The following is a 288358-nucleotide window of genomic DNA, read 5'->3' as shown; positions in this document are numbered from 1 at the left end:
TCTAGCAATTATGGGACTCCTAATCAATCTCGAGTAATGACCGGCAATCATGGAACACCTCCACCTGCTCATATGGCTAGTAGGCTCCCTAATCAGCCTCGAGCAATGGCTTTCAATCATGGAGCTAGTAACTTCCATATTCATTTTCAACCAATAGCTGGCAATCATGAAACTCCTCAGGCGTTTGAACCATTTTACTCTAGGAATCCTTCAATGCATTATTCAGAATCAAGTGCAATTGTTGGCAATTCTGAGACTTGTCTACAGAAATTAAGGTGATGAGCTCAGTTCCTATATGCCTTCTTTATGGCATTCAAACTTTTCTACAACTGAATCAAGTGGGTCTTTGAATATTTAGTGATGGGATTGACGAGAACACGTTATAGTGACGAGGTAAGCATAATGACGAGGGTACCCCATGACGACAAACAAACCATCAACGACGAGGAAAGGAAGGTCATTCAATGGTGCCAGCAAGTAACCTGGGCAGTTACGAAACCAGCAAAGCAGACCGTTGGAAGCTAATAAAAGCCCCATAATTGGGCTTGAGGCGTTATGAAAGAAGAGCATTTACACTCCAACGGCTAGCAGTCAGGCTCACAGATATAAAGCTCTAACGTTTGCAGCATAAGGTACGAGACTAAGATTCTGAAAATACACTTCTTGCTTTTTAGTTCTGTGAACAGCTTGATTGTTCTAACTTTGGCATCGGAGACATTGTGGCAGGCACCACACCGGTGACCACCTTTCTAGAAGAGGACCAGGTGCTAACGAGGAGTTCCATCTGCCTACTGAGACTGACGAGTTTGCACCTCATCATTTAGCATGAAAGCTAACTAAAGTTTTATAGTCCTAATGATTACCCATTGACGTAGTCATCACCTTGTGAAGCATAGCCTATATTGTTTCAACATTTCTACTTACATTGGCTGAAGATACTTTTTGGAAGTTTGCGAAAGAGAAGGAGAATGGCCCTCACAGTAGTGTAGAATGCAAAAAGAAAAGAAAAGAAAAAAAATACTAATTAGCCCAACCGAATCCGACTCATTTAATAATCGTGTCATGATCTTTCAACTCTAACCCGATCTGTTAATAAGACAGGTTAACCTAACCCAACCTACTTAACACACTTAATGAATGAGTCGTGTTGGGTTGACACGAATGTAACATAACCCATTTCAACTTGCATAATATTAAATATAATATCCATCATATATATATATATATATATATATATATATTTTTTTTTTTTTAACATTCCAAAAGTAGTGCATACACTTCAAGTCCTCAACCCACATTTAAAACAATATAGTTCAACAAAAATATAACATTTATCTAGAAATAATTTTTTTACACTTCAAAAGAAGTGCATACACTTCATCCCAAATTCAAAATAAAATAGTTTAACAAAAATATAATATCCACAAGGTCCGTAAAGTTTTAATTTCTAATTATATCCCTCGTAAGTTTTTGTAATTACTTACTTTTCTTTTTAAATTTAAAATATAGGTTAGATATAAAAAGTATTTGACAAATTTAAAATAAAATGAATATTTATTTGTTATATTAGTTAAATGGGTTGTGTTAAATTTATCATTTCGGGTTGACACAAATAAATTGATGTATTAAACATGTCTATTACGGATTATGCGGGTTGACTCACTTATGACACGTTTCTTATTATATCGCTTTTAGGTTGACTCGTTTATGACCCAAACCCGCTAAAGCCTAACCCTAATCCTAACCCACAAAAACCCGTGTCGTGTTCACAGGTTGGGTCAAACATTGACACCCCTAGTGTCAATTTGACAATAACTCTATAAATACTCAGCCATGTGGCCCATATCTTCCTTTAAGAAACAATACTCTTGGATATCTATATCAGCTACTACTATGCAGGGTATGCAGCCGCGGGTAATCAGATTGGACTGCAGAAGTAATGGCGGAGAAGTTGACATAAGTGGTGTGGGTAGCTACTCGAGGGCCCATTGCTCTACAGAGGTTAAATAATCTATGCCACCTTTGCACAACTATTTGCTTTTTTTCTTTTCTTTCTTTTTTTGATCTATTCTAGAAAACCTAATACCTAAATCCCACCCCTCTAGGGCTCGAACTAGCAAGCCCATGGATATGCCCTCATTGTAAGGGAGATTCCACTTTGCCTAACATATATGCCCAACATATATGGGCGTCAATTTTTTTTCCTTTATTCTACATTCTCATTTTTTTTCATTGTTATAAAGAAAAATTATTGGCTTACATTGTACTATTCATATAAGATTTACATTATAGGCTAAAAAAATGTGTACAATATCATACACTTTTGTGCAAATGTGAACAATATTATACACTTTATGTAAATGTGTATATTTGTTTAATTTATAATATAAATCTTACATTATATAAATCTTACATGAATAGAACAATGTTAACCAATAATTGTCCATCATAAATTGCATTATTTTTATAGTCTTTCTACTTTTCTAACTTTTAAATACACACACACATATATATATATATATATATATATTTAAAGATAGGAAGATAATGAGAGAGGAGAGGTGAGATTTAAACTTGAAACACATATTTGAGGTAATACAAAGCATGCATCATTGGGTTATCACTTGAACCTCAAATATGCTAACTTATTGATAATACAAGAGAAATGAAGGGTTAATGGCGATCTTGTTTTTTAATGAGGGACCTAGTGCTCCTTTTTTTAATTTGGGTCCATCTATCCAGAAACTCCATAAAGAATTTTGACATTATTCACAACAACGCTTTAATAACCCCTTCTGATCTGAAAAATCCAATCATACCTCGTTTATAAAATCCTTAACACATCATTAATCATTTTAAGTTAATAACTTTGAAATCAGTCCATCTCATACCATAGTTACCTGTTGCTTGTTGCTTAACACAAATTCTTTGCCTCTTTGTCTTTCTAATGTATAAAGATGTGTAATTTCTCCTAGACATCGTTCAACTTGACCAAAATACCCCTAGGACAAAGAAAATACCACAGAACCTTGAAACTTAGAAATTGACCGAAATGACCTTGAAACCAAAAAAATGACTAAAATGACCTCGTAACCTACAAAGTGACTAAAATACCCTTGGGGACTAAAATACCCTTGGGATCTAAAAAATGACTAAAATATTTATAATCCACTTAATTATATAAAATTTACAAAAGAAAAAAAAAGTGAAAAAAATTACTCAATACTTGATTTCTTAAAAGTAAAGTATTATACAAAAAGAAAAAGAAAAAGAAAATAAAAATAAATCACTTTGCAGTCCACACTCTAAATATTAATTACTATCTTAAATATTTATAATTCATTTAATAATATACAATTTACAAAAGAAAAAAATAGCGAATTTTTTTTTTTTTACCCAATATTGGATTTTTTGAAACTAAAGTACTATACAAAAAGACCCAAAAAAAAAAAAAAAAAAAAAAATCACTCCACAGTAGAGTGTAGAATGCAATAGATTGTTGTAATTTTTTTTTTTTTTGAGAAACCAGATTGTTGTAATTGATGACCAGAAGACTCTCATCTAATGCTCTAGTTTACTGTAGTTGCTCTATAGACTATTTGGGCCATCCAATGCTAAATGGGTTATATAACTAATGTTTCTTCTTTTTTGTTCTTTTCTTTTTGGTATAATACATTAATATATACAGCTATACCTTTTGCCTAATGTGTATACAAAACTTTTAAAGAATTAAAAATATGAAAGAAAGAATTACTTCTGAAAATTGAATTTATAATATACAGTTTTTTTTTTTTAATATAAAAAAAGAGAAAACAAAACTAAAGAAAAAATAGGCTCTTATTGTTCTTGTTGGCATATAGTTTCATACTTTCATTACGGTATCTGGGTATAGCCGTATAGGACTGGGTTTTGAGAGCTTGGGAAGAGGCATGCCTAAAAGTATGATACTATATTAATTCTTATATTCCTAATATAATGTTTACAAAAGAATTATTTCTAATACAAACATTTTGAAGATTAAAATTTCCTTTTGAAGCATGTTTCCTCCATTAAACCTTAACTCCAAATTTGAATTCCATTTTGAACTTGGTCATCCATGACAAGATAAATTAGGAATTTTGCTAAACTAGATGCCAACATGTAAGTCAAACATAAATTCTTTAGTTAATACGAGAAAATCAAGCAATCTAAATATATTTTAAGTATTTAAACTTGTCAACATAGATGAAATTGTCTATGCTAAATACAAATCCTCTGTACCATATTTTGTATTCCACTTTATGTTTCATTTACCACAACTTGGAGAAATTATAGAGTCCTTTGGTGGACCACGTTACTAGTCTACCATTCCACTAAAAAACTTAAAAACTTCCATTTGTTTCAAATTGCTGAGTCAGTAATTAATTTCTGTTTAAAAAATTTTTCTAACTAACAATTTTAAACAAGTGGAAGATTTTTAGTAGAATGGTGGACAACATTACTTATCCACCTTGTGGATCTTATAATTTCTCCACAACTTGTCATGTGTTTATTTTATCCATTTTAAACTTTAGCTATTTTATAAGGAAAATTAAACAAATACATGGCAAGTTGTGATTGATGGAACATAAAATGGAACACAAAAAATGGTACCGAGGATTTGTATTCGTCTATGATAATTCCTTCTTCTTCTTCTTCTTTTTTTTTTTTTTTTTCTTATACCAAAATTGAAATTTTCCTAATGCAAATTGTCATTTGAAAAGTTAACTTCCCTTTTAAGTTTTTTTTTTTTACTCTAACTTCCCTTTTAAGTCAGTATCTTTATTCGTGACATATCTAATTTAGTCAAATTCTCATCTAATTAAGTTTCATTTTGAATTATTAACATGATTTATGGAGCCCAAAATAACAAGTGCTCAAAATTGCAAGTCAATTCCAATTCCTTTCATGATACAAGCGTAACTGTTGGTGTCAATTACTCAGTCATATGGCCCATATCTTCCTTTAAGAAACAATACTCTTGGATATCTATATCAGCTCCTACTAAGAAGGCTATGCAGCCGCCGGTAATCAGATTGGTCCGCAGAAGTAATGGCGGAGAAGGTGACATAAGTGGTGTGGGTAGCTACGCGATGGCCCATTGCTCTTCAGAGGTTAAATAATCTATGCCACCTTTCCACAACTATTTGCTTTTTTTCTTTTGTTTCTTTTTTGGATCTATTTTAGAAAACCTAATACCTAAATCCCACCCCTCTTGGGCTTGAACTAGCAAGCCCGTGGATATGCCCTCATTGTAAGGGGAGGTCCCACTTTACCTAACATATATGCCCAATATATATGGGCGCTAATTTTTTTTCTTTATTTTACATTTTCATTTTTTACATTATTATAAAGAAATATTATTAGCTTACATTATACTATTCATAAAAGATTGACATTATAGACTAAACAAATGTATATAAAATCGTACACTTTTATCCAAATGTAAACAATATTATACACTTTATGTAAATGTGTACATTTGCTTAATTTATAACGTAAATCTTACATGAATATTGCAATATAAACCAATAATTGTTTATAAATTGTATTTTATTTTATTCAGGTAAAACATAATAATTTGCAAATATTTTAACTAAACCGAAAATATTCAAGTAAAAAAGAAAAAAACTAGACTGAAAATAGCGCGGCATTGGACCATGGACCATTTTTTTTTGTTTTTGTTTTTGACCATGGACCATTTTGATATTCTATATGTATTGTGCAATTAAAGGATAGTAAATGGTCTACCTCGTTTGTAAAATCCTACACATCAATAATCATTTTAAGTTAATAACTTTGAAATCAGTCCATCTCATACCATAGTTACCTCTTGCTTAACACAAATTCTTTGCCTCTTTGTCTTTCTAATGTATAAACATATGGAATATGGATTACAAAAAATGTATAAACATATGTAATTTCTCCTGGACATTGTGGAACTTGACCAAAATACCCCTAGGACAAAAAAAATGACCACATGACCTTGAAACTTAGAAATTGACTGAAATAATCCTGAAACCAAAAAAATGACTAAAATGACCTTGTAACCTAAAAAGTGATTGAAAAACCCATACGATTTAAAAATGACTTAAATATTAATAATCCACTTAATAATTTAAAATTTAGAAAAGAAAAAAAAAAGTAAAAAAAAAAAAATTACGTAATACTTGATTTCTTGAAAATAAAGTACCATACAAAAAGAAAAAGAAAAAAAAAGGATAAAGATAAATCATTCCAAATTCCACACTCTAAATACTAATTACTATCTTAAATATTTATAATTCATTTAATAATATAAAATTTACAAAAGAAAAAAAAAAAAAAAAAAAATTTGTTCAATACTTGATTTCTTAAAAGTAAAGTACGATACAAAAAAGAAAAAGATAAATCACTTCATAGTCCACACCTTAAATACTAATTACTATCTTAAATATTTATAATTCATTTAATAATATAAAATTTACAAAAGAAAAAAAAAATGAAAAAAAAAATTTGTCTAGTACTTGATTTCTTAAAAGTAAAGTACTATACAAAAAGAAAAAGAAAAAAAATATAAAGATAAATCACTTCATAGTCCACACTCTAAATACTAATTACTATCTTAAATATTTAAAATCCACTTAATAATATAAAATTTACAAAAGAAAAAAAAGTGAAATTTTTTTTTACCTAGTACTAGATTTGTTGGAAATAAAGTACCTAAAAAAAGAAAGAAGGAAAAAGATAAATCACTTTACATTTCACAATCTAAATACTTATTTCTATCTTAAATATTTATAATCCACTTAATAATATAAAATTTACAAAATAAAAAAAAAGTGAAAAAAAATTTACCCAGTACTTGATTTCTTGAAAATAAAGTACCATACAAAAAGAAAAAGAAAAAGAAAAAGGAAAAAGAAAAGAAAAATCACTTCACAATTCACACTCTAAATATTAATTACTATTTTAAATATTTATAATCCACTTAATAATATAAAATTTACAAAAGAAAAAAAGAGTGAAAAAAAAAATACTCAATACTTGATTTCTGAAAGTAAAGTACTATATAAAAAGAAAAAGAAAAGATGAAGATAAATCATTCCACAGTCTACACTCTAAATACTAATTACTATCTTAAATATTTATGATTCATTTAATAATATAAAATTTACAAAAGAGAAAAAATGAAAAAAAAAAAAAAAATTTACCCAGTACTTAATTTCTTTAAAGTAAAGTACCATACAAAAATAAAAAGAAAAAAAATATAAAGATAAATCACTTCATAGTCCACACTTTAAATAATAATTACTATCTTAAATATTTATAATCCATTTAATAATATAAAATTTACAAAAGAAAAAAAAAAGTGAAAAAAAAAAATTACCAAGTACTTGATTTCTTGAAAATAAAGTGCCATACAAAAAGAAAGAAATAAAAAGATAAATCACTTTATAGTTCAGAATCTAAATACTTATTTGTATCTTAAATATTTATAATCCACTTAATAATATCAAATTTATAAAGAAAAAAAAAAGTGAAAAAAATTACCACGTACCTGATTTCTTGAAAATAAAGTATCATACAAAAAGAAAAAGATAAATAAAAGATAAATCACTTCGCTGTACATACTCTAAATACTAATTACTATTTTAAATATTTATAATCCACTTAATAATATAAAATTTACAAAAGAAAAAAGAGTGAAAAGAAAAATTACCCAATACTTGATTTCTTGAAAGTAAATTACTATACAAAAAGAAAAAGAAAAGATGAAGATAAATCATTTCACAATCCACACTCTAAATACTAATTACTATCTTAAATATTTGTAATTCATTTAATGATATAAAATTTACAAAAGAAAAAAACTAAAAAAAAAAAAAAATACCTAGTACTTGATTTCTTTAAAGTAATGTACATACAAAAAGAAAAAGAAATATAAAGATAAATCACTTCATAGTCTATACTCTAAATACTAATTACTATTGTAAATATTTATAATCCACTTAATAATATAAAATTTACAAATAAAAAAAAAAAGTGAAAAAATTTTTAGCAAGTACTTGATTTCTTGAAAATAAAGTACCATACGAAAAGAAAGAAAGAAAGAAGATAAATCACTCTACAGTATACAATCTAAATACTTATTTCTATCTTAAATATTTATAATTCACTTAATAATATAAAATACACGAAAGAAAATAAAATAAAATAAAAATTACCCGGTACTTGTTTTTTTGAAAATAAAGTACCATACAAAAAGAAAAAGAAAAAGATAAGATAAATCACTTTGCAGTCTACACTCTAAATACTAATTACTATATTAAATATGGCAGAAATGCTCTTTTCGTCCCTACATTTTCGTCCCTACATTTTGGGGTCATTTCTATTTTGGTCCCTACATTTCTATTTTATCACTTTTAGTCCCTAATCCAATTAACGCTTGTTATTTTAGTCATTTCCGTCAGCCAACAAACGGAAATAGCTGACGTGGCTAACGAACTAATTAAAATATTAATTAAAATCCACTGTGGCTCTCGTCACCCATGCCACATGGGTTTCCCGCCCCTTTATTCACACGTGACCCTCACTACCCCCAAATCAGTACCAGAAACCCAAAATCGGTCCACCTTCCCCCAAACCAAATCAGTCCACCTTCTCTCCCGATTTGAGATAGCCATCAAACCACCATAGCAGACAAACAAACCACCATCGTAGACAAACAAACCCAGAAATATATATACCCAAACCATTTTTCTTGGAATAGCAGAGAAAAGGAAAGCAATGAGATCTCTATCTCTGTGAGATAGAGACCAAACACACAGGTATTAGCTCTTTCTCTGTGTATGTCCTTATATATAGCTAGCTTTATATTATGCGTAGGGGCCACAATGTTGCTTTTGTATATTCATTGTTTGGGTTTTGATTTTATTATATTTGTTTAGTTACTTTTGACTATTTGTTGGTCCTTGTCTAGGTATGTGTTTCTTTGTGGCTTCCAATGTGTTTCTTAGTGGGACAAAATGCTCGTGACATTGCTATTTATTATGTATTTGTTTGTGCTTTCCAATGTGGTCCTTCTACTCCCTTGTTGAAGATATTGTGCATTACCATATTATATAATTCAAAACAGCTGAGGTGGATTGTGGAATGATGAGTGCTGAGTTGGTAAATAATTAATGTGTGATATTTTGTTAACTAATGAGTGTTGTTTTCGAATGTAGTCAGTATTATTTAACTAATAACTAATGAGTGTTGTTTTGTTAACTAATGGTTTATATGTGTTTTGCATGCAGCATGAGTGAGCTATTTAGTTTGTCTGTGCATCATGGTGGGTATTTTACTGATAAACCTTGAAAATATGTGGGAGGTAAAGTAGATATAGTGGACAATTGTGACCCTGATAGGTGGTCCAAGACAAAGATTGGGGGTATATGCAGGGAGTTTGGGTACACCTCTGTGAGCAGGATTTGGTATAAAATGTCTGGTAGTGATCTAGGGAGAGCTAATTTCCATTTGATAGTTGATGATGATGATGCCATGTTTATGATAGATTTAGTGATTGGTCATGAAGAAATTCATGTGTTTTTAAAGCACCTTGTGGATAATCCTATACTAGTGGATGAAGGTGAGCATGTTGGGACAAATGTGCCGCCATTGGCAGTGGAGCAAAACCTTTTAGGATGTGGCAGTAATGATGAAGGTAGTGACAATAGTAATTCTAGTAGTGAAGATTATAATAGTAATAATAAGGATAATAATGAGGATCACATTGAAGTAGATGTTGAACAAGCCTACTCTAAGAGAGAAAGTAACACACCAATGGTTGAGGAGGTTGATAATGATGATGTTGTTGAGGTTGATGCTGCAAAGGTGTATTCTAGGAGAGCAGGTAAGGAACCTATGACTCAGCACCCATCTGAGGACAAGGATGTAGTTGATAGCAGTGACAGTGGAGGAAGTGATGGTGAAGGAAGTGGCCTAGAGGATGAAGACGTAGTGAATCCTGATGAGAGGGAGTTTGTAGAAGAAGTAGTGATAGTTGGGATGGTTCCGATGAGGATGTTATTGAACCAATACAAATGGGTGCTGGTGTATGAGAGTGACGAGTTGCACAGTCTTGAAGAATCATCATTTGATGATGATATTGGGGATGATACTGATGATATCTCTGAGGATGAATTGAAAACACCGATAGGAAAGGGAAGGGGACAAAAGAGGACCTTCCCAGTGTTTAAGCCAGTTGCTAAGGCTGAACATATCAGATTTGAGAAAGATAAGTTGTTCACAACACCTAAACAATTCAAAGAAGCTATAATTGATTATGCAATTCATGGTGGCTGGGGGATTAGGTTTGCAAAAAATGATTTGCAGAGGGTAAGAGCAGTTTGCCAGGAAAACTGCAAGTTTGTGGCATATCTAGCAAAGCTGCCAAGAGAGAAAAGCTACCAATTAAGAACACTGAACCTATAACACACATGCACTAGGAGTTATAAGAATCCAAGGTGCACTTCTTCATACATTGGGAGGAACTTAATGAAGAGGGTGAGAAGATAACCTAACATGAAACTAAAAGACATCCAAGATGTTTGTACATAAGAAGTTTACACTAAACATAACTCTGGGAAAAGCCAACAGGGCTAGGGAGAAGGCAAGAGAATATGTTGATGGGGCTCACACACAGCAGTACAATTAACTTTGGGAGTATTATGAAGAGTTAGGGAGGGCTAGCCCTGACAGTACCATACTTATGAAGGTACACACCTTCAATAAAGGTGATTTAGTTGCTGAGATGGACTTGATCTGTCGGGTTCCATATTTTGAGAGGTTGTACATACGCCTAGAGGGTTGCAAGAAAGGGTTTATGACTAGCTGCAGGCTAATAATTGGTTTGAATGCCTGCCACTTGAAGACTAAGTCAGGTGGGCAATTAATCACAACAGTTGCTAGAGACCCTAATGAAGAGTATTTCCCACTTGCGTATGCTGTAGTGGAGGCTGAAACTAAAGACTCCTGGACATGGTTCATAAATTTGCTACTTGCAGACATAGGTCAGAACACAAGATGGACATTTATATCAGACTAGCAGAAGGTATGTATGTTTATTATTATATCTATATGCATTACCATATTGGATGTATAGAGTTACTAACACCACAATTGTTGTTTTTGTTGTGCTCATAGGGGTTGGTGCAGACCTCCATTGATAATTGGCCATAATATGAGCATATGATCTGCTGCAGAAACCTCTACAATAATCTCAGGAAGAATCATCCTGGTGTTCTAATCAAAGAGTTGTTTTGGAAAGCAGCCAAAGCTACTTATAAAGCTGAGTTTGATGAGGATGAACTAAAGGGAATTGATGAGAATGCACACAGTTGGTTACAAGATCATTCAACCACCATATGGGCCAGACACATGTTTAGTGAGGATGGGTTGAGTAATACAGTACTAAACAACATGTGTGAGAGTTTTAACAGCAAGATTCTGAAGTTTAGATCTAAGCCTATAATTACTATGGTATGAATCTAAGCCTTTGAGTAACAGTTAGTCAAATACATTATTTGATACATTGTTTGATTAACATCTTGTGTGTGATTACAGCTGGAGTCCATCAGGTTATATCTTATGACCAGGTTTCAAGATAACAAACAAAAGATCATGAGAGTGGAATCAGAGATATGCCCTAAGGTGCTTAAGAGGTTGTATAGGGAAAAGACTGCAAGCAGTAGGTGGCTTGCTTGTTGGGCAGGTCATACACAGTTTGAGGTTAAAAATGGACTGTAAAGCTTCACTGTGGACATGGAAAAAGGACATTGTAGTTGCAGGAAATGGGATACGACTGGCATACCATGTGCCCATACAATTTCCTACATATTCTTCAATAGGCAAGATGCTGAGCAGTATGTGCCTAGGTGTTTTCATGTCTCCACATATAAGGCTTGTTATGAGCCAGTAATTGCACCTATCAATGGGCAGAATATGTGGAGGCCCAATGGTGTCCAACCTGTTTAGCCTCCTATCAAAAGAAAACCACCTGGTAGGCCCAAGAAGAAGAGGACAAGGGAGGCTGGTGAACCAGCATGTAGGAGAGCTGGTATCTCCAAACAGTGTCGGACCTGTGGTAAAATAAGACATAATAAAAGAAGTTGCAAAGGTGAGATTGGAGGAAACTCTTCCCTACCAAGCACCACAAACAAAACCAGTGCAGCCAAAAAGATAACATTCTACCATATCTGTCAAGTAAATGTGTGAGAGTTTTTACATATTACATGTCAATAAATGTGGATTTCTTATTTGTAGACCAGCAAATGCAGAAACTATTCCAACATCAATCAGCCAACAGGACAAGCTCAAGCTCAAGCTCAACCAAGCTCAGCCACCCCATTTGCACCACCTCAGCCATCTGTATCATCCCAGTCCACCATGTACACCTTCACTCCTAGTGCACCACCTCAGCCATTGCCATCATTCCAGTCCAGCATGCACACCTTCACTCCTTGTGCATTTCCTCAACCATGGACAAGCTTTTTCAAGCCATGTGCAACATACCAAACCAGCATGCACTTCTCATCTAGCCCAAGTGCACCATTCCAGACCAACATGCACTTCTCATCCAGCCTAAGTGCACCATACCAGTACAGCATGCACAGCACTGCCACACCTTTTCCACCACCCCAGTCCAAGATGCACAGCACTGCCACACCTTTTCCACCACCCCAGTCCAGCATGAACTCCAGTTCAAGTGCACACTAGACCCCCACAGGATCATCCAATCCAATTACACCACCCAACTTAGGCAACAATCCAATTCCAAGACTAAGGAGGAAAAAGATGGTCACATCAGAGACCCTAAATGCTTCCAAGAATGCATCTAGATACATGGGGGCTATCAAGTTTGCTAGGAGTCAATCATCAACGCATGCTCCAAGAAAAAATAAATAGCTTGTTGTTTTATATCTTTTGATGAATGACTTGTGTTTTGTATAATTATAGCAAAGCCTTTATTTTGTATAATTGGAATTAGTTAAACAATGCCCTGCTGTTTGGGTTAAGATTGGCAGTTGAACAATACCCTTTGTTACTTAAACATACTTTTGCTTTTTTAATGATAATTATGTTTGGGTTAAGTTTGGTAGTATGTTAATTAAGATGTTTGGATTTCAAGATTGAGTTTATTGTTTCCTTCTGTCTTGTTTTATATGTGTAGTATAGTGCTTTCTTGAAATATGTTATCTATTAATACCAATTTTATTTGTTGCATGCACTTTGAAATCTGCTACTTGGTTCAACAGGGACATTTCCAATCCACACATCCACACATTGAATTGAATGAGAAAGGTATTCATTTATTTCTCAACAGAAAGAGTACAAAATAAGCAGCAGGTGTGTATCATTGCTAATAAATAATCCTACCAAAATAGAGCACACTATCAACCCTCTATACATAAACACTGCAACCCTACATACCAACCTTACTTGGTATTATGGTCCTACTACCCAATTGGGAGATCATTTCCTTAACTTTGTTGCAAAATCTTTACGACCAGATTGTAAAATTACTTTATAACCGAGATCTTATTGCAAAAAAGTTCAGGATCCTGAACTTTTTTGTATTAGTGCTTCCCAATTAAAGATCCATGAGAAAAGCTTAGTTCAATCATCAAGATTCATTCTTGGACATATTATCATGTGAACTCTTGAGTCTTGAGTGTCGTGAACAAGACATAAACATGTTACTTTGATTTGCAAGTCATTTTTAGTTTCTAGATTTGAGGTGCAATGCTATATGCACTAGAACATAATTAGTGCTATGACCATGTTATAAGTTTTACTTTGTTTATGCATGAGTAGTGGTGTTTAGTCATATCATCAATTGAGGACCAGTTTTGTAAACTAATAAGAAATATATTTCTTATTGACATGATTCCCAAGACTTGAAACTTTTTCTTAATTCAGTTTTACTTTGTGCCCTGTTTGGCTACTGAGAAATTGAGGGAATATGAAAGAATCCAATCCCATGGAATGAATGTCAACAACAAAGCAAGAGAGAATCAAATTCCCTGAAATACAGTTAAGTGTGCATTATGGTTTGCCAACTTCAACAGTTATAGTGAAAATTTGGATAGGCAAAAACTTTTGAAATTCTTTGAGTTATTTTGATATTGGCTCTTATGCCTTGTTTGAAGTTTAAGTTATCCTTACCATGAACAAAATCTTATTTTCAAAACTAAATTTAATAATTGATAGGATATGTCATTCATGTTATGTCTTCTATGTTGCCTGCTTTGCTATTGAGTTTTATTAAATAGGGATAGAAATTGGGAATCATTAGATTGACAAGCCTTTATGTGTTAGCAAACTAGTGTGGATTTTAATACACTTTTGAATGCAATTAATGATGTAATGGTAGATACTATAGATGTTAACTTGAGGTGGTTATACTATAGATTTTCTTGATGAACAATAGCATAATGATTCTTTGTAATGTTTTAGACAAACTTGAGGAAAAGGGAGCCTCGACTTGCCAAGGATGAAGATGAGGATGAGCAACTGGCCAAAGATGAGGATCAACAAGTTGAATGTGAAGGAGTTGTCATTATTGGCTTGGGTGACAAGATGAGATGGATAAGTAATGAAGTTCCAAGATTGAAGTCTGGCTGGTCTTCTTAAATAGTAGGATTCGTTAGTGAAAGATAGAAATTATTAATAACTTATTAATAACTTATTTCCTAGACTATTGGAAATGTAGAGGATAGGATTTGGTTGCTTGCTAATTAGTTGTTATCAAGTTTATGTTAATAGTTGGCTGTTGATTATCAGTTGTATTGCACATATGTTGTGCACTGAATGCTATTTAAAGGGAAACAAATTAATAAAGATGGAAGCAGAAAATTAACACTCAAAATCATTACACTTGAGCATCTTTGTTTATTTATACAAAATCATTACAAGTATGTATAATTATCGATGTTTGTGAGTTATCTTTTGAAATGTTATCAAGCCAATCATGTTAGTTTTGATTTCGTAAAAAATATGGTAAGAGATTGTAGACATTTTTTCCCCAATCAAAATTAGTAGAAAACGCATAATTGAGTAACCAATTTAGTGACAAATGCAAATATCATTCTCAACTATTGGTCATGTCATAGAAGAGAGTATAATTTGATTACAAGGACAAGATAACAAAATTTCTATTGACATATATACTTATACTACAAGCTTTACAAGGCCAATTTTTCCCAACAATAGAAATACATAATTACAATACCAAAAAAAAAAAAAAAAAAAAAGAAGAAGTGTGCTTTAAGATCAACTGCTTTGTTGATCTCAAATGGATAAACGCCACCAACTTTTGTCCAAAGGCTCTACCTATAACCATGTTGAGAACATTAAGCACTTTTATTGCCTTTATTTGGTACAAGTTTAAATTCAACACTGCAAAAAGGCTTTCTATCATCTTTGACATCTTGTAATAGATGACCAAAGCTGTAAGTATTGAATTTGGTTTAATAGAATTGAATACACCTTGACTAACACAATATTGAATTTGGTTTAGTATTGAATTTGGTTAAGCACATTCAATCTTGTAAGTCAGGTTCTTGACTAACACAATAGCACCTTCCAATCCCTTGAATAGTTTCATTAGTTGGCTCATTCTATTGCTGCAAAAGCAAAGGAGTGGAAATAAGCATAGCACAAAATAACAAACTTGAGCAAGCCTAATACAAAAAAGATTCAATCCTTAAAATTTAGTATCAGGATTTTTGTAATTGAACATCAATTTCATTGAACCAAAAATAGTAATTAAGCACCAATTTCAGAATGCCACTCCCCACCACACAAATTCAGAGCTAAAGTCCAACAAACCAAGTAATGTGGTAAAAATTTCTAACAAACCCTGATACCAAATGAAGTAAAATTATGATCAATAGAACTATAGAAATGAAGTAAATACAAACATGATTAGTATATCTCAAATTATGAAGCTGGCTTCAATGGCAATGACCCATTTCCAATGGTCTCATCAAAGAAAGACTCAAAATGTGAAAATGAGATACACCAAACCAATGAACAAATACTTGCATTTTTCTTTTTCCCTCTAATCATTGTTGCAATACCAGAAAAATAAGACTACACAGGACATTCTCATGTACATGAAACTTGGGTGTGGTATCAAAAGAATCTATAAATCCCATAGCTTTTGGAAATTATAATACCATAAAATGCTTAAGAACTAGCCAAAAATATATATTAGATTATTGTATTGTTGCAAAGCATCTATTAAAAATTAAAGATGAAACATTGAGTGATTGTTCCATGGTTATAATTAAGTTACATTCCCATCTTAAATTTGAATTTGCTCTCAACATTAATGGATTTAAACAAACGTTAGAGTAAGTTAGATGTGGTAGGGTGACATAGCAGGAAAGCTTATGTCATCAATTTTAATGACCTGTTCTCTTCTTATTGGTTGGGACTACAAGATTAGCATGCTAACGTTGTAGTCCCGAACTAGCTAATAATTTCCCATCATGTTTAGATGCAACTTAATGGCCTATCTAATTTCCATGTCCATGCAGTTCACCAATTAATGTCAAAGGAATGATCATACAAAATTACTTTAGCATGATATGAGGAGGAAAATGATAATTGCATTTCACCTAACAATTACAATTATACAACTTGTTAACACATGTGCCAAGAGCCTTATAATTTAATTGGAACCTTCATATGATATCTAGGATTTAAATCTCCACACTCCATTGTAACTATTGAATTATAATATAAAAAAAAATGAAAAACAATAAAAAAAAAAGAGGTGGATGACATTTATCTCAAGTTCTATACAGTGTCTAAATCATATTAATGAGAAATTGGAGGAAATTAATGGAGGTTCCATGCAGAAATATGAAATGTATCAACCCCCATTTCATTTATTTCTCTAAAAGTGTGCGTCAAATCCTCTACTATTACCAGTCACCACAAGAACATCAATCACCTTCACCATCACCATGCAAAATAAAGTCACGCACCACCAATTGTATAACTTTGCCCCTTGTGCGATTCAGAGTTCACAACTTTGAAGAAGATGATTGCCCATAAAAAGATGATACATGCTGCTTGTGTCAATTCCCACAGCTAAGAGTTCAACACATATAAATCATGGTATTTGATATGATTTCCCTCAATTTCAACAGTTAAAACTCATCCAATTGACTTTCCTTGTATGTACTATGTACAAACCACACAACATATTATCACAACGGCTTAAACGACCCCCAGATCCCTCCTAATTACTCTCCTCCATTATTTCTAAAGTCTTAAACCCATTTTCCATCCTTCCTACTGAACATAATTAAACCTTTAATTAACGTTTCATATGTAACAAAATATCCAATTAATTCCATTTGTTTTCATCTCATTAAACAGATCAAGAGCCAAATCCAACATTTCAGACTCACAACAATCAGATATCAATTTATTGTATGTGTCAACATTTGGAAGGCAACCCTTCCTCTTTGTCTCTTTCAAAAGGCAATGCCTGACTTTCACTTTCCCTAATATACAAAAACACTTTATCAAAGTGTTATAAGCAAGAACATCCACCACACTTCCCCTACTCTCCAATCTGTTCAAACTGTTAACAACCTTAGTTACACGACGAACATTACAGAGAACTTCCAGCATCTGTGTCCCTGTTTATTTAGTTATATCCTCTAACTTTTAATTATTTAACCTTTTTTTTTTTCTAATTTAATGGGAAGCCAATTTAATCTTTAAACCTTTACTATTTTGCATACGTGCCAAATAACATCTAAGAAGCTAATGTCTCACCCACACTTGAACCATAAAATTTTATATATATATATATATATATATCATTTCTTTCTTTCTCTGAAGTGTGCGTAAAATCCTGTTTCAGTCAATATCAATTGCCTTCACCATGCAACAAGAAGTGAGTGACATACATCTTTGCCCCTTGTGCAGTTCAAACTTCACCACATTCGAGGAGATGATGTCCCACAAAAGTATTATTCATGCATCTTGTGTACATTGCCAAGGACAAGAGTTAAATTCTATTACGGATCTCCAAAACCACAACTCTTCCACCCACGAGAAATTCAAGAACCGTTGAAGCAGTTGCAAAAATGTGTTTCGCACTGAATTAGAAGTCTTCTGATTGCTTTCACTGGTTGATTCATGACAGTATATCATTTTTTTTTTTTTTTTTTTTTGTAGTAGTAGTAGCCTTATACTTCCATTTTCTGAGTGTCTATGGGATCTTTGGGGGTGTTTAATACTCTGATTGTTTTGGCAGAAAATGGATTTTACATTTTCCAGTGTTTTGCACTCTTAAATTTGGAATGCACTTTCTTCAAATTCTCCAATTTTATATTTTATGCTCCATCCAAACTGGCTTCCAACTTGAATTGGAAGCTTGGAAATTAAACTTCCCAAAATTTTTTTTTTTATTACTTCTTTAACTACTTTACAAACTGAAGCTACTTGGGCCATCCTAATATCTTCTTGGTTTTTTAGTCTTGGAAGTTAGAACTTGTTGCAGCAGACAATCACTTAATTCCTTTAGTATTTGTTTGAAGCACTACAAAATTTATATTCACCTATCATTTGTTTGATTACTAGCTGAATTATCAAAGTATATTAGTCGTAAATATGTCTTTTTTTGGCTTGAATGCTAGTTGGATTTTTAGACCTAATGGCAATTCTAAATGCTAATCCCTGCTCTAAGACATGCGAGAGTCGAGTTGAGTGTTTTTTTTTTTGGCTAAATGCTAGTTGAGTTTTTATACCTAATCCTTTTAATAGCTGATCAATCATATAAAGAATAATCTAATCAATCATATAAAGAATAATCTAAGTTAACATTTATAATGCCATTCATTTTTAAGCAAACTGGCTAAGATTTATTCAATATTTAGAATAATATGTAAAAATCATAGTTCTAAAGAAAATTAAAACATGCAACTTAAGCAGACAATATTAAGGTGACGCTTGCTGCCTTAGATGCGACTATAGTTGCCTAAATATAGTTCCCCTGATAACAAAAGATTAATAAATATATTACACCAAAAATGTCCTGAACTTTTGCATTGGTCCGTCCCAATAACTTAAATAAAGAAAAGAAAGATATGGTTGCGCCCCAATTATAAGATCAATTCAAATTTGATTTAAATTTATTTAATGAAATGGTAGGTGAATTTTATTTATATAATTTAATTTAATTTTGTCCTAAGTAATTACAGCTCCAATTTTGAGAAAAGGTCAAGTAATCTATACCTGACCTCTCCACTAATCCATGCAGGCATTCATGCATTGCCAATTTACAATGAATCCATTATTAATTGTACACAACTTATCATTAAATATAATTTGATTATGATCTCTATAAATACTCAGCCATAATTTTTGTTTAAGCAACAATATCTGTATTTTACTAGTACTAGGAATCTATACGTATTTAATTATGGGAGGCAAAGGTGGTGGTGGTGGCAAAAGTGGTGTGCCTAAGTCCTCAAAGGTGAAATAACCTTTGCCTGACCTCTGCACTATACTATTTTCCTTTTCTTTTATATTTTCCCTTAATCATTATAATTGCCCTGCATTTTTTTTCTTCGATTAAAAGCATCATCATCAAATATTTTAACTAATGAAACTGAAAATAGTGTCCTTAGCACTGAACAGTTGGAGTAGATTTTCTGTATTAAAGTAGTGTTTTGTTATATGAATGAATGAATGAATGAATTAATTTAATATATTCATAAAAACCTATCTAGTAGAAGATCAGAATTGAAGAATGTTGCTTTATGATATTCAAAACCTTAAATGAAATAATTTAATTATCTATTTTTCCTTCTAAAGTTTGCTCAAGCTTATTAATTTTCTCTTACTGTTTTTCAATAACCGAGTAGAAGATAAGAAGAATGCTGCAGAGAAGAAGTAGAGAGGAAGAAGAGAAAAAGAAAGTAGAAGAAGAAAAGAAGAGAGTGGAAGAGAATAGAGTTGCACAAGAAAAGAAGGAAAATGAAAAGGCTTGCTTGGTGGAAATTGAGAGCTCAAAGAGAGAAGCTTTGAAATTGCAAGCTGAGGAGGCAAAACAGAAGGAAGATGAAGCAAAGCAGCGACAAGAAGAGGAAGTGCATATTAATGATGTAACCCCGCATGAGTTGAATCAACTTGCAACACCACCCATTTTAGCTGAGGATGGCATATCACAGGTAACAATGGAAATCTTGTCTTTTAATATTCTTTTAGTATAGACATGTTTTCTCATTGTGTCAGGTCCAATGCATTTAAACACTAGATCAACAAGTGTGTCAAAATTGATGTCTTTCCTTCACAGATTGTTAATGACAAGGTTGAGCTTTTTGCTGTTGCGGATGCTGCTCATGATGCCACCCAGTCTAATGATGATGATGCAGCTCCTGTTCCTACCGTAATAGATGTTGTAGCCTGCCTCCAAAGTCTCATAAATGTCCAACTCTCCAATGGTGAGAGCCTGCGCACAATTGCTGAGGGTCAAAGAGAACTTGCTAACACACTGAATGTTGTCCTGGATAAAGTTTCTGAACTGTAGAGCCGGTTTCTTCCTCTTGCTAATGCTTTGTGATTACCCTTTGTCATTCATGACATAAAGGGAAATGAGTAGTACATTTGTTAGGAGGAGTTGCGAGAGATATTTTGAAAATTGTTATCATAACTAGGGGAAATTTTGTTTAAGGTGCTTTTGGGTTTTGTGTTCGTATTTTTGTTGGATATCAAATTATCAATCATTGTGCAAGGCAAGTCATTTTTAGTATTTAATTGGTATCTAATTAATGTTTTACATTGTTGTGCTTATTCGGTTTTATATACTTGCTTAGTGATCTTAGCTTATTGTGAACTACTTAAGCTGAAACTTATATTTCATGTTATTGTTTTCCATATGATGCGTATAACAAGTTTGTTCATACTTTCAGTGGTTTCTCAAATTGGTTATATATATTTTGATAAGTCTGTTGTGATTGTTGAAGTCAAACCCTCTTTGTCATCTTTAATTTAGTAGTTGGTTATGTTACTGAAACGTCAAAAGGAGATGGTTAGGTTTGGTGCTGACAAATTTAATGGTCACTTATTGTTTGAGTAGTAATCATTTAATCTTGAAGTACAAGGGAAGGAAGTCACTAGGCTGACTCTTGATCGATCTAGACAAGCTTCTTGATCTAGTCTTGATTGAGGCTTCCTTGATTGAGACACAAGAAGCGTGATTCAAAATTTGATCCATTAATTAAGTTAGTTGTTGAGTTAGAAATCATGCCTTACATGCTAAACTATATAAGGGTACATAACAGTTGACTAAAGAGATGATTGAAAGTGAGTTTAATTCCTTGACATCAAAGATAATCCGTATAACCTCCATTCACCACAAATAAGGAGTCCAAAAAAGTAAATCTGAAGATAGGATGTTCAAGTTTTTGATTATGGATTGAATTCACAGATTCATTCCTATATCTTTGCAATGAAGAAGAAATCAAGGAAGTCCTTGAAGTCACCGATGAGATTCATTAATTAAAGCATTTCAGTTTTTGGAAGTCAAGTAACTAAGAGAAAAATCTGTGGTCACATTTGTAAATATCAGTGAGGTATTACTAGGCATTATTGCATATCTCAATTGTAAATTTCAATTGCAAATAGTGAAATTCTTCTTGGGTTTATGATTAACCTCTATAGTAGTTTTTCTTGTGAATGTGTAAGTTTCGTAGGAATTCCATTTCGACACCAATCAACTATAATATTTAGTTTACTATGCTAAATTAATTAATTACACAAAATCAATTAAAAGGTCTAAAATGACTTATTACCTTAGATAATTCTAATGGCGGATCGAAAATTTTTCTTGCAAACACGGTGGTCATTATTTGTAATTTTTTTTAACTGATTAAAAATATTACTACAAATAAATGCCCCACCTTTTTTATTCAGAGTTTGAACCGAGTCCTCCGCATTCTCCCATGTACTTGGGCGGTACTATCTGACTCAACAATCAATCTTACCGATTTCACACGAGCGGACACCAGAAATCTGTGCCATATTAATATACCAACTACTTGCATATGTTCTGGATAACAGTACATGAAAATTGAGGTAAAAAATGGTGGTGGTTCTCTGTAAAATTTTTATCAACCAACTATCCACCTACTCAAATTCCGATAGAAAGTTAATGAAGAATGGAATGATCTTTTGACAATCTTCCAAAACAATATGTATATAATTATTATGTATTTTGAGGTTTTATTTTTCTTTTCCTTTCTTGTATTATCTCTATAGCCAGTTTTACATCAAGGCCATATCCATGAAATTTTCATATTTGCATATTGTCTATATAAACTTGGTCATGGTGGCAGTTTCATAATTATGGACTTAATTTGTATTGTTTAGCTACTTTATGTCCTCCATCTATAGAACTCTTATCATGTCCTTGCATGTATTAGTGAATATGGTGTAGTATTTATTCTAAGGTGTGTGTAAGGACATTCTATAACTATTGTACTTTATTCATATTGTTTTTATTTGTTGACCAAGTTTGACCATTGGCCTGATTTTAATATATTGTAGAATTAGTACCTTTTTTGAGACCTTGTTAGGAATTTATTCTCTATCTTTTAGATTTTCTGCTTCTGCAAGACTATTGAATATAAATTTTTAGCTCCCAAAAAAAACCTATTGAATATAAATAATTGGTTTGCATCTCAACTATATCATTGAACTTTGGCCATCATAGCACACGGTACCTAACGGTGATCATGGTCTACACCACAAGACCTTATTAGTTGATAAATCATATCAAGTAAATATGCCATTTAATTTGAATCAAATCTATTAAGGCTTTTCAATTTGTAAAAATTGTCAAAAGAATATAAAACATGCAATTTAAAAAAACACATATCGCTTTTCCAAAAAAAAAAATACACATAGAATCCATATTTATGTCAACAAAAAAGGTATCACACAAAAAATGTATTGAATAATGTCTCGTGTGTGTCTATATATATAGGAAATATGTCTCGTATATATTATATGCCAAAGTTGTGCAAATAGAATTCCCTATAACAAAAACAGATCGTTTTTGTCTACTTGAAGAGATACATGGATGTATAGCGCCAAAGGAAAAAATGTAGTACATTCGGAGTACAAAGAAAAGAATACCACGAGTCCTGATCCTGAATGCCCCTGAGGCCTGACCAGAACTTTAGTTTCCCAATAACTTAAAAGAAAGTATTGAATAAGTTCAATTCTAATCTTATTTTACACTATATGTTTGGAACAAAGGAAGATGGAGGGATAAGAGAGGGGAGGTCTTAATCTTTTGGCCTAAGTAATTAAAGGTCCAATTTTGAGAAAAAAGGAACTGCTCTTATTGGGTGTACTCCAATAAGTTCAATTCCAATTTTATTTTAATCTTTTGGCCTAAGTAATTACAGCTCCAATTTTGAGGAAAGTTCAAATAATCTGAGTGACCTCTACACTAATCCATGCAAGCATTCATGCATTGTCAATTTTCCGAGAATCCAGAAATTTTTTTTTTTTTTGATGGACTAGAATCCAGTATTAATTGTACACAAAAGTGACCATTAAATTACTTGACCATAACTTCCTATAAATACTCAGCCGTATCTTCCTTTAGGCCACTCATATTTATAAGTTAGTAATACATACATACTAAGCAGCCACACATATTCAAAATGGACGGCAAGGGTGTTGGTGGTGGTGGAGATGCCAAAGGAGGAGGAAGTGATGGGGGCAAAGTTGGTGGTGTTGGTGTCCAGAGTGGTGGTGATAACTCATCGAAGGGCTGTGTCAGCGATACTGGAAAGATGGTTGCTCCTGGGACTGGTGGAGCATCACAAATTTTGAGGGACTCCTTTGAAAGTAACCCCAAGGTGTATTCCCTGGCCTTCATGCTAATGAAAATTCTAATGAGAAGGGATATAAAGTGTATTGAGTGAGTTGTTGCTTTATGGATTATTATGTAATGGAATAAATTAAAGTATTAATCTATTTGATGATGTGTCCTATATGTTATACGGTCTCCTTTCAATCATTATAATTGCTCTACCTTTTTTGTTTGGTTAATTAAGTATATTTCATAATCAAATGGTTCAATTACGTACACTAATTAAAAATATCATCCTGTAGGACCCTTTTTTAAATAATGTAACATGGCACTAAAAGAGAGAGTGAACAACTCGAGTAGATCAATCTATTGAAATCCAAAATTTCAATTAATACTTCATGAATAAATTCTAGAGTTATTTCTCTAGCCTATGTGGTAGTTGTAACTGTTGTATAAGGGAAACCATTTGAGGTTGGATAAAATATAAGTATAGTATCTTAGGTGTTGTTCCTTATGTTTTTCCCTTAAGATTTAGCCATGTAATTAACTTATAAATACAGTTCTATCCCATGAGAAGAAGTCCACATTGCAGAATCAAAACTAGTCTTAATAACACTTAGAAATCAAAACCAGACCAAATTCCACTTTCAATGTAACACTTTTCTATTTCAACCAAAAATATAAATAATTAAAAAAATAAATAATATCATTTTATGTTGCAGACCCAAATTCCTCTTTCAGTTCAACATTCTTCAACTATTTTTCTATTTCAGTTCTGAAATTGCTTTGTACTAGTTCAACATTCTAATTATAATGTATTACTAGCTCCCTTATTGATATGGGATTATCACATCTATATATGTAGAGACAGCCACAACTTACTTCTCTTCTTTTCTTTTCTTTTTTTTTTTATCTTTTTTTTTTTTCAATTTGGAATTTCCTAGTACACCTAAAATGTTTTGGACATGGTTGCATAATAATTTCTCTAATCTCTTATTTAGATATATATATATATGTATATATATATATATATATTTTTTTTTTAATGTCTTATGAATTTACCATGCATGATAGTCCATCGGAAAACATAAAAGATGAATGTAGTTACTCAACAATTCAATCATTTGTGTTAAAATAAGTAGTTAAATAAGTATACATTTAATTACCATTTACTAATTAATAACTTAAGTTTTTTGGACAATTGCTAATGATAGTAAGGCATTCAAATATTCAATGAACTCAGACCTCATATCATATACTCAATGAACAAGTTAGGAGAGAAACAAGACAAACGCAAGGGGAACCGATGAGAAACACAAGCCCAATTGCACTAGTGCCGAAAGCAAAGAGCTTGGTGGATTGTGATAGCATGGCATCACGCTTGTGTTTATGATCATAACCAGAATAGTAGGAATGTCCTTGATGTTCCTCTTATGTCACTTCGAGTCATGGGAATTTAGAACTACTGGACAAGGCTAAGCTAACCGCGTTTCCAATCTAAAGTTAGGCAGCAAAAAAGAGAAGATAAATATTTTCCTCGGTGCTTTTCCGTGATAATATATAAATTAATTTCTTGCCTCTCCGTGGTAACATTCTGCTTTGTATCAGTGAGCTCGTGTGAGAGGGATTGTGGAGAGAGGGTTTTTGATTAATTTTTTTGTTATGATTTTAGTATAAAATGTGTTATTCTGACGGCAAGTGGGGAGGTGGGCTGGTTATGGACCGGATCACATAAATGAGTAAGTGTCATAAATCAAACCACAAATAGGTAAGTTGGATTTTAGGCAAACCACATATGAATAAGTTGAATTTTGGACAAACCATAGATAGATAAATTAATTATTTTCTCAATAGACTAGTATGTTTCACTAAATAGATAAGTACTTTTCCCTCAAGGATAACACACACCCTTTATATATTGCTGAAAGCCTGAAAGTAGTGAATGTATTGAGCTGGTGAAAAATCTTAAATTTTTTTAATATTCATTTATTTTCATAGTACGCGTAGTTATTACATTGAACTGTATTTTCAATTTTGTTGTTGAGATATGTTTAGAACTTTGAATAATTTGTTTTGAAAGAGATATTATATTTGATGATTATGAAATAGATGCTTTATTATGAGGCTCCACCGTTAGAACTGTCTCAAGGTGATCAACAGCATGCTCCGCCATCTCAAATGCACTTTCTATAACAATTAATGCATATAATGCTTTGCATGGAAGAGCAACAGATTCGTATGGAAGAGCGACATATTCGAATGAAGCAGCGTCAGCAGGGAATGATCAACATTGAGCGGATCACCATAGCAGTTCATGGCATTTAGGCCGGCTATCGTCATGATGATGAGGCATCAGTTTGAACACCCTTTGTCATTCAAGACAAAATGGGGGAAACGATTAATGTAGCTGAATGTGTTTTGAGGGAGAGTTTTAGGACAAATTTGGGAATGAACTTATATATTTTGAAAGCCCCCAAATCATTGTTTTGCTTGTTTGAATTTTGCCACCGATGTTAAGCTTATTTAATATTTATGTTGTAATCTTATTTCACACATACTTGGTTTGTTAAGATTCAATTACTTTCCATGAATTGGATGTGAGATGTTCACTTTCAGAGATATGTATTTGTTATTAAACCATTTTAAGAAAATTTAATTTGATATAATTTTCATGAGAAATATAGAAAACTGAAGAAAAAAAAAAGTTTTTTTTTTTCCATTCAAAATTTTTTAAAATATTATCTAAACCATTGCTCCTAAACATCCGTTTTCAATTTGGATTGCCTTGCTAAGGATTTTGAGTTACCACAGTGAAACAAACACAAACGGAAACAAAAGCAAAAGAAGATAGCTAGGAAGGTAGCTATCTAAAAGCAAGCTTTTGATTTTTGAAGAATAAAAATACAATTAACATCAGTTTTTCTCAAAAGCTTACCCCGGTAAAGAAATGTGGATTTGGTTTAAATTACTCTCAATCATTGAAGCATATATTGATTCAGAGAGCAAAACAATCTATATCCTCCTTCCCACTTCTGAAACCCATTGCTTTTTTATTTTATTTTTTGGTTTAACAAGAAAGCATGGCTGGGGCTTTCACATTGTTGAATTATTAACAATGTGGGGTCAAAAAATTACATTTTGCCAAAAAGCATTCCCCGTAGAGTTAAAGTAATAAAGACATTGTTGAATTATTAGTAATGTGGGGTCAAGTCAAGCACATGGTAAAGGGGTTCTGGGTAATTATTAGATACTCTTGGAGTACCATAAATGCATATTCTTTTCTTTCTCATGAATTGTGAGTCTCATTATAAATTTAATTAGTGGGACCCATAATTATATGAGAGGAAAAAGTACGTATTTATGAAACTCCGGAGATGTCTAATAATTACCCAGGGTCCATGTGCAACTATGAAAACATACCTAATTAATCTAATGATGCCAAGATCGAAAAAAATATATATTTTATAAAGAAAATCTTGTGCTTGGTGCCAGACTAAATCCAAAAAATAAAGAATTTACTCTTGAAAAAGGAAAAAGATGCAAACTTTTGAATAAGAAAATACAATTAAAACAACCGTGGGGCCTAAATTTGTTGGCAATGATGCCTACTACTAGCCAGAGGCATGTGAATTTCTAAGTGCTATCTAAAAGCAAACTTTTGATTTTGAAGGAAAAAAATACAATTAACGTCAATTTTCTCCAAAGCTTTCACCCAAAAAAAAAAAAAAAAAAAAAGAAAGAAAAATGCGAAAATAATTTACAATTTTTACTACAACTTGCTCAAGTAATGAGTGGTAAGTACTAAAGATGTATACCTATGGCTGTACACGGTGCGGTGCGGCTGATTTTGGAAGGTTTTTTTGCACCGCACCTAGGGGCGTAGTCAAGAATTTTTGCTTGGAGGGGCCAAGGTAAATCTATCATTTTTTTTTGAGAGAATTTTAACCTATGACGTCCTCTCCTGATGATAACTCTTTATCATCAGACCAAGACATCAATCAGTTTTTGGTGTAAGCGGGGATTGAACTCCAGATCTCTTATACAACTATTAGAGATTTACCAATTGAGCTACTGAAGCCCACTGTAAAACTATCATTTTGATTTGCAATTCAACAAAAAACTCAAAGTACAGTATATTTTTATAACACAAGATTATTGATAGAATTTTGTTTGTCGATGTAATTCTATAGCACTCAAATATCAAAATACTAACAAGTTAATCGACCAATTGAGCATCTTAAGTCTTTTTTTTTCTTGAGTTTCTCCTATTCTTTTGAAAAACCATAAGTCCATAACATTCATAGAAATCAAATATAAGTATACAACAAAACTGCAGAAGAAGAAGAAAAAGAAGAAGTTGGTATTTCTCAATATTTGCTTAGTTTTAAATAAGAAAACTCTTTGTTAAGGAAGAGGGAGAAACTAATGAAAACGTGATTATGTGAGAGCATCCCATGGAAGAGTTAACTGAAGAGAGAGCACCAAGTGATGAGGAGAGTCTTTTCAGTGGTTTTTAAGTGGAAGGAGATATTGTAATAGTTTTGAGAAAGTGCAAAACTTAAGTACAATATCCTAAGTGTAATATATTAAGTTCTTCAATTAAATTCAAGTACATATTTAAATGACCAATAAAAGTGATGAGGAGAGTCTTTTCAGTGGTTTTTAAGTGGAATGAGATATTGTAATAGTTTTGAGAAAGTGCAAAACTTAAGTACAATATCCTAAGTGTAATATATTAAGTTTTTCAATTAAATTCAAGTACATATTTAAATGACCAATAAAATACAAATAATGATATTATTTTTAAGGACAATTAAATTCAATATATATGATTTTAATCAGGTAACCTGATGTACTACACCTCAGTTTTATCCCTTCACAAAAATTGAATAACTAAAAACTAAAAAAATATGGATGTGGTTATCATGCTTTTAGAGAATAATGGAAAAAACAAAAGGAGTTAATTTTTATGATTGCATAGTTGGGATTTGGGATGGGAAGAATTTTATGAGTGAGTGATGTTGGAAATCTTTTAATCTTGTGGGGCTAACTCTTAACTCAAAATGATTCTAACCTAATTTTACCTATACTTAGAGAGGTTTTAAAAAATTTTGGAGGGGCTATGCCCCCAATGCATAAAGTGGCTCCGCCCCTGCAAGTAAAAGGCACCCCACTCGCACTGGGCACTACTAAACGAATTTAATATAGTTATGAGTTTAGATAAAGTGCATGTATGGAAGAATAATGATGACATGCCTATAAAATTAGGTGGGGTATTATCATAATGAAGAATTTTTTATTACAGTGGAATATATGGAAGGGATAGTGCAAAAGATTTCACGTAGCCAGTTGTTGCATAAAAGGTAGCACCTAATTATGGGTTTGTGTTAAAATATTTGTCCAAAATCTATAATTTGACCACGTAGCCCTTTAAACAAAGAATCCTTGTCTTCTTGGAATATGGACTGCCTGTTGGTGGTATGTTTTTTTTTTTTTTTTTTTTGAGAAAGGTGGTATGTTTTTTGGTTGGTGATATGTTAGTACATTTAACATAGACTCTATAAATTATTGAAAATTAATATAATTAATATAATCAAATGCTGGTACGTGTGACTGTGTTTGCGCAGCACTTCCATCAATTCAAATTTTTGCTTTTGTTTTTGTTTTTTTTAAGGCGAACCAATTAATCATTCATTAATATGTAAATAGGTAAAGAATCATTATACAAATTTTTGTTTTTCAAAAGTAAAGTTATAATTAATTAAAGGAAAATGCTAACGAGTGCTTTTAGGGCACTGATTAAGAATCCAGTTAATGAAAGTTTTTAGGAGGAAAAAAAAAACAATTAATGTTTTGACAGATTTTTTTCATTTCCCATAAAAGTGATGTCAAAACTTTTCTAAAATTGATTGTTAACAAGTGTCCTAAATAGGGATGGCAATGGGACGGGGCGGGGCCGAAGGATGGGATCTTCGCCCCCGCCCCGCATGGATTTTTCTTGCCCCATCCCCGCCCCGCCCCACATGACGGGGAAAATTTCTTGTCCCATCCCCGCCCCTTAAGGCCCCGCGAAGACCCGCGAAGCCCCGCCCTACACCGTAAAACTTTATTTCTTGTTAATTTTCCCTACAACTATTACCATTTTTTCAAATAAAATGACATGTTTCAATAATAAAATTATACTTGAAATTATAAATAAATTTATTCTATCAAATCAAACTAATTTTTAGCAAATACTAAATAATATTATCTAAATATTTACCAAGATAATAAACAACAAAAATCTCATTGTATGACACAATAAAATAATCCAAACTCCTAATACATAACAAAATAAAAATTGCCTAGTTCTTCAAAAAGAATCTCCACTTAAATAAAATAAGATGATGATATTTTTGTTTAAATTTCGGTAATCACATTACCGAAATTCAAAATTTTCTCTCCTACTTTTTCTCTTTCTCTCTCATACTTTTGTTGAATTTCGGCAACATTGTTGTAAATTTTCCTTGTTGTCGAAATTCATTCTCTTTCCTCATTTCCCTAAATAAGTTAGAACAGTGCCTATAACACAAATAAATTCCAAATTTAACAATATTAAGCCAAATGACTCTGTATAAATAGGACTCAAACCAAGTCTACGGTTTTGTGGACAAAGATAAAACTATTAGTTCCAATCTTATTGGAACGAATTTTCATATAAAGTAAATATATTTTATTAGGGACACTCTTCTTTATTTTTTATTAGAGATACTCTTTAATATGTTGCATTATCCATTGCAAAATTGTCTATGCCTCAACTTTTTTTTTTCTTAAATCGGTCTATGCCTCAACTTTGGTCAACTTTAATCTCATGGGGTTAACAGTAATAATTTATATATATATATTTGGGTAGAGAAACTTATATTTCATATTATAAGAACATTTCAATTGTTAATAAATTTATATTTCGTGTTATCAAACTATCTTCTTTTTTTTTTTTTTTTTTTTTTTTTTTTTTTTTTTTTTCCTGTAAACTGTTATCAAACTATCAAAAGCTCCAACGAGGTGTTTTCAAAAAAAAAAAAAAAAAAAAAAAAAAAAGCACCAAGGTAAAGTGGGTGCTCACAAATAGTTGGAAGAAATCATGTTTAAAGGAAGAAGGATAGAAAAAGCAGAACACCATGATTAAGATTGACTGCTTTAGCAAGCTTTAACAATGCTTTACTTTTGTAAAGCAACCATGGTTAAGTTGCTTTTATTTTTTTCCTCTGAATAACCATGATTAAGTTACTTTTTTTTTTCGGTAGGAACTAGGAAGCTTCAAACATCAATTCATTCAAACAGTAGATACACAGAACCATTACCTTTGCAAAAAAAATTATATAATGTAATATATTAAAGTGAAAGTTGAATAAAATTTAAATTAGATTTTAATTACACTATAATTTTATAATTGTCATCTCAAATTATATTTCAAATGCTTTCAATTTTATCTTAAATGTCTTTGAAATTTAAATTACTTTTAGTTCATCTAAAAGTATTTTCAACTCATTTGACGATACTTCTAAAAGATTTAAAACTAATATAATTTCAAATTTTTACAAAGAAAATTTTTTCATGTTCTAAAAAAAATAATTGTTCATTTTAAATATTTTCATAATAACTCAATTAATTGTATCATAATAACAAAAATTTTTAGCGAGTTCTAATTAACTCAACTGATAAAATTTCTAGCAATCAAATAAAAAATTTGAAGTTCAACTTCCACCTAAAAAAAAAAAAAAAGAAGGACCTTTCCTTAAGCGCCTACAGTAGATGTGGGATATGTGCCAAATGCTAAATATTTGTGACATATCCCACACCAAACCCAATTTGATCATTTCTCAAAAAAAAAAAAAAAAAAAAACCCAATTTGAACCCATTTAACAGATGTAGGATAGGGTATATTTGCAACATTAAAACAGTACCGTGACAAATTTGCCACGGTACGGAACGCGTTGTGGCATATTAATTATTTTTTGTTTATTCCTCTTTCTGTCTCTCATATCTATTTCATCTTCTCCCTCAGCAATTCCTCACCGCCTCCATCCACTCTCTCACATATCTCTTTGTTCTTCTCCTTCAGCCCGATCTACATATGTGCCTCCATCTCCACTCTCTCACACTCTTTCTTCTTTCCTTTCCCCTTTTGCTCTATTTTCTTCCCATTCATGAATATGAGCCACCACCGATTTCCTCTCTACCATCACTGATCTAATTTGTCCCTTCACCGGTTTTTTTTTTCCCCTTTTTGTTCGCTCTCTCCTCTCTGTTCTATCTCAGAGTCGCCTATCGGGTTGTGGGTTTGTGATTTCGGATTGTGATCGGTGTGGGTCTCTGGGTTGTGGGTATCTCCTCTCTGTTCTATCTTGAGTCGCCGATTCGGTGTTCGTCGTTCTCAGAGCGTCGATTCGCTGTTCTATCTCTGAAGGTTTCATCGATTCACCGTGAGCCAAGTTGGTTTCATCGATTCGTTCTCCGTCAAGGTTTTATTTTTGTGCTTGCTTTTTTTCGTTACTGAATTTGAAAGCTTGAACCTTTACCACTAATTGGCTTAGTATTTTTAAATTAAATATTATATTTGATGTGGGTTTTTAATCTTATCATCTGGGTTTTAATTAATTTGTGGGATGGTGTGTGTGAGATTTGTAACCATGTATAGTAAAGTTGCTGTGTATGTACAAGTGTACCGTCTAAAGGTCAGATTATATGCTTGCTGTGATGAAAGAGTTACTTCCCCTGTGTAAGGCTTTCTTGCTGCTATTGTCTCCACTGTCTTCTCTCTTGACTTTCTGCTTTGCTGTGATGAAAGATTTTTGTTCTTTTGATAAAAGCTCTGTTTGCCTCTATGGGAAAATACCCAGAAAAGTTTTCGATGAAAAACATGGTTTAATCAAGCTGTTTAAGGAAGAATATAGTAATTGTTGATTTAGAGAAGCATTTTTGTTTGTAAGAAGTAAGAAATAAAGGAAAGGAAAGTGCTTTTAGGATTTGCTCAATAAAAACCCAGTATTGAATTCTTTACTATTTTCCTTGTTATTTACAGAAGACAGAATTCAAAAGGGAGAGCTAAAATTTAGAGAAATTGGGTGTTTGCTACAAATTAAATGGAAGTTAGGCTTTTTGTTTAATTATTGATCTTTGCATATGGAACTACGGCTTTATGTACAGTGAAGAAAGTAGTATTGTTCATTCATTTTTTTAGTTGTAATTGTTCTTACTTTTTGCTTTGGTTAGGGAAAGTGAATAATTTCAGGTAATTTCTTTACTTGTTAATCCTTTTTGCTTTTGTATATATTGGAAGGAGCAAACACTCCAATTCAAACTCTGTGTCTTTTGAAGTAAGGGTAGTGTACAATGAAGAGAGCATTGATTTTAATGGCCTTTAACCATTCGTTTGTCTTTTTTGTAATCTCTATCTGTTCAACTATGTATTAACTATTAAGGGTCATGCAAATGTGAGTCTTGTCAATTCAAGGTCTAAACTGGCCAAAATATGACAGTTGAATTAAGAGGATTCTTTGAAAATGTTACCGTTAGAATTGATGAGATTTGAAAATATGACTGGTGTAGGAACAAATATTACCGTTAGGAACAAATATAAAGAAAGAATAAAATAAGAATTAAAAAGAATTAAGAAATAATATTTAAATGAAATGGTAAAAATATAGAACATCTGATAAATGGGATATTGTAAAATGATGTGGTAAAATAATAAAGTAGGCTTTTGGTGTGGCAAAATGACATAATTTTTACAACGGCTGCTACAGATGCTCTTAGGATTGGGCAAATACCACTCAAGTCTAAAATATTTCAAAATTGAGCAATTAGGTCCCTAAAAGACATATTAGTCCCTAACACCCTTAACAGTGTTACCCCTCCCTCATTTTTCTTTCCCTCACTTAGAACTCTATCTAGTCTCTTCTCTCTGGTTCCTCTTCCTCTTTCAATACCAGCCAAAGCCATAACAAAAAATCCCAAATCTTACCACAAAACTCAAATAATAGATGGCTCTTGCTTTTCGTTTCTTGCTTATAAATTCCCCACACAACAAACGATTCTCTCTCTTTCTGTGGAGGAAAAAACACTGAAAGTTGAAATAAAAGGCTGAAAGGAAAACAAAGTGCTGAGAGAGAACCCCAAAAAACAATGGCTCTCAAACTCAGTCTTTTAACCTCTCAACCTCCAAAGCTGCCATCTTTTACTCTCCAGCAAAAGTCCACTCTCAGATCTCCCAAGTTCTTCATGGCTTCCACCCTCAGCTCTGCCTCTAAGTGAGTCTCTTTTTCCAGAGCCATTCAATTTTTTTTCTTGAATAATCAGTGGATCTTTGTGTTGTTTCTTGTTTTGGGGCTGTTTTTGGATCTGGGTTTTTGTTTTTACATCTTATTTTTGGCTTTTGAGTGTGCAAATGATTGTATTTGAATTGTGTCAAATGGGTTTTCTTCTTTTTCTTCAAAGGGTTTCTATATCTTTTTGGCTTTGGCTTTGAGTTTTGTGGTAAGATTTGGGTTTCAAGGGTTTTTTTGTTTGACCTGAGTTGTATTTGCCCAAACCTCAGGGAGGTTAATGGAATTTACCCAAAAAAGAATATATATTCAGAGAGCAAAATAATCTATATTCTCCTTCTCCCTTCTAAAATCTGTTGTCTTTTTTTGGTTTAACAAGAAAGCATGGCTGGGACCTTTGTTGGCGAAGCATTTCCGTTTGCGACCTCAGTAGGAGGAGCTTGGGGTTTTGCTCTTGCAATTAGGGATTGTGATTTTAGTTATGCGGTTGCTCCGACCCGAAATTCCGTTGCTGGGTTCGGAGCCCCGAATGCCAACCACTTTTGTCAGTGTGCCGTACAGTGAGTTTTTGAGTAAGATTAATGGCAATTAGGTTCACAAGGTTGAGGTTGATGGGGTTCACATTATGTTCAAGTTGAAGTCTGACCCTGCAACTTCAATTCCAGCTCAGGACATTGAAACTAGTAGTAGTAGCAGTAGTAGTAGTATTAGGTTGCAGGAATCTGAGTCTTTGTTCAGGACTGTGGCGCCCACCCAGAGGGTTGTTTACACCACCACTCGCCCCACCGATATTAAGACCCCCTATGAGAAAATGCTTGAGAATTCCGTGGAGTTTGGCTCCCCTGATAAGCGGTCCGGTTGATTCTTCAACTTTGCAATGGTGTCCATCACTTTTTAGTAAAATTATACAATTACTGTTAATCAAGAATATCAGAAAAGGGGTTTCTTCCTAACCAATGGCTGCCCCTGCTTCTTTGTGTGGTATTGCACTGAGTTTGATCATTGCTTCCAGGAAAAAAGCTGTGCTACAAAAATAAACAAGGCCGAAATAGTCATCAAAATACCCGCCGTATATGCCCTGTGTGGATCACCGGCTATGGCAAGGAGTGCATAAGAATAGCTAAAACAAAGGGTGACATTGAGTGCGAAGATCAAAACCTTCATGTACCCATTTGGAATGAGGAAAATAATTAACGAGTTTGAGATCATAAATGTGATAGCATTACAAACGAGGAACACCTGAAAAAGGCCATCTGGTGGTTGCAGTACTGCTTGTAACAGTCAACTATCAAGCGGTACTCAGCCCTCCTGATGCACTTTGGCAAGATAATGGTCTGTGTAATACCACTGAAGTAGGGAGTAGTCCTGATGGAACCACTGATCTGTCCAATACAATATTATTGAAAACCAAAGCAGGTTTTATTATGCTCAATACTGACAATAAAGCCGTGTGTGAACACAAAGCAAGGACAGCCATTGCTTTCGAAGATGACCTTTTTCAAGTTTTATTGTCGGTATTGGACATAATAAAACTTGCTTTGGTTTTTGGTAACATTGTATTGGACATATCAGTGGTTCCATTAGGACTCCTCCCTACTTCAGTGGTATTGCATAGACCATTATCTTGCCAAAGTCCACCAGGAGGACTGAGTATCGCTTGATAGCTGACTGTTACAAGCAGTACTGCAACCACCAGATGGTCTTTTTCAGGTGTTCCTTGTTTGTAATGCTATCACATTTCTAATCTCAAACTAGTTAATTATTTTCCTCGTTCCAAATGGGTACATGAAGGTTTTGTTCTTCGCACTCAATGTCACCCTCTGTTTTAGCTATTCTTATGCACTAGCCATAGCCGGTGATCCACATAGGGCATATACGGCGGGTATTTTGACGACTATTTCGGCCTTGTTTATTTTTGTAGCACAGCTTTTTTCCTGGAAGCAATGATCAGACTCAGTGCAATACCACTGCAATACCACACAAAGAAGCAGGGACAGCCATTGGTTAGGAAGGAACCCCTTTTCTGATATTCTTGATTTACAGTAATTGTTCTCATTCCAAATGTTGCAGTAGTGATGCTTTGCGGTGCCAGGTGGAAGCTGATTTTGGTACCTCTAAGAGGAAGGTACGTAACTACATCTCTACTTCATATGATCGGTTTTGGGGAAAACTAGAATCAAAGATAAAAGAAGTCGTAAAAATGATGAATTTTCTAGCTTTACAAATAACTACTATAGGTCTGAAAGAAGTTCATAAAGGGAGATCTTCCCAAAGTGGGTCCACAACTTCTCTGGTAGACCCAGAAACTATCATTTACGGTAGGGATGATGATGAAAAGGCAATAGTCAACTTGCTGCTCTCAAACGATGTAGCAAGCAACAACCACTCTTTTGTGATTCCCATTGTGGGCATGGGTGGGGTTGGAAAGACAACCCTTGCTCGGCACATCTACAACAACCAAAGAGTCATAGACCATTTTACCTTTAAAGCATGGGTTTGTGTTTAAATGTAGAGAATTAAAATTTCGTTCATGCCCATGTCACTCTTCCCTTGAGTCTTTTGTCATATCCGATAGATATAATTCTCTGTTATCATTTGGTTTGGATATCTTTCCAAAGTTTTGTAGTCTCAAAATCAACATGAGTGGCAACATCAAGTCTCTTTAAGTTTGGGAGGGACATGAACTTGTTATCCTAGCTTTGGAAATGAGGGAATGCCTTAATTTTGCAGATTCTCCCAGTGGGGGATTGCCAGCCCCCATCCTTACACTGTTAAAAGTTCATGATTGCCTTTGTCTCAAGTCACTTCCTGAAAACATGGATACGCTCCTCCCATGTCATCAAATTTTGGATATTGCAAACTGTCAGCAAGTTGAGTCTTTTATATGAATTGTCTTGCCATTGAGAAACTCATTGCCAATAGGAAGCAGTGGGGTTTGAAAAGACTGCACTCTCTTAATCAATTATTATTGTCTTGTCATGATTGCAGGGAAGAGAAGTGCTTTCCTGAGGAGGACTTCCACAAGTCTTAGCTCTCGTCCTATAAAGGAATTTTAAAATCTGAGATCCCTAGACAAGAAGGGCCTTCAACTCCTTATCTCTCTTCAACTATTGTCTATCTCAGACTGCCCTAGACTAAGGCAAATGCCAGAAGATGGATTTTCTTGTCTCCATTCTGAGATACAGTTTCATCAATGTCTTTCCTTGACAAAACAGTACCAAAAAAAAAAAAAAAGATTAAAAGTGTGGCGCAAGATTGCTCACATCTCTATCATACAATCAATGATGAAGTCTCATTATCTGAGCCAAAAGTGTAGACGAGATCAAATCCCACTTCACAGTATGGTACTTGTTCCACTTTACCCTCTAAGCCTCCATTTGATTTTATTTATGCTTCTTTCTTACGTTGTTTATGGATAAATAAATTTGAAAAATTTGTTAATCTGATAAAAAATGGAAAAATAAAAGGATTTCTTCTAAGAGTGTTAGTCCGAAGCTGGAGTTCTCAAGTTTTTGTGGCTTGTTTTGTAAGATTATTTCCATTGATCAGTAGCAAGCGCCACAAAAGGCTTGGTCAAACACATGCCAGAAGAGCAGTTAACAAAACAATTGCCAAGGAAGAAGGGAAAATAGTGGTGAAAGATTGGTCACATCTACTGCATAAAAAAGGATGCCCCAACCCAAATCAGGTATTGGTTCTACTTGAGTAGCTAAGTTCAATCTTGACTTTACTATATTTCTTTTTAAGTGTACATGGGAAAAAAAAAAAATACAAAAGTACAATTGAATGTTTGAAATTGAAAATATAAAACATTCTCTTGAATTTTTGCAAATCATAAAATGTCCACAACTTGGGTCTTTTCCAGAAGGTGGTCTGCTATCTAATCTAATTTTTTAGCAATCAATATCAGCAAAAAACTTATTTCCACTAGACATTCCTGTAACTAGACATTCCACAATAAAATTTGTCTATGGAAATCACAAAATTAAAGGAAAATAGGAAATATTAATTGCAAAAAGAGACAGTGTCTGATTGGTTGGCTTCAGTTTCAAGTGAGGTTCTATGCTCTTCAAGCATACTGGTAGTGTGATGATGTATTCTTCCCATATGAGGCTATTATTTAAATGTCATTCTTCCCATGTGAGGCTTAAAAAAATGATTCTTTGAAGAGGTGGCTGAGGTTGCTTGTCCACTGCAACTTAAACCACTGAAAACCCTAGCTGTATGCCCAATATTCTAGAAACCTCTCTCTCTCTCTCTCTGAGCCTCCATGGCCGACCACCAAGGTCAGCCCTTCTCATCTCGTCAGTGACAAACCAACACTTAAATGGCCATCCCCTTGATCTTCCCCTCTATCCATCGATCTTACTTTCTTAGAGCTCTCAATAGTTGATGGGCACTATTGTTTTTCAAGCTGAACCAGCAGGTGTAAACTTTTTTGTGATTCACCCATAGAAACTCCGATGCACAACACAAGACTACCTATCAGTCTAGTATCAGTTATCGATCTCTATTCTTGGAGTTTTGAATTTTGTCCTCCTGTCCATGCTTATTAATCATGTGTCTATTTCACAATTATTACTTGTTTACACACAACTAACAATAATAGTTTCTTTATGTTCGGGGGAAAGTTCACCCACCCTCATTGAGGGTATTCATCGGGTTTAGAGGTTATCATCTATATAAGTTACTTTTACTAAAGTTTGGCAAAAATACTTATTAAAAAAAAAAAATTTTGCACTAATACTAACACATGCCATGCCTTACACACACACTTCAATTTGAAGACACAAAAAAGTGAAAGCAGTGAGCATATATAAAGGATGATATCATATGGGATTGAATCAAAAATCTGCCTCTGCTTCCTTCCATTGTTTTTATCTTTTTCTATACTAGCAATGGTTGATGTTATGGATCATAGTATAGACATGTTTTTTCAGTGCAGTTTGAAAAAACCTGTGGTTAGTCTTCTAGGAGATTGCACTGGTGCCAGGAAGGATTTGCTCCATAGATACTCACACATGCTATCCCCCCATAATAGCTGGCAATGTTTGATATTGTCCATTTGAACCACCCCTCTATCACTCAACTTGTAGTCTAAATATATCTCAGTGGTTGCCCCCTTGTCTCCATGCTTCTGAAAATTCCATTAGTGTTTGGAAAGATTGGGTCCACAGAGTGGCTTTATGCTGAGAGAGAGAGAGAGAGAGAGAGAGAGAGAGAGAGATGGTGTTGGTGGCTGGGGTTTGCTGTGGAGGAACATGGATGCTTCTATTCTTTTAGATTGGAGAGATGGAAGAGAGATGGAGGTGTTTAGGCCAAGATCATATTGAGAGAGAGAGAGAGAGAGAGAGATATTGGTGAGAGGATATTGGTTATATTGCCTGCGTGACCTTGATAACCAGCAGAGGATATTGGTTATCGGATCCATAACACTTCTTAGGCCATCATTTTGGCATAATTGAGCTACCACAGTGCAGTTAATTTGCATACACTGACTGTATACAAATTTACTTGGTCTCTCTTAGATATCTAGGTAGCGTGCACACTGGCATGCCATAGCCTTGGCTACATGCTCACATTAGGCTACCATGGCCTTGGTAACGTGCATGCAGGCATGCCTTGGCTTTGACAGCGTGCACATGGGGCTGCTATGGGCATGCCAACATGCCTAATGGAGGTTATTTGTGCATGCTGGGATGCCTAAATGAGGTTATTTGTTCATGCCCACATGCATGCTGCATCGCCTTGCTCCCCTCCCCTTTGGCCAAATTGTGTTCCTAAATTCATTCCAAGATTTTAGTGAGGGTTTCCAGTAATCGGTTCAGCATTTTGAGCATTTTTTAAATTTTTATGATTTTCCTATTTTTCCACTTTTGAAAATCGTTAAAAAAAAAATGTTGAATTTGGACTTGAAATTTTTCTTACTTCAAGATTGGATTTTTCTTAGCATGTGTGCAAAAAATCAGGACAAGATTCAAAGAATTGCCCTAAAAAGGGTCTTCCTCCAAAAATCAATATTTCCTAGTGCTAGGAAGGATCTGCTCCTAAACGCTCTTTAGGGAGGAGTAGTTTGGCAATGCATGATGGCAACCCTCCATGAGCTTGGCCATAGGCATGCTTAAGCAAAGGTAAGATCGCCCACTGTATTGCTAAGTGGTTAGTCTTATCTCAAGGTGGTTTCAAACGATAGGCCAGTGATATTAATTTGTATCTATGCAATCCCACTATATGTTTGCATAGTCTAGTGATATTCATCAATCACCTTATAATTTTTTGGCTTGAGTGGTTAGTATTGATTGATGAGTGTCCTAAAAAATTTAAAAAACATGAATTAAAACTATGGTGTGACACATGTATGAAAGCATGTCAATTTCCAAAAATTAGGTATGTAAGTCTATATATTTACAATTGGTTAACTTTGAATATATATAAATGCTTATGTGAATTGAAAATAATATTTCAGATACAGGCTTGAAATGCAAGTTGGTGATACAACAGAACATGCAAATTTTGTAGTATTTGTCAAGAAAGAAGAGAAGTTGCCTGGTACACAACTCTTCAATATGGAAGAAGGTGTAAAAATGATAGAAATAAGTTATTTGTTTAATTAAATTAATTCTACTACGTTACACTAATTGAAATCTAATTTTAAAAAAAAATAATAATAATAGGATGAGGATGGTGACAATATTATTCCACATTGTATCAAATGCATAATTGGAAAAACCTACATCTTCCAAGTGAAAGTTACAATTTCTTCATCGGCAAACAGAACTTTACGGCAACTGGAGTATTTGAAATTGAAGGAAATGAACAATAACAGGTAAAAATGGTTCACTTATACTTTATTGATGAAGTTATAATATTATCAGTGATACATAATGACATATTGCAATCTTTGGTTATAGGAAACAACAAAAAGAGGGACTAAGAATGGAAATGAAGTATCCAAAGAAACAATTTTTGCTGAAGTAAAGAAAACAAAAATTTTGAAGAAGTACAATTGCACAAATAAATATTATTTGGCTCTTTTTTAAAATTCTTACAATCTTTAATTTCCTTAATAAGAAAATAACTTTTGTATTTTTTCTGTTTTGCTGATAAATCCAAAATGAGAATGTGGAAGCTCAGATAGAAGTGTTAGATGATTAGCGAACATAGAAAATATTTAAATGAAACTTTGAATATTTAGACTACAAATCAGGTCGTGATGTTGTGCTTTCTGATAGAAGAATAGATACTTCACAGCCTAACGACTAGTGAAGGTCATATTTTAACTCTGCAGCAAAACGGCACCATATCTCATTATTACAAACGGTGACGTTTCGGGTTTTAAAGAGAATTCTTTCAGTCAAGCTATACGACATCGTTTAGCCTTAGAGCTTCAGAGTCCGTGTTAGCATCTTCTTCAAAGGATTAGCTGCTGAGATATTTTTTTGTAATTAGATATTTTCTGTTAAGAGCACATTAATCACACGTGTAAATAGAGTGTAACTGATTCCAAGCTTTACGGAATTATTGTTAGTTGGTTAGATTAGGTTTAAGCTTATCTCTTGATCTATATGTAGAGAACTATACCCATTGTATTATTCAGTTAGTATTGCTAATATTCAACCAGATAGATTTTACTCTCTGTTCTTTCTATTCCGCCATTGTTACACTGTATACTTTATTGTTTTCTTCACTTTCATTTTAGAATGATTTGAGTTTGGAAATATTTACTATTTAAGCTATATTTTTTTGGAATCCACAAGGGAGCTAAGTATATGCTTTATCTATTTTTTAGAGAATAGGAAACAGAAATTGACTATTAACTCACCCACCCCTTTTTTAACCTGCTCGTGGATACGCTAAATTAAATGGAACACGAGTACTCGTGAGCATTCAAATAAGACAAGGCCTAATGCACCACTTGTGACTACCAATCACGTTCTAGATAGAATTGAGAGAGCAACTTTTTAATATCAAGTATTGTGGGCACTTTAATATTATTAAGGCTTCTAGATGCAAAAGACTCAAATTTGTCCATTTGGGTCTCGCATATGCAAAACTCACCAATTTACTTAACAAAATCATTTCACATATTACCTGAACCATCATTCATCCAATTTGGCCATTTAAGGTCACTTTCAATACATCATCCAAGGGGTTATATATTGAAAAACCTTGAAGTAATTAGTCAATAAATTAGAAAGAATATCATTCCTTTTTCGTAAAGATACAAGAACTTTTGCTCCAAATTCTTCTTCACGAACTATAAAGACTTTAGTGGATTAGCAAGCATATTCTATATATATATATAAAAGTCGAAGTGTAGCATTTATTATTGCTACACTCTTGTTTAGCCACCTCATCTGCCATATTATTAGTCTTTTTCATATTTATTTTTAAAATTTAATTTTTTTACAATATTAACTATATGAATATATTGACTTTATAAATTCATTTTAGGCGGTTTAGCTTTACATATTCATGACATCTACTTTAATTTTAATGTTATAACTCAATAATAAATCTATATATCTAAAAGCTAAAATGTAGCATTTATTATTAATATACTCATGTTGAGTCATCTCATCCATCATATTATTAGCCTTTTTCACATTTACTTTTTAAATTTAATTTTTTTACAATATTAACTATATAAATATATTGACTTTACAAATTCATTTTAGGAGGTTTTAGTTTTACAAATTCATTTTAGGTGGTTTTAACTTTACATATTCATTTACTTTAATTTTGATGTTATAACTAAATAATAAATCAATGGAAAATTAAAACAAAAGTGCTGTATACATATATTCCTCTTGGGTGGTTTTAAATTTAAATATTATTTTGCCTTTTTATCTTCCTTTATTGTGGCTTTTCTTATTCTCATCCTCTTATTATAAATTTGCCACTCAATCTCTTCCATTCTATGCATATTTTTCCTATACAAAAAGGCTCTCTCTCTCTCTCTCTCTCTCTCTCTCAATTTGTTTTTCATTTTTTTGCATTTATTATTATTATTATTTTTCTTGCATTTCTACCTAAGATTGATGAATATTTGTGTTTTTTTAGAATTCTACTCTCGGTTGCTTATAACTAAAAAATGAAATAAATGAAGAATAAAAAAATATTTTTTAAAAATTGTATAATAAATGAAATTGTCTTAATGTTGTCATAAAAAAATTTAAAAATCAATTAAATTGTTTTGATTTTGGTACGACAGAAATTATATATATTACATTTGTAATTGTTGCTATAATAAATGAAAATATGATTACGAATTACATTATTATTTATTAAATTAGTCCAAATTGAAATATATATATATTACCACGCGCAATGCACTAGGTTCGTGACTAATTTATGTAATAAAATAGAATGCTTGTGTTGTATTTTAGAGTTATATCCATGTTGTACCAGTAATTTTGCACCCTATAACCATAATTCTTATTATTTCAATTGTAATTATATAGGTTGGAAGAATCTCTCCCAATCCACGGAAATTCATATAATCATGCATTTGAATTAAATCACAAGCGTCATTATTTTATAGGCAAAATATTTTCCTGGCCAAAAACATTTGTAGGAGCTAAAATATAATGTAGAAGACTATTGTCAAAGTTGAGAGGTACTTTTTCAACCTTTTTTTTTTTTTTATTTGATGTGTTTTCAACCTATTTGGTTTCAAAGTATTGAATAAGTAGACAAAAGATTAGCTTTTTACATTTTATTATATAGTCTAATTTACTTATTAATAAAAATCCTGTGTATTGCTCTGGAGTCATGCAAATAACATGTGTAAAAAAGAAGAAGTATCATAGGTAAAAAAAAAAATGTAATAAAATTCCAACCCTTTGATAATACTTTTTATATTTCTTAGGAAATACATATAAAAAAATTACTTTAGGTGTGTAAAGACTAATATTTATATTTTAGGTGTCTAATACTTTTTACTAAGCTCCTACTAATCCACATCACCCTAGCATTTCAATCTATTTAGTTCATTCAAACATATTCTGTCTACTTCGGTCTTTTTTTATTCTATACGGTCCACTTCGGTCCTATTCAATCCTATACAGTCCATTCGGTTTTGCCGAATAGTTGGGCTCACAACCTATTTGTATTGTGGGCTTTGGATTTCCTACTATGGGTGGTCCCTCACTAGGAGACCCAAACGCTCACCCCAATTTCCCCAAGTTCTTTCCTTTTTTCGTGCTCCTCTCCTTATTGGCAGCAATTCCTTCCGCTCTTCCCATATTTATAGCTCAAGGTGAGTGGGGAAGTCATGATTATTCCTGATGGTCAGTGGGAATGGAGGTCCAATGTCATTATCCCTAAATGGGTGTTTAGTTAGGAGTGGGAGTGGCGAGAGTGGCATCGGAACTGGTTCCCACTTCAAAAGAGCTGTTCGGCAGCGATATTCCCCAAGGCAATACCAGGCAGCCGAGATATGACACCCCCGAGCATCCACGATCCTGGCCATGAGATTGCTGACCGGGCGAAGCCCAAATTACAAACCAAGGCATGTCTAGGTCAAGACTTCAGGCCCAATGGGCCCTGGGCCAATCATCGTGGCTCACGGCCCGGGACCCTGGCATAGCGGGCATGGGGCCTTGGGCCAGGCAAAGGGTTGGGGTCATGGACCATGTCATAGGGCCAAGGTTTAAGGCCTAAAGGGTTTGGGGGCCCTGTATCGCACATTAGCCCCCCTCGATTCGTGTCCGGCTCCCGAGAACGAATCAAGGACGTGAAGGGTTGGAAACTCTTCGTGAAGTTTAACAGGCAACCACTGAATGGATGGGAAGTGCATTAACGCACTTTTAAAAGGTGCGTTGTGCTAGACTGTCTGATCTAGCTGTCATTATAACCTGACGGTTCTTGAACCGAGGCGGCACACGTGGGAGTTATAAGAAGGATTCATAGAGTTTTCCTGTTTCTCCTTTTATTAAATGCTCTTAACTCCCCCAGGGTCCTATAAATAGTCTCTTCTGGTTGCCCTCATCCCTTTTTGCATTCTCATTTCCTCAAACTCCCTCTTTGCCGAGCAAACCTTTCCCGTGCACATATTCTTTAGCCCAGATCATCATTTTCTAGAGTCTACAATAAGTTTTCTTTACTCTTTCTCCTCTTTTCAGTTTTTCCTTACTCTTAAAGTCTAAGAATGTGTTACTCTCACCTCCTTTCTTCTGAAGTGTCCTTAGCTAGCTTTAGAGCAGCCTATGACATTCCTGGAGATACCGATATCGCCTATTTCCATGAGGGTGATATCGCTCTCCATAGGCGTTCCAACATAAACATCATGTTTTTCCCATTAATAGCTATTCTTAAGGGTGGGGTTAGATTTCCCGTGGACCCTCTTATCATAGGTACCCTTAGGTTTTACATCTTATGCCCCGAGCAACTCCCCCCAAATTTTTACCGAGTGATGAATTGTGTCAGAAGATTAAACCAAGTGTTTGGGTTAGAACTAAACCGTCACAACATTAATTTTATGTATAGTTTGTGCGGCAACATTAAGTCTGAGTACTAACTAAAAACTAAGGATATGCGGGTACAACTTATATTATGCCTCCCTGATTCCAACAGAAACTCGACGGGAGAATTCGTCCGGGTGAGCGGCAATTGGCTTGCCGATGAACTCCCCTGCCCATTTTCGTCGCATGACATTGGTCGGTACCTAGTACTTTCCTCTGTTTTAGATTTGATTCTTTTGCTTGGTTTTCTCATGCATATACTAACCAGTTCTTTTATTGATTTACTGCAGAAGGAAAAAGATTCAAACCAGATATCAGAGTTACGCATATGAGGGATCTCAATTTTGTGCTTAGATCATAGATCTTTGTGCACACGGACAAACATCTTCGAGCATCCCATTTGATACTCGGTGTGAACCCCGTGTACTCTACCTGGTAGTCATTTAGCTAGGCCTTGCTGGTAGATAGCCCACTTCTTTCTTACATCGACATCTTGCACACCAACTTCCTCCCGCCCTCTTTGACTGTTGGGGAAGCTCAGGATCTTGGTCCTAGGTACATTACTGTGGAGGATCATGCCCCAGTAAGAGACGAGTCGGCTGAGCACATGTCTCAAAACTGTAAAACCCACATTCCCGTTGAAGGGCTTGACGCTTTGGTTCAAGTAACCAAGCCAGTAACAGCCAAGTCGGCCAATCCCTCGAAAGCAGAGGCTAACCTAGGAGAAGAGATGGTGACCAGACGTACCCTAACCATTAACTAATTCTTGCTCGGCACCCGCCCAGCTGCTCAACCCCAAAAGACTCCCAGCAAAGAGTGGACTCCTCCTCCATCATCTGGCTGTGCTAAAAAGAAATAGCGAGTGGGCGACCAACCTTTCAAGGGTCCTGGTGACGCTCCGGTAAGGACCCCTCCCCTGGCATCTAGCGTGATCACTATCCGAGAGCTTGCTAGAGTCACTCGACCAACCGCTCAGATGGGTACCAATGTGGTGTCCTCTTCCCAACTAGAGGTGGGTTGGCAAACCACCTTCAAACCCGGCAATGAGCCTCTGCTGTTGTCCACCAGTGTAAGGACGTGGTCCCAGGGTGAAGGCGGGCGGGTAGCTCAAAGTTTGGTACAAGGCCTTCTGCTACCTGAGGATGTCCACTTTTTCCAAGATGCAACCGAGGAGTCACTGGCTTGGCGGCTACAGTGGCACACTATTGTGGTAATTTTCTTTCCCTCCCTTTTTGTTTGTTTTGATGCTTGTGTACTTTCTTCATCTTTTATGCTTACCATCGTTGTGTTGTCAGGCCATGCAGCTGACCCACGTCCTCGACGGGAGGCTGAAGGAGCTTGCCGAGGACTTTGAGAGGGAGAAGGCCTTGAAGGACATGGCGGAGGACATGGCCAAGGAGAAAGGCAAGGCTGCTGCCGTCGCCGAGAAGAGGGCACAATCCGCCGAGAAGGCCCAACTGGCGACTGAGAAAAGGCTAGCCGAGATGGAGGCTAAGCTAGGGGGGCGTAGAACTAAAACTGGTGGAGGCAGAAAGTCTAACCTTGGCCTAGGTTGATGAGATTGCCGATCTTAAAGCGGTCCTTGATGCTTCTGAGGAGAAAGGGTACAATGAAGGCTTTGCAGATGCTGAAAATTCTGTGGAGCCTATTGTCCTCCAAGCTTGGCATCATGGGTTTGGTGAGGGGTGGCTGGCAACACTGCAAACAATGGGAGTGGCAGAGGATTCCCCACTAAGGAATCCCGAGCAAATTCCCTACCCAATTCCGACCCCCCCTAGTCCAAAGCCAAGTTGGCATTGCTGACGAAGAAGAGACCCTTAGCATAAGGGAGCTAGTTCATGCTATTGACACTCACGTGGATATGGTTGACCTTGAGGTCACCAACAACCCTTATGCCACCAAGGGCGGATAAGGCCAGACGTTTACTGCCGATCAACCTACTGAGAATGCACCTGTCCGGCGTGCCGATGATGTCATTCAGCTCCCGCCTATTGATCCCTCTGTTTAACCCTTACATTTTAATTTGCTTTTATTTTCTGATTATGTCTGATTCTCTCTTTTGTTTGTTTGGTCTGCCCATGGTCACCGGGTTGTGTTGGCCGAACAATGGTTTTAACCCTTACTTTTCTAAGTCTTATTTTCCTATAGTCACCTGGTTGTGGTGACAAAACATTGGTTTAATTTTTATTCGTTTGCTTTATTTGATCTGGGTATGGTGATCGTACGTTTGCTTATATCTATGAATGTTTGCTACTAAGTTATTCTTTCTATCGTGTTCTTTCATTTCCCTTTCTTTATTTTTTTTATAGATACTCCTAATGACCGAGTAGTCTAATCACGGTCTGCCTCTAATTGAAACTGTTTTCTCATTTATCTTCGAAAAGATAGGTTATACCTAGGCATGTATGGTGACCAGGACTGGTTTGGAAGCAATCACCTACATCTAGAAAGAATTGGCTCCTTGGCGATAAGAAATAAACTTGACATACATTGACTTTTCTAGGAAAATGTAGGGTAATCACCTTTCCTGTGATTTGGATTGAATCCGAGAAACTGGTTTCAGCCCCCTGAATAATTTGACGTATTCTTTGTGTGCTCGGTGACAAGAACAGAGCCGGGAAGCTTGTTCCTATTCTCAGAATAGCTCAATATAAGGTTCCCGTCCAACCGGTGATGAAGATTTGACCGGGAACCGGTTTCTATTAGAAAATTTGAAATTAGGTTTCCACCTGCCCGGTGATTGAGATCGAACCGAGAAGCATATTTTTGTCCTTAGATAAAATTTGAAATTAGGTTTCCACCTGTCCGGTAATTGAGATTGAATCGAGAAGCAAGTTTCCTTCCTTAGATAACATTTGAAATTAGGTTTCCACCTGCCTGATGATTGAGATCGAATCAAGAAGTAGGTTTCTGTCCTTAGATAAAATTTGAAATGAGGTTTCCACCTGCCCAGTGATTGAGATCGAATCGAGAAGCAGGTTTTTGTCCTTAGATAAAATTTGAAATTAGGTTTCCACCTGCCCAGTGATTGAGATCGAACGGAGAAGCAGGTTTCTGTCCTTAGATAAAATCTGAAATTAGGTTTCCACCTGCCCGGTGATTGAGATCGAACCGAGAAGCAGGTTTATGTCCTAAGATAAAATTTGAAATTAGGTTTCCACCTGCTCAGTGATTGAGATCGAACCGAGAATTAGGTTTCTGTCCTTAGAGGAATTTGGTATGAAGTTCCCTCGCGTTTGTTGATCGGGGCCAATGAGTTAATAACGATGGAATTATAAGTATAAATACACCTGCATGGATAAACATCACTGTTGTATTACTTAACAATATGCACATATAACATTACACTCAATTCATACCCTCATGTATTGATAATTAGTGGTAAAATTTCTTCAGATTGTGGGCATTTCATGGCCGGGGGAGTGGTCTTTCGTCCAACTCCTCCAAGTAGTATGCCCCAACGCTCGCAATGGTGGTGACTCTATAGGGTCCTTCCCAGGTCGGCGCTAACTTCTCTGCGTTGACATCCCGTGTATTCCCTACGACCTTTCGAAGTACCAAATCTCCTGCTCTAAATTCCCTTCTCCTTACATCCCTGTTGTATCTTCGGGCAAATATTTGTTGATATTCTACTAGCCATATAGTCGTTGATTCCCAGCGCTCTTCCAATAAGTTCAACTGTTTCAACATTAATTCTGAATTCTGGGTGGGGTTGAATCCCGAAACCCGGGCATTGCACAGATTTATTTCTGTCGGAATAACTGCTTCCGCTCCGTATGTTAGAGAGAACGGAATTTCTCTCGTGGATCTCCTCGAAGTTGTTCGGTATGCCCACAGTACATTAGGCAACTCCTCTGCCCATCTTCCCTTAGCGTCTTCCAATCTCCTCTTCAAACCGTTCACAATAGTTTTGTTGGTAGCCTCGACTTGGCCGTTGCTCTGCTGATATGCCGGGGTAGAATACCAGTTTGTGATATCGAGACTGCCACAAAACTCGCGGAAAGCCTTGCTGTCAAACTGCAACCTGTTGTTTGACACTAGGGACTCTGGTACCCCGAACCTCGTCACTATGTTCCTCCATACGAACTTCTTAACATCCAAATCTCGAATGTTCACCAACGCCTTTGCCTCTGCACATTTGGTGAAGTAATCCATGGCTACTAGGACAAACCTTCAATTTCTTGTTGCCCGATGGAATGGACCAACGATATTTAGCCCCCATTGCGCAAAAGGCCAAGGGCTACTAATGGGATTCAAGTTGCCTGCCAGTTGGTGGATCTTTTCATTTCTCTTAATTTATATGTGTTTTTATCATGTACCACTTACCTTTAAAGGTCGTGTCTTTAGTGCCATGCGGTAAATTACTTTCCAAACCAAGTCTCCTAAGGCAAGAAAATCATGTTCGATTCTTTTTTTGTATATTTCAACAACCATCTAATTCTGTGGTATTATTGAATTTCAAGCCTTTACTTGGATCTTTTTTTTTTTTTTTAGAAGATACTTGGATTTTATCTAATTCAACCATCTTGACATTTTCGTAATTGATATTGCATAACTGATTTTGTTTGGCCACTCTAAGCGATCCCACTGTTATTTCAACAAACAAAAATGCTTAATGGCCATAGAACAAAGAATAATGTGTAATATTTATATATAACTGATTTAACGTGCGATATGCGCCCTATTGAAAGCTAAGTCATAATCAACAGCTATATTTTAAATTTTTGTCCAAATAATTACAGCTCCAATCTTGAGAAAAGGATAAGTAAGCTATGCATGACCTTTCCACTAATCCATGCAGGGCATTAATACATTGCTAATTTTCTGAGAATCCATTATTACACAAGTGGTGATTAAAAGTTACTATACATTTAATTTCCATATATGACTATATAACTCCTCAGGTATATCTTCGTTATTCTTGGATATATCTATATCAGTTACGACTAATTAAGCAGCTACACATATTCAGAATGGACATGTTGATATTGGGCAGCGAAAGTGACGGCGGTGAAGGTGACAAAGGAGGAGGCAGTGCCAGTGGTAGTGGCAAAACTGTTGTGGGATCAATGGCTAGTTGCTCTTCAAAGGTGAAGTATTTTCTTGATCTCTCACCAGTACTATTTTCTTTTGTTTCCTTTCTTTTACATTATCCTTTTAATCACCATAATTGCACTACTTTTTTTCTTCTTTTGAAGATGTCGTTTCATTATCAAATATTTAACTAATTAAACTGAAAATAGCATGGGATATTGGAAAATTTTGATATCATGTAACATGGCATTAATCACTGAACAACTGGACTTGATATTTAATACTATGCCATGGGAGCTTTGTGAATAACTAGACTAGATCAAAGTATTGAAAATGCGAAAATATGCTTTCTATTAGAAGTCTTTGTACCATGCAAATCTATTGATAACACATGATTTTTTTTTCAAAGGGATCAAATGGGTCCATCTATCCACAAACTCAAATAATAGTAACTTCTTGCTTTACTCAGATTTTTTTTGTTTGTGTTAAATTCTAATATATTCGTAAAATTTTGAAAGTACTAGAGTAATTAGTATTCCAAAAATTATATATATGAATTTCTTCTTAATATTGTTGAACTTGATGTAGGATATTCATACTAGCTTGCGAAAGTTGAGTTTTGCTCTATGAATGAATGAATTAAATACAGTTTTTTAATGTCAAATTTACATTCTAAATATTATTTTTGGTTGAAATATTCAAAATTTTGACTCAAGCTTTTTTTTTTTTTTTTTTTTTTTTTTTTTTCTGACCATTTTTCAATAACCTAGTTGAAGAGAAAAAGAAGAGAAGAAGGAGAAGAAAAAGAAAAAGAAAAAGAAGAAGAAACAGATGAAGAAGAAGAGGAAGAAGAAGGTGCAGAAAAAGAAGAAAGAACAGAAGAAGAAGCAGGAGGAACAGAAGAAGAAGCAGAAAAAACAGATGACGAAGAAGAAAAAGAAGAAGAGCCATCCCTTGGAAGCCTTCCTGATCATACTGATTCAATAGAGCCACTTTTGAACCTTATGGATGAAGAAGAAGAAGAGGAAGAAGAAGGATCAGAAAAAGAAAACTTAACTTACCTAATATTATATATGGTCCTTCCCAATTGGGAGATCATTTCCTTAATGAAACTTAAAAAGCATCATCATCAACTATTTCACCTATAATGAAACTTAAAATAGAGTGCTATTGGACCATTTTGATATCATGAATCATGGCCTTAGCAATGAACAATTGGAGTAGATATTCTGTATTAAAGTAGTGTGTTGTTATATGAATTAATTAATTAATTAATTTAATACATTTATAAAAACCTGTCTAGTAGAAGATTAGAATTGAAAAAATGATACTTTATGATATTCAAAACCTTAAATGATATAATTTAATTATCTATTTTTCCTTCTAAATTTTGACTCAAGCTTATTATTTTATCTAATTGTTTTCAATAACCTAGTAGATCGAAGATAAAAAGAATGTTGCAGGGAAGAAGAAGAGAGGAAGAAAAGAAAAAGAAAGCAAAAGAAGAAAAGAAGAGAGTGGAAGAGAAGAGAATCGCACAGGAAAAGAAAACAATAAATGAATTGTCTGTATAAACTTGGTCATGGTGGCAGTTTCATAATTATGGACTTAATTTGTATTGTTTGGCTACTTTATGTCCTCCATCTATAGAACTCTGATCATGTCCTTGCATGTATTAGTGAATATGGTGTAGTATTTATACTAAGGTGTATGTATGGACATTCTACAACTATTGTACTTTATTCTTATTGTTTTTATTTGTTGACCAAGTTTGACCATTGGCCTGATTTTTAATATATTGTAGAATTAGTGCTTTCTTTGAGACCTTGTTAGTTATTTATTTTTATCTTTTAGATTTTCTGCTTTTGCAATACTATTGAATATAAATTTTTGTCTCCAAAAAATAAAATAAAAAACCTATTGAATATATATACAAAATTGAACTTTGGCCATCATAGCACACGGTACCTAACGCCGGTGATCATGGTCTACACACCACATGCAAGACCTTATTAGTTGATTAATCATATCAGGTACATATGCCATTTAATTTGAATCAAATCGATTTATAAGGCTTTTCAATTTGTAAAAATTGTCAAAAGAAAATAAAACATGCAATTTAAAAAAACACGTGGAATTCAAATTTATGTGAACAGAAAAGATATCACACAAAAATGTATGGAATAATGTCTCGTGCAACCTGACTTTTTTCAGCTAGTGCTACACTTTCTTTTGGCCTGATGTCGTAAAGAAAGGAAGGCTCATGAATGACCAATCCCGGGAGGAAGAACATGATTCTGCTTCTGTCTAGTTAGGCCATTAAGGTCTCACTACTGACAATGGACTCACATGAAATACGGGGTGAGTTTTCACCGAGCTAATCGCTTGAGTCTATGGGCTACCTCTCCTATCCGCTTCTCTACAAGGTCTACTTTCTTCTTCTTTCAGACCGGGTCCCAATAACTTAAAAGAAAATATTGAATAAGTTCAATTCTAATCTTGTTTTACTTTATATGTTTGGAACGAAGGAAGATTAAGGATAGGAGAGGGGAGGACTTAATCTTTTGGCGTAAGTAATTAAATGTCCAATCTTGAGAAAAGGAATTGCTTTTACTGGGTGCACTCCAATAAGTTCAATTCCAATTTTATTTTAATCTTTTGGCCTAAGTAATTACAGCTCGAATTTTGAGAAAAGTTCAAGTAATCTATGAGTGACCTCTACACTAATCCATGCAAGCATTCATGCATTATCAATTTTCCGAGAATCCATTATTAATTGTACACAAAATTGACCATTAAATTACTTGACCATAACTCCCTATAAATACTCAGCCATATCTTCCTTTAAACCACACATCTTTATAAGTTAGTAATACATATACATACTAAGCAGCTACACATATTCAAAATGGACGGCAAAGGTGTTGGTGGTGGTGGAGGAGGTGCCAAAGGAGGAGGAAGTGATGGGGGAAAAGTTGGTGGCGTTGGTGTCCCAAGTGGTGGTGATAACTCTTCGAAGGGCAGTGGCAGCGATGCTGGAAAGATGGTTGCTCCTGGGACTGGTGGAGCGTCACAAATTTCAAGGGACTCCTTTGAAAGTAACCCCAAGGGATATTTCTCAGCCCTTCATGCTAATGAAAAGGCTAATGAGAAGGGAAATAAATAGATGCTACCATTTTATGTTTCAATGTCTCTCAGTGTGTATTGAAAATGACTAGTTTTTTGCTTTATGGGTTATTATGTGATGGAATAAAATAAAGTATTAATCTATTTGCTTTTGTGTCCTATATGTTATACAGTCTCCCTTCAATCATGATAATTGCTCTACCTTTTTCTTTAATCAAATAGTAAATTTCATATTCAAATGGTTTAATTACACTGAAAATATCATGGTATTGGACCCTTTTATATCATGTAGCATGGCACTAAAAAAGAGAGTGAAAAACTGGACTAGATCAATGTATTGAAATCCAAAATTTCAATTAGTACTTTACAGATCATAAACACTATGGTTATTTCTCTAGCCTGCATGGTAGTTTATAAGGTAAACCATTTGAGGTTATTGTCATGTGCTTCACATATACATGGCATGCTAAGTTTTAAAAATGTAAATTTCCAAGTATTGTTGTGTTTGTATATGCTAGTAGAGAGACGAAGTGCCTACCCAGCAATGGTTCATCATATTTGCAGTGGCACCCAATTAATCTCCACACTCCACATCATTCTTAAATGAACTGTGAGATAAAAAAGACAGATTCCGAGAGAATCAGAATCCCACTAAGAAAAACAAACCCAGTGATTAAATTTAGCTCAAGTGCACCGGTGACTAAATCCACAAGAAATTGCACCCAGGTTCTACAATCCTTGAATTTAAGCTAAATCACTAAGGTTTATTTCGATTAGACCAATATATTATGACTTTATTATTCACTGACAGAACCAACTATAACATCCATTATCGATATATCTTTTATCCTTTCAAAAACTTGATTGCACTTAATCACACTCACAAATCAAAACCAGATCAAATTCCACTTTCAATGCAATGGTTTTCTATTGTGTTGAGGACCTAATTTCCACTTTCATTTCAACTTTCTTCAACTATTTTTGTTGAATCCTTTTTGAAACAGTTACATACATGAATTGCCAAACATAACTTCCTTTTAAATCACTCCACCATCAAATTTTGAGCTTTTATACTACTTTGCGTTGCTATGTAAATAAATCAAGCAAAAATAAATAAATAGCAGGGACTTGAAAAAAAAAAGGTGTGGGTAATTTATCCTACTTCGTATCTACAGCGTGGCAGGAATTTCTGCCTGGGACCAAGATCTGATATTAGTAGATCGACCAATCAAGATAAACTCAAAACACATGTATACACGTATATGTAAAAATAATTTTTTTTTTCATAATAGTAGAGTAATTAAATTATAATTCATAATTAAATATATTTATATATAAATAAAATTAAAAGAGAGTTTATCATCTTTCTAAATTCTAACTAATTTATAAATGTAACATAAGGTATAATATTTGTGTAATATTTTTTTGATAAATCATAATATTTATGTACATAAAGAAAATAACAACAAATGGTTTTTTTTTTTTTTTTTTTTGGTTGGAGAAGAAGAAGAAAATAACAACTATGACAAATAGAACAAATATTTAAAAGGCAGCTTAAATAAACTTTATTTTATATAAGAGGCTACCTAGAATACAACTGGATTAGTTTATTTATTTTTAAAATCTTATTAATTTATATTTTTATGTAAAACTTTTTAAAATGTCACTTTTTTAGAATACATGTACTTTTGTTCACTTGCAGAAAAATATTAATTAATGCACTAAAGTTTTTTTTTTTTTGGTAAAATGTTTTTCTTTTTAGGAGGGTCATTGAATAAACTCAAATTTTTTAGGGGGGCCAAGTCAGTATTTAATACCCAAATTTTAAAAACTTTATAAAATAAAATAATTTAAAAAAAATAGCTAATATATGATAGAGTAAAAAAATTTCAATGAAAACAACACATTAGGTTCTACTGTGAACAATATAAATTACCAAACTCTTAGAAACCGCACTCACAAACTCACAAATCAAACCCAATTCACCATCTAACCTGATAATTAAAATCTTATTATGCCAAACTCACCCGTACTTGCATCTTTTAGGATTTGAATACTATCCTACTATACATGTTTCTTAACGTAAATATCTTTTATCTTAAAAAATTTACCACACTACTCCTTTGTGTTGGAGTATTACTTCGGCTAAAGTCCTATTTTGGCTCAAAGTCGCCAAACCTTTAAAATTACTCCCTTCTTAGTGATATGATATTTTCACATCTACGTATAGAGACTGCCACAATTTCTTACTTCTCTAATTTTTTTTTTTTTTTTTTCAATTTGGAATTTTGGAATTTCCTAGCTCGCCTAAAATGTATTGGATATGGGTGCATAATAATTTATCTAATCTCTAATATATATATATATATATATATATATTTTAAAGTATGTCCCGTGTCTCATGAATTTACCATGCATGATAGTCGATCGGCAAACATAAAAAATGAATGTACTTACTCAACAATTTAATCATTTGTGTTAAAATAATAGTTAAATAAGTATATTTATTACCATATACTAATTAATAACTTAAGTTTTTTGTACAATTGCTAATTTATCAAAAGGCATTCAAATATTCAATGAACTCAAACCTCATATCAAATATTCAATGAACAAGTTAAAAGAGAAACAATACAAATGCAAAGGGAACCGATGAGAAACACAAGCCCAATTGCACCAGTGCCTAAAGCAAAGAGCTCAATGGATTGTGATAGCATGGCATCACGCTTGTGTTTATGATCATAACCAGACTGATAGCACCACTCACTTTTGAGTGTATTGCATGTATTAAACCTCTCCTTCCTCTTCACTTCTTCTATTCTCTGTCTTAGAACGTTCAAGTTGGCATCCACAATATTTGATGGCTTTTCTGTCGACAAATTAAGAAGAGAAAATGGAAAGAAATTAACAAAGTTGCTAACCATATAATAGTTGAAAGATTTATATAGATGACGAATCGATATACAAAACCTAGCTAGCTAGTTCCTTTGAAACTAATTGAATCCCATATTCAAAGTATATATATAAAAAATCCTTTCTTTTAGGAAAGTATAATAGATCTGATAGTTTTCTTCTGTATGTAGGTGCAGTCACTCTTGCACATATTGAAGTTCACATTATAACAAGAAGAATACCTTCGTCCTTGAAGCTTTGGGATCTCACTTGGGGGTAGTGGAATAACTTAGGACTGCGAACAGGGGGGCTTAAGCTGCAGAAAGATGATAAAGAGGAAGCCATAGCATGTGACTTAGTTTAGAGATGCTTCTAAGTCTTTGTATTAATACTGTCTCTCAAATATGCTACATCTCCGCATTTATGTAGGAATAATGTTATGGATACAACTTCTTTCACAACTACTAACCTGATTTGTGTAATTAAAGTAAAATTACTTTCACTTAGATACATTATTGACATTATTTTTATTACGAATCAATCAAAACAAATCTTGTTGTAAAAAATATTGTGTCCTAAGACTTATTGCTTATATAATTACCAATAGTGAGGTGGTATTTTGGAGGGTACTATTGTTAATTATATTGCCATAAATGTATCTATGTATGTCATGAATAATATTTCTCTCTGCCAAAAGAGAAGGTCTACTCTAAAGTCTAAATTATGGGAGCAGTTATAGTATGTGTTTTTTAAAAAATAAAATTTTATAACCAACAGATCCAGCCTTAGTTTGCGATTAATTATCAATGTCAACTATTTAACTAATATATCAAATGGGATTTTTTTTTTTCCAATAATTACAACAATGAGAATGAGGGATTCAAACTGTGATTTTTCATATAATTAAAGGAGAAAAATAATGTCACTAAGCTATAAACGCTCTTAGCTAGTCAAACTAGAATTTAACTTAATAGGTTAGTAGAAAGTTATTAATCCTGAACTATCAGATATTGCAAAATGCATCCGAAACTACAAAATTTTGTAATCATTATCCTAGTTCAACAGTAACCTGCTCATCACTAATATCTGTTAGTTTAGATTATTGCAAATTAAACTTTAATTCAAGTGTTGACTCCAAAATGTTGCCATTAAGAGTGCATATTACAAATGCTCCTAAAGTTCAAAGTAAATAGCTGCAAGTAATAGCAGTATCAAAACTCTCTCTCTCTAGAAAACGCAGCTTAAAACTGCGTTTTTTGTAGTGTCTCTCTCTCTCTCAAAAAAAAAAAAAAAAAGCACCGTAAATTTCCTTTCATTTTCCTAATGTATGTATAAAATTTTTAATTGCTTTTTATTTGTGTTTAAAAATTGACACGTTTATTTGTAAATAAAGCCTATAAAATAAAATTTATAATATTTCTAACATTATATTTTTACATTGCCAATCAGATTTCCAAATATTTGACTTATTAACCAATAAACAAACCACACACCACATGCGATAGGCTATATAACCTTGGTATTTAGTAGGAAAAAACAAAAGCAAAAGAAAAAAAGAGCGAATTAACCTTTCTAAAATACCTGCATCTCAAAAATAGCTCAACAAGTGCTAAGGCAAATGAGATGCACAGCACAGGAAAATTAGGAAGGAGTTCAGAACCTAAGCATTATTTTATTGGAGTTAACGAATCGGTTTGGCAGTGCCTAAAATCGAAAAAGAGGGAACCGACAATGGCTATAGGCTATATGAATCACTTTGAACATTACTTTGTTTGTCTTTGAACATTACTTTGTTTGTCTTTCTTGTTGAGAACCAAGAGTAAGTAAAGGACCCAAAAATGGATTTTTTTTTTCTTTATAAACCTTTTTATAGGTACAGATTTCTATTTAATGGGATAAAATTTTATGCCAAGCACACTATCCTATGCCTCGCTTTTCGAAGAAAGGGTTCTCAATTGAGCAACCAATGAATAAAACCTTGCCTTAGTTTAATACAATACATTACACATTTATTCTATTCAAAGATGCAAGATGTGAGTTCCAGTTAACTCAAGTGGTAAAATCTTTAATGGTTGTATAAGATATCATGGGTTAGTCTATCATTAGGAGCAGACGCCATAAATTAAAATTCTATAAAAAAAAAAAAAGTTGCAAGATATATCTCACCATAAATTTTATATTATTTACATATATAATAAAACTCTGCAAACAAAAGTGATTAAATATAGGTTAACAACAAACTTATTTTATTTTCTAGTCCAAATGATGCATATAAATACATATGAAGAATATGCCCATCAAAAGAAATAATTAAGAGTATAGAAAGAAAATAAAACCAACAATTACGTAAAGAATCACTAAACTGTCTAAACATGGTATTATCTTATGTCCTAGTGATTTTTTTATTATTTATCACAAACATTCATAAGTTCATATATATTTTTTTTTTGAGAATTTCATAAGTTCATATATTATTTCCACTTTTATCATGTATATATATATATATATTTTTTTTTTTTCATACTACCATTTAAGACATTATAAGACTTGTTGTGAAGTGATGAGCTAAAAACAAAAAATAAAATAAAATAAAATTTATGAAAAAGTTATTTATTATAGCATTGATATAACATCATATTCATTACCATATTAATTTGTAAACTTTTTTATGAGTCATGTTAATGAGTGTCTTAGAGCAATTGTGTTAATAACCCATTTTAAAAAAGTTTTGACACAACTTTTATGAAAAATTAAAAAATATATATATTAAAATATTAATGGAAAATACTAACGGATGCCTTTAGGGTACTGGTTAACAATTCATTTAAAAAAAGTTTTATGGGGAAAAAGTAATAAATGTTTTGACAGTTATTTTCATTTTTCATAAAGGTGGTGTCAAAATTTTCCTAAAATAGATTATTAATCATGACTCAATATTAATTTTTTTTCTTTTTCTATAAAAAATTTCTTAAAATAATTTATTAACAATTACCCTAAGACATCATTAACATTTACCATTTTTTTTAATAAATTGACAAAAAACGTTTAATATTTTTCATGGAAATAATATTCTTCTGTTTAATTTGATCTTTCATTCTGTGGACCAACCCACAACAAAAGGCACCCCACTCTCACTAGTCACTACTAAATGATTTTTTTTTTTTTTTTTTTTTTGGGAAACTACTACTAAACGAATTTAATATAGCTATGAGTTTGTATAAAGAGTATGGAAGAATAATGATGACATGACTATAAAATTAGGTGGGGTATTATCATTATGAAGAATTTTTTATTACAGTGGAATACATAGAAGGGATATGTTTACCAAAAAAATACATAGAAGGGATAAATGGCAACTGGCAAGTGCAAAAGATTTCACGTACCCAATTGTTGCATAAAAGGTGGCACCTAATTGTGTTAAAATATTATTTGTTCAAAATCAATAATTTGACCACGTAGCCCTTTAAACAAAGAATCCCTGTCTTCTTGGAATATGGGCTGCGTGTTGGTGGTGTGTTTCTTGGTTCGTGATGTGTTAGTACATTTAACATTGTCTCTATAAATTATTGAAAATTATTATAATTAAATGTTGGTACGTGTCACCATATTGGTTGAAAAACTGACCAGTGGCAAATTAATATTTCCCCTGTTGTATTTTTTTTTATCCTATTTGAAAAGTTAAACTTTTTAAGAAAATATCATTTATTATCTTGTTTACCTTTTAAAAATGTATAAGTTTCCAAAACTATCCTTAAAAAAATTTATTCAAAAATTGATTTTACTAGAACACCACTTCGTTTAAACGTCAAAACCTTGATTTTATTTAATTTTTCTCTATTGTTACAATAAAAAAGCATAAAATCATTGATTTATCTTCAAATGATAAATATCCTTTTCTTGTCCTTCAAGAACACCCAAAGGTCCAAAATTTCATCCACCATACTATCGGTTCATGGGATTTTCAGGATGTCTCATGGACAAAGAGTAGAATAGTCTAACCAAAAACTAGAACACCACTTCCTTATATATTAAAAAATAAATTTAAAAATCTCTTTCCCCACTTTGATTATTGATCTAGTCTATCCTAATTCCTAACTGCGTCCCCTTCATTTTAAGGGTATTATGTTATTTCTTCCAAATTACGACCAAACTTTTAAAGAAGTAGATACAACAATATCACATATCACACAATGATGCCATTCCCACCAAAACCCATGGTGTCAATGTAATTACATCTTCTTGATTAAAATTAATCGAAAAAGTTCTAAGAAACAAGGATTAAAAAGCGATTGAAATAGACGTGTCTATATGACAATGAAAAAAGTGAAAGGGGGTTAATGAACAAGTGTACCACCTAGCTACTTTTAAGTTACATTTTGATGGTGCAGTTAGGCAGATAACATCAGTGGATTTAGAATAAAAAATTGAAATGAAAGATTTTCAATTCAGCTAAGTACCTGTATATATACTGATAATATCCATTTGGTCACCAAGAAGATAGATAGAATCATAAAGGATATAAAAAGATTATATATAAATCAATATATTTGCAATCTTTGCTTCTGGTATAGATTCCAATGATAATCTAGATATTTGAGAAAGTCTGAGATTGTAGCTCCACTATGGCTTAGTTTTAATGGTCGAAGGAATCAACAATATTCTAAAAAAAAGAGCATTCATGCAATGCCTTTTAAAAAGAATGGGATAAGCTTTTACAAGTGTAGTCATCATGTTGGATGAAGGAACCAAGTGCTCTACCTTTTAAGAATTATTCAAGATAGTGGTCAAGGATGTGATAGAAAATAACCAATACATGTTTGCGCAGCACTTCCATAAATTAAAAAAAAAAAAAATTTCAAGTAAAGTTATAATCAATTAAAACCACAAAAACTAAGAGTATAGATCCATTTGGGCTCAAAATTAGGTTCCAAACTTCTTGTGAAGCAGATACCAAATTAAATTATTTATTTTTGGAGAATATGAAGCAAACACAAGTACACACTTACAAGAATAGATTTTATCAGTTATAGTAAGCAATCTCCTCAATCTCCTATAACTAATCATCTTGCTCACCAATTAAAGGAATCCTCCCAAGGAATACAAAGTAGAAGATATGAATGCTCATCATTTTAAGAAATGCACCTAAGAGATACAAAACAAGAAACTCGCCACCTATCGGAATCTACCAAATGAGAAAAGATGAACAAGAGGAAATCCGAAATCCTTCTAAAAAAATCACACTCTCAATTCTCTCTATATTTTACCTTCATAAATGAAGTAGGACTTGTATAGGACCAACTTTGAACAACCCCCCAAGCATGAGTAATAACAACTTACATTTACAATACCAAAACATTTAACCAAAAAAATAATTGACCTAATACAACTAACATGACCCTCTAATTGGGAATAGAAAAAAAACATATTGGAACACACAACTAAAGTAAGAGAATTCAAATTTCATTGTTTCTCAAATGCATTCTGCCAACCCAAACAATCTATAATAAATTTACCTCAACTCCTTTATAAAAAATAAATAAATAAATAAAATAACTCAAAATTGCACTCCATTTTGATGTATTGAAAACTAAAATTAATTTTGAAAATGACCCAAAAATGCTTACTTCAACTTCTTTGAAATTTGCGTAAACTTACTTGGGAAAAAAAATATAAAACAAAAAAAGAAAAAGAGTAACCAGGATAATTGGTCTTACTAGGCTTCCTCCTAGGAGTGTCTTTTTATGTGTCTCGGTACTTCTTCCATGCACTCCTGTTAAATACCCAGGCCTCTGTAAGCATGCATTTGTAGGACAAATAACCTAGTCTTTACTTGGATTAGGTTAAGGTTAGGCTGTATTTTTCTATGAATACTATCTAAAGTACAATATTGTGTTGTGAATATCAGTTTAATTTGCTCTCTTCTTTCAAAGAGCATAAGATGTTTTATTATTTTCTACAAAAGGATTTGAAATTGTAGGAGAAAAACTTCAAGATTCAACCCATTCTAGCATAAAGACTGTTTACTCATCACTTCTAGTTAGTTTGGTTAAAGGGCAGGACATTACTAACAATATTTTTTCAAATCTCGTCTTTTGATTGCAGAGGTTTATTGTGAGTTTTCCAAGCAAGCCAAATGGAGTTAAGAAGGGTAACAAACCATAGAACATGATTTAGTCTTTTTTTGAATTCCTAAAATATTTGAATTTGAAAGTCCTTTGTATTCAATTTGTCTAAATCATACGGTAATTAGAAGATGCTTGCACAGTGAGAAATGCAAGTCATAAGAATTTCCTTGTGAATTATGATTTTCTAGAGTTCTTAGGATAGCTCCTAAATTTAATTGTTAAAATTCTATCCATTCATTTCGAAATGAGTGAATTAAATTTTACATATCATCACCATTTGATTAGATGTTGATTATCACCATTTTAATATCTATTTAAATTATTGAAGATGTGACTCACTTCAAAAAAAAAATTATAGTCACTTCAAGAAAAAATTATTTGATAAGCATGTAAGAACTTTTATTGGAACACACTCCTAAACTCAGTTACAGAGTTCCAAACCCAAAGACTTATCTAAGTCTGTGCACAAACTCAATTACAGATGCAAAGAGAAATACAACTAAAACTACAATTCAATCAACTCTAGAATACATAACAGACAAAGGAATTCCCTCACTAACAGCATAATTTCTATTCAATACAGAATCAATGAACCTTCCTTTGGTAGCTAGTCGTGCTTTTATCTCATTTGATGACTGGATTTCTTCAGACTTGACCACTCACTTCAAAATTCTTGGATATGATTATAGAAATTCCGTAGTGAATTACCCTAAGCACTCTAAAGAATCATCTTAATCCTTGTTCGTGTTGTACAAAAGCCTAAAAATTTAGGAAAGGTATCATTATCTTCCCTATTTCCTAAACAAATATATTAGTCATGATATTAGGTATCAAACTGCCATACTTAGTGATCCAAAATAAAGATACCCAAAATATTTTTGCAGTAATTGCATATACAATATATGCAATATTCAAGCAACACTAAATGATAACATTATAGCAGAAAACAGAATATGCATTTCAGAATATGTGTAGTGTAAACCAGAACAAGAAGTCCAATCTTTCTATAAATCATAGCCCATAAAATTTTTATACTGAATTTTTTTTTTTTTTTTTTTTATTATTTTTTTTTTTTTATTATTTTTTTTTTTTATCATTTTGCTGAATGAAGGGCTTGACTTACATTAATTTTCACTAAATAGGTCTTTATATACAGTTGGAGCACTTGCTTATGAAGTGACCAATTATCTGGGCTCACTCCCCTTGGCCAATCAAATTTGAAGAGATAAACTGGGCCAAGTTAGTTCTCAAACCTGAAGATAAGCTGAAATTTCCAATAGAAGAAGCAAGGAACTTTAGACTATTTGCAGCCATTAGCAACAACATAATATGGATTACTAGGAACAAGCTTATGAATCAACAACAAAGGGAAGTTCTTGATCCCATTCTCTTAAGTTTAAAATTAAATAGGAATACACTGATCATGTTTCTTCTTGGTGGAGATTGGAGAAAGAAGTTGCATATGAAATTCACCACTTCCCCCCATGTCAAGGTTAATTTTGATGCTGCAGTTAGAGGAAAAGGCATGTATAGTAGCAGTTGTACCCAGAGAATAGGAATCAAAGTCCCTGGCCGAAGCTCATGCGGCTCTCTTAGTGATAACAATAGCAGCGGAACTGGGATATGGAAATTGGGTTTGTGAAGGAGATGCTCTAAATATTATTATCTAGTTATAGAACCACTCTCTGGAGCCAGATTGGTCTATTGAACACGTAATTGAGGAAGCTAGATACTTTTTCAATTTTTATCTGATTGGGTGTAAATCACAATTTTAGAGAAACTAATATTGTAGCCCATAATATTGCTAAGGGGGCCATTTTTTTTGTAATATGTTGGGATTGATCCCCATCTCATCCATTCCAGACCATTTCTTTTGTCCTTAAGATAGAGATGGAGGTAAAACCCCTCTTTTGCAGCACTTTTCCTCTATTTAGTTTTGCTCTTTTTTTAAGAAAGTATTACTAGGCACCAAAAAAAATAGATAGAATTATTGTGGATAAATTTCATTGCAAAGCCATCTCCCATAAATTTTATGATAGTCATAGCTAACTTAACAATAGAAATCAATAAGACAAGTGAATGAGGGTTTGTGGATTCTCTACTACAAAAAGGAATTGAAAATTTATTAGACAAGACCGCTTATAGCACAGAGAAAGTAAGTTAGCAAATGCAATATTAAAGAGTGCTTTATTGAAATTTAATGATGTAAACAGCCAACAATTGCATTAAAGAAGCATAAAGTCAATTGACTGCCTAACCAAATTAATGGAAAATTCTGGAAGTCCCTATATTTTTAAATTGTAGAAATGATCCAATCAAAGAATATCAATGATTAAATCGACAGAACTTGAGAACATGGGTCTTAACCAGGACTTACAATTGGCAGCAGATGATGTGCAATCGTTGGAAAACCACTCCATCTTTCATTTCCACTACCAAGTGCCAACCAGTATCATATGCTTCTGAGTGATAGTGATTTTACCTTCAAAATGAGTTAATTTCATTAGCATATCATCTCTTATTAGCTAAATAGTCCCTTTTTTTGGATTGGATTGCTATGATAGAGAATACTGTTAATAATGGGCATTTACAACACAAGAAATATGACCTCTCATTTTAGTTTGTAATTTTCAAAATCAAAATTAATATGATGGGATAATCGAAATATCTTTAAAAATGCTGAATTATAAAAAATTAGTCCACTGTCTCTTTCTGTTAATGAATATCCAAGATAGATCTGGATTGCTACTATATGTTTCTTTTAAACTTGTCTATGTTTTATATTTCTTTATTCAGAGTTTTTTTACTTCTAATTATTTCTGGTTGAATGTGTGGTCTTCAACCGGTGTAAATTAATTAAAAGGCAAGCTAGTAATAAGGAAGTGAATACATCAAATAATACTGAAGATCTCTACTTACATTCCCAAGAAGCATCTTCAACTCTTGAACCTCTAACTTGGAATATATGAAAAAACCTTCATTTCCCATTTAGGTAAAGCAGAATTGGTAAATAACGAACAAGCTAATGCAGCCTTTACTTTTACTCGCATTCACTAAGTTGAAAATTCTGTCTTACACTTCATCTATATCTCAATAGCTAAAATTAATTCAAATCTCAGCAATCTGCTGTAAAAGGTAATTTACTTGGAACATGTTCTGTCTTGCTAACCATGATGTTTCTTGACACCAACTAAGAAGTAATGAGTTCCATGATGAAAAATCAGGAGCAAAATCCTTTTCTAACATTTGTGAAACGAGCCCAAAAGCCTTTTGAAAATCCCCCTTCCTACAAAGAGCATCAACCAAGGGATTATAACTTCCTATATCAAGTTTGCAACCCCTCACAACCATGTCGTCAATGAGCTTCAAAGCACTACTGACCTTTCCTTGCCTGCAGAACCCACTAATCAGAGCATTGAATGTAGGTGCAAGTGGATAATAACCACGACCAACCATCTCATTCATCAGCTCAAATGCTTCACGCATATACTCTCCTTCACAAAATCCATGGATTAAATGGTCATAAACAAGAACATTTGGAACTCCCCCTTCTCCAAGTATCTGACCAAAAGCCTTCTTTGCATCCTCGATAGCACCCTCTTCACAAAGACTTAAAATTCTCAAGCTCCTATCAACTGCTCTAGGGAAGAACTTCCCCATCTGGGTCAGAAATGTAAGTGCTTCATCTAACTGATTCTCCTTATACAGACCATATAACACACTATCATAAGGGCTTAAACGACCCCTGGATCCCTCCTTACTCTCCTCCATTATTTCTAAAATCTTAAACCCATATTCCACCCTCCCTCCTGAACACTTAATGTATCACATGTAACAAAATTCCAAATAATTCCATATGTTTTCATCTCATTAAACAGATCAAGAGCCAAATCCAACATTTCAGACTCACAACAACCAGAGATCAATATATTGTATGTGTCCACACATTTGGAAGGCTGCCCTTCCTCTCCAATTCCTTCAAAAGGCGATGCCCAACTTTCACCTTCCCTAATCTACAAAAACCCCTTATCAAAGTGTTATAAGCCACAACATCCACCGCACTTCGCTTACTCTCCAATCTGTTCAAAATGTCAACTGCCTCAGATACACCACCAACATTGCAGAGAACTTCCAGCACCTTAGTCCCTACCTTAGTCCCTGTTACAACATCAGGCACAAACCCCAGATTGAAGCACTTCTCTAAGAGAACAAGAGCTTGAACCAAATTCTCTTCTTTACAATAGGCAGATATTAACATATAAAAAGTCACATCATTAGGCTCCTCCATATCTCATTCATCAAGCTCCTTGCTCTCCCAACTTTCCCATTGCTGCAAAGTGCATGAAGTAATGTGTTATAAATCACAGTATTTGGTATGATTTCCCTAGACTTCATCACTTGCAACAATTTGAAACCATCACCAATCCAGCTAGTCAAGCAAAGCCCCTTCATTAAGATCCCGAAAGTGTATTCATCGCCTTCAACACCGCTCCCCATCATCTTCTTCCAATAAAACTCTTGAGCCAAATCAATATCTTCCTTGACAAGAACATCAGGTACGGAATTGAAAATCCTCAAAGAAGGTTTCTTTCCAAACTGAGTAACCAAGTTAACCACTTTGATCACCCGCTTAACCATACGTGCCCGCCCTAGACCACGGACGATCGTGATGAAAATGTCTTCATCAGGGGCTGACCTGATTGCGTTGGGCATTTCGAATTCTCTCCTATTCTATTCCTATTTTCTGAACTATAATTAATTATCATTTTTATCATTCATAGTAATAAATATACTATGTTTTTAATCTCCCTTGAACAAATTAAACCCTCTACTCTTTTCCTCATTTGCCTACTTAATGTTGTTTCTAACTTCACATTTTTATAAGTGGTTTTTTTTTTCAATACATTTAAATTTGCAATCTTTATTTCATGAGATGTTCATCACCTTTCACTCTTAATCTTTCATAATCCCCAGCTTCAACAAGCAATGCAAAAAAAAAATAATTTATAAATGTTTTTCGTCCTATTTTGTTTTTCGTCTAATTCGAAATCCGCACTCAGAACTGACAACAAACACCTTACCTACACTATATAAACAAACAAACAAAACCCATTTTTCTCAAAATAAGCCAGGATCAATAAAAAAGGAACCTTGAAGATAACATTCATTCGAAATCGTCACACAGCTCGAGCCATCACAGAGTCGTCCCAGGAATGCAATGCAAAGCTTTGTTTCTGATCACTGCGTAGTATAATAAAGCATAAAGTGCTTGAGATGGTTCGGGCTTTGTTAATGTTTATGTGGATCAGTAACAAGCATTGAGTGGGCTGCTGGGTTTGAATAACAAAGAATTTATAAAGCTTGTTTGCTTCAGATTAAAATTTTGATTGAAGCGGACATTCAACCCAACCCAAATACTTTAGGCCCAATAGCAATCTCTTAATACAAGGATTATTGTTTCTAGCTCTCCAAATCTGGAGCAAAGCTGTAGGTCGGTTGGTTGGAAGAGTGGAAAAGTGGGAGGATGGAAAATATTTAGTTTTTCCTCGTGTGTGTTTGGTTGGAGGAATGGAAAAGTGGGAGGATGGAAAACTCTTTTGTTTGGTTGAAAAAAAAAAATGGGAGAATAGAAAATGTAGTTTATATAAATTGACTATTATACCCTTGTTACATAATAGGTAAGAAATAGATTTATTTGTACTCATTAAATAATATAAAATTTACTAACAATTATATTTTTCAATGAGAAGTGTTACGTCCACAACATTTTTCGTAATACTTTCACAACAAAATTTATGTAGAAAGTTGTTACTGGTTCTAATTTGAACTCACCACTGAAATTATTTTTTACTCACTAATATTAACTAATAACAATCTATTACTTAAAATTTATTGTGAAAATATTAGGGTAACATTTCTCAATTAGGATTTTTTATTTTATATATTATTTCTCCTTTCTCTCATTTCATTTCATCCTTACGTTTTTTTTTTTTTTTTTTTTTTTTTCATACACGTTTGTCCTTATCTCTTTATCTTCCCCTTCTTTTCTTTCTTTTTCTCCCTCATTCAAGAAGTGTTCTCATTCTCTCTTTTTTTTCTCCAACTCTCACTTTTTTTTTTTCTTCCTCCATACACGTTTGTCCTTATCTCTTTATCTCCCCCTTCTTTTCTTTCCTTTTCTCCCTCATTCAAGAACGTTCCAGCTAGTGCTCTCATTCTCTCTTTTTTTTCTCCAGCTCTCGCTCTCTCTCTTTTTTTTTTTTTTACTTGATTTCAGAACAGCTGTTGTGTTTGTGAAGAGGGTAGGTGGGAGAGGGCATTTGTGTAATTCCACGGTGAGAGCACTTTTCTCTCCACAATTTTCCTCCCAATTTGGGAGGATGTAAATTGTGGGCCCGAGAGAGAAAATTTTCTCCCGGGTTTTCCGTCCTCAGCATTTTTCTTCTTTTGCCAAATAGTGAAAAACACTGTTTTTCACCCTATTTTCCTCCTTTTGTTTTCCATCCTCCTTATTATCACCCTAACCAAACACAGTGTTAGTGTACAAGACTAGGGTCTAGGGGTAAGGATGTGTCCAATGCCCAGTTGCATTGTACTCATCAGAATGGAGACACGTATTCAAAAGTGTTCTAATTTAATGTTCATTGTTCAATTGCATTGAATTAATCAAAATGGTGACACATGTATAAGTAGGACTCAAGCCAAGTCCAAAGTTTGGTGAACAAAAATAAACTTTTAGTTCGAATCTTATCCGAACGAATTTTCATATAAAGTAAATATATTTTATTAGGGACACTCTTTAATATAATATGTTGCACTATCCTTTGCAAAATTGTCTATTCCTCAACTTTTTGTCTTAAATAGGTCTATGCCTCAACTTTGGTCACCTATAGTGTGCGTTTGGGAAGTGTGTTTTGTGCTTCTTAGCGGCACGTTTTTTTCTTTAGTGGATCTGTACACTGTTCACGGGACCCACAAACCTCTTTTTTCTGTCAAAAAAAAAAATGGATCTCACGGTACTATTCACACATTTAAAAATTATTTTACTACAGTGTTTTCAATTTTCAGTAATAAACGGTATCCGAACAGACCCTTAATTTCATGGGATTAACAGTAATAATTTATATCTCTTTTCTATTTATTTATTATTATTTTTTTTTTTTTGGTTGAGATACTTCTATTACATGTTATAAGAACATTTCAATTGTTAATAAATTTATATTTAGACAATTAAAAGCACCAACGAGATAGATATAGTGAGTGATCACAAATAGTTGGAAGAAATAATATTTAAAGGAAGAAGGATAGAAAATGCAGCACTCCATGATTGAGATTGACTGCTTTAGCAAGCTTCATTAATGCTTAACTTTTGTAAAGCTTTTAAACACCCCCTCCCAAAAAGAAAAAAAAAAACTTTTGTAAAGCAACCATGATTAAGGTTCTTTTTTTTTTTTTTTTTTAATGAATAACCATGATTAAGTTACTTTTTTTATCGGTTGGAAGTAGGAAGCTTCAAACCTCAATTCATTCAAACAGTAAATATACCGGACCTTTACCTCTGCAAAAAATTTATAAAATGTAATATATTAGAGTGAAAGTTGAATAAAATTTCAATTAGATTTTAATTACAATATAATTTTATACCAATTGTCATCTCAAATTATATTTCAAATACTTTCAATTTTATGTGAAGTATCTTTTAGTTCATCTTAAAAGTATTTTCAACTCATTTGACGCTGCTTCTAACTAATTTTAAACTAATATAACTTCAAAATTGATTATTAATGTCAAGTATAAATTACAATGAAAATTTTTTCATGTTCTAAAAAAATAAATTGTTCATTTTAAATATTTTCATAATAACTCAATTAATTGTATCACAATAAAAAAATTTTACTTTAAGAAGTATAAACTAAGTATATAAATAAGCTCATTCTCAAAAATATTATATATATATATATATATATATAAATAGGCTAACAATCTGACTTCTTTAATAACTAAAAATAGATCAATCAACAATGAACAATTTGCGTAATCTTTTCAATATTATCCTTACAAGATTTTTTAAGAGTCGGTAAAAAATAAAAAATAAAAATGATAGCGTTAAACTTAAGTACCGTACCGTACCCCCTTTTTCTTCCTTATTCCCCCCCCCCCCCCCCTCTCCTCTCTCACTCTCACACACACACACACTCACAAACACTCTCTAGGACATCCTAGGCTTAGTTTCTCCAAGATTTTAAGGTAAAATCCTAAGTCCTTTTATTTTCATCTTGTTTGTTAGTTTTTATTATACTTCATGGATATCCTTGAGATTATGAGTGATTTTGGGTGTTGGTAGATTTTTATGACAAATGGTTAAGGGTCTTCACAAAAGGTGGTCCTTTGAGGTTTCTCAATAATTCAAATTTAGGGGTTGGATTCTTAACATTTAACAGTTGATAAATCTAATATTATTAACTATTGAGTTTATTTGGGCAAGTTGAGGGTTTGATGGCTTATTGTCTTGAATGATGTTGTGATACTAATTGCTTTAATTAATCAAAGGAATGAACTTTCAAAAGACCAAAATTCTTAATTTCTAAAGGAATTTTGGGGATTCCAGAAAATTGTTTAATATAAAGTTTATTGCTTAATTGTGGACCCAATGATTTTAGACACATTTTTATGGGATTGATTTAAAGATGGGCTTCATAAGCGTAATACGAGACTTTTGTCTAACCATGTAAAATTGATGTCCTATTAAGATTTCAAAAAAAAAAAAAAAAAAAAAAAAGGGTTAAGTTTGTGGTGGCCTTGTATCAATAAGAGAGTGGTCTCAAAGGAAGTTGATAGAACTATGCCAAATTCTAAGGCTTAGGCTAGCCTAAATCAATCACTTCTCTCGAATTTACAATTAATTAACCAAACATAGCTTGAATAGGGTACAACACTACTTGATTTTTGCAGTCTTTGTGACACGACGAATTACACAACACTTGAGTCTTTATGACATGGTGGTTTATATCATGACACATAAGCTAGTGTAACACATAAGCTTGTGTAGCATGGTATTCATATCCTACAACCAGTTCTTGCAGTCTTCATGACACAACCAGTAGTACAACACCTAAATTTTTATGAAATGTTAGTTATCACGATACTTAGTAAGATTGGGATCTCTTTTGAATGGAATTCTTATGGAGATTTCCTTGTTATTGGGTGGGAAATCTTTTGAAATGTATTGTCTTAGAAAAAAATTTTTTAAACAAGTTCCTTTGGTCTATGGCCTTCTCATGCACTAAACCTTTGACCATAACTTTCTATAGATACGTAAGTCATATCTTATTTTAAGCAACAATTTTCTTGGACATCTTTAGCAATTAATAGTACTAATTATATCTTATAAAAAAAATAGTACTAATTATATTAATAGTAATTACTAAGCAGCTACACATTCAGAATGGGCGGCAACGGTGGTGGCAAAGGAGGAGGAAGTGGTGGCAAAGGAGGAGGAAATGGTGGCAGTGGAGGTAACAAAGGAGGCTGTGGCACTTGCGGTGGTGCAACCAAAAGTGGTGGGGTTGGCTCTGTGGGCAGTGGCAGCGGTGGCAGGATGGTTGCTCCAGGGAGTGGAGGAGGATCACACATTTCAAGGGACTCTTTTCAAAGTCATCCCCAGATTTATTTTGATGGACTGCATGTTGGTCAAAAGGGAAAAAAATAATGATGTTCTTGTTAGGAGCTACATGGGAAACTATCTTATTAATTCTGCTTTATGGATATTATATATAATATGTGATTGAATAAAGTTAAAGTTTATAATGGGCTTGCTATCCATATGAATCATGTGCTTGTTAGACATATGAATCATATGGTTGGGCAGATAGCCTTCTTAGATTGTGTGATGAAAGTAGTAATGTGTGCTGTGTAACATATGGTTTTTGTTAATAAAATAGTTTTAATGTCCTACTTGCTTTTGTTTTTGTTTTACATTATTATTTCTTCAATCTAGATAATTACTCGTAATAAAGATTACAAGCGTAAACAATTGACCTGGCACGAGTAGAGGTTGAACAATTGAAGTATTAAACCATGTCAAAGGATTGCACATCTAAATATAATAATAGTAATACTTGCAGAGTACAAAACGAAGCATGACTCAGAACTTTATTTGACATTGTAAATGATTTTTATACACGAAAAAAGGGGTGCTATCTACTTTGACAAATGCACAAGTGCATTGAGCTTTTTCGTTTAGTTTTCTTCTTATTTTGTTAATATATAACTTTATAAAACCTTACTTTTTTAAGTGTAACAATATTTTAGTCCAATTAGAAAAAACTTAAATAAGATAATATCAAACAAACACTAAGTTAACAATATAGAACTTATGCGGATTAAATTATTAACTTCACATATATGCCAAATAGATCCTTCTGTCACTTTGTCATCCATGAGCTAATGTCCTAGTCACGTGACATGCAAGGACATAAAATTGGCAAAATAAGATTGGAGTGATTAGATTGAAATGAGTTGATGCATGTGTAACTTATCAATAAATAAAATTAAAATTGCGAAATTGAAATATATTCTTGAATTTGGTCGGTTTAAAATTAAGGTAAGTTTGGTAATTTTTGTAAAGTCATTAGTCAATTTGTGAATCTTGAAGAGGTAAATGGTTAGGATTTTCTCATTGGGTGAGCAAACCCCCTTGTCCCCATGAAAACTCTTCATTGCTTACAGCATGTAAAAGAAGGCACATTGGCTTTTGTTATTCTCTTCTGACATTTAAAGTTCCTTAATGAATGACTATGTCAACATTGGTTTAGATTCATGCCCGTAATTGGTTTATAGTATGGTATAGTTTCGTTTAGATGCTTGTTACCTTACATATTTGTATCCATAAAGATATTAATGCAAAATCATTGATGAATATAAGGTGTTTATTGCTTCCAGGGAAGTATTTATTAATTTAAAGGGTGTTTAAAATTATATAACCAAAGGTCATTATAGTACATAGTCTATTTGAGCACATGCCCCCAAGATTCTAATAAAAAAGGATGGACATGGAGTGTATTTATGAGTTAATTCATGTTATGTTATGTTATATATAAATATATATATATATATATATATATATAAAGTTCAAGGTTTTACTCTTTTCCTTAATTTAATACAATACATGAGTACATTACACATTTATCCCATTCAAACTTGCAAGATATATCGCGCTATAAATTTTATATTATTTACATAGAACTCTGGGAAATGATTAAATATAGGTCTACAACAATTTTTTTTTTTTTTTCTAGTCCAAATGATGCATATAAATACATATGAAGAATATGCCCAACAAAAGAAATAATTTAGAAAATAGAAAGAAAATAAAACCAACAATTACGTAAAGGAAGAATCACTAAACTGTCTAAACATGGTATTATCTTATATCCAAGAGATTTTTTTTATTATTTATCACAAACATTTGTAAGTTCATATATTATTTCCACTTCTATCTTGTAAGATGAAAAAAATAAAAGAGTCATGTTAATGGGTGTCCTTAGAGTAATTGTTAATAACCTATTTTAGAAAAACTTTGATATCATTTTTATGAGAAAAAAAAAAAACTGTCAAAATATTAATTGTTTTATTTATAAAAAAATTTATTAAAATAATTTTTTGACAATTGCTCTAAAAACATCCATTAACATTTCTCATATTGTTTATAATAAATTGACAAAAAGCCTTTACTATTTTTCATGGAAATACTATTCTTTCTGTTTAATTAGATCTTTCATTCTGTAGACCAACGTCACCAACCCACAAGAATTAAAAGGCACCCCACTCTCACTACTAAGAGCACTAGCATTGGGGGTGTAAAAACTCCCCTTGCTATTTTAGCAACTAGACCTTTAAAAGCAAGCTCCATCTAGGTATGTAAACCCAAAAAATTATCCATCCTAACTATAGTAAGATTGCATATTGATTGCATATTTGTAACCTTAGAGCACTAGCATCCGGGGATACAAAAAAAAAGAGAGGCTATTTTGTATTCTCAAACACTACTTTATCTATTTTACCAACTCAATTTACAACTCACCCCACATCCCAATTTTTATTTTTACATACAACCCAATAAAATAATATAAACTACCTAATAAAATAATAAAAGTATAATTCACTCTCTTTTCCTTCCACTATCTTTTTCTCTTCACACAACCATCTCTGACTCTTGAACCTCTAACTTGGAATATATTAAAAAACCTTAATTTCCCATTTAGGCCATGCAGAATTGGTAAATAACGAACAAGCTAAATCAGCCTTTACTTTTACTCACATTCACTATGTCGAAAATTCTTCGTCTTACACTTTATCTATATATCAATAGCTAAAATTAATTCAAACTCAGAAATCTGCTGTAAAAGGTAATTTACTTGGAATATGTTCTGTCTTGCTAACCATGATGTTTCTTGACACCAACTAAGAAGCAATGAGTTCCATGATGATAAATCAGGAGCAATATCCTTTTCTAACATTTGTGAAAAGAGCCCAAAAGCCTTTTGAAAACCCCCCTTCCTACAAAGAGCATCAACCAAGGGATTATAACTTCTTATATCAAGTTTGCAACCCCTCACAACCATGTCGTCAATGAGCTTCAAAGCACTACTGACCATTCCTTGCCTGCAGAACCCACTAATCAGAGCATTGAATGTTGGTGCAAGTGGATAATAACCACGTCCAACCATCTCATTCATCAGCTCAAATGCTTCACGCATATACCCTCCTTCACAAAATACATGGATTAAATGGTCATAAACAAGAACATTTGGAACTCCCCCTTCTCCAAGTATCTGACCAAAAACCTTCTTTGCATCCTCAATAGCACCCTCTTCACAAAGACTTAAAATTCTCAAGCTCCTATCAACTGCTCTAGGGAATAACTTCCCCATCTGGGTCATAAATGTGAGTGCGTCATCTAACTGATTCTTCTTATACAGACCATATAACACACTATCATAAGGGCTTAAACGACCCCTAGATCCCTCCTTACTCTCCTCCATTATTTCCAAAACCTTAAACCCATCTTCCATCCTCCTGCCTGAACACAAACCTTTAATTAATGTATCATATGTAACAAAATTCCAATTAATTCCATCTGTTTTCATCTCATTAAACAGATCAAGAGCCAAATCCAACATTTCAGACTCACAACAACCAGAGATCAATATATTGTATGTGTCCACATTTGGAAGGCAGCCCTTCCTCTCCATCTCCTTCAAAAGGCAATGCCCAACTTTCACTTTCCCTAATCTACAAAACCCCTTTATCAAAGTGTTATAAGCCACAACATCCAAGACACTTCCCTTACTCTCCAATCTGTTCAAAATGTCAACAGCCTCAGAGTTACACGACCAACATTGCAGAGAACTTCCAGAACCTTAGTCCCTGTTACAACATCGGGCACAAACCCCAGATTCAAGCACTTCTCTAAGAGAACAAGAGCTTGAACCAAATTCTCTTCTTTACAATACGCAGATATTATGATATTAAAAGTCACATCATTAAGCTCCTCCATCTCATTCATCAAGCTCCTTGCTCTTCCAACTTCCCATTCCTGCAAAGTGCATGAAGTAAAGGGTTATAAATCACAGTATTTGGTATGATTTCCCTAGACTTCATCACTTGCAACAGTTTGAAACCATCACCAATCCTATTAGTCAAGCAAAGCCCCTTCATTAAGATCCCGAAAGTGTATTCATCACCTTCAACACCGCTCCCCATCATCTTCTTCCTATAAAACTCCCGAGCCAAATCAATATCTTCCTTAACAAGAATATCAAGTACTGAATTGAAAATCCTCAAACAAGGTTTCTTTCCAAACTGAGTAACCAAGTCAACCACTTTGATCACCTGTTTAATCATACGTGCCCACCCTAGACCACAAACGACCGTGATGAAAATGTCTTCATCAGGAGGTGACCCGATTGCGTTGGGCATTTCTTGAAGCAATTCCTTTACAATATCGAAGCGGCGGAAAGTACAGAGCTTGTGGATCAATGCACGGTAGGTGGATTGAGAGTGGGTAAAATTGGGGAGTTTGGAAGCCCATTTGAAGGTTTGAAGGGCTTGAGAGAATGACTTTTGGTCTAGTATTAAATGGGCAATGTGCTGTTGGGATGGAACAGGAGATGATGAGGATGAAATGCATTTTGATTGCAGACTGCAAAAAAGAAATCTCTGATAAGTTAGTGAGCAGAAGATTGGAAGCGTTGAAGGGTTGGAGATTTGGGGCATGAAGTGCTTTGTTTCCAACACCAACTAATTTATTTTCATACTGGGTGCTGAGTTATTAACCATTATACTTGATCCAATGTCACATCACAAAATCTTATGCCCTGCACCAAGAAAGAAGAATTGTAGATAAAGCAAAACAGTATGATCAAAGTGCTTAGATTTTACACATATGTAATTCAAAGTAGCTATCCTCTCCATCACATTTAAAAGGCTATGCCATTGGGTATGAAATATAGAAAGAAAGTCAAACTTTCTCCTATTCTAGTCCTATTTTCTGAACTATAATTAATCATCATTTTTATCATTCATAGTAATAAAAATACTATGTTTTTAACCTCTCTTGCGCAAGCATCCCCCAATAATGAACAAATTAAACCCTCTACTCATTTCCTCATTTGTCTTCTTAATGTTGTTGCTAACTTCACATTTTTATATGTGGTTTTAATTTTTCAATACATTTAAATTTGCAATCTTTATTTTATGAGTTGTTCATCGCCTTTCACTCTCAATCACCCATAATCCACAGCTTCAACAAGTAATGAAAAAAAAATACGATTTAAAAATGTTTTTTGGTCCTATATTGTTTTTTGGTCTAATTAGAAATCCTCACTCAGAACTAACAACAAACAACTTACATAGACTATATAAACAAACAAAAAAACCCATTTTTCACAAAATCCCCAAACTCCAAAATCAGCCAGAATCAATAAAAAAGGAACCTTGAAGATACCATTCATTTGAAATCGTCACGCAGCTCGAGCCACCACAGCGTCGTCCCAGGAATGCAATTCAAAGCTCTGTTTCTGATCTCTGTATGGTATAATAAAGCATAAAGTGCTTGAGATGGTTCGGGCTTTGTGAATGTTAATGTGGATCAATGACAAGAATCGAGTGGGCTGGGTTTGAATAACAAAGAATTTATAAAACTGGGTTACTTCATATTATAATTTTGATTGAAATGGAAATTCAACCCAACCCAAATACTTTGGGCCCAATACTTTAGGCCCAATACATGGATTATTGTTTCTAGCTCTCCAAATCTGGGGCAAAGCTTTAGTGTACAGGACTAGGGTCTAGGGGTAAGAATTGGTCCAGTGCACAGTTACATTGGATCCATCAGGATGGTAACATTTAGTGCACAGTTGCATTGAAACTTAACGGAATGGTGACTCTTGTATAGACAGGACTCAAGCCAAGTCCAAGGCTTGGTGGACAAAAATAAAACATTTAGTTCGAATCTTATCGGAAAGAATTTCATATAAAGTAATAATATTTTGTTAGAGACACTCTTTTTTTTTTTCTTTTTTATTAGGGACACTCTTTAATATGTTGGCATTATCCATTGTAAAATTGTCTATGCCTCAACTTCTTTTCTTAAATAGGTCTATGCCTCAACTTTGGACAACTTTAATCTCATAAGATTAACAGTAATAATTTATATTTCTTTTCTTCTTCTTCTTTTTTTTTTTTTTTTTTTTTTTTGAGAAACTTATATTTCTTGTTATAAGAACATTTCAATTGTTAATAAAATTATATTTCATGTTATAAGACAATTAAAAGCACCAACGAGATACATAAAGTGAGTGCTCACAAACGGTTGGAAGAAATCATGTTTAAAGGAAGAAGGATAGAAATCATGTTTGAGATTGTCTGCTTTAGCAAGCTTTATTAATGCTTTACTTTTGTAAAGCAACCATGATTAAGTTGCTTTGTTTTTTCGCATGAATAACCATGATTAAGTTACTTTTTTTTTCGGTAGGAACTAGGAAGCTTCAAACATCTATTCATTCGAACAGTAGATATACAGAACCTTTACCTTTGCAAAAAATTTATATAATGTAATATATTAAAATGAAGGTTGAATAAAATTTAAAATAGATTTTAAGTACACTATTTTATACCAATTGTCATCTCAAATTATATTTCAAATGCTTTCAATTTTATGTTAAGTGTCTTTGAAATTTAAATTATTTTTAGTTCATCAAAAACTAAAAGTATTTCAACTCATTTGACGCTACTTCTAAGTGAATTTAAACTAATATAATTTCACAATTTATTATTAATGTCAAGTATAAATTACAAAGAAAGGTTTTTCAAGTTCTAAAAAAATTAATTGTTTATTTTAAATATTTTCATAATAACTCAATTAATTGTATCACAATAACAAAATTTACTTTAAGAAGTATAAACTAAGTATATAAATAGGCTCATTCTCAAAAAAAAAGTATATAAATAGGCTAACAATCTGCCTTCTTTAATAACTAAAAATAGATCAATCAACAATGAACAATTTGCGTACTCTTTCAAATGTTATCATTACAAGATTTTTCAAGAATCGGTAAAAAATAAAAAAATAAAAATGATAGCGTTAAACTTAAGTGCCATACCCCCTTTTTTCTTCCTTATTTTACACCCCCCCCCCCCCCCCCTCGCTCTTCTCACTCACACACACACTCACAAACACTCTCCAGGACATCCTAGGCTCAGTTTCTCCAAGATTTTAAGGTAAAATCCTAAGTCCTTTTATTTTCATCTTATTTGTTAGTTTTTATTATAATTGATGGATGTCCTTGAGATTATGAGTGGTTTTGGGTGTTGGTAGATATTTATGACAAATGGTTAAGGGTCTTCACAAAAGGTGGTCCTTTGAGGTTTCTCAATGATTCAAATTTGGGGGTTGGATTCCTAACATTTAATAGTTGATAAATCTAATTTTAGCTACTATTGAGTTTATTTGGGCAAGTTGAGGGTTTGATGGCTGATTGTCTTGAATGATGTTGTGATACAAAGTGTTTTAATGGATCAAAGGAACGAACTTTGAAAAGACCAAAATTCTCAATTTCTAAAGGAATTTTGGGGATTTCATAAAATTTTTTAATATAATGTTTATGGTTTAATTGTGGACCCAATGATTTTAGACACATGTGGATGGGATTGATTTAAAGATGGGCTTCATAAGCGTAACACACAAGACTTTTGTCTAACCATGAAAATTGATGTCCTAATAAGATTTCAAAAAAAATTTGGGTTAAGTTTGTGGTGGCCTTGTGTCAATAAGAGAGTGGTCTCAAAGGAAGTTGATAGAACTATGCCAAATTCTAAGGCTTAGGCTAGCTAAAATCAATCACACTTCTCTCGAATTTACCATTCATTAACCAAACATAGCTTGAATAAGGTGAAACACTACTTGATTTTTGCAGTCTTTGTGACACGACTAATTACACAACACATGAGTCTTTATGACATGGTGGTTTATATCATGACACATAAGCTTGTGTAACATGGTATTCATATCCAACATCTAGTTCTTTCAATCTTCATGACAAAACCAGTAGTACAACACCTAAAAGTTTATGAAACGTTAGTTATCATGGTACTTTATAAGATTGGGATCTCTTTTGAATGGAATTCTTATGGAGATTTCCTTAGTGTTCGGTGGGAAATCTTTTGAAATGGATTGTCTTAGAAAAAAATATATACAAGTTCCTTTGGTCTATGGCCTTCTCTTGCACTAAACCTTTAACCATAACTCTCTATAGATACTTAAGTCATATCTTGTTTTAAGCAACAATTTTCTTGGACATCTTTAGCTGTTAATAATACTAATTATATCTTATCAAAAAAAAAATAGTACTAATTATATTAATAGTAATTTTTAAGCAGCTACACATTCAGAATGGGCGGCAACGGTGGTGGCAAAGGAGGAGGAAGTGGTGGCGGTGGATGTGGCAAAGGAGGTTGTGGCACTGGCAATGGTGCAGCCAAAAGTGGTGGGGGTGGCTCTATGGGTGGTGGCAGCGGTGGCAAGATGGTTGCTCCAGGGAGTGGAGGAGGATCACACATTTCAAGGGATTCTTTTCAAAGTAATCCCCAGATTTATTTTGCTGGACTGCATGCTGGTCAAAAGGGCAAAAAATAGTGATGTTCTTGTGAGGAGCTACATGGGAAATTATCGTATTCTGCTTTATGGATATTATATATAATATGTGATTGAATAAATTTAAAGTTTATAATGGGCTTGCTATCCATATGTATCATGTGCTTGGTAGACATATGAATCATATGCTTGACTAGATAGCCTTCTTAGACTGTGTTATGAAAGTAGTAATGTGTCTTGTGTAATATATGGTTTTTGTTAATAAAATAGTTTTAATGTCCTACTTGCTTTTGTTTCTATTTTACATTATTATTTCTTAAATCTAGATAATTGCATGTAATAAAGATTACAAGTGTAAACAATTGAACAATTGACCTGGCATGAGTAGAGGTTGAACAATTGAAGTATTAAACCATATCAAAGGATTGCACATCTGAATATAATAGTAGTAATACTTGCAGAGTACAAAACGAAGCATGACTCAGAACTTTATTTGACATTGTAAATGATTTTTATACACGAAAAAAGGGGTACTATCTACTTTGACAACTGTACAAGTGCATTGAGCTTTTTAGTTTAGTTTTCTTTTTATTTTGTTAATATATAACTTTATAAAACCTTACTTTTTTAAGTATAACTATATTTTAGTCCAATTAGAAAAAACTTAAATAAGATAATATCAAACAAACATTAAGTTAATAATATATAACTTATGCGGATTAAATTATTAACTTCACATATATGCCAAATAGCTCCTTCTGTCACTTTGTCATCCATGAGCTAATGTCCTACACAGGGACATAAAATTGGCAAAATAAGATTGGAGTGATCAGATTGAAATGAGTTGATGCATGTGTAACTTATCAATAAATAAAATAAAAATTGAAAAATAGAAATATATTCTTGAATTTGGTTGGTTTAAAATTAAGGTAAGTTTGGTAATTTTTGTAAAGTCACTAGTCAATTTGTGAATCTTGAAGAGGTAAATGGTTAGGATTTTCTCATTGGGCGAGCAAACCCCCTTGTCCCCATGAAAACTCTTCATTACTTACAGCATGTAAAAAAGGCAAGTTGGCTTTTCCTATTCTCTTCTAACATTTAAATTTCCTTAATGAATGACTCTGTCAACATTGGTTTAGATTCACACCCGTAATTGGTTTATAGTATGGTGTAGTTTCGTTTAGATGCTTTTTACCTTACATATTTATATCCATGAAGATATTAATGCAAAATCATTGATGAATATAAGGTGTTTGTTGCTTCCAGGGAAGTATTTATTAATTTAAAGGGTGTTTAAAATTCTATAACCAAAGGTCATTATAGTACATAGTCTATTTGAGCACATGCCCCCAAGATTCTAATAAAAAAGGATGGACATGGAGTCTATTTATGAGTTAATTCATGTTATGTTCTTCCCGAGAAGGTATCTCACGCGCCAAACACATGAGACCTTTGTCTCACTGACAAAAAGGGTATACGTGCGCAGCACATACAAAAATTTTGCCTTCTTCCCTTATTTGCCAAAAGATATGTGCATTGGTTCGCTTCACCATAAGGATGTTGATGGACCACCCTCCACTGTCTCTTCAGTAGTTTCCTACATTCAAAATGAGAATAGACAAAGTTGGAGAGGCATAATGGTTAAAGGTTAGCATAGAAATCACTAAGGTTGAATCTGACTCTTAGAACTTCATCTTTGCAGCCCTTTTACCAAACCATGTTGAGACCATTGTGGGATTTTGTTGTGAAGATGTAAGGAAGGTAGGAAATTTTTTTTTAGCAAGGTTTGTGGTCCGAAAGGCTATTTGAGTTTGTTTTAGATGATCTTGCATTAAAATGAGGGCATTGAGAAACTAATGGATATTACGAACTTACCAGATTGTCTCTAACTGAGCAAATATTAATGTAATGGAATCATCTATTTTAGCCATTTGAATGTAAAGAAGCGAGTTTTACTTTGGGTGCAAAAACAAGTGAATTTTACCTTCATTTATATACACAATTGCAAAAAGGAACACCAGTGACATTGCATCTGAGTTGGTAAGTAATAATAGATAGCATGTAGAGAATCTATAATATAATTTCTAAAGATTGAATTGTAACCTCAATCAAAATAAAGAAACTAACTTCAGAATTCAGGATTCCATTACTGTTACTAGGTAGCAAAAGTAAAGGTCAATTTTCATGGCACTGATGATCCATATGAGGTCAATTTTTTGTTGTGAAGCCATTTATATAGAAGAATAATAGGGAGTTTTAGTAAAAAATTTGATGGGAATGGACATTCAACTCAGTCCAAACACGTTAGGCCCAATAGCCATCGATTACTACTTGGATGTTTCGGGACACTCTTATTATATGTTGCATTGTCAACCACTACAATCCCGAACAATTCTTTTGCATTATGCATGAACTAAAAAAAAAAAAATCTAAATAATTGTAAGGCAATTTTCATGTTTTTAAAATTGATTTAGCCTCTCTTTAAATCTTAATTCTTATATACTATAGAAACCTTACCGCAAAATAAAACTCAAAATTTCATATAATTAGTCGCTGACCCGCGCAATGCACGGAAAAGTCGAACCAAAATTGTAAATTTTCACTTATAAAAGTTACAACTTGAGTGAAAAAAAAAAAAAAAAAAAAAATACAGAGACCAATAGTGATAACTCCTACACCAATAATGTTATATAGTCTCAACCTTCAGATGAATAAAATAACTTTATTGGAGAGTGAAGACAAATAAATTTGCCGAATATAAAGTAAAAGTTACTTTAGTCATCTAGCTTAAATAGTTATAGTAGAATTATTATTAAAAAAAAAAATTCATTTGAACACTTTTAAGCCAATAAATAAAACAAACCCTCATCACGCACAAAAATGAGATAAATTTGGAGAGAATAGATTTTGAAATATCTAAATGTAAAAAAAGAATATGAAATACCAGTTGAAAGAAAAAAGAGCGTTAATTGAGTAAAAAAGAAAAATGGATCATATATATCATAAGAAAAAAAAAAAAACAAAAAAAACAAAGAATGTAATTTATAATTCTTAAACCACCCTAATTCAAATAGTAAGGCAATGTGCTAACTTTGGCAATCATGCGTTGGATTGTGATGCCCTCAGCATTATCTATCTTCTCTTTTCCTTCCCCCATTACTTATTTGTCTCATCAATTCAAGGTTTTTTTTTTTTTTTTTTTTTAAACATTTAAGAAAATTCAATTAACAATTCAACTAATTTGTTTTAAACTTTAACTTTACTAAGCTGTTTGTAATCCAAATCCCGAAACCAATAATTCAATTTTTTTTATTTAATTTTTAATAAAGCGTAATGCAAATAACACAAACTGAATTTGGAAATTATCACAAAAATTCAACCATAAAACTAAATATATGAGTATTTAGTTCCCAAAGAGTTTTTTTTTTTGTTTTTTGTTTTTTGTTTGGGAACTATCACAACGATAGAGATTAGATTATACCTCATACGTTTAGAATAGTGCATATACCTTAATTGGTGTTGTCAAAGGAATTTTCTATAATCAAACTCCAATGAGAATATTAATCTATAGAAAAAGAGAGACAAAACTTCATGGGTTTATTTTTGTTGAAATTTTTGTTATAGAATTTTAGTTGAAGTAGAATTTTCAAGCTCTTGAAACATATATCTAATAAAGTTTTACTTAAATTAAACTATTGTGACACTTAATAAGATAATTATAAGTTGATGAGAAATAATAAATATAGAAGATATTAAACCTAAAATAAAAAGAAAAAGAAAAAGAAAATAGTTGTAACGTGAAAAATTGTGAAAATTTTAGAGGTTTCGGTTATATATATATAGATAATAGATAGATGATTTTTTTTCCTCCTTACTAGGTGTATAATGAAAATATTGCACAAAATTCATACTACACTTTTAGAACAGGAGTCTCTTCTTAAAAACTAGAAGATGATAGCATGAACTTTAGTACAGCAATCGAAATGACAAATAGTGCCACCGCAATCGATAGTGAAGCTGTTTTTCATATCTGCAACACAGCGCTTCCTAACAACGCTGATGCCGGGCCGACTCCAACACCTCCTCCTCCTCCTCCTCCTCCGCCTCCCTTTCCGTGGCAAAATTCGATGCCTCTGCCTCTTCCACGGCAGATGCATCCACCTCCACCTCGGCCACAAATGCATCCGCTTCCGCCAACGGAAAATGCCATAACGAAAAATAAAATAGGTTGAAGAAGAAAAAGAAGCTACCATGGAGGAATTGGAAATGTACATGTAAGGTGGTAGAAGAGTTGAGAGTTGAGTTAGAAAGTGCTTACTCAAAAATCAGATTTTTAGAACTCGAAATCATTGAGGAGGCAAATGCAAAGATGGATAGGATATCCAGCAAAAACCTATATATATTGGTTATATTATATATGACAGGACCATGCATGCTTGGTAGATACAATCCCTTTTACATTGGAAGTTTTATACATTGGCAAGTTTGGTCTAAAATTCTTCATAAAAACAAGTATATAGAAAGAAAAAGTAGAACTAAGATAAAAATTTAATGAAATATATTACATTTATCATACTTTTTTTGGGTCCAATATGTGCAGAATTGGCCTATGTCATAGCGGTGACTAAAAAAAAGTAATGCTTATAACTTTAGAGTGGTGACACTAGAAATATTAATAGGAAGACATTCAGAAGAACTCTTGACTGTACTATTATCTTCATCTTCCCGAAATCTGATGTTAAATGAAATATTAGACCAACGCTTGTCACCTCCAAATCGTTGAATTGCACAGGATATTTACTTTGTTGTAGCTATAGAATTTGCAAGCTTAGGCACAAAACCAAAGTCTCAGCCTACAATGAAATGGGTGTCCAAGAGTTTCTTTCTAATAAGAAACGAATAGCCAGCCCATTACTTGTAGTTTCACTGTGGCAGTTGAAGAACCATGAAACATATACGATTGGAGAGAGTGAAACTTAATCATGAAGTGATTGTTATGAAATAGAGTGTCATATTGTTTGATGAACTTAATTATATGAAAATGAAATGTTGAGTACGGCAATAAAAATGCTCTAAAAGTCGTGTAATTTGGTACGGTATATGTAGGGACACGATTCTTTGGCGCGTCCAACAACGATGTTGGGCTCGCGCGTGAAAGATCCCCCACAATAATATTTGTAGAGAGTGGGCTTGAAAGGCCAACGTTGGGTCACGGGGCGTTAGTACAGGCCGGACGTTAGGTGAACCAAGACAAGAAAAGGCTTAGGTCTGGATATTCAGGCCTTACATCCTTGTAACTTTGAGAGATTTGGCTCCTCGGATCATGTCCGAGGAGCACTAATGTTTTCTCCGGTTACTCGACGGCGGGTTTTTCGTGGTGATGCACCTATATTAACCGGGCATTCTCCTTCCTGAAGTTTTTCTCCGGGAGTGAGATGGGAGGGGGATCCCTTTCCTTATTAGTTTACCTTTCCTTTTATACTAGCCTATGTTTGTTGTCCCTCGTCCACGTGTAGGGTCGATCTTACCAGGACAGATATCTGTCCCATCAATCTAATCCCGAAATTGTTGGAGATGATCAATAAAGCCCAAAAATCCGGCTCTGTTAGGTGCAGTGTCATATCAGTGAAGGGTATTAAGGACAACTGCCCCAAGATATTTTCTGATCTCTCAAGTCAGCCTGTATTCCACTCTAATCCGGGAGACTTTGGGTCTGCCGAGGAATAAGCTGTCCTCGGCTGTATCTTCGGGTCACTTTGGGCTTCCTATTTTTGGACTTGGGCCCTGACCTCCTTTAGTTTGGGGCCTGTGGACTCCCCATAAGCAAGTGAGCTGGGTCCCTAAACTATTGGGCCCCACATTAGCCCCTCAAAACCTGGCTGTCCAACGTCATGGTTGGAAAGGTGGGTTTTGATAATATCAAGCCTTCATTGCGGTTCGTTTAATTCAGCCCTTAATCAACGTCGGCGACTCTTCACCTCCCCGAGGAATGTACCGGTCTATGAGCCGTTTTCCTGAATTTGCGTACGTTGCCATTATGCCGTCTGATTATCCGCAGCGTGTCTTTAATATTTTCCCATTTACGAGACCTCCCAGATCTAACGGTTACTGATGGCATGGGGGAACGAAACGGCGCGTTATTCTCTGCAGATTTCTCTGGGGATCTGAACGCGGCATATACCCTTTTCTTCGTCCCCTATATAAAGAAAGAAGACAGAAGGTGATTTTCTCATATCAGAATCCCTCAGGCTTTTCTCAGAGTTCACTTCTTCAATCTGGTTATTCCCTATCCGATAATATATCCCCCATAGTAATCAGCCATGAACAAACCCTTCCTTTCCCAGAAACGCCATGTCCTAACAAAACTTGAGATGGCTCGGTCGGGGCAAGGATGGCGGAGACTCAAGATCTACCTCCCCATTCTTTTAGCCAAAATCCGAAGCAGGGACTCGTCACGCCCCACTTCCGGTGTGACTGAGTCGAAAACCTCCCTTGTCATCTCCATCCGCTCTCTCATGAGCATACCTAATATGGCTCCAGTGTGCTGAGAGTTAGGATTGAGGCAGGGACTAACTGCCCCGGCTTCTTCCTCTCTTCGTTCACTGGCGCCATCCTTTACTTTTCTTTCTTCTTCTTTCCACCACCAGCTCCATCCTGGTGTTTTTCTTTCTCCCTCTTTTGCTCCTTTTACTTTCTTTTCATTGCTTCCCTCTTCTTCTCCTCCTTCCTGCTCATGTCTTCCATCATCTTTTTCCTTTGCACTCCTCAGCGACAAGAGCTTGCTGAAGTGCTTCCATGTGTTCCAATTCTTCTTCCTTCTCCTTCATCTTTTCTATATAAGGTTCTTCTCCTGATATGAGCAGTACTGAGGCAGAGATTTCAGAGAGACTTTGAAGGCGAGTTTAAAGGACACCTGACGGTTTACTTATCTGTATTACGGATGTTATTACTGCTTCGGCAGTTCATTTTTTGTATAGGCTTGTTTAAGCCCTTCTTTGTACGTTGTAATAATTTTTTATATTAATAAAAGTTACTGTTATTCCATTTCGCATGTTCTGTTTATTTGTTTTAATAAATTTGCAAGCACTGCTCGGTACAATAGTATAGCATTTGAATCAATGATAACTAAGGCTACAATACTCGCTAATAAAAAGACGCCATAATAACTATAACAATATCATCATTCGGCATAACAATCCGACCAGTGAGAAACGAGACTTACCTTGAAATTAGTCTAGATGGGGACTAAGTGCTCAATAAGGTGTAAGAAATAGTTATCCGAGGACTCGTCGCCCTCTCAATGCACAATTTCCTTAGGCTAACGATTATCAGTTCGTTTCGCCATCTTCTTAACACACTGGCCTTAACATTTCACAACGTTTGAGCCGAGAAACTTCTCCATCTGAGTAGTTGGCTTCCTAATAGTCCTGAGTCCGAGGACTTCGCACAGCCTGGGTTTTGTTTAGGGCTTATACTTTTTCTTTTAGGTGCTGGGTTTCCCCATAGGCTTGAGTCCGAGGACCATGCAAGTCCTAGGTTCTGTCCAAGACTTATAAGATATCTTTTTTGTACTTGGTTTCCCCATAGGCTTGGGTCCGAGGACCATGCAAGTCCTAGGTTCTGTCCAAGACTTATAAGATATCTTTTTTGTACTTGGTTTCCCCATAGGCTTGGGTCCGAGGACCATGCAAGTCCTAGGTTCTGTCCAAGACCTATAAGATATCTTTTTTGTACTTGGTTTCCCCATAGGCTTGGGTCCGAGGACGATGCAAGTCCTAGGTTCTGTCCAAGACTCTTTGAGTTCAGATTCTCCCTTTCTTCAGATATATCACGAGGCGCCGAGCAGGAGGTTGCCCTCGACAGCGGCTATTCCTCGGCGTGGGCCATAGTTCCTGGGCCCTTATGCAGAACGGGCCTGGGCCACGAATTCATTTAGCCCAGGAATTAAGAGATATTTCTGCAACCTCTGGCCACGCGGTACTCTCTGACGTCACAATGATCGAGGTGCGCCTTTACGAGGCTTCTTTAATCTTGGGGTTGCAGTTGACGTTGGAAGCTGAGCCAGAACCCTTTTGTCTGTAGCGTTCCTTGGGACGCCGCGTGAGTGGACCGCCATCACCTTGTCTTTTCAAATAAATAGGAGGGAGAGAGAGTTGCTTCATATACGCACCAGTCCTTCAGTTTTCTTCCATATCATAACTCCCACATCCGGAGCTCTCCTCCCTTAGCATAACATGTCTAAGGCGAGGGTTGGGAAGAAAGAACTCTCCCCGCCGCAGAAGCACCGTGTCCTCATGAGGCTCAAAGTAGTAAGGTACGGGCACAGAAAGCATAAGTTCAGGAGAACACTCCATTTCGACCGAGGGGGAAGGGGATCTCTTCCTCTTTTAGTCAAAATCCGAAGCAGATTCTGTCCATGCCAGAATTTTGGTGTGGCAGAAGAAAGATTTTCCGCCGTCAGCGTCTTTGCTTTGCGGCAGGCGTATATTTAGAGAAAGCCCCTCAACCTCTAACTCCCTGCACCTTTCCTTCAACGGTGTCAGGCTCAAGTTGGGTCTCTTTTGCTGTTTGAGTTGTGGGCATGTGAAAGCATTGAGGAAGAACAAGGTCTTGGAGCTGTAGCCAACCTCTCCTCTGACCCACCTCCTCAACTTCATTTTTCTCTCTTGTATCTTCCTTTCTTTTCAGTTATGTAATGAGTTTTGACACAGACTGATTCCAGCTTTTCATTGTACGCTGTACTATTTCTTTGTTTTAGTGATAATGGAAATTTCTTCACTTGTTTTGGATACTGTTCCTTTGACTACACTACTTTGTGAATGAGTGTGCCCCATGCGTGTGTTTCTTTCAGAATATTTAGAGCAAAATAGCTTGAAACATAATCTAACTAACTCCAATTTATCAATACTACCAGGCATTATATCGATAATTCATAGTAAATCAAACTTAGGAAACTAACCGGGACAACAGTTGAATATTCTGTGATAAGCGCGTGAATACCGTCTAAGGCTGATAATCTCTAAATAATCCATCCGAGCAATCGACTGGGAAGTAGAGAATTCCGATGGTGCTTGTGTACTTGGTTTCCCTATAGGTTTGGGTCCGAGGACCATGCAAGGCCTTGGTTCTGTCCAAAACTTGTAAGATCTCTTGTTTGTACTTGGTTTCCCCATAGGCTTGGGTCCGAGGACCATGCAAGGCCTTGGTTCTGTCCAAAACTTGTAAGATCTCTTGTTTGTATTTGGTTTCCCCCATAGGCTTGGGTCCGAGGACCATGCAAGGCCTTGGTTCTGTCCAAAACTTGTAAGATCTCTTGTTTGTACTTGGTTTCCCCATAGGCTTGGGTCCGAGGACCATGCAAGGCCTTGGTTCTGTCCAAAACTTGTAAGATTTCTTGTTTGTACTTGGTTTCCCCATAGGCTTGGGTCCGAGGACCATGCAAGGCCTTGGTTCTGTCCAAAACTTGTAAGATTTCTTGTTTGTACTTGGTTTCCCCATAGGCTTGGGTCCAAGGACCATGCAAGGCCTTGGTTCTGTCCAAAACTTGTAAGATTTCTTGTTTGTACTTGGTTTCCCCATAGGCTTGGTTCCGAGGACCATGCAAGGCCTTGGTTTTGTCCAAAACTTGTAAGATTTCTTGTTTGTACTTGGTTTCCCCATAGGCTTGGGTCCGAGGACCATGCAAGGCCTTGGTTTTGTCCAAAACTTGTAAGATTTCTTTTTGAGTAGTCTTTTCTCTATACTTATTTATTTTTCGAAGGTCAGCCCCTAGGCTAGGGAGGGGAGAGCTGGCTCGAGGGCGGAAGCCCCTAGAGCTGCCCGCGCCGCTAGCAGTACAAGGCGTAGCCCCTAGCAGAAGCTTATGGTGGAGCAACGACTGCACGTCGCCGGAGATGGGAAAGACTCGTGAATCTCTGCTTGCTAGAGAGCTGACTCACGCGCCACCCGTGCCAACGCGTAAGCCTTCCCACAGACGGCGCCAATTGTAGGGACACGATTCTTTGGCGTGTCCAACAACGATGTTGGGCTCGCGCGTGAAAGATCCCCCACAATAATATTTGTAGAGAGTGGGCTTGAAAGGCCAACGTTGGGTCACGAGGCGTTAGTACAGGCCGGACGTTAGGTGAACTAAGACAAGAAAAGGCTTAGGTCTGGATATTCAGGCCTTACATCCTTGTAATTTTGAGGGATTTGGCTCCTCGGATCATGTCCGAGGAGCACTAATGTTTTCTCCGGTTACTCGACGGCGGGTTTTTCGTGGTGATGCACCTATATTAACCGGGCATTCTCCTTCCTGAAGTTTTTCTCCAGGAGTGAGATGGGAGGGGGATCCCTTTCCTTATTAGTTTACCTTTCCTTTTATACTAGCCTACGTTTGTTGTCCCTCGTCCACGTGTAGGGTCGATCTTACCAGGACAGATATCTGTCCCATCAATCTAATCCCGAAATTGTTGGAGATGATCAATAAAGCCCAAAAATCCGGCTCTGTTAGGTGCAGTGTCATATCAGTGAAGGGTATTAAGGACAACTGCCCCAAGATATTTTCTGATCTCTCAAGTCAGCCTGTATTCCACTCTAATCCGGGAGACTTTGGGTCTGCCGAGGAATAAGCTGTCCTCGGCTGTATCTTCGGGTCACTTTGGGCTTCCTATTTTTGGACTTGGGCCCTGACCTCCTTTAGTTTGGGGCCTGTGGACTCCCCATAAGCAAGTGAGTCGGGCCCCTAAACTATTAGGCCCCACAGTATATATTCTTCGATACAATTTGAAGCCTGAACTATGCATCATAAATACTAGCATATAACTCATGCAAACGCATAAATACATTTAAAATTAAAAATAAATTTTATTATAAAATATAAATAATTTGTCAAATTGTTTAAAAAAAAATAGCATGTAAAAAATGCATTAATGCATGTGTATAGATACATTTAAAATTAAATACAATTTTTATCATAAAATATAAATAATTAATCAAATTATTTTTTAAAAAGTAAACGTAATTAATTACATATTAAAATTTTTACGTAAATTTAATACTATTTGTAGGGACACGAATCTCTAGCGGCCCAACAACGACATTGGGCTCGCCTACAGAAAATCCCTTACAATAATATTTGTAGAGAGTGGGCTTGAAAGGCCAACGTTGGGTCACGGGGCGTTAGTACAGGCCGGACGTTAAGTGAACCAAGACAAGAAAAGGCTTTGATCTGGATATTCAGGCCTTACATCCCTGTAACTTTGAGGGATTTGGCTCCTCAGATCATGTCCGAGGAGCACTAATATTTTCTCCGGTTACTCGACGGCGGGTTTTTCGTGGTGATGCACCTATATTAACCGGGCATTCTCCTTCCTGAAGTTTTTCTCCGGAAGTGAGATGGGAGGGGCCTCTTTCCTTATTAGTTTACCTTTCCTTTTTATACTAGCCTACGTTTGTTGTCCCTCGTCCACGTGTAGGGTCGATCTTACCATGACAGATATCTGTCCCATCAATCTAATCCCGAAATTGTTGGAGATGATCAATAAAGCCTAAAAATCCGGCTCTATTAGGTGCAGTGTCATATCAGTGAAGGGTATTAAGGACAACTGCCCCAAGATATTTTCTGATCTCTCAAGTCAGCTTGTACTCCACTCTAATCCGGGAGACTTTGGGTCTGCCGAGGACTAAGCTGTCCTCGGCTGTATCTTCGGGTCACTTTGGGCTTCCTATTTTCGGACTTGGGCCCTGACCTCCTTTAGTTTGGGGCCTGTGGACTCCCCATAAGCAAGCGAGCCGGGCCCCTAAACTATTGGGCCCCACATTAGCCCCTCAAAACCTGGCTGTCCAACGTCATGGTTGGAAAGGTGGGTTTTGATAATATCAAGCCTTCATTGCGGTTCGTTTAATTCAGCCATTAATCAACGTAGGCGACTCTTCACCTCCCCGAGGAATGTACCGGTCTAAGAGCCGTTTTCCTGAATTTGCGTACGTTGCCATTATGCCGTCTGGTTATCCGCAGTGTGTCTTTAATATTTTCCCATTTACGAGACCTCCTAGATCTAACGGTTACTGATGGCGTGGGGGAACGAAACGGCGCATTATTCTCTGCAGATTTCTCTGGGGATCTGAACGCGGCATATACCCTTTTCTTCGTCCCCTATATAAAGAAAGAAGACAGAAGGTGATTTTCTCATATCAGAATCCCTCAGGCTCTTCTCAGATTTCACTTCTTCAATCTGGTTATTCCCTATCCGATAATATATCCCCCATAGTAATCAGCCATGAACAAACCCTTCCTTTCCTAGAAACGCCATGTCCTAACAAAACTTGAGATGGCTCGGTCGGGGTAAGGATGGCGGAGACTCAAGATCTACCTCCCCATTCTTTTAGCCAAAATCCGAAGCAGGGACTCGTCACACCCCACTTCCGGTGTGACTGAGTCGAAAACCTCCCTTGTCATCTCCATCCGCTCTCTCATGAGCATACCTAATAGGGCTCCAGTGTGCTAAGAGTTAGGATTGAGGCAGGGACTAACTGCCCCGGCTTCTTCCTCTCTTCGTTCACTGGCGCCATCCTTTACTTTTCTTTCTTCTTCTTTTGCTCCTTTTACTTTCTTTTCATTGCTTCCCTCTTCTTCTCCTCCTTCCTGCTCATGTCTTCCATCTTCTTTTTCCTTTGCACTCCTCGGCGACAAGAGCTTGCTGAAGTGCTTCCATGTGTTCCAATTCTTCTTCCTTCTCCTTCATCTTTTCTATATAAGGCTCTTCTCCTGATATGAGCAGTACTGAGGCAGAGATTTCAGAGAGACTTTGAAGGCGAGTTTAAAGGACACCTGACGGTTTACTTATCTGTATTACGGACGTTATTACTGCTTCGGCAGTTCATTTTTTTGTATAGGCTTGTTTAAGCCCTTCTTTGTACGTTGTAATAATTTTTTATATTAATAAAAGTTACTGTTATTCCATTTCGCATGTTCTGTTTATTTGTTTTAATAAATTTGCAAGCACTGCTCGGTACAATAGTATAGCATTTGAATCAATGATAACTAAGGCTACAATACTCGCTAATAAAAAGACGCCATAATAACTATAACAATATCATCATTCGGCATAACAATCCGACCAGTGAGAAACGAGACTTACCTTGAAATTAGTCGAGATGGGGACTAAATGCTCAATAAGGTGTAAGAAATAGTTATCCGAGGACTCGTCGCCCTCCCAATGCACAATTTCCTTAGGCTAACGATTATCAGTTCATTTCGCCATTTTCTTAACACACTGGCCTTAACATTTCACAACGTTTGAGCCGAGAAACTTCTCCATCTGAGTAGTTGGCTTCCCAATAGTCCTGAGTCCGAGGACTTCGCACAGCCTGGGTTTTGTTTAGGGCTTATACTTTTTCTTTTAGGTACTGGGTTTCCCCATAGGCTTGAGTCCGAGGACCATGCAAGTCCTAGGTTCTGTCTAAGACTTATAAGATATCTTTTTTGTACTTGGTTTCCCCATAGGCTTGGGTCCGAGGACCATGCAAGTCCTAGGTTCTGTCCAAGACCTATAAGATATCTTTTTTGTACTTGGTTTCCCCATAGGCTTGGGTCCGAGGACGATGCAAGTCCTAGGTTCTGTCCAAGACTCTTTGAGTTCAGATTCTCCCTTTCTTCAGATATATCATGAGGCGCCGAGCAGGAGGTTACCCTCGGCAGCGGCTATTCCTCGGCGTGGGCCATAGTCCCTGGGCCTTTATGCAGAACGGGCCTGGGTCACGAATTCATTTAGCCCAGGAATTAAGAGATATTTCTGCAGCCTCTGGCCACGCGGTACTCTCTGACGTCACAATGATCGAGGTGCGCCTTTACGAGGCTTCTTTGATCTTGGGGTTGCAGTTGACGTTGGAAGCTGAGCCAGAACCCTTTTGTCTGTAGCGTTCCTTGGGACGCCGCGTGAGTGGACCGCCATCACCTTGTCTTTTCAAATAAATAGGAGGGAGAGAGAGTTGCTTTATATACGCACCAGTCCTTCAGTTTTCTTCCATATCATAACTCCCACATCCGGAGCTCTCCTCCCTTAGCATAACATGTCTAAGGCAAGGGTTGGGAAGAAAGAACTCTCCCCGCCGCAGAAGCACCGTGTCCTCATGAGACTCAAAGTAGTAAGGTACGGGCACAGGAAGCATAAGTTCAGGAGAACACTCCATTTCGACTGGGGGGGAAGGGGATCTCTCCCTCTTTTAGTCAAAATCCGAAACAGATTCTGTCCATGCCAGAATTTTGGTGTGTCAGAAGAAAGATTTTCCGCCGTCAGCGTCTCTGCTTTGCGGCAGGCGTATATTTAGAGAAAGTCCCTCAACCTCCAACTCCCTGCACCTTTCTTTCAACGGTGTCAGGCTCAAGTTGGGTCTCTTTTGCTGTTTGAGTTGTGGGCATGTGAAAGCATTGAGGAAGAACAAGGTCTTGGAGCTGTAGCCAACCTCTCCTCTGACCCACCTCCTCAGCTTCATTTTTCTCTCTTGTATCTTCCTTTCTTTTCGGTTATGTAATGAGCTTTGACACAAACTGATCCCAGCTTTTCATTGTATGCTGTACTATTTCTTTGTTTTAGTGATAATGGAAATTTCTTTACTTGTTTTGGATACTGTTCCTTTGACTACACTACTTTGTGAATGAGTGTGCCCCATGCGTGTGTTTCTTTCAGAATATTTAGAGCAAAATAGCTTGAAACATAATCTAACTAACTCCAATTTATCAATACTACCAGGCATTATATCGATAATTCATAGTAAACCAAACTTAGGAAACTAACCGGGACAACAGTTGAATATTCTGTGATAAGCGCGTGAATACCGTCCAAGGCTGATAATCTCTAAATAATCCATCCGAGCAATCGACTGGGAAGTAGAGAACTCCGATGGTGCTTGTGTACTTGGTTTCCCCATAGGCTTGGTTCCGAGGACCATGCAAGGCCTTGGTTCTGTCCAAAACTTGTAAGATCTCTTGTTTGTACTTGGTTTCCCCATAGGCTTGGGTTCGAGGACCATGCAAGGCCTTGGTTCTGTCCAAAACTTGTAAGATCACTTTTTTGTACTTGGTTTCCCCATAGGCTTGGGTCCGAGGACCATGCAAGGCCTTGGTTCTGTCCAAAACTTGTAAGATCACTTTTTTGTACTTGGTTTCCCCATAGGCTTGGGTCCGAGGACCATGCAAGGCCTTGGTTCTGTCCAAAACTTGTAAGATCACTTTTTTGTACTTGGTTTCCCCATAGGCTTGGGTCCGAGGACCATGCAAGGCCTTGGTTCTGTCCAAAACTTGTAAGATTTCTTGTTTGTACTTGGTTTCCCCATAGGCTTGGGTCCGAGGACCATGCAAGGCCTTGGTTCTGTCCAAAATTTGTAAGATTTCTTTTTTGTACTTGGTTTCCCCATAGGCTTGGGTCCGAGGACCATGCAAGGCCTTGGTTCTGTCCAAAACTTGTAAGATTTCTTGTTTGTACTTGGTTTCCCCGTAGGCTTGGGTCCGAGGACCATGCAAGGCCTTGGTTCTGTCCAAAACTTGTAAGATTTCTTTTTGAGTAGTCTTTTCTCTATACTTATTTATTTTTCGAAGGTCAGCCCCTAGGCCAGGGAGGGGAGAGTTGCTCGAGGGCGGAAGCCCCTAGAGCTGCCCGCGCCGTTAGCAGTGCAAGGCGTAGCCCCTAGCAGAAGCTTATGGTGGAGCAACGACTGCACTTCGCCGGAGATGGGAAAGACTCGTGAATTTCTGCTTGCTAGAGAGCTGACTCATGCGCCACCCGTGCCAACGCGTAAGCCTTCCCACGGACGGCGCCAATTGTAGGGACACGAATCTCTAGCGGCCCAACAACGACGTTGGGCTCGCCTACAGGAAATCCCTTACAATAATATTTGTAGAGAGTGGGCTTGAAAGGCCAACGTTGGGTCACGGGGCGTTAGTACAGGCCGGACGTTAAGTGAACCAAGACAAGAAAAGGCTTTGATCTGGATATTCAGGCCTTACATCCCTGTAACTTTGAGGGATTTGGCTCCTCGGATCATGTCCGAGGAGCACTAATGTTTTCTCCGGTTACTCGACGGCGGAATTTTCGTGGTGATGCACCTATATTAACCGGGCATTCTCCTTCCTGAAGTTTTTCTCCGGAAGTGAGATGGGAGGGGCCTCTTTCCTTATTAGTTTACCTTTCCTTTTTATACTAGCCTACGTTTGTTGTCCCTCGTCCACGTGTAGGGTCGATCTTACCAGGACAGATATCTGTCCCATCAATCTAATCCCGAAATTGTTGGAGATGATCAATAAAGCCTAAAAATCCGGCTCTATTAGGTGCAGTGTCATATCAGTGAAGGGTATTAAGGACAACTGCCCCAAGATATTTTCTGATCTCTCAAGTCAGCTTGTACTCCACTCTAATCCGGGAGACTTTGGGTCTGCCGAGGACTAAGCTGTCCTCGGCTGTATCTTCGGGTCACTTTGGGCTTCCTATTTTTGGACTTGGGCCCTGACCTCCTTTAGTTTGGGGCCTGTGGACTCCCCATAAGCAAGCGAGCCGGGCCCCTAAACTATTGGGCCCCACACTATTTATGATCATTTTTTTTTTTTTTGCGAAAACACAATTTTGGTCCCCACATTTTGGGGTCACAATCAATTTGATCCTTACATTTTGACAGCAGTTAATTTGGTCCATGTCTTTTTCAACTTGCAATCAATTTGATTTCTAACATTAACTCACTAACCGAAAATGCTTATGTGGTAAATGATTTGCATTGTTGGTATGATTAATGTTAAAATATTAAATGAGATGCTAACATGTCAAAATTTCAGATGGCAAAAAACCACATCTGTTTTTTTTTTTTTTTTTTTGTTAATTCTTTTCTCTGCCAAATTTTTTCCTTGCCTTATTGTTTTACTTTTAATTTTCTTACAATTACTTTAATCAATTAGAATTTCATTTTAAAAATCATTCACTGTTTTTCCCTAAACCAGATTCAGCAGTTTAAACAAATTAAAAACAAATTTCAAATCTATCATAAAATATTTTCAAAATTTAAACGGCATCAAGGGATCAAAGTGAGCCCAAAAATTAAAAGCGACAATCTTGCTTGTTTATTCAAAACCATTCCTAGATCCATTGCTATCTCTATGAACGCATTAGATTTGGTTGTTTTTCTTTGTTGTTTTTGGTCTTTGTTTCTTAGATCATCAATGACCGTGAAACCTGTAGATCTAGAGGATTCAGATTTGTCACTTTTAACAACAAGAAGTCAATGGGATGGCAAAGTTTAAACGAAAATCTCAATGGGACGGTGAAGTTTAAATGAAAATCTAACTTTGTGGCGACTTTAAGTTTAAACCCAACAAAGGGATTTGAAAACGTACGAGGTTGTCTTCTTCTTCAAGGGTCGATCATGAACTAATTTTTGTGAAAGTCAAGTTTTGATGATAGATTGGTTGGAAAAGAGAAAGGAGGGGGAGGAAGGGAAGTGACTGTTGACCGTCAATGATTGTGACTTTGTTGGGGAGTGAAGGTGGATCTCATGTTGGGAGTGTGAAGATATCAAAGGTGTACTCTGATTTGCTGTCAAATGAGGGGAAGATGATGCTAGAGGAGGTGCTTGAATATTCAAACAAGGGTACTAGAAAATTAAGCATGAGATAGAGAGTCATATTCCTGGGTTTCATTGTGATAGTAAAGTGTGAGACTTTTGTGGTGTAGAGATGACGTTAAACTGAGAATAGTGAAATTCTAATTGGTTAAAGAAATTGTAAAAAAATTAAAATAAAGAAAATAAATTTTTTGATAAAGAAAAGAAATTTTTTTTTTTTTAAGTTGCTGTGGCTCTTTTTTGACATCTAAGCACTGATGTGGCCACTAAAATTTTGACATGTCAGCATGTCATTTAATATTTCGACATTAATCATGCCAACAATGCAAGTATTTTTTGTTAGTGAGTTAAAAGTAGCGACCAAATTGACTATAAGTTGAAAATAACAATAACCAAATTGGTTGCTATCAAAATGTAAAAACCAAATTAACCATGGTATCAAAATGTAGAGACCAAAATGGTGTTTTCACCTAAATTTTTTTATAGTTACATATTTCTATTTAATAAGATAAATGTTCATGCCAAGCACACCATATCCAATGCCTCGTTTGTCCAAAAAAGGGATCTAAAAACCTGAATTGGGCAACCAATGAATAAAACCTTGGTTTCTCAACCAAAAAAAAAAAAAAAGCATAAAACCTTGAACTTATATATATAAACTATAAAACCTTGCCTTAATTTAATACAATACGTGAGTACATTACAAATTTATCCCATTCAAACTTACAAGATATATCGCGGTATAAATTTTATACTATTTACAAAAAAACTCTGTGAAATGATTAAATATAGTTTTACAACAAACTTTTTTTTTCCAGTCCAAATGATGCATATAAATACATATGAAGAATGTACCCATCAAAAGAAATAATTTCGAAAATAGAAAGAAAATAAAACCAACAATTACGTAAAGAAAGAATCACTAAACTGTCTAAACATGGTATTATCTTATGTCCAAGTCATTTTTTTATTATTTATCACAAACATTCATAAGTTCATATATTATTTCCACTTCTATCATGTATTTTTTTTCATACCACTAACTACCATTTAAGACATTATAAGACTTGTTGTGAAGTGATGAGCTGAAAAACAAAAAAATAATAATAATAATAATAATAAAAATTAGTAAAAATATATTTATTATAGCATTGATATAAAATCATATTCATTATTACATTAATATGTAAATCTTTTATGAGTCATGTTAACTAGTGCTCTTAGAGCAATTGTGTTAACAACTCATTTTAGGAAAGTTTTGATACCTTTTTATGAAAAAAAAAAAAAAAAATCAAAGCATTAATTGTTTTTTTTTCTTTTATCATAAAAACTTTCTTAAAATAATTTATTAATAATTGTCCTAAAGTATCCATTAACATTTATCATTTTTTTAATAAATTGACAAAAAAAAACGTTTAATATTTTTCATGGAAATACTATTCTGCTGTTTAATTAGACCTTTCATTCTGTAGACCAACCCACAAGAAGTAAAAGGCACCCCACTCTCACGAATTTACTATATATAGTTATGATCAGTTTGGATAAGGTATATGTATTACTATTATCAGTATGAAGAATTTTTTATTGCAGTGGAATATATAGAAGGGATAAATGGCAACTGGCAAGTGCAAAAGATTTCGAGTGCCCAATTGTTGCATAAGGTGGCACCCAATTATGGGTTTGTGTTAAAATATTTGTCCAAAATCTATAATTTGACCACGTGGCTCTTTAAACAAAGAATCCCTGTCCTCTTGGAATATGGACGGCCTATTGGTGGTGTTTTTTTCACTTTGTAAGATTTATGTACAGTATTTAGATATTGTTCTTTAAGTTCTCATTTTGAAATTTTGCTATGGGGATTTTTTCTTATGAAAAGAAAGTGTAATTTTTAATCAAGTAGTCATATGGCTGAATTTTAAAAATAGGAACCTAAAGAACAACACCTAAAGTACTGTATCTAAATTTTGTCCATTTTAGTTGGTGGCGTGTTAGTACATTTAACATAGTTCTATAAATTATTGAAGATTAATATAATTAATATAATCCAAATGTTGGTACGTGTCACCATCTTGATTGGAAAATTCCCCTACTATGGCAAATTAATATAATAAAGTCTATAGGTTCAAGTCTTATTATGTTTTTTTTATTAAAAAAAAAAAAATCAAGGTTCACATTCCATTTTTCTCATTTAAAATAGGTTTGCATACGCTTCTCAAAAAAAAGAAATAGGTTTGCATACCAACTGTGACATCAAATATTAAATAAAATAAATAAAATCTTGAGAGTAAAATGAGCCCTCTCAAATAAAATGGAGAAGATTGTGTTTCTTTAATAGGATATGTTTTGATTAAGCACGTATGACAAATTTTTAAAATTCTATCCATCTATTTTGAAATGAATTAATTTTATTCTATCACATCATCAATAATTTTAATTGACACTTGAATTGTGAGAGTTATGTTCGTTTAAATGTCAAAACCTTGATTTTATTTTTTTTCTCTATTGTTACAATCAAAAAGTATAAAATCATTGATTTATCTTCATAATGATAAATAATCTTTTCTTGTTCTTCCAGAACTCTTAGAGGTCCCAAATTTCATCAATCATATTATCAGTTCATGAGATTTTCAAGATGTCTGATGGACAAAGAGTAGAATAGTTTGACAAAAAACTAAAACACAACTTCCTTATATATTAAATTATAAATTTAAAAATCTCTCTCCCCACTTTGATTATTGATCTAATCTATCCTAATTCCTATCTGCTTCCCCCTCATTTTAAGGGTATTATGTTATTTCTTCCACATCACAGCCAAACTTTTAAAGAAGTAGATACAAAAATATCACATATCACACAATGATGCCATTACCACCAAAAACCCATGCTATCAATGCAATTACATCTTCTTGATTATAATTAATCAAAAAAGTTCTAAGAAACAAGAATTAGAAAGCGATTGAAGTAGACATGTCTATATGATAATGAAAAAAGTGAAAGGGGGGCTAACGAACAAGTGTACCACCTAACTACTTTCAAGTTACATTTTGATGGTGTAGTTAGGCAGATAACATCAGTGGATTTAGAATACAAAGTTGAAATGAAAGATTTTCAATTCAGCTAAGTACCTGTATATAAATTGATAAGATCCATTTGGTCACCAAGAAGATAGATAGAATCATAGAGGATAGAAAAGATTATATATAAATGAATATATTTGCAATCTTTGCTTCTGGTATAGATTCCAATGATAATCTAGATATTTGAGAAAGTCTTCAGATTGTAGCTCCACTATGGCTTAGTTTTAATGGTCGAAGGAATCAACATTCTAAAAACAGAGTATTCATGTAATGCCTTTTAAAAAGAATGGAATAAGCTTTTACAAGTGTAATCATCATATTGGATGAAGAAACCAATTGCTCTCTACCTTTTAAGAATTATACAAGATAGTGGTTACTGGTTAGGGATATGATAGAAAATAACCAATACATGTTTGCGCAGCATTTCCATAAATTCAAATTTTTGTTTTTCAAAAGTAAAGTTATAATTAATTAAAAGCACTAAAACGAAGAGTATAGATCCATTTGTTCTCAAAATTAGGTTCCAAACTTCTTGTGAAGCTGATACCAAATTTTATTTTTATTTTTGGAGAATATGCAGCAAACACAAGTACACACTTACAAGAATAGATTTGATCAGCTATAGTAAGCAGTCTCCTATAAGTAACCATCTTGCTCACCAATTAAAGGAATCCTCCCAAGGGATACAAAGTAGAAGTTATGAATGCTCATCACTCAAGAAATGCACCTAAGAGATACAAAACGTGAAACTCGCCACCTATTAGAATCTACCTAATGAGAAAAGATAAACAAGGGAAAATCTGAAATCCTTCTAAAAAAATCACACTCTCAATTCTCTCTATATTTTACATTCATAAATGAAGTAGGACTTGTATAGGACCAACTTTGAACAACCCTCCAAGCATGAGTAATAACAACTTACATTTACAATACCAAAACATTTAACCAAAAAAATAATTGACCTAATACAACTAACATGACCCTCTAATTGGGAATAGAAAAAAGCATTTTGGAAAGCAAATACACACAACTAAAGTAAGAGAATTTTGTTGTTTCTCAAATGCATTCTGCCAGCCCAAATAATTTGTAGTAAAATTACCTTAACTCCTTAAAAATAAATAAATAAATTACCACAAAATTGCACTCCATTTGATGTATTGAAAACTAAAATTAATTTGGAAAACGACCCAAAAATGCTTACTCCAACTTTGAAATTTGCGTAAACTTGCTTAGAAAAAAGAAAAAGAAAAAGAAAGAGTAACCAATATAATTGGTCTTACTAGGCTTCCTCCTAGGAGTGGTCTTTTGAGGGATCTCGGTACTTCTTCCATACACTCCTGTTAAAAGCCCAGGCCTCTGTAGGCATGCATTTGTAGGACAAATAACCTAGCCTTTACTTGGATTAGGTTAAGGTTAGGCTGGATTCAGGGCCGGCTCTATGGTGGAGCAAAAAATGCAACCGCCTAAGGCCCCAAGTAAAAAAAAGGCCCCTAAATTTTAACCAATAGGATTATTTATAATCAATAAATAAAATAAATTTTTTTATTAGATGAAAAAAAAATAAAAAAATAGAGAAAAATGCAACATCGTCCACAATATTTTTTACAACACTTGTACAACTAATGCTAAGTAGCAAGTTATTACAGCCTATTGTTGATGGCAAAAAAATAATTATAGTGATATTTTCAAATAAAAAACAAAAAACAGTTTAAAATCTAGGATTTGTTGTAAAAAATATTGTGAATGTTGCACTTCTAAAAAAAAAAGAATAATAATAAGAGTTTAATTAGCAAACTTTTACTAGTTTTCATCTAAATCTACCACTAACACCACTGTTTTACTTACCACTATCAATCTACCACATCAACAAATATGAAAAATTTTGTCAAATTTTTTTTGTCTTAAAAATTCAAAAAAAAAAAATTTTCTATGTAGTTCATGTTAATTAGTAGTAATTTTGCATCTAAATAAGATGATCAATTTTCGCCTTAGGCCCCCAAATGCATCAAGCCGCCCCTGGCTGGATTTTTCTATGAATACTATCTAAAGTACAATATTGTGTTGTAAATATCAGTTTAATTTGCACTCTTCTTTCAAAGAGCATAAGATTATTAAGATGTTTTATTATTTTCTACAAAAGGATTTGAAATTGTAGGAGTAAAACTTCAAGTTTCAACCAATTCTAGCACAAAGACTGTTTATTCATCAACTTCTAGTTAGTTTGGTTAAAGGGCAGGACATTACTGACAATATTTTTTCAAATATCGTCTTTTGATTGCAGAGGTTTATTGTGAACTTTCCAAGCAAGCCAAATGGAGTTAAGAAGGGTAACAAACCATAGAACATGATTTAGTCTTTTTTTGAATTCCTAAAACATTCGAATTTGGAAGTCCTTTATATGCAATTTGTCTAAATTATTCGGTAATCAAAACATGCTTGCATAGTGAGAAATGCAAGTCATAATAATTTCCTTGTGAATTATGATCTTCTAGATTTCTTAGGATTACTCCTAAGTTGAATTGTTAAAATTCTATCCATCCATTTTGAAATGAGTGAATTAGCATTTACTTATCATCACCATTTGATTAGACATTGATTATCACCATTTTAATATTTATTTAAATTATTGAAGATGTGACTTGCTTCAAAAAAAAAAAAATTATAGTCACTTCAAAAAAATTTATTTGATAAGCATGAACTTTTATTGGAACACACTACTAAACCCAGTTACAGGGTTCCAAACCCAAAGACTTATCTAAGTCTGTGCATAGACTCAATTACAGATATAAAGAGAAACACAGCTAAAACTACAATTCAATCAACTCTAGAATACATAACAGACACAGGAATACCCCTAATATCAGCATAAATTTCTATTACAGAATCAATGAACCTTCCTTTAGCAGCTAGTCAGCATTTATCTCATTTGATGGACTGCACTTCTCTAGACTTGACCACTCACTTCAAAATTGATGGATATGATTATAGAAATTCTGCAGTGAATTACCCTAAGTACTCTAAAGAATCGTAATCCTTGTTCTTATTGTACAAAGCCTAAAAATTGAGGAAAGGTATCATTGTCTTCCCTGTTTCCTAAACAAATATATTAGTCATGATATCAAGTATCAACCTTCAAGACTCTAAAAACATCTAGAGAGATTTAACTCTCTTTTTATCTCACCTACCACTATCATATCGTTTTGATGAAGTTATACTCATCACCGTCTTGTCCAAAGGCTGAAGCCTGCAAATAATATGATGATAATATATATTAATATTGCTTTTCCTAAAATAAACTTATTTGTAGTATTACCAAATCCATGATATATGAGGAAATAGAGACCCCAAAAAAGAGAAAAGAGTTTACTAGCATACAAAATATTTTCAGATAATTCTGATTTTAAACACCACAAAGTTGTTGCAGAACTAATAATGAACAACACAATAATCACACAAGCGTTCACAATACTTTTTTTTTTTTTCTCTTTCCTGATAGGTAAACGTTCATGATACTCAACCATTGAGGTACTACTTTGACAGAAAAATGAAGACATCTGTAACAAGTAATAAAATAGAACTTACATTGTGGCATGACTAATTGATGGGACAGAGTTGTAAAAGCATAAAACTTAATGACACCCCCTTTAAGTGTAAAGACCATGAAATTTTTTTAAATCACATGGCCACTTCAGTCAAAGCATATCAAACTGCCATACTTAGCGATCCAAAATAAAGATATCCAAAATATTTTTGCAGTAATTGCATATACAATATATGCCATATTCAAGCAACACTAAATGATAACACTATAACAGAAAACAGAATATGCATTTCAGAATGTGTAAAGCGTAAACCAGAACAAGAAGTCCAATCTTTCTATAAATCATAACCCATAAAAATTTTTACATTGATTTTTTTTTTTCCATTTTGCTGGATGAAGGCCTTGACTTACATTAATTTTCACTAAATAGGTCTTTATATACAGTTGGAGCGCTTGCTTATAAAGTGTCCAATTATCGGGGTTCTCTCACCTTGGCAGCTTGGCCAATCAAATTTGAAGAGATGAATTGGCCCAAGTTAGTTCTCCAACCTGAAGATAAGCTGATAATTCCAACGGAAGGAGTGAGGAACTTTAGACTATTTGCAGATTTTAGCAACAACATAATATGGATTACTAGGAACAAGCTTATGAATTAACAACAAAGGGAAGTTCTTAATCTCATTCTCTTAATTTTTTAAATTAAATAGGTATACACTGATCATGTTTCTTCTTGGGAATTTGTAGGTGGAGATTGGAGAAAAAAGTTGCGTATGTCAAGATTAATTTCAACGCTGCAGTTAGAAAGGAAAAGACATGTATAGTAGCAGTTGGACCCAGATAATAGAGAATCAAAGCCCCTGGCTGAAGCTCATGCGGCTCTCTTAGTGATAACAATAGCAGCGGAAATGGGATATGGAAATTGGGTTCGTGAAGGAGACACTCTAAATATTATTATCTAGTTACAGAACCACTCTTTGGAGCCTGATTGGTCTATTGAACATCTAATTGAGGAAGCTAGATACTTTTTCAATTTTTATCTGATTGGGTGTAAATCACACTTTTAGAGAAACCAATATTGTAGCCAATAATATTGCTAAGTGGGCCATCTTTTGTAATATGTCCGGATTGATCCCCATCTCATCCATTCCAGACTGTTGCTTTTGTCCTTAGGATAGAGATGGAGGTAAAACCCCTCTTTTGCAGCACTTTTCCTCTTTTTAGTTTTGCTCTTTTTTAATAAAGTATTTCTAGGCACCAAAAAAAATATAGATAGAATTATTGTGGATCAATTTCATTGCAAAGCCATCTCCCATAAATTTTATGATAGTCATAGCTAACTTAACAATAGAAATCAATAAGACAAGTGAATGAGGGTTTGTGGATTCTTTACTACAAAAAGGAATTGAAAAGTTATTAGACAGGACCGCTTATAGCACAGAGAAAGTAAGTTAGCAACTGCAATATTAAACAGTGCTTTATTGAAATTTAATGATGTAAACAGCCAACGGTTGCATTAAGAAGCATAAGTCAATTGATTGCCCAACCAAATTAATGGAAAATTATGGAAGTCCCTATATTTTTTAATTGTAGAAATGATCCAATCAAAGAATATCAACGATGAAATTGACAGAACTTGAGAACATGGGTCTTAACTAGGACTTACAATTGGTAGCAGATGATGTGCAATTGTTGGAAAACCACTCTATCTTTCATTTCCATTGCCAAGTGCCAACCAGTATCATATGCTTTAGAGTGATGGTGATTTCACCTTCAAAATGAGTTAATTTCATTAGCATATCATCTCTTATTAGCTAAAAAGCCCCTTTTTTTGGACTGGATTGCTATGATAGAGAATACTGTTGATAATGGGCCTTTACAACACAAGAAATATGATCTCTCATATTAGTTTGTAATTTTCAAAATCAAAATTAATATGATAGGATAATAGAAATATCTTTAAAAATGCTGAATTATAAAAAATTAGTCCAGTGTCTCTTTCGGTTAATGAATATTCAAGATAGATCTGGATTGCTACTATGTGTTTCTTTTAACCTTGTCTATGTTTTATATTTCTTTATTCAGAGTTTTTTACTTCTAATTATTTCTGGTTGAATGTGTGGTCTTCAACAGGTGTAAATTAATTAAAAGGCAAGCTAGTAATAAGAAAGTGCAAACATCAAATAATACTGAAGATCTCTACTTACATTCCCAAGAAGCACCTTCCTCAAACTATCTCTAACTCTTGAACCTCTAATTTGGAATATATGAAAAAACCTTCATTTCCCATTTAGGTAATGCAGAATTGGTAATAACGAACAAGCTAATGCAGCCTTTACTTTTACTCACATTCACTAAGTTGAAAATTCTTTGTCTTACACTTCATCTATATCTCAATAGCTAAAATTAATTCAAATCTCAGCAATCTGCTGTAAAAGGTAATTTACTTGGAACATGTTCTGTCTTGCTAACCATGATGTTTCTTGACACCAAATAAGAAGCAATGAGTTCCATGATGATAAATCAGGAGCAATATCCTTTTCTAACATTTGTAAAAAGAGCCCATAAGCCTTTTGAAAATCCCCCTTTCTACAAAGAGCATCAACCAAGGGATTATAACTTCCTATATCAAGTTTGCAACCCCTCACAACCATGTCGTCAATGAGCTTAAAAGCACTACTGACCTTTCCTTGCCTGCAGAACCCACTAATCAGAGCATCAAATGTTGGTGCAAGTGGATAATAACCACGACCAACCATCTCATTCATCAGCTCAAATGCTTCACGCATATACCCTCCTTCACAAAATCCATGGATTAAATGGTCATAAACAAGAACATTTGGAACTCCCCCTTCTACAAGTATCTGACCAAAAACCTTCTTTGCATCCTCAATAGCACCCTCTTCACAAAGACTTAAAATTCTCAAGCTCCTATCAACTGCTCTAGGGAATAACTTCCCCATCTGGGTCAGAAATGTGAGTGCTTCATCTAACTGATTCTCCTTATACAGACCATATAACACACTATCATAAGGGCTTAAACGACCCCTAGATCCCTCCTTACTGTCCTCCATTATTTCCAAAATCTTAAACCCATCTTCCATCCTCCCTCCTGAACACAAACCTTTAATTAATGTATCATATGTAACAAAATTCCAATTAAGTCCATCTGTTTTCATCTCATTAAACAGATCAAGAGCCAAATCCAACATTTCAGACTCACAACAACCAGAGATCAATATATTGTATGTGTCCACATTTGGAAGGCAGCCCTTCCTCTCCATCTCCTTCAAAAGGCAATGCCCAACTTTCACTTTCCCTAATCTACAAAAACCCTTTATCAAAGTGTTATAAGCCACAACATCCACCGCACTTCCCTTACTCTCCAATCTGTTCAAAATGTCAACAGCCTCAGTAACACGACCAACATTGCAGAGAACTTCCAGCACCTTAGTCCCTGTTACAACATCAGGCACAAACCCCAGATTGAAGCACTTCTCTAAGAGAACAAGAGCTTTAACCAAATTCTCTTCTTTACAATACGCAGATATTAAGATATTAAAAGTCACATCATTAGGCTCCTCCATCTCATTCATCAAGCTCCTTGCTCTCCCAACTTTCCCATTCCTGCAAAGTGCATGAAGTAATGTGTTATAAATCACAGTATTTGGTATGATTTCCCTAGACTTCATCACTTGCAACAGTTTGAAACCATCACCAATCCTATTAGTCAAGCAAAGCCCCTTCATTAAGATCCCGAAAGTGTATCCATCACCTTCAACACCGCTCCCCATCATCTTCTTCCTATAAAACTCTCGAGCCAAATCAATATCTTCCTTAACAAGAACATCAAGTACTGAATTGAAAATCCTCATAGAAGGTTTCTTTCCAAACTGGGTAACCAAGTCAACCACTTTGATTACCCGCTTAACCATACGTGCCCGCCCTAGACCACGGACGATCGTGATGAAAATGTCTTCATCAGGGGGTGACCCAATTGTGTTGGGCATTTCTTGAAGTAATTCCTTTACAATATCGAAGCGGCGGAAAGCACAGAGCTTGTGGATCAATGCACGGTAGGTGGATTGAGAGTGGGTAAAATTGGGGAGTTTGGAAGCCCATTTGAAGGTTTGAAGGGCTTGGGAGAATGACTTTTGGTCTAGTATTAAATGGGCAATGTGCTGTTGGGATGGAACAGGAGATGATGAGGATGAAATGCATTTTGATTGCAGGCTGCAAAAAAGAAATCTCTGATAAGTTAGTGAGCAGAAGATTGGAAGTGTTGAAGGGTTGGAGATTTGGGGCATGAAGTGCTTTGTTTCCAACACCAACTAATTTATTTTCATACTGGGTGCTGAGTTATTAACCATTATACTTGATCCAATGCCACATCACAAAATCTTATGCCTGCACCAAAAAAGAAGAATTGTAGACAAAGCAAAATAGTATGATCAAAGTGCATACATTTTACGTATAAGTAATTCAAAGTTTAGCTTTTTTAAATGGGTATTTGTACATTGAGTGTGCATTCGGATACGGCTTATTTTAAATGTGATGTAAATTTCCTCTCCATCACATTTAAAAGGCTATACCATTGGGTGCAATACAGAAAGAAAGTCAAACTCTCTCCTAGTCTATTCTTATTCTCTGAACTATAATTAATCATCATTTTTATCATTCATAGTAATAAAAATACTCTATTTTTAACCTCTCTTGCACGAGCGTCCCCCCAATGATGAACATATTAAACTGTCCGCTCTTTCCCTCATTTGTCTTCTTAATGTTGTTTCTAACTTCACATTTTTTATGTGTGGTTTTAATTTTTCAATACATTTAAATTTGCAATCTTTATTTCATGAGTTGTTCATCACCTTTCACTCTTAATCATCCATATCCACAGCTTCAACAATTAATGAAAAAAAATACAATTTAAAAATGTTTTTTGGTCCTATTTTGTTTTTCCGTCTAATTAGAAATCCTCACTCAGAACTAACAACAAATACCTTACCTACACTATATAAACAAACAAACAAACCAATTTTTCTCAAAATCCCCAAAATCAAAAATCAGCCAGAATCAATAAAAAAGGAATCTTGAAGATACCATTCATTCGAAATCGTCACGCAGCTCGAGCCACCACAGAGTCGTCCCAGGAATGCAATGCAAAGCTCTGTTTCTGATCTCTTGTGTAGTATTAAGTGCTTGAGATGGTTCGGGTTTTGTTAATGTTAACGTGGATAAGTGACAAGAACTGAGTGGGCTGGGTTTGAATAACAAAGAATTTATAAAACTGGGTTGCTTCAGGTTAAAATTTTGATTGAAACGGACATTCAACCCAACCCAAATACTTTAGGCCCAATAGTAATCTCGTGATACATGGATTATTGTTTCTAGCTCTCCAAATCTGGGGCAAAGCTTTAGTGTACACTGTACAGGACCAGGGTCTAGGGGTGAGGACTGGTCCAGTGCCCAATTACTTTAGACCTATCAGGATGATGACATATATTCAAAAGTGTTTTGATTTAATGTTTATTGTTCAATTGCATTAAATCCATCAGAATAGTGACACGTGTATAAATATGACTTAAGCCAAGTCCGAGATTTGATGGATAAAGATAAAACTTTTAGTTCGAATCTTATCCGAATGGGTTTTCATATAAAGTAAATAAATTTTATTAGGGACACTTTTTTTTTTTTTTTTAATTAGGGACACTCTTTAATATGTTGCATTATCCATTGCAAAATTGTCTATGCCTCAACTTTTTTTCTAAAATATGTCTATGCCTAACTTTGGTCAACTTTAATCTCATGGGATTAACATTAATAATTTATATTTCTTTTCTTTTTTTTTTTGGGTTGAGAAACTTATATTTCATATTATAAGAACATTTCAATTGTTAATAAATTTATATTTCATGTTATCAGACAATCAAAAGCACCAACGAGGTAGGTAAAGTGGGTGCTCACAAATAGTTGGAAGAAATCATGTTTTAAGGAAGAAGGATAGAAAATGCAGCACACCATGATTAAGATTGACTGCTTTAGCAAGCTTTATCAATGCTTTACTTTTGTAAAGCAACCATGATTAAGTTGCTTTTATTTTATTTTTTTTCTCTGAATAACCATGATTAAGTTACTTTTTTTTTCGGTAGGAACTAGGAAGCTTCAAACATCAATTCATTCAAACAGTAGATATACAGAACCTTTACCTTTGCAGAAAATTTATATAATGTAATATATTAAAGTGAAAGTTGAATAAAATTTTAATTAGATTTTAATTACACTATAATTCTATAATTGTCATCTCAAATTATATTTCAAATGCTTTCAATTTTATCTTAAATGTCTTTGAAATTTAAATTGCTTTTAGTTCAACTAAAAGTATTTTCAACTCATTTGACACTACTTCTAACAGATTTAAAACTAATATAATTTCAAATTTTTACAATGAAAATTTTTTCATGTTCAAAAAAAATAATTGTTCATTTTAAATATTTTCATAATAACTCAATTAATTGTATCATAATAACAAATTTTACTTGCGGGTTCTAGTTAGCTCAACCGGTAAAGTCTCTGATGGTAAAATAAGAGATCTGGGGTTCAATCTCCGATTACACCAAAAATTGATTGATGTCTTCCTCTCTTGATAAAGAGTTATCATCAAGAGCAGACATCATAGGTTGAAACTCTCTTAAAAAAAAAAAAAACAAACAAACAAACAAACAAACAACATTTACTTACAAGATTTACTCTTTCAAATGTTATCCTTACAAGATTTTTCAAGAGTCGGCAAGAAATAAAAAATAAAAAATAAAAATGATAGCGTTAAACTTAAGTGTCGTACCCCCTTTTCCTTCCTTATTTACCCCCCCCCCCCCCTTCTTCTCTCACTCACACACACACACTCGCAAACACTCTCTAGGACATCTTAGGCTCAGTTTCTCCAAGAATTTAAGGTAAAATCCTAAGTCCTTTTATTTTCATCTTGTTTGTTAGTTTTTATTGTACTTGATGGATATCCTTGAGATTATGAGTGATTTTGGGTGTTGGTAGATTTTTATGACAAATGGTTAAGGGTCTTCACAAAAGGTGGTCCTTTGAGGTTTCTCAATAATTCAAATTTAGGGGTTGGATTCCTAACATTTAATAGTTGATAAATCTAATTTAATTACTATTGAGTTTATTTGGGCAAGTTGAGGGTTTGATGGCTTATTGTCTTGAATGATGTTGTGATACTAATTGCTTTAATGGATCAAAGGAATGAACATTCAACAGACCAAAATTCTCAATTTCTAAAGGAATTTTGGGGATTTCAGAAAATTGTTTAATATAAAGTTTATTGCTTAATTGTGGACCCAATGATTTTAGACACATTTGGATGGGATTGACTTAAAGGTGGGCTTCATAAGTGTGACATGAGACTTGTGTCTAACCATGTAAAATTAATGTCCTGTTAAGATTTTAAAAAAAAAAATTTGGGTTAAGTTTGTGGTGGCCTTGTATCAATAAGAGAGTGGTCTCAAAGGAAGTTGATAGAACTATGCCAAATTCTAAGGCTTAGGCTAGCCTAAATTAATCACTTCTCTCGAATTTACAGTTAATTAACCAAACATAGCTTGAATAGGGTGAAACACTACATCATTTTTGCAATCTTTATGACACGACTAATTACACAACACTTGAGTCTTTATGACATTGTGGTTTATATCATGACACATAAGCTTGTGTAACACATAAGTTTGTGTAACATGGTATCCATATTTTACGTCTAATTTTTGTAGTCTTCATGACACAACCAGAAGTATAACACCTAAATTTTTATGAAACATTAGTTATCGTGGTACTTTATAAGATTGGGATCTCTTTTGAATGGAATTCTTATGGAGATTTCCTTGGTGTTGGGTGGGAAATCTTTTGAAATGGATTGTCTTAGAAAAAAATTTATACAAGTTCCTTTGGTCTATGGTCTTCTCATGCACTAAACCTTGGATCATAACTCTCTATAGATACTTAAGTCATATCTTGTTTTAAGCAACAATTTTCTTGGACATCTTTAGCAGTTAATAGTACTAATTATATTAATAGTAATTACTAAGCAGCTACACATTCAGAATGGGCGGCAACGGTGGTGGCAAAGGAGGAGGAAGTGGTGGTGGTGGAGGTGGCAAAGGAGGCGGTGGCACTGGCGGTGGTGCAGCCAAAAGTGGTGGGGGTGGCTCTACAGGCGGTGGCAGTGGTGGCAAGATGGTTGCTCCAGGGAGTGGAGGAGGATCACGCATTTCAAGGGACTCTTTTCAAAGTAACCCCCAGATTTATTTTGCTGGACTACATGCTGGTCAAAAGGGCAAAAAATAGTTGTTCTTGTTAAGTACTACATGGGAAACTATCTTATTAATTCTGCTTTATCGATATTATATATAATATGTGATTGAATAATATTAAAGTTTGTAATGGGCTTGCTATCCATATGAATCATATGCTTGGTAGACATATGAATCATATGCTTGGGTAGATATCCCTCTTAGGCTTTCTGATGATACTAGTAATGTGTGCTGTGTAATATATGGTTTTTGTTAATAAAATAATTTTAATGTCCTACTTGCTTTTGTTTCTATTTTACATTATTATTTCTTCAATCTAGATAATTACTCGTAATAGAGATTACAAGTGTAAACAATTGAATAATTGACCTAGCATGAGTAGAGGTTGAACAACTGAAGTATTAAACCATATCAAAGGATTGCACATCTGAATATAATAATAGTAATACTCGCGGAGTACAAAATGAAGCATGACTCAGAATTTTATTTGACATTGTAAATGATTTTTATACACGAAAAAAGGGGTACTATCTACTTTGACAAATGTACAAGGGCATTGAGCTTTTTTGTTTAGTTTTCTTCTTATTTTGTTAATATTTAACTTTATAAAATTTACTTTTTTAAGTATAAATATATTTTAGTCCAATCAGGAAAAACTCAAATAAGATAATATCAAACAAACACTAAGTTAATATTATAGAACTTATGCGGATTAAATTATTAACTTCACATATATGCCAAATAGCTCCTTTTGTCACTTGGTCATCCATGAGCTAATGTCCTAGTCACGTGACACGCAGGGACATAAAATTTTCAAAATAAGATTGGAGTGATCAGATTGAAATGAGCTAATGAATGTGTAACTTATCAATAAATAAAATAAAAATTGTGAAATAGAAATATATTCTTGAATTTGGTTGGTTTAAAATTAAGGTAAGTTTGGTAATTTTTGTAAAGTCACGAGTCAATATGTGAATCTTGAAGAGGTAAATGTTTATGATTTTCTCATTGGGCGAGCAAATCCCCTTGTCCCCATGAAAACTCTTCATTACTTAAAGCATGTAAAAGAAAGCACATTGGCTTTTCTTATTCGCTTCTAACATTTAAATTTCCTTAATGAATGACTGTGTTAGCATTGGTTTAGATTCATGCCCATAAATGGTTTATAGTATGGTATAGTTTCGTTTAGATGCTTGTTACCTTACATATTTATATCCATGAAGATATTAATGCAAAATCATTGATGAATATAAGGTGTTTATTGCTTCCAAGGAAGTATTTATTAATTTAAAGGTTTTTTAAAGTTATATAACCAAAGGTCATTATAGTTCATAGTCTATTTGAGCACATGCCCCCAAGATTCAAATAAAAAATGACGGACATCGAGTGTATTTATAAGTTAATTCATGTTGTGTTCTTCCTGAGAAGGTATCTCATATGCCGGCACATGAAACAATTGTCTCATTGACAAAAACAGCATATGCGCACATCACATACAAAAGTTTTGCCTTCTTCCCTTATTTACCAAAAGGTGTGTGCAATGTGCATTGGTTCGCATCACCATAAGCATGTTGATGGACCACCCTCCACTGTCTGTTCAATAGTTTCCTACATTCAAAATGAGCTTAGACAAAGTTGGAGAGGCATAATGGTTTAAGGTTAGCGTATAAATCACTAGGGTTGAATCTGACTCTTAAAACTTCATCTTTGTAGCCCATTTACCAAACCATGTTGAGACCATTGTGGGATTTTGTTGTGAAGATGTAGGGAAGGTAAAAAAAAAAAAAATTTAGCAAGGTTTGTGGTCCGAAAGGCTATTTGAGTTTGTTTTATATGATCTTGCATAAAAATGAGGGCATTGCTTAACTAATGGATATTACGAACTAACCAGATTGTCTCTACTGAGCAAATATTAATGTAATGGAATATTCTATAATAGCCATTTGAATGTAAAGAAGTGAGTTTTACCTTCTTTTATATACACAATTGCAGAAAGGAACACCAGTGACATTGCATCTGAGTAGATAAGTAATAATAGATAGCATGCAGAGAATCTACGATATAATTTCTAGAGATTGAATTGTAACCTCAATCAAAATAAAGAAACTAACTTCAGAATTCAGGATTCCATTACTGTTACCAGGTAGCAAAAGTAAAGGTCAATATTCAAGGCATTGACGATATCTTATTAGATTCACATAAGGTCAAGTTTCTGCTGTGAAGCCATTTATATAGATGAATTATAGGGGAGTTTTAGTAAAAAATTTGATGGGAATGGACATTCAACCCAGTCCAAACACGTTAGACCCAATAGCAATCGATTACTACATGGATGTTTCGGGACACTCTTATTATATGTTGCATTGTCAGCCACTACAATCCCGGACAATTCTTTTGCATTATGCATGAACTTAAAATTAAAAAAAATAAATAAAAAAAAAATCCTAAATAATTGTAAGCCAATTTTCACGTTTTTAAAATTGATTTAGCCTCTCTTTAAATCTTAATTCATATATACTGTAGAAACTTTACCGCAAAGTAAAACTGCGAATTTCATAAAACAATAGATAGATGATTACTCCAACTCCTCCTCCTCCTCCTCCTCCGCCTCCCTCTCCATGGCAAAATTCGATGCCTCCGCCTCTTCCACAGTAGATGCATCCACCTCCACCTCCGTCGCAAATGCATCCGCTTCCGCCTCAGTGGCAAGTACGCTCGTACAGTGGAAAATGCCATAACGAAAAATAAAATAGGTTGAAGAAGAAAAAGAAGCTACCATGGAGGAGTTGGAAATGTACGTGTAAGGTAGAAGAGCTGACATTTGAGTTAGAAAGTGCTTACTCAAAAATCAGATTTTTAGAACTCGAAATCATTGAGGAGTCAAATGCAAAGATGGTTAAGATATCCACCTAGAAGCTTGACTCCATGTTAATAGAATACAAACAATTTTTCAATGGCCTAAATAGAGCCTTGACTCTAAAAGTCAAAAATGCATAATAACTACATGAGTGTTAGAGCAGTCAAAGCTATGTGCGTCTCTCTGTCGCTAAGAAAGTGAGTTTTCTCTCTTCTCTTAGGCAGTAGAAGTTTTAGTCCCTTCTTTCTGAAGGAGAGTTTTGTTCTCTAAAGGTAGCAAGTTTACCTCTAGAGCTTGTGGGTTTTTTTCTTCGTGGGTCCTCTCTTGTACCAAGGGTGCTTGTAGAGCTTGTGGGTTATTTTTTCAGGGTACGGGAAACAGAATAGGGTGGGAGGGAGTTTCTTCTCATCTGCTATAGCATGGAGGATTCATCCAGAGATTGGGGAAAATTATCCTTATCCGATACGGAAGAGAAAGGGTATGTACTTCCAAAGGTTCAGCGGAAAAATGAGTTTATGATTGCTGCGAAGGTGATTTTTGTCCCTGGTTTTTATGACAAATCGGGGTTGGAGAATGACAGAAGGCCGGGGAAGGGGGGTCACAGTAAACCAGTGGTGTTGAACAGCAGTGATACGACAGGGCAAAGGGAGGAAAATTCAAATATGGAAACGGAAGAGATTGGGGAGGCATTAATGATAAATTTGAATCATGATGGGGCGACAGTTAAACTTGTGGAAACGGCTCCCGAAATAAATGGGGCAGCAAATAATATGGAGAAAATCTCTGATGTTGATAATGGCATATCAATTACGTTACAGTAGCAGCATGTTTCAGGGAATTCCATTATGGACAGCAGCAAGGAATTGATTGGTAATAAGTCAGAGGAGCATATTCGGGGTCTGCCAGGTGAATTAGTGATGGCTCATGAGTTTGGGTCGGTTAATATGGTCAATATTCCAGACAAGGAAAAAAAGCTCAACAACAACAATGAAGGGCAATGAGCCAAATCAGTCCAACCAACCTCCACACCGTGCCATTTGGAAACCACCTCCATGGCCGATCCTGAAAGTGAACTCTGATGATGCGATTTTCCGGGAACAAAATTTTGTGGATGTTGTTTTGGATATGGGAGGTGGATTAGTGTTGTTTTGGAGATCGACTATTGATGTAATTGTGGAGGGTTCGGGCACAAATTATATCGATACAATGTTTCAAGAAGAAGATAGGCTAAGGATTGGAGTGATCATCCGAGAATGCCAAGGAAAAGGCTTGGCACACATGGTCGGAATCATCCCTCTCCCCCTAACTGTCATAGAGCTTGAAACTTTGGCTATATCGAAGGCTTTACAATTTGATGCTAATCTAAGTTTGGAAGATGTCACCCTAGAGGGAGTTTCAGAGATTGCAATGAACGCTTTGAATGCAGATTCGCAGTCTTTGGAATCCTTTGGTTTACTTAGTCGTGATGTTAAATGTTTTGCAAGTTTATTTCATTATATTAGGTTTTCACATGTTCATAGAGAATGATTGTTGTATTCTCACATTAAGAGAAACGACAATGGGGTTGCTCATAGTCTGGCAAAAAATGCATTTTGCATACCAGATTTTCAAGTATGGATGAAAGATGTTCCATCTCATATTAGTTCGATTTTACAATTAGATGTAATTGAATTTTATTAATAAAATCCATAAGTTTCTTTCTCAAAAAAAAAAAAAAAAAAAAAAAACTACATGAGTGTTACTAGATTTTCTGCCTTTGGCCGAGTTCTCATTCCTACAATCTCATTCCCACATAAAGTGCAATGTATTTTATTATTATTTTCCTCCAGTATTTCAATAATTTCCTTGTAAAAATTATAGTATTTGGCGTTCATAATTTTTTTTTGTAAAAAATTGTGATATGTAGTGCTCTATTTTTATAAACAAAATAGATAGATAATAAAAGTAGTGTAGTGATTTGATTGTAGTACATGTATTTACAAATTTACAAATTTGAAAATTGCATGATATAATAATTAGTACAAATAAGCATGTTTTATGCCTACTCAAAAATGCAAATATAGTTGTGATAAGATAAGTATTTATCATTGTCACAAATTACATCACTGAAGTAATTAGTATGACATAGACGGTATTTGTGAACCATCTAATTTTTATTTTTATTTTTTTAAATCAATACTTTTTACATTTGCAATTTTTCCAAATGTGTGTGTAAGTAAGAAAGTAACTTTCAATTGTAGGAGAACTTATCCAATACAACCTAAGGGTCACGTCAATAATATCTAGTGATTGTCTAACCAATAAAATGCTGCCATGTGTTCTAATATTAGAGGCAGAAAGAAGAAAGATATGAACCATTGATTCCAAAGGAGGGAGTACTCATATGTCGGAAAGAAAGGAATTGAAATATACACTTTGAAACTCAATCATTACAAATATATATATATATATATATATATACTATTGAGTGGATTTAATTTACTAATGTTAGAAAATTTGCTATTTAAACTAATAAAATAAAATTTAGAGGAACACTAAAATTTATTTCAAAAATTGATTAATTAATTATGAAATTTATATATAAGAATTAAAAATACAAAACACAGTCATGTTTTTCTATTGCTGAAATTGAAGTGGGCTCCCAAAAGATCATGTCCTACTATCATAAAGAGAAAGAAAAAAAAAATTACTTCTAAAAGATTTCGTACATTTTTAAATTTCAAATAAAATAACTTTAGGTTAACTAATAACAATTTTTTCTCAAATCTATTAAATTATAAACCTCACATTCAAATTTTCAAATACACTTCTAATAGTTCAGGCTAATAAAGAAAAAAAAAATCCATCTATGAGTGTACAATACGATACATTAATATAAAAGAAAATGTAAAAATACAAAAAGACCAACAAAGAATATGTCAAAAAAAAAAAAAAAAAAAAAAAAAAAAAAAAAAAAACAAGAAAAACATGGAATAAGGGTTAAAGGTTGTCAAAACAATATATATGTTACTACAATGACATACCCATCAAATCAAAACTCTCAAAGTCTATAAAAGGATCTTTGTGGCTTCACCCCTTTGTCAAAAACCCAATCACACATCATCATAAACCCAACACAAAGGCACTGACATAAAAAATCTCAAACAACCAAAGACCCATATTCAATTAAGACCCTCAAAATACCCATGATGACCTCTAACCTACACTTCAAAAACACAAAGTTGTTACCACTCAAAATCAAAACCACAATAGCTCTTTTGTGGTTTTAGCCAACTCATATGAGTTAGGATGAGATGGGATAACATGATTGGGTTAGACAGCATAATTGAGGGGTTAAAGCTAAAGCACAATTTGTCGAATCTCATGTGTATTTGAGTTAGGATGACATGAAAGACTATTGATAAGTGTATATAAAGGAAAAGAAGTGCAAGAAATGAAAACCCAAAGTGAGAAGAAAAATGTCTTGAAACGATGAACCTAAGAAAATAAAGAGTCCTTATCTTTTAATTAGTGTGTATTTAGTAATTGAGAGAGAGAGAGAGAGAGAGAGAGAGAGTTGAAACGATGAACCAAAGGAAAAAAAAGGTTAATATCTTTTATTACAAGAGAACCTTCAAAGAAAGCACCACATGACAGAACCTTGTATTCTTCCACTGTTATATATATATATATATATATATAATATTGAATTACTGGCTTAACCACACAAAGACAATGTCAACCAAGCAATCAAAAATTAAAACCGGTTACCCACCTTCCAAATTTACCTTAGCAATGCTTCAGTAATGGGGGTAAACATCGCAAATAGCCATGTTCATTTCTCAAAATTCAGCCCACTGTTAATCCAATACATCTTTGTGGTATCCAAATATATATATATATATATAAACAACCACACGAGCTTACACATGAACGCGCATGAAAACACTCATTTAAGTATATTTCAATAATATCAACATCGAATTTGAGAAGATTAAGGCATTCCCTCAAGAACCTTGTCTCATATCAGCGCTTGAGACTAATATTATCGGACATACATTTTTTTTATATCTTACTGTTGGACATAAATTTACATAAGACAGTATTGTTCCGAAACATGACAGCAGCTTACAATATGCATAAGGGAAAGTAGATAATCTAATCCTACCATCCAAGCCTAAAGATTGTATCACTTACATAGTTACACACCTACAGAGATGCCAGAGTCTAGACATATAAACATCATACGAACAGAGTATCGTACTCACATGTCCATGTCATCAAAAATCTCCCCATCTTCCTCATACGGTAATTCAGCGATTAGAAATTCCTCGGTCACCAAATTACTGCCGAAGACATAAACAATTAAGCCACAGACTAACCATGACAATCAACGGGAAATACCATACATAGTTTTAAGAAGTATTTCAACCCACCTTAAACAACAAAAACGAAAACTCACAACACGCTTTAGTTTTCTGTGATAGAAGAAGAAATTGAAAGACCATCTGAAGAGAAGAAGTGCCCATGTCATAATTGCAGCTATGTGACTAACACTAACTGAATAGAGATATCAAAACTTACATGGCTCCTCTCTCTAGAAATGGATCAGCATCAGAGTCTGGATTGTAACTGTAAATTTCACAATCTGCTAGTTTTACGACCTGCATCACAATGTATTATAAAACTGCCTCTTTTTATGAATTGCATAAGTTTCTGTAAATTAAGCTCACCTCGTCTAAAGCCTTGTACAAGGAATCTAGCAGGGAATTGCCCCCATTAGTCTCAATCCATTCCTGCAATTGAATGGTCCAACCAACATGTAAGGCTCAGTGATGTATCCTTCATAATAAAGGTATAAGGTGATAAGAAACAGTATTATTAATACAAGCCATCAGACTCTGCATCATCACTACTAGAAACATAAAAGCAAATGAAATGACTTACCACTTGCCTCCAATTCACATAATAACAAATCCAAACACTGTACCAAATTACTTCAGAAATGGCAAGAATGTCCAATGGTACATCAGAAGTTCTACAATTTTTTTTTTCTAATTCAGGCTTTGACATTTCAGGCCACCATACTTCAAAATAATTTACCAGTCCCTATATCAGAGAAGGCAATAGTCCTGAAGTATGATAACAGTGTTCAATAATGGTCAAAGTGACAAAGTGGAACTTCAAAATATGAAGAAAATAAGGATAAATTACACTTTTCCACTTACAATGTCCTCCACACCCCCCCCCCCCCCCGGCCCTGCCCCGATTAAAAATTCCCCTTACCATTAAAGCTATTCACATGATCACGTACTGATTTTTCTTTCATCCTTCTGTGATTACATGACAAAAAATTACGGAACATTTAACAGTGGGGGGAACATTGCAACTACAAGATTGATTGCTCAAATTAAAGTTTAAGGACAACATTTCAATGACCATATACTTTAGGGTGGGAAGGTGCAATTTACCCAGAAAAAATTAATAGTGTAAAATATTAGTTTTGAAGCCCATAAGCATACACCAAAGTGACATCTCATTCGGGCCACAAGCTTTTAGGTCATGCAAGAACATGCAATTTTTTAGCTTTTCAAAAAGGGAATGCAATTCCTAGTCCATCCCCCAAACCCACCCAAAAAATTATTGTATATCTTTGAAAAGAGAAGAGGGGCAACTGCATGTGACTTTCAATGGTTTTGATAAAAAAATAGAAACCAACATCCCTCTAGCTAGACAAAAGTAAAGATCATAGAATCAAATTTTTAGAAATACCTTTGATGCTTCAAACATGTAGGTATCAAAGATCTGCTTAAAACTGTCCCAGCTTTCCTCTGTGAAGAACTGGTGAGCTTTCATCGCACTAGAAAACCGCAAAGATGTAGGCAACATCATAATATAAGGAAACAAAAGCCTGCGGCTACACGTCTATAGCACGCACTTAATAGATATGGGTTAAATAGACCAACCATATGAATAGCCACATTAAACTTTGGGAAATGGAGAGATTTGAACTCTCAGCTCCTTCTAGAGCAACAGTTCTATGAACCGTCTGTCAAACCCTTTGACAACACTCCCGCAGCAATCAAAAGAGGATTATTAGTGGGTTGCCATGTCGCCCAAAAAGCTGTCAATGGCATTACCCATAATCCTCCATTTTAGCCATATTTTAAATAAAAAGGTATTTATAAAACATTAGATACAGGAATACCTGAAGTCATAATCTGGATACATGTGATAAAGTGTAAGAACCAGGTAGATCAATGTCTTCCGGCTGGAACAAACATAAAGGACAACCAATCAAACAAACATATGAGATAGCCTACAGAGTTTCCAAAAGCAATCTAGGTTAAATTTGACACCTGGATCTGCTCAACAAGACATCAGCTGGGGAGGGAGAGTCGGTGTCTGAAGATTTCCCTAGATAATCAAGCATCTGAAATAAAAAAGTAAGAATTAAACACAGATACATATAGAGTATCAAAAAGATTCACGAAGAACCAAATCTGCTGTGTGATTAGCCAAGTAGTGAAGTTCCACATTAAATACCAATGACAAGAATGAGTGAATAATATGACATAATAAGCCCAAACCCATTGGCTTAAACCTTTGGGTCAAGTGGTGTCCAATATGTTACATTAACCCCTCAATTGGAGCCTTCCTAAGGTGTTATCCCCCCCCCCCCCCCCCCCAAAAAAAACAAAATGTATTAACTCTACAGAGCATCACCATTTCACTTACGGAAAAAAAAATCATACAGTGCACACACACCAACAACAAGAGAAACAAAGCAGCAGAAATTTACTATTAAAAGGAAAAAGATTGTAAAAGAAAGTAAATGAAGAGTGAAGAGTATGATTTTCATGTTAACCTTTTAGAGCTTCACCATCTCAAGTAAGGAAAAAGAATCATACAGAGCACAAATGGGATTACTAATAAACACAGAAAATATATAAAGAGTGCATTTAGGGAAGTCATCCTATTTTTTTACCAAGAAAGAGGAGCAGACCCACTTTATCTTTTCTGACCTCCTCTTTATAAAACTAATATTAACAAATATGAACTATTTATGAGAAAAAATACAGCTTAGATGGTCATCCATTAAGACATAGAATGCTACCAGGAAAGAAAAGGGGTGGGAAGAGGACCAAAAGGAAAAGGAAAAATACCAAAGGCTTTAAGGATATTGTTCATCATAACTGTCTTTCAAGGAGTAAAAAGAATCAAACAGGTAATAATTTTAAGTGCCTGATTTACCTCATTCTCCAAGCTGAGAGAGAGTTTCTTATCAGTTCCTGTGTGTTTGCCTAAAGGAAACAAAGGAACACTATGTCAATCTTGAAAAAATGATCAAATACTTCTAGAATAAATTGTAGACTTGTTCTTACAGGAATAAGCTTCAAGGCATCCTTTAATGGTACGCTCCCCAAGATTTAGACGACTCAAGAAATCATTTAATCTGGAAAACAAAATATAAATTAATAATGAATATCAAATTTAAAAAAAAAAAAAAAAAATTACTTAAGACTATACTCTTAAAATCTTAATAGCATTACTCAGTTTCCTTTATGAGGAGAACCAAGGTTCGAATGCCCCCTACTTTGTGTAACAAGTGAATTATCAAAAAAAAAAATCTTTAAAAAAGAAGAAGCAGTGGAACTGAAGTGTTTAATTTGTTACTCAAGTTCAAAATTTACCGATCTAGCGGAGTGTATTCTAAGAACTTCATGATGAGTATACTTTGACTTGATGCAATAATTTTGACAAAGCAGATACTGCTTGTACTAGAGTTCTCCCAGAGATCCTGTATGATGAATGACTATGAGCATTTTATCGAAAGTTAGAAAGAATAAAGATGTCCAAGTAATTTTGCTAGGTGAACCAAGTCCAAGCTGTTCATTTGATCCCATCAAGGTAAATGGGAGGAAGTCTGAACGCCTATGTGTACCAACAGTACTAAACTCATAAAATAATAGGACTTGTGGTGCAAAAGAAACATAATTAGACCCAAAAACCTTTTTTTTTTAAAGAACCAAAACCACTTAAGTATAGGGAGTATCCATAGTACAAAATTAATAATAGATGCTTCATGAGACATAAATTAGGTCAATATAAAGCCCTCTATAGCCGAATATTCCACAATAACAACAAAGCCTTTAGTCCCAAAATTTTAAGGTCAACAATGGAACCTCAACATATTAAATCAGGATCAACCACATGTATTTTTTTATCACCATTCTATCCTATCTAAAAGTATACTCTCTACCACCTCTTTAATTAGCCAATATACCACAACAAATATAAAGTATGGTGTGGAATTTAAAAGAAAATGAAGTAATTTTAGACATAAGCAGAGATTCATAACTTATACACAGTTTTCTGTTCTGTTTTTAATCTTGAATTCACTGTAATCCATTACCAACCTACTTTTGAGCAAGAATCGGGCGTAGTTCATTGGTTTAAACGTCCACATCAGCAATCCAACAATTCAACCCCACATGTATATAAACATTTTATAAATCATCTCACTCTGAAGTTTTTCATTTAATCATTGATACAAACTTTTCCTTCCCCCAAAAAGGATGCCATTCAATTCATTTGAGCATTAGCCTCAGATCATACTAGAGTTTCTCAGAGACCCAGTATCCATCCCAAACTATAAAATTCAAAATTTTGTGTTATGATAACTAATACACTAACAACAGAATCACTCATAGACCCAGTATGTCAGTATCCATCACACACCATAAAAATTCAAAAAATTGAGTTTTAAAATCTAAAATTACACTAACAACATAATTGTTGAGAGACCCAGTACCCATCCCACACCAAAATAATAATAATAGTAATAATAAAACCTGTGTTTTGAAAAGTAATATTACACTAACAACAGAATTACTCAGATGCCCAGTATCCATCCCACGCCATAAAATTCAAAAAATTGTGTTTGAAAAACTAATATTACACTAACAACAGAATTACTCAGAGACCTGGTATCCATCACACACCAAAAATCCAAAAAACTGTGTTTCAAAACTAATATTACACTAACAACAGAATTGCTCAGAGACCCAAGTATCCATCCCACACCAAAAAAATTCAAAAAAAAAATTTGTTTTGAAAAGTAATATTATGCTAACAACAGAATTTCTCAGAGACCCAAGTATCCATCCCACACCAAAAAAAAATTATGCTTTGAAAAGTAAAATTACACTAACAACAGAATAACTCAGAGACCTAGTATTCATACCACAACATAAAATCCAAAAAAGAAAAATGTGTTTCAAAACTAATATTACACTAGCAACAGAAATGCTCAGGTATCCATCCCACACCAAAAAAAATTCAAAAAATTTTTTTCTTTGAAAAGTAAAATTACACTAACAACAAAATAACTCAGAAACCCAGTATCCATAACACACCATAAAATCCAAAAAAAAAAGTGTTGTAAAAAATAATATTACACTAACAAGTAACAACAGAATTACTCAGAGACCCAGTATCCATCCCACATCATAAAATCCAAAAAACTGTGTTTTGAAAAATAATAATACACTAACAACAGAATTTCTCAAGAGACCCAGTCTCCGTACCAAAACATAAAATCCAAAAAAATGTGTTTTGAAAACTAATATTAAATTAACAATAGAATTTCTCAGAGACCCAGTATCCATCCCACACCATAAAATTCAAAAAACTGTGTTTTCAAAACTAATATCACACTGGCAACAGAATAAATCGTAGACCCAGTACCCACACACCATAAAATTCAAAAAACTGTGTTTTCAAAACTAATATCACACTGGCAACAGAATAAATCGTAGACCCAGTACCCACCCAACCCTATAAATTTAAAAAATATGTGCTTCGAAAACAAATATTACACCCAAAAAAAGTCAAACCCCAATACTGCCCAACAAATTCAACATCAATTAATACTACGAGTCCAACATAAACACGCCTATTAAATTCATCAACAACAATAAATGATGGGTAATCGTAAATTTAACATTAAATAGCAAAGCACATAGTTAATAAAAAAAAAAACAACATGTTTTCCATAAACAAAGCAAACGAGAATGAAAAATTGAACGAGAATGAAACGAAATTAACGAATTGAAGTACCTAAGATTTGGTCAAATTAGTGGCAAGGGTTTGATTTGAGCGGGAGAGGTGAATTTGGGCACGATGGAATTTTGGGATTTTGGGTATTTGTTTAAATTTAAAGGGATCCAAAAAATCTAAAAGGGTTTCGAAGAGCGAATATTCTTCTATGCTTGTTAGATTTTGATTTGATTTTAGAGTTCCGAGTAATTATAGGAGACTGGTGGGAATGAATGAGTTTCGTATGGTTTTTGTGGTTGGTACAAACTGTGGCCTGTGTGAGAGACCAGTGGGCTCAACTTGGGTGCTATACTAAAATGGACCTCGAATTTGTTGGGTCAAATTTGTAACACTATTGGTTAGGTGTTGTACCTTGACCAATACAACACAAAATATTTTTTTCTTCTTTTAATATATACAGTAAATAATAATAATAATAATAAATTCAATTCAATTCAATTATGTGAATCAGTTTGCATATTTTCTTTCTATATTTCTTTTCTTTTTTCCATGTGTATGACCATAATTAATAGGCCATTATTTTTCATATGTCAAACTTCATTTGAAAAGGAAAGTAAATTTTTATTACTTTTATCGGTGTAAGGAAAAATTTTGTTGAAAAAAATATAAAAGGTGAGAGTTTAATTGAAAATAGAAAAAACTATTAAAAAATCACAAATTCATAATTTATTATTCTTATGAATTTGTGTTTTAAGTAATGAAATATAAGAATGATTACATGATAAACTCTAATTTTTTTTTTAAAGTGAAATATGAAATTTAAAGTACTATATTCCCAATATAGTTTTAAAAGTGTTAATGTAGGGGGATGAACTTGTACTCGGGCCGAAGGCCAAAAGCCCAACAGATCAAGCTGTATAAGATGGGCTTGGCCCAAAGGTGAGGGTGGGAGTAAGAGGCCGATGATGTAAAAAGCAACACTCAGAAAGAGATCCCGTGGAGATCCGAGCTAACCACCACCACTGAGGCTCCTATTTGAGGTGATAAGTAAGGCTCTTCCTACAACAAACACGTAAAGGTCCACGAGTAACCAACTCCCTACTTGATCTGGATGTTACCGCCATCAAGATCATCTCGGTAAACATCACAAAAGGATAAGGATCACATAGGCGGCATTAATGAGATACTCTCTACCTAATCTCTTCCATAATAAATGCTGGCAGATTGGCCTGAACAATTCAAACACCCCTCTAAAAGTCATTTTTTCATGATAAAATGGTGGAAAAGTACAAAGATGATGTGACAAGTATCCCTTAGAACTAGCTAGAAGCAAGCCAATTGGGGGGGGATCAGGAATGGGAAGATGCTTATAAAAGGGGGGAGATGTAGTGTGAATAGGGGGTTCAGAAACTTTGAGGGAAAAAGCTCAAGAAAAAACAAGAGAGAAAATTTGTAATAGTTGAATAGATATAAGAGTTTCTAGATTTCTTTCCGGCTCTTTGTACCTCAGGAAACAATTTATACATCAATAAATATTCCTATTGTCCCTCTTTTCTTTCTAACCAATTGTTTAGGTCTCCCATTGTGGAAATGCTACCTTGTATTTCTAGTAAATTAATTGTGCAAGTCAGTTACTAGGTCGCTGTGATCTTTCACGGTGTTTATTTTTTACCACCACAGTTACAATTTGATTATTTTATTAGTCTATATTAATTAATATATCAAAATTCACATGAGTTGCACTTTAGGTTAGTCCAACTATTAAAAATTAACAACCTTTTTCATTTAAATAGTACATAAGTGGAATTTTGACTTTAAAAAAAAAAAAAAAAACAAAATGACTTATAATTGTTTTAAAAACCTCTAATTGATAAATACAATACAATTTTTTTTTTTTACATAAAAATATAGCTTATTATTCACATAAATTGTTTTATTATTATTATATAGCTTATTATTCACATAATTTTTTTTTTATATTTAGACTGATCTTAAGTATTTGTGTGCATGTGTTTGTCCTTTAGAAATTTTACCCCACTTGACATTAAATCTTGAGTCCATTACTAATGTGAGTTATTAAACCATAACCATATGGTTGAATCTAATTGAAAATTTTAAAATACATATCCTAAGCTACAAAGATAATAAATTTGGATTTAGAATAGGTGCTCTTAACCCAAACCTGTATTTTTTTAAGTGCACAAAAATGGACTGAGGTGAATCAAAATGGACTGAAGTGAATCAAAATGGACTAAATGAATCAAATTAGACTGAATAGAATTGAATTGGGCCGAAGTGAACAAAATAGTATCAATAGGAGCAAAGTAGAGAGAATAAGACCGAAGTGGACCAAATGGATCGAATAGGACGGAATAGGAGCAATGTGGACTGAATTGGACCGAATGGATCCTATAGGGCTAAATAGGACCAAAGGGGACCAAATTCGACCAAAGTGGACTGAATGGACCGAATTAGACCAAAGTTGAATGAATAAGACCAAATAGAACACCAAGCGAACCAAATAGGACCATTGTGGACCAAATAGAACTAGTGTTGACCGAATATGACCAATTTGGACTGAAGTAGACTGAATAAGACCAAAGTAAACTGAAGTGGATTGAATAGGACCAAAGTAAACCGAAGTGGATAGAATAGGCTATTATTGTATATTTTCTTTCTATATTTCTTTTATTTTTCCCATGTATATCATAATTAATAGGCTATTCTTTTTCATATGTCAAACTTCATTTGAAATGGAAAATAAAATATTTCTTAGTTTTATTGATGTTAGGAAAAATGTTAAAAATAATAAAGAAGTAAAGAAGTAAGAGTTTTAATTGAAAATAGAAAGGAAAAAAAAATTACTATTACCTTTCAAAAATGATCAAAAAATTATAAATAAATAAAAAAAAGCAAAAATTCATAAGGTAATAAATTATTATTCTTATTCAAATTTATGTTTAAGTAATGAAATAGAAATTCACATCATAAACTCCAATATTTAAATTGTTTTAAAGTAAAATATGAAAAAGGTACCATATATATTCGCAATAAAGTTTTAAAAGTGTTACAATTTGATTTAATTTATTAGTCTAGATATTAATTAATATATTAGAATTCACATAACATAAGTTGCACTTGAGGTTAGTCCAACTACTAACAACCTTTTTCATATAAGCAGTACATAAGTCGAATTTTGATTTTTTATAATCACAAAATGATTTATAATTGTGTAAAAAAAAAAACCTCTAATTGATAAACACAATAAAAAAAAAATATATATATATATATATATATTTTTTTTTTTTGCATAAAAATGTTTCTTAGTATTCAAATAATTTTTTTAATTATTTAGACTGGTCTCAAGCATTTGTGTGCATATGCACTTAGAAATTTTGGCCCACTTGATATTAAATCTTGGGACCGTCACTGATGTGAGTTATTAACCTGTAACCATATGATTGAATTTAACGCTTTGTTTGTTTCAATTTAAAATATTTTCAGGAAAATATTTTCCAATTTTACAGTGTTTGTTTTGCTGTAAAATATTTAGTCAAAAGTAAAATATTTTCAGCCAACCAAATCAATCTAAGCAAATTTATGTAAAATATTTTACGCTTAAAATTTTGGGAAAACATTTTACATTCGCTCAATCCTACGCACCCCGATACTTATCACTCCCACACTTTCGCGCTAAAACCTCTCGTATATCTCTCCAAAACAATCCAGCCACCCTCTCAGATTTCTCTCAAAAAAACCCAGCCACCTTCGGTCCCCTCTCCCTCCAATCTCCGGCTCCAAGGTCCAAGGCACCACTGGCCAGCTCCAGTTTCCGCCGACGCCGCCCATCGCTGGCAAAACCAGGTACTTTTCTGCCTTTTTAGATTAGATTTCTCCTTTTCTTTTCGTTTTTTTTTCATCTCTAACCCTTCTCTGGGTTTTCTTAGGTTAGATTTGTTGTTTGATCTGGTGTGTCGTATGGTTTTGTTTCGCTTTGGCTTTTGTGCTCTCTTCTTGTTACTGGGTTTTTGGTTTTTGATTTTTAGTTTTTTAGTTTTTTTTTTTTTTTTGATAATCTGCAATGTATTACTTAAAAAAAAAGGAAGCACACAAGGGATAATCTGCCTTACAGCAAGCCGAAAAGGCTGGGGGCAAATTATCCTTATTAAAGAAACAGGAAAGACGAGACTCTAGAGCAGACTTAGTTGCAAGGTAAGCAACACTGTTACAAGACCTTCTGACCCAAATAAAAGCAACAGAAATAAAACAATCTGCAAGAGTAAGGATGTTGGAACGGGGAGTGAGCGGAGTCCACTGGCAGGGGAGGTTGGGGCTGTTGATTTTTAGTTAATAGTATGTGCATGCCTGTTTGAATTTTTCAATCTAAAAATGGATTGGTGATCAGTGGGGTTAGAGTTCAACTGATTTAGGCAAATGGAGTTTTTTTTTTTGGAAGCATTTATAATAGAAACATTTGCTTCCATTTATTCTTTGATTTTGTACGTTTTTGTTAGCAATTGGATGTGTGTTATATAATTGGTTTTGCATTGTTCTGGGCACGGTTGTTAAACTGGATGATTACTTGATTTTGGGTTTGCCATAAGATATAAAGCTAGTGGCTTTTGTAACAATTCTGAGATTTTGGGTTTTGTTATATGATGTATATGATTGGCCACAAGAGTAGGTTATAATTGATTTGTTCTTAATGGCATAAACTTCTCTCAACTGGTTTTATGTTCATTACTTAGTAAATATATGTAAGGTGAAGGATTCATTGGTTAAGGGTAATGTGGTTGTGATATTTTAAAGGATACAGGGCCATTAAAAATCTACAACCACTCACCTTTGATCACTTATTTGGTTGCTGCCTCTTCTTTTTGGTTGTGTGGTTGGTTTTTTCTATTTTCTTTTAGTTTTGTGTGGCTAAAGAAAAGTTAAAAGAGCCCATTATCTTGGTTTTGTTATGTAGATGGATAACCAAAAAATTCAAGCAGTAGTTCTTGCCACAATTGCATCTATCCTTGCTGTGGGAGCTATAATGTTAGAAGATATTAGGTCTAGGAGATTTATAATTAGGCAACCTCGTGTGAATCGGGATTATGAAAGAGAAGGTTTTATAAGTGATATTCTTCATCGAGGTGACGCATGTTGCAGTTTTATGATAAGAATGAGACCTGTAGCTTTCTATGAATTATGTAGAATTCTTGTTGAGAGAAACTTGGTACGTGAGACTATCTACATGTTTGTTACAGAGTAGGTGTTGATGTTTTTGCATACTATTGGCCATAATGTTAGGTTTCAAGTCGTTGCTGCCAGGTTCCATAGATCGATTGAGACAACTTATCGATATTTTAAAATTGTCCTTAAAGCAGTTTCACAGTTATATAGGCATGTTGTTAGATTACCTGACAACTCTACACCCTCAGAGATAAGGAATAGTAGAAGGTTTTATCCTTACTTTAAGGTAAACTTTAATTATTTTGTTTGTTGTTTTTTATTTGTTAGGTGATTTTTGAAATGAACATTACTTAATATTGGTCATCATTAGGATTGTGTGGGAGCAATTGATGGAACTCATGTCCATGCATCTGTTCCAATTGAAATCCAAGGAAGGTTTCGTGGTCAAAAGGGGGGGACAACACAAAATGTGTTAGCTGCAGTTTCGTTTGACTTAAAATTTACCTATATTTTAGCTGGTTGGGAAGGCAATGCTCATGATTCTCGTATTTTAAATGATGCACTTAGTAGACCAAGGGGACTTAAAATTCCAGAAGGTATTATATAGATAACTAGCCTTTATGTTTGGTTTTATACTAGAAATTAAAAAAAAAAAAAAAAAATTGATTCATAATTTGTAGGTAAATATTATCTTGGTGATGCTGGTTATGGAAATAGACCTAGAATCTTGTCTCCTTATCGAAGTGTTCGATATCATTTGAAAGAATTTAGTGATCATCCACCTAAAAATGCAAAAGAATTATTCAACCTTCGTCATTCTTCGTTGCGAACTACCATTGAGTGAGCGTTTGGAGTTATAAAAAAACGTTTTCATGTCTTGGATGCAGAACCATTTTGGTCTTTTAATACACAAGTGGATGTAGTTTTAGCATGTCAATTCACAATCACATCATAGGGGTTGATCCTAATGACCCAATTATGCAAGCTGGAACATGTGAGACAGAGTCTAGTGATTGAGTCCAACCTAGCCGACGCGAAGCTATAGTGGAAAGTAGAGAATGGAATAATAAGAGAGATGAAATATGTCAAGCAATGTGGGCTGACTACATAATTAGGAGACATGCATAAATTTATTCAGTCTAAGCTGTTTGGAGTTATGCCAATTTTTTATTTCCATTTTACGTTGTGCCAAACATTGAAAAATATTTTACACAACATTTTCATATACATTGTCAAACACTGTAAAATGAAAATATTTTCCTGCAAATATTTTACATCGAAACAAACGGAGCGTTACGCAGACAATGCAGACAATGAAAATTTTAAAATACATATCCTAAGCTATAACATGCATGTAAATAACTCGAGCTAATGCAGACAATGCAGAATGAAGAGGACGTGAAGGCTATAATATTATCCACACCAGTGAGTTCTTCTCATTTGGCTTTTTGGATGTGAGGATTTGGAGTGCAACACCAACAACCCATGGTAGAAGAAGATTCACAGTGAGCAGTGCGTATAGGATGGCTTATTCCTTATTATGAGAGTCAGCATGCAGTTAGCGGTAAAATACGTTCTATATGATATATATATATATATATTTTTTTTTGAGAAACTTGAGCACTAGTATTAGGGGTGTAAATACCCTTCAATTGCTATTTTACAACTCAAGACAACAAAAACCCACTCCATCCGGGTTTGTATACCTAAAAAAATTTGCAACCTATGAATAGTAAGGTTGCATATATATGCAACCTTACTATTCATAGGTTGTAAAGAAAAAAATAATATTTAATCTTGTGGTTGTGTGTGAAGAGAAATAGATAGTGGGAGGAAAGAGAGAGATAAAAATACTTTTTCTTATTTTATTAGGTAGTTTATATTATTTTTTTGAGTTGTATGTAAAAATAAAAATTGAGATGTAGGATAAGTTGTAAAATGGGTTGATAAAATAAATTAAGTAGTGTTCGAGGATGCAAAATAGGTTTTTTTTTGCATCCACGGAGGCTAGTGCTAAATAAGTAAAGAAAAGCTATTCACTAAGTCTCAACAGATGGCTCGATAGATGCCTGCTATTGAGACTTAATATAAAACTCGATAGATAACTCAATAGCAACTCGATCTATCAAGAATTACAATTTTCAATTTTCCAGATCTGAAATTCGGCCCAGGCTTATGTATTTGTTTAAGGTTTCTTTTCTTACAACCCTAAACATATATAAGGCTTATTTTAAGAGCCGTCACATACGGATACATAGACCAAGAGATTTATTTTCTCTGTGAGAAGCTATTGCGTTTGTACGCCATAGAGTATTGTAACAAAGTACTTTCTGATCTTCATTGTTGATGAAATGAAGAACTTTGTAGCTAACAACATCATTCAAGTTGCTTGAGTTAGTCACATACTAGGATCTGTGCAAAGGATTAGTCATAGATTGGAAATTTGTGCATCAAGGGAAAGTTCAATTGTAGGTTGATATTTTGGGATAGGCCAGAGTAGTTGGTAAAATTCCTTATACTTGTTACCGCTTGATTTTTTATTAGTAGATTCTTGGAAGTGGTGACCTTAAATCGATCACCCGGTGGAGTTTTTGCCTTGCAAGAGGTTTTCCCCATTTATCAGCAAATAACTGTGTCAATTTATTTTCCGCTACATTTAGTTTATTTAGTGATTTATTAATGCTTTCACGATTTGCATACAATTGAACCTAATTAATAACCTTGGGTAAATTGAATTAATTAACCAGGGTCAAGCTATCTTCACCCAACATATTGTATAGATGATGAGTCCTATATTGGGCATATCCTTAGTTAATTGAACTTTAAAAATAAAAAAATTATACAAAAGAAATGAATTTCATTTAAACGAGGAAAAAAAGGGTACACCGTGAATGATAAAATTCTTTTTGAACAGTAAAATTCTTAATCATACATGGCATTTCCTCTATCCAAGTGACAAAATAGGCAGTGCCTCTAACATGTTGAGCTAGTACGTGAGTTGCTTTGTTTTCTTATCGACCAATATAATAAAACTGAACACTACGGTTCGGATCTGCTGTACCTGCGCCAACGCTCCTGAAATGTTATTCATGATGCTGAGTTGAGCGATTATGATACCCTGCAAAAGGAATTAAAAACGAGCTGTGAATCACTATCAAAAATCTCGTAACGAATACCTTTATTGCGATCAATTTATGACCCCATCAGACCTTATCATTGCCAGACTTTTCGTATCTTTCAATTGTCCTTTCCCATTGCTGTTTAAGAAAATATTAGTAGTACTCTTTTAAAATTATATGCGAGTGATAATAACAAAAGCAATTATTTAATATAATATAGTTTGACCAAATTTTAATGACTTAAAGTTTTGGATTATTTGATCTTTCTATATGTTAAAATAATGTCCTCTTAGAGTATTCACATCAGTCTCACTAAACTCAATCGAAACAAATGTGCATCATCCTCATTAAATTAACTAAAATTTTTAAAAAGATAGTTTCATTGCTACATGTAGTGAGCCTCTATCCTCACAGCATTAAATTTCAATGTTGATAAAGTATTGAGGTTGATGTATGTGTATGAAAATAATAGATAGCTAGCTAAACTAGCAAAAGTGGAGTTTTTTGGATTAGTTTAGCTAACTATTTGAGGAAACTGATGTGAATTCTCTTTTTATCGAGTTTCCCCAAGGTGTTCTACCCCCAACTATGATGTAGTGTGCAACAATATTATCAAAGTCCCCTTCACATGGAATAAAAGAAAAAAACTAAGGATGAAATAATAACTTTGGTCACACTTAACGGAGAAATGATTTGATTTTTCTTCTGGTTGTTCTTGTTTTCCAAACAAAAGAAGGATTCCTTACTTCATCTTCCATGCAAAAACTCTTTCTATATTGCATGAATCATCATAGAAACTCTTGTTATATTAAGCCCTTATTTGGAGGCTTCTCAAGGTGTTCTCTTCCCCAACAAATAGTAAAAAAGCCCACAGTGCTATGCAACAAGATTATCTAAGTCCTTTTTTCGCTTGGATAAAACAACAAAATTAGTGATGAAAGAATAACTTTGTCTTAATCCGAGAAACCATTCCATTTTTTCTTTGGTTGTTTTTGTGTTCCAAACAAAAGAAGGATTCCTTGCCTCAACCCCTAAGCAAAAACTCTTACCATATTGCATGCATCAATCAAAAAATAGAAATTAAATGGAGTGATAACAAGTTACTTTTTTTTTTTTTTGTAAATTATTCGACATAATTGTGATGATGCACGCAAATAGAATACAAACACGGATAAAAGAATAGCTTTTGTCTCAATTAACGTGAAGAAACTATTCCATTTTCCCTTTGGCTGTTTTTGTGTTCCAAACAAAAGAAGGATTCCTTGCCTCAACCCCTAAGCCAAAACTCGTTCCATATTGCATGCGTCATCAGAAATAGAAATTAAATGGTGTGATAACAAGTTACTTTTTTTTTTTTTTTTTTTTTTCCTTTTTTTTTTGTAAATTATTCAGCATTATTGTGATGAAGCACGCAAGTAGAATACAAATACAAATAAAAGAATAACTTTTGTCTCAATTAACGTGGAGAAACCATTCCATTTTTCCTTTGGTTGTTTTTGTGTTCCAAACAAAAGAAGGATTCCTTGCTTCAACCCTTAAGAAAAAACTCTTTCCATATTGCATGCATCATCAGAAATAGAAATTAAATGGAGTGATAACAAGTTACTTTTTTTCCCCTAAATTATTTGACATAATTGTGATGATGCACGCAAGCAGAATACAAATACGGATAAGAGAATAACTTTTGTCTCAATTAATGTGGAGATACCATTCCATTTTTTCTTTGGTTGTTTATGTGTTCTAAACAAAAGATGGATTCCTTGCTTCATCTCCCAAAGTAGAAATTCTTTCCATATTGCGTGCATCATCACAAATAGAAATGGAGTGATAACAAGTTACTTTTTTTTCATAAATTATTTGACATTATTGCGATGTGCCTCAAGCAAAATACAAATAGGGATAAAGGAATAACTTTTGTCTCAATTAACATGGAGAAACCATTTCGTTTTTCCTTTGGCTAATTTTGTGTTCTAAACAAGAGAAGGATTCCTTGCGTCATCTCCCAAAGTAGAAACTATTTCCATATTGTGTGCATCATCACAAATAGAAATGGAGTGATAACAAGTTACTATTTTTTTCCTTCTTTAGTAAATTATTCGACATAATTGTGATGATGCACGCAAGCAAAATAAAAATAGGAATAAAAGAATAACTTTGGTCTCAATCAACGAAGTGAAGTGATTCCATTTTTTCCTTGGTTGTTTTTGTTTTCCAAACAAGAGAAGGATTCCTTGCTTCAGCACTGATGCAAAAACTCTTTCCACATTGCGTGCATCATCACAAATAGAAATGGAGTGATAACAATTTACTATTTCTTCTTCTTCTTTTTTTTTTGTTTTTTTTTTTTTTTTGTAAATTATTCGACATAATTCCAAAATTATAATTTGACGAAACACTAATGGACATTTTGTTATCTTTGCAAAGTTAAAGTTCATTAAGTTCAACAACATATAATAATAAATTTTTTTTTTTTTTTTTTTAGTGTTTTTAAATGTTAGGGCATCTCCAGCAGCTTCTCCAAATTTTTGTACCGTTTGAAGAATGAACAGTGACATTTAGCTTTTACCTACCCACTTTTTCAAATATACTTTCTAACAGATTCTCTATCCCACTCTATCTCATTCAAATATTATTTCTTCATTCATTCTTTATTCTTTTTTTGTCATCATTTATTCTTTCTATATTCATTCTTAACAATTATATTTTTCAATGAAAAGTGTTATATTCACAACATTTTTCGCAATACTTTCACAAAAATCACATCAAAATCTTATGTGGAAAGTTGATACTAGTTCTAATTTAAACCCGTCGCTGAAATTATATTTTTACTTACCAATATTAGTTAATAACAATATGTTACTTAAGATTTATTGTGAAAATATTGTGGTAGAATTTCTAAATTGTCATTTTTTTTCTTCTTTTCTTTCTTTCTATTATCCATACGTTTCTTTTTTTTTTTTCTTTTTTTTTCTCTTGATTTTTCTCCACCACACATGTATACCCATATATCTCCATCCTCTCCCTTTATTTTTCTCTACTTTCCACTTGATTCCAGAGCCTCCCTCTCTCTTTCTTTCTCCAGCTCTGTTTCTCAACCTTTTTTTTTCTTTTTCTACTTGATTCCAACACATTATCCAGCTCTCTCTGTAATAAGAAACGGAGAAAGAGGTAGAGAGAGAAAGAACAGATGGGTTAGATGGCTCCGCTCCGCCACAACTTCCGCTCCGCTCTCTGTGCCGCCGCGCCTTCCACTCCACTGCTGCCACTCGTCTTCCTCCCCAACGCAGCCCAGATGGTCGATGGCTTGTCTTTTTTTTCTTTTTCCTTTTTCTTTTTTTTTGCTTTTATTTTTATGGTTTGATTAATTTTAAGATTATGTTTTTGAGTTTGTATTTTGCTTATGCTTGAGTTTAGAGAAGTTTGAGAAAAAGGATTATTGTGATTGTAGCCGTTGTGAATGTTTGTAGCCTTGGTGAGAGCAGAGAGAAAGAATTGTTTTTTATTGAGTTGTATGATTTGTTTAAGCAGAAAAATTCATTTAGAGTTGCTATAGTGTTCTTTAAATTAAGAGAATGACTGTAGCAACTTCAAAAAAAATTTAGAAAAGTTTTGTGTTTAGCGAACCCGTTGGAGCGTGAACAGTAGCATAGATTCTCCAAAAAACCCCGATACAGCATCTGTTGGAGATGCTCTTAAGACATCAGATTTTGGACGAAACACTAATTATTAATTGAGTCCAATTTCTCTCCAAAAAAAAAAAATTTTGAGTCCAATTAGATTTTTTTTTTTCCCATTCAATTAACCACAAATAAAAATCAAGGAATATATAATGATTATAAATTTATATTTATATATATTATTTTTCCCTTTAATATTCCTTTCTTTTACATTTAACATTAAAAATAAATAAAATAAAATAAAAAAGAAGAAGAAGAAGAAAGAGATCATTCTGGTACAAAAGAAAAAGAAACCATTTGAATTTGATTCCTTTCTTTTCTATTTCATTATACATTTATTTGGTCATTCCTTCCCACTTCTTCAAGCTATATAGATTCCACTTTTACAAAATCCAAATAGAAGTGAGCTTATAAATCTACGCAACCTAAATTCATGCAACCAAACTGACTAACAAACTTTTGGAGCCAAATCAGAGTTCTTGTTGGAGTGTAAGTATCTTTCCTTTTAAAAAATAAAATAAAAAGATAGCTTGTGTTGTATTATAGAAGTGAAATGCAACAAGAGTTTGTTTCTACTTTTTCCATTTGAATTTATGATGAGTTAGCATTTTTACTTTGATTCTACTACAATTTATTTTAGTTAATTAAGAGATCTAAGCTTATTTTCATTTGGAGATGATCTCCCCTTTTAGTGCAGGGAGTGATTAAAGGGTGCATTCTGTTGAAGTGCATGAAAACTTGTGCTTACTCAAAGCGTTCAATTTCCAGGTTAGTGTTTAAGATAATTCTTTAATACTTTTTCCTTTTTTGTTTTAAATTATAATTCAATAATTGAGGTAGGGAGATTTGAACCCTAATAGTTTCCTTTGAAAACATTAGAAGGTAACAATTGAATAAACCTTTAATATTTCTATTATACACATATGAAATATAGAACATCTGCTAAGCATAACACTCACCACAATCAAGTCCAATAAATAAAAGCAGAGCACCTACCACTTTCAAGTCATGTAGACAAATTAGATGTATGTGTTTGACACGGAGACATAGAGAAATGGAGCGTCAACACTTAATCCATGAGCATCCTCTGATGATCAATGAATTTCCAGGAAATTCATGATCATTGATATCAAATGTGATTCCTTGCTTCAATGATGTTTCAAAATGTTTGACTTGAAAAAATAAAATAAAAGTACTTCTATTTCCAGGCGACTGGAATAGATTGAAATCATTGAACTATTGAAGTTCTATATGGTTCAAACCTTATCACGGCGTGTCACCAGAAAGGAATTCTTTACTCTACCATTAATAAGCAATGGAAATGACCATGATATTAATAAAATAAAAAATTCATGTAAGAATAATTTTAAAAGAATGAGCACATCTTCATATGTTTCTGAGCTCCTTACATGAATAGACATCCTATTCCTATCGCCACCTCTCATTTCATTTCGCTTAATTTTTGTATCTTTTGATTATCCGTTCTCATTTCTCACTAAGCAAATACTAGTACTATTCTCTAGTTGTCAACCTCTTACTCAATTTCAACCAGCCAATACACCCATGTCTTGGAATAGTTTCAGCCTGGGAACCATATGATCGACTTCCACCATGGAACTTCATTTTCTTTATGTCTGAGTTGCTCCCATGTTGCAGAAGTACAGTTGACTTTTACTCAAGGAGATGAATTCCAAACAGGCCTGTCCTGTTCTCCCAATCTAATGAGGCAAAGTTTAGTTTGAACAGTGACCAATTCATCAGCTCATGCCCATTAATTAGCACACTCTAGTTTTGCCTCAATGGAGCTTGCTGCATCATACACCATCCCCAATGATGCCATCAATCCATCCAAAGGAAGATATTTTTACCATCTCCCACTTCAAGAATTGCCAACCTCATTCCTTAATTTGAGCAAAGTTTTCCATCCCCGAGCGCTTTGTTGTTAGATATTAACATTCCAAAAGCACTTACCCTTCAAAAGAGCCTCATAGTCATGGACCCATGCAAATGCAACCCAAAAGAGAACCAGTTTTAGCAAAGAGGTTCCAAATGTGTTTCAAAATAGCAGCCTTAATCCTTATTCCATTCTCCAACCATCTATAGTCCCAATCCACCTTCCTTTTTTGGAGTATACACCTGCTCACAAGAATAATATTTCCCTTCCCCTCCTCAGTTCCCTTCCACAAGAAGTGATTAAATTTCTGCTCGATAGCTGCAATAGCCTTCTAAGGAAGGAAGAAGATATATTTGGATACTGTACAGAACTGATTGAAGGAGAAGCAATATACCAGAGAATGAGAGATGCCTTGCTGTGATCTTGTCTATGAGAGGAGTGCAGTCCCTCATAGCCAGCTTTCCTGAAATAAGAGGCATCCCAAGACATTTGACCGGAGGAGTTCTTCATTCCTAAACTATTTCATCATACATTAATTTGTTCGTTCATTCCCACGCCTTTATCAAGCTATCTAGATTATACTTTTAAAAAATACAAATAGAAGTGGAGCTTTAAAAATAAATCTACTCAATCTAAATTCATGCAACCAAATAGATCAACAAAGTTTTGAAGCTAAGTCCAAGTTCTTGTTCGTGCGTGAGCATTTCTGGCCTGTTCTTTACCCCCCCAAAAAAAGTAACTTGTGTTGCTATTTTGCCATTTGAATTTATGATGAGTTAGAGAGCATTTCTACTTTACTTTTACTGCAATTTTCATAGTTAAGTAGTAGCGAACATGCATGTTGTGTATGATAATTTTTATGGTGGTTTTATTTTTTACAATTTAAACTAATTTAATAATGAGTAATGTATTTCGTAATCATATTTTTATTTATTATAGGAACAATCATAAATCATAAATATAAATTTTGTTGTACCAAAATGAAAATAATATAATTTTTCTCAAAAATTCAAAAGGTGAGATAATAAAAATATTCATTTTTTAAAATAAAATAAAGAAGTAAGAGTTTAATTGAAAATAGAAAAAATTATTAAAAAATCACAAATTCATAATTTAATAATTTATTATTCTTATGCAAATTTGTGTGTTTAAGTAATGAAATATAAGAATGTTTACATGATAAACTCTAATATTTTTTTTAAGTGAAATATGAAATTTAAAATACTATATTCACAATATAGTTTTAAAAGTGTTACGATTTGATTATTTTATTAGTATATATTAATTAATATATTAAAATTTACATGAGTTGCACTTGAGGTTAGTCCAACTATTAAGTATTAACAACCTTTTTCATACAAATAGCACATGTGGAATATCAACTTTAAAAAAAATCACAAAATGACTTGTAATTGTGTAAAAAAACCTCTGATTGAAAAATACAATAGATATATATATTGTTTTGCATAAAAATATAGCTTATTATTCACATAAATTGATTTTTATTATTTAGGCTGTCTCAAGTATTTGTGTGCATGTGTCTGTCCCTTAGAAATTTACCCCACTTGACATTAAATCTTAAGTCCGCCATTAACGTGAGTTATTTACCCTTAACCATATAGTTGAATCTAATTGAAAATTTTAAAATACATACCCTAAGCTACAAGATAATAAATTTGGATTTAGAATAGGTGCTCGCAACCCAAACCTATATTTTCCTAAATGCACAAAAATAGATTGAATGGTTTGAAGTAGACCGAAATGGACCAAATGAACCGAATTGGACCAAATAGAATTGAATGGGCTGAAGCGAACATAGGACGAAAGTAGAGAGAATAGGACCAAAGTGGACGAAATAGACTGAATAAGACCAAATGGATTTCATTGGACCGAAGTGGACTGAATTCAACCAAAGTTGACCGAATAAGACTGAACAAGACCGAAGTGAACCGAATAGGACCGAATAGTACCTTTTTTTTTAAGGAGCAACCGAATAGAACCTAAGTGGACTGAATAAGACCAAATCAGACTGAATTGGACAGCATAGGCCCAAAGTGGACTGAATAGGCTATTCTTGTAGATTTTCTATATATATTTCTTTTCCTTTTTCCATGTATATCATAATTAATAGGCTATTCTTTTTCATATGTCAAACTTCATTTGAAAAGGAGAATAAAATATTTCTTAGTTTTATCTATGTAACGAATAAGTGTTAAAAATAATAAAGAAGTAAAGAAGTAAGAGTTTTAATTGAAAATAGAAAGAGAAAAAACATTACTATTACCATTCAAAAAAATAACTTTGTTCATTTAGGTTTTTTTTTTTTTTTTTTTTTTTTTTTTTTTTTTTTTTTTTTTTTTTTTTTCCTTCTAATTTCAACCCTCATAGTGATAGTCTTAGTGTTTTTTTTCTTTTCTATTTTTCCTTTACTATCCAACACGATATCATTTTGGTAAACTTAACAGTGCAAAATTTGAGAGAGTGACCAATCACGGGATAAAAACAGTACATCTTAAGCAATAACATTCCCAATCATACCTAGTGTTTCCTCTATCCAATTAAGTGACAAAATAGGCAATGCCTCTAACACGTTGAACTAATTAACATGTGAGCTACTTTATTTCCTTCTCTAATGGTATAAGATAACTGAACACTATGGAGCTGCTGTACCTGAGCCAATGCTCTTGAAATGTTATTCATGATGCTGAGTTGAGGGATTGTGGTACCCTGCTAAACGAATTAATAACCAGCTGAGAATCACTATCAAAAATCGCATAACGAATACTTTTATTGCGATCAATTTATGACCCCATCACAACTTATCATTGCCAGACACCAGAAATTAATTCATGGCTGTAAGCCTCTAACATTAATAACAATAGAAATGATGATATTAATGAAAATAAAAATAATAATGTTAGAATAAAAATTTCTTGGTTCTACCACTAAGAGTGATAACAAGCTTCTATTTCTTTTCTTTTTTCTTTTAATAATTTAATTAATTGCGATCGCAAGCAGAATAAAAATGGGATAAAAGAATAACTTTTGTCTTAATTAATGGGGAGAAACCATTTCATTTTTACTTTGATTTTTTTTTTTTCCAAAACAAAAGAAGGATTCCTTACTTCATATCCTAATCAGAAACTCTTTCCATATTGCGTGCATCACAAATAGAAATGGAGTGATAACAAGATACTATATTTTTTTTCTTCTTTAGTAAATTATTCAACATAATTGTGAATTTGTGATCATGCATGCAAGCAGAGTAAAAATGTGGATAAAAGAATAACTTTGGTCTCAATTAACAGAGAGAAATGATTCCATTTTTTCCTTTTCCAAACAAGAGAAGGATTAATTCCTTGCTTCATCCCCCTCGTAAAAACTCTTTCCACATTGCATACATCATCGCAAATAGAAATGAAGTGATAACAAGTTACTATTTCTTCTTCTTCTTTTTTGTGTAAATTATTCAAGATAATTGCATAATCTTAATTTGATGAAACACTAATGGGCTTTTTTTATCTTTGCAAAGTTACAGTTCATTGAGTTCAACAACATAAAATAATAAAAATTCTTAATTATTTTTTGTTTTAGTGTTAAGACATCAGATTTTGGATGAAACACTAATTATTAATTGAGCCGAATTAGATTTTTTTTCCATTCAATTAATCACACATAAAAATTAGGGAATATATCATGATTATAATGTTATATATATTATTCTTCCCATTTTTGTTCTTTTCTTTTACATTTAACATTCAAAAAAAGAAAAATATCATTCTGGTACAAAAGAAAAAGAAACCATTTGAATTTGATTCCTTTCTTTTCTATTTCATTATATTCATTTGGTCTTTACTTCCCACTCCTTCAAGCTATATAGATTCTACCTTTACAAAATCCAAATAGAAGTGAGCTTATATAAATCAACGCAACCTAAATTCATGCAACCAAATTGACTAACAAATTTTTGATGCCAAATCAGAGTTCTTGTTCGAGTGTGAGTATATATATATATATATATATTTTTTAATAAATAAAAAAATAGATTGTGTTGTATTTTAGAAGTGAAATGCAATAAGAGTTTGTTGCTACTTTTTCTATTTGAATTTATGATAAGTTAGGAAGCATTTTTACTTTGATTCTACTACAATTTACTTTAGTTAATTAAGAGATCCAAGCTTATTTTCATTTGGTGATGATCTTCCCTTTTAGTGCAGGAAGTGACTAAAAGGTGCGTTTTGTTGAAGTGCACGGAAAGTTGTGCTTACTCAATGCGTTCAATTTCGAGGTGAGTATCTAAGATAATCCTTTAATATTTTTTTAGAAAAAATTATAATTCAATAATTGGAGTAAGGGGATTTGAACCCTAATAGTTTTTGTTGGAAATATTAGAAGCTCACCATTTGAATAAGCCTTTAATATTTATATACATATATAGTACATCTGCTAAGTTAAAAGCATAGCACCCACCACAATCAAGTCCAATAACTAAAAGCGGAGCACCCACCACTTTCAAGTCATGTAGACAAATTAGCTATACGTGTGTTTGATCAGAAGAGTCCCTGATTCCTTTCTTTTCTATTTCATTACACATTAATTTGTTCATTCATTCCCACTCCTTTATCAAGCAATCTAGATTATACTTTAAAAATTCCAAATAGAAGTGGAGCTTTAAATATAAATCTACTCAACCTAAATATTCATGCAACAAAACGGATCAACGAAGTTTTGAAGCCGAGTCCAAGTTCTTGTTATTGCGTTAGTATGTCTTGCTTCTTCTCTTCTTCTTCTTTTTTTTTTTTTTTTTTTTTTTTTAAAAAAAAAAGAAAAGAAAAAGAAAGTAGCTTGTGTTGTCTTATAAAAGTAAAATGCAATAAGATTTTGTTGCTATTTTTCCATTTGAATTTATGATGACTTAGAGAGCCTTTTTACTTTACTTTTACTACAATTTCTTTCAGATAATTAAGAGATCCAAACTTATTTTCATTTGAAGATGATCTTCCCTTTTTAGTGCAAGCAGTGACTAAAGGGTATGTTCTGTTGAAGTGCACGGAAAGTTGTGTTTACTCAAAGTCTTCAATTCCCAGGTGAGTATCTAAGATAATCATTTAATACGTATTCACATAAAAGCATAACACCCACCACAATCAAGTGCAAAGTAACTTTCAAGTCCGGTAGACAAATTAGTTGTATGTGTGTTTGACAGGGAGACAACAGAGAGAGATGGAACTTCAACACTTCATCCATGAGCATCCTCTGATAATCAATGAATTTCCTTGGAACTTCATGTCCTTTGAGGAAAGGTTTAATTCTATTTTTTCTAAAATTATGCCCAAATGTACTGGGTGTGGTGAAGCAATTGTGGGTTCATGTGTCTGTTGTGGGAAATGTAGCTTTCTTCTTCATAATTCATGCGCCAAACTACCCCGTGAGTTGCAACTCCCAATACATGACAAACACCCTTTAGTTCTCCAAATAACTAAAAATGATGAAGGCACTTACAAATGCAACTATTGCAATTTAGTTTGCAAACATTTCTTTTACCATTGTCCCCTCTGCAAATTTGTCCTTGATGTCAAATGTGCTTCTTCGCTACAATCCATCCTTGAAGTCGAAATTCATGACCACCCATTGGCCCTCTTCCAAGGTTCAATCTCATTCACTTGTAATTTTTGTGGTAAAAAAGGTCAGGACAAGCCTTGCCAATGTGCCTTATGTGGAATTTGGTTCCACCACAAATGTGCTTTCTTACCACACATGGTCAAACATATGCGGCACAAGCACCCTCTCAACCTCACCAAACTTCTCAAGACTGATCAATCTGAGGACCGACTTTGTCAATTTTGTGTAAAAAAGTTGGAAACAAACTATGGGATTTATTATTGCTCAAGTTGTGATTATGTTGTCCATCTTGATTGTGCTATTGACAACTTTGGTATGGAGCTAACATTGGAGAGGGAATCAAAAGATGAGGAGCTTTTTGAGTCAACAACCAGGGTGGGGAAGGACAAAATTGAAGTACCCATAGAAATCAAACATTTCAGTCATGAGCATGAATTGAAGCTTACCGATGAGCTTGAGAATTATGAAATATGTGATGGGTGTATACGACCTATCTTCCCTCCGTTTTACAAGTGTGCTCAGTGTTCTTTCTTTCTACACAAATCATGTGTAGAATTACCCAATAAAAAGCAACATCCATTTCACATGCACACGCTCACCATGAAATCAAGGAGACCTATGCTTGCTCGTTGTGATGTTTGTGAACTTTTTACTAATGGCTTTACCTATGAGTGTAGCATATGCAGCGGGTTTGAACTTGATGTTTCATGTAGTTTGATCCCAGAAAAGCTTACTCATGTTGGCCACGAGCATTCCCTCATTCTCTCTAGTACAACATTGGATGAGAAGTGTAGTGCTTGTAATTATAAAATGAAAATCTTTCGTTGTACTAAATGTGAATTTACTCTAGATTTTGGATGTGCTACGCTGCCACTCACTGTAAAACATAGACAACACGAGCATCTTTTTACCTTACGATATTCTGCTGAAGATAATTCAGGTGAATATTATTGTGATATTTGTGAGGAAGAACGAGAATCAAAGTTTTGGTTCTATTACTGTGATGAATGTAGTTTTCCTGCTCACCCCAAATGTATATTTGGAGAGTTCTTAAATATCAAGTATCGAGACTGCCGAAACATCAAGTTTGGAAGCACTTACACATCCGACATCCACCAACATCCCCTCACTCTTGCTCGTAAGACTATGGACCATGACTCATGTGACAAGTGTGGTAAATTTTGCAATGAAGTGGCCTATGAATGTGCCACTTGTAATTCCATTATTCAGGTGAAGGGTCTGCCGAATTGTAAAACCTCTCTGATGGACTTCGCCGTGGAACAAAAACAACTTGAACAAGTAAGAAAATGTTTGAGTTTATTTTTTAAGGGAAAATTTATGAGGATAAAATTTAGAATTGAAGCTCATGTTCCGCATTCATTAATTTTGTTTTTATTTCTTTTACTTAGCAAATTGCCGATATAATCTAAGATACTTTACCTTTGCTCATGGTAACCTCTCTTATATAAATCATATGTTCAAATGCAATGCGGAGTTTGCAGTTTTCTAAGTCTCACTTGGTATCAGGGCTTCACAATCTCTGGAAAATTTTAGCAACTTTTATTTTTTGGTCTGAAGTTTCTGGTAGGACAACCAGATTCGGGTCCATTTAACCCCTTTTTCTTGCACCACTCCAATAATAATTCTGGTTTGGCACTTGTTTCTCAGCCTCTCATTGGTGAGAATTACAAAACATAAGAGTCAATCCATGATAATGACGCTCACAGCCAAGAACAAGATTAGTTTCATCAACGAGTCTATTATTCCAAAACCTGTTTAACAGTTTAGACCCAAATTTCCTTGCTTGGAAACGATGTAATACCATGATTCTTTCATGGCTTCTCAATTATATATGTTTCCGAGGAAAGTTTGAATACTTGACCAACATTAAACTATTTTATATAGTGAATTAACAACTATTTTTGACATTATTTAGGATTTGTCTATCGATTTGCCAAAAAATAAAATGTTGCGCAAAGTTAGGTCGAGTAGAATACCATACTTGTTATTAATGGTAGTAAGTCAACTAATAACATCTTTTACGGTGTTGTTTATAATTTTTTTTTCTAAGTTTGGAGCTGAATCAGAGCGCAGAAATCGGATGGCTGAATTACAGAGCATAAATCGGATGGCCGAATTACAGCGCAGAAATCTGATGGCTGAATTAGACCACAGACAACAGATGCCTGGTTCACGTTTGAAAGAAATGATGAAGTCACGTGATCTACCATAAGGATTATATAATTTCTCATTAAGCAGAACCCGAATCAAGTTTCTAGCAGCAGCAGCAGGGCTGAGATACAGAATTGACGTCATCCTCCTCGTTCTCTTCACCATCTCTCTCGCTCCTTCAATGCGATCGTCGACGACAACAACCACAAAAATGACAACGTTGTCGTTGTCGTTGATATCTGCCCTCACGATTACGCTGCTGATTTAAACGTCACGAATTTCGATGCCGTTCTTAGAGACACCCCTGCCACCTTTGCTGTCGTCGTATTCTTCCCCCACTGCTCATTATTTATAGCTTTACTACCATTTTGTTAGATCTATGCTTTGTTAATGGATATTGGGATTTTTAAGGAAATGACTAGCTGTGGAATTGTTGTTTCAGCTGAAATATTTATATTTGTGGAGATCTTTGTGATTTGTGGAATTGGCAATCCAAATAATTATAGAGGTTGTTTGATAATTTTCAAATAAATTTTTTTTTTTTAATTATATTAGATTGCAACTAACACATGGTTTACTACTTTGGCTACTAGCTAAATGGATCAGCAGGTTTGGTACTTAGGTAAATTTATTGGATTTAGATTTAGATTTAGATTTACGGTAGAATGGATTCTGATGATTAAGTGAATTTTGAGAGAATACATTTTTGTCTTGCAATTAAGAAATGGTTTACTACTTTTGAGATTAGCTAAATGGATTGGCAGCTTACTTAGTGATTACTTTTCTTTTTCTTATGAAAATGAACTTTTTTTTTTGGAAGTATGTGAATGACCCCCAATTAGTCCGTTGAAGATCAATAGCTGACCAGCCCAACTCTACGATTTTGGTAATAAGGCTTTGTTGTTGTTGTTGTAACACGCCCATTTGAAGAAGTTCAAACAAATTTGGATAGTTGTATGTCATGTGCAGTTCAATTTTATTTAACATGGTTTAATTGGTCTGGCAGGAGTTCTTCTTCCAGAAATTATAAGGTATGATATGCTAGAATTTGTGATCGATAATTCTTAAGGGGATGCTGTCTTATTATTTGTTGGCATATTGATTGAAAATAAATTTATGCAGCCCCATTACGAAAGAGTTGCAAGGCTTTTTAATGGACCTGCTACAGTTCATCCTGGGATCATATTAATGACCAGAGTGGACTGTGCATTGAAGCTATTTACGCTGCCACATTTTTTTATAAATGGGAATTACTTTCCTGATAGTTTCTTTCTATGGAAGATGTTGGTGCCTTTTTCCTCTCCTGAGAATGACTACTGAATTTTATGAAGGACACAATCATAGAAATCCAATTAACGACACTAATGTGGTTCTTGTATTTTATTGTTTTCTTCTCCACATTGGAATTGATTTCATCCATTAATCATTAACTCCAATCTGATCCCCCAATTACATGGAGTTGATGGGTCATAAATCAAAAAAGGATCCTGTTTTACAGGGTGCTGAACTATCTTTTATAAGTGCAAGGCTAATTAAACTCAAACAAGTCTTGATTAAGTTATTTTCTCCATGTACTGGCTTAAATTCAATAGTACTCCTTTGACTTTTGCTGCCTGTGCTTCTTGGGTTTTAGTGTGATCTTTTTGTTTGTCCTAATGCGTCTGAAAGTCTGTCAAATCTGCTGATTGTTTGGAACAGAGAAGCGTATTTGATTGATGGTTATGGCAAGTTTTTGGACTTCTTTGCATACTCATATCAGTAAAGCACCAAAGGAACAGAATAACCCTGTCTCAAATTACAGTTTTAATCTAAACCACCTGAATGCAAGACACAGCTAAACTGTAAACTAGAGAACATGGATTGAAGCTCTTCTAGCAAATAGGCAACTAATTAAGGATGATCTGCAGTGATACATTCGATAGGGTGAAATATATCCTGCTGAAAATTTAAAATACTTTCCACAGGGTCTATTAGAAGTATAGGGATTTGAGGAAGAAACTTTGTGGCTTGACTAGGCTTCTGTCACGCTTAAATGCATGGGTAGATTTTTTAGGGTGTGATTTTTGTGAGAAACATGAAAATGATTTTTCTGCTACATAAGCTCCTCTTTAATTTTCTCCTGTAAGTGTTGAATTTCAGAACCATTCAACCCCCACCGCCCTGCCCTTTTGGGTACTCTTTTTTCTGTGAATCCTGTAATTGAATTTTGTCATTGCTGTACAATACCATTACTTAAATCAAAATAATAGGTGAGTACAATGTTAGAGCACCCAATCTAGACGCCTAAGCTAGCAGTTGGAGTGGCCCAACTAGGTAATAACCATATCAAGTCCCAAACACAACCAATGTTCGATTCCCTAATACCCCTGGTCCAACCAAAACCTAAATCTAGACAAACGGGCCTGGTGGCCTAACCAAAGCTGAACAAGCATGGCAAGTCGGGTCCAAGAACAAACAAACCAGATTTTGATTATTATTATTTATTTATTTTTTGTTAAGTTACTGGATTTTAGTATTATGTTAAGAGTATCCAACTTAAAAGTTTAAGTTAATAGGTGGAGATGTTCAGCTTGTACATGAACCCCCATATCTAAGTGTCAAATAAACCAACATGGGAATGTGCTGTCCTAACATGTCCTTCACTTTAATGAGTGGCATCAAAGCCAATGGTTGGCAGAGTAGTGTGACTAAGAGCATGTAGCTCGCTTGATGGACCAGACCTGTAGTCACATATTCACTGGTTGATTAACCATGGTGGGTCCAAAGTCACTAGCTTAAAATTTGGTTTGTATGCTCTAACATAAAGAAGAAGATAAAAACAATGCGATTTTGGACCTTGGGAAAAATTGCAATCTGGACGGGAAAGAGTGGGTTGGCAACAATACCTATTGTAATGCCTCCCATCTTCTCAACTGTCATTTTTTTTTTTTTTTTTTTTTTTTTTTTTTTGAAAGATACTTTCCTCAGTCATTTTGAAAATTGGATAAAATTCATTACTATCAGTTGACAAATGTTAGAGAGAGGGGGGGGGGGGGGGTAAGGTGAATACATTCAATGCAGTGCTAATGAAGTAACCAAACCATTAAAGAGGGTAACTGAACTTCAGACAAGTAATCCATAACTGTGATTAACCTCCAACAGTATAGTTTTCTATGTTTGATTTATTGCATCTCTTATTGGGTTTTTTAAATGACACTTGATCCTAATAATTTTGAATTGGTGTTTGGTCATTCTCCTTTCACTTTTTTGGCAGCACAGATAAACACTAAACTTTTTGATAAGATTTCTGCGGATCATTATCCTATGCTCTTTTGTGCCCCTTCTTCTAAATTTGTATCGGGTGGTTGGGAACCTAAACGAGAGAAAAATGAAATGCATGTTATTGATGATGCATGGACAGCTGATAGATTGCTTAATTGGATCAACAAGCAAACAGTAAGGTATGGGGTATTTACATCTATTTCTTGTTTGAAGGTAATAATTCAATTGCACTATATGTTTTACTTGAAATAAGTATGATGTAAGAATTTACTATTTCAATGTTTGATTTATGACATATACATTTAACCTGTTAATGGTCATCATATCCGGTGTTTTTGAAAGTTTTCTCATACTTCGTATCTTTTCATTGTTAAGTTACACATGCACCTAGTGGGTGCTAAACTCATGACCTCACCCTTCATCCCAATATTATAGGAGGAAGTATTAGTTGAGCCATAGCTTATTGGTCTCACACTTTGCATATTTGTGGTGCATACATTCCAAGCAAATCTGTCCTTTAACTATTGCCTCCTGCACAAAGATGAAGGCCTTATTTTGCCCCTAGTTAGAGAAGTTTCTCATGTGCTGTTTGACACTTAATATGGAAAGTTTAAAATTAATGAAACTTCAATTAGAGATCCTCAATATTATCAACCTTTTATTATTATTTTCCTTCTTTACTGAAACATCTTGACGCTTCACAATGTGGCTAAGTAGGTCTTGGTTTTTAATTTTTTCAACTATATAAATTGTCAAAGGAATGAGTATCATCAGAACTAAATCAAATATTTTATTGGTTTTTTTTTTTTTTTTTTTTTTTTTTTTTTTTTTACCACTGAAATGTGCCCCCCGAAGCAGTGAACTGGTAAAGTGACCTATGTGCCCCCCCTTCCTTCTCTCTTTGTGATTGGGAGGGGAGTCAAAATTCATTTAAGTAAAAGAAAAAGAAAAAGAAGAATGTGATATCCAGAATTACTTATGAGGCTCATTTATAACCAGATACTTTAAAAAAGGAAATTGAAGTAAGTGATTTGTCTTTCTTAGCCATGGACTTCAATTGTTGAATAGGAGTGGGCCAACACATGTGCGAATTGATTACGTAGAGAGGGTTTGCTTGTAGAATTTAAATGGGTTACCTCCCAGGTAGTGAAAATCACTGAAAATTATGCACTTTGAATTGTTTAAACTCATTTGGTGTAGACAATTCCAGTGGGGTGGCCAAAGTTATCAACAATGTTTTGGGACTTCCATTTTGTTTCAATATTCATTTAGTTTATTAGAAAAATTAATGCTCTTATCACAACAAATTACAAACCAAGTACTGGGGAGATGATTAGGGGCACTTAACATTTTGTTATGTAGTTGTGTGAATTTTAGCTTCAAGTGTTGTTCTTTCTACTAATGCTAATGTGCTTTAAACTGTGCAGCTCCTTTGGCTTGGATGATGAGAAATTTGAAAATCAGCATCTTTCATCCAATGTATCAGACCCTCTACAGGTCGTTTAGGTGGCATTAGAAATAAATTTGTCTGCTTCTATTACAAATTAATGTTTCTTCTCTATAAATCAAGTTATTGACTCTTGCAACTGGTGAATTTTGTAAGATTGCACGAGCTGTGTATGATGTTGAGGAGGCACAACCGCACAAGGTATAACCTCTTGCTTTCTGGAATATATGTATTTGAGATCCAGATCATTTCTGTTACTAAGACTGTTTGAAGGAGAAATAGCCAACAGTTATATCATGTGCTTGCTTGTATACTTGGCTTTATCTTCTTGTTTGATTCATCGACTTCTTTTTACTTTTAATTTATGGGATAGATATTGTAGCTTTTTATCATTAGCACAGGATCAGTATTTCAATTAGTTCAGCTAAAATTTTGCTAACCAACCCAGAAAGGTAAAACCAGTATTGAACTATCTAAAACCAAACTAAATGCGAGCTATAATGTGTAGTCAAATCTGACTAGCACTGTAGATTAGTTAAAGGTACTTTATTTTTTCAATGTCACTCGTCTGTCTCTTCCTCTTTAGTTTCTTACTCTCATCCTTGATGCTAATGGGTTGTGACTTGTGAGGGTCACAAGGAGGTGTGGATGGTGGCACGGTGCCGTAAGGCTTAGGGCTGTGGCCGTTTCATAGCAATGATCCTGAGTTCCTGACAAGTTTGGGGTCAGGAATGACATTTTTGGCTATGCAGTGATTTTGTTTTGAGATTTGCAATGATTTGTTCATTGCTCTCTTTCAAATAGGGATAAAAGAATAACTTTGTCTCAATTAACGTAGAGAAACCATTTCAATTTTCCTTTGGTTTCTTTGTGTTCTAAACAAAAGATGGATTCCTTGCTTCATCTCCAAAAGTAGAAGCTTTTTCCACATTGTGTGATTCATCACAAATAGAAATGAAGTGATAACAAGTTACATTTTTTTTTCATAAATTATTTGACATAATTGCCATGATGCACACAAGCAGAATACAAATAGGGACAAAAGAATAACTTTTGTCTCAATTAACGGGAGGAAACCATTCTATTTTCTCTTTGGTTGTTTTTTGTGTTCCAAACAAAAAGAAGGATTCCTTGCTTCAACCCCTAAGCAAAAACTCCTTCCATATTGCATGCATCATCAAAAATAGAAATGGTGTGATAACAAGTTACTTTTTTTCTGTAAATTATTCGACATAATTGCGATGATGCACGCAAACAGAATACAAATAGGGATAAAAGAATAACTTTTGTCTCAATTAACGTAGAGAAACCATTCCAATTTTCCTTTGGTTGTTTTTGTGTTCTAAACAGAAGATGGATTCCTTGCTTCATCTCCCAAAGTAGAAACTTTTTCCATATTGCATGCATCATCACAAATAGAAATGGAGTGATAACAAGTTACATTTTTTTTTTTCATAGATTATTCGACATAATTGTCATGATGCACACAAGTAGAATACAAATAGGGATAAAAGAATAACTTTTGTCTCAATTAACGTGGAGAAGCCATTCCATTTTTCCTTTGGTTAATTTTTTGTTCTAAACAAGAGATGGATTCATTGCTTCATCTCCTAAAGTAGAAACTTTTTCCATATTGTGTGCATCATCTCAAATAGAAATAAAGTGATAACAAGTTACTTTTCCCCGTAAATTATTTGACATAATTGTGATGCACACAAGAAGAATACGGATAAAAGAATGACTTTTGTCTCAATTAACGTTGAGAAACCATTCCAATTTTCCTTTGATTGTTTTTATGTTCTATACAAAAGGATTCCTTGCTTCATCCCCCAAAGTAGTTGTTCATCTTTCATTAATCCACCCCCAAAGTAGAAATTCTTTCCATATTGCATGCATCATCCCAAATAGAAATGGAGTGATAACAAGTTACTACTTGTCTTTTTTATAAATTATTTGACATAATTGCATAATTATAATTTGGTGAAATGCTAATGGACATTTTTTTATTTTTGCAAAGTTACAGTTCAACAACATATAATAATAAAATTTCTTAATTACTTTTAATTTGTTTGGTGTTTAAATGTTAACGCATTCGATTATGGATGAAACACTAATTATTAATTGAGTCAAATGAGATTTTCCCCCTTCAATTAAAAGCACAAATAAAAATCAAGGAATCTATATATTACTAAAAGCTAAAATGTAGTGTTTAATGCTGCTGCTCTCACGTTGAGCCACATCAGCTACCACGTCATTCTTTTTTTTCTTTTCTTTTTTAAAATATAATTTGTCCTACAATTTTAAAATGGTTTTTACAATTTTCAACCCTATATATGCAGCCCACTACTTATTTATTTACTTTCACTATCACCCTATAATAAATCCAGCACACTACTTATTTATTTACTTCTACTATCACCCTATAATAAATTTGTATAATTAATCCAGGCCACCTCTTATTTATTTAGTTTCATTATCAAGCTCAACCCAAAACCTTTTTAGTTCAGGTTTAGGATTTTGTGTGAGCCTTTTCAGCTTAAAGAAAAAAAAAATTTTTTAAAATAAAACAAAACAAAACGTTGAAGCCTTTCAAGCTTTAGTTTTTTTTTTTTTTTTTTTTTTTTTTTTTTTTTTTTTCAATTTTCTTATAATTGTTTTTAACATTTATTTTTTTAATATTTACACTTCTCCAACCTTTCTCTCTCCCTTACCATTTCATCTCCCCACTACTTCTGCAATCTTTCTCCCTCCCTTACCTTTTCATCTCTCCACTACCTCTACATTAATATCATTATTCCTATTTCCTTTTATCTTCCTTTATTTTTGTCTCTTTTTATTCACACCCTCTTACTATAAATTTGTCACTATCTCTTCTATTCTATGCATAGTTTTCCCTCAAAAAAAGAAAAAAAAAAAAGGTTCCCTCTCTCTCCCCCTCTCTCTCTCTCTCTAAATTTTTTGGTGGATTTTTTTATTTTTCTTGCATCTCTACTTTAGGTTGATAATTTTTTATATTCTTTAAAACTCTATTTTGGGTTAATGCGATTTAGTTTTGTTTTTTAAATTGTGATTTAGTTTTGTTTTTAAAATTGTTGTTGTTGTTGTTGTTTTTTTTTTTTTTTTTTTTCTTCGTCTTCTCTTTGATTATTAAATGTTATTCTATTGCGTTCTAAAGAATTAAATATAACATATAAAAATATAATATTATTCTATTACATAGCATGATTTGGATAATTTGGTATTTATTCTGTTACATAGCATGATTTTTTATAGTGCTCAATTTAGATGTTAAACTATGAGACTTTACTAATTTTTGTTTATTTTCTAATCCTTTGTGGTGGACTAAGTACTCTTAATAGTTGTATTAGAAGTACTCTATAATGCCATTTATTTAAAGAAAAGCAAAGGTTAGTCAAACGAAAATAATCGGATAGGTGACAAATTTTAACTTTTGCAATTTTATTTTTATTATTATTTTATAACAATGCAGGTATAAAAATTTAATTCTTAGATTTTGCTAATAATTTTTTATTTGATAATATATTTTGGGCGGCCGAAATTATAATTTCTACAAAGAAAATAACCTTAATAGATTATCAAAAACAAAATTTTATCCTAATATTGGTTCAATTAATTATTGTTAAGTTTTATTAATTTTTTTTAGTTTACGTTTTTTTGGTGTTTTGGATTGTTCCATATTACATTTATTATTGTTCATATAATAAATAAAAATATAATTACGAAATACATTACTCATTATTAGTTTAGTTTAAATTGTAAAAAAAAAAATTAATAAAACCACCATAAAAATAATTATCACACGCAACGCACGGGTTCACAACTAATATATAATAATTATTGAGTTATATATATATATATATATATATATTTTTTTTTTTTTCTTTTACATTTAACATCCAAGAAAAAAAAGAAACCATTTGATTCCATTCTTTTCTATTTCATTACACATTAATTTGTTCATTTCTTACCACTCCCTTAAGCTATCTAGATTCTACTTTTAAAAAATCCATATAGAAGTAGAGATTATAAATCTAACCAACCTGAATTCATGCAACCAAAAAGACCAACCAAGTTTTGAAGCCTTGTCTCAAAAAAAAAAAAAAAAAAAAAGGTTTTGAAACCATATTAAAGTTCTTGTTTGTGGGTGAGTTTTTTTTTTTTTTTTTATTTTATTTTATTTTTTTTATAAGTAGCCTGGGCTGTATCGATCATATAGAAGTGAAATACAATAAGATATTTGTTGTTATTTTACCATTTAATTTTATGATGAGATAGGGAGCATGTTTACTTTGATTTCTACAGCAATTTCTTTCAGTTAATTGATAGATCCAAAGCTTATTTTCATTTGTAGATGATCTTCTCTTTTTAGTGCAGGGGCCAGGGAGTGACTAAGGACCTAGAGGGTGCGTTCTATAGAAGTGCATGGAAAATTATGCTTACTCAAGGTGTTCGATTTCCAGGTGAGTATCTAAGATAATCATTTGATAACATATATGGAACATCTATTCAGTTAAACACAAAACACCGATTATAATTAAGTCTCGTAGACAAATTAGTTGTATGTGTGTTTGACAGGGAGATAGAGAGAAACGGAGCTTCGAGAATTTATCCATGAGCATCCTTTCATGATCGATGAATTTCCAGGAAATTTATTGCCCTCTGCACTTCAATTAAGCCGGCTAGGATATTTTATAATCAACTGTAATGGGTGTGGTGAACAAATTAAGGGTTCATGCTTTTGCTGTAAAAAATGTAGGGTTTTTCTTCATCTTTCATGCGCCAAACTACCCCAGGAGTTGCGGCACCCCGTACATGACAAACACCCTCTAGTTTTTCATAAAAAGTCAAAGCATGATAAGGACATTTACAAATGCAACCACTGCAATTCAGTTTTCCGAGAGTTCTTTTACCATTGTTTACTCTGCAAATTCAACTTTGATATCAAATGTGCTTCTACTCTACAAATCATTGCAGTTAAATTTCATGACCACCCATTGGCCCTCTTCCAGGGATCGATTCCATTCATGTGTGATTTTTGTGGTAAAAAAGGCAGGGGCATGCCTTGCCTTTGTGCCATATGTGGATTTTGGGTTGACCGCATTTGTGCTTCCTTACCAAGCATGTTCGAACATGTATGGCACAATCACCCTCTCAACCTTACCAACTATCTCAAGCCCTATCAATCTGAGCACCAAATTTGCCAAATTTGTGTGAAAAATGTGAACACAAAGTATGGGATTTATTATTGTTCAAGATGTGATTATGTTGCCCACCTTGATTGTGCTACAAAAATGGAAGATAGGGAGCTAAACTTTGAGTGGAAATTAGAAGAGGAGTCCGTCGAGCCAACAACCAAAGTGAAAGAGGAAAAAATTGAAATACCAATAGAAATCAAACATTTTAGTCATGAGCATGACTTAAAGCTCACCAATGAGCTTGAGAATTATGATGAGCTTGAGAATCATGAGATATGTGACGGGTGTATACGACCTATCTCTCCTCCATTTTACAAGTGTGCTCAGTGTTCTTTCTTTCTACACAAATCTTGTGTGGAATTACCCAATAAAAAGATACACCCACTTCATCGACACCCACTCCATTTTACAAGTGTGCTCAGTGTTCTTTCTTGCCTTGTGTGATGCATGTGGTTTTTTAACTAATGGCTTTACCTATAAGTGCAGCATATGCAACTATGGACTTGATGTCTCATGCAATTTGGTCCCAAACACACTTACTCATGTCGGTCACAAGCACCCCTTCATCCTCTATAGTACAACATCGGCTGAGAAGTGTAGTGCTTGTAATTATTATACAATGAAAATATTTTGTTGTACTGAATGTGACTTTACTTTAGATTTTGGATGTGCTACACTACCACCTACTATAAAGTACAGACAATATGAGCATCTTTTTACCCTGCCCAATACCATTGAAGATGATTCAGGTGAATACTATTGCGATATTTGTGAAGAAGAACGAAATTCAGAGCTTTGGTTCTATTATTGTGAAAAATGTAGTTATCCTGCTCATCCCAAATGTGTATTTTGAAAAACGCAGCTTAAGACCACAAAAACGCGGCTATAGGCTTTTAGCCACGTTTCCTATGGCCACGTTTATAAATGCAGCCTAAAGTCCGCAGCTCAAAGCCTATAGCCGCGTTTTCTGAAACCGAAGCTAAAACCAGACCTATAGCCGCGTTTTCTAACCGCGGCTATAGGATTCAGCCTATAGCTGCGTTTTTGGAAACGCAGCAGTAGACCCCCACCTATAGCCGTGTTTATTACAAACGCAGCTCTAGGACAGCTGCGGTTATCAAGGCGGCTATGGCTTCGGACCTATAAAACGCGGCTATAGGTTGTTCCAAGCAGCTGAATAAAAGTCTATAGCTGCGTTTTGAACGCAGCTCAAACCTAACCTATAGCGGCGTTTCTAAGAAACACGGCTATAGGCCCTATTTGAGCTACGTTTTAAACGCGGCTATAGATATTTTCCCAGCGACATTGAACAACCTATAGCCGCGTTTTAAAAACACGGCTATAGGTTTTTTTTTCCCCCCCTGCTTTCTCAACTTCCTGTTGTACACACAACTCCCTGCTTTCACAACACATCCCAAGAATCACAAGTTCTATAACAACTCCCTGCTTTCACAACTTATTACATCCCAATATCACAAGTTCCATAAACATCACAAGGGAATTTAACAAGTTCTCCTTCCTACATCACAAATTCCATAAACTGAACATCCCAAGATCACAAGTTCCATAAACATCACAAAGGGAAATAAACAAGTTCCATAAACATCACAAGGAAAATAAACAAGTTTCCAATATTCCTACATCACAAGTTCCATAAACATCACAAAGGGAAATAAACAAGTTCCATAAACGTCATTACATCCCAAGATCACAAGTTCCATAATAAACATCACAAGTTCCATAAACATCACAAAGGAAATAAACAAGTTCGCATTCCTACATCACAAGGATTTTTGTACATCACAAAAAATATACCAAAAGGATTTTTTTTACATTCTAAATTGCTCTCAAACAGCCACAGGCAGCAACCAGTTTGCTTTGTTGTCCACTTCATGGTAAAACTGCACAAATTATTCTGGCGGGAGTTAAATTTGCCAAATTTTTGCTTGCAATACATAATACTCTAAACATGAATTTGAAATTGTAATTCGGCAATGCTTAGATGCACATTTGTATCAAAAGGCCTCACAATGGAGCAATTTGGGAGAATAATGTTATGAGGGAGAGCTCATTTGGATTAAAAAAAAAAAATACAAAGAGTAACATGAGAGGAAGACTACGCAATAGTTCAACTATTCGTTAAAATAACCTAGTCAAAACTTCGAATTCAATCAAGTTCAGCAATACATTCTTGACATTGATAATTTAAATTGTTTTGTTCCTTCATGTATTTTGAATGTGTCTAGTCATGGAGATCTAGATGTGAATATGCCAAGAAACCATGTTCTTCATGTTTCAGGTGACAAATAAGAATGCGATACTAATATACACCTTTGAAATGCATCTTGAATCAACTTATCTTACATTAATACAATTGCATTATGAGATTTTATAACATATTCACTAGCAGAAATTTTCTTTCCTCCTGTACTGACTACTGAGGTTCATAGTTTATCTATCATAGCATGGTATGTGTTTTGAAAAAAAATAATACACCAACAACAGAATTTCTCAGAGGCCCAGTCTCCGTACCAAAACATAAAATCCAAAAAAATGTGTTTTGAAAACTAATATTAAATTAGCAATAGAATTTCTCAGAGACCCAGTATCCATCCCACACCATAAAATTCAAAAAACTGTGTTTTCAAAACTAATATCACACTGGCAACAGAATTACTCATAGACCCAGTACCCACCCAACCCTATAAAATTAAAAAATATGTGCTTCGAAAACAAATATTACACCCAAAAAAAGTCAAACCCCAATACTGCCCAACAAATTCAACATTAATTAATACTACGAGTACAACATAAACACGCGTATTAAATTCATCAACAACAATAAATGATGGGTAATCGTAAATTTAACATTAAATAGCAAAGCACATAGTTAATAAAAAAAACCAACATGTTTTCCATAAACAAACGAAAATGAAAAATTGAACGAGAATGAAACGAAATTAACGAATTGAAGTACCTAAGATTTGGTCAAATTAGTGGCAAGGGTTTGATTTGAGCGGGAGAGGAGTGAATTTGGGGCACGATGGAATTTTGGGATTTTGAATTTTGTGTATTTGTTTAAATTTAAAGGGATCCAAAAAACTAAAAGGGTTTCGAAGAGCGAATATTCTTCTATGCTTGTTAGATTTTGATTTGATTTTAGAGTTCCGAGTAATTATAGGAGATTGGTGACAATGAATGAGTTTCTTGTGGTTTTTGTGGTTGGTACAAATTGTGGCCCGTGTGAGAAACCAATGGGCTCAACTTGGGTGCTGTACCAAATGGACCTCTAATTTGTTGGGTCAAATTTATAACACTATTGGTTAGGTGTTGTAGCTTGACCTATACAACACAGAACATTTTTTTTCTTCTCTTAATATATATGTATAATAATAATAATTCATTCAATTCAATTATGTGAATCAGTTTGTATATTTTCTTTCTATATTTTTTTTTCTTTTTTCCATGTATGTGATCATAATTAATAGGCCATTATTTTTCATATGTCAAACTTCATTTGAAAAGGAAAATAAAATCTTTATTAGTTTTATCGATGTAAGGAAAAATTTTGTTGAGAAAAATATAAAAAGTGAGAGTTTAATTGAAAATATAAAAAATTATTAAAAAATCACAAATTCAAAATTTAATAATTTATTATTCTTATGCATTTGTGTTTTAAGTAATGAAATATAAGAATGATTACATGATAAACTCTAATATATTTTTTTTAAGTGAAATATGAAATTCAAAGTACTATGTTCACAATATAGTTATAAAAGTGTTAATGTAGGGGGATGAACTTGTACCCGGGACGAAGGCCAAAAGCCCAACAGATCAAGTTGTATAAGATGGACTTGGCCCAAAGGTGAGGGTGGAAGTAAGAGGCCTGTGATGTAAAGAGCAAAACTTAAAAAGAGATCCCGTGGAGATCCAAGCTAACCATCACCACTAAGGCTCCTATTTGGGGCGATAAGTAAGGCTCTTCCTACAACAAACACGTAAAGGTCCATGAGTAACCAACTCCCTACTTAATTTGAGATGTTACCGCCATCAAGATCAACTCGGTAAACGTCACAAAGAGATAAGGATCACATAGGCAGTATTAATGAGATACTCTCTAACTAATCTCTTCCATATTAAATGCTGACAGATTGGCCTAAACAGTGCATACACCCCTTAAAAGTCCTTTTTTTCCTAATAAAATGGTGGAAAAGTACAAAGATGATGTGACAAGTATCCCCTAGAACTAGCTGGAAGTAGGCCAATTGGGGGGATAAGGAATGGGAAGATGCCTATAAAAGGGGGGAGATGCAGTGTGAATAGGGGGTTCGAAAAGTTTGAGGGAAAAAACTCAAGAAAAAACAAGAGAGAAAATTTGTAATAGTTGAATAGATATAAGAGTTTTTAGATTTCTTTCCGGCTCCTTGTACCTCAAGAAACAATTTATACATCAATAAATATTCTTATTGTCCCTCTCTTATTGTCCCTCTTTTCTTTCTAACCAATTGTTTAGGTCTCCCATTGTGGAAATTCTACCTTGTATTTCTAGTAAATTAATTGTGCAAGTCAATTACTAGGCCACTGTGATCTTTCACAGTGTTTATTTTTTACCACCATAGTTACAATTTGATTATTTTATTAGTCTATATTAATTAATATATCAAAATTCACATGAGTTGCACTTCAGGTTAGTCCAACTATTAAGTATTAACAACCTTTTTCATTTAAATAGTACATAATTGGAATTTTGACTTTTAAAAAAAAATCACAAAATGACTTATAATTGTTTTAAAAACCTCTAATTGATAAATACAATACAAATATATATATATATATATATATTTTTACATAAAAATATAGCTTATGATTCACATAAATTGTTTTTTTATTATTATATAGCTTATTATTCACATAATTTTTTTTTTATTTAGACTGATCTTAAGTATTTGCATGCATGTATCTATCCTTTAGAAATTTTACCCCACTTGACATTAAATCTTGAGTCCATCACTAATGTGAGTTATTAAACCATAACCATATGGTTGAATCTAATTGAAAATTTTAAAATACATATCCTAAGCTACAAATATAATAAATTTGGATTTAGAAAAGATGCTCTTAACCCAAACTTGTATTTTTTTAAGTGCACAAAAATGGACTTCAAAATAGACCAAATGAATCAAATTAGACCGAATAGAACTGAATGGGCCAAAGTGAACAAAATAGTATCAATAGGAGCAGGCCATCACTAATGTGAGTTATTAAACCATAACCATATGGTTGAATCTAATTGAAAATTTTAAAATGCATATCTTAAGCTACAAAGATAATAAGTTTGGATTTAGAATAGGTGCTCTTAACCCAAACCTGTATTTTTTTTAAGTGCACAAAAATGGACTGAAATGGATCAAATTAAACCGAATAGAACTGAATGGGCCAAAGTGAACAAAATAGTATCAGTAGGACCAAAGTAGAGATAAGATCGAAGTGGACCAAATGGATCGAATAGGACAGAATAAGACCGAAGTGGACCGAATGGATCCTATAGGACTAAATAGGACTAAAAGGGACCAAAGCGGACCGAATAGATTGAATTAGACCAAAGTAGAATGAATAAGACCAAATAGAACCACAGGTGGACCGAATAGGACCATTGTGGACCAAATAGAACTGGTGTTAACTGAATATGACCAATTTGGACCGAAGTGGACTGAATAGGAGCAAAGTAAGCCGAAGTGGATTGAATAGGACCAAAGTAAACCGAAGTGGACCGAATAGGCTATTATTGTATATTTTCTTTCTCTATTTTCTTTTATTTTTCCCATGTATATCATAATTAATAGGCTATTCTTTTTCATATGTCAAACTTCATTTGAAACGGAAAATAAAATATTTCTTAGTTTATCGATGTTAGGAAAAATGTTAAAAATAATAAAGAAGTAAAGAAGTAAGAGTTTTAATTGAAAATAGAAAGGAAAAAAAAAAAAACATTACTAGTATTACCTTTCAAAAGTGATCAAAAAAATTATAAAAAAAAAAAAAAGCAATAATCCATAAGGTAATGTGGGGTCAGAGGGCTCACAACCCGGCCCACTTCCCATTAGGGCCCAGTGCCCGTGCTGAGGATGGGATATGCCGAGGACGAGAAGCGAATGTCCAAATTGCCCGTACTTACGGCCGAGAATATCCCTGTCCTCGGCCCCACAAGATTTCAAGAGAAAGATCAGTCTATCATCTAAGAGAGCCTCCCAAGCACCCTCAGAAGAGGAGGCGAGCAGAATAGGACTCATATGGGAATAAAATATATAAAAGGCTTACGGAGAAGATGTCACCTCCGCATTAAATACGCCTGCAAACGTACTGACCGTATTAAGGGGAAAAGACTCTTGAATAGTGTAGCTTCGATTGGCGTAACTAATAAAAAGTTGGGTGAAGCGGCTGATGGGATGGGTGCTCGAGTAGGTACCTGCCTAATCAACAGGTGGAAGGTCAGGATCGATGGAAAAAGCCTATATAACGTAAAAGTTGGTGCGCCAAAAAGAGATGGAGGACAATCAGTCCTCTCAACCATGGCGTTCTTAAGAGAAGGAAAATAATCAGAGCCCAAAGCTCCCTAAACTCCTCGGATGAGATTCATTAACCGGACCAAACCATGCCACCGTCCGGTAACCAAGGCCTAACCTTTCAAACCCACGCTCTACAAATGATATTGTCTGGGCCCTCTTTTCGTACGAGCCCAATATTATCTTGGGGTCGTCACGAATCAAGCCCCTACAGGTAATAAATTATTATTCTTATTCAAATTTATGTTTAAAAAATGAAATAGAAATTCACATGATAAACTCCAATATTTAAATTGTTTTAAAGTAAAATATGAAAAGGTACTATAAATATTCGCAATAAAGTTTTAAAAGTGTAACAATTTGATTTATTTTATTAGTCTAGATATTAATTAATATACTAGAATTCACATAACATAAGTTGCACTTGAGGTTAGTCCAACTATTAACAACCTTTTTTCATATAAGCAGTACATAAGTCGAATTTTGATTTTTTTAAATCACAAAATGATTTATAATTGTGTAAAAAAAAAAAACCTCTAATTGATAAACACAATAAAATATATATATATATATTTTTTTTTTTTTTTTTACATAAAAATGTTTCTTATTATTCACATAAATTTTTTAATTATTTAGACTAGTCTCAAGCATATGTGTGCATATGCACTTAGAAATTTTGGCCCACTTGATATTAAATCTTGGGTCTGTCACTGATGTGAGTTATTAACCCATAACCATATGGTTGAATTTAAATGAAAATTTTAAAATACATATCCTAAGCTATAACATGCATGTAAATAACTCGAGCTAATGTAGACAATGCAGAATGAAGAGGACGTGAAGGCTATAATACTATCCACACCACTAAGTTCTTCTCATTTGGCCTTTTGGATGTGAGGATTTGGAGTGCAACACCAACAACCCATGCTAGAAGAAGATTCACAGTGAGCAGTACGTATAGGATGGCTTATTTCTTATTATGAGAGTCAGCATGCAGTTAGTGGTAAAATACATTCTATATGATTTTTTTTTCTTGAGAAACTTGAGCACTAGTATAGGGGGTGTAAACACCCTTTAATTGCTATTTTACAACCCAAGACAACAAAAACCCACTCCATCCGGGTTTGTATACCTAAAAAAATTTGCAGCCTATGAATAGTAAGGTTGCATATGCAATCTTACTATTCATAGGTTGTAAAGAAAAAAAAATTAATCTTGTCATTGTGTGTGAAGAGAAAAAGATAGTGGGAGGAAAAAGAGAGATAAAAATACTTTTTCTTATTTTATTATGTAGTTTATATTATTTTATTAAGTTATATGTAAAAATAAAAATTGGGATGTAGGATAAGTTGTAAAATGGGTTTGTAAAATAGATAAAGTAGCGTTTGAGGATGTAAAATAGGTTTATTTTTGCATCCTCGGAAGCTAGTGCTAAACAAGTGAAGAAAAGCTGTTCACTATGTCTCAACAGATAGCTCGATAAATGCCTGCTATTGAAACTTAATATGAAGCTTGATAGATAGCTCAACAACAACTCGATTTATCCAGAATTACAATTTTCAATTTTCCAGATCTGAAATTTGGCCTAGGCTTATGTATTTGTTTAAGGTTTCTTTTTTCGTAACCCTAGACATATATAAGGCTTATTTTAAGAGTCGTCACATACGCGTTTGCATGCCATAGGGTTTTGTAACAAAGTACCTCCTAATCTTCATTGTTGATGAAATGAAGAACTTTATAGCTAACAACATCATTCAAGTTGTTGAAGTTAGTCACATACTGGGATCTGTGCAAAGAATTAGTCACAGATTAGAGATTTGTGCATCAAGGGAAAGAAAGCTATTACAAAATCAAGTCCAATTGGATATTGGAGCGCAGGTTCAACTGTAAGTTGGTATTTTGGGATAGGCCAGAGTAGTTGGTAAAATTCCTTATATTTGTAACCGCTTGATTGTTGATTAGTGAATTCTTGGAAGTGGTGACCTTAAAATTGATCATCTGGTGGAGTTTTTGCCTTGCGAGAGGTTTTCCCCATTTGTCAACAAATCATTGTGTCAATTTATTTCTCGCTGCATTTAGTTTATTTGGGTAATTTGTTAGTGCCTTCATGATTTGCATGCAATTGAACCTAATTAATCAACTTGGATAAATTGAATTAATTAACCGAGGTCAAGCTATCTTAACCCAACATATTGTATAAATGATGAGTCCTATATTGGGCATATACTTAGTTAATTGAACTTAAAAAAAAAAAAAAAAAAAAAAAATTTATACAAAAGAAATGAATTTCATTTAAACGAGGATAAAAACGGTACACCCTGAATAATAAAATTCTTTTTGAATAGTAACATTCTTAATCATACATGGTATTTCCTCTATCCAAGTGATAAAATAGGCAATGCCTCTAACGTGTTGAGCTAGTACGTGAGTTGCTTTGTTTTCTTCTCGAGCAATATGATAAAACTGAACACTGCGGTTCGGATCTGCTGTACCTGAGCCAATGCTCCTGAAATGTTATTCATGACGCTGAGTTGAGCGATTATGATAACCTGCAAAAGGAATGAATAACGAGCTGTGAATCACTATCAAAAATCGCGTATACCTTTATTGCGATCAATTTATGACCCCATCAGACCTTATCATTGCCAGACTCTTCATATCTTTCAATTGTCCTTTCCCATTGCTGTTTTGGAAAATATTAGTAGTACTCTTTTAAAATTATATGCGAGTGATAATAATAAAAGCAATTATTTAATATAATATAGTTTGACCAAATTTAAATTACTTAAAATTTTGGATTATTTGATCTTTCTATATGTTAAAATAATGTCCTCTTAGTGTATTCACATTAGTCTCACTAAACTCAATCGAAACAAACGTGTATCAGCCTCATTAAATTAACTAAAGTTTTTTTAAAAAGATAGTCTCATTGCTACATGTAGTGTGCTTCTATCCTCACAGCATTAAATTTCAATGTTGATAAAGTATTGAGGTTGATGTATGTGTATGAAAATAATAGATAGCTAGCTAAACTAGCAAAAGTAGAGTTTTTTGGATTAGTTTAGCTAAATATTTGAGGAAACTGATGTGAATGCTCTTTTTATGGAGTTTCGCCAAGGTGTTCTACCCCCAACTATGATGTAGTGTGCAACAATATTATCAAAGTCCCCTTCACATGGAAGAAAAGAAAAAAACTAAGGATGAAATAATAACTTTGGTCACACTTAACGGAGAAATGATTTGATTTTTCTTCTGGTTGTTTTTGTTTTCCAAACAAAAGAAGGATTCCTTACTTCATCTTCCATGCAAAAACTCTTTCTATATTGCATGAATCATCATAGAAACTCTTGTTATATTAAGCCCTTATTTGGAGGCTTCTCAAGGTGTTCTCTTCCCCAACAAATAGTAAAAAAGCCCACGGTGCTATGCAACAAGATTATCTAAGTCCTTTTTTCGCTTGGATAAAACAACAAAATTAGGGATGAAAGAATAACTTTGTCTTAATACGAGAAACCATTCCATTTTTTCTTTGGTTGTTTTTGTGTTCCAAACAAAAGAAGGATTCCTTGCCTCAACCCCTAAGCAAAAACTCTTACCATATTGCATGCATCAATCAAAAAATAGAAATTAAATGGAGTGATAACAAGTTACTTTTTTTTTTGTGTAAATTATTCGACATAATTGTGATGATGCACGCAAATAGAATACAAACACGGATAAAAGAATAGCTTTTGTCTCAATTAACGTGAAGAAACCATTCCATTTTCCCTTTGGCTGTTTTTTTGTTCCAAACAAAAGAAGGATTCCTTGCCTCAACCCCTAAGCCAAAACTCGTTCCATATTGCATGCGTCATCAGAAATAGAAATTAAATGGTGTGATAACAAGTTACTTTTTTTTTTCTTTTTTGTTTGTAAATTATTCAACATTATTGTGATGAAGCACGCAAGTAGAATACAAATACAAATAAAAGAATAGCTTTTGTCTCAATTAATGTGGAGAAACCATTCCATTTTTCCTTTGGTTGTTTTTGTGTTCCAAACAAAAGAAGGATTCCTTGCTTCAACACTTAAGAAAAAACTCTTTCCATATTGCATGCATCATCAGAAATAGAAATTAAATGGAGTGATAACAAGTTACTTTTTTTTCCCTAAATTATTCGACATAATTGTGATGATGCACGCAAGCATCATACAAATACGGATAAGAGAATAACTTTTGTCTCAATTAACGTGGAGAAACCATTCCATTTTTTCTTTGGTTGTTTATGTGTTCTAAACAAAAGATGGATTCCTTGCTTCATCTCCCAAAGTAGAAATTCTTTCCATATTGCATGCATCATCACAAATAGAAATGGAGTGATAACAAGTTACTTTTTTTTCATAAATTATTTGACATTATTGTGATGTGCCTCAAGCAAAATACAAATAGGGATAAAAGAATAACTTTTGTCTCAATTAACATGGAGAAACCATTTCATTTTTCCTTTGGCTAATTTTGTGTTCTAAACAAGAGAAGGATTCCTTGCGTCATCTCCCAAAGTAGAAACTATTTCCATATTGTGTGCATCATCGCAAATAGAAATGGAGTGATAACAAGTTACTATTTTTTTCCTTCTTTTAAATTATTCGACATAATTGTGATGATGCACGCAAGCAAAATAAAAATAGGAATAAAAGAATAACTTTGGTCTCAATTAACGAAGTGAAGTGATTCCATTTTTTCCTTGGTTGTTTTTGTTTTCCAAACAAGAGAAGGATTCCTTGCTTCAGCCCTGATGCAAAAACTCTTTCCACATTGCGTGCATCATCACAAATAGAAATGGAGTGATAACAATTTACTATTTCTTCTTCTTCTTCTTCTTTCTTTCTTTTTTTTTTTTTTTGGTAAATTATTCGACATAATTCCACAATTATAGTTTGACGAAACACTAATGGACATTTTGTTATCTTTGCAAAGTTAAAGTTCATTAAGTTCAACAACATATAATAATAAAATTTCTTAATTTTGTTTTTTTTGTTTTTTTTTTTTTTGTTTTAGTGTTTTTAAATATTAGGGCATCTCCAGCAGTTTCTCCAAATTTTTGTACTGTTTGAAGAATGAACAGTGACATTTAACTTTTACCTACCCACTTTTTCAAATACACTTTCCAACAAATTCTCTATCCCACTCTATCTCATTTAAATATTATTTCTTCATTCATTCTTTTTTTTTTTTTTTGTCATCATTTATTCTTTCTATATTCATTCCTAACAATTATATTTTTCAATGAAAAATGTTATATTCACAACATTTTTCGCAATACTTTCACAAAAATCACATCAAAATCTTATGTGGAAAGTTGTTACAGTTCTAATTTAAACCCGTCGCTGAAATTATATTTTTACTTACCAATATTAGCTAATAACAATATGTTACTTAAGATTTATTGTGAAAATATTGTGGTAGAATTTCTAAATTGTCATTTTTTCTCTTCTTTTCTTTCTTTCTATCATCCATACGTTTCTTTTTTTTTTTTTCTTTTTTTTTTCTCTTGATTTTTCTCCACCACACACGTATACCCATATATCTCCATCCTCTCCCTTTATTTTTCTCTACTTTCCACTTGATTCTAGAGCCTCCCTCTCTCTTTCTTTCTCCAGCTCTCTTTCTCAACTTTTTTTTCTTTTTCTACTTGATTCCAACACATTATCCAGCTGTCTCTGTAATAAGAAATGGAGAAAGAGGTAGAGAGAGAGAACAGATGGGTTAGATGGCTCCGCTCCGCCACACCTTCCGTTTCGCTCTCTGTGCCGCCGCGCCTTCCACTCCGCCGCCGCCACTCGTCTTCCTCCCCAACGCAGCCCATATGGTCTATGTCTTGTGTCTTTTTTTCTTTTTCCTTTTTTTTTTTTTGCTTTTATTTTTATGGTTTGATTAATTTTAAGATTATTTTTTTGAGTTTGTATTTTGCTTATGCTTGAGTTTAGAGAAGTTTGAGAAAAAGGATTATTGTGATTGTAGCTGTTGTGAATGTTTGTAGCATTGGTGAGAGCAGAGAGAAAGAATTGTTTTTTTATTGAGTTGTATGATTTGTTTAAGCAGAAAAATTCATTTAGAGTTGCTACAGTGTTCTTTAAATTAAGAGAATGACTGTAGCAACTTCAAAAAAAATTTAGAAAAGTTTGTGTTTAGCGAACCCGTTGGAGTGTGAACAGTAGCATAGATTCTCCAAAAAACCCCAATACAGCATCTGTTGGAGATGCTCTTAAGACATCAGATTTTGGATGAAACACTAATTATTAATTGAGTCCAATTTCTCTCCCAAAAAAAAAAAAAAAAAAAAAATTTTGAGTCCAATTAGATTTTTTTTTCCCATTCAATTAACCACAAATAAAAATCAAGGAATATATAATGAGTATAAATTTATATTTATATATATTATTTTTCCCTTTAATATTCCTTTCTTTTACATTTAACATTAAAAAAAATAATAATAAAATAAAGAAGAAGAAGAAAGAGATCATTCTGGTACAAAAGAAAAAGAAACCATTTGAATTTGATTCCTTTCTTTTCTATTTCATTATACATTTATTTGGTCATTCCTTCCCACTTCTTCAAGCTATATAGATTCCACTTTTACAAAATCCAAATAGAAGTGAGCTTATAAATCTACGCAACCTAAATTCATGCAACCAAACTGACTAACAAACTTTTGGAGCCAAATCAGAGTTCTTGTTGGAGTGTGAGTATCTTTCCTTTTAAAAAATAAAATAAAAAGATAGCTTGTGTTGTATTATAGAAGTGAAATGCAACAAGAGTTTGTTTCTACTTTTTTCATTTGAATTTATGATGAGTTAGCATTTTTACTTTGATTCTACTACAATTTATTTTAGTTAATTAAGAGATCTAAGCTTATTTTCATTTGGAGATGATCTCCCCTTTTGTGCAGGGAGTGATTAAAGGGTGCATTCTATTGAAGTGCACGAAAACTTGTGCTTACTCAAAGCGTTCAATTTCCAGGTTAGTGTTTAAGATAATTCTTTAATACTTTTTCCTTTTTTGTTTTAAATTATAATTCAATAATTGAGGTAGGGAGATTTGAACCCCAATAGTTTCCTTTGAAAACATTAGAAGGTAACAATTGAATAAATCTTTAATATTTCTATTATCCACATATGAAATATAGAACATCTGCTAAGTATAACACTCATCACAATCAAGTCCAATAAATAAAAGCAGAGCACCTACCACTTTCAAGTCATGTAGACAAATTATATGTATGTGTGTTTGACACGGAAACATAGAGAAATGGAGCTTCAACACTTAATCCATGAGCATCCTCTGATGATCAATGAATTTCCGGGAAATTCATGATCATTGATGTCAAATGTGATTCCTTGCTTCAATGATGTTTCAAAATGTTTGACTTGAAAAAATAAAAATAAAAGTACTTCTATTTCCAGGCGACTGGAATAGATTGAAATCATTGAACTATTGAAGTTCTATATGGTTCAAACTATCACGGCGCGTCACCAGAAAGGAATTCTTTACTCTACCATTAATAATCAATGGAAATGACCATGATATTAGTAAAATAAAAAATTCATATAAGAATAATTTTAAAAGAATGAGCACATCTTCATATGTTTCTGAGCTCCTTACATGAATAGACATCCTATTCCTATCGCCACCTCTCATCTCATTCGCTTAATTTTTGTATCTTTTGATTATCCGTTCTCATTTCTCACTAAGCAAATACTAGTACTATTCTCTAGTTGTCAACCTCTTACTCAATTTCAACCAGCCAATACACCCATGTCTTGGAATAGTTTCAGCCAGGGAACCATATGATCAACCTCCGCCATGGAACTTCATTTTCTATGTGTCTGAGTTGCTCCCATGTTGCAGAAGTACAGTTGAATTTTCCTGAAGGAGATGAAATCCAAACAGGCCTGTCCTGTTCCCCCAATCTAATGAGGCTAAGTTTAGTTTGAACAGTGACTAATTCATCAGCCCAAGCTGGAGACCAAGCTCACTGCCCATTAATCAGCACACTCTAGTTTTGCCTTAATGGAGCTTGCTGCATCATACACCATCCCCAATGATGCCATCAATCCATCCAAAGGAAGATATTTTTACCATCTCCCACTTCAAGAATTGCCAACCTCATTCCTTAATTTGAGCAAAGTTTTCCATCCCAAGCGCTTTGTTGTTGGATATTAACATTCCAATTTCCAAAAGCACTCACCCTTCAAAAGAGCCTCATAGTCATGGACCCATGCAAATGCAACCCAAAAGAGAACCAGCTTTAGCAAAGAGGTTCCAAATGTGTTTCAAAATAGCAGCCTTAATCCTTATTCCTTTCTCCAACCATTTTTAGTCCCAATCCACCTTCCTTTTTTGGAGTATACACCTGGTCACAAGAATAATATTTCCCTTCCCCTCCTCAGTTCCCTTCCACAAAGTGGTTAAATTTCTGCTCGATAGCTGCAACAGCCTTCTAAGGAAGGAAGAAGATATATTTGGATACTGTACAGAACTGATTGAAGGAGAAGCAATATACCAGAGAATGAGAGATGCCTTGCTGTGATCTTGTCTATGAGAGGAGTGCAGTCCCTCATAGCCAGCTTTCCTGAAATAAGAGGCATCCCAAGACATTTGACCGGAGGAGTTCTTCATTCCTAAACTATTTCATCATACATTAATTTGTTCGTTCATTCCCACGCCTTTATCAAGCTATCTAGATTATACTTTTAAAAAATACAAATAGAAGTGGAGCTTTAAAAATAAATCTACTCAATCTAAATTCATGCAACCAAATAGATCAACAAAGTTTTGAAGCTAAGTCCAAGTTCTTGTTCGTGCGTGAGCATTTCTGGCCTGTTCTTTACCCCCCCAAAAAAAGTAACTTGTGTTGCTATTTTGCCATTTGAATTTATGATGAGTTAGAGAGCATTTCTACTTTACTTTTACTGCAATTTTCATAGTTAAGTAGTAGCGAACATGCATGTTGTGTATGATAATTTTTATGGTGGTTTTATTTTTTACAATTTAAACTAATTTAATAATGAGTAATGTATTTCGTAATCATATTTTTATTTATTATAGGAACAATCATAAATCATAAATATAAATTTTGTTGTACCAAAATGAAAATAATATAATTTTTCTCAAAAATTCAAAAGGTGAGATAACAAAAATATTCATTTTTTAAAATAAAATAAAGAAGTAAGAGTTTAATTGAAAATAGAAAAAATTATTAAAAAATCACAAATTCACAATTTAATAATTTATTATTCTTATGCAAATTTGTGTGTTTAAGTAATGAAATATAAGAATGTTTACATGATAAACTCTAATATTTTTTTTTAAGTGAAATATGAAATTTAAAATACTATATTCACAATATAGTTTTAAAAGTGTTACGATTTGATTATTTGATTAGTATATATTAATTAATATATTAAAATTTACATGAGTTGCACTTGAGGTTAGTCCAACTATTAAGTATTAACAACCTTTTTCATATAAATAGCACATGTGGAATATCAACTTAAAAAAAATCACAAAATGACTTGTAATTGTGTAAAAAAACATCTGATTGAAAAATACAATAGACATATATATATTTTTGCATAAAAATATAGCTTATTATTCACATAAATTGATTTTTATTATTTAGACTGTCTCAAGTATTTGTGTGCATGTGTCTATCCCTTAGAAATTTACCCCACTTGACATTAAATCTTAAGTCCGCCATTAACGTGAGTTATTAACCCTTAACCATATAGTTGAATCTAATTGAAAATTTTAAAATACATACCCTAAGCTACAAGATAATAAATTTGGATTTAGAATAGGTGCTCGCAACCCAAACCTATATTTTCCTAAATGCACAAAAATAGATTGAATGGTTTGAAGTAGACCGAAATGGACCAAATGAACCGAATTGGACCAAATAGAACTGAATGGACTGAAGCGAACAAAATAGGACGAAAGTAGAAAGAATAGGACCAAAGTGGACCAAATAGACTGAATAAGACTAAAAGGATTGTGTTGGACCGAAGTGGACTGAATTCAACCAAAGTTGAGCAAATAAGACTGAACAAGACCGAAGTGAACCGAATAGGACCGAATAGTACCTTTTTTTTAAGGAGCAACCGAATAGAACCTAAGTGGACTGAATAAGACCAAATCAGACTGAATTGGACAGCATAGGCCCAAAGTGGACTGAATAGGCTATTCTTGTAGATTTTCTATCTATATTTCTTTTCCTTTTTCCATGTATATATAATTAATAGGCTATTCTTTTTCATATGTCAAACTTCATTTGAAAAGGAGAATTAAATATTTCTTAGTTTTATCTATGTAACGAATAAGTGTTAAAAATAATAAAGAAGTAAAGAAGTAAGAGTTTTAATTGAAAATAGAAAGAGAAAAAACATTACTATTACCATTCAAAAAAATAACTTTGTTCATTTAGTTTTAGTTTTTTTTTTTTTTCCTTCTAATTTCAACCCTCATAGTGATAGTCTTAGTGTTTTTTTTCTTTTCTATTTTTCCTTTACTATCCAACACGATATCATTTTGGTAAACTTAACAGTGCAAAATTTGAGAGAGTGACCATACATATATTAGAAAATGATGATGCAATTGATCACAAAATTGTCCTTGACCCACGAACACTTGTCAAATAATGAAAAGCGCCACATCAGCTGTTGGTTCCAGCAAGGACTCTGAGAGGCCTGAGTCAAAAATGGCGTCTCAACTAGTCAAAAATGGCGTTTAGAGCGAAATAAATGAATTTCATTCACACGGGATAAAAGCAGTACATCTTAAGCAATAACATTCCCAATCATACCTAGCGTTTCCTCTAACACGTTGAACTAACAGGTGAGCTACTTTATTTCCTTCTCTAATGGTATAAGATAACTGAACACTATGGAGCTGCTGTACCTGAGCCAATGCTCTTGAAATGTTATTCATGATGCTGAGTTGAGGGATTGTGGTACCCTGCTAAACGAATTAATAACCAGCTGAGAATCACTATCAAAAATCGCGTAACGAATACTTTTATTGCGATCAATTTATGACCCCATCACAACTTATCATTGCCAGACACCAGAAAGTAATTCATGGCTGTAAGCCTCTAACATTAATAACAATAGAAATGATGATATTAATGAAAATAAAAATAATAATGTTAGAATAAAAATTTCTTGGTTCTACCACTAAGAGTGATAACAAGCTTCTATTTCTTTTCTTTTTTCTTTTAATAATTTAATTAATTTCGATCGCAAGCAGAATAAAAATGGGATAAAAGAATAACTTTTGTCTTAATTAATGGGGAGAAACCATTTCATTTTTACTTTGATTTTTTTTTCCAAAACAAAAGAAGGATTCCTTACTTCATATCCTAATCAGAAACTCTTTCCATATTGCGTGCATCACAAATAGAAATGGAGTGATAACAAGATACTATATTTTTTTTCTTCTTTAGTAAATTATTCAACATAATTGTGAATTTGTGATCATGCATGCAAGCAGAGTAAAAATGTGGATAAAAGAATAACTTTGGTCTCAATTAACAGAGAGAAATGATTCCATTTTTTCCTTTTCCAAACAAGAGAAGGATTAATTCCTTGCTTCATCCCCCTCGTAAAAACTCTTTCCACATTGCATACATCATCGCAAATAGAAATGAAGTGATAACAAGTTACTATTTCTTCTTCTTCTTTTTTGTGTAAATTATTCAAGATAATTGCATAATCTTAATTTGATGAAACACTAATGGGCTTTTTTTATCTTTGCAAATTTACAGTTCATTGAGTTCAACAACATAAAATAATAAAAATTCTTAATTATTTTTTGTTTTAGTGTTAAGACATCAGATTTTGGATGAAACACTAATTATTAATTGAGCCGAATTAGATTTTTTTTTCCATTCAATTAATCACAAATAAAAATTAGGGAATATATCATGATTATAATGTTATATATATTATTCTTCCCATTTTTGTTCTTTTCTTTTACATTTAACATTCAAAAAAAGAAAAAGATCATTCTGGTACAAAAGAAAAAGAAACCATTTGAATTTGATTCCTTTCTTTTCTATTTCATTATATTCATTTGGTCTTTACTTCCCACTCCTTCAAGCTATATAGATTCTACCTTTACAAAATCCAAATAGAAGTGAGCTTATATAAATCAACGCAACCTAAATTCATGCAACCAAATTGACTAACAAACTTTTGATGCCAAATCAGAGTTCTTGTTCGAGTGTGAGTATATATATATTTTTTTTAATAAATAAAAAGATAGCTTGTGTTGTATTTTAGAAGTGAAATGCAATAAGAGTTTGTTGCTACTTTTTCTATTTGAATTTATGATAAGTTAGGAAGCATTTTTACTTTGATTCTACTACAATTTACTTTAGTTAATTAAGAGATCCAAGCTTATTTTCATTTGGTGATGATCTTCCCTTTTAGTGCAGGAAGTGACTAAAAGGTGCGTTTTGTTGAAGTGCACGGAAAGTTGTGCTTACTCAAAGCGTTCAATTTCGAGGTGAGTATCTAAGATAATCCTTTAATATTTTTTTAGAAAAAATTATAATTCAATAATTGGAGTAAGGGGATTTGAACCCTAATAGTTTTTGTTGGGATTATTAGAAGCTCACCATTTGAATAAGCCTTTAATATTTATATACACATATAGTACATCTGCTAAGTTAAAAGCATAACACCCACCACAATCAAGTCCAATAACTAAAAGCGGAGCACCCACCCCTTTCAAGTCATGTAGACAAATTAGCTATATGTGTGTTTGATCAGAAGAGTCCCTGATTCCTTTCTTTTCTATTTCATTACACATTAGTTTGTTCATTCATTCCCACTCCTTTATCAAGCAATCTAGATTATACTTTAAAAATTCCAAATAGAAGTGGAGCTTTAAATATAAATCTACTCAACCTAAATATTCATGCAACCAAACGGATCAACGAAGTTTTGAAGCCAAGTCCAAGTTCTTGTTATTGCGTTAGTATGTCTTGCTTCTTCTCTTCTTCTTTTTTTTTTTTCCAAAAAAAATTAAAAAAAGTAGCTTGTGTTGTCTTATAAAAGTAAAATGCAATAAGATTTTGTTGCTATTTTGCCATTTGAATTTATGATGACTTAGAGAGCCTTTTTACTTTACTTTTACTACAATTTCTTTCAGATAATTAAGAGATCCAAACTTATTTTCATTTGAAGATGATCTTCCCTTTTTAGTGCAAGGAGTGACTAAAGGGTATGTTCTATTGAAGTGCACGGAAAGTTGTGTTTACTCAAAGTCTTCAATTCCCAGGTGAGTATCTAAGATAATCATTTAATACGTATTCACATAAAAGCATAACACCCACCACAATCAAGTGCAAAGTAACTTTCAAGTCCGGTAGACAAATTAGTTGTATGAGTGTTTGACAGGGAGACAACAGAGAGAGATGGAACTTCAACACCTCATCCATGAGCATCCTCTGATAATCAATAAATTTCCTGGGAACTTCATGTCCAAGATGGAAAGGATTTTATTTTATTATTATAAAATTATGCTCGAATGTACTGGGTGTGGTGAAGCAATTGTGGGTTCATGTGTCTGTTGTGGGCAATGTCGCTTTCGTCTTCATAATTCATGCGCCGAACTACCCCGTGAGTTGCAACTCCCAATACATGACAAACACCCTTTAGTTCTCCAAATAACTAAAAATGATGAAGGCACTTACAAATGCAACTATTGCAATTTAGTTTGCAAACATTTCTTTTACCATTGTCCCCTCTGCAAATTTGTCCTTGATGTCAAATGTGCTTCTTCGCTACAATCCATCCTTGAAGTCGAAATTCATGACCACCCATTGGCCCTCTTCCAAGGTTCAATCTCATTCACTTGTAATTTTTGTGGTAAAAAAGGTCAGGACAAGCCTTGCCAATGTGCCTTATGTGGAATTTGGTTCCACCACAAATGTGCTTTCTTACCACACATGGTCAAACATATGCGGCACAAGCACCCTCTCAACCTCACCAAACCTCTCAAGACTGATCAATCTGAGGACCGACTTTGTCAATTTTGTGTAAAAAAGTTGGACACAAACTATGGGATTTATTATTGCTCAAGTTGTGATTATGCTGTCCATCTTGATTGTGCTATTGACAACTTTGGTGGGAAGCTAGCATTGGAGTGGGAATCAAAAGATGAGGAGCTTATTGAGTCAACAACCAGGGTGGGGAAGGACAAAATTGGACCCATAAAAATCAAACATTTCAGTCATGAGCATGACTTGAAGCTTACCGATGAGCTTGAGAATTATGAAATATGTGATGGGTGTATACGCACTACAAAAAAAAGGACCTCTGGCCGCGTTTTTAAAACGCGGCTACATGCCAAAAAAACGTGGCTATAGCCTATAGCCACGTTTTTTTAGGCCACGGTTTCTAATGTGGCCTAAAACCCGTGACTATAGGACTGATGGTCCTATGGCCGCACTTTTTAACCGCGGCCCAAGCCCGGGTCCTATAGCCCCGTTTAAAACGCGGGCTAAGGGTACGGGCTTAGGCCGCGTTTCAAAACGTGGCCTAAGCCTTTACCTTAGGCCGCGTTTTGAACGCAGCCCAAGGTTGAATCTTAGGCCGCGTTTTAAACGCAGCCCAAGGGTGAACCTTAGGCCACGTTTAAAACACAGCCCAAGGTTCAACCTTAGGCCGCGTTTAAAAAGTGCGGCCATACCTCCCATTGTGACGGCCTGTTACACTCATTTAAGCCGCGTTTTAACCGTGGCCTAAGGTTCAGTCTTAGGCCGCACTTAAAACGCGGCCTAAGGTTCTGCTCTTAGGCCGCGTTTTAAACGCGGCCCAAGATTACAACGTTAGGCCGCGTTTTAAGTGCGGCCTAAGCCCCCCGAATTCTTATTATGAATTTGGTCTATAGCCACGTTTTTATCGTTTTAAAAACGTGGCTATAGTATTTTTTGAAAGTTCAAAAAACGTGTACAAAACACCTTTGAACGTTTAGACCCCCAAAAATTAACTTAACCAACACAAGCAATATGTCAAACAATAAGTGTGCGGAAACTTAACATATGCTATAATGTGAAATTGGTTAAACAACTATCTAAGCCATAACAAAATAAAACCACAGCAGATAATGTAAAGGCAAAGATAGAGAGGAAGGAAGATGCAAACACAAAGATAACACCCGATGTGTTATCGAAGAGGAAACCGAAGACCTCGGCGAAAAACCTCTCTGCCGCCCTCCAAGCGGTAATCAATCCACTAGAAAATATAGTTGGGATACAAGGACAGCAATAGACCCTCCAAGCCTAATCTACCCAGTGCACCTAAGCCCTCCAAGCTTCTTGCTCCAACGAGGTTGCGCCGAACCTTTTTCTTTTCTAGCTTCCCGGATTCCGCTACTACACCGTAGCATCAACCAATGAAGATTGGCTCCTTCCTAACTGCTTCCCAGAAATCCAAACAACTGACTCACAAAGATGATAATGGTGAGAACCAGGTTTGGTATAATGCCTCTCAAGGTTTTGACAATGGAGAGGAAGAGAGTAAGGGAATTTGAAGAGACTCTAAGGTATAGATTGTGGGTGAAACAATCTGGTTTTTCTTTAGGGTTTCTCTCTCAAAATTCTCTCTGGAAGCTCTCTTTCAATCGTGGGTTAAAGGGGTATTTATACTGGAGTGGAGAGGAATGTGAAACGTCAGGTTTTGGCAAAACAGGGGTGGCTCGCGGCTTGACCTCGCGGCTTGACCAAGTCGCGAGATCCAGTCGCGAGTTAACCGTATGGCCAGTTGTCCTGTTTTGTCCTGTAGTGCTCCAGCTAGCATGACTGTTCATCTTCCAGCATGCTTGGCACGTGTGCAGCTTCTGGCGGCTTGCAGCCGCGAGTCCACCCGCGAGTCCCAGCCGCGACACTCTGTTTTCTTGCACACTCTTGAGCAATCTTCACTCTATCTCACTCACTACCCTTACAACAAACCCACCTAAATACAGGGCTACTAAATGCTGAATTACAAGCAAATTTGGCACGGAATAAAGCCAATTAGATGGTTGAATAAATTCAACCTTACATTTTTTTTTTTTTCCTTTTTATTTCCTTTTGCTGGGCAGATTTTTACAAACCTGTCAAACAACCCAGAATTCCAATAACAACCCAAAATATCTCTAATAACAACCCAGAATTCCAACAAAATATCAAGTAAGAATTTTCTCAAGCATTAATTTTCTCTAAATAAATATCCAAACAACTATACATGAAGAGTCCACGAAGAGTCCAAACAATATTACAATTATGTTTACAATATTTTCAATATCCACGAAGTTACAATATTCCGAATATCCAAACAATTATACATGAAGAGTCCATGAAGAGTCCACGAAGATATTATACTATGATGTTGCGCTATATCCTGAAAATATTATATACGCAAAATTAGTAGCACATAATATTGCAATAAACACGCAAGTTTCATTAACTAAAACGCAAAGTTTGTATTACCTGAATAATCGGTTAAACTGGTTGGTGGCATGTTCTTTTGGAAGAAGGCTACTATTTCATCCATTCTCCGCTTTGTATCGGCCATTTCCCGCTTTGTTTCGTCCAGCTGCTGCTGATGCCGTGTTTCTGATTCGCGCATTGCTTCGGCCAGTTGCTGCTCATGCCGTGCATCTGACTCCCGCTTTGCTTCGGCCAGTGCTTCGGCCAGTTGCTGCTGATGCCTTTGCTCTGAGTCAGCAAGTTGGTCCCTCATCGAATTTTCCAATGCAATCATTCGTTGGACCGTTTCAGTGGACGACGGCCCAGGCACACATGGAAGGTTGGACCCACTTCTTCCAGATGGGGTTGGTCCAAAACCGACCCCACGGACACGTCCAGAACGTTCTTTGCCCATCACTTGAGCGAACGCATCATCTTTTGCCCAGAGAATTCCATCGCGATGGTCTCCTACTAGCTTGCCCCCGTTGTTTAAAATTTCTTTCATTTTATCCTGTTTTCATATAAGAACCAAATAACATATTATTTGCTATAAACATTTCACGCACAAATTAGAAAATAAATAGGTTATGATATAGGCTTACAATCTTGTCTCGCACTTCATTACTAATAGGAGTCCCATCTTTCGTGCAGTATGCTTTTATGAAAACATCTGCACGCTCCACTGCTTGGCCGTTTTCTTTTGCCTACATCATATTCAACAGTCTCATTACAATAGTGAAAATTTATGTCGGTATGAAGCGACAACCAAACATAGCAAATGGAATTTGGAACATAACATGCAATATAACCATAAAACAAATTCCGTAAACATGTAGTTTATTACGTTCAAAAAGACGAGTTGTTTTCTTCATGTGAATGCTTTGTATCAAGCGGTTTTTGGTACCAACACTCTTTATAATATTAGATTTAATAAAATAGCCATTTTATAAGATGTAACGTTTGAAAAAGTGTGGCCATAACTATATGCCACAACTATAGCCACGTTTCTTAAATGTGGTTATATCTGTTACCTATAGCCACGTTTAAAACGCGGCTATAACCCCCTAACTATTTTTTGAATTTGTCTATAGCCACGTTTTAAACGCAGCTACAACCCCCTAAATATTTTTACAATTACTCCATGGCCACGTTTTAAACGCAGCTACATCCCCCTGCCTATATGCATCCCAATTGCTATATACCAAACCAAACTCTTGCTAACAAAGTGGCAAACATAAATATTAATGAAATCACTAATCAAAAACAGGAAACATCACAAGAAATGTCTATTAACAGTCATAAACATGCAAAAAAGCCAAGTATTCCTTACCCCAACACTGTGCATATGATCAGTAAACTAGTTTCTTCAAACTCTTCAGATTCATCACACATAATAATTTTAATTCAACCAAACAATATGTACGGAAACTCTTTTGTGATTTTTTAATATTGATTAATTCTAAACCAAGAAGTTTGTATTATTACAGTAATGAAATTGTGGATTGCTTAGTTTGGACCCTACGACAACGTTGGGCATTGCCACCATTACTGTCATCTCCATGCAAGCCCTTCCTCAATGCTAAACTCACGCCGACAAAATCTATTTTAATTTCCATGAATTCGAATCGACCATGTTCTTTCAACAACAAAATAAATAAATAAATACAACTAGAATTTATTGATACCACCAATATGTCACAAGTTCAATTAAAATAGTAGAGCATTAAAACTTGGCTAGTTGTTGTATAATGCATTTCTTACCATATTGTGAGCAGTTTGTGCAAAACTTATAGGCCCTGTCCTCGCTATATCCGTCTGAAACGAACGACTTCTCTTGTTCGTATCCACTAATTCCTTTACACATTCCCGCCAACAAATTAAAACAAACAAATCAGTTAAAACACTGTACTCGGTATAGAGCAAGAAAATAGAGCAAGAAAATAGCGCAACCTTCGTTTTAGAATCAAACCAATAGTCAACTAGTGCGCGGTAGTCCTGCTCGTCAGCCCAATCTGGTTTGCTTTTATAAACATCTTCTTTTAACGCATCTTTTGGGTAGCATTTTTTTTTTAACTTACTTCTTCGGTTCCTTCTCAACTCTCCTAATAAGTGCATTGCCCAGTTCATTTGATTAGCTGGGCTAATAATCTCTGGGTCAATGATCCATTTTTTCTGAAATGCAAAAATTGAGTTAGCATAGTGCAATAATTCACCCTACTGAAAATGCCATTTAGCACATACACGACTATACATAACAATTAAAAGTATCTTAATTTGATACAACCTCTATCTCTACCCAAGCGTCTTCTTTGCATTTACGGTCGACATGCGTCCAAGTAGCAGGCATAAGTGGGCAATAGTTGCGGCAGATGCATAAGGTGCCCAACCACCTTTTGAATGTTTGCCCGCTTTCCCCAACCGGTTGCTTGCTCCCATTTAACCCACATACAAATTTCTTGTTCGGTGGAAGAGCCCATATACGCTGCATTAGCGTTATTCCACGTTTTTTATTTATATTATTGGATATTGGGGATTCCCGAACTGAATCTTCTGCACGCCCATCATTGGATGGTGCGGTTTGTAGGACCAAATCGTCTGCATATAGTAAACCATTATTAGAGAGAATGAAATTTCAAAGTTCACAATTACAGAGAAGTCACTGTATATAGCTCAAGTGCTCAACTAACATGATATATGTGATCTTTGTAAATGTGGAGATTTTGATACTTAAAGAAACTGATAATAACAAATAAGTCGATGTCTCTATCTAAAAGCTGTTTTTATCCCTTTCAAAAATAAAAAACTGTTTTTATCCAAAAAATATATGTAAGTTGCATATAATTCAACCATAATACCATTACTGCCAGTGTCATGTACATGCACAGCCAAGTTGAATATCATTTCCAAACAAGAACATAATACCCATCAAACAAGAAATTAGAACTTTTACCTCAAATAAAGTGATGAAGATGCTTTGGGGTTCCTAAGTATTTATCTGGTGATCTTGTCGAAAAAATGATGGTGAGGATTGATTGCTTTGGAGTGGAGGCCGGTGGGTGAGTGTGGAAGTGAGTGTGTGTGTGTGTGTGTGTGTTTAAGTAAAGATAAAAGAAAGAAAATGAAACACAGAAAAGAGACAGCCAGCCAAAAGAGAGAAGAGAGGTGGGTGAAAATGAGTGATGGGGAGTGGTGTTAGGTGGGGGGCACGTGCGAACTAAAAATCTGACTTGACCCCCTCTTTTCTTTTTGTTTTTTCTCTGATGACAAGGACGTTACACATCCACAGTGAACAAAATATGAGATAAAAGTAACTGTGCTAAATGGAGTTAGGAATAAAAATATCCTTTAGAGACCGAATTAGTTGTTTTTAAAAGTGTTGAACTTAGTTGATATGAACCCAAACTCCAAAGAAGTTTAGTAAAATTTACTTAAGGACACTCATTACGATTTCCCTTCTTAGTATTACTTGATTTTGCATGAAATGTGTGCCACTATATTTATTGAGTCCAATTTTATTGGAGTTTGTGTTCCTTAGAAATTCATTTACTTTTCCGAGGAACAAGTCCAATTCCTTAGTATTACTTGCTTTTTATTAATTGCTTAAAGAAGTGCACATTTGAAATTGATTTGGTCCCTAATTATGTCAAGTGGTGGTACTTAATTGGATCATTTCCCTAAATCTCACTTCTTCTAGAACCCATCTAGGAGAAGATGTAACAAATTTTGTCCTTACCCCCAAGTTTGCATAGCCAATTTGGTTCCATGCACAACCAAATATTTTCCATACCCTCAACAAATTGCAAGCTAGCCAAATGCCAAAGAAAAAGCGATCTCCCATCCCACGCGACCTCACCATCTTTTACTAAAAAATAAGTAAGGCCTCCCATGCAAATCAAGTTTCCTCAATATTTTTCACACACGTCTCTACCCTCTCCACAGAGAAACACCCAAACTCCCAGACACACTACAAAAACTATCAAAACCCAAAAAATACACAAAAAAACCTTCTCACAAACAAAACCTGCAAGAATCCCTCAATCATATAGAAATCCAACCAAAAACCCAGCTTTAAACCCCTACAAACTTTATAGAGAAACACCCAAATTCCCAGCCAAGAACACCACATATTATACCCAAAAACAATGCCCTTGCAAACCCAAATAGAACCATAAATATCCCTGTTTTAACCCATAAAATCAACCCCAAAATTGACAATCTCAACCCCCACTGAAAATAACCCAGCAAATCCTCCAAAACTCTCACTACAAATATCCTAGAATAAGCCAAGAAAAATCCCACTGGACCTACAGCCAAAACCCCACTGTCAAAACCTTAACAATTCTCAGGAAGACCCAAAAATAGCCACTGTAAACCCAACACTGAAAACTCCATCAGATACCAAGAAAAATCCCTTCATACAAACCAACCAGAAAACCCATTTGAAAACAGCATCAACAGAGCATAAAAAAAAAAAAAATGAAAGATAAATGGAGCAGAAGCATAAGCTAAATACCAAGACATGAAAGCAGAATACAAAGAAGGAAATAAGAAATTCAAAAGCAGAGAACCATACAGAAAATTTTCTTGAATTTTAAGGTCAACAAATTTTCTACTTTCTTGTTGGGCTTTTTGCATTTAATGTTTAAAAATGCTAAGATATTGTCTAGATAATCATATTTAAGCTCATTTTATCTGTTCAATTTAAAAAGTTTGGGATCAGGAGTTCAAAATTTTATTTCAAAGGGTCAAAAAAATATTTTAAAAATATTATACATAATTCTTTTTTATTTATTTAGCTCTTATACTTTTTTTCTTTTTCTTTTTCTTTTTTGGCCAGCTCAGATGGTTTATTTAAAGTTTTCAACCCCCTAATCTTCACTTGGTGCCGCCCCTGTGACCACCCCGTGACTTTACCATTACATAAGGTAATGTCCCCCCAACATTAATTGTGTTCTTTTGTTTAGATCTAAATATATCCATCATAAAATTAAAAACTGATTTCTATACTGTGCAAACTGCACATTTTTACAAGGGAAAAGTGTGTTTTTTTTTTTTTCTTAGAAACAGAAGGGAAAAGTTAATTAAAATGCAGTAAGAGCAGTAGTTTAAAATATATTTTCAGAAATTTTTAATGATAAAATGAAAAATAAAATTAAGAGTTTTCTCAAGCTTAGTGAGGGAAGAGGGAGATTTGTATTTGTATTTGGAGTTAATGAAACAAGAATTGTGTTAGGAACTCTAAAATTTGCTACAGCACATCAACTCATTTACATATGCTTATAGGTTTTATTAGCTTGTTGAAAAATATTATAATGAACATAATTATGGAATAGTTTTTTAAGCGTATGACTTAGATTTCTGATGTGCACTCTGCACAAATATTGCAGTTTAATTTTTGATAATCAGCACAAGTCTTAATGCCTCCAATGTACAGTTGTTTGTAATAATTAATGAATTTCTATTATATATATATATATTTATAGTTGACCCTATATCTTCTTCTTGTGGAGATGTACAACTGAGCTAAGCTATCTTAGTTGTCTGCTTCTTTGCTTTGAGTCTCCTCAATTAAAAATGAAAGGTTCAATTGTCTTCATTTTCATGGGAGAGTATTGGCAGGTGTTTAAGGCTATAAGGTAGGTTCTCTTCTCATGCCAATATAAGTTTGTGGTTGCTGCCAGAAACTATGCTTTAGGTTGTTTGGAATACTAATGTTATAATCCAAGAATTGAATAGTTGGGTCATGAAATCCCAACTACATTTGTTAATGTGGAACTTAAAAATAGTAGTTCCAGCATAGATGTCTTTAATCTGTATTTGAACACTTAATGAATTAAATTTGACAATGATCCTTTGTTAGGCAATAGAACTCATGGTTGTTGATGCTCTGTTAAAAGCAATTGATTTTCTTCAAATTGCATCACCAATTCATCAACCAGCAGAATTTTGGACGGTTTGAACTTTACACATTATCATCAAACTTCTAGGTTTTACTTTACAGCACTGACATAGTTTCTCTGAAAGTGCAGTTAGATGACTCAATCTTAAAAATCATTGAAATTTCTAATGCACAAGAGCGCAAGGAAGCATGAGACATCATTTAACGCATTCGAAGAAGGGAGCTATATCATGTATCTTATTACAATTGCAAGATGGGGAAGAGGTAGTAATGTTTGAAATTCTTCATGTCTCAAAATCTTTAACTTCTCCTATTGAATTTTTTTTTATTACAAAAAAAAAAGGAACTTTAGTGAACCAAAAGAGATAAAAAAATTGTTAATCTTATTTATACATTTTAAATTTTTGGATCATTGTGTGAATTTTAATTCATTCAATTAGTAAATTTCATTTTACTTGAATAATTAAAGTATGTATCAAGTCAAAACTACTAAAAAATTGAAACCATATAAACATAAGGTTAAAGATATAGATGTTTAGTCATTAACAGCAAACATAAAAGTGTTACCCTAAGAATAATTTGCACTGTACGAATAACTACCTGCAGAAGGCGGCTGTGTCTCATCATCATCATAATCATCTCCTTCCTCCCATCTTGCGTGCTCAGCATCATAGGCGGCCCTTAACTCCTCCTGCATGATGTCTCGTGAGCGTGATGAACCTTGGCCAACTTGCACAATTGTCAATGGATGGTCCCTCTCCTTTCCTGCAGCAAACGACCGAAAAATTAGTTACAACAGTAATAAATATCAAACGTTACATTTCAAGATATGTAAACTACCTGTGGGTTGTGACCCAGCATCACTAGTATGGGCGGCTTGCAGCTCCTCCCCTCTCTGTCGTGAACTCGAGGGTCCTTCGCCGACTTCTACAACTGGCAATCGGCGTTTCTTACCCATTCCTGCGTCTAACAACTTTACAAAACAAAAAAAGTGTTAACTATAGACAACAATCAATTGCATAAAATGTAAGTTAAACATTTTTGGGTTCTGACACCCTTTACAATAATTCAACCATATACACGTTTCGTGCACCAAGATAGCCAGAAGAAAACTTTATATTAAATGTCGCAATTTTTGTTAGAATTGAGCTGGGTTAGGACCTATGGTAATTAAGATCATGAAGGTAAGATATTAAAGATGATTTTAAAACCCCCATAAATGAACCAATAAAAAGCTAGACTTTGGTATATTTACAATCTGCTACAACTCATGTAAATAAATACAATAAGAAAAAGAAAAAGAAAAAGAAAAATTTTAATTTGCTTTTGACGTCTATGTTTTTAATGACACCTTTTTTGTGTTGGTGGGTTTAGACAGTTAGCTTGTACTGCATGTTATAAGCAACTGAGGTACAAAAAATCAAGTGTTTTGACATATGATAAATGGGTTTTCAATTTTAATGATGTTTGGGAAGAAAGAAAGGTTTCTCTCTTCTTCTCTAGTCTCCACCCACTGTGGTTCCATCTTTTTTGTGTAGGGTCTGTCTGTCTTCTGTCTGTATGTATGCAGCTTATGTCTTCGGTTAGAATGTCCCTTTCTATAGGGGTTTCAACGTTCAAAAATATCTAATAATAAGATATTCAGGACTCGTTCAGCTATAGTACTAGTTTTCTATCCACCATCAAACTTGGAGAAAGGGTGGAATGTTTCATGCAACATAATTGGGGTAATGACTTAATGAAGGACACAATAAAATGGGCCCATAAATATCAAAGAACAAGTTAAGGATGGTGATGTAATCAGCTTACCTCATGCCATTATTACATTAAAATTATATAAGCTTTTCTTGTCAAAAAAAAATTAAAAAAAAATTATATAAGCTTTTGTCATATGGTCCTAGCTAGCAGTGAGTACTGGTGTCCCTAGATACAGCTAATTACTTAATGAACGGGTGAGGTTTTGGTTGTTGATTTTTCTTTATTACGGTTTTCAATTGGTAAACTGAAAAAAATAAAAAATAAAAAAAAATCCTCCATTTATGGCAAAATTGTGAACAGTAGGCCACAAATGGAAAAGGCACTCTAATCAAAAGCATTCATACTAAACTAACCCATACCGAAAGTCTGACCACTATGATCCTATAAATGTCTAATACTGGCATGTTGTTTATTGAGAGTACTGTAATTGTTCAGAAATTGTTTTTACAATAATATGGAGGAGTGGGATCATGTTTTAGTACATACCCAATTTGAATTAAGGCTATATGACCTAACCTGGCAAGACATGCCTATTTCACTTTCCTGTAATCAGATTCATAGATAATTCGTGACAGAAAAATTTAAGCTTGATCAGCCGAACTTTAAGAACTTACACATGTATACTTGGCTCGGTTCAAATTGATTTATATCTCTCAGTTTTAAGTTCAATTAAAATTGTCAAGAGTCTCATAACTCAATTAGTGTTTTCAAATAAGACATTTAAGATTCAAATCTCTTTCCTAATCAATCTAATTATCCAAAGAAAAAAAAGATAAAGTTTGGATTGGCATATTATAAAGTTGGTTAGGTAAAACAAAAAACATTTACAAAAACAAGCCATGATTATTTTCTAATATCAGACTTGGTAAAGAGAGAGAAATGATAGGGCATTCCAAAGATGCCGAAGAGATAGGGTGTTTCACGGAAAATGGAGACAAAAAAGGTATTTCTAGCCAATAGGCATAGTCTTGGCTGATTGGAGGGGAGGTTAGTGCGAAGCAAATTGCCTAATACACGGGTTCTTTAATATATAGTCTTGCTGGTTACCATCACTATCAATCTATATCTGCATTTGAAGAACGCAATTGGCAATATCAACATCATTTGATCCAAATTTCAAAAATGACATTATAAATAAGTGCGACATAATTATGATCAAACTACCCTATAGTTATGATGATAATCCCCCTAAAAAAAGACCTTAGGGCTAATAACCCCCCTACAAAAAACCTTAGGGCTAATCTAATCACAAGACAAATCTAATCACAAGCTGAAACTCGATTATTAGACACGCTAAGCTCAAACAATGTATTGCATTGGTGTACAAAACGAAGGTGATTTGAGTGTGTATATTTGGAGGGGTAGGTATATTCACTTGTACAGGTGTTCCTTTTTGAACTAGGACTAGGCTCGAGTGGATTAGCTCCCCATACTTACTTCTTATCGTGATAGTTGATTCAAATCAATATGGTATGACCTAAGCCTAGTTTTGGAATACTAGTTTCGATCCTAACCATACCTATTTATTAACATGATAGTTGGTTCGAATCTATATGGTATGATATAAACCTAGTTTCGGAATAATGGTTTCAGTCCTAGCCATATCAATATTTGGGTAAAATAACTTATTTTAATATCTAACAATATATAAACTACCCTATCCAAGTTTAAGAGCTTCTATTTGCCAAACACTACAACCACAACGAAAAGAAACCCTAACACCACACGATCATATATCCAAGTTCATAAGAAATGAATTTCAAATCCAATAGCGAAGAGGGGAAGGAATTGGATACATCATAAGTAAAAATTAAAGGAATTAACAATATGAAGAGGAATTAACAAATTCAACAAATATTACACAGAGGCATTCCAACTAATTCATGAATGAATACGTTTTCATTAACAACTGTAACATCCAAACACATAATACACTACTAAATTATTACACTACTCATCCTCGGTGTACTCATCCTTGTTGTCGTCTTCATTGTCAGACTCATCGTCAATAAACTCATCTTCATTGTTTACTCCATGAAGATCTCTTTCAGCAATGATGGAGGCATCAATTGTCATTCCCTCTAGATCATCCCGAGCCCAACGAAGGTTGTCACTCACAACCTCATTACTACTTATATTGTAGGGAATATTTTCAGAAAAACTATATATGTCATCCTCCTCACGTTGGGGACCAACACCAGCATCAAACACGTCCCTAGCTTTAGTTTTGACAACAGCATACCAATCTTTGTGCCTTTTATCTTCCACATAAAAAACTTGTGTAGCTTGAGATGCCAAAACGTATGGTTCATCTATCATTTTATCCCCACCATGTATGAAGTGTGTAAAGTTTACCATAGGAAACTCAAATTCATCAGTCCTATATCCTCTCCTATGTTGGTCATGAACCCATTTACACTTGAATAACACATGTTTGATATTGTCAGAATAATTCAACTCAGTTATATCACTTAAAATACCATAGTAAGTATTGCCCCCATCAGTAGCCACACTAACTCCACTATTCTGCGTTTTCCTATTTGCCTCATCATTTACACTCCTAAATTTTAAGCCATTTATTACATAATGCTTGAACCGCTTTACATAAATATACGGCCATTTGGACAATGCAACAAGGGTATCACTAACTCCCTCCCTTTCCTTATCAGCACCAGTGAGGGACATCACCTAACATCAGTTGGCCAAAATAAAATAATTCATATCAGTACAGTTAATCATGGTTGAGACAGTGTTACAAGTTTAATAAGTTGAAAATGTCATACGTACGTGACCCCCAAACCAAGTACAAAACTTCTCCATGTGGTGCTTATATATAATGGCATCAGAAACGTTACGATTGTGGCCTTTTCGAAGTTCATCCTTTATCAATCTTTTGTGCATCCTGTGCAGGCAATTGTATTAGGGTTAATAGACCTTACGTACATTGGATTGACGTGCAATTATATTTGTATATGTAATACTTACTCACGAAAGCGATTGATGTTTTCAGAATTGAATAAAACGTAGCGATGGGCTTGGGTCCACTCTTTATTGTTTAATGTCATGATCGAAACCACCCCCGTTGACTCCTCAATCATCCTGGTGGGTCGAGTGAATATAGTTTCCACTCCTTCCATATACCGTGAACAGAATGTTAAGCACTCCTCTACTATGTATCCTTCAGCAATAGACCCTTCCGGAGCAGCTCTATTTCGTACGTAAGACTTAAGACGTGAGAGGTACCTATAAAGGAATGATAAGATTAATGATTGGCAATGGTAATTCGAACACGCACATGAAACTAGAAGTTGATCAATAATATTACACACATCTTACCTCTCAATGGGATACATCCAACGGTAGTGCACTGGACCACCAATCTTAGCTTCAGCAGCTAAGTGCATGACCAAATGTACCATCACTGTAAAGAAGGATGGAGGAAATATCTTTTCCAAGTCACACAATGTCACTGCAATCTCTGCCTCACTAGTCACAATATCTGAAACCGTAAGGGTTTTGGAACAAATTTCTCTAAAGAAGCAAGCTAACTTTATCAAAGGCCTACTAACATGAGATGGCAAAGACCCACGTAATGCGATGGGAAAAAGTTGCTGCATCAATATGTGATTATCATGACTCTTCAAACCAGAAATCTTGCGTTCTTTCATATTCACACGCCGTGAGATATTGGAAGCGTACCCATCAGGCACTGTTACATCCTTCAAAACTTGCAAGAAACCATCTATCTCCGATGAAGTCATATGAAAACATGCAGCTGGTATGGTATACTGGTCATCACTTTTTCGTTGTAGGTGGAGTTCACTCCTTATCCCCATGTCCGCCAAGTCAAGGCGTGCCTTGTAATTATCCTTCGTTTTATCCTTCAAGTTCAACAGTGTGCTTAGTATATTGTCCATCACATTCTTCTCTATATGCATCACATCAAGATTGTGTCGCAACTTGTGATCCTCCCAATAAGGCAAGGTAAAAAATATACTCCTTTTCTTCCAACCATTTGTTAAGAACAGACATACCCAAGTATGCGGCTATTTTCTTAGAACATATAACACTTGTCCTAGACTAACTCAATGTGATAAGTTGTAAAAGTAGTTAAGCATAAGTGTTTACAAAATATGAAAACAAATACCAAATTCATGTAATTGTAATAATTATTAAAAACTTAATAATTATTAAGTCTATAATACCATGATGCTCAATTACTTGGCTGATAAGGAGTATCTATGCATTTCATTTTTATTCATCTATTGTGAAATTCTGTTTAGGTTATTCGAATGTTGTGGCCTATAGTTTTCTAATACTTACAATTCAGACCAGAAAAAGGGGGGTCCCATCTGTCGTGAAATTACCATTAGTTTATTAGAATGTTGTGGACTTTAGTTTACTAATGCTTTCTGTCATAGAAAAGCAAATGGGGGCTTAAGGGGTACTAACTTGGGGTTAATCACAAACATTAAGATCTTCTTGATTTCAACTTTAATATGTTCCTTCATACCCTCGCACAAATTATGATACCTCAAATTAATGGTTTGCATTTACGTATAATATCTGGAATGTAAATGGATATTGAACAATTTAGACAAAACTCACGAATTCTTTATCTTGTTTTTCTTTGTTTGTTGCTCTGCATTTTACTTTGGTGTAGAATTTTGTGAGACTATTTACTATTGTAGCTTGATGCATTTAATGGATTAATACTACAAGATTTGAATATCATAATATTATAATTATTAATTATTTTTTTGTCGAAGTCGCCTATATTTGCTTCTACGAAAAACAAAGACGCCTATAATCTCTCTTGGTCTACCATAATTTTATTTTGTTATTCTTTTGGACAGTCAGAACATGTTTTGAATAATAAATTGTTGGAGTAAAAAAAAAAAAAAAAAACAACACTTTTTTTCTACTTGAGTGCATGGTTGGTAAAGAAATACAGGTTTTTTTTTTTTAAATCTTTTTTATAAATGGTCTATTTATAATTTTGTTGAATGAGCAAAAAATTTCAAGATAAGATTTTTTATTTCTATGAAGGACTCCATCAATTTAGGTTTTTTTTTCTTGCAAGTATTTATTATTATTATTATTATTATTGATTTTGTATTGTCTTAGTATAAAATGTTTAAATTTTAAGTTCCCATGTGTCTTTTGTAACAAGAAAAGAAGGTATATTCTTGATGATGATGAGTTGTTCTATTTAATGATCTTTTGTTGTATATTTGCTTGTCATAGTGCTTATTACAAGTGGCTGTCTTGGATATTGCATGATAGTGCTAATGCTTTTAGATTGATTTCATCCTTTTCAATTTTGGGCTTTTCTAGGACTTGTATGTAATTATATTCTTAAAATCTTAATTAATCTACTTGGGTGATGAGGGGGGAAAATCAAACGTCTTGACTTGAATTATTTGGAGTAGCAAGTATGGTCAAACTATATTTCCAGTGGTGTGCTCAAATAGAATTTTAATTTAAAACTATCTCGAAATGGAATTGATAGGTGAATCAATCCCAAATTTTCACAGCGTTATCTGTTATAATGTTATGAAGATTAAATGATTAAAGATAGTCTTATATATGTGTATTTTTTACGATATTGTTTAATCATATTTTTTAATCATATTTATGATAAGTATTTTTGCGATATTGTGAACATCTAATTTCTTATCCATTTCTATATCTATTTGCTCTCGGTCTCTAAAATTTTTCTCAGTGTACCTACAATGCAGAAGATGTATATATAAAAGAAAGAGGAGAGGCTGAAGCAGCTAAAAGGGGCAAGATCCCTTCAATTAGCTGCCTCTATTAGATGTGATGGATGCTCGTGAAAATAAATAGTACATAACAATTACAGACTTATGTTAAAACAGAAACGGTACACCAATACTCAAGTTACTGCATAATTTAGAGCAAACTCAGGGGAATAATTTCAAACTCATGCTAAAGAAGAAAGTGGATTTTGATATTGTTTTTGTATTCATTTGTGGGCATTAAACAATGTTTATATTATTATGTAATTGCATTATGTTTAATAATAAAATGGCATTCCTGGATTTGCCTTCGTCAAATTTGTACAAAACTTTGTAAGACTTTGTAATGTTGCAGCTTTGAGTGCTACTAGTTAGTTCGTATATATGATCCCTAATACCCCAAAAAAAAATTTTTTTTGAACTATCATAGTCTTTTGTTTTCATGCTTGATAGTCCCATGAAAAAGCTAGAAGTTTTCATTGGAAAGTAATTGCAAATTGGGATGATCTAGTAGATTTGTGCGGTAAAGATAGGGAAGATGTCTGTGAGGGAGCTGAAACAGGTGTAGAAGTTGTTGATTTGGATAGTGGAACTCGAGTCCAAAAGAATTGTTGGTTGATGATGATAATTTATCGCCAGACTTGGTTAATATTGAAAAGATAAGAGCTCAAGTACCAATTGTTCCTATTAGGGCATTCACATCTTGAATTCCTATTTTATTCTATTTTACCATCTCAAAAAGGTACTTTATTAATTACATCATACTATTTTACAACACCCTCAACATCTCAATTTTTATTTTCCTATTCCACTCATTAAATTAATATATACTATCTAATAAAATAATATAAGTCAATCTCTCTCTCTCCCTTCTCCCCCATGCCAACAACAAAAAATATTATTATTTTTTTAGGATACTAGACCAATACAAGGCCAAATGCTGGGGCCTTTTTAGTACTTTAATGGTAAAATTTGCTTACATATGCCATTTGCATGGCCAATTGTGAATGCTCTAGAAAAGAACGGCAAATGCCAAATGCCAAATTTTTGGTATTTGGAAAACAAACACCAAAATCATTGTTCCATGGGTGTTTCAAATCTCAAATATTTTTCCAACACGCAACAATGTGGTTCTATAAATAAAACCGCATAGTAGCGTGTTGGAAAAAATTTTATTATTTTTTTATTCACGTAGGTGGACCCTCTATTTTTCTATATATTGATTTATATTCCCTCACACTCTCTCTCTCTCTTCCCTCTGCTTCATGTCTCTACTCTCTACTCTCTTCCCTCTCCAATCTCCTCTCTTTGATCACCTTGCTCTCCCTTGCGTCAAAAAGTTGAAAAGGGTCCTATAGGTTGTCTGGGCGGGGCTGGCTAACAGGGGCCAAGGTTGTGGAAGGGAGGGGCCCAACTATTAATAACATAAAATATACCTACGAAAACAAAAACAAAATTTGGGCCGGGGGAGGGTCCGATCCCCCTACTAGGTCCATCCCTAACATAAAATCATGTACTTTAACAACAAAAGACAACTAAATATCCAGAGAAAATTCAGACCTCCCAAACAAAATAAAAATCATTCCATCAGCATACTATTTAGTGACATGAAGTTGCAAAATATTTCTCTTTGTACGGGAAATAAGCATAAATTATGGTTCAGCTTCAACCTGGTAGCGAATGTCAATTTTTGATGCCCAGTCTGGATGAAATTTTCACACGGCTTGTTTACTGTTTGCACCTGAAATTAAGAAATAATTCATATTAAAGAACATGAAAAGTTTTATATAAGAAGTTGTAACTGTTGCATATATAATGAGACTTATATAACTGTAACTTGGTTTGCCTATGTTAGAAACTTATATGCATATGCCACTATGAATCATGTCAAAGCATTTTCTCCTTACTCTGCCAAAAAAACACTGCTGCAAAGAATTTTTAAATTTCCTGGGTAAACCAAAAGGTCATATTAACAAACCAAAAATTAATGATTTTTAATGTATGGCTGGCCAGTTAGAGTTCTTATAAATTTCAGCAACATCAACATCTGCTGAGATAGACTATTTGCATGACTCCATGATTTTGTGCTGCATAGAAACCTCTAAATTTATTCAATCATTTATTCAGACGCTTCCTTGCATATTTCAGAATTTCAATGATTAAGTCCTGCCACGATTATTATAGTGATGATGTGACTTTAATAAACACTTCCATCAAAACTAATGGATTCTAGTAGATGAAATACAGATCCTCTTAGTGGAATGCAAGGAAGACTAGAAAATGAATCAATCCAATTAGGTCATCCATCTTTGACATTTCAAGACATGGCTGAAATTGGATTCCTAGTTCAATTAACATGTTCCTAACATTTTATAAATAAATAAAAAACATGTTCCCAACATCAAATGTGCTAGAATTAATGCGCAATGTCATAGATGCACACAGGAGTTACGGGACATATAAGCATTACAAATGCACACTCAAATGCTAAGTGCATGCAGCCATTAACTCAGTTTCTTCTGTCTTGGGTGAAACCTAACAACCAGCAAAGAAAAAGGAAGGCTGTGAACCTTTGCATATAAGAACAATACAAAGAATGCTAGAAAAGTTGCCAAGTTTTGAATTCTTGGAATCTTCTTGCAAATTTATGCTCCAAACTTATATTTGAAAACCAATTTTTCTTGCTGTTCGTAGTGGCTCTTGAAAACAATTCAAAGATGAAATCATTGCATTATTTACCAAACCATGAACATGTGTCATTTACAAGTCCTCAATTCAACATGGAACTGATGGTCAAAACTACCATATTTTACGGAAGTTTATGTTTACTTGTATTTGTGAAACAAAATAAGCATGAGAACCCAGTAGAAAAGCTTAATGCAGAGAAATCATTCATGACAGAAAATGCTAACTCAAATATCAGAAAAATGAGGGGAAGAAGGAATGAAATTCTCCTAGCTATATGTTGATTAGCATACAATAAATTCTCACTGTTTATTAGGATTAACTATCATATGATCAAAATTCAGCAAAACACTTTAAACTTCCTTCTTTCTTACAGTCGTAAAAGTTAGATTAAATGCAACAAGTCACTCCTCAACAAAGTTCAGATTTAAAATTGACTATACAACAACCTAATGAGTTCATGAAGATGCATGAAATAAAAAAAGTTTTTTTTAGTTAAGATCTATGAATGGGTATCGTACCTGCACTACTTTGGGGAACTAGGGACACACCCAAAAATTAAGAACCATTGACAGGCTATATTAGATAATTCCTCAATGCCCTTTATTTTCCTCATTCACAAGGGAGGAGGGGGGGGGGTGGTGTTGGAGATTGTTTTGTTACTCAAACCTACTGCCAGCATGGAATTTTACAAACAACAACAAGCCTTAGTAGCAAAATTTGGGATCGGCTATGGATCTGAACAGACTAGTCAAGGTAGGAATGATAGACTAAGAAGAATAAAGCTTGCTAATGCATCTTTCTTGTAAAACTTTAAATTTTGTCAAATTGTGTGTATTTCTGTATTAGGAAGAGAATATATGTTTTTCGGAGTTATCCTACATGCAACTATCCAATAATCTTAAAATAAACATGCATGGACATAGGTGTGCACTGCGTCTAATAAAGCAAGAAAGGTAGGGCCTATTCTTAATTAAAACAGAAATTCCAAGCAAGCATTGAATGCCACAAATCTAGTCCAATAACATTATAAGCATTGCTGAGATATAATGCAATCCACATGACAAAATCCCTGTTATTATAATTCAATTTTCAGACATCAAAAGCGGACAGCATGTGAGGTGAAAAGAAATCCAAGCAAGCATTGAATATGGACACCTTTGTTTAATCCAGATTAGTCAACATTTGTATGCTGGATCACAGCCAAAAGGTTTCAGTCGCATACACCCATAGAATCTCAAGCAACACACCATAGCATCTCAAGGAATAAAGTATCATCAGAAGCCAAATAAACATCCGACAACAACCATCCTAGTAAGCACAAAATGACATTATGGCTAAATTATATATGAAAAAGGTGTAAAATTAAAAAAACATCAAGATAAAAAAGAATTAATAAACAATTGTAAAGATACTCAATACAATGTATAGTTCATACGGTAAGGCATACACTGAGGGAGACAAAGATAAACAAATAGCAAATCGAGCATAAGGCAGAATGAATTTCTCCGATTAGTTTAATAACAAAAAGTATTATGCAAGCACTAAAGTAGTGCATTATAAGTCATCAACGAATCTAAGCAGTGACTAAAGAATTTTGCATCTATTCCTGCAAAAAATCTAGACAAAACCTGTGACACTAAGTTGCAATATGATAAAAACAGATAACAAGGTTGGATAAGGGTCTATTGAAATTCAAAGCTGAAAACATATCCATACAAGGATAACAGCGGAAGCAGGTACATCATGCGCGTTCATGAATGCATGCAATTGCAAGTTTGTCCACACACTGCAGAAATGCCACAAGCAGTAATGTGGTTTGAAAAGGACATGCATCTAATGCTCTTTCATTGGCAACAAACGATGGTGACATCACAACTACTTATCATGCTAAAGTCTAAAGCAGCATCGTCATTATGATATCCACATTTACTTCTAGTTCATAATGAACCAAACAAACCAAACAGGAAAGAGAACTGGTGCAATGTGTACTGTTCAGTCCCAAGCAAATGAAAATATATGATTGGAATAATATATAATAGGAAGGAAATACTTAATTAATGGGAAAAATTCTAGACCCAGGATAATTTTCTTATGTCTAACACATGAAATGCAAGGTATTCACGCAAAGACAAAAATGGAAAACATATAAAGGTAAGGTAAAAAAACCATTATGTCTCTGAATGAGTAATACTTTACACTGTAGAATTCACCTTTAAAATATACTTAAAATAAACTCCAAGATCAAAAAGAAAATTTGAAAAGGCAGTAACTACAGAAAAGCAAACAGATAATATTATATCACAAATTACTATGAACTAGTTAATATCCATTAAAACAAGTTACTTAGTCTTTTATTTTCCATTTTTAGTAAATTAATACACAAATTACTCTTAAAGTTAGCAAATGTAGTGTCATTAGCATATAATCATCCTCTCACTATAATGACAAAGGTAAACGAATTACTCATATAGTCCAAATTCCAAAAAAAGTATGTAAAACAAACAGAGATAAAGTCGGACTTTATATTTAAATCATAAATCAATGACTCACACAAGATTTCTAAGTAACAAAGTTACAAAAGCTCTAAATTGCACATGAATTGGGGTCCATAACTTAAAATCTGATCAAACATATACAAAGTTTAGCCTAATTCAGCAGATATTATTCTTTTAAAAAGAAGTTTTTTGGAGGAGTGCAACTGCTGTGTGTCTGTGTCTGTGTCTGTGGGGTGTTTCTGTCTCTCTGATTCTAAGATGAGCACGGGTCCTCTCACTCGTCTTAAAATTTAACACAAAACAATTTTTTGGCCACCACACAGCACTTTTAAGATTAGGAAATGTACAAAAGGATGGGCGAGTAACCAGTGTAAATTTATGTTAATTTAGGCACCTTGACAATCTTTAATATAATAAAATTCACCTATTATCAATTTTATAGCAAAGTTTTGCAATTAATAAGAAAAACTCCCATATTTATGATATATATATATATATATATATATATATAATCTCCCCTATCTCATCCCCCTTCCCCTATATATGTGTGTGTGTTTCTCAAAAAAACAAAAAAAAATCCAAAACTATTATCATCTTATCTCAAAAAAAAAAAAAAAAAAAACTATTACCATCTGTAGTGTTAAATTTAAATCTCTACTATGCTATATATTATTCCTTTAAGCACTATAATAATGAATTTAATGTTCTGAATCTCAATGAAAATTAAAACTAATAAATAATTTCATAATTTTTTTGAACTTGATGGAGCTAGGGAAAACATGCAGTATGTTGCAAATTAATATGTTAATGTTATACTATGAAAGCCACCAACATGTTCTACAAATCTCACACTAGAGAGAGAGAGAGAGTACATACGCTTTGTCGGCGATGGGCTCGGCGGCGTTGGGTATGGGTCGCCGATGGGTATGAGAGTTCGGCCTTGTCAGCGTTGGGGTCGTCGGCGCTGGGCTGGTCTCTCGGCGTCGGGGTCAGCGGAGTTTTTTTATGGGTTTCTCTGAAGAAAGAAAAAATATTAAAAAAAAACTAGGTGAAATTTAGATCGGATGGAGGGTGACGGACAAAGAGGTTGAGATCGGATGGAGGGTGAGGGTTGAGATCGGATGAAGGGTGAGGGTTGAGGTCGGAGATGGAGGGTGATGAGGGGTCAGATCGGATGGAGCGTATGGAGAGTAGATCGGATGGAGCGTATGAGGGGTCAGATCGGACGGAGGTGATGAGGGGTCAGATCGTAGATCGGATGGAGCGTAGATCGGATGGAGCGCTTGAAATCTGATGGGTTGGAGAGTAGATGGGTTGGAGAGTTTCTCATTGGTATTTATACTTCCCCTAAAGCCGCATTTTAAACATGCGGCTATAGGGGAAATCTGAAGCCCCGTTTCAAAAACGTGGCCCCATCCAGAACTAGAGCCGCGTTTTTAACACGCGGCTTCAGAACCAGTCCTTAGGCCGCGTTTCTATCTCAAGAAAACGCGGCCTCAAAACAAAATTAGAGCCGCGTTTTCAACGCGCGGCTTCAGGACCAGTCCCTAGGCCGCGTTTTTATCTAAAAAAACGCGGCCTCAGAACCTGTCTATGGCCCCGCGTACAAAACGCGACCTTAAGGTTCTGTGAAGCCGCGTTTTTTAAAACGGGGCTTTAGGCTCAACCTTGGGCCGCATTTTAAAAATGCGGCCACAGTAAAAGAAGACCAAAAAAAAAAAAAAAAAAAAGTTTCAGAAAAAATAAAATGCGGAGGTCCTTAGGCCGCGTTTTTATCTCAAAAAAACGCGGCCTCAGAACCTGTCTATGGCCCCGCGTATAAAACGCGACCTTAAGGTTCGCCTTGGGCCGCATTTTTGAAAACGGGGCTTTAGCCGCACCTTGGGCCGCATTTTCTATGGCCGCGGCTTAAAAAACGCGGCCCAAGGCCCCCGCGTTTTGTAGTGACGACCTATCTTCCCTCCGTTTTACAAGTGTGCTCAGTGTTCTTTCTTTCTACACAAATCCTGTGTAGAATTACCCAATAAAAAGCAACATCCACTTCACATGCACACACTCACCATAATATCAAGGAGACCTATGCTTGCTCGTTGTGATGTTTGTGAACTTTTTACTAATGGCTTTACCTATGAGTGCAGCATATGCGGCAGGTTTGAACTTGATGTTTCATGTAGTTTGATCCCAGAAAAGCTTACTCATGTCGGCCACGAGCATTCCCTCATTCTCTCCAGTATAACATTGGATAAGTGTAGTGCTTGTAATTATAAAATGAGAATATTTCATTGTACTGAATGTGAATTTACTCTAGATTTTGGATGTGCTTCGCTGCCACTCACAGTAAAACATAGACAACATGAGCATCTTTTTTCCTTACGATATTCTGCTGAAGATAATTCAGGTGAATATTATTGTGATATTTGTGAGGAAGAACGAGATTCAAAGTTTTGGTTCTATTACTGTGATGAATGTAGTTTTCCTGCTCACCTCAAATGTATATTTGGAAAGTTCTTAAATAGCAAGTATCGAGATTGCCGAAACATCAAGTTTGGAAGCACTTACACATCCGACAACCACCAACATCCCCTCACTCTTGCTCGTAAGACTATGGACCAGGACTCATGTGACAAGTGTGGTAAATTTTGCAATGAAGTGGCCTATGAATGTGCCACTTGTAATTCCATTATTCAGGTGGAGGGTCTGCCGAATTGTAAAACCTCTCTGATGGACTTCACCGCGAACAAAAAAGTAAGAAAATGTTTGAGTTTATTTTTTAATGGAAAATTTATGAGGATAAAAATTAGAATTGAAGCTCATGTACCGCATTCATTAATTTTGTTTTTATTTCCTTTACTTAGCAATTGCCTATATAATCTAAGATACTTTACCTTTGCTCATGGTAACCTCCCTTATATAAATCATATGTTCAAATGCAATGCGGAGTTTGCAGTTTTCTAAGACTCACTTGGTATCAGAGCATCACAATCTCTGGAAAATTTTAGCATCTTTTATTTTTTGGGTCTGATGTTCCTGGTAGGACAACCAGATTCGGGTCCATTTAACCCCTTTTTCTTGCACCACTCCAATAATAATTCTGGTTTGGCACTTGTTTCTCAGCCTCTCATTGGTGAGAATTACAAAACATATGAGTCAATCCATGATAATGACGCTCACAGCCAAGAACAAGATTAGTTTCATCAACGAGTCCATTATTCCAAAACCTGTTTTAACAGTTTTAGACCCAAATTTCCTTGCTTGGAAACGATGTAATACCATGATTCTTTCATGGCATCTCAATTATATATGTTTGCAAAGGAAAGTTTGAATACTTGACCAACATTAAACTATTTTATGTAGTGAATTAACAACTTTTTGACATTATTTAGGATTTGTCTATCGATTTGCCAAAAAATAAAATGTTGCGCAAAGTTAGGTTGAGTAGAACACCATACTTGTTATTAACGGTAATAAGTCAACTAATAACATCTTTTACGCTGTTGTTTATAATTTTTTTTTCTCTAAGGTTGAAGCAAAGCGCCAAAAAAATTTGAGGAACTTTTATCCTCTTATCTACCAGCGGCAACAGGGCTGAGATGCAGAATTGACATCATCCTCGTCGTTCTCTTCACCATCTCCCTTGCTCCTTCGATGCGATCGTCGACGACGACAACAACAACAACAAAAACGACAACGTTGTCGTTGTCATTGATATCTGACCTGACGATTACGCTGCTGATTTAAACGTCACGAATTTCGATGCCGTTCTTAGAGACACCCCTGCCACCTTTGCTGTCTTCGAATTCTTCGCCCACTGGTCATTATTTCATAGCTTTACTACCATTTTGTTAGATCTATACTTTGTTAATGGATATTGGGATTTTTAAGGAAATGACTAGCTGTGGAATTGTTGTTTTAGCTGAAATATTTATATTTGTGGATATCTTTGTGACTTGTGGAATTGGCAATCCAAATAATTATATAGGTTGTTTGATAATTTTCAAATATATATATATTTTTTTAATTATAGGCGAAAAACACATTTTGGTCCCTACATTTTCAGCCGATTTTCGTTTTAGTCCTTAAGTTTTTTTTTTACCGCTTTTAGTCCCTCTCTTGAAAAACGCTTCCATTTTAGTCTCTGCCGTTACATCAGAAACGGATATTGCAGACATGGCAAACGGCAAAGTTAAATAATAATAAACTAATGTCCACATGGCCTAAATTAATAATAAAAAATATTTTTTAATGCCACATCAGCATCTAAATTAAAAAAATTAATTTATTAATTTTAACTAAATAAAAAAATTAAAAACAGAATTAAAAACTAAAAATCTTATGAATTGAGATCTAAGTGTGCCTTGAACAAGAACAACAAGAACACAAACCCAGATCCAAGAACACAAACCCAGAAATTATTTTAAAAAATAAAAATAAATAACCAAAGCCAGAAATTCCAATCTCAAAGCCAACCCACAACCACCAAAATAAAACCCACAACAACCCAGGCTAAGAAAATCAACCCACAGCCACAAACCCACTAATCACTATTTGGCTTGATTTATCAAAACTAAGCATTAAACTCAATCGAACATCATACGATCTTGTTTCGAACTAAAATTTAATTTAACTAATCAAATTGAACGCTACAAAAAAAAAAAAAAAAAAAATCAATTCGAAGCAATCACAAAGAGCTACATAAAACGAACGATCCGATAATCGAATTATCTAAATTTCATTATACCAACAAAAAAAAAAAATTCAATAAATATATGATTCGATCTAAATGAAGAAATGGTAAAAGTTAGTTAGGTTTAAAGAGAAAATTTACAAGAGAAAACGAGTGCTGCGGTTGCGCCGAGGAAGCCGAAGAACGGTGCCGTTTCATCACCGCTGAATGATGAACCCGAAGACATTGTTTTTTGGTTCTTGATCGGTGGTGGATCTGCAACGACGTCGTTCAAATCTCAGAGTTTTGGATCTCTCTCTCTCTCTCTCTCTGTTTTGATTCCGTACAGAAAAAAAAAAAGGTGTGGACGAGTTTGCTTCAACTACTTTAATAAGCTGTTTTGTATTTAGTGGGTTTGTGGCTGTGGGTTGATTTTCTTGGCATGGGTTTTTGTGGGTTTTATTTTGGTGGTTGTGGGTTGGCTTTGAGATTGGAATTTCTGGCTTTGGTTAGGTTTTTTTTTTTTTTTTTAAATAATTTCTGGGTTTGTGTTCTTGGATCTGGGTTTGTGTTCTTGTTGTTCTTGTTCAAGGCACACTTAGATCTCAATTCATAAGATTTTTAGTTTTTAATTCTGTTTTTAATTTTTTTTATTTAGTTAAAATTAATAAATTAATTTTTTTAATTTAGATGCTGACGTGGCATTAAAAAATATTTTTTATTATTAATTTAGGCCACGTGGACTTTAGTTTATTATTATTTAACTTTGCCGTTTGCCACGTCTACAATATCCGTTTCTGATATAACGTCTGAGACTAAAATGGAAGCGTTTTTCAGGAGAGGGACTAAAAGCGGTAAAAAAAAAACTTAGGGACTAAAACGGAAATCAGCTGAAAATGTAGGACCAAAATGTGTTTTTCGCCTTAATTATATTAGATTGCAACTAACACATGGTTTACTACTTTGGCAACTAGCTAAATGGATTAGCAGGTTTGGTACTTCGGTAAATTTATTGGATTTAGATTTAGATTTATGGTATAATGAATTCTGATGATTAAGTGAATTTTGAGAGAATACATTTTTGTCTTGCAATTTAGAAGTGGTTTACTACTTATGCAATTAGCTAAATGGTTTGGCTACTTACTTAGTGATTACTTTTTTTTTTTTTTTTTTTTTTGGTTTCTTATGAAAATGAACTTTTTTTTTTTTTTTAAAGTATGTGAATGACCCCCAATTAGTCCGTTAAAGATCAATAGCTGACCAACCCGACCTCATGATTTTGGGAATAAGGCTTTGTTGTTGTTGTAAACACGCATTTGAAGAAGTTAAAACAAATTTGTATTGTTGTATGTCATGTGAAGTTAATGACTACTGAATTTTATGAAGGACACAATCATAGAAATCCAATTAACGACACTAATGTGGTTCTTGTATTTTATTGTTTTCTTCTCCACATTGGGATTGATTTCATCCGTTAATCATTAACTCCAATCCGATCCCCCAATTACATGGAGTTGATGGATCATAAATCAAAAAAGGATCCTGTTTTACAGGGTGCTGAACTATCTTTTATAAGTGCAAGGCTAATTAAACTCAAAAGTCCTGATTAAGTTATTTTCTGCGAGTACTGGCTTAAATTCAACAGTACTCCTTTGACTTTTGCTGCCTGTGCTTCTTGGATTTTAGTGTGATCCTTTTCGTTTGTCCTAATGTGTCTGAAAGTCTGTCAAATCTGCTGATTGTTTGGAACAGAGAAGCCTATTTGATTGATGGCTATGGCAAGTTATTCGGACTTCTTTGCACACTCATATCAGTAAAGCACCAAAGGAACAGAATAACCCTGTCTCAAATTACAGTTGTTTCATCTAAACCATCTGATTACCAGACACTGCTAAACTTAATCAAAATATTAGGTGAGTACAATGTTAGAGCACCCAATCTAGACGCCTAAGCTAGCAGTTGGAGTGGCCCAACTAGGTTATAACCATATCAAGTCCAAAACACAACCGATGTTCGATTCCTTAATACCCCTGGTCCAACCAAAACCTAAATCAAGACAAACGGGCCTGATGGCCTAACCAAAGCTGAAACGAAGCCGAACAAGCATGGCAAGTCAAGTCCAAGAACAAACAAACCGGATTTTGATTTTGATTATTATTATTATTTTTGGTAAGTTACAGGATTTTAATATCATGTTAGAGTATCGAAAAGTAAATAGGTGGAGATGTTCAGCTTGTGCATGAACCCCCATATCAATGTACATATAATAATAAAGTTTATTGTTATAATGACTATAAAGTTATATATATTATTCTTCCCAACATCCAAAAAAAAAAAAGAAAAAGATCATTCTGCTACAAAAGAAAAAGAAACCATTTGGATTTGATTCCCTTCCTTTCTATTTCATTATACATTTATTTGGTCATTCCTTCCCTCTCCATCAAGCTATATGGATTCTACATTTACAAAATCCAAATAGAGGTGAGCTTATAAATCTACGCAACCTAAATTCATGCAACCAAATTGACTAAATAACTTTTGAAGCCAAATCAGAGTTCTTGTTCGAGTGTGAGTATCTTATATATATATATATATATATATAAAGATAGCTTGTGTTGTATTTTAGAAGTGAAATGCAATAAGAGTTTGTTGCTATTTTTTCCATTTGAATTTATGATAATTTAGGAAGCATTTTTACTTTGATTCTACTACAATTTACTTTAGTTAATTAAGAGATCCAAGCTTATTTTCATTGGTAATGATCTTCCCTTTTAGTGCAGGGAGTGACTAAAGGGTGCATTCTGTTGAAGTGCACGAAAAGTTGTGCTTTCTAAAAGCATTCAATTTCAAGGTGAGTATCTAAGATAATCCTTTAATACTTTTTTAGAAAAAGTTATAATTCAATAATTGGAGTAAGGGGATTTAAACCTTAATAGTTTCTGTTGGAAATATTAGAAGGTCACAATTCATTAAGCCTTTAATATTTATATACATATATAGAACATCTGCTAAGTTAAAAGTAGAGGACCCACCACTTTCAAGTCTTGTAGACAAATTAGTTGTATGTGTGCTTGATAGGAAGAGTTCTTGATTCCTTTCTTTTCTATTTCATTACACATTAATTTGTTCATTTATTCCCACTCCTCTATCAAGCTATCTAGATTACATTTTAAAAAATCCAAATAGAAGTGGAGCTTTAAATATAAATCTACTCAACATAAATTAATATTCATGCAACCAAACGGATCAATGAAGTTTTGAAGCAAAGTCCAAGTTCTTGTTATTGCGTGAGATTTTTTTTTTTTTTTTTTTGAGGGAGATTTTAGCGTGAGTATGTCTTGCTTCTTCTCTTCTTCTTTTTCATTTTTCTCTTCTTTTTTTTTTTTTCAAAAAAAGTAGCTTGTGTTGTATTATAAAAGTGAAATGCAATAAGATTTTGTTGCTATTTTGCCATTTGAATTTATGATGAGTTAGAGAGCCTTTTTACTTTAATTTTACTGCAATTTCTTTCAGATAATATTTTAGAGATCCAAACTTATTTTCATATGAAGAAGATCTTCCCTTTTTAGTGCAAGAAGTGACTAAAGGGTATGTTCTATTGAAGTGGACGAAAAGTTGTGCTTACTCAAAGTCTTCAATTCCCAGGTGAGTATCTAAGATAATCATTTAATATGTATTCACATAAAAGCATAACACCCACCGCAATCAAGTGCAAAGTACCCACAACTGTCAAGTCTGGTAAACAAATTAGTTGTATGTGTATTTGACAGGAAGACAATTGAGAGAGATGGAACTTCAACACTTCCTCCATGAGCATCCTCTGATGATCAATGAATTTCCTGGAAACTTCATGTCCGATTATGCAAGATTTAAATTAGAACATAGTGGAGATGGATACAAATGCGCTGGGTGTGGTGAAGCAATTGAGGGTTCTTGCGTTTGTTGTAGACAAAGACTGTGTAACTTTTTTCTTCATAATTCATGCGCCAAACTACCCCATGAGTTGCATCTCCCAATACATGGCAAACACCCTTTAGTTATCCAGAAAACAACACAGCATTATGAGGGCACTTACAAATGCAATCATTGCAATTTAGTTTGCAAACATTTCTTTTACCATTGTACCATCTGCGAATTTGTCCTTGATGTCAAATGTGCTTCTTCGCTACAATCCATCCTTGAAGTCAAAATTCATGACCACCCATTGGCCCTCTTCCAGGGGTCAATCTCATTCACTTGCGATTTTTGTGGTAAAAAAGGTGAGGACATGCCTTGCCAATGTACCTTATGTGGAATTTGGTTCCACCGCAAATGTGCTTCCTTACCACACATGGTCAAACATAAGCGCCACAAGCACCCTCTCAACCTCACCAAATCTCTCAAGACTGATCAATCTGAGGATCGACTTTGTCAATTTTGTGTAAAAAGGTTGGACACAAACTATGGGATTTATTATTGCTCAAGTTGCAATTATGTTGTCCATCTTGATTGTGCCATGGACAAGGTTGGTAAGGAGCTAACATTTAAGTGGGAATCAAAAGATGAGGAGCTTGTTGAGTCAACAACCAGGGTGGGGAAGGACAAAATTGAAATACCCATAGAAATCAAACATTTCAGTCATGAGCATGACTTGAAACTTACCGAAGAGCTTGAGAATTATGAAATATGTGACGGGTGTATACGGTCCATCTCCTCTCCATTTTACAAATGTGCTCAGTGTTCTTTCTTTCTACACAAATCCTGTGTAGAATTACCCCCTGAACAGCAAAACCCACTTCACAACCACAAGCTCACCTTGAAATCAAGGAGACCTATGCTTGCTCGTTGTGATATTTGTGAACTTTTTACTAATGGCTTTACATATGAGTGTAAGCTATGCTGGTTTTCACTTGATGTTTCATGTAGTATGAAACCAGAAAAGCTTACTCATGTCGGCCACGAGCATTCCCTCTTTCTCTCCAGTACAACATTGGATGAGAAGTGTAGTGCTTGTATTTATGAAACGAAAATCTTTCGTTGCACTAAATGTGAATTTACTCTAGATTTTGGATGTGCTACACTACCCCCCACTGTAAAGCACAAACAACACGAGCATTCTTTTACCTTACAATATATTGTTGAAGATGATTCAGGTGAATATTATTGTGTTATTTGTGAGGAAGAACGAGATTCAAAATTTTGGTTCTATTACTGTGATGAATGTAGTTTTCCTGCTCACCCCAAATGTATATTTGGAGAGTTCTTAAATAGTGAGTATCGAGACTGCCGAAACATCAAGTTTGGAAGCACTTACACATCCAACATCCCCTCACTCTTTCTCGTAAGACTATGGAACATGCTTCATGTGACAAGTGTGGTAAATTTTGCAATGAAGTGGCCTATGAATGTGCCACTTGTAATTCCATCATTCAGGTGCTGGGTTTGCCGAATTGTGAAACCTCTCTGATGGACTTCGCCGTGAACCAAAAACCTGTAAGAAAATTATTTGAGTTTATTTTTTAAGGGAAAATTTATAAGGATAAAAATTAGAATTGAAGCTCATGCACCGCATTCATTAATTTTGTTTTTATTTCCTTTACTTAGCAATTGCCTATATAATTTTCTATAAAATTAGAAAATGTTTGAGTCTAGACCCAAATTTCCTTGCTTTGAAACGATGTAATACCATGATTCTTTCTTGGCTTCTCGGCTATGTTTCCGAGGAAATTTTGAATGATATCATCTATGCAGATTCCATTCTTGACCAAAATTAAACTATTTTTTATACTGAATTAACAACCTTTTGACATTATTTAGGATTTGTCTATTAATTTTCCAAAAAACAATTGTTGCGCAAAGTTAAGTTGTGTAGAACACCATACTTGTTATTGACGGACACCATACTTGTTATTGACGGTAATAAGTCGACTAATAACATCTTTTCGGTGTTGTTTATAATTTTTTTTTTTTTTTTTTTTTAAGGTTGAAGATGAGTTAATGCGCAGAGAAGAAATGATCTCCATTTTCTGGATTTCAAGATTGAACCAGTGACGTGATTACTCATTTAGCAGAACCAGAATCAAGTTTCTAGCAGTAGCAGGACTGTGAGATGCAGAATTGACATCATTCTCGTCGTTCTCTTCACCATCTCCCTCGCTACTTTGTGAGATCATCAAACAACAACAACAACAACAAAAACGACAACGTGGTCGTTGATATCCGCCCTCACAATTACGCTGTCAGTTTAAACGTCATGAATTTTGATGCCGTTCTCAGAGACACCCCTGCCACCTTTGCTATCTATCGTCGAATTCTTCTCCCACTGGTCATTATTTTATAACTTTACTACCATTTTGTTAGATCTATGCTTTGTTAACGTATATTGGGATTTTTAAGGAAATGACTAGCTGTGGAACAACATACTTATTTATTTGTGGAGATCTGGGTGACTTGTGGAGTTGGCAATCCAAATAATTATATCGGTTATTTTCTCCATGTATTGGCTTAAATTCAATAGTACTCCTTTGACTTTTGCTGCCTGTGCTTCTTGGATTTTAGTGTGATCTTTTCATTTGTCCTAATGTGTCTGAAAGTCTGTTAAATCTGCTAATTGTTTGGAACAGATAAGCCTATTGAATGATGGTTATGGCAAGTTATTTGGACTTCTTTGCATACTCATATTAGTAAAGCACCAAAGGAACAGAATAACCCTATCTCAAATTACAGTTGTTTTAATCTAAACCATCTGATCACAAGACACAGCTAAACTGTACACTAGAGAACATGGATTGAAGCTCTTCTATCAAATAGGCAACTAAGGATGATCTGCAGTGATACATTTTTGACAGGGTGAAATATATCCTGCTGAAAATTTATAATACTTTCAACGGGGTCTATTAGAAGTATAGGGCTTTTGAGGAAGAAAATTTGTGGCTTGAATAGGCTTCTGTCACGCTTAATAATCCTAGTCCAACCAAAACCTAAATCAAGACAAACAGGCCTGATGGCCTAATCAAAGCTGAAACAAAGGCAAACAAGCATGGCATGTCAGGTCTAAGAATAAACAAACCATATTTTGATTATTATTATTATTATTTATAAGTTGCCAGATTTTGATATTATGTTAAGAGTATCCAACGTTTAAGTTAATAGGTAGAGATGTTCAGCTTGTACATGAACCTCCATATCTAAGTCTCAAATAAACCAACATGGGAATGTGATGTCCTAACATGTCCATCACTTTAATGAGTGGTATCAAAGCCAATGGTTGGCAGAGTAGTGTGACAAAGAACATGTAACTCACTTGATGGACCAGACTTGTAGTCACAGATTCACTGGTTGATTAACCATGGTGGGTCCAAAATCACTAGCTTAAAATTTGGTTTGTATGCTCTAACATAAAGAAAAAGACAAAAACAATGTGATTTTGGACCTTGGGAAAAATTGCAATCTGGACCAGAAAGAAGTGGGCTGGCAACATTACCTATTGTAATGCCTCCCATCTTCTCAACTGTCATTTTTATTTTATTTTATTTTGGAAAGATACTTTCCTCAGTCATTTTGACAATTGGATAAAATTCATTAATATCAGTTGACAAATATTAGAGAGAGAGAGAGAGGGGGGGGGGGTGGTAAGGAAGAAATTTAATTCATGCAATGCAGTGCTAATGAAGATGAAGTAACCAAACCATTAAAGAGGGTAACTGAACTTCAGACAAGTAATCCATAACCGTGATTAACCTCCAACAGTACACTTTTCTATGTTTGATTTATTGCATCTCTCTTATTCGGTTTCTTACATGACACTTGTTCCTATTTATTTTGAATTGGTGGTTGGTCATTCTCCTTTCACTTTTTTGGCAGCCAGATAAACACTAAACTTTGTGGTAAGTTTTCTGTGGATTATTATCCTGTGCTCTTTTGGGCCCCTTCTTCTAAATTTTTATCGGGTGGTTGGGAACCTAAACAAGAGAAAAATGAAATACATGTTATTGATGATGCATGGACAGCTGATCGATTGCTTAATTGGATCAACAAGCAAACAGTAGGGTATGGGGTATTTACATCTATTTCTTCTTTGAAGGTAATAATTCTATTGCACTATATGTTTTACTTGAAACAAGTATGATGTAAGAATTTACTATTTCAATGTTTGATTTATGACATATACATTTAACCTGTTTATGGTCATCATATCCTGTGTTTTTGAAAGTTTTCTCATACTTCGTATCTTTTCATTGGTAAGTTACACGTGCACCTAGTGGGTGCTAAACTCATGACCTCACCCTTCATCCCAATATTATAGGAGGAAGTATCAGTTGAGCTATAGCTCATTGGTCTCATACTTTGCATATTTGCAGTGCATATATTCCATGCATACAAATCTGTCCTTAAACTAATGCCTCATGCACAAAGATGAAGGCCTTATTGTGCCCCTATTTAGAGAAGTTTCTCATGTGTTGTTTGACACTAAATATGGAAAGTTTAAAATTAATGGAACTTCATTAAGAGATCCTCAATATTATCAACCTTTTATTATTATTTTCTTTCTCTACTGACATATCTTAATGCTTCACAATGTAGCTAAGTAGGTCTTGGTTTTTACTTTTTTCAACTATGTAAATTGTCAAAGGAATGAGTATCATCAGAACTAAATCAAATATTTTATTGGTTTTTTTTTTTTGTTTACCACTGAAATGTACCCCCTGAAGCAGTGAACTGGTAAAGTAATCTATGTGCCCCCCCCCCCCCCCCCCCCCTTCCCCCTCCTCTTTTTGTGATTGGGATGGGAGTCAAAATTCATTTAAGTAAAAGAAAAAGAAGAATGTGAAATCTAGAATTACTTATAAGGCTCATTTATAACCAGATACTTTTAAAAAGGAAATTAAAGTAAGTGACTTGTCTTTCTTAGCCACGGACATCAATTGTTGAATAGAAGTGGGGAACACATTTGAGGATTGATTACATAGAGAGGGTTTGCTGCAGAATTTAAAAGGGTTACCTCCCAGATAGTGAAAATCATTGAAATTAATGCACTTTGAATTGTTTAAACACATTTGGTATAGACCATTCCAGAGGGGTGGCCAAAGTTATCAACAATGTTTTGGGACTTCCATTTTGTTTCAATTTTCACTTAGTTTATTAGAAAAATGCTCTCATCACAACAAATTACAAACCAAGTACTGGGGAGATGATTAGGGGCACTTAACATTTTGTTATATAGTAGTGTGAATTTTAGCTTCAAGTGTTGTTCTTTCTACTAGTGCTAATGTGATTTAAACTGTGCAGCTTCTTTGGCTTGGATGATGAGAAATTTGAAGATCAGCATCTTTCATCAAATGTGTCAGACCCTCTACAGGTCGTTTAGGGAGCATTAGAAATAAATTTGTCTGCTTCTATTACAAATTAAAGTTTCTTCTCTATAAATTAAGATATTGACTCTTGCAACTTGTAAATTTGTAAGATTGCACGAGCTGCATATGATGTTGAGGAGGCACAAGGTATAACCTTTTGCTTTCTGAAATATATGTATTTGAGGTCCAGATCATTTCTGTTACTAAGACTGTTTGAAGGATAAAACAGCCAACAGTTATATTATGTGCTTGCTTGTACTTGGCTTTATCTTCTTGTTTGATTCATCAACTTCTTTTTACTTTTATTTATGGGATAGATACTATAGCTGTTTGTCTTTAGCATAGTGTAAGGACTCAAATTGTAACGATCCCAAATTCGTATTAGGTTCGTACGTTAAAGGCCCAAACAATAAATTTGTAAAGCGTGGGTATCAAAGAATTAGGTTAACTCCAAAAGAAAAACGATTGTATTTCACGTTGGTGGATGGATTAGCAATAATATAATGATTAATTTCTCCTTGAGACAAGTTCAGTTCTTTATTTCATAGGGTTTTCTCCTTGGTGCTCCTTGTTTTTAAATTCTGATCCTCTCTCTCAATGCATTCTTTCCTGTTATATACTGCCCTCTTAATGTCATCTCCACCACATACGTGTAGGTTGGGTTCGGGGGATCTCTTTCTGTCTCATCTATCACCTTCTGGAACCTTAAACCAGTAGCTGTAAGGCTGCTTCATCACTGTTCAGGCATTACCTCCACATTAATGCGGCCAGAGAGTTGGTTGAGAGGTAATTAATGCGGAGGTAGCTGTTGTTAAAGATATTTGTTTACCTTCTCTTTCCAACCCTCGGTCCCACATCCCACCTTGAGTGGTAAGGTAGCTTTGAAGTGCGTTTATAACAATATGGCGTTCAGATCGTCCTCGAACACGTATTGCCGAGGAAGGCTTTGTCCTCGAACGAATACTGAACTCATCTCATGTGACATCTATTCTTCTTTTCATTTAATTACCCTTATAACCTGATATGAGCCTCCTCGAACAGTTTTATGTCCTCGGATGGGCCATAGGCCCAATTAACATGGTTTTAATAATTATTAATTAATCGGCCCCCACACATAGGATAAGGGAATTTTTTTTTTTTTTTAATCTTTCAAACAATTTCATTAGTTAGCAAGGTTTTGAAACTATTTAGCAATCTAACAAATCGAGTCCCTTGAACTCGATTTTGCTCTTTGAATCGAGTTAAGAGGAGTCAAGTTTCAATGCTAGGAAGAGTGGGAATGGCTGGAACTCAAGTGTTTCACTCTTGAGTATCATACACTCGATTTCCAACTGAAATTGTCTCCAGCATTTCAAAGAGAAAAATCGAGTCTGTTAGACTTGATTTGTTAGATTGCTAAAATTTTGCCAGCTAACCCAGAAAGGTAAAACAAGTATTGAACTATCTAGGACCAAACTAAATGCGAGCTATAATGTTTAATCAAATCTGATTAGCGCTTTATATTAGCAAAAAGTACTTTATCTTTTCAACTGTCTCTCATTGTCTCTTCCTCATTAGCTTCTCACTCTCATCCTTGATGTTAATGGGTTGTGACTTGTGAGGCTCATAAGGAGGCGCAGTGCCGTAAGGCTTAGGGGTGTGTGGCCGTTTCATAGCAATGATCTTGAGTTCCTGACGAGTTTGGTGTTAGGAATGATATTTTTGGCTATGCAGTGATTTAGTTTTGAGATTTGAAATGATTTTTTCCTTGGTCTCTCTCATTTCCAATTGCAATAAGGATGTAGGTTTTTGGTTAAGGAAGAGAGAGAAATGAAAATAAGAGAATAATTTTTTTTAAAAGTAAAAAATATCTATCCCAAAGAGTCATGACTCATGAAAACTACCAGAGGTCAATTGCTTCTTATATGTGGAGATGTGCATGGTTTGAGTTAGTTGGATTTAGTGTAGGGTATTTTTTCATCTCAACTCGTTTACCTTAGATTAAGTAATCTCAAATCTAATCTAATATCTCTAAAAATCAATCCAACCTAACTTTTATGATCCGTTTGGATTGAGCGAGAGGGAGGGAGAGTAGAGTAGATTAGGGGTGTGTTTGGATACCGTTTATTTTGCTAAAAGCTTAAAACTGAAAATATTGTAGCAAAATAATTTTTAAATGCGTGAATAGTTCCATGAAATCTATTTTTAATGAAAATTTGTGTGAAAAAAGAGGTTTGTGGGTTCCATAAATAGTACATAGGACCCACTGAAAAGCATTGTCCACCGCTTAAAATTGTTGGTTAAAGAGTAGTGGATCTCGTGCACAATGCACGGACCCACTGACAGAACATCCCAGCGCTTCTCAATGTATATTAAAAAAAAAAAACAAAAAAAAAAAAAGCGTGAAACGCCAGAAATGCAAATGCAACAATTTCATTGCTATCCAAACATATACTAGATTTAGCACAAATTTAGTTTATTTTTAGCTAATTCTATTCTACTCCCCTCCACTCTCACTCCTTCCCCCCTCCATCCAAACAGGCCATTAGAGATTGAGTTAGGATCATTTTGTTAAGAATAATAAAAACTTTAATTTTCATTTAATTATTTAAGCACATTTCCTAATTTTTTTTTGTGAAATAATTACAACATGCTGCTAACCCCGCAGCTCGAACCCTTTCCCCCCTAGACCCCCAAGCACTTTGTACATGGGGAGGTGCCAATTCAGCTACAAGGCCTTTGGCAAGCACATTTCCTAATTGATAACATTTTTATAGATTTGAGCCCAATATTCCAATTCTATCTAAAGTTTTTTTTTTTTTTTTTTTTTTAAGAAAAAATTCTATCTAAACTAAATATCTCAACATACCAAAAAATATATATATATCCAAGTAACAACATATTTTTAAACTATTAATGTGCGCGCTGGAAGTGAGACTGTTGGGCCTAACCTCACTTGGGCTCACAACTTATTTGTAATGTGGATTTAGGATTTCTTACTTCGGGTTGTTCTCGGCATAGAGACTCAACGAAGTTGCTCCTGTTTGTCTCTCTTCCTGAATCACTCTTTTTCTCTACTCTCTATTTTCTGGAGAACCTTTCAACAACTTTTTCCCTTTCCCATCTTCTCATATTTATAGCTCAAGATTAGTGGAGAGATCATGATTACTGTCATAGTTAGTGCAATTGAGGGTCTAATATCATCAGTTGTAAGTTGATGGTTAAGTGGGAGTGGAATGTGGCGAATGTGGCCTTGGAACTTGGTTCCAATTCTAGCAAGCATGCCCGACAACAGTGTTCCCTAGGTGCTACCGAGCATGCTATGGATGGCGTGTTTGGACGTTATTCTTCCTTTATTGTTCAGGAATGGTTTGCCAAGCGAGGGTCAGGTGACAAGACCTGGGCCTGCAATTTGTGCAGGTTCGGGCTGGGGTTTTAGGTAGAAAGAGATTGGGGACGTGGGCCACGCTGCTAGGTCTAAATTTAAGGCCCAAATGGATCTGGGTACCTCAATGCCGTACAATTAACATTTGTGGGTTGGTAAAAAGTTTAATTTTCATGTCCATTTAGGAACAGCTTATTCAGCTGAAACTATTTTTTTTTTTTTGCTAAAAAGTAAAAAAAACTAGTTTTTTAAGCCTATGCCAAACACACATTTAAGCTCATTTCCTAATTTGATAACAACTTTATAGCTTTGAGCCAAATATTTCAATTCTAACTAAACTAAAAATTTCAACATACCAAAATATATCCAAGTAATAACATATAATTTTAAACTATTAACATTGTGGGTTGGGTTGGGTTGAATCACGTGGGTTACACATTTTTCCAACTCGATGAATGTCCTAACCCAACCCAAGCTTTACAAAAATTTACAACACAACCTAATCCATCAATATCCACACACACACAAAACTGACGACGACGACAACAACTCACAGCATGGTGGTTACAAGTCTCAATTTTACTTTTGAGTTACAATTTTTTTGAGCAATGTTAGAAACACAAAAAAGTCCACAATTTTTGTCCCAATTTGTCATATGACAGGTTGTGAGTGATAGATATAAAATAGTAAGTCCACACTTTCACCACTCACACAACTAACCGTGGGCAAATTGTAGATTTTTTTTTTTTTTTTTTTTTTGTGTCTTTAGCATTTTTCATTTTTTTTATATCTAAAAATATACCTTAACAATTATGGATTAAGGACAAAATATAGATTTTCAATAGCCTTGTGGCTCCATTGGTTTTTATTAACCAAAACAACCACTTGATTTGAGAAGGATTGTTTGTATTAATGATTTGAAATCGCATTTTTAATTTTCAGTTTTTTTTTCCAAGTATAACTTTTTCAAACAGCTAAAAATAAATTATATCAAATGAACATTGAATAAAATTGAAAAAACACTTTTGAGTTATAATCTTTTCCTTAAATTTTGTCCAAAAAAGAAAAAAACCGCTCGTGCTAATACTGTGCATTCATTCATTCAGTCAAGTCCAAGGCCAGGGGAGAGGGAGAGAGAGGGACAAGACAACACAAGCACAAGCACAAGCACAACAACAACACAACTCCAACCTGAAATTTCACATTCCTCAAACAAACACTGATTGTAAAACACTAGCTAATTTGCTTCTTCACGCAGATCTCAGTTATTACAAAACACACACACACAAAATCTCAAACAAAACTACAAAACTACATAGTACACAAACCCTAGTCCATAAACCAAAAAAAAAAAAAAAAAAAAAAAAAAAACAAAGGTTTCATTCCCCACATGTCTCAGCTGCTGGTTTTGAATCTGGTTCTGTGTCTCCTGCTCTTCTTGATCCCAAAAACGACATCGTCGTCTTCGCCGTCTCGGTCGCTCCTTCGTTCGATCGAAGACAACAATAAAAATGACAACGTCGTCGCTGATCTCCACCCTCACGATTACGCTGTCGATATAAACGTCACGAATTTCGATGCTGTTCTCAGAGACACGCCTGCCACCTTTGCTGTCGTCGAATTCTTCGCTCACTGGTCTGTTTTTTCAGATCTATGCAATTTTAAATAATTTGTATAAGGTTGTTTGATAATTTCAAATGTTATTTATTTATTTATTTTTTTAATACGAGCTTGCAACTAAGACATGGATTTTTAGATTTTGAATTATGGTATAGAATGAATTCTGAGGGAATACTTTTTTTTTTTTTTTGGTGAGAAATAGTGTTTGGTCATTGGTGGTGTTGAAATTTGTACTAAAAAGTAATTATTTTGAATGAAATTGCGTTATCTAGGTAGCTTATGAAATAGGCAATCCATATAAATATATTAGCTGATTAAATAATTTCAAATGGGTTTTTCTTTAATTAAGAAATGGTTTACTACTTTTCCAATTAGTCTGTTGAAGATCCATAGCCGAGCTGACCCCATGGTTTTGGGAATAAGGCTTTGCTGCTGTAATTGCGTGCATTTGTTAAAAAAGTTAAAACGAACTTGGATATATGTATGTCTTGTGGAGTTTGATTTTTATTTGACATGGTTTAATTGGTCTGGCAGGTGTCCTGCTTGCAGAAATTATAAGGTATGATATGCTGAAATTTGTGATCAATAATTCATAATGAGACGCTGTATTATTATTTGTTGTTGTGTTGATTGAAAATAAATTTGTGCAGCCCCATTACGAAAGAGTTGCAAGGCTTTTTAATGGACCTGATGCAGTGCATCCGGGGATCATATTGATGACTAGAGTGGACTGTGCATTGAAGGTATTTATGCTGCCAATTTTCTTAATTACTTTCTTCACAGGGGGTCATATTTTATTATTTTTTGTGTGGGAAATGGGAATTACTTTCTTGATATTTTCTTTCTGTGGAAGATATTAGTGCCTTTTTCCTATCCTGAGAATGACTACTGAATTTTTTGGAGGACACAATCATAGAAATCCTCCATCTCTAAGTAAACCCTTGATATATTTTTATTATGTATCTAAGTATCCCATAATTTCTTCAGATTTGGAACTGATCCTGCCCATCTACAATTTCATGTCACTTTGAAATCCTATAAATTGGAAGTATGAATTATACAATTATACTATTGTTTGATTGCTAGAGAAACAATAGAATATTTTCTTTTGTTGCTCTGGCCAGGAAATGGGTTTAATTTTTTTGTGTCCATTTTCAGTTTTGTTCTTATCTCCTTTTAAAATCCAATTACCGACACTATTGTGGTTATTGGATTTTATTGGTTTTTCTCCATGTTGGAATTGATTTCATCCATTAATCATTAACTCCAATCTGATTCCCTAATTACATGGAGTTGATGAATCATAAATAAAAAATGGATCCTGTTTTACAGGGTGCTAAACTATCTTTTATAAATGCAAGGTTAATTAAACTCAAACAAGTCCGGATTAAGTCATTTTCTCTATGTACTGGCTTAAATTCAATAGTACTCCTTTGACTTTTGCTGCCTGTGCTTCTTTGATTTTAGTGTGATCTTTTCATTTGTCCTATTGTGTCTGAAAGTCTGTCAAATCTGCTGATTGTTTGGAACAGATAAGCTTATTGATTGATGGTCATGACAAGTTATTCAGACTTCTTTGCATATTCATATCAGTAAAGCCACCAAAGGAACACAATAACCCTGTCTCAAATTACAGTTGTGCTAATAACTAAACCATCTGATAGACACAGCTCAACTGTAAACTAGAGAACTTGGAGTGGAGCTCTTCTAGCATATAGGCAATGAAGGATGATCTGCAGTGATATATTCTCAACAGCAGAAATATATCCTGCTGTAAATTTATAATACTCTCAACAGGGTTTGTCATGATTATAAAGAAATTTTAGATTGAAATTTGGGATAAACTCCTAGGTCTATTAGAAGGCAAAATCTGTGGCTTCTGTCACGCTTAGTGGATGGTGGGATTTTTTAGGGGATGATTTTTGTGAGAAACATGAGAATGATTTTTCTGAATATGCTGGTTTTGTAGGATTCTATCTTGCCTCGGTGGCTCCTATGCTAGCTCCTGTTTAATATTTTCCTAAAAGTTGTGAATTTCAGAACTGTTTTTGTCCCATTAGGAATTTATTTTGTCTATGACTCCTGTAGTTGAATTTTGTCTTTGCTCTTAAATACCATTACTTGGATCAAAATAATAGATGAGTACAATGTTAGAGCACCCAATCTAGAAGCCTAAGCTAGCAGTTGGAGAGGCCCAACTAGGTAATAACCATATCAAGTCCCAAACACAACCAATGTGGGATAACTTAATACCCCTGGTCCAACCAAAACCTAAATCGAGATAAATGGGCCTGATTGCCTAACCAAAGATGAAACAAAGCCTAACAAGCATGGCATGTCGAGTCCAAGAACAATCAAACTGGATTTTGATATTATGTTAGAGTATCCAACTTAAAAGTTTAAGTTAATAGGTGGAGATGTTCAGCTTGTACATGAGCCCCCATATCTAAGTCTCAGATAAACCAAAGTGGGAATGTGGTGTCCTATCATGTGAATCTAGATCTCATTTGAAGAATTTCCTTCACTTTAATGAGTGGTATCAGAGCTGATGGTTGGCAGAGTGAGTGTGAATAAGAGAATGTAGCTCGCATGATGGACCTGACTTGGAAGTCACAGATTCACAGGTTGATTAACCATGGTGAGTCCAAAGTCATTAGCTTGAAATTTGGTTTGTATGCTCTGACATAAAGAAGACAAAAACACTGTGAATTTGGACTTAGTAAAAAATTGCAATCTGGAACAGAAAGAAGGCAACAATACCTATAGTAATTTGTAATGCCTCCCTTCTTCTCAATTTTTTATTTTTGTTTTATTTTGGAAAGATATTTTCCTTAGTCATTTTGTTCCTTGACAATTGGATAACATTCATTAATATCAGTTATCAAATATTAACTTTAATGTTGATATTACTTATTTGAAAAAAAAAAAAAAAAAACCCTTCAATATTGATATGACTTATGCTGTCTAGGATTGGGCTCTTTTTGGGGAAAAAGAAGGGAGAGAGAGAGGGGGGGGGGGGGGGGGGGGGGGTGGTTTAACCATACCATTAAAGAAGGTAACTGAACTTCAGACAAGTAATCCATAACCATGATTGACCATCAACAGTATATTTTTCTATGTTTGATTTATTGCATCCCTCTTATTGGGTTTCTTAAATAACACTTAACTCTATTTATTTTTACTTGGTGGTTAGTCATTCTCCTTTCACTTTTTTGGCAGCACAGATAAACAGTAAACTTTGTGATAAGTTTTCTGTGGATCATTATCCTATGCTCTTTTGGGCCCCTCCTTCTAAATTTGTATCTGGTGGTTGGAAACCTAAACAAGAGAAAAATGAAATACGTGTTATTGATGATGCACGGACAGCTGATCGATTGCTTAATTGGATCAACAAGCAAATGGGCAGGTATGAGGTATTTACATCTATTTCTTTTCGAAGGTAATAATTCTATTGTACTATATGTTTTACTTGAAACAGGTATGAAGTTAGAATTTACTATTTCAATGTTTGATTTATGACATATACATTTAACTTTTTTATGGTGTGTTTTTTGAAAGTTCTCACACTTTGTATCTTTTTATTGGTAAGTTACACATGCACCTAGCGGGTGTTAAACCCATGACCTCACCCTTCATCCCACTACTATAGGAGGAAGTACCAGTTGAGCTATAGCTCATTGGTCTCATACTTTGTAGATTTGTGGTGCATACATTCAATGCAAAGGAAATTTGTCCTTTAACTAATGCCTTCTGCACAAAGATGAGTGCCTTATTTTGCCCCTAGTTAGAGAAGTTTCTCATTTGCTACTAGATACTAAATAGGGAAATTTTAAAATTAATGGAAACTTCAATAAGAGATCCACAATATTATCAACCTTTTATTATTATTTCCTTTCTTTGTTGACATATCTGGATGCTTAACAATGGGGTTAAGTATGTCTTGGTTTTTACTTTTTCAACTATGTAAATTGTCAAAGGAATGAGTATCATCAGTACTTGGCCAAATATTTTGTTTTATTTTTTTAACCAATGAAATGTGCCTTGTGCCCCCCCCCCCCCCCCCCCCCCCCCCCCAACTGCCACCGCCCCTCTCTCTCTCTCTTCTTTTCTGTGATTGTGAGGGGAGTCAGAATTCGTTTTAAGTAAAACAAAAAAGAAAAGTATGAGATATCTAGAATTACTTATGAAGGTCATTTTTATAACCAGATATTTTTAAAAAGGAATTGAACAAAATACTTGCTACTAATTCTAATGTGCTTTAAACTTTGCAGCTCTTTTGGCTTGGATGATGAGAAATTTGAAAATGAGCATCTTTCATCAAATGTGTCAGACCCTGGACAGGTCATTTGGGGAGCATTAAATATAAATTTGTCTGCTTGTTTTACAAATTAATGTTTCATCTCTATAAATTAAGATACTGACTCTTGCAACTTGTGAATTTTGTTAGATTGCACGAGCTGTGTATGATGTTGAGGAGGCAACATCAACGACCTTTGACATCATCTTAGAACACAAGGTATAACCTTTTGCTTTCTGGTCTAGCTTTATTGATCAAGCTCATTGGTATTAATGAATACTACCTCTCTATTTTATGCATTTGTTGCAGATGATCAAATCAGAAACCCGGGGTTCACTAATTAAGTTTCTACAACTTTTGGTGGCTCATCATCCTTCTAAAAGGTATAAGACTGAACTTTGAAGTACGCCACTTATCTCTGCCCAGCATGCTACTTCATTGTTTCACTCTAGATATATGTGGCAGGTGCCGTATGGGAAGTGCAGAGGTCCTTGTAAACTTTGATGAATTGTGCCCGTTAGACATGGACTCAACTAGTAAGAAGGAAAATAATGATGGAAAGGGTGCACTGGGGAATATTCAGATTTGTGGAAAAGAAGTTCCTCGTGGATATTGGGTAGACACTCAAAGGCCTTCATTTCCTTTATTAACATTTTTATTATGCTATTCTATGATTATATATAATGTATCAATATTATCTGTTGTACAGTCAGGGTTTAAGAGATGCTTTTCTACCTAGGTTTTCGTATTGGCTGATATAATCTTGATTCCATTTTAGAGGAACAAATATGTATCAACATTTTTTTTCCCAGTTACTTTTTATGATTTCTTTTACAATTGTCAGCATCTGGTTTAGTACAGTGGCATTGGCTAAACTTTTATCAATTTTGAATGTCATAAACAATAAATAATGCACTTCTAACTATAGATTCCCCCCCCCCCCCACCCTTCCTCTTTATGTAAGTGAAAAATATCATAAGCAGTAAGATTGCTAAGCTTCATTCATCATTGATGCAATCATGAGTGATGAGCAAATTCTAGATGCAAAAGATGGATGAAAGAGCATCAAAAAAGGGAAACTCTAATGCTGGTTAATTAAAGCTAGAAGTTATGTTAGAGTTTAATAATTTATTGACTTTTGGTTAATTACTATTAGGTTCATTTCGCTTATTCAAGTTAAATCTAGAATTAGGTCAGGTTTATGGGTTTTATGAAGGACTTTAGTTTTATGTTATGGGTCGGGTCTAGTTTTACCTTGATGTTCTTATAATTAAGGTTTGTTTGGAGTTAATCAAGCTTGGTCCACTTCATGAATTATGCTTAGGGATCAATAATCAAGGTCTTAAGTTTGTGTTGAAGGAAAAATAATAAAAATAAAGTCTTTTTGTTTCCCTTTTATTGCTTCTGGAGGGTATCAGTTTCAAGCTCCTTGGCTCATGAAATTCTATATCTCACTGGCATTAAAGCCTTTCCGGAAATTGTAGAATATTGTATCTGCAATGTTTTAATCCATATATGTCAGTGTATTTGGGTCCTCCAGTACTTCTGGCTGTTCAACTTTCAACCTGGCCTATAACTGTTATCATTGAATACTGTTTCTTGTACTGTTGTATTTAAATCAATGCAATTCGATTGGGTCAAACTTTGAGCTTGCTTATGAGCTTTTGGCCAGGACCTTTAACATAAGATAGTTCAAGTTAGATTCATAGAAATGCCCAATTTCATTCTGGAAATTAATCAATATTTCATGCATAAAATATGCTCTAAGCCTAGCAGATTCTGCTTCTGATGTTTTTCTCATTCTCTTGTCTCAATTTGAAAAATTAAATGAGATTTGTGAGAATATCATTTCAGACAATTCAGTAGACGTAAAATGTTGGATGTCCTGTCTAGCAATGAGTTCCTTTGATTTTGTGAAAACTCTTTTCACCCACTTATATGAAATTTTATGTAGTTGCTGATTTGATGATATTGAAAGCCTTGAGGGGGTTGAAACTGTATACAAATTTGATACGATTTGACTAATAATATTGGTGGATTTTATTGTTTGCCGAGCATCAGTGCTTAAGCCATTTATTGAGTCTCTGCTGAGGTGAGTGATGTGCCAAGTTAGTTTGGGATACTTAAATGCCTTGATAGTGAGATTGTCAGTTTTCAGATGCCTATAACTAGCTAGTTGTCTAATACCTTGGCTTTTGCAGTGAATATATCCATTCTTATGTTCTATGGTTATATGTTGGCTAGCTTGGTTCAGTTTTCTTGTGATGTTATTTTTTATTACTGGAAGCAAATCCCTAACCATTTATATTGTCTTTGCATGTTCTTTTGCAGATGTTCTGCCGTGGCAGCAAGAATGATACTAGGGGTTTTAGGTATGGTTTGTTTTGCATACTCCAAATTTTGATTAACGGTTTGGTTTTCTGAGCATGTATCTTTTTCACATTTTAATATTTAGAATTTTACACGTGGTTGCCTTCACAAAATTACAAGATCTCCCAGAGAAGTGAAAAAAAAAAAAAAACTGTACACCTGACCTTTTACAGAATTCTTCATCTAGGAGATACCTGGTTTAATGTGATAGGCATATATTTCTGAATTGCTGTTATAACTACACTTATCTCTATTTGTGTCATACATTGGAAGGAAGGATTAAAATAGACATTATGTGTGGAATGTTTCTTTTAGAAGCGCATAATGGAGATGTGGATAGTTAAATTTATTTTCTGCTCACTTATTTGAATGATTTAGAAGGAAATGCTGTGAATTCATATTTGTGAATACTATGTGGTGGGGATTAGTAGTTGGCTTTACCATTGTACCATTTTTTGATGTGTCCTAAGATGAAGGTGAAGCTACTGCTTATTGCTTTCTGGAAGTTTCTTCAGGAAACAAGAAATCCTTTTTTGTCTTTTTATGTTTTATGTGTTTTTTTGGGTACAAATGAAACGTAAAAGTAATTTATATTTAAGACAAATTAGTGTGTTGTGTGTGTAATGTATGAACACATCTTAAAAGTTAACTTTCAATTTGTAGTATAATTTTTTTTTCTTTAATATAGACAAAAGGAGACAATAAATTTCTTTTTGCTGCATGTGTTTCTCTTCTCCTTTTCTTCTATATAGTAAATTTTGATTTTGAGAGTAAGAAGGTGCTTATGAGATTGAGATGGTATCCTGATGGTGCTTTCCCATGATGTCATACACAGTTTTGCCTCCTGTACTACAAGTTTACAATTCCACTGATTACATGTTATTCATATGATTACCTGCAATCACTAATGCAAGTGCAAATTTAAACATTAGCTGCTGCTTTTATTGGTTGTTATAGCCTCGCCACTAAAGTCTCCTCCCAACTATGGGAATTATTATCAGTGGTATTCTTTTGACAAGAAGCTTTCTTCTCTTTCTGTAGTTGTGGATTATGGGTTTTGCTGCATTCACTCTCTGTGAGAATTGAGGATGGAGAGAGCCAGTTTGCATTTCAAGCTATTTGTGAATTTGTACACAACTTCTTTATTTGTGAGGAATGTCGCCAACATTTTTATGAGATGTGTTCAAGGTATGTGCTTCTAATAAATAATGCATATTTCGAAGGACAATTTTCCTCCAAACCAAAGGAATCTCCTACAAACCATTATGTGGTGATTCATATGACCATTCATGTATATTTTCATTAAATGGTTCATTATTGAATGATTAGAAGTACAAATGGATGGTCCTTTCAATTGCAATGTAGTAGGTTGGAAGAACTTCCCTCCAAACCAATTTGAAGGAAAATTTGTCCTATTTCAAATCCTTTAAGCTTCTTTCAGCTAACTTAAGCTAAAAGTGAATAGTTTTGATTTTCAGTGTCTCTAGTCCCTTCAACAAAACCCGTGACTTTGCCCTTTGGTTGTGGAGTGCACACAATAAGGTCAATGAGAGATTAATCAAAGAAGAAGCCACTCTACAAACTGGGGATCCTAAATTTCCAAAGATGATTTGGCCTCCAAAGCAGCTTTGCTCTTCCTGCCGTCAATCCCAAAGCCAGAGTGGAATTCAGTGGGACCAGGATGAGGTGTTCAAATTTTTGACTGATTACTATGGGAAAAAGCTAGTGTCTATATACAAGGACAAGAATAATCATGAAAGTGATAAGTCTGGTGCGGCTCTTGATGATTTGGTGGTCTCAACAAATGCTTTTGTGGTGCCTTTGGGAGCTGCATTGGCAATTGCTGTTGCTAGCTGTGCATTCGGAGCACTTGCTTGCTACTGGCGTTCACAGCAGAAAAGTCGGAAGTATTTTCACCAACTACACTCTTATAAAGAAATATGATAATTAGGAGGGTAATGAGCTCTTTCAAAAGGGTTTAAAGAAGCAAATCATAAGGAAAAAAAAAATGGGGGTGAGGGAGGAAAAAAAAAGAGAGCGAGAGAGCTAGAGAGAAGGGGGGTTGTTAGGAGGTTTTTTCATTTGCTTATTTTGTTTTTGTTCCGCAACTTTTCAGGCCAAGAAAAAGCTGGAACTAAAGATTGTTAGGAGGAAAAAATACATACAGGCAACAGCCAGGTTAAATCAGTCTCTGAATAGGGAGGGAGTCCAGATGAAAGACTTGTACCAAATACCCTGCTTGAGGTCCTCTTCTGTATCCTCTTTCAAAACCTTTTTTTGGTTTTCAATTAAAATGGACTGTACAGATTTTTATCACAATCATAATTTTGACAGAGAATCACACTAGATTTGTGCCTTTTTTTTTTTTTTAAATAAATTTTTTGAAGTTTACTTTTTGTTAATCATACGGACCTAGACGAGGGATTAGAAGAAGAGTAATGACCTTGTATGTACTCTATTTGAAATATGGAGTCATGATTGGCAACTCCATAGGATTTGGATTTGGACTTCATGCAGACTTTGACCTGATTGTTACATCATCCACTTATTAATAAAACTTGTCTTTCTTTGTATTTTACTTCTCTTTACTTTTTAAGTAGTGGTGACTTGTATTGGCGGCTTGAAGAAATAATGATCAATTCGTAATTATGACCCCCTTTCACCATCTTCTGGAACACTGAATAATGTTAAATTTCAGTGCTAGTCGGAAAATAGGGTGAATTACACATTTATAAGTTTGGAGTTATTTTCATTTTGATTCTTATTGTTTTATTTTTATCTTTTACAAATTGGTCACCAAACTTTCGGATCATGTTTTATGTAACCTTTTTTTTTTTTCTTCAAAATCAATCAAACTCGTACAGTATCCATTTTGTCTCTTGCTAAGAGAAGTAGCAAAGAAAAAGGAGAAAGAAAAGGAAAAAAAAGAGAGTCTAGAATGAGTGCGGAAGTAAATTACAAAATGACATCATTTATGAGTGTTAGGTCTCAATGACAATCCAGCTAACAGAAATAGCCGGAAGTTTAGGTTGTGTTGAAAAAAATTGATACTTAATAGACCAAAGTCGTAAAGTGCAAGTTGAAAAAAAGAAGATATATTCCCATTTGATGGTATGTGATAGATTTCTAGGTAAGACATATATCTCGAAAAACAAACGAAGTTAGAAAATTGTAATATCAAATCCCTGGTATGGATGGATGCATCATGTATGTGGTATTTAACTTTTTACAATTGTTGTTTCTGTGCTGTGACCATGTTTGGCTGTTGGAGACCTTCATAGCGAGAAATAAAAGAGGAAAGAGTGCACTAAATAACTTCTAAGAGGAGCATATCCTAATTTTTTTTGTATCCATGTGTCCATTAATAGGGAAACAGTGCAAAATGAGAGAAGATTTTGAAGTAAAAGATTAACTTATGCAGCTTGTCTTGCTTCATTAACTTGTTCTACTGACTAGTATCAGTCTTTGAGACATGAATGCCAACTGGGGTATTTACAATACAGACATACAACAATATTCTTCACCTTTAATACAATATTGGCTTGTATTCTTTTGGTATATCATATGTATATACAGTTGGGTACTTTTCTGACTGTACAAAGTATTCAGAGGATGTGCAGCAAGGGAAGTGCATATGTTAAAAACTACATCCAATAGAAATTTGCTCTATAATTGTTTAAAGTGTTGCCTCTTGGTCTGAGAGATGGCAAAGGAGAATCATACTTGTCCTTTGAAAGTATCTTATCCCAATTTCCATTCATTTCACCTTGAAACAAGACTAATATAAAGATTGGAAGATGCTACTAATCACAAGCCAAGACCAAATTTTCTTCAATTGCAGCGGCTACACCTGAACACGAATGATATGAGGCTGGGGCTGCAAGGTTGAATCCTCAGTTTCATCATCGGATGAAGCGATTGGTGAAATGGAAGGCTCCTAATGTCACCCACCAGAACAAGAAAATTGAAAAATAAACTTCAATGAGAATTGGCTATTAGATGGTTTAAGGTTGCAGAAAACTTTCAAAATTAGAAAAGAAGTGAAAGGTGATACCATAATAGGAACTAACCTGTTGGTATCTGCGGCGCTGGAGAAAAGTTACTGCTCTCACCATAATGTAAATTGGCAGGATAATTCCAGCTGTTCGTAGAAATAACAACTGCAAAGAATGGTATGCAATTGTACTTATCTACAACTGAGGTTTCATCTTTGTTTTCATGAAATGAAATGGCAAACGAAGAAGCTTACCATAGATAGCGGGAAAGAATAACCATTGCCTCCACTAATTATGAGAGGAAGAGTATGCCGTAAAATCAGAAGAACCATGAACTGCAAACAAGAAGCGCAATGGATCAATGATTCTGAAGAGGACTTGTTACAACTAGATCTAACCTATATATAGGTTAGACGTTACCATTTTTTTTTTTTTTAAGTTAGAGGTTACCATTTTAAAACATTGAATAGAATTTTTACACACACGCAGAGAGAGAGAGAGAGAGAGAGAGAGTGTATGTACAATGAGAGCAACTGAACGGAAACACATCAAACTTCTTGTAGTAGAAGCCGAGTATTCATCATAGTCAGGCTCTAGGAAACTGCGGTTAGCTGAAACCATTGCTATAACACGGGGACTATTTGAGTCCCTTCGATATATCTCCCAATTTCCCCTGGTAAAACCACCACATAAGTACATTGGTCAAGTTGAAAAAAACAAAAAAAAAACTCACATTCCAAATTAAAGGCAATGAAATATATATCAGAAAGTTCATATAAAGATTACCTAAAGTTCATTGGAACACGCCCAAATCGAAACAGTGGGGGAGGAGCAGTATAACCAGGCTTAAATTGCTGAAATTCAAGAATTCAATCTTAGTAATTAGCTAAATTTGTAATGATTGGGGAAATGCAAAATAGAATATTATACAGATAATGAAGTAGACAAAACTCACTGTTCAGTGAAGGAAAGGTGAAAATAAACTATTAAGAAGCATGACTAAAAGACCATAAATCACCTGGTGGCATATCTCGCACATAGTGTCACCTTTCTCATTACACCACCTTTGTACACATTTACGGTGGGCATACTGCAACAATCAAGAAACAAATGAATATGACAGGGACATTTTGCACTAAAACCAGTTATGCAGTGGCAAAATCAAATAAATAAGAAAGGCATGTTTTTGAACAAATCATACTTTACATGGTAAATGAAACCATCAGTTGAGTCCTCTAGTACTCTCATTCTATTGAGGTGAAATGAGACAACATCTCAACACTTCTCAAGCAACAATTTGAAAAGAAGACAAGAATTGCCAAAAATACTGGATTGATGGCTAAAGCTAAAGGAGCATTATAGTAGCCACCATGTGAAGTCTTCATTACCAAGTTAAGGAATATGCACCATGATTTAAAGATTCAGCCACAGTTACAAAGATTAGAAAAGTGATCTGCAATTAAAAACTCCCTAATTTAGACCTTTCTGTTTCATGATCCACATCCATGCAAAGCACCTCTTTCTAGTTTATGCTGGACTGTCTTAATCCACATCCAACACAAAGGCCCTATCTGTGACTCTATGTCAAACCCTCCCACCCCACCAAAAAAAAAGAGATTATTTGATGCTGGTGGGGTTGATGTGTACATGATGATTATGATGACAGCGTGCTAAGTCACTTAGATAATTGCATCTTTTGATATGTGAACATCAAGTTTACTTTTCCTACATGTGGAGAGGCCTATAAGTTTTTTTCCCCTCCTTTTTCTCAACAAGCATAAAAAAACTTGCGCATGCAAATCCAATCTTGTGAATTTCCCAGAATCATTACTTGCATTGATCAAAAGAAGCCAAAAGCTTAGCTTAAGTCCGTCAAGTTAGGAATTTTCGATTTTATATTGGTGATTTTTTTTTTCAGTCACGTGTGACATGTCAAAAACTAATCAATTCCATGAAGAGGATATATATATATATATATATATATATATATATTGTGTGTGAGTGGGTTGGGGGGTTGACTTGCTGTGTCAAGTATATATCAAGATAATAAAGGTCAATCTTTGCAAAAAATAAATTGTAGGGTAGCACTAAATCGATTTAGTTCTCTGGGTAAATTATATTTTGGTCCCTCAAATTTCAAAAAGGAAACAATTTAGCCTATTCATCTATTTTCCCATTTACATTACTATCAGCATCCAATATAAGGACTAAAATCGAACCAACCTCATATCTTAAGGGAGCAAAAATGCAAGCAAGAAATGAATGGAAAATAGATGGAGGGACGAATTTTTCCTTTTCTGAAATTTGAAGGACTGAATTAAAACCTTTTAAATCTAGAGTACCAAAATCGAACTTATCCCAAATTTCAGGGACGAAAAGTTTAATTTACCCCAAATCTTTTTAAGACTAATACCAAATCAATAAAACAACTCTACATACAACTTTGCTATTGACAATCAGTTAAATTCTGGGTTTGTACAAATCAACATGAAGAACATAAGGGACAGACTAGGAAGCCCAAAATACAAGTACTTAAACATTATAAAACAAATTAAAGGTTAGCATCGAAGGAGAGGGCAACTGACTAACCTTCAAGCTACCACAGCAAGAGCAGGGTGTCTCCATAGTTGAATCTTCATCCTCATCCTGGCATATCCTGCATTCCACCAATTTCCCAGGAGATGCAAAATCCACCTTCTTGGAAGAGTGACCAATTTTCTTCTCGTCAATGATTACCACTGAGGAAGTGGCTTGCAGAGACTTGTTTCTGCTCTCAATTGCAGCTTCTAATGTGGATTCAGTGATCAATCGATCCACCAGTAACACAAAGTGATCCCCCATCCTCAAATTATCAATACCCACCAAACGAACTAAAATCTTTCCAATGAAATATATCTGTATCCAAGCCTGAAAAAAATAAAAAACTCCTTGAATAAGCTCTTTTCCTTCAATAGAGTTCCTGGAAAACAAAACCAATTCTTATTAAAAACAAAGCAAGCTATTTGAATAAGGGAATCACCAAACAAAAAAGAAGAGCCAACATGGAGTTCTTTTTTTTTATTCAAAACAAAACAGGAGAAACTGGACCCCTCAAAGAGAGGACAAGGAGCACAATTTAAGGCTCAAAAAAATTTGCAAAGAATAAAAAGCAATAGGTACAAAGTTTTTGAAAAGGAGAAAGGAGTTTGAAAGTTAAGGAGGGAAGAAAGGGAAGGATTTAAAAAAGTGAGGTATCTTTATATATATGAACAATAAGAGGCTTTTATAAAACTGCATAACTAATAGAAAGCTGAACAATCAAAGAAAATAAAAGGAAACCCAATATAGAAAGCTTCTCCAAAAACATTCCAAAGCATAAAAACGAGGAAAAAGTACCCAGAAAGTAGAACAGAGAGGGAAAAGGAGAAAGACCCATGAAAAAAGAGTTCACCTTTTTTATGAAACAAAGAACTTCAAAGACAGAAAGTACAAGCACAAGGAAAGGAATTTATCCGAAAAGATAAGTACTAAAAAGAAAGGAATAGAGAAGAGACTTACTTACAAGAAGGGGATCGTATTTTCTTAAAGCAAAGAAAGCTTTCTCTTTCTCTCTCTCTATTTAGTATTTATCTATCTCTATCTTCTTTCTAAGTTTGTGAGGTAAATCTCTGTTTTGGAATGAAGCAAGAGATGGAGTGTTTTGGCTTGTCCGAACCCAATTTATAATACCAAAAATTTTACATTCATGGATAATTATTAAAATCTCTGTGTGTGTCTCTCTTTGGCCAAAAATGTAAACGTGGGTGTGTCCTATAATACATGTCTTGTAAGAGAGAGAGAAAGAGAGAGATTCCAACGGCAAGTCCGCGAGTGACACGATTGTCCTTGTACTTTACCGTTATTGCCGTTAAGACTACCAGAGAGTTACTCATCAATTTTCACATTCCTTCTCTTTCACTGTAATTAGTTTTTTTAATATATATTTTTTGCTTTATTCCCAAACTTAGGTTCAATTTAAGTTGTGTACCATAATTACGTTCTAGAATGGATACAGGAACTAGGTACTTGAATTAGGGATGACAACAAGGTAAAGTGGAATTGAATTATGAGCGTCCGTCCCCATTTTAAGATGTGAAAAATCCACGAGAGTATGATAGGTTGAATATAATATGTTAAAAATATTTTGTCATTTCTAACGAGATGGCTTGATATAAAAAAATTGGGGCCTTAGAGACAATAAAAATTAGAAAAGCATTTGTGAGAGTACTAAAAAAAGAGAAAATGTGCTATTTGGAAATGATAATAAAACATATTAAAATGATTACATATATAAATACGACTCTAAATTTGATAAGGATGGGGTATAAAACTCATGTTTTACACCACTCAATAAGAAATTTTTACATCAGTATTTTACTTAAAATTCAATACATACTACCATACCTAATAATATCTCAATAAACTCCTAATTTGGTTAGATTTATATATGAGTATTAGAATTGATTAGGCGTGACTGTGCTTATTCTTAAAACATAGGTTATACACACAGGTATATGTATGTGTATGCAGGAATGAGTAGAACTTATTCTCAACCTGCTACCTTTTTGAGGTGGGGAATCGGGAAACCCCACCTAGTGTAGATTAGAGATAGACAAATTCTTACCTCGAATAAATACCATGCTTTAAATATGTTGTATTAAATTCTTCAATTAAATTTCATATTTAGATTTCTTAATTAAATTTAAGCATATACTTTTTATAACTTTTTTTTCCGCCATGTTACATTGTACTTGGTCGTTCTTTTTTGTTCACTGTAGTAAGACTGCGAGACATTTGGTCAAGGGGAATTATTATATAATATATTATTATGATCTAGGATGATAAGCCTACATAATCTCTTGCGTCACAAATACAAGTGTATGATGTATGTGTATTTATCATATACAGAGTCCTGAATGACAGTTGCTATGGGTCATCAACTTGAAGTGCACTTTTAAATTTTGTAGCCATATATGCAAATTGCATGCTCTTTGTTTTTGTTTTTTGTTTTTTAAATATATATATAGTGCATAATAAGCAATAAAACTCTTTAACTCCAAGCGTACTCAGAAAATATTATCCAGTGCAAGTGATACTTCCTGATTGCTACCTTCAACAATGGGATTGTACAAGAGGTAATTTTTCAAATAATAATAATAATAATCTATTATTCATGCACTTGTGACCTAAATTCAAGTGGTAATGGGCCAGAGTGGAATGCATTTTTCTGGGCAGTGATTTGGGCTTTGCATGGGTCCCTTTTCTAGTATTTTCTTTTTTATTAGATATATTATCTAAGCTGTAATGTATGATAATTGATGGCCGCTTTACTTATTGAAAATGAATTGGATGTCCCTTTTTTATAATGTAAAGTTCAAATTTAAAACATTTTCCTATAAGAAAAAAACTTTTATCTCTATTGGGCATGAATTATTATTTAATTACATGAAGGTAGTTAGCAACTTGCTAAAAGTCTTCAAGAATTTATTTCAGTGACTTTAATATTCATTAGAATTGGAGTTTATGGAGTAGTGGGGGACTCCCTAATATATGTAGCTTTAAAAACTTTTAGAAATAAGGGATCAGAGAAGATTTTAATCTTGTTGAGGGTAAGTAGCTAATTAAAGAGAAACATAAAGCAATACTTATTAATCATGTGACATCAATCACAATCATATTATATTGTCAAAAGTATGCTTTCTTTTTTTTTCTTTTTCTTTTTGAGAATCTTGAAAACTCTGATTCAATCATGTCTTTCATGTGACTAAGGTTAATTTTTCATTGAAAATCTTTGTTGCTCTCTCTCTCTTAACCAGATTTATTTTCAGTCATAAAGTATATACATAAGAGAGTTAAAGAGTAAAAGAATTTTCATGTTTGTCTTGAATTTCAAGTTTCGAACTCCAAATTGGACCTTTGACTGCTGACTTCTCCAAAGAAGTTCATCTGTTTACCAAGTGTTTGGTTGACCCAATTGGATATGGTCTTATAAATCTATATGAGAGCAACACAAGTTGACTTGTTCGTTTGAAAAAAACAAAAAATTTATTAATTTCAATGGACTTTTTATACCCAAAGGTTAGGTTGGTAACTCTCCCAATTAGAATCAGCTCATATGTCATTGAAGAAGTCAAGTTCAAAATCCCCACCTTTTCTGAAATGGTTCTGATTCTTTTCATTCTACAATTACATCAGGAGGGAAAGCTCCAAATAGCATCCTCACACCAATAAAAGACACGTATAGTACTATATATTAAGACAACACATACCATTTCATTGGTCATCTAGTTTGTTAGGCATCACCCATTTTTTTCATGTTTGAGTAGCCAGGTGCTGAGGTGCATATATAATGGCCACATATGAGTCCTATATGGTAGCATCATAGAATCGTCTTTTAAGTTTATTCTAACAAATATTTAACAAGATAAGGTGGTTGAACAACCATTTTTAAAGTTTGCATGGGAGCATCAAAAATGGTATTGGCTGAGAATAAAAATTGTAGGATAAAGTACTATTTAAATACTTAAACTTTATCAAAAGTTTATCTTTCATTTCTATACTCTAAAAGGTTCATTTTTCATTTTTAAACTATTGAAAAGTTCGTCTTTTGTTCCTAAATTATTGAAAAAATTATTTACAAAATTTATAGATGAAAAATGATTTTTTTTGTTTTTTTTTTTTTAAGTTTAAGGATGAAAAACAAACTTTTCATAAAATTTAGAGACTAAAATTGTATTTTACATAACATTGTATATCCTATTATGAGTGTTTTGTTTTATAATCCATCAATTTGAGTTTGTTATACGTTATTTTCTTCTCCGTACAAAATAATCAAAACTTTGAAAAGGGGAAAAAAAATTTCGACATGTGCTATACAATAATAGATAGGGTCCTAAAGTGACATACTCATAATAAAATAGAAGATTTTTCTTCATTGGCTGCATGATTATACCCTGAAGCTTAAATAATTAGTATTTCTTGCCTAATTTAGAACTAGGTTAATTTTAAAGTACGTAGGGAGTATGTAAAAGATGCACATTATAGAAACATAATAACTATTTGGTGCAATATCCGTATGAAGCAGGTGAGTTGTTGATCCATCAATAAGCTGAAAGTGGAGTATTAGTTAGGCCTAACATTGTTTGTAAAAATTAAAAAAATGATATCCAAAAATATTTTCTTGTGAGTGATGGGTATAAGGAGACAAACATAACCTAGTAAGTCAACATACAAGAAAATTGATTTAAGCCCAAGGAAAGTAAGGGACTCATAATAATTATACTATCTAATTTTGTAGCTTACCAACTGAGTTTTACTCTCTGCAAAAAATTTGCAGTTGTTGAGGAATGGGGATCTCATAATAATTTTTTGTTCTTCTACCAAAAGCAACAAATTTTAACAACAAAAACCTTAATGATCAAGATCAACAATGATCACCAAAAGCACTCACCCAACAAGAAGTTTAATTGTGTAACAAATTTAGCCCAAGTCTTTTGGAATTTGGTCATTGTAGATAACCATTCTAAATACTGCGTTAACAACCATGTACAAAACAAACAAAATTAACATTTAGTCTATCGCAAAATTAATAAAATTTAGTGACTTACTATCATTCAAGTTAAATATTTTAACGCCAAAAGCATTTTAGCTTAACTAATTAGTATCTCTTGATATTTTTAAGAGAGACATATAGGATTTAAATTATTGACCCTTCCCAATTGTAACTATTGAATTATATTCTAATTATTACAACAAATAAAATAAAATAAAATATACAAAGTCATAAATATTCCCCAAAAAAATTTGATAATTGATTTTTATAAATTTATAGCAAAGTTGTGTTTTAACCTGTTAGATCAACATGTCAAATTTGTAACTCGTCAAGTTTCAAGTTTGACCAATTTTCCATGGGTCAAACATTCCTCTACTCATATTTTCTTCTTTTCTTATAAATAATGTTAGGAAATTTTTTTGTGATAAATAAGTTTTAGAATATAATATAATTTTTTTTCGCAATTTACGTTATGAGTGGTGGAAAAAATCTAATTAGTCCATGTAAAAATGATTGTTCACCATTCACAATCGATTACTTAACAAATTATAGAAAAATTGTGTCTCTAAACTTTTTTTTTTTCCTTTTCTTTTTGATTTGGGCATTTTAATGGATTTATGACTAATTTTTCTAGGTCTAGCAAAGCCTAATCCTAGGATGCGTGTAATGAACTGTCTAATAAATTTTGCTAGGTCTAGCGAGTAGCGAAACCTAATCCTAGGATGTGTGTCTTTGAATCTTTGATTTCTTTTCCTTATATAATTGCTTGATATTGTTATTTCTTTGTAGCAAGGTTAAAATAAAAATAATATGAGGTGCGGTAAATTAAACAACTATATTTAGGCCTGCATGGGAGCTAAGACGATGTTGACTAGTACTGCATGAATACAAATTTTCTAATCTCAATTATTTTTTAATTTGTTAGATAGGTTGTTGATGGCATGATTAACCTTACATAATCCATGAAGATTTATTTTTTTATCATCTTCTAGTTGAGTAGTTGAGCTGATTATCTATTATTAGCTATAATTGAAGTCTTTGTTGAGCATTACATTGGTGCTCATTTAGATTAAGAATTGAGTTCTTTCTATTTATTGGTCAATAGATTGCGGAGGTTAGTTAGGGGAGCAATAGAGAATTATAGTAGGATCTAGTATCTAAAAAATTCATAAAAAACACAGATTTTGAACGATACACTTTATATTTTATTTAATTCGTAAACTACTCCCCAAGGAAAAAGACGAAGGGGAGTTTATTTTGACATTAAACTGAACATGAATCTTATTTTTCTTAGCCTAAGCAAGCTAGAATCTTATTTTTTTTAGCCTAAGCAAGCTAAATTCTTGTAATTCAACTTGTTGATACTTTTTGGTGTTCAAAACTCAAACATTCAGGGTTTAAATTCCCCTCACTCCAACTAGCGATGTATATTAAATTACCGATTATCTCAACAGTTTAAATTATTAGGAAATGATTAATTTAATCACTTTAAATCTAACACTCCTCCAACTTGTGGGCCTAAACTTCCTCTTAATAGGTGGAGGCCGATGGTGAATTTAATTACTTAACCATAAATCTAATATTCTTCCTCACTTGTGGGCCTAACCTTCCTCTTAATAAGTGGAGACTCGACAAGTAAGAATTTAACATTTAAATGAGAGGTAAAGTAAAACCAAATATCAAACTTAAAATAACCACAATTCTAACAATGTATTTATTTTTTTTTTTTTAAACATCTAAACAAAACCACAAAAAATAAAGCTTTACTTGGATAATTGGATTATAAGGAAGAATTCATTCACACGTGTGCACAGTGACACCCACACATGCACAAAAAAAGGAAAAGACAAATGCCAATACCATTTAAATTATTTTCATTCCATAATAATATAATATGATAAGAGCAGCACAAATTACTCATAACTTTATTCAATTTTCCCTTCGATTGCTATCATAGTAAGACCAAATTACTCATAATCAAAAACTACAAGAACAGAAATGCAACACCTATTTTGAATACCACGAGTTCATTAGCCTTCCAAATTGTTGCTTCTCCATAATTAACTCAGACAAAACATAGAGGCCACTTCACTGAAGATCGCAGCAACCATTGCCATAATGTTTCCAATACTGCAAAAGAAACAAAACGAACACATTGTGAACAACTGATGAGTAGTTTGTGATATGTCTAGCTGCTTTATAGGCAATTAGATAGGCACGCATGCATGGCTGGACTTTTGAGACTTTTGAGTTTCACAATTTTTGGGGAAATCAGAAATTATTAATATGGCTTATGCATGCACTTATGCACAAATTCCCAGTGGACCTTCATCATCACTGGGGTGTTAAATTAATTAATGGATGTTGCATTGGGACAAAGGGCTTGTTCTCAAAAAAATAAATCTCAAGTAAAACTGTAAAAGCCCATTGAGCTTCTGACCCTTTTTGCTGTATCTTCAATTATGGACAAAACTTAGGATTTTTTTCTGTGTCAAATGGACAGGATTTAGTTATAGTTTCTTCCATTATAATCATACTGAACAATAGCGCCCTCAACCATTGCCACAATCTTGTACTAAACCTATACATGGTTTTGACTAATACTATAATTTCACAGGAGGAAATATGATTTATTTTTTAAAAATAAATAAGAGAAAATTGTGTAAATTATCGTTTGTACATGCACGTTGGTAAAAATAGTCTCAAATATATATATATATATATATATATATATATATATATATATATATATATATATATTTTTTTAATTTAATAGTTAGGGTGATAACTTGACATGATCTGTCAAGTGTACAGTTTATTCATCATCTTCTAGTATTTAAATTAACTCTTTCAAATAAAATTAACCTCAAAGACGGACGAAATTAGCACTGTTCATATCATTCTATAATATAAACTTCCATAAAAAAAAAATAAATAAATAAAATAAAAAAATTTAGGAGAAATTACACTATTGGACTCTGAAGTTTATTCTGTATGTGTAATTGATCCCTTAAGTTTGAAGCGAGCATAATTGGTCCCTCAAGTTTTAAACTGAGTTGTATTAGTTATTTCACTAACTGCCGTTAGTGGTATTACTTATGTGGCTAAAGAAACAATAACTTGGCATTTTTTTAATGATGTGGTATGTTTTTAATTTAAAAAAAAAAATATATATATATATATATATAAATATATATAGTTTCCACGTTAGAAACAATATTCACAACCCAATACCAACCAAATTAAAAAATAAATAAATAAATAAAATTTTGAATAACTGTATTAAGATGACAGCATCTCCCATCAACAAAAATGTCAGACAAATGTTGATGTGGATATTGCATGAGCTTCTTGTGGCATCAAATTGTCTTTGGTACCTCAACTATTCAGCATAGTTATCATATCGTACGATACGTGATACGTATCGTATGATATGAATCGTATCATGTGTAAAATATTCTATATCGTATCGGCGTATCGTAAGTGCTCATGAATCGTACGATACAGTGTGCGTATCGTATGAATCGTATCATAAAATCTTATGTATCGTATGATACATGGACAAATGCTTTAAAATGAGATTTTTTATTAAAATTTGTACATTTATTTGAATCTAACAAGTTGTTAGACTTGTTTTTAACAAAAAATTATTAGTTTACTTAGTTTATCCTACTAAAATAACATATTCATAAGTTTTTTTTGTTCTCTCTCCTACAATTAGACTACATAGTACATACTTACCCTTCACTTTAATATTTACAAATTTATTTTATATACTATTAATAAAATATTAATTGACAATATAAATTTTTTATTTTTATCATTATTGTTATAAGTCCAAGAAACTAGAATGCCAATTTTTTTTTTTATAAAAATATTATTAAAATAAAAAGAACAAGAAGAGATTGTAAATGTTAATGACAAATGACGATGAAGAAAATTTGAATGAAAAAATAAGTTTGCAAAATTATAAACATGACGATAGCATTGACTTAGATGGGATTGATTAGGCAATATGATGAATATGATGAAAATAAATTATTATTTTTGGGTCATTTGTAATATATTATCACTTTTGAATTTAAGAAATTTGAATGCGTAAGTTATAAACACATGCTAGTTTGATTTATTTAGTTAGCTGGTTAAATATTATTACAGAAGTGATGAATAAATTAGTCATTAGTTGAATATATTCAAAATTTATAATGAATATATCCTTTATATATGTATATTTATAATTTTTTATAAATTTTATTAAGTGTTTGTATATCTTACGATACACGATAGATACGATACACGATACAGAAAAATTAAAAATCGATTCATGATGCGATTCACGTTTTGACAACTATGCTATTCAACATCAACCACAAGCAAATAATCCGAGTGACCTTTGAGCATACATGGACCAGTAAGCCCAATTGTAAACAGAGCCAAAACCTTGAAGCAGTGCCATATCATATAAGGCATTAGACTGTGATGCTGGTCCTAAATTGGATGGATGCACATCCCTGATCGTGAATCTTATTGGACAGTAAGCTGTGAATCTTATGTTTTTCATCCATGCAAAAGCTAAATTACTATATATATAAAAGTCTAAATTACGCTGTCTCTAACTATGAAGTTGCTAGTTTTATTTGTAATATTAGAAAATTTGTAATTACTTTAATTTGTTCTTGAAAAGTTAAAAAAGATATGTTGAATGTTAAAGGGTTTTTAGCTTTCCAACTAATATACTGCTATTTTTCCCTTAAAAAAAACTACTATAGTGCTATTAATTTGAGTTCTAAAGTCATGCCAATGGCCCAATATAGTGGATATACCCGTCTTAATGATTATAGATTGGGCTTTACCATAATTAGCACTTACTAGATAAGAATTCAATAATGAGTCCTGTTTGAGGGTGCAGACAATTTTAGAGAAAATTTAATATTATTTTTTTGAAAAATATAAAAAGTTGTCAAAAAATTGAGTTTTTTTTTTTGAAATTTTTAAAAATATTTCATAAATTAATACCTTTACACCATCCATTAACTTTTCTCTTCAATAATTGAGAGTGTAGAGAGGGAAAATTCCCGACCTATCACAAGCTGACACATCACATTATCAAGTCCACAAAATACAGCCAATTACAGAACACCATGTATTGCTGCTAGGTTTTGCTATCACTATTCAGAAGCCAACAGAAATTTGCCAAGTGTCATGCAAGAGCCAATCACGCATCAGCGCACGTGTAAGCGATGACTCAAGCAGCCTCGCACGTGTAAGCAATGACTCAAGCGACCTCGCACGTGTAAGCGATGACTTAAGCGGACCAATCAAGCTGTGACATGTGTCACCAATCAAGCTCCGCCACGTGTCGCTCACCCACCCCAAAACTCCTATAAATAGAAGCCTTCCTGAGACATTTGAAAGGACCAAAAAATTCAGAAGTAAAAAAGCTCTGCGAAGATCAAGCCTCAAAGCCTTCAAGAACTTCAAGAACTTCAGCCCCAAAATCGAAGAACATTCGAAGCAGAATCATCCAAATTATCTGCCTAGATCTCAAAGTTCACTGGAATCAAGCTCAAAAGCCTCCAGAAACCTCAAGAAATCACAAATCAGTGAAGCTCAACGGATTCAAGCCTCTAAAAGCCCCGAAGAACTTCCACCACAAAACCTTCGAAGACGAAGAACGCACGAAGAACACGAAGAACACGAAGAACAAAGAATTTCTAACAAGCTCATAGCCAGAGATTCATTGTAATTCTGTTCCAAAGATCTTCGATCCATTCCTCAACCAAATTGAAGGATATTTTGTGTTCAAGTCAAATCCACATTACCATAAATCTAATCAATAAGTTTTGCAAGGAGATCGAATCAGAGGATCACTCTTTTGTAATCACAGAGAATTGTACCACACAATCATCAATACAAATTCGCATTTGTGAAACTATTTTACTTGTTTGATTTATTTCGAACTAGAAATTTAGTCGCTTACAAATTCTGGCACGCCCAGTGGGACCTCTCTGCCTCCCATCTCATTCTCCTTCAAAGAAAGAGATCAACATCATCTTGCTACCAACTTCAATGGCCTCTAGCAAGAACATTCAAGCTTCAACAATAGCTACTTCAACTAAACTTGGTATGGCTACCACCAACAATTGCATTGGTGTAATCAATTATAGCCAACCTAAAACAAACAATCAACTTCAATCAACCAAGGAAGCCAAGGTCCGGACAATCATCTCCTTAGACCCTCTTACAAGAAACAAGGTCATCAACAAGGACATCTCCACCTTGGAACACCTCAAGTATGGGGGCAAATCCCCTTCTTCCTTCACAAGAAGTTGGTCGCATGATTTCTCTCCCACCGAAGGGAACCCAAAAAATGAGATTTCACCGACTCACATCAATTCACTTTCTTCTCCATCATCTTGGGAAGTTGTGTCAGTCATGATGACTAACACCTCTACCATGGAAGAAAAGATGGCTGAAATGGAACAAAAAGTTGTCCTTCTCACAAAAGCACTTGAAGATAAGGACTTCCAAATTGCAACTTTGATGAACAAGCTCGAAGTGCAAGATCTTGGTGAATCAAGCCATGGTCATAAATTCACATCTACGAAAGATGACGAAGGGAGAGAAATTGAAAACACTCCCCGACGAGAACAATCTACTTCGGTTGCTTCGTTGTCAGTCCAACAATTACAAGACATGATAACAAATACCATCCGAGCACAATATGGAGGTTCTTCTACAAGTTCTCTCACATATTCAAAACCTTACACAAAGCGCATCGACAACATGAGAATGCCAAATGGGTATCAGCCTCCCAAGTTCTTGCAGTTCGATGGCAAAGGAAATCCTAAGCAACACATTGCTCACTTTGTAGAAACTTGCGAGAACGCAGGGACTCAAGGAGGCCTCTTTGTAAAGCAATTTGTTCGTTCGCTCAAGGGAAATGCCTTTGATTGGTATACAGACTTAGAACCTGAGTCAATCGACAGTTGGGAACAACTAGAAAGAGAGTTTCTCAACCGATTCTACAGCACACGGCGTACGGTAGGCATGATGGAGCTTACCAATACTAAACAGTGGCAGGATGAGCCCGTCGTTGATTATATCAATCGGTGGCGTTCTTTGAGTCTAGATTGCAAAGATAGACTTACTGAAATATCTGCTATAGAGATGTGCATCCAAGGCATGCATTGGGGACTTCTTTACATCCTTCAAGGGATAAAGCCCCGAACATTTGAAGAGTTAGCAACTCGTGCCCATGACATGGAGTTGAGCATTGCTAGCCGCGGAAGTACAAACCCTCCCATACCTGAGGAAAACAGAAAGGAAGTAAGGAGGAATGATAGGAATGCAAAAGTCAGCCTCAAAGACCCAATGGTTGTTAGCACTGCCGAAATTAAGGTTCCAAGAAGAGGAGCAAAGGCAAATGAAGAACAGCTTGAAGGGTGGCAAAAGAATGAAGTGCGTCGCCTGACCTTTAAAGAACGTGAGCAAAAAGTATATCCGTTCCCCGATGAAGATGTGCCAAACATCTTAGAACAACTATTGCAATTGAAGCTAATTGAATTGCCAGAATGCAGGCGACCAGAAGACATGGGGAAAGTTGATGACCCTAACTACTGCAAATATCATCGCATCATTGGCCACCCAATACAAAAATGCTTCGTATTCAAAGAACAAATCATGAAGCTTGCCAAAGAAAACAAGATTGATCTAAACTTCAATGAAGTTGTTGGGTCAAACCATGTGACCGTTGCTTGTGATGTACTTCCAACTCTCAAGCAGGGGGGAAACACCATTGGAGCTCATAAGTTGATCGACAATGATGATGGCATAAGGATCGGCCCCATCAATGGGAAGTTCCTTAAACACTTCTACACTTGAAAATCAAGAACTGCTCCTCGGTAAGAGCTTAAACTACCCACCATAACGCTGCATGGGTACATGATGTCTTCCCATTACCTTTGAAAGCGTACAAATAAAGAAAAATGAATCCCACTCTATGTCACCATTTGTGAGTGTGGCGTAGTGGTTGGATGCCTATGTCGCCCTTGAGGCCAAGGTCTCGGGTTCGATTAGTGGTGATACCCTCTATGCGCAATTGGTACCCATGAAATACCGTGGGGCGTAGGGCGAGGATTACACACGTGAGCCCTCCTTTTTTTTTTGCCAAAGAAAACAAGATTGATCTAGACTTCAATGAAGTTGTCGGGTCAAACCATGTGATCGTTGCTTAGGATGTACTTCCAACTCTCAAGCAGGGGGCAAGCACTAACCAAGCTCACAAGTTGATCAACAAGGACGATGCAAGGATCGGCCCCATCAATGGGAAGTTCCTCAAATGCTTCTATGCTTGAAAGTGTACCAATAAGGAGAAATTAATCCCACTCCATGTCAACAATTGCGAGTGTGGCGTAGCGGTTGGACGCCCGTGTCACCCTTGAGGCCATCTCGGGTTCGATCAGTGGTGATACCCACTATTACACACTGCGCCCCCCTTTTTTGCAAAAACACCTAAAAAAAATTATTATTAAAAAAAAAAAAAAAAAAACAAAACAAAACAAAAATCTTTTGAACTACGTGATGACTTGATCCCTCTCCGGGGTACGTAGGCAACTTAGTATCTTTTGCTGAGTTCAGTCACGCACTAAAAAAAAAAAAAATTATTGAAAAAAAAAGAAAGAAAGAAAGATCATTAAAAAAAAAAAAAAAAAAAAAAAAGATCATAAAAAAAACAAAAAAAGAGATCATAAAAAAAAAAAAAAAGGGATCATCAAAAAAGATCATAAAAAAAAAAAAAAAAATCATCGAAAAAAAACAAAGATCATAAAAATATATATATATATATATATATATATATATATATAAAATCTGTTGAACTACGTGATGACTTGATCCCTCTCCGAGGTACGCAGGCATCTTAGTACTTGTTGCTAAGTTCAGTCACATGAAAAGAAGAAGGATGGCCAGTCTAACTTGAGGAGTTTTCCAACAGTCATCAATGTGCTTTTAAGGTCCCTTTGGTTGGCAAGGCATTGCCCATATTCAATGGATATTCTCCCACACTTCTGAAGTATGCTTTGCATCACTTATCTCCTGGGGGCATCTTCTTGTACCTTGCAAGTTTAAGCTACGCCATTTCTCTTCTAGATTGTGCCACTTCATAACTCTGAAGTTAGAACCACATCATCTCCCTTCTGAGTGGTGTTGTTTCACATCATGTCTCTGAAATCTGGATGACGTCAATTTCTTCCGGAATGATGGCAGATTATATATCTGAAGTCGGTGTGGCATCATTTCTCCTCTATGGGCATGTTCGTGCAATGTCAAAATTTTTGGTAGCATGTTTCAACATCTTCGAAATCTTGGTAGCATGCTCTAGCGTCTTCAAATGTTATGCACCCTTGATGTCTGAGCTATGTTGCCTCTAAAAATTGGGTGCGACTTCAATGCGAGTGCAAGTGCTAAAAGGAAGTGTTGTTGTGGCTTCATGGCAAAAATGAACGTTGGCATGGCTTCGGCGAAAATGGAGTGTTAACGTGGCTTCATGGCTTTGGCACAAATGAAGTGTTGTCGTGGCATCATGGCAAAAATGAACGTTGGCACGGCTTCGGCGAAAATGGAGTGTTGACGTGGCTTCATGGCTTTGGCACAAATAAAATGTCGAGGCAGCTTCATGACAAAGACGAACGTTGGCATGGCTTCGGCACAAATGAAGTGTTGACATAGCTTCATGATAAAGATGAGTGTTGACACGGCTTCAATGCGAATGGAGTGTTGACGTGGCTTCATGGCTTTGACAAAAATGAAGTGTTGTCATAGCTTCATGGCAAAAATGAACGTTGGCACAGCTTCAGCGAATAAAGTGTTAACATAGCTTCAATGGCAATGCGCAGTGTTGACATGGCTTCATGAATGTTGGCATGACTTCTATGCAAATGAAGTTTCGACGTGGCTTCATGAATGTTGTCACGGCTTCGGTGAATGAAGTATTGACGTAGCTTCAATGGCAAAGATGCAATGTTGGCATGACCTCGGTATAAATGAAGTGTTGACGTGGTTTCATGGCAAAGATGAGTGTTGTCACGGTTTCGACATGGATGAAGTGTAGATGTGGCCTCAATGCAAATAAAATGTCGAGGCAGCTTTATGACAAAGATGAATGTTGGCACAAATGAAGTGTTGACGTTGCTCCATGACAAAGTTGAATGTTGGCACAGCTTCAATACAAGGACAGATGCTGGCACGGCTTCGTGGTAAAAACTCTTGATACGGCTACGTTGCAAAGACTCTTGAAATGGCTGCGTTGAAAAGACAAGTGTTGGTGCAGCTTAATTGCCAAGGAAAGCATGCTACATAACAAAAACAAGCAACAACAAAGGGCTTATCAGAAAAAAAAAAAAAAAAAAAAAAAAAATCTCATGGTACGTCTAAAAAAAAAAAAAAAAAAAAAAAAAAAAAATCAAAGAGAGAGCTTCATTTCCAATATCTAGCCTGAAAAAAAAAAAAAAAAAAAAATTAGTACGAATAAAGCAAGTCATAAAAAAAAAAAAAATATATATATATATATATAAATAATAAAAAAAAAAAAGAGAAGAAGAGAAAGGCGTAATTTCTCTAAGCTTAGGGAATTATGCTACTTATCAAAGATGCTGCTTGTACAAATTAGTGCATGTCTTGAATGGCCTTATATAGAGATTTGTGGAGCTCAAAGTCAGATTTTACAAACACTAGAGGTCAAATAAGTCTGCGCCAAACCTTGAAAAGAAAATAGTGCTCATAAATGTATCATACTGTCAGAAAGAAAACATTACGCTAGACCTCAGAAAAGAGGGCTTATAGGCCTGCAAAAGTACGCATGTCATCTAAAAACAACCACACAACTAGACCTGGGATGAAAATCTAGCCGACATATTTTTCAAAGCTGCCGACCTTGAAAGCAGAAACACATGCTGGACACTGTCAGAACCGCCAAAGACTATAGATCCAAGAAACCGACATCACAGAAGTCTTCTACAGCCTTCGATCCACCAAACCTGACAATTCCAGGCCCAGATGCGCCGCCACGAGCGGCCACAAAATCCTAAACGACCCGCGGCTTACACACTCGAATCTGTGCAAATCCAGACACCATTTCAGGAAACTAAGCATACCACTCGATCCAGCGTGCCCCGATCTGCAAAACCCAAAAATTTAAAGTCCAAAAACGGCCGCACGCGCCACCACGCGCCGCCCCGGCGTCGCGACGACCCGCGGCCTAGTGCTTCACATTCGTGCAAACCTGCTTAGAATTTTACAAAACTGACCATACAGGGGTCTTGTACGGCCTTAAAACTACAAAACCTGAAAATTTCACGACCAAAAGCCCAAGCACGCGCCGCCACGCGCCGCGAAAAGATTCGGCGGCGCGGCCTTCAAATCCCACGCGCCGATCAAGATCCGCCGGAAGTCGCACGTGCCACACGAGTCCTGTGACGTCATGGATGACGTCATCCTCCGCACGTGCCACACGCGTCCAGAGCAGTGACGTCATCCGTGACGTCACCACCCACTACGGACCGACCCGGTTTGACCCGGATCCGAACCGCCTGCAAAAAAAAAAAAAAAAAAAAAAAAAGAGAAAATACTTTGACCAAATGGACCTTTGACCTTGACCAGAAAATCAAAATTTTCAAAACGGACTTGTCCCACTCGATTTTTCGAGTACATTCCGATTTTGGGACCCGTTTCTTCATTCGAAGTTCAGAAATTGTGCAAACGTCCAATTTCCAAAAAAAGTTGACTTTTGTGCGAATGTTGACCAAATGTCAAAATTTTTGAGATGGACCTATCTTGCTCAACTTTTCGAGTACATTCCGATTTTGGAGTCCGCTCTGTCATTTGAGACTTGAAAATTGCAAAAATGACTCAATTCCAAGTGTTCAAAACTTAGGTCCTCAAGAACAAAATTTGAGATTCATCCATTTAATTGGGATCCTCGCAGGGTTATTCTCCAGATTCCATCAAGGCTTGCCTTTCAAAGTACAAATGAACTCTCACAAGTGTGTCTTAAAATTACACTAGGTCATTAGTTCAATCTGCTATTCCCGTTCGGTGCCTACCAGTCTCCAACTTACCATTCCCGTTCGGTGCCTACCATTCCCACCTACCGTTCCAACCTACCATTTCCACCTACCGTTCCCACCTACCGTTCCCATCTACCATTCTCACCAAAAATTCTCAACTACCATTCTCAACTACCTACCTACCATTCTTCATCTCTCTACTATAAATAGGAGGGCCGGGTTCATCAAAAACTCATCCAGAAAAAAAAAACACTGAATCATGAAATGAAGATTTGCCTCTTTCAGATTTTCAAATCCTCATTTTCACAACCATTTCTCACTATGACCTCATCATTCTCAACACCTAGCAACCGATTTTGCTTCATAATCGGTTTGAGATCAACCCTCCCATGGTTCGATCGAAACCCTATTTACAACATCATTGCAATTTTGAGATCCAAACAAACTTTGTTTCTCCACCTAACGACCACCTTTGTCCATAAGATTACTCATAACAAGGTCTGCATCGACCTCCCATGTTTCCGTGGACTTGGTTGGCCAGGGAATCCAAGTCCAGCGGACACACCTGTTCCTAACCTCAGGGCTCCTGTAGTCTCTTTCCAATTGCTTGATCTTCCAGCAGCAGCAGTGGTTCGGAACAAACAGCAACTTGTCTGGTTTCCAAACCAGGTTCACAAGTTGGTTCCATCTTTCATTTTTTCTGTGCTTTTCCAACAAGTGGCAGTAGATGAAGATGGTAAAAAAGTGTTGGGGTATCCTACAAATTGTTTTCCATCAACACTTAAAACAACCTCCAAGGCGCCAGCTCATCAGAATTCAGCCTTTGGTGCTGGTAAATGGTCATCAAAGCCTTATTCCATGTCCCCACTACTGGGGGACCCAAAGGTCATCGTTGCTGGTACCTCAAAACTCATTTTCTGAAATTACTCCAACTTAAAATCAGCTTGAAGAATTTCAGAAGATACTCTTCTGAAATTACTTCAACATAATGTCCGTTGGCATGGTCCCATTACACAGACGCATTCAATTACTTACTGCCGGACCCCATGCAACGCACAGTCAGTCCCATATTCCAAGTTGTACTTCCCATAAACATCTACACCAGAAGGGTCCCAGCATACAGGGCCAGTACCATGGTGGTGTACGCTTTGCTCGTTTGCTTTGCTTCATCTCCATCTGCTTCATTGCCGCTACCAGCATACCCAGAATACATAAAGCTTCTGAAATTACTTCAACTTAATTTGGGTGATACAAATATGCAGGTGCATTCAACCATTTTCCCACCTGTCCTCGTTGAAATCCAACGCGTGATCTTCTGAAATAACTTCACCAGAAGTTCTTAAGAACACGAGGTTAGTTCCATGACCCTGCATACTGTATCCAGCCACCATTCTCTCATCTTCCCCACCTTCAACATCTTGTGATCGCCGCCACCGATCCAAAATACTCTTCTGAAAGTACTTCAACTTAATCTTATCCTTCTGAAAGCTCCACCACCTTCAACAGCTCCACCACCTTCAACAGCTCCACTACCTTCAACTACTTCACTTAAACAGTCAAGTACCAAAAATCCATTTTTCGAAACTCATTCCCACACCACACTCCGAGACCGTGTGTGTGAACGAGTCTCGAGGGGGCATTTGTAGAGAGGGAAAATTCCCGACCTATCACAAGCTGACACATCACATTATCAAGTCCACAAAATACAGCCAATTACAGAACACCATGTATTGCTGCTAGGTTTTGCTATCACTATTCAGAAGCCAACAGAAATTTGCCAAGTGTCATGCAAGAGCCAATCACGCATCAGCGCACGTGTAAGCGATGACTCAAGCAGCCTCGCACGTGTAAGCAATGACTCAAGCGACCTCGCACGTGTAAGCGATGACTTAAGCGGACCAATCAAGCTGTGACATGTGTCACCAATCAAGCTCCGCCACGTGTCGCTCACCCACCCCAAAACTCCTATAAATAGAAGCCTTCCTGAGACATTTGAAAGGACCAAAAAATTCAGAAGTAAAAAAGCTCTGCGAAGATCAAGCCTCAAAGCCTTCAAGAACTTCAAGAACTTCAGCCCCAAAATCGAAGAACATTCGAAGCAGAATCATCCAAATTATCTGCCTAGATCTCAAAGTTCACTGGAATCAAGCTCAAAAGCCTCCAGAAACCTCAAGAAATCACAAATCAGTGAAGCTCAACGGATTCAAGCCTCTAAAAGCCCCGAAGAACTTCCACCACAAAACCTTCGAAGACGAAGAACGCACGAAGAACACGAAGAACACGAAGAACAAAGAATTTCTAACAAGCTCATAGCCAGAGATTCATTGTAATTCTGTTCCAAAGATCTTCGATCCATTCCTCAACCAAATTGAAGGATATTTTGTGTTCAAGTCAAATCCACATTACCATAAATCTAATCAATAAGTTTTGCAAGGAGATCGAATCAGAGGATCACTCTTTTGTAATCACAGAGAATTGTACCACACAATCATCAATACAAATTCGCATTTGTGAAACTATTTTACTTGTTTGATTTATTTCGAACTAGAAATTTAGTCGCTTACAGAGAGGTTTATACATATCCATAAGGTATTGGATCCGCATGGGAGATTCACAAATGTTCTTAGGTGGATTGAATCATAGTAGATTCATGACTTTCATTTCAATCCCTATCTAAAGACTAGTAGTTTTAAGCTATGGGAAGCAATGTCATGCGTGTTGTCGCCTTAAGGCTTGGAAATTATGGTCTAACTCACGCAAAAATCCAAACTAGTAGGCCATGAACATAGGCCGCTGTACAATACATGGTTATCATTTTAAAGTTGATAACCTCTTTTCCCCATTTCTTGCAAAGGAAAATAATAACAATAATAAAGAGACAGCCATCATTAGTATGGAATTGCAATATTATATAAGAGAAGAAAAAAGAGAAAGCCAAACAAATACCAATGGACAATAGTACCACTCAAAACTAATAGTTCATTACTTAATATGACAATTGTAGCACAAATGACAACAAAAAGTAAAAACCACTACATCGATGAGAGACCTTTTATTCCTTTTTTTTCATCAGTATTGCTATCATTATAAGCCATTATTACTCATAATAAACAAGAATATAGAAGCAACACTTTATTCGAATAATACAACTTCATTATTAATTAGCATTCCAATATGCTGCCACTTGTCAAATAAACCCTGCAACCATTGCGAGAACGGTGACACAATTGCACAAGAACCAGAACATTGTGAAGAACTGATTGTTTTGTAAGCTTGTGATGTCTTTTTTGGAATAGTTTGTGATGGCAATTTCTTTGGATGAATACTAGCTTGTAATTTCTGGCTGCTTTATATAGGCACGCATGGCTTGACTTTTGAGCTTCACAAATTATTGGGAAACTCAGAATATGGCTTATGCATGCATTTATGCACAAATTCCCAAAGGACCTTAATCATTGGGTGTGAAATTAACTAATTGTGGATGTTGCATTGGACAAAGGAGGTGAATTTTTTTAAGTGAAAGCCCATTGAGCTTCTCCATTTTGCCTGTATAGTAACTGAGGGAGGATTAAATAAGAATTTTGTATTAGATTATGAGCAAAACTCGTTTATTTTAGTATTAAGTACTATTAACCCTTGCCACTCACATTACTTTATTTCATATTCCCTTGCTATTAACCACATTATTCTAGTTTAGAATCAAATGTTTACTGTTACTTTTAAGCTCAGCCACATAATCAATTGACTTAAAAATTCATCTCAGACTTTGATTTAAACAATAACCAATTATAAAATTAAAAATGTCCTATAAACGGATGTCCTTATAATATTTGTTAATTAAAAAAATTTTGATACCACTTTCACTATAAATATAAAAAATTGACATAACAATCATTTGTTTATTTCTTTTCTCATAAAAAATTTCTAAAAACATTTTATAAGCATCTATTAAATTTTCTCAAACTAAATCTTTCATTCTTTGTCACATCAAATTATATTTCTTTTATACAAAAAATTGAAACTTTATTTTTCACTCTCCAAGACCCCATTAGGGGGACCTATATTAGTCATTTTAACACCAACCGCTCAACAAACCCCAAAATAACTAACTTCCTATTCCCGCCCACACCAACCTATCTCTCACTGACACGTGTCAATTCCTTCCCGCCAAAACAACATATTCTTTTCACTCTAAATTTACATCTCATGCCACTGCCACTCACAAACAGAGCACTCTGTTTTTCTCTGACTCTGTAACCCAAAAAAAAAAAAAAAAAAACTCCATCAATGGCTTCTTCACTCCTCTTCACACTCTCTCTCCTCATATCTCTAGTTGTCTACTCTCTCTCCTCCCCTCTCTCTTCCGAGATGATTCTCGATGCCTCCGAGATCCTCGTCGACACAGGCTATCTCTCCATGTCTCTAACTCTCGAGCTCATCTCCGATACCCTGTTTCCAAACTCTCATTCTCTCACCATCTTCGCTCCCTCGGACCCTGCCTTCATCGCCACCGGCCAACCCTCTCTCCCTCTCCTCCAATTCCACTTCTCTCCTATCCCAATGTCCCTCGAAACCCTCAAATCTCTCCCATACGGCACAGAAATCCCAACCATGTTTCAGGGCCACTCGCTCACAGTCACTTCATTTCCGTCCGACGATCGCGTGTCTTTGAACAATGTCGACATTACCCCATTGCCAATTTTCGATGATGGGTTCTTGATTGTATACGGAATCCGCGAGTTTTTCGATCCGGATTTCGAGGTTCGAGCCCCAGAATCCAGTTTTGGATGTGGGTTTTTGAGGACTAATTCGTTCGGCAATGCTAGCGAGGCTTTGAGGTCTAGTGGGTATTCGTTAATGGCGGGGTTTCTTGATTTACAAGTGCTTGAGACCAAGAAGAGTACTATGATGACTGTGTTTGCTCCTACTGATCAAGTCTTGAGGAATAGGCTCGGCAATTTCAACGAGTACTCGTCTATCTTTCTCCGTCATGTGGTTCCGTGCCGGCTTTTGTGGACTGATTTGGTTAAATTCAACGATGGGGCTGCATTGCCGACGCATTTGGGCGGGTTCTCGATAAATATCACGAGGTCTGGTGGCATATTGATGCTCAATGGCGTGCCGGTTTACTATCCGAACATGTATATCAGTGACTGGCTTGTTGTACATGGCCTTCGCCAGGTTCTTTCGGTGCCATGGGAAGGAACACAAGAAGGAATTGCAGGAGCTACAGATGAATTCGGAGGCAGTATTGAAGACTATACACCGGATTACGAGTTCTAAGGCCCTGATGTTCTTGCTAGCTTCTGCTTTCTGGTGAATATCTCTGTTGCCATCACTTTCTTGAATATATCTGTATGGTTAAAGAAACAAATTGAACACTTTGAATTTGCTGATATTCTGTATCTCTTAGCATGTTACTTTCTATGATTGTATTGAATTGACCGTTTTCTTAGTTAAATGACAAGTGATAACATTGAGCCAATAAAGAAGGAAAGTTAGGAACTTGCTATAAAGATTTGGTATGGTTACTTTTATTATGTGGGAGAAATAAGAGGCTTGGAGCTATACTAAAAGGCTTTAAAGTCTTCTGCTAATCAAGTTCTTGACCTTGTTCTGAATTGCCTGATTTCTTAGTTGAATGACACAATTTTTATATCAAAATTGATCCAATAGAGAAGGGAAGTTAGGAATCTGTTGTGTAAAGAATTGGTACCATTAGTTTTAGTGGTTAGAAATGTGGGAGGAATAAGAGGCTTGGAACTATACTAAAATATTTTCAATGTTTGCTGCTAATCAAGCTCTAGACCTTGCACAAGCATAAGACAAGCTTGAATTGTTGAATAGTAGGGCAATCTTAGTGAAGGTTTCAAACCAGAATTAGCTTTCAGGTTAATCTACAATGCATAGGGCTACGGCATTTTTCTTTTTTTGTCCTAGTACTCTTATTGGCCACTGATTTAAGAAATCATAGGATGGATATGCAAACATGCAAGATATTAATAGCAGTATATTAGTGTTGGAAATCTTTGATAATGTGTTAGCAGCCATAACCTTTTATGACTTCATAGTTTGCAAACCAAAGAACACCTGATTTTCTTTTTTGAGCTTGTGCATAGCTTTCTCTAGGTGGTAAAAAAAATCTTAAATTCTCAGCCTAGCAAATCATTGGAGCTCATGAGCAGTATGAGGAGTCCAACTGCCGTGATGTAAGTTCAAGTATAACTGAAAATTGACCTGATAAAAAGTGTACATGGAATTAATACTTTACTTCACACTTAAATGTCAAACTCTCTATTCTATTACTTTGTATTTAATCAATATTCATTTTCCACAGGTGGAATTGCCTTTTTTCTGGTGCCCGAAGTTTTTGAATGCTTAAAATATGATAGAAATCGGTTCTTCTAATGCTTAGGTAGTTAGTTAGGTGATAAAATGAAGAGGGATCAGTTCCCATGTTTCTTTCTAACCCCATTAGAGTCGTAATTCTATAGTCCAAATGATATATAAGAAGCTGTTGATATATTACCATAGTCAGTTCCTAGTGCTATTGGAATAGAAATATGAATAGTATCATTTACGGGTGCTGGAAGGTTAAGAGCATAAATGTACCTCTGTTGTAGGTGCATTACAGGTATATAATAGTTTATATTAGGAGATTGAAGTGGCTTTGTTCATCATCTTATAAAAAAGTTGACTATTGTTATCTAGGCTGCATGATGATAAATACTTAAAACAGTCACCTTGTGCTTGTTAGCTAGAAGATGAGAATTCGGAGTTACAGATTTCATGGAAGAGGAATTGTGAAGAATTGGTTTAAGTATACTTTCAACTCTAGAAAAATTGAATAGATTGCCGTATGTGTTGATTATTAAAACTGGAAAAAAAAGCTAACTCCATTTTAGGGTTAGACTTGTAAAGCCAAAGGCTTATTAAAAGATGGGTTATTCCCCTTTCTTCCATAGTAATGGAAATGCTGAAGCATTGTGTCTGAGTTTTGCACTTCTGAGTCTAAAGTTGTCTCTGTGATTGCCCCCATTTAAAAGAAGGCATGATCTGAGCATAACAACTTATCTGGGATTTCATGGTGCCAAAACTAATGCATGATTAGCACTTTCATAATTTACATTTTCATTTTTATGGCAATTGTAAAGTGTAATTAAATAAATCTCCGATTAATTGACGAAAGAAGGGGGCTCTAAACTGGATTCTATCTCGTCAGTCGATTGAAAAAATGTTGCACTGTCAAACAAACAAAATGATGGTCATAACCACCAAGTCTAACATCACTGTTACCATCATAAGCACCAACCCTGGAGTGTCAGTTGAAGAGGATGCAAGTGAACCATTTTAAAGCTTATTGGCAATTTTGTCAATAACAGACTTAATAATCCCCGTGAGAGTAGACTGAGGTGGTGACCAATATACAATAAAAGAGGGAAGTGAAGATTATTAAAAGCAAACTCAACAACTTTCACCACGGCCAAATCTTATCTCTCTGTTGCATTTCAGCAGCAGGTCAAGTAGGTTGTACACCATCTTCATCTACCATTTACCACCCCTAAAAGTACTCAAATATAGCTTGATTGATCCTAATAGAACACAACTACTTAACCCAGATCATGTTGGCGCATGTGGCAAAGCAAAGGTCATGACAGGTATTACTGATTTCAAATTCCTAACAATTTCATATGTCAGAATCGACCAATGGTTAACTGGGAAAATAGAACTTTGAAGGATCATGCTGCGAGGCTAAACAAAATAGGCTTTAAAAAATATCCACAAAAGTCGGGAACAGATTTATGACCGTCGTTCTAAACCATTACATGTGCTGCCCGTGTTGGTTTGGATTAAGCTTATTTGGACAAAAATGCAATTATACCTAAACAAAATAGACTTTAAAAATTTGTACATAGACTAGGCCTCAAGGGTTTAGTATATAGCCATTAGCCACCATAGTTGAAAAAGTTTCATACTCTATAATGCATATAAAGGGAGAGTTTTTTATATAGCCACCATTTTAGAAAAAAGTTCCATACTCTATAATGTATACCGATGGATGTGAGGCGACAGAAAAACGTAACAAGTTTTGGTACGCATGGGATCAATCTTACTTCCTATCACAATTACACAGGAGACAATTACACAGGAGACGGTCAGAAATATCAACCAATTGATTTGCTTTAACTATATATATAACATAAGGGAATACACTGTAATTTTAGCCCTCAACTCAAAATGGAGCTTCGCCCCACTTTGGTTTCTTCCCCTAATAGGGGTATAAGAAAGCTCAAGATATAGACCTAACTACAATACTGATTTTCTACCATACAGTCTACACTTCACCTGATGGGGGAATTCGAAATTGGCAAGGATGGTTTCACAAACACTTCCTCCCTTTGGGGGCGGTTTGCATAGAGTATCCAAAGAACAAGACAGAGCAAGACTCCAACTGAAATCATTCCCAATCCTGCATTCACTATCTCAAGATAGTGGCTCAATGGTGGACAGTAACTTGTGGTGATATTTTTGAATGTGTCCCGGACAAAATTGCAATCCTGGAGACTAAGTAAAGGCGGGGTGTAGTGCTCAAGTGCATAGCTCTCATTTACTGCAGCCACCAGCTGTGCATAGATGTCCGGTGTTACCCTCCCAACGGTGGAGCACAGGCCAGATGCTGAAACTTTACATGTGTAGTTCTGCCAAACCTGCAAAATTTTAGATAACTGAATAAGATGTCTTAATCAAATCTCAGTTGTACATAATCAAGTACTGGTGCAAACTTCATAGCGTTTACTCTCTCATCTACATTCCACCTTGCACAAACTAATGCTCTATTGAGAGTTTATATATGGGACGCCATTATGCTGCAGTATTAAGTAATTTAGACGGCTTTAATTTTCTGCTCCTTTAGCCATAGCACATAGGCAAGATTTTTTAATTGTAGGAATGAAGTCTTTTTGTAACATAGCAGCTTATGAAAGTTATCACCTTCAAGTGGGTACTGAACGTGTTTATCTCTTCCTTCCACTAATCACACCTTTTGGGTACATGTGCGACATGAATACTCCATTTCAAGCAGAAAGCACGTCACATATATCCACAGCTGTATGGGGTACGTCAAACTCACTTTTATTAAATCCTTTACTATCGTATTCTCTTCCATTGCCTAAAACTAACTACCATATTCTCTTTCATGAAATCTTTGATAAATGTCTAAGCTCACACTAATGGGAACTTATAGATAAGATTTTAAGACAACCTTAAAACAGCTATTAGATGGTTAAGGATTGTATATTAGATTTATTATCTATGATAAATTTTTCCTCAACATAAAACTTCAAAATATTATATGAGGTGAAATTCAAATCAAAATTATGTATGAACCACCTGATGTTTCCAGCTGTGGCTCGAATATATCAATTTTCTTCAATTATATTGCATAACTTGGCACATCAAAGGATCTTAAGTCAATTCTGTTAGAGTTTTACTGTTTTGATTCAATAATTTGGTAGTTTCCGGAAACATATTTAGCAAGCAGATTTCCATAACAAAAAAGGTACCAAATAATTAAAATTGATAAAACATACCTCCGAAGCATTTGCCACAGACACCTCTCGAGACTCACACTGGCGATCTTGCAGCTGAGAGTCGTATGGATAACAGAGTGGCGGCATCATAGGACCCGACTGATTATAATAGTATGGACTTTCCTTGGAGGGATAAGTATCAGCATAGGTATAGATAAATTCATTGACGACATTTACAATTTGAGTGACAATTTTTTTGCTCTGCACAAGTGTCTGGTTTGTTGTCCTATGGTCAACACATGGAAGGACGTTGCTAAGAGCTGTTTCTGCATGGGGATATTCTACCCATTCCTCCATGGCCATGCAGGTATCAGAAACTGTACTGAAATTTCAAGAAACAGACTTCTATCAGTAATGGCTTTAAAGGATGTTTTGCTTTTTGTTCTAATTATTTTTTTGATAGGTAGCTTTTAGTTCTAATTATAACAAAAGGCAGCAGTGGATGAAGCAGAACTTTCAAAGGTAAAAATGCTATATCATAATCAGGCTCTTATTTTGTGAACATCACATGTGAAGGAAAATTGGTGATAAAATATTAAGTTTTCAATTCACATAGATAATAAAATACATGTATAAAATTTAACAGAGATGTATCTGATCAAAATCCGATTTCTTACTTGTTGAGGATTACGAAAACTCCACACAGGACAAATGTAATTGCAACAAGCAACCATCCACTTATTATGAATCTGCAACATTATGTTGGTGGTGTCAAATACAAATATGAAAAGCATCCAGCATGTTGAAAGTACAAATAATATTGGATGTGGCACATGTCCACTAAATGCAAAGACAACTTACATGTGGATTGCATGTTTGTGCCCAAGGATAGACAGGACTGCAATAACAAAAATCAGTAAGTCACAAAGAGGAAAAAGTCTAGTATATGAGAAAAATAATAAAAGATATCATCAATTAGGATCATTTCAGCAATACGTACTAAGACCAATCAGAGCCAGAAGAAGCATTACTGCTGCCACAGTTATCAAAGCAGAGCGCCTGCAACAATGAAGTGAATATGAACCAATGAACATCAAGAGTGTTAAAAAGAATTCTAGATATAGATAGTACTAAAAAAGCTAGCATATACATACACAGCATTGATGACTTTCTTTATTTTGGCTGAATTTTGGCTTGTCTTCTCTGTCAGCGTATCTGCTGCAATATTAAGATCCATGTTCAACTTGTCAATATCATCCATGACATCAGAAGGAAGGAACACCTGGGCCACACTAATAGTTTTTGCTAGGGAGAGATATTGAGTGACATTTCTTAGGATCCCCACGGTGTAATCTGACTGGTTAACAACGTAATTCAGAGTATGCAGCACTTCACCATGAAATTTGTCCTGCCCAACCGAGAGTAGGATACATCCAATCCTGTGTGACAAAAGGGTCAGGAAACATTAGCAAGAGTTGCAAAAGAAATATCAATTTGGGGATTACAAAAGACATGATTTGTCATGTTAAAACTGGGACATGCATGCAAGAAATGGGTTGAAACATTGAGCCCAAGAGAGAAATGAAAGAACAAAGCATTTTTTTTTTTAACTCAATGCATGATGAAAATATCTAGTTATAACATAGCAAAGGCAAGGCATTTAGCACAAGGTGCAGAAACGTATTTATTTGGAAATGACAACATCCGACATGGAGGTAGTTCATAAAATGGTTCAAGGTGAAACACAGAATGATAAAATGCCTTTCTCAGATGACAAAATATTTGTTAACTTTAATAACCTCTACATAAACATAATAAAAATGTAATTCCATTCAACTTCAAACATAGAATCAAGTTGAAGAAGTTTTCAAATGATTGGAATAAAAGGACAGCACATGTAGATTTATACTGATAAGGTAAAGAAAGAAATCTAACTGCTAAAGTATTAGAGTTAAAACGAACAAAACAAAACAAACAAACAAACAAAACCTCCAATTACAAAGATAATAACTATTAAAAAAATTTTGAGATTCAGAATATTACGCTGCAGCACATGTGAAGAGTATAAGCAGTATAAGACAAATCCTTTGTGAATGGTGTGATCCTTTCCCTTTTATGTTTATCCTCCATCCACAGCAATGATGAGCCGCAAGAGCCAAGCCAAAAGAGATAAACCATACGACAGCAAGAATGAAACCAGGAGCACCTGTAAATCCAACAGACTGCAGATATAATGGTTAAAATACTGATGAATATATGTTATTAAAATATCGACAACAAAAAAATAATAATAATAATAATAATTATTTAGCATCTCAGTCCAGCATGCAATCATGTAGAAAATACCAACAGAAAGTACACGGGAACAAAAGATAGAATGCACTGGATGAATCAATCACCAGTTGAGCACTGAAATAGAAAAACAAACGCCAGAAGCTAAAATACATTTCATGCAAGACATCAAGCTCTGTTAAGCAGGAACAGGAATTTGACATGGTACAAAAAAGATCGTCATTTCCTGAGCCCACAGCTACTTATCTCACTATATATATACATATATCATACAAATAACAAGATGTCTAGAGTATCTAGGATGCACACCCTGATATTGAGCAGTTCACCGTGGCAGCACTTTAGAATGTATTTGATGAATTATATAGATCATACTCATTTTTCTTTTTTTATTATAATTTATTTATCATTATTTTGATTGGTAGGTTACGCGTGTGCGCACACGTCCAGTGGGTGTTGATCCAAGCTATTTTCTTATAACCACAATCTGAGTTAAGCTTCCACAGAACCACAACTTTGATTCATTCTGAAACTTTTCATTCAAAGGATGAGCTGATTGATGTAAAAAAATAATACTAGAAAATTGGGCATAGTGTAAACATATTAATCCCTCACTAATTTCTCTGAAGATGGTTATATTTTTCATCAAAAGCTCTCTCTTTTTCTCACAAATCAAAAAACACAAAGAACATATTTTCTCCAAGTTTATCAATTAGATCTCAATTTCTCACACACACAGAGAACAGTAAAAAATAAATAATCAACCAACCATCAGCTTGCTTGCAATTACATTTTAACCAAACCAATCAATCTAACAAACTAAAAAAACATTAATGTGAAAAAGGGAAGCAGCACTTACGGCCCAGTAATGCCGATTGGTGATGTCCCAACCGCCATGGTAATGCCGAAGCCCGTGAAGAATGTCCGGCCTATTCGTCCTGTTTTCCGCCAAAACAAGCGTGCTCTGACTGGCATCATCACTTGCAGGCCCTGGAGCCTGTGCAGCCTCCGAGATTACATTCTTCCATGGCCCCAAATTCTCCTCTCCTGCACCCACAATCACAAAAACACAAACACAAACACAAACACAAACACAAAGTTAAGAAAGTTCACAACTAAATCACACAGCACTTAAGCTGCACCGACAGAAATTAATGACTAAAACGTAATCTTTAAGACCTTATAACAGATAAAACACATCTCTCGTTTCGCTGCTGAGAAAATGTGGAAAAATAGTGAAACCAAACAGCAACAACAAAATTTTGCAAAGTAAAAGAAAAATATATACCAGAACTTGTACACTGCCCAATACAACAAAAAGGTTTTACTTTTAATTCAGCTAAAGAAATCCATTTATTGACACTCAAAACAAAATTAAGCTACATAATAATATTCACAATCTCATTTTCCTTCCCTTTCCTCAGGTTTCTCAGCAACCAAACAGACGCAAAAAATGACACTTTCAGACCAAACCCATTACTCTTCTCCGATCATTGAACCAAGAAATGAGAACAATTAACATATTTATATATCCCTCTGGTTTCTCAGCAACCAAACAAACACACTAAAAAATGAAACTTTATCCAACCCATTACTCTTTTTCTGATCAGTGAACCAAGAAATGAGAACAATCAACATATCTATACACGAATTAACATGCATATAAATTGTACGGACCTAGAATGAACTTGACAGAAACATGGTGGGGCTCATTGCTCACAGTCACAGTCTGAGCAGAAATTGAGCTGACAGCAGCCAAAATGAAGAAGAAGGAAGAGAACCCAGAAACCAAAAACGCCTTCATTTGCCAACCTCTTATATCTCACTCACTCAGTCAGTCACTGCAGCCATAGCAAACAAACCGAACCCAATTTCCAAGATCTGGGTTCGACCAAAAAATCAAAGAAAGACTCAAACTTTTACAGTCTGATCACCATTTTTTTCTCTCCTCCTCCTATAGTTTCTGATGGAGGAAGCAAAAATGAAATGAGAGATTTTATAGGAAAGAGACTTGTTGGAGCTAAAACCATAAAGATAGAGAGAGTGTGTGAATGTGAAAGAGTCACATGGTGGGTCAGTGACGGTGATTAAGGAGAAGAAACGAAAAGGGCGGGTGTGATTTGTTTTTAATAAAGTATATTTTTTTTTGCTTAAGCTAATCAACTTTCTTTGATTTGCTTTGCTATTTTTGTTTTTTATAATCTATTTTTCTTTTCACTGATGATGAGTGACTGAATTAAGTAAAGCATAAACAAATTTTTTATTTTTTTTATTTTTCTCTTTTTGCTTATTTACTTTGGCTTTGCTTGATACCAGTTTGTTCTTTTGTCCTTCTCTGCTTTTTCTTTGTTTGTCTTTTTGTTACTTTTTCTTCACTTTTGGTTTTGAGTATCATAATAGTATATCAATTACTTAAAAAGCACAAAATAATTAGTTAAAGGCTCAGAAATTTTTCACAACTTTTTTTTATTAATTGGTTGTATGGTTTGTTGTGTTTATACATAATAAAGTTTTTTGGGTTTGGTTAGTGTGAGTTGTATTAGACTATTGAACACAATACAAACATGACACGTACATAATATGTGTTAAAAATTGACAATTTTTTTATCTTTTATCCTACCTTTAATGATAGCTCTAAGTTATCATTTTAAGGTGTTACAATAATATTGTTAAAAAAAAAAAATTCTTACAAAAGTAAGATAAAATTTGAGTTTTTAAATATATATTATGCTCTAATTGTTACGACTTAACAATTTTTAGAAAATAAATTATTTTTAAAAAAATCTAAAAAATTATCTTATTTTTTTATGTTTGGTAATAATTTTAAAAATTATCTTTCAATTTTTTTTATTTAGTTTAATATAAAATAGATTTGTTCTCTAGATAAGGAATGTCAAAAAATATTTTTTTAATGACTATAGATTTGTTTTTCCAAAGAGAGAAAGTCAAAAGATAATTTACCTATTACTGTTTTTTTAATGATACTACCAAACAGGGAAAAACACCCAGAGAAAAACCTGTCCACACACTATCCTGGGTTTTAGCAGAATGACTGATAAAGTCCAGTAACATGGAATGACAAGAATGTCATTGTTAATAGGACCAAATTACTTTTTCAAGTGCTTATTGATGGGGGTAACTTCAAGCCCTTTATGGGAAAAAAAGGTATGTTGGATATTGGAAAGTGAGCAGTGGTCAGTGAGTCAAATGTCCGAGTTTTGGTGAGTTTGCCAAACGGGTTTTGTAACTTTGTTTGATTTTCCCAAGTGAATAAGAACAGAAATCCGAAAGTATCTATCTTTTGAGTTCGAGGAAAATTCGGCTAAGTTGCTTTATGTACTTTTCTACTATTTACTATTCCTTATTTAATTACTTTTTTTAAACCGCGTAGGGTCTTTTTCAAAGATAAAATCTATTGTTATGTGCATGCATCGAGGTCACTCTCCACTATGAAATTATCCCTGTTAAGAGCTATCCTATCACTTATCAGCAATGTGGAAAATATTTTTAAAAATAAATAAAAAGGTAATCACCTTATCAATTTCTGGTACAATGTACATCATGGTGTGATTAAAGGGTTACTTACTACAAATCCAATATTAAAAAGGCAATAGTCACATGTGCCATCTCCTCATCACTCATAATCACTTGTGTTATTAGCTTCAAATGATAATCAATATACATGTGTGCAATAAACATAATTTTTTCTATTAAAAATGGTGAATAATAAGTATAAATCTCAAACTCAGCTTTGAAAAAATACTATAGTTTTTTTTTCTTATACTATAAAATTAGAATTTATGGCCGTCTCTAATTTTCTATATTTATCAATAGGAGAATTATCTATTAAGTTAATTAAAACTCATAAAATGAATATTTAAGGTCTATTTGGATATCATTTATTGTTGAAAATTAAAAACTGAAAATTAAAAACACGGTAACAAAATAATTTTTAAATGTATAAATAGTACCGTAAAACTCATCTTTTTATGTTTATATTACTGAAAAAAAAAAAGTTTATAAATCCTATAAACAGTATATAGAACCTACTAAAATAAAGGTGCCATTGAGAAGGATTGACAAGGAAATATTGCCACTTAAAGTTACCATCTTAAACTTCAAATCGCATCAAAGAGTTTAAGAAATTTATTCTTGTTTATTTGAATTTCTTTTATTTTTTATATATTTTAAGTAAGGGGGATCTTTTTTTTTTGGGAGAAAGAAGTAAGGGGGATCTGAATTATGTACTTTCCAAAATGTCATTTAACCTATAAAAAAAATTATCCATAATGGAATTATGGAAACATTTATAACATACCCTCTGACATATTTGGTGCCTTTAATAAATGCGTGTTCCTTAGATGGGAAGAAGAGTAAAGAAGTTAAGAGCATAATTTTATCTGCAAAAGAAGAAGGAAAAAGCTGTGAGGGAAAGCATATCATTTCATGTTATCAATGAAGTGAAAGCATGGAAAATGTTGGAGAGTGATTGATTGGGCACGTGATAAGGGACATGCAGGGTCCACTTATTACCTACAAATATAAATACAATATATACAACACACACACACACTACGCTCTTCACACACGGATCTGCACTGTATATATGCAATATGCATGAAAAGCAGAGCACCGTTTGTGCGGCACCACCTAATCTCCACCATACGTTACGCGTTTGCTGATTGATACTATTTTTGCCTTCTTGCCCATATAAAGCTACACACCGATAAAGCCATGAAAAAGCAATAATAATAATTAATATGGCCTTTCATTTATAATATCATTATTTTTCCACTTGCTTTTAGTGCTTTCTGCAACTTTTTCTATCACATATCAACTTGATCTATGTAACACGGCACCTATCCAAAGATTTTCTTTTTGGAATTTCGTAGCTAAGATTTTTCACAACTTTTTTCATGACATTTATTCATTAATATAATCAAGTAGTGTCACTGATGAATTACAAACTTGACAAAGTATATATAATAAAAGAAAAATGGAAATTAGTTGTTTCTTGAACATTGTTATCTGGTTTAACTGGATTTATCATGTGCATGTTTAGAAAATTCCCAATTGAAGAAAATACTTAAAGAAAGAAGTAGTAATATATCACAAGAGAAATTAATAGTCTCTCGTGCATTTTATTGATCTCTCATTTTCTTTTTTTTTTGGTAAACAAGAGCTGATCTCTCATTCTCATTTTCACTAGCACTCTCCTCCAAATATTGATAACTTGGATATACATCTTAATTGATTAATTTGTTTCTTTAAAAAAAAAAAAAAAAAAACTTTCTCTTGCTTCTCGTTTGGTATGTTGTCTATTTGTCAATTACAGTCTGAGTAAGGAATGAAAAATCAAATGGGTTAAAGTAATATCTCAATTTAGAGTAATTAAATAGTATATAAATTGATATAATGATAAGAAATGTAAAAAGGCTGAATGAATGGATACATAAAACTATCTAATTATAAAATAAAAAAATAAAAAAAATAGATTCATATAACCCAAAAAAAAGTCAATAAATCTTTGAATATTATTACTTCTTGGGAAAATATATGATACAAGTCCTTGTCATAAACAAATGCACATATCTCAAATGACGACAAGTATACTATAAATTAATGACAGAGGAAAGCGGTGGTGTTAGAGTCAAAAAGAAAGGCCAAAGATCTATGCGTACGTTATTGTTTCTGTTGGTTAACTCATAGCTTGGCTTACCCGCCTTAATTGGAGTAGTTTGTTGTCTACATCAAACGCTGTGTATCAAGCATTATCACTCGGTTTTTAGTCCCTTTCCAGGTACAATGTCGACCAAAGCAGCTGAAAAGATAAACTAATTAAGAAGATTATTACCAAAGTTAATTAAGATTATCAAATTAGGTAAAAAGAATGCAAAACTGGTACGTAACACCAATGTGACAGTCTAATCTTTGATCTTCAAATCTAAAAGAGAGAAGTTATTCAGCCAAAAAAAAAAAAAATCATAAAGAGAGAAGTGCATTAATGCTTTCCTTTGCATGGGAGTTGGAACAACTCCATGGATTAGGTATGTTTTGTTGTTTACCTATTTTTATTTCATTAAGTTTAGAGACATGCATATCTAATTTTTTTTTTACCATCGTTGAAATAATATAGTGTTTCTTATCAAAAAAAAAATATATATATATATATAGTGTTAGTTTAATGAAAATGATATCGATAGTGAATATGTAAAAATGATATTGTTCCAATCACAATTTTATATTTTTAACTGTATTAATAAAGCACTAAGAGAGTTTGTTTTCTCTAATTTTTTATCATAGTTTTTATTTTATTTGTTTAGTCAAGTTTTATCATATATTGTTAAGCAGCACGCTTGTGCACATGACATTCAAATGGGTTCTCTATTCAGCAAAACATGACAAAAAAGAAGAACCTCTATTAGCCACAATAATATATAAACTAATTTGTTCTAGTGGAGGATTATATGTGACATGTTCCATGTGCCAATGAGTTTGAACAATGTGACATTTACGATCTTTTCCAAAATACAAGAAATTCAATTTCTTTAAATTAGATCAAATTATTAAATTATTTATTCCAAGATGATAAAAAGACTCAAAGTACTGAATCTCAACACTTGTCAGCAAAATCAATCTCTTGCTGCATTAAAAAAAGAATGTGTGTTTATATATATATATATATATATATATATATAAATGTGTGTGTGGGTACTTAAGGCATGTTTGGCAACGTCATAGGCATGTTTGGCAACGTCATAGGCATGCTTGCAACGTCCTTGGCCGTCCTCAGCATGCTTTGCAACATCTTCGGCATGCTTGGCAACGTCCTAGACGTCCCACATCGAAGAGAAATCCCCCCACTTTCTACCTTATAAACTTTGAAGCGAAGGAGTAGTGTACCGAGATCGGCCGAGGACATTGCTAAGCATGCCGAGGATGGCCAAGGACGTTGCAAGCATACCTAAGACGTTGACAAGCATGCCTTAGGTACCCACAATATATATATATATATATATATATTTATAGGGTTGGGTTGAACTTACACCTGGTGTAACTCTAAGTAATATTACACCATTTAATATTTTTTAATTGAATGCAAATTTTAACAAATCTACCATTAGATTACATTATTTTCGTATATTCTCCATGCGTGCAAAATTTCAAGGTGATTAAAAATTAATAACTATGTCATCAATCAATTTTTTAAATTCAAATTTTTGTAGTTTAAAATAATGTATAAAAGATGAATTTATAGATCAAATGGTAAATAGCATCCAATTGATATGAAAATTGGTATGATTGTTAAAAACATATAAAACATGTAATTTAACGGTAGGATTTTAAAAATATGAATTCTATAACAAGTTATTGAGTGGTGTAATATTACTTAGAGTTACACTGGGTGTAACTTGAACCCAATCCAGAGAGAGAGAGAGAGGAGTGAAATAAAATTCAGAGAGGCAGAGACTGAGAGACACCTAGGATTTTGTTTTATTAATGACTCTGTCTGATTGATACTACTGTATACGTATCTAGCTTATATTATATGGTAACATGTATGGAGGTGATGACGTACGAACTAATCTCAAAATTGTGACCATAAATCTAAATCACACAGGTAGAGACTTTAGACTAGAGACACTAGGATTTTGTTTTATTATTGAGACTCTCTTTCATTTGGTACTAGTGTATACACATATCTAACTCATATGATAACATAAGCTAGATATTAAACTCAGAATTTGTGGCCTTGTACTCGGTTTAGGATCTCTCTGTTTGGATTTAAACTCAGGATTGTGAGTCTTTGACCATGGATCTCTGCTTGGATTGGTCCGGCAGAGGAAATACCAAATTACAAATCCCATCCACCAAATACATGAACACCTAAACATGTGGTGGTTCTTTTATTTATTTATACGTGAGTGAGAGAGATTCAATCATTCGAACATCAACATCTCAATTTGAAATACCAGAAAATGTTAGATAATTAATAACACATAGTAGTCCAAAACAACTCTTGAATTGTGGTCAACATAAATAAAGAGAGCAATAATGCATTCATGAGATCCTAAAAATAAGACTATTACTCTAGCTCTACAATTATGTGACAAACCCTAGTAATATGCCAACAAAAGTCAATACAAACAGAATTTTATCCTAGACAAATGCAACAAACTAGATATTCATAATTTTTTTTTTAAACAACAATTTTAAAAACAAAAGAATCAAAAACAACAATTTTATTTTCAAAAAAAAAAAGTGTCTTCTTATATAAATACTAAATACATTTAGGCCGATACAACACCGATATCATTTCGATTGATTTTCTTGTTGTAGGTGTCCATTGCTTAAAGATCAATAATACACTTTCTTCATCATCACATGGTCTTCAGTATTATTAGTTATTACTTGAAAAAAAAAATGATAAGATCACACACTGTACTTGTGTTGCTTATATTTGTTAGACGAACAAATGTGAGGAAACATGGGACCAGCTTGCTGAGCAATGTGTCCTTAGCTAGAATATGAGTTGTGGCTATCTGTGTATGTCGGCATCTCTTAAATTGGTTGCATTCGGTTGCTCTTTTTTTCTATCCATGCTGTTTAGGACCATGTGGCATGCTGCTTCTTTTTTTGACATTATTAAACCACTCTCATGCAATATATATATGCCACTAATTAAAATGGCTTTTCAACCACTTTCTTTATAACAAACTTGATCGGACTTTGCAACAACTAAAAATGTTCTTCATTTACAATCTACCCGTACATGTATAGTTTTTGATATCTTAAACTCAAGGGAATGTAAAGGCCAACAATATGCATGTTAATGCTTCAACTAAAACTAATAATATCTCAATATGGACTAAATTTAGTGCAAGGAAAAGGACAATGTCATGAACAGGACTGTTAGAAATGTTTAACTTACCATTTTATCTCTTTCTATTTCAATGATAATATTAGAATAATGATCAAATGATTAAATTTATTATTTTTAATCTTTTGAGACAATTAGTAATTTTTCATGATACTTAGAACAAATCAACTTGAATTTGAACTATTAAGAGGGAATCTGAAAATTTCTTAGCAGTTTCAAAATCAATAATTTATTTGATAGGTTGAATCCTTAATTTCCTAAAATTTGTGGGTCTTTGGTCGTTTACGTATTAATTACGGTCAGAACCCAAAGAATGCTCCAATATATTCAAAGATTGAAAGTTTTCAAACACGACTAAAACATTAAACATAATATTTTTATGCTGTGGCCTTGAAACATTTAGCATTCCCTTTCACCCTCTTAACTACAAGATTGAAGTTGACAAAATGGATTCCTACTAGGAATATAGCAAGAGGAAAAATAGGGTGTAAAAGCGTTGCCTTTATTAAATTTTCGTCGGCTACACAATTCTTTTTAATATTCTAGTCGGCCCAATTACAGGTTTTTAATCCGAAGAACAGGAAATCACTAACTTCTTTCTTTCCGCCACATGAAAAAGAAAACGAATCAATGCTGATTTTATATGGGTCCATTTGCCATAGTTTTTTTTTTTTTTTTTTTTTTTAATTATTGAAAAAAAAATTATTTCTTCTATTTGCCATATGAACAACTTTTTAAATATTCATTTTTCTTTTAGTTATGGATATACTTTGACCTTACTTTTTTTTATCTTCAATAAACCAATAAAAACAAACTCTCAAATAAAAGCTTGGTCAAGAGAAAGTTATATTGTTTACATCTGTGAGAGGAAAGAACACAATTTTTCCGTACTCCAAAATACTTAAGAATTTTCTCTGTGAGAATATTTCCGTGTAAAAGACTCACTTCTATTTTGAAATATATTAATTTGCTTATATGTTTTTAGGTTCGAATATAAGTTTAGCAACACCACATTTTTTTTTTTCCAACAGGAAATGTTGTGATAATCTATCCACACAAATAAAAAAGCAATACTTCTCTTTTCTCAGCCTTTTTGGTTGTATTAGGCCTGCCAATTTCGATTTACTTAATGACAAGCCATGGCCCATGAGGCAGGGTTTACTGCTAGCCTAAGATAGATCTGAGGATCACTAGAAAATGAGCCCATTGATCTTTCAGAATATGATAAAGCCCAAAAGATATGTTTCAGTTTCAAAAAAAAAATATAAAGCCCAAAATAAACCACACAATGTAGACATTCTAGATTTAGGCCCAACCTCCTTTGCAATCGAATGATTGTTTGTCTAATATTTTAGTCCTAATATTCGTGAAGCTTCACAACTTGCAATTAATCCCCCGGAAAATTTTGAATTTCTATTGTTTTGATCTCTCAAATTTAAAATTTTTTAATTAAGATTGTTATTTTGATCCCTCAAGTTCATATTTGTTTTAGTAAAAGTGACTATTGAAACTTGATAGGAGGGTCAAATCAACAGTAATTTAAAATTAATTGAAGGGATTAACTATAAGTTTTGAAACTTCCAATTCCAAAATAACAACAATAAATTTAGAGGGAATATTAGCAATTGGTGATCATAAGCAAAAAAAGCTGAGAAAGATTGTTGCTATGTCCAGGCTGAAAAGTTTTACTAGTGAATTAAAGACCATACAAACATCTCCTCCATTGACACACTAAGGTTTAGAGTGTGCTTGTCCATCTAGATAATATATAATTAAAGTGTGAAAAAATAAGTTATTATTTCAAACTTCAAATCAGAATTCAGAACATACAACACATGGCAATCCATATGATATATAGGTGCAGGCTTGCAGACCATATATAAAATTGATTAGGCGTTCCATTCTTTGGGCTTCAATATCACACCAATGGATTCATGAAACAATTATGATATAGAGAATAAGATACTCGAGACACAAAAAGTTGCAGCATTCAACTCTAAACAGATTCCTGAAATTCCTACTCAACTTCTGTTAAATCCCAAAGACTGACAATTTTTTCTGAGGATAAACTCCTTACTGTATGTAACCAACCAAAAAATAAATAAACCTCAACAATCTTCTCCCTAAGTGAAACCCACATGAGCCAGTTACCAAATAATTTGTTTGGATGAGCTTATTTTCACCTCAAAAGAGAATAAAGCTTTTTAAAGCATCACATTTTTAAGGTATGGCTGTCCTTTATCACAATAACAAAATAAACTCATTCATTAAGTGAATCCTGCAAATCATACCAGTAGTTCCTTTTTTAATAAGTATATCAGCAGATAACTTGAATCCTAATTTGAGAACAACCCCAGGTTCCACATACATGGGATCTTATGCATATCAAACTACTATAGCTCATTCCGAGACAAATCATAAAGAGATGAGTTGGAGACATGAACAAAATGTGTTGTAAACTGAGAAGCCACTATACCTGTCTCATTGCTGATTTCCTAGACACAAGAAAATTGGAGGAGAAAAATATAAGGAATTGCATGGTTGAATTTGCAATGAAGGTATATGTTAATCTACAGTTTAGGTGAACTACTCAAACTATGAGATGGAAAAATAGGTTTTCAGTTTTCACTACCCCTATATAAATAGGAGGGAGAAAATGAAAGTTCACAACAACAAAGCCTTTGTCCCAAATTTCTGGGGTAGGCTAAAGGAAAGTTAAGATTTAGAAAAATGATAACAAAGCAAGCTAAAGAGGCATGTAACATGTTTAGTTAAAAAAGAAAAAGAAGGCATGGCCTATGATATGTGCAATACAAAGTTTGCTGAATCATTTGCATACTGCAAGAGAGGCATCCTCTAAATGTAATTACAGAACAACAATATTTACTGTCGAGATATACGTTACACTGATGTAAATTCCATCATAGGGAGTTTGCTTCCAAGGATCAACCCAATTTCATCTGCTCAACCATGTTCATCCTTTACTCCAACATGAAAATCAGCACTCAACAAAAGCTTGAAACGCATGATAATCTAGCAATGACAGATGTACAAAAGCTGACAAGCTGTGTTTAGGTATGAGAATTTAAATAACAATTTCAAGTATAAATTGCTTCATTTGCATTGCAAAAACTACATGATGGTTTTAATTATGAGAGAAAAATCATAGGTTTTACTTATTTAACGCACAGACATTTTGTTTTCATTTGAGTTTAATCTTGGATTTTGTTGTCTTTGGTGGTGGCATGCAGTGGTGGTTGGCTACGGTGCGAAGGTGGCTGTATATGCTGAGAGGAGAGAAAAGAGAGAGTAGAGACAAAAATATAAACATTTAAATGAAGTAAAAAAATAAAGTATTGATTCTAATTTGTATGCATAAAAAAAATGGATAACTATAAAAATTAGAGTATTTTTGGTTATTTTTTATCTAAAAATCTGAGGAGACTAACGTGAATACTCTTATAGTTCCACTTCTGTATGAGAATTTTATAGCAATAAAATATTGCCAATAATTTTCACTTAATTCCTTTTTGCCGCTACCCTTAAAAAAAAAATTCCAATCACAACTTGGAGCCTATAGAGTTTGTATTTTAGAAGAGATGGGTTTTTAAGATTTGATTAAAAAGATAGGCTAGAATTTGTATTTGAATTTGAAAGTAATCCAAAATGCTTGGAGCCAATAGTTTTTGCATGGTGGTAGTAGTAGGTTTTTCAAATTTGATTAAGAGGATAAGTTACAATTTGTAATTGAAGATTTAGTATTTCAATATTTTGATAAATTTATTTAAGTGTAGTATTGGAAACTTATAATTTTTTATAATTATATGGGAGTCAAGAAGATAAATTATATTCCCTTAAAATTTTGAGTTTTTGAAATAAAAATAGCAACAACCAAAAAAAAGTTCAATCATGGCTAGACAACTTAGTAAAGAAAAAAGGCATTAATATTTATTGCCATAACAACCGGAGATCTTTCAAAGATACGGAATTTTGAAAATAATAATAAAAGCATGACAAATTTCAAAGGGCAAGTTTGAAAACAAAGACCCGGATATGCTAAGAGAGAGAGAGAAAGAAGAGACCCAATCAATACCTAATGACCTAACCCCACCTAATACTCTAAATCCAACTCGACCCGACCCAGCACTAAATATAATATATAAAGACACCATTGATGCCTATGAGTTTGAATTTAACTATATTATATTAAGCACTTATTCTAATCATAAACCCAAACTGAACCTGATCCAACACTAAATATATCATATAAAGACATCATTGATGCCTATAAATTTGGATTCAATTATGTTATATCAAGCACTTATTCTAGTCATTATTATTCGAGACTTTACTCACAAACTTATACCTAACAATTAGCCATTTAGACCAGAATATCAAATCATGAAATATAAAGCAGAAACAAAAGTCCACTTGGTCCTCCAAATGGAAAAATATGGTGCTCCTCCACTACTCGGTTTCTTGGTGGATAAGAGTTTCTTTTTTTCTACCACTATCTTGACGTTTCAAGCAAGCTGCAAACTTTGCACAAAAAGTCTTCTAGGAAAGTCCAAGAGCGAAGACTCAAAGTAGTATCAAGTCTTTCTTAGATTCTCTACTGTCCACGGGGAAGCTAGGATGAAACACCCATGAGATATTTTGCGGACCAATTCTAAAGGATAATTCAGTGAAAGAGAGGAGTATTCCCACTTGATTTCTTGTCTGTTTCCTTAAGCTTTTCACTTTTTTGAGTATCTCTTGCAAGCCAACTATAAGCGTAGTGGAAGAAGTCGGATAAAGGCTGAGTTGAGAGTTTTGGGATGGCTTTGGTCTATCTGTTTGTTTTCTTTGTTCTTTCACACCTTTTGGTTCACTCGGCCGTAGAAGGGAAGTGGAATCACCGAAATTGTGCATCTTTTCATTGTGAAAAATTCGGCAGCATCAGCTTCCCATTTACCGATAGCATAAACTCATATTGCGGTTTATTCCCAGTAGATTGTGATGAAACAACTCCATTGATCCAACTAGGGAGAGATGGAAGATCATATAATGTCATAGACATCTCTCAGTCTAACACCAGTTACGCCACCATACGTGTCAAGGACCAAGTGCTTCAGGAGCACTTGAAATTCCGTAGATGCAAATTGTTAGGCACTTTGACTTTTCCCAACTCTCCCTTTGTCTCTTTTGAAGTCACCACTCCCAATCAGACTCTGTTTAAATGCAAACACACTCTCAATCTCACTACCCCTAGAAATTTTAAAAAAACGAGCTGCAATGACTATAATATCTACTATAGTCACTCAAACCATACTTCTCCCAGTTTTCCACCTGAATGTTCAATTATTCAGCTCCCGAAAAGTGGGACTTCACCTGCTGATGCTGACCTGTACGCACTCTTAACCGCTGATTTCAACCTCGAAGTGCATGTGTCTCGTGATTGTATCAGTTGTTATAACAGAGGAGGTCAATGTCAGAATTCTGGAGGAGAAGAATTTAATTGTGCCAGTGCAAAGAAAGGTACGTAAATTCGAATAACCCAAAAATATATGGATGCACGCTCATATTTACGTACATGATAATGCATATAAGTTTTTTGTATCTGGGTTGTGGATATTCCTATGCATGTTATGCTACTATTTTCATGGCATGATTCGGTTTTAATTTCTAGAGCGACAACTTTAGGTTGGATTTGAATTTGAGGATTTTAAAGTTGACGGGAATTCAAAAAACATTGTTTGGATAAATTACTTTACATTATTAATATTTGATTTGAGATTCAAGGATTTCTCTCAAAATAAAAGAATAAAAGACTAATTAGAATTTGCATTTGAAATAAGGTCTTAGTTTTAATTATTTCAAATCCACATGCTAATAAGCTAAAATCCATTAAGAAGAGGGAGTAACATTCTCCGTATTCTGTGAATACACTTTTTTTTTTATACAAGATAGAAATTCTACTCTAATATAATCTTAAGTGTATTTGTGTGTGAAACTTCTTCCTAGAGAATTGAACCCCAGCCCTTGCTCCCCATAACCCCACATGCACTTATACTTATAGAGTGACCACTGCACCAAGAATGTGTGGTGGTCCATGAATACTTAAAAATTACCGTAGTTCACATCTAGAAAATAGTTTGTACATCTTACATAATTGTTGTGGGAGAAATTAGGACAACTCCAAAGATCCAACTATAGAGGAGCAAATACTCTACAAGGTTGAAAGCATCTCTTAGATTGATATCATACTAATTAGGAGATAGAATCCCAGAATCTGTTGCATTCCTTAAACAATTTGATTGCTCTTTTCAAATCACCACACCAATTGGACCCTATTCAAATACAACTATATATACTCTCAATGTTTTGATTATATGCTTCACTCGGCTGAAAAAGAAGGGATAGACCTCCCAATTGTCCAGCCTTTCATCGTGGAACCTTTGAATGTGGAAAACTCGGGAGAAAATTGGCCTTTGCCCCCTTTCGCGTAAACTTTTCAGCAAAATGCCACTATTCTGAAACTACTTAGAAAAATGCCCTTGTTTTGAACTCAATTTTGTAAAACTCGAGTTTCAATGAAAAACTCAATTCACCCAAAATTGAGTTATAGGCAAAAACTTGAAAAAATTTACATCGAGTTCCATGTAAATTTTTTCAAGTAACTCGATTTTGGGCAAATCGAGTTTTTCATCGAGTTTAAAAAATCGAATTTCAAAATAGGGACATTTCCCTAAATAGTTTCAGAACAATGGCATTTTGCTGAAAAGTTTTTGAAAGGGGCAAAGGCCAATTTTCTCCGGAAAACTCAGCAAGAATGATTTTGCATTGGCCAAATGCTTTCCTCTTTAAACGGGTTTCTACAGTTTTTTTTTCCACATAAGATCACTATAGACTTCTCTAAAGTTGGTGGACCATACAGTAATCTTTTGATTAATTATGAGAAACAGGCGTAATGTCACTGAACTTTGAGTTTTTTTTTTTTCCACATTATCCAAAGTTTTTCTACTGCTGGTCAATTGAGAAAGGGAGTGGGAAACTCCCCTCAGTAGATTCTCTAGCTATAGAAATAATATGAAGGTATCTCCCGATGCACAGATCATGATTCACATGAACCCCAACAATGCCCTTTTTACTTTAACCTGTTTTCACAAGTCTTCCATATCCAATTTCCAAGCCAACTACTGCCTTAACCTGAAAAATTAAAAAATGAATATTAATACCACGTGGTTTTAATTTAGATTAACGGTTCATTTGGTTGGGGCGAAACAGGAAGAATAGAAAATAGATGAGAGAAAAGTAGAGAGAAAACTGATTTTGTGAGGGTTTGGTTGGAAAGAATGGGAGGTTGAAAATTGGTGAGGACCATGTGTTTTGGAAAAAAAATAGAAGGGAGAAAAATAGTTCCAGTCAATGACTAAACTACCATTTTCTTCTTTTTACGTATTCGACATGGACATGCTGTTTGCCACTTTTCTTTTTTCTTTGTCTTATTTTATGCTTTCTTGGTTGTGGGTGTGATTCTTCTTTTCTTTCTTTTTTGCTTATCTAGAAGTGATTTTTTTTTTTTTTTTACTTTTTTTTCAGAGCATGACTTTTTTTTTTTATAATAAATTTGGGTGATTGCCTTTTTCTCTTTTTTTTGCCACATTTTTGTTTTAATTGGGCATCATTTTTTAACAATGGCATAAGAGTAAATTTGTACAAACTCACTTTTTCCATCCCTTCATTTTTCCACTCCCAACCAAACACAAAAGAGGGAAATTAAAATTTTCTATCCTCCCATTTTTCCATCCCTTCCTCATTTTCTATCCTTCCACTTTTCCAACTCTCCAACCAAACGGATAGAAGATTCTTGACAGGTAATTTTAGTTTCGACTGTTGATTAAGAATCCTAGGATCTATCTTTTTGTTTTCTTTTTCCTCTAGCACATTGTTAGAATTGTATGGATAAATAATTAAATTTATCATATCCCAATAGTTAATGCTTTTAGAACCATTGGTAATTTAATATAGTAACAGAGTAAGAGGTTTTAACTAATTTAACTGCATTTCAACCAAAACCATATAAGATATAAAGAAGCTGGTTTTAATAATGCTTGTGTAAGGCTGTTAGGATTTCAAAGCTTTAACTTTATTTTGATCTTCACTATTTAACTTTAACTAACACAATTTTTGTTTGAATCTTACTATAGGTACAGGGTTTAACAAAAGGGCAATAGTGATAACATTAGGTAAGAAGCCTCTTCAATCATATATTCTTGAAGAAATTCATAATCACTTGTGTGCTTGGACAGCGTACTGAATTTAAATCATTCCTTCTTTAAAATGTGACGTGTTTTTCTTTTCAACACATCTAAGGTTACAAGCTATCATGATTTTCTCCTTGACAGGCTTGACTGGGTATGTGTATAACTAATTATCAAATCTTTACGGCACTAATTTTATATCTCATGCAGTGATTACTTTTCAGTTTTCAAATTACTGCTAGCAGTTTTTTTGTCATGGCTCTATTTGCCCCCTTTTTTTAATCATTCTAAATGATGCTGCTTGTATTGTATGTACAGAATTCATTGTAAGAATTCTAAGACTTGTCCTCACTTTTCACTTATCAGGACGAATTGGAGTTCTAGTGGTCATACTCTGCTACTTCTTGGGAAAGCTCTCATCTAATAAAAGTTGGAATAAAGAAAATCCGACTTATCAGAACGTAAAGGCCTTTTTAGGGAGCCATGGACCACTTGGTATTAGAAGATACAAATATTCAGATATAAAGAAAATTACTAACTCCTTTAAAGATAAATTAGGCCAAGGTGGCTATGGTGATGTATATAAAGGAAAGTTACAAGATGGTTGTTTTGTGGCTGTGAAAGTTTTGAAAGAATCAAAAGGCAATGGAGAGGAATTCCTTAACGAAGTTGCAAGCATTAGTAGGACCTCCCATGTTAACATTGTCACTCTTATGGGTTTTTGCTTTGAAGAATCTAAAAGAGCTCTCATTTATGAGTTTGTGCCAAATGGATCTCTTGAAAAGTTCATATATAAAGAAAATCCCTCAAATGTTGACATTCAATTGGGATGGGAAACATTATACAATATTGCAATTGGCATTGGTCAAGGATTAGAGTACTTGCATAAAGGTTGCAACACACGAATCTTGCACTTTGACATAAAGCCTCACAACATTCTTTTGGATGAAAACTTCAATCCAAAGATTTCTGATTTTGGCCTCGCAAAAATATGCCCTAGAGAAAAAAGTATCATATCAATGGTGGGTGCAAGAGGGACTATAGGATATATAGCTCCAGAAGTATTCTGTAGAAATTTTGGAGGGATCTCTCATAAATCAGATGTTTATAGTTATGGAATGATGATTTTAAAAATGGTTGGGGTAAAGAATATTGATGTCAGTGGTGATTGTACTAGTGAAGTATATTTTCCACATTGGATTTACAAGCGCCTTGAATTAAAAGAAGAACTAGGACTGAAGGGCATTCTGAATGAAGCAGACCAAGATGGTGCAATGAAGATGATAATAGTAAGTTTGTGGTGCATACAGACCAACCCCACAAACCGGCCACCTATGAGTAGAGTGGTGGATATGTTGGAAGGGAGCCTAAACTCTTTGCAAATCCCTCCCAATCCTTTTTTGTCTTCCCCTCCAAGATCACCGATTTCGTCATTACAATATGATTCCAAGTCCTCAAATACATCTCTTCCTTCAAGGCAAACCTTGAGCCTAGGCGGTAACGAAATTTGTGAAATGTAATTATTCTGAGCTTGTCAATGATGACTCTTTCTTTGTTGCTTATTATATGCTCTAAAACCAGGTTTTATGGCTTTCTCTATAAATTAGTAATGCTGCAAGTCCAGTAGTAATTAAGAGATGTAGCATGATATATACTTCCCATACTAAAACTTGAGTATACTTCAAATGAAAACACAAATTATATTATTGGCATTTGAAAAATCTTGGAGGTATCTGCTCCGTGACTTTTCTTTTTACTTATCATATTGTTGGGCTTTGTGAAGTCTAGTTATGTTTGATCCGGTTGACGACCTGACCCAACCCGAATAATGTTGCGTGATTTTTAAATGGAGATTTTTTGAGGCTTAGTCCATGGAGTAGAGGCTTGGGCCGACAGTCCTAATTCATAGCGCTCATGGACAAGCCTCCGGGGGGTCCGAGGGCAACACCCCTAGGAAAAAAAAAATTTGGCCCGTTTTGTAGCCCATTGTGTATCCTATGTGGAGGATGTAGAAAAAGCAGTTTTGGTGATTAGGGTTTTCTGTTGTTGTTGTCTTTCTTGAGAGACTGAAATACTGTACTGCTACACTTTGTATTTTTCCATGATAATAATGAAATCCTTGCAATTCCGTGGACGTAGGCAAATTGTCAAACCACGTAAATATTATCTTGTGCTTGTGATTATTTTTCTTTGACGTGTGTTTTCTCTATTTTTTTGTTTCTCATAGGTTGGGAATTTCGGGTTAATTCCCTACACATATATCATGAGTTCATTATTGAATTGAGAACATAATTATATTTCTTTGACTAAGGGATTGAGTGTCCATGTTTATCTGTCAAATGATGGTTTTATCATACGCAAGCTTAGAATATTTGAATTAATTTTATTAGTCCTTTAAAGCATCAATAAAAGGCCAATTTACATTGGTCCAAATCATGAATACGAGTAAACATGTAAGTACAAGAAAATCCCAAGAGACATGTATAATTTCTTGAATTATTTAAAAAATTATTTATTTATTAGTAAACAGATGATAATCTTGATGACTTCGAAGAATAATTTCAATTTGAGATAACACGATAAGAAAATAGTCCATAATAAGATTAAAATCCTGATTTTCCTTTGAAAAATAGTAGAAATTCGCAATAAAATCAGATAAAAATAAAGAAGGAACAATACGCTTTTGAAAGATGTTGTTACCCTCTCTCCCCCTCCCCGCCCACCCCTTCCCTCAAGAAGGTAAGTAGCAGTCATAAATGAAATTCAATCTTTTCATGTAATATTACGTATTCAAAGGTTAGATGAGTTGCACATGACATGTTTCTCCATCTAAATTAATAGTCCAATTGACAGTAAAGTGCAAAGTGAAACACAAGTTATAGTTTAGGCGGTAATTATGCATTTTGAAAGTTAAGGGTGATAAGTGTAAATGAAATTTAGTTTAAGATAGTAAAATGTAATTGCTTCTTTGTTTTACACCCTATATCTCCAATAAGCACTTTAACGACCATGAGAAGTAGTGGCTTTCACAATATTTAACATGAAAACTAATTTTGATATCTTAAACTCAAGAGAATGTTAAGGCGAACAATATGCATGTTAATGCTTCAAATAAAACTAATAATATTTCAATATGGGCCAAATTTAGTGCAATGAAAAGGACAACACCATGAACAAGACAATTAGAAAGGTTAAACTTACCATTTTTTTTTTTTAAATAACAATATTAGAATAATGATCAAATGATTAAAATTTATTATTTCTAACTGTCTAATAATTTCTTGACACAATTAATAATTTTTCATGGTATTATCACAATTTGAATTGAATTTGAACTATTAAGAGGGAATCTGAAAATTTCTTAGCAGTTTCAACTTTGCTGAAATTTGTGGGTCTTGGTCGTTTACGTGTTAATTACTTTTCTGAGTTCTGAGTTCTACGTGTTAATTACTTTTACAACCCAAAGAGCGCTCCAATATATTCAGGATTTAAAGTATTCCCTTTCACGCTTTTTGACTACAAGGATGAAGTTGACAAATTGTATTTCTACTAGGAATAAAGCAAGAGGAAAAAGAGAGTGCAAAAGCGTGGCCTTTTTCAAATTTTCGTCGGCTACACAATTCTATCTAATATTCTAGTCGTCCCAATTACAGGTTATTAATCCGAAGAATAAGAAATCACTAACTTATTTCTTTCCTCACATGAAAAAGAAAACGAATCAATGCTGATTTTATTAGTCCATTTGTCCCTTTTTTTTTTTAGAAAAAAAAAAATTATTTCGTATATTTGCCATATGAACAACTTTTTAAATATTCATTTTTCTTTAGTTATGGATATACTCCAGCCTTACTTTTTTATCTTGAATAAACCAATAAGAACAAACTCTTTCAAACAAAATCTTAGTCAAGGAAAAGTTATATTATTCACGTCTATGAAAGGAGAGAGCATAATTTTTCCATGCTCTAGAAATACTTAAAAAATTTTCTTGTGAGAGTATTTTATTGTAAAAGACACTTCTTTATTGAAATATATTAATTAGATAATACATTTTTAGGTTCAAGTATAAGTTTAGCTACACCACATTTTTTTCCAACTGGAAATGTTGTGATATCTATCTACACAAATAAAAAGCAATACTACTCTTCTTCTCAACCCTTTGTTTTGTTGTATTAGGCCCTCCAATTTTGATTTACTTAATGGCAAGCCATGGCCCATGAGGCAGGGTTTACTGCTAGCCTAAGATAGATCTGAGGATCACTAGAAAATGAGCCTATTGATCTTTCAGAATACTATAAAGCCCAAAAGAAACCACACATGTTGACATTCTAGATTTAGGCCCAACCTCCTTTGCAATCCAATGATTGTTTGTCTAACATATGTTTTAGTCCTAATATTGGTGAAGCTTCACAACTTGCAATTAATCCCACGGAAACTTTTGAATTTCTATTGTTTTGATCTCTCAAATTTTAAAATTTATAATTAAGATTGTTATTTAATCCCTCGAGTTCATATTTGTTTTAGTAAGTGACTATTGAAACTTGACAGGAGGGTCAAATTAACAGTAATTTAAAATTGAAGGGATTAACTAAAGTTTTGAAACTTCCAATTCCAAAATAACAATAATAAATTTAGAGGGAGTATTAGCAATTGGTGATCATAAGCAAACAAGCTGAGAAAGATGGCCAAAATTCAGATGGTGCTACCTGTCCAATGGCTCAAATTCATGTATTGGAGTCATCATTCGCGACTCATCTGGGCAAGTCACTGCGGCTTTGAGCAAACCTCTGTCAGCCCCTTATTCCCCTGAAGTTGCCGAAGTTCTTGCTTTGGAAAATGGTGTTATCTTGGCGCATGAAATGAATATTACCCGGGTAATCTTTGAATCGGACTCCCTTGCAACGGTGCAATCTGTGGTTACTATGGAATCTGGTGGTCCGCTTGGCCATATCATCAGTGGAATCCGTAGCTCTCTCTGCTCCATTTTTGCAGCTGGTGTCTTCACCACCGGAAACAGGATCACAACAGAGCAGCCCACTAGCTCGCCCAACTGGCCAAATCAGCTGGTTTTGCTCAAGTCTGGAAAGGAACTTCACCTCCATTGTCACATTCTATTCTTTTTCCAGACCCCACGTAGACCATAAATTTTATGTCTTTGCTGCTCTCCTCTGTTGTAATGCCTTTTTGGGCTCTTTTATATATGAATGAAGTTACTCTTTTCAAAAAAAAAAAAAAGCTGAGAAAGATTTTTGCTATGTCCAGGCTGAAAAGTTTTACCAGTGAATTAAAGACCACAGAAACATCTCCTCCATTGACACACTAAGGTTTAGGGTGTGCTTGTCCATCTATATAATATAAAATTAAAGTGTGGAAAAATAAGTTATTAGTTCAAATCAGAATTCAGAACATACAACCCATGGCAATCCATATGATATACAGATGCAGGCTTGCAGCCCATAAAATTGATCTCTGAGCTTCAAATCACACCAATGGATTTATGAAACAATCATGGTACAGAGAACAAGATACTTGAGAGTTGAGACATAAAAAAGTTGCAGCATTCAACTCTATACATATTCCTGAAATTCCTGCGCAACTTAGCTGTTAAATTCCAAAGGCTGACAATTTTATCTGAGGATAAACTCCCTATGATCGTTTAAACTTCCCAAGGCTCCCCATATCAAAATCATCATTGAATAAAGTGAGTAGTGAGTGGCAAAACTACATCACTCAGACCTTCCAAAGCTTTAGAACTTTCTCAAAGTCCAGAATATGATACTTACTGTACGGAACAATGCAGCAACAAACTAATGTAAAAAAACCCTCAACAATCTTCTCCCTATGTGAAACCCACACCAGCCATTTACCAAATAATTCGTTTGGATGAACTTATTTTCACCTCAAAAGAGAATTCAGATTTTTAAAAGCGTCATATTTTTAAGGTATGGCTGTACTTTATCACAATAACAAAATAGACTCATCCATCAAGTGAATCCTGCTAATCATACCAGTAGTTCCTTTTCTAATAAGTATATCAGCAGATAACTGGATTCCTAATTTGAGAACAAACCCAGGTTCCACAAACATGGGGATCTTATGCATCTCAAACTACTATAGCTCATTCTGAGACAAATTATAAAGAGATGAGTTGGAGACATGAACAAAATGTGTTATAAACTGAGAAGCCACCATACCTGTCTCATTGCCGATTTCCTAGACACAAGAAAATTGGAGGAGAAAAATATAAGGAATTGCATGGTTGAATTTGCAATGAAGCTATATGCTACAGTTTAGGTGAGCTACTCAAACTATGAGATGGAAAAATAGGCTTGCAGCCTTGCACTACCCCATATAAATAGGAGGGAGAAAATGAAAGTTAACAACAACAAAGCCTTAGTCCCAAATTTCCGGATTTGGCTAAGGGAAAGTTAAGATTTAGAAAAATGATAACAAACAAAGCTAAAGAGGCATGATTAGTTAAAAAAGAAAAAGAAGGCATGGTGTGATATGTGCAATACAGAGTGTGCAGAATCATTTGCATACTGCAAGAGAAGCATCCTCTAAATGTAATTACAGAACAACAACGATATTTACTGTCAAGATATATGTTACACTGATGAAAATTCCATCATAGGGAGTTTGCTTCCAAGGATCAAACCAATTTCATCTGCTCAACCATGTTCATCCTTTACTGCAACGTGAAAATCAGCACTCAACAAAAGCTTGAAACACATAATAATCTAGCAATGACATGATATACAAAAGCTGACAAGCTGTGTTTAAAGGTATGAGAATTTAAATAACAATTTCAAGTATAAATTGCTTCATATGCATTGCAAAAAATACATGATGGTTTTTATTATGAGAGAAAAAACAGAGGTTTTACTTATTTAACAGAGAGATGTTTTGCTTCAATAAATTACATATGTCAAAATCTGACAAAACATCCTACAGTTTGTCATTCCACGTTAACATATGAATATAGCTTACATATATCCATATATTTCATCAGAAGATCACATTGCTTCCCAAGCAACAACCAGAAGCCTAAAAGTTTTTCAAGACTGCAAAGTTAAATATTGAAGCAGCCTCATAAGACATGCAAAATCCATAATCACAAAGGTTTGGGGTTGGACTAGAAATTGTTGGCTACTTACCCATGAGAAGCAGTCATTGTGAAAATCTTTCATTGCTGAGCATTCTCTTGGTATTCAATTGACAATAGTAAATACTTGATGGCCTGACACTCAACATTATAACCAGTACTAAGCTAATCAGATGGCAGGAATCTCACTAACAGAGTATGTCCCAGAGCAAGGTCCCATAGACTCATTCCTGCTACCTTCCCTACTCGTCTCCCCCTATCTCCCTCCATCCAAACATAGGTTAGAGTTAATTAGAATGTGTTAGATATAGCAAGATAAAAGGAATACCGCTTTCCTCAGGTGACAGAGGCCACTGCTCTGTGCACACCCCCCCCCCCCCCCCCCCCCCAACAAAGAAAAAAAGAGAGCCCAAAAGCAGCCAATTCAAGTGTTTCTTCATAACACTTGAGATGTTACCTTCCTCTTCATAAGTTGGAAGCATAATAAAAAGGACAGATATTTTCTAAAAGAATTCTCAGAAAAAGAACACCTATAATTCAATGTACAAATAAGTTCAGCACCATCACACCCATGACCCAACCATTACATATACACGTTCTTCTCTTCTTTTCCTTGTTTTTTGTTTGAGCATATAAAGATTAAACAAGAATTATCAGTGTAACATAGTTCATGCCCTTCATAAAATCAACACGAACCAGTTTTCAAAGGCGAAATGTCTTCATTGATTCCAAGTTCAATTAGTAAACAACACACACCTATTCCGAACACAAACATGCTGCTAACTCTACCAAGTTCAAATACATATCGAAGACACCACGCAGACTACATGTAACCCTGCAAAGTCACAAACAAGAGCAAGAATTATGCAATTCAATAATAACTATACAATTTTTTTCCGATTTTTTAATGGTTGCATCAGTCCATTCCATCAATTGAAAACTGCATTCATAAAAGCATAAAAGCTGAAACATCCAATAGACAATGAAGAAGCTTTCATTTCCAAAAAGGGCATTACAGCCTCAACATTCAAAAGGCTGCTCATTCAGCTGCCAACAAAGATAACAAATCTCCTAATCCTTCCTTGCTAATTATTTATCTGAGAACGAAAACAAAACTTGAGGGGATCCTCCCCCACAGATTCTACTATATCAATGATCCTAAAATAAAATAAAAACCCTTCCTCCCTATTACATTAATCATCAAAATTTAACCTTTCCCCCCTATTTTTGCCTCAAAAGCCATAAATTTATTGTTAGATAAATCATCATGATGATAAAAATGAATTAAGACTTATTCTCCACCCTGACACCAAGCTCTCCAGCTACAATCACAGTGGTTGCCAAGCCAAGAAACATCCCATGCTCCACAACACCAGGAATCCTCAAAATCTTATCGCTTGCAGTATTCAAATCCCCAATATCCTTCTTGAAAAACAATTCCACAATGTGATTCCCATTGTCTGTAACAAAGGGCACCTTCCCATCCAAATCCAAAGTTCTACGCTTTGCAACACAACCAGAGTCCTCAAACAAAGCCTGAAGACTTTTAGCAACGGCCAGATCACCATATGGCACAACCTCAACAGGCATAGCTAGACCACTCCCACCCAAATGCTCAACCATCTTTGACTCATCAACAATCACAACGAATTTCTTGCTCGAGCTCTCCACCATTTTTTCTCTCAAAAGCGACCCACCTCGGCCTTTAACAAGGTTAAGAAAAGGGTCAACCTCATCAGCACCATCGATTGACAAATCGACTACTGGGTGAGAATTGAGATCAGAGAGAGGGATTCCAAGAGAGACAGCCTGCTCATAAGTTTTTTTCGATGTGGGTATGCCTACAATGTTGTGAAGCTTACCTTGGTTCAAAAGCTCAGCGATTCTATCCACAGCGTGTCTGGCTGTGGAGCCAGTACCAAGGCCAATAACCATGTTGGATTCAACATACTCCACAGCTTTATAGGCTGCGATTTTCTTGAGCTCGTCTTGGGTGAGAACCACTGGGGACATAGATGAAGAAGGAGGAGGAGGAGAAGGAGAAGCTTGAGAAGCAGAGGAAGAAGAAGAAGGGACTATAATTTTGGCTTCCATGGGAGATTTCTCCGAGACAATGAACTGGGGATAAGAAATTGCCATTTACGGTTGAATATAAAGGAAACCCAGAAAGGAAAAAACAAAAAAGTTTTGATCTTTTATGAGAATACCCAGATAGAAGAGAAAAATGAAATCTGGGGTTGGGATAAGAAGCTATTCAAGTCCAAACAAAGGCTTCAGTTTTGGTACTTGTATGTAAATTTTGAAAAAGGAAAAAAACAGAGAAAGATGAAGAGGAAGATTGATTGATGGATGAAAAGGGTTATCTTGGAATGTGTGGTGGTGAGAGAAAGAGAGAGAGAGAGAGAGAGAGAGAGGTAGGGTTAAGTGTAGTGAGGAAGAGGAGGCGCTAAGGCAAGCACACGCTAGAAAAGGGTTTGTGTTAATTTGCTTTTATAAGGAAGAAAGAAAGATTTTTGGCGTGAGAAAAGTAAGGGAAAAGGAGTTCCATACATATTGTGTGTTTGAAGGGAGAGGAAGTAAATGCCTTTACTCCTCTGCCTTCGCATACAAGGAAATCTGAGAAAGAAAAGATACTGATTTGTGGCGTATTTCACGCGGTGAGGAAAAAAATTTGGATTGAGTTTTGGGAAATACAGAAATAGTGAAATAAGATTCCTCCAATGGAATAGTATTTTGAGGGTTTACTTTTTCTTTATTTTATATTTTGTTTTTGGGGGGTTAACCAGCAGTTTGACTAATTTGGAGGAGTGTTATTGTTTTTTTTTTTCATAGGATATATAATCATTTTATTATAACTATATTATATGATAGAAAAATTAACAATCTTACATAGTTACATTTTGCTGCCGTAGAAGAAGTGGTATTATGTGTGAGTTTGGCGCCACTTATTTTTGTCAACTTATTTTATTATTCAATTTATTTTTGCTACTATTCATGGATCACACTGCACTTTTTTATATTATTCATGAGTCCTATTATACTATTTCATCTGACTTTTACCTTTCTCTACAATATTTTTAGTAAAAAAATTTAAAAAAATAAATCGATTCTAAACAGACCCTATATATATATATATATATATATGTATATATTTTAAATACATAGTATATGTTTAATTATGGCATTTGCTTTACTTTGCACTACTTTCAAAGGTAATGGAAGCCTTGGAAGGTAGAATTGTCGACATCAAAAAAAAAAAAATTTGGGATTGTCAATGATGGTTGAGATATATGCCATCCAATTAATATGGGATAATAATACATATAATAGTTGGATTATGAAATAAAATTTCGTTAAGATTAATTAAA

At 34.2% G+C, this 288358-nt stretch overlaps 16 protein-coding genes, 6 long non-coding RNA genes and 2 pseudogenes across 62 annotated transcripts; 13 read left to right on the top strand and 11 right to left on the bottom strand.

Annotated features, from left to right (window-relative positions):
* The first annotated feature begins 31868 nt into the window (after nt 1–31868).
* Nucleotides 31869–41842, top strand: LOC126715974 (uncharacterized). Of its 15 annotated transcripts, none has more exons than XR_007651980.1 (6): nt 31869–32403; nt 36937–37076; nt 37195–37894; nt 40157–40782; nt 40881–41032; nt 41118–41842. It is a non-coding gene; the product is annotated as an uncharacterized LOC126715974 (long non-coding RNA). The 15 variants fall into 15 exon arrangements; XR_007651975.1 differs by having other exon boundaries at nt 31869–34191; XR_007651976.1 differs by lacking the exon at nt 31869–32403 and adding an exon at nt 36178–36331.
* Nucleotides 41843–53582: 11740 nt separating this feature from the next.
* Nucleotides 53583–53975, top strand: LOC126715969 (uncharacterized). The gene has a single exon (XM_050416849.1). It carries the CDS (start codon nt 53614–53616, stop codon nt 53869–53871), a length of 258 nt encoding a protein of 85 aa, XP_050272806.1. The 5' UTR covers nt 53583–53613; the 3' UTR covers nt 53872–53975.
* Nucleotides 53976–56428: 2453 nt separating this feature from the next.
* On the bottom strand, nt 56429–57092 carry LOC126713513 (uncharacterized). Its single transcript, XM_050413275.1, has 2 exons — nt 56966–57092; nt 56429–56700 (listed from the first exon to the last, which is right to left on the bottom strand). The coding sequence occupies exons 1-2, from the start codon at nt 57066–57068 to the stop codon at nt 56429–56431; spliced, it is 375 nt and encodes a 124-aa protein (XP_050269232.1). The 5' UTR covers nt 57069–57092.
* Nucleotides 57093–63933: 6841 nt separating this feature from the next.
* Nucleotides 63934–68317, bottom strand: LOC126715952 (uncharacterized). The gene is made up of 3 exons (XR_007651968.1): nt 67999–68317; nt 65226–65330; nt 63934–64112 (listed from the first exon to the last, which is right to left on the bottom strand). It is a non-coding gene; the product is annotated as an uncharacterized LOC126715952 (long non-coding RNA).
* On the bottom strand, nt 65852–67576 carry LOC126715930 (pentatricopeptide repeat-containing protein At2g17525, mitochondrial-like; annotated as a pseudogene).
* A 2692-nt stretch (nt 68318–71009) lies between the features above and the next one.
* LOC126715946 (uncharacterized) lies at nt 71010–72802 on the top strand. Its single transcript, XR_007651965.1, has 2 exons — nt 71010–71095; nt 72281–72802. It is a non-coding gene; the product is annotated as an uncharacterized LOC126715946 (long non-coding RNA).
* Nucleotides 72803–75139: 2337 nt separating this feature from the next.
* LOC126715908 (pentatricopeptide repeat-containing protein At2g17525, mitochondrial-like) lies at nt 75140–78071 on the bottom strand (annotated as a pseudogene).
* Nucleotides 78072–79401: 1330 nt separating this feature from the next.
* Nucleotides 79402–81283, top strand: LOC126715943 (uncharacterized). The gene is made up of 2 exons (XR_007651959.1): nt 79402–79630; nt 80789–81283. It is a non-coding gene; the product is annotated as an uncharacterized LOC126715943 (long non-coding RNA).
* Nucleotides 81284–103802: 22519 nt separating this feature from the next.
* Nucleotides 103803–106495, top strand: LOC126715958 (uncharacterized). The gene is made up of 2 exons (XR_007651969.1): nt 103803–103992; nt 105637–106495. It is a non-coding gene; the product is annotated as an uncharacterized LOC126715958 (long non-coding RNA).
* On the bottom strand, nt 105467–109510 carry LOC126715918 (pentatricopeptide repeat-containing protein At2g17525, mitochondrial-like). 2 transcript variants are annotated; one of them, XM_050416777.1, is made up of 3 exons: nt 107411–109510; nt 106870–106974; nt 105467–105766 (listed from the first exon to the last, which is right to left on the bottom strand). In XM_050416777.1, exon 1 carries the CDS (start codon nt 109508–109510, stop codon nt 107615–107617), a length of 1896 nt encoding a protein of 631 aa, XP_050272734.1. In that variant the 3' UTR covers nt 105467–105766; nt 106870–106974; nt 107411–107614. The 2 variants fall into 2 exon arrangements, with proteins under 2 accessions (XP_050272734.1, XP_050272725.1); XM_050416768.1 differs by having other exon boundaries at nt 105515–105766; nt 106870–109510.
* A 2472-nt stretch (nt 109511–111982) lies between these two features.
* On the top strand, nt 111983–113801 carry LOC126715937 (uncharacterized). The gene is made up of 2 exons (XR_007651958.1): nt 111983–112159; nt 113303–113801. It is a non-coding gene; the product is annotated as an uncharacterized LOC126715937 (long non-coding RNA).
* A 6495-nt stretch (nt 113802–120296) lies between these two features.
* Nucleotides 120297–161179, bottom strand: LOC126715871 (uncharacterized). Of its 2 annotated transcripts, none has more exons than XM_050416714.1 (11): nt 160986–161179; nt 124055–124161; nt 123746–123816; nt 123615–123664; nt 122720–122793; nt 122569–122631; nt 122133–122220; nt 121094–121156; nt 120945–121024; nt 120797–120868; nt 120297–120706 (listed from the first exon to the last, which is right to left on the bottom strand). In XM_050416714.1, exons 2-11 carry the CDS (start codon nt 124084–124086, stop codon nt 120625–120627), a joined length of 675 nt encoding a protein of 224 aa, XP_050272671.1. In that variant the 5' UTR covers nt 124087–124161; nt 160986–161179; the 3' UTR covers nt 120297–120624. The 2 variants fall into 2 exon arrangements, with proteins under 2 accessions (XP_050272671.1, XP_050272664.1); XM_050416707.1 differs by lacking the exon at nt 160986–161179 and adding an exon at nt 126483–126677.
* LOC126715792 (uncharacterized) lies at nt 138650–203665 on the top strand. Of its 16 annotated transcripts, none has more exons than XM_050416662.1 (7): nt 138650–138885; nt 139089–139164; nt 144508–144578; nt 145249–145377; nt 145497–146852; nt 202065–202411; nt 203187–203665. In XM_050416662.1, exons 5-7 carry the CDS (start codon nt 145514–145516, stop codon nt 203253–203255), a joined length of 1755 nt encoding a protein of 584 aa, XP_050272619.1. In that variant the 5' UTR covers nt 138650–138885; nt 139089–139164; nt 144508–144578; nt 145249–145377; nt 145497–145513; the 3' UTR covers nt 203256–203665. The 16 variants fall into 16 exon arrangements, 10 of the variants coding, with proteins under 10 accessions (XP_050272619.1, XP_050272611.1, XP_050272593.1 ...); XM_050416654.1 differs by having other exon boundaries at nt 145497–147142; nt 202355–202411; XR_007651937.1 differs by lacking the exon at nt 202065–202411 and having other exon boundaries at nt 145497–147895; nt 203097–203205.
* LOC126715897 (sulfhydryl oxidase 2-like) lies at nt 151143–153166 on the top strand. The gene is made up of 2 exons (XM_050416748.1): nt 151143–151524; nt 152773–153166. Exons 1-2 carry the CDS (start codon nt 151274–151276, stop codon nt 152849–152851), a joined length of 330 nt encoding a protein of 109 aa, XP_050272705.1. The 5' UTR covers nt 151143–151273; the 3' UTR covers nt 152852–153166.
* On the top strand, nt 156907–158752 carry LOC126715864 (uncharacterized). The gene is made up of 3 exons (XM_050416693.1): nt 156907–156957; nt 157183–157273; nt 157389–158752. Exon 3 carries the CDS (start codon nt 157439–157441, stop codon nt 158450–158452), a length of 1014 nt encoding a protein of 337 aa, XP_050272650.1. The 5' UTR covers nt 156907–156957; nt 157183–157273; nt 157389–157438; the 3' UTR covers nt 158453–158752.
* On the bottom strand, nt 180803–181763 carry LOC126715883 (uncharacterized). Its single transcript, XM_050416725.1, has 3 exons — nt 181667–181763; nt 181086–181562; nt 180803–180996 (listed from the first exon to the last, which is right to left on the bottom strand). Exons 2-3 carry the CDS (start codon nt 181477–181479, stop codon nt 180977–180979), a joined length of 414 nt encoding a protein of 137 aa, XP_050272682.1. The 5' UTR covers nt 181480–181562; nt 181667–181763; the 3' UTR covers nt 180803–180976.
* Nucleotides 182835–183635, bottom strand: LOC126715892 (uncharacterized). Its single transcript, XM_050416737.1, has 3 exons — nt 183349–183635; nt 183034–183236; nt 182835–182918 (listed from the first exon to the last, which is right to left on the bottom strand). The coding sequence occupies exons 1-3, from the start codon at nt 183550–183552 to the stop codon at nt 182912–182914; spliced, it is 414 nt and encodes a 137-aa protein (XP_050272694.1). The 5' UTR covers nt 183553–183635; the 3' UTR covers nt 182835–182911.
* A 4934-nt stretch (nt 203666–208599) lies between the features above and the next one.
* On the top strand, nt 208600–209775 carry LOC126692595 (uncharacterized). Its single transcript, XM_050388264.1, has one exon. It carries the CDS (start codon nt 208660–208662, stop codon nt 209773–209775), a length of 1116 nt encoding a protein of 371 aa, XP_050244221.1. The 5' UTR covers nt 208600–208659.
* An 8340-nt stretch (nt 209776–218115) lies between these two features.
* On the top strand, nt 218116–227885 carry LOC126715733 (sulfhydryl oxidase 2). Of its 2 annotated transcripts, none has more exons than XM_050416503.1 (12): nt 218116–218660; nt 219180–219204; nt 219296–219388; nt 221870–222051; nt 222917–222986; nt 223093–223161; nt 223252–223325; nt 223408–223558; nt 225274–225314; nt 226354–226500; nt 226791–227267; nt 227429–227885. In XM_050416503.1, exons 1-11 carry the CDS (start codon nt 218416–218418, stop codon nt 227254–227256), a joined length of 1563 nt encoding a protein of 520 aa, XP_050272460.1. In that variant the 5' UTR covers nt 218116–218415; the 3' UTR covers nt 227257–227267; nt 227429–227885. The 2 variants fall into 2 exon arrangements, with proteins under 2 accessions (XP_050272460.1, XP_050272468.1); XM_050416511.1 differs by having other exon boundaries at nt 218117–218660; nt 226791–227219.
* An 828-nt stretch (nt 227886–228713) lies between these two features.
* Nucleotides 228714–233049, bottom strand: LOC126715745 (uncharacterized). Of its 9 annotated transcripts, none has more exons than XM_050416569.1 (8): nt 232849–233049; nt 231897–232214; nt 230326–230397; nt 230094–230161; nt 229830–229980; nt 229562–229642; nt 229383–229472; nt 228714–229249 (listed from the first exon to the last, which is right to left on the bottom strand). In XM_050416569.1, the coding sequence occupies exons 2-8, from the start codon at nt 232146–232148 to the stop codon at nt 229157–229159; spliced, it is 807 nt and encodes a 268-aa protein (XP_050272526.1). In that variant the 5' UTR covers nt 232149–232214; nt 232849–233049; the 3' UTR covers nt 228714–229156. The 9 variants fall into 9 exon arrangements, with proteins under 9 accessions (XP_050272526.1, XP_050272493.1, XP_050272507.1 ...); XM_050416536.1 differs by having other exon boundaries at nt 231897–232266; nt 232845–233048; XM_050416550.1 differs by having other exon boundaries at nt 232845–233048.
* Nucleotides 233050–253150: 20101 nt separating this feature from the next.
* Nucleotides 253151–254787, top strand: LOC126715724 (putative fasciclin-like arabinogalactan protein 20). The gene has a single exon (XM_050416491.1). It carries the CDS (start codon nt 253230–253232, stop codon nt 254223–254225), a length of 996 nt encoding a protein of 331 aa, XP_050272448.1. The 5' UTR covers nt 253151–253229; the 3' UTR covers nt 254226–254787.
* A 2310-nt stretch (nt 254788–257097) lies between these two features.
* On the bottom strand, nt 257098–262779 carry LOC126715717 (uncharacterized). The gene is made up of 9 exons (XM_050416479.1): nt 262442–262779; nt 261624–261811; nt 260516–260694; nt 259627–259911; nt 259473–259531; nt 259334–259370; nt 259150–259221; nt 258533–258854; nt 257098–257650 (listed from the first exon to the last, which is right to left on the bottom strand). Exons 1-9 carry the CDS (start codon nt 262566–262568, stop codon nt 257285–257287), a joined length of 1635 nt encoding a protein of 544 aa, XP_050272436.1. The 5' UTR covers nt 262569–262779; the 3' UTR covers nt 257098–257284.
* Nucleotides 262780–274163: 11384 nt separating this feature from the next.
* Nucleotides 274164–279450, top strand: LOC126715712 (PR5-like receptor kinase). The gene is made up of 3 exons (XM_050416467.1): nt 274164–275162; nt 277835–277873; nt 278255–279450. Exons 1-3 carry the CDS (start codon nt 274463–274465, stop codon nt 279406–279408), a joined length of 1893 nt encoding a protein of 630 aa, XP_050272424.1. The 5' UTR covers nt 274164–274462; the 3' UTR covers nt 279409–279450.
* A 6516-nt stretch (nt 279451–285966) lies between these two features.
* On the bottom strand, nt 285967–287612 carry LOC126715702 (probable ribose-5-phosphate isomerase 2). Its single transcript, XM_050416455.1, has one exon. The coding sequence runs from the start codon at nt 287127–287129 to the stop codon at nt 286275–286277; it is 855 nt and encodes a 284-aa protein (XP_050272412.1). The 5' UTR covers nt 287130–287612; the 3' UTR covers nt 285967–286274.
* Between the last annotated feature and the right edge of the window lie 746 nt (nt 287613–288358).

Source organism: Quercus robur, chromosome 1 (genome assembly GCF_932294415.1).
Source record: "Quercus robur chromosome 1, dhQueRobu3.1, whole genome shotgun sequence".
Classification (NCBI taxonomy): Eukaryota; Viridiplantae; Streptophyta; class Magnoliopsida; order Fagales; family Fagaceae; genus Quercus; species Quercus robur.
The sequence above is the reverse complement of the archived record's forward strand: the minus strand, read 5'-3'. Positions and strand labels throughout refer to the sequence as shown.

What these genes read in the sequence shown, in the direction of transcription:
- LOC126715724 (XM_050416491.1), top strand. Translation starts at nt 253,230, where the DNA reads ATGGCTTCTTCACTCCTCTTCACACTCTCTCTCCTCATATCTCTAGTT.
- LOC126715864 (XM_050416693.1), top strand. Translation starts at nt 157,439, where the DNA reads ATGATCGATGAATTTCCAGGAAATTTATTGCCCTCTGCACTTCAATTA.
- LOC126715717 (XM_050416479.1), bottom strand. Translation starts at nt 262,568, where the DNA reads ATGAAGGCGTTTTTGGTTTCTGGGTTCTCTTCCTTCTTCTTCATTTTG. An exon ending in CCAATCGGCATTACTGGGCC is followed by an intron (nt 260,695 to 261,623) that starts GTAAGTGCTGCT and finishes TTATATCTGCAG; the next exon opens with TCTGTTGGATTTACAGGTGC. An exon ending in GTTTTCGTAATCCTCAACAA is followed by an intron (nt 258,855 to 259,149) that starts GTAAGAAATCGG and finishes TTGAAATTTCAG; the next exon opens with TACAGTTTCTGATACCTGCA.
- LOC126692595 (XM_050388264.1), top strand. Translation starts at nt 208,660, where the DNA reads ATGGTCAAACATAAGCGCCACAAGCACCCTCTCAACCTCACCAAATCT.
- LOC126713513 (XM_050413275.1), bottom strand. Translation starts at nt 57,068, where the DNA reads ATGGCTTCCTCTTTATCATCTTTCTGCAGCTTAAGCCCCCCTGTTCGC. An exon ending in CCAAAGCTTCAAGGACGAAG is followed by an intron (nt 56,701 to 56,965) that starts GTATTCTTCTTG and finishes ATTTGTCGACAG; the next exon opens with AAAAGCCATCAAATATTGTG.
- LOC126715745 (XM_050416522.1), bottom strand. Translation starts at nt 232,350, where the DNA reads ATGTTGGCTCTTCTTTTTTGTTTG. An exon ending in TGTGCGAGATATGCCACCAG is followed by an intron (nt 230,162 to 230,325) that starts GTGATTTATGGT and finishes CTTGAATTTCAG; the next exon opens with CAATTTAAGCCTGGTTATAC. An exon ending in ATTCTTTCCCGCTATCTATG is followed by an intron (nt 229,473 to 229,561) that starts GTAAGCTTCTTC and finishes CATTCTTTGCAG; the next exon opens with TTGTTATTTCTACGAACAGC.
- LOC126715702 (XM_050416455.1), bottom strand. Translation starts at nt 287,129, where the DNA reads ATGGCAATTTCTTATCCCCAGTTCATTGTCTCGGAGAAATCTCCCATG.
- LOC126715712 (XM_050416467.1), top strand. Translation starts at nt 274,463, where the DNA reads ATGGCTTTGGTCTATCTGTTTGTTTTCTTTGTTCTTTCACACCTTTTG. An exon ending in TTGTGCCAGTGCAAAGAAAG is followed by an intron (nt 275,163 to 277,834) that starts GTACGTAAATTC and finishes ATCTTACTATAG; the next exon opens with GTACAGGGTTTAACAAAAGG. An exon ending in GGCAATAGTGATAACATTAG is followed by an intron (nt 277,874 to 278,254) that starts GTAAGAAGCCTC and finishes TTCACTTATCAG; the next exon opens with GACGAATTGGAGTTCTAGTG.
- LOC126715918 (XM_050416777.1), bottom strand. Translation starts at nt 109,510, where the DNA reads ATGCCCCAAATCTCCAACCCTTCAACACTTCCAATCTTCTGCTCACTA.
- LOC126715792 (XM_050416636.1), top strand. Translation starts at nt 145,514, where the DNA reads ATGGAACTTCAACACTTCATCCATGAGCATCCTCTGATAATCAATGAA. An exon ending in CTTGTAATTCCATTATTCAG is followed by an intron (nt 147,143 to 202,354) that starts GTGAAGGGTCTG and finishes TCCATTATTCAG; the next exon opens with GTGGAGGGTCTGCCGAATTG.
- LOC126715871 (XM_050416714.1), bottom strand. Translation starts at nt 124,086, where the DNA reads ATGAAGTTCTTAGAATACACTCCGCTAGATCG. An exon ending in GAATACACTCCGCTAGATCG is followed by an intron (nt 123,817 to 124,054) that starts GTAAATTTTGAA and finishes TTTGTTTTCCAG; the next exon opens with ATTAAATGATTTCTTGAGTC. An exon ending in CTCTCAGCTTGGAGAATGAG is followed by an intron (nt 122,794 to 123,614) that starts GTAAATCAGGCA and finishes TTTTTATTTCAG; the next exon opens with ATGCTTGATTATCTAGGGAA.
- LOC126715897 (XM_050416748.1), top strand. Translation starts at nt 151,274, where the DNA reads ATGACACTTGATCCTAATAATTTTGAATTGGTGTTTGGTCATTCTCCT. An exon ending in ATCAACAAGCAAACAGTAAG is followed by an intron (nt 151,525 to 152,772) that starts GTATGGGGTATT and finishes TAAACTGTGCAG; the next exon opens with CTCCTTTGGCTTGGATGATG.
- LOC126715892 (XM_050416737.1), bottom strand. Translation starts at nt 183,552, where the DNA reads ATGCAGCGTATATGGGCTCTTCCACCGAACAAGAAATTTGTATGTGGG. An exon ending in ACGCTTGGGTAGAGATAGAG is followed by an intron (nt 183,237 to 183,348) that starts GTTGTATCAAAT and finishes TTTGCATTTCAG; the next exon opens with AAAAAATGGATCATTGACCC.
- LOC126715969 (XM_050416849.1), top strand. Translation starts at nt 53,614, where the DNA reads ATGGACGGCAAAGGTGTTGGTGGTGGTGGAGGAGGTGCCAAAGGAGGA.
- LOC126715883 (XM_050416725.1), bottom strand. Translation starts at nt 181,479, where the DNA reads ATGGGCAAAGAACGTTCTGGACGTGTCCGTGGGGTCGGTTTTGGACCA. An exon ending in CAGTTTAACCGATTATTCAG is followed by an intron (nt 180,997 to 181,085) that starts GTAATACAAACT and finishes TAATATTTTCAG; the next exon opens with GATATAGCGCAACATCATAG.
- LOC126715733 (XM_050416503.1), top strand. Translation starts at nt 218,416, where the DNA reads ATGTCTCAGCTGCTGGTTTTGAATCTGGTTCTGTGTCTCCTGCTCTTC. An exon ending in CTGCTTGCAGAAATTATAAG is followed by an intron (nt 219,205 to 219,295) that starts GTATGATATGCT and finishes AAATTTGTGCAG; the next exon opens with CCCCATTACGAAAGAGTTGC. An exon ending in GAGTGGACTGTGCATTGAAG is followed by an intron (nt 219,389 to 221,869) that starts GTATTTATGCTG and finishes TTGGCAGCACAG; the next exon opens with ATAAACAGTAAACTTTGTGA.